The sequence below is a fragment of the Cucumis sativus genome, chromosome 6 (genome assembly GCF_000004075.3).
Source record: "Cucumis sativus cultivar 9930 chromosome 6, Cucumber_9930_V3, whole genome shotgun sequence".
Taxonomy (NCBI): Eukaryota; Viridiplantae; Streptophyta; class Magnoliopsida; order Cucurbitales; family Cucurbitaceae; genus Cucumis; species Cucumis sativus.
In genome coordinates this window covers 23,288,958-23,523,591 of record NC_026660.2, presented here as the reverse complement: position 1 = coordinate 23,523,591, position 234,634 = coordinate 23,288,958, and the positions used below count along the sequence as shown (strand labels likewise).

Sequence of the window (234,634 nt, the reverse complement as noted above, 5' to 3'; positions counted from 1 at the left end):
TTTTAATACAACTCAATTTAGAGTGGAGAATTTAAATCTAAGATCACTTGTCCTTACGTACATACATATGTTAATTGAGATAATTCATATCGAAAACTTGCAAATTAATTTATACAATTATTAAAATTAAAATTAGACCTTCAACTTATATAATTTTAGAAAATTGAAACAATAGTAAAAGTTTGACGATATCCGTAAAAGTTATAAATTGGATGGCTTAATATAACCATCAAAGGTTTGGAGATTGTTAATTAAAAAAAATTACTTATTTGAATCTCACTAAATAAATTTATTCTCCGTGTTGTAAAGTTAAAATTAAAATTTTGTACAAATAATCTTTACAGTAAAATAATGTATTGTTTGCGCACGTAAATGCTATTTTTTCTCGTAAAATTTGAACGTTTCAAATTTTCTTTCAATTCCTTGTAAACATTTATGACATAAGATTAATTAATTAATTTTAAAATCAAATAATTAACTTTCATTATATTCAACACTAACCGAATTGATTATTTGTGAGTTGTTAATAATTACCGTTTCAAACACATTTTTATATTTTCAAGATCATTAAAACCACATTTAATTTCTCATAACCAATTTAATGTCACACTTGTAGACATGTTTTCCATATTATCAAAATACTACTAGATATTCAAAATATTTATTAAGTTAGATATTTCAAATTTGGATGAGATTTAAGATATTTTGATTTTGAAACTATCTGGGATTTTTTACTTTTAACAATTTCAGTTTTTGGTTTTCTTTTTCTTTCAGTTTTTTTTCAATTCATTTATTAAAACCATGTAGGGTTGGGAACTGATTTTGTTTTATGTTTTTCAGAAACAAAAAATATATTTTTTTTATAATTTAAAAAAATTCGATGAGGTGTTTTTTAAAAATAAAAAAGAAAAAGGAATGAAAGGGGGCGGAGAAGAGTAGTAGATAAGTTCGAGGAAAAACTGATATTCGTTTGCCGCGTCAGCAAGTGGGTGGATGAGAGGGAAATTATATATATAGAGAGAGAGAGATGTTATGCCTTATGGATTGGGCGTTGCTCAACCTTACGTGTGTGCCTCCTTCGATATTTTGGACCCAAACAGCAGAGAAGAAGAAAAATTCAGTTGAGGTGTGAGTTGGTGTAAGAAAATTTAACATATTACAAGTTATATTTTGATACATCATGTGAATAGTAAATTGAAGTTGTGGAGGGCATAGCATGTGAGTTGGTGTTGTTTGGGTTAAGACTTAAAAGAGGAGAGAAGTGTGTGGGGTGGGGACATGGGGACATGGGGGAGTAAATATCTTTAGGAGTTGCTGGCTTCTAAAATGGCTTGGTTTTACATAAGAAAAGATATGTGAACTTGTGTACTGCTTTTTGTTTTTCTCTCTACAATAGGAAATCCCTTTTTGGTTATTACTTCCATATCTTTCATTTTAAATCTCCAATAAAATAAAAAAATAAAGCTTGTAATTTTTATAATCTATTATTTATCGTTTATTATTCTCTCTGTCTTCTGTCTCTTTTACAAATATCTTTATGCTTAGCTGTGTAAAACATTAAAAAGCTTTTAACCTCTTTAAGAATAATAAAGAAAATGTTTAAATTTAAATTTAAATAATAAATACATACTTTTTAAATCATTCATATTATCCGTCATAAAAATTGATACAAAATCTATCAATAGTATTATGGATTTTTTAATAGATTTATTTTGTTTGAGTGTATATATATAAATAACACTAAACCATGTATTTATGAAATAATATATATATATATATATTGTTTTAAAAAGTATCAAACTAGATAAATTAATACGATTACTTCTTTAACAAACAAACGTCCTGGCTAGGTATATATTATGATATATTTATTTTTTGTGTACAATTCTACTAATTTAAGTTAGAACAAATGTTGTGGTTTTTACGTATGAGTGTAGTTTCTTTTGGAAAAATATATGATAGAAGTTTGTGCGAGTAGTGAAAATTAAAGGTATATTTTCACGTAGATTTAATAGAATATAACGTACACGAACGACAAAAATATAGAAATTTAAAATTTTGATTTTTTTTAACCAATTAATGTCACACGAGAGGATCGTCTCTTTTTCACTTTACAACATTTGAGTGTGAATGAGACTTCTAATTCTTATGTAATGGTCACGAGTACCATTAATTTTAACCTAAATGATATTATTTTTACTACAAGGCCAAGTGAAGATGGCTAATTAAATTATAAATAATTTTTAAAAGTATTTTTCATACATTTATTGATACTACTAGCAAAAATAAATTAAAATTTAAAGTTTAAATTATAACATGAATTTAATTAATGAATAAAATACTTATATATATATAATGTTTTGGAATTATCGTGGAATAATTTTTAAAAGATGATTAGACTGTAAATAGAAATTTTTGTTCCTAAAGTGATTTTTATGATTTTAAAAATTAAAACTAATAAAAATCAGGTGAAAATAAATTATTTAATAAGATTGTTTTTTATCTAAAAGAAGAAAAAATATTAAAAAATATAGAATAATTAAATTATTAGTTATACGATAATTATATGAATTAAAATTTATTTAAGAGTAAAAATAATTGGTGACTAAAGCAAAAAAAATTGAAAGGAGTGGGAGTGTGTGTTTTGGACGTGGATCCATCCATCCTTGGTTAAGGGTATTTTCGTAAAACTTAGAGGGCATTTTTTGAATGGTCTAATTTTCCATTTCTTTTAAAATCTAAAAAAATTGGGACTAAGCTGTAGTTGACGGGGGCAGAATTTTACCTTCGATTTCCACTTCAATGGATTCTTCATCACAGTCACCCTCCGAACCTCCCCCAGCTTCTTCTCCTCATCTACCTCCGACTTCAACAGCTCCATCCGCCACTAATCCCGTCACAGTTCCGCCGCAATCGTCCCCAAATGCGAACCCTAATATCAATCCGAGTTCGTTTCAAAATCAGAACCCCAATTCCAAGGCCTCAACTCCTCTGCCGAACCAGCCTCCACAACAGACACAATCTCTCCCTACTTCACAACAAATCACTAGGCCTTCCACCGCATTGTCTGCAACTTGGCAACCCCCTTCGCATTTCTCTCATTTTTCTTCTCCTTCCCCTTCTGCTTCATCTTCTGTTCCTTCACCGCGCCCTGTTTCTGCTTCTTCTCCAGCTCAAAGGAGCGGTGTTGCCATTGGGGTTCCAGCTCACCAGCCGACTCCCTCTCCTCAGCCTGCCCCGTTTTCTGCTTCTTATGGCCAGCACTTTGGTGGGTTGGGCCGTGGTGGCGTTAGCATATCGGACGGGGCTTCTAATTCAAATCCTTCTCAGGTGTGTTTTTCTCCAGCTTCTTACATATATAACCACCGTAGAAGTAGAGACTTGAAGAACTATAGCTATAGACATATAGCCTCTGTTGTTATACTGTACACTGCTAGTCTACTGGCATCTTTTTATTTGTATGATTTACAAACCTACATTTACTGATTGTTAAAGATAATGTCTTCTAAAGGAAGTAACAAGAGGGAGGGGGATAAAACAACAATTCAGTGACATCATCATCTATTTTGTTAAATATGAATGATTAGTTAATTAGTATTTGAGGTAAATTGGTTTGGAATTCAAGAACAAGGCATTCTTACAGAGATAAGAATAAGTTAATTATAGAATGCCAAAGCTAGTCTGAAGAATCAATGTCTCAGGATTTTCAGTTTAGGAGAAATACATTTAGAGTGGGGGAATGGGATACTATCCATTCTTGTGGCACCGTTAGCCTTTTGACGGGAAGATTACCAATTTGGTCCCTCCATCTAAATGGGAGATTTTCTGTTAAGTTTCCCGACTCTAGCTCTCGATAACAGCAACAACTGTTTCCCTTGTAATCCAATTTTGGATTGGCATCATATGGAGTGCCCTTTTTTGTCAATTCCATGCATCAATGTTTTTTTTTTTCTTATAAAAAAAGAAGAAGAAGAAAAGACATCATATGGAAAGCCAACGTGCCTAAGAAGGTTAAAGTTTTCCATTGGATATGCCTACCAGGAAAACTAACACTAATTATTTTATCCAAAGAAATCATCCAACGTCATGCCTAGTGTCCAGCTGGTATGTTATGTTATGTGTAAATAGAAAACCACAAGCATCTCTTTTTTCTTCGTGACATTGCTCGAGGCCTTTGCAGGAAGCTTTTTTCAGATTTTTGGTTTGAGTGGTGCATCCCAAACTCCATTAGTGAGGTTGTCACTCAATTGGGATATGGAACCGCTTTTCTTGAAAGGCTTTAGTTTTGTGGAATGAAGACAAATGCTTTCATGGGTAGTTAAGGAGGATTTGGTTGGAGAAAAATTAGAGGGTCTTCAAAGAGAAGTCCACGAGTCCAGAGGAGATTTGGGATTCTATTCAACTCTTTGCAGCTACATGGTGTTCAATTTCAAATTCTTTTTGTAATTATGACTTTGTGCAAACACTTTCCATTTGTACCTCCATTTTGTAGCCCTTTGGTCTTCAGGGGCATTCCTAATCTCCTTTAACAAGTTTTTCTTACTTTTTTGTTTTTTTCCCATTTTCATTATATGGCTCCTGTTTCTTAAAAAAATTATTTTACTTCAAATGTGCACATTTGGTTTTTTGGTTTAAAATATTGCCATTGAAGGATAAAAGTTAATTAAAAGAAGGAAAATTGCACTCCTCCTTGCTAACAAAGAACTGAATGTTGAATTAGTTTTCTGGTAAACTAATCTTACACTCGAGGTATGAGTAGATAAACAGAATTTATGACAAAAATTTCTTTTATTTCCTTTCCTTTTCTTTCCATCATCTCTGACCAGTGTTAAAAAATAACGATTAAGATGTCTTGGTATAAACTTTTTGTAGAATTTTATATGCTTATTTTATTGATTACATCATACTTGTCTGCTCATGGTTGGAATAATTGTTTGGAACACGTAGGTGAGACCTCCTATGCAAGGAATGCAGGGATTAGGAATGTTGGGATCAAGTGGTTCTAGTTCTCAAATGTTGCATAGACCAGTGCAATCATCTCTCAGGCCGCCATCTACCCCAAACTCAGCCTCCCAAGTTAGTTACTGCTATCTAGCCAAACAATTGATTATTGATTATTAATATTTTGTTTGGATCCACACGTTTGGTGAAAGTGTAACAGCAATTAAATGCACACCTAAAATGTAGCTTAATCTATTTTGGGATGTTGTGGGTTGTCTCAGTCCACTATTATTTTATGCTCATTTCTTGATTTTTTAAGATCTTGGAAATCTTCACATTAGAAATTGTGATGGGCAGTTGCTTTTGCATGCCATAAACATCTCATGGCCAAGTTAGTTTTTTCATATTTTGTGAAAACAAACGGCAGTTGTTGAAGAGACTGGACAACATTTGGTTAGGTGAGGGATTATGTTGCATGTACTTTAGTTGGGAAAATGTCCTTTTTGTATCAATATGCATTTGGTGGTATATGTCTTAACTGTGTGTGAATCTTTTATATTCCAGTACTTGTTCCTACTACCTGTATCCAAGTGAATTGTCTACGGAGAAGGAGAACTTCATTTTATTGGACTTTACCTTTTTTGTACTAAAATTTGTTTATCTTTTTCAAAATTCAGAATTTCCAAGGCCATGGTCTCTTGAGAGTACCATCCACAAGTTCTCCAAGTTCTTCATTGCCAAACACATCACAAGGTATGCAACCCACCAACCAGCCATGGTTGCCATCTAGCTCACAAGGAAAACCTCCACTTCCAACACCTTCATATAGACCTCAGGCAAACTCACCTGCTATGCAGCAAAGGTCACATATCCCTCAACAGCAGAACCATCCCTTAACTCCAGTTTCTCAGCAGCAGCAAATTTCATCAGCTCCTCAACAACAACCTGCACAATCACATCAGCCGCAGGAGCATTTTGCACAACAATTTCAACAATCAAGGAGCTCGCAAGGCTTACCACATCAACAACAGGCTGCAAGAGCTCAGGGGCCAGCAAACCCAAAAGCTTCTCCTCTTGCACCTCCACAGACTAATAATGCACAGGCATTGACCCCAAGCAGAGCTATAACTGCAGAAATGGAAGAACCCTGTAGTAGAATTCTCAGCAAAAGAAGTATTGGCAAATTGGTTAATCAAGTTAGTTATTAGCTTGACTCGTTTAACTTTATCTATTTTCTTCTGAAATCAAAGATCATGCGAGTTAAACTAGGACCATTTGAGTTGTATGACTTGATTGAGACAGTTATTCTTATTATTTTAGCCCTTTATCCTATAAAAAATAAAGAAAAAAAATAGCACTTTATAGTTTATGGTTGAGTCTCCTACTGGTCATCTGCCCACCCCTTTTGTACCTTTATTTTGTTATTGTAGATATTGAACTTGACAAATGGTTGAATTTGGAAAACATAGATTATGGGTTACAAAAGTTGGTTCCAATAGTTGAACAGATGGGAGAGTCAACATATTGTACTTGAAGCTATGGGCAGATTCTAGACTCTTCACTTCTTACATATGTTGAAATGCTAATTTTAGAGTTTTGTCAAAGTTATCATTTGCTTACTGGCTACAAATTTGATCATATTTTTGCTCAATCTTCAATTTCTTCCTTTTCTTTTCTTGTCAAGTTGTCGCCGGCAACAACGATCTGAAGTTGGATATGCTATTAATTTATACTATGCAGATTCTATTTGCCTTTAAATTTGTTGGGTCTGAGGCCCTATATTTTACTTCTGCTTTATGGTTTTTTTTCTTTTGTGCAGATCGATCCATCTGAGAGATTGGATCCTGAAGTAGAAGATATACTCGTTGATCTGGCAGAAGAGTTTGTTGAGTCAGTGAGTAGTTAAATTTAACTTTTTTCATGTTCATTTGAATATTTTGTCATTTCTCAATATTGTTTTTCTCATATCTTTTAGTTGGATTAGATTTTGATTCTTCACTCTTTAAAGTATCATTCACCCAATGAAGAAGTGAACTTGCTCTATAACAAAGGGGAACAAATAAGAATGGATGGATTGGAAATCTTTCTACAAAAGATTAATTGATGCTTGTAAAGTTTTCTTTGAAGGTTCTAATACCATACTAAGAAGTTCTTGTAAGGTCTAACCGAAAGATTTTGGTGCATATACTATAGATTTATATGTGCCTACAGATATGTTCCTAACCAAGTAACGTCCTTGTTGGTGTATGAGAATGATGGAACTTTACTTAGAGATGATTTTTAGGTACTTAAGCACCTTGGAGAACCACACCTCAAAAGCCAGCTTTTGGGTTGGGAGAGCCAAGCCACTTAAGCATCACATCGGTTATCACATTCTAGCCAATGTGAGACAAAAGGCATCCCATACTACCTTGGTTCCTAATATAATGGTGCAAGCTCTTGTTTGAGTTAGATGTACATTAGGATTTTTTTCAAGAGAGATGTATTCTTCCTTTTGTTGGGATAGCCTTTTTGGGCTAGTCTGAAAAATAGTGAATATTTGGAATTGTTCAATTTGGATTTTCTTGAACCATTTAGTTGTATTAAAATAATTTTTGAAGACCAGTGCCAAAATATTTATGCTGTTCTGGTTAGAGTTAGAATTGTTTAGATAAATGAGGTTTTAGATGGGGAAATCTTTCTGATATGTTTCCAATTATGATCATTAGCGTTGGCCAAAGTTGCTTATCAACGACTATCCTTTATTATTTTACTTTGTGTTTGTCTCATCTCATAGGTCTTGATTTAGTTCCGTGTAATGTGATTGTTTCACCTCATACTCAGATGATGGTAAGTTTATTTTGCTTTTCTTCTCACCTAGTTTGTTTAATTAATACTTATTTTGTGCAGATTACCACATTTGGTTGCTCATTAGCTAAGCATCGCAAATCAACTACATTGGAAGCGAAAGACATCCTTCTACATCTTGGTTGGTTATTTACAACAGCCAATATCTATGTTTAAGACTCGAACCTTATAGATATATTGTTTTCACATTATTGATTCTCTTCTCTTCTACTTCTACGCAGAAAAAAACTGGAATCTAACACTTCCTGGGTTTGGTAGTGACGAGATTAAGATATTCAGAAAACCGGTACATATATAATTGATGGCTATTATTTGTAGTAGCAACTGTGCATTAGAACTTTCTTCTTGTCAATGGTGGTCAAGCATTAAAGAATTTGAACTTTCTTTCCTCGCAGCTTACAAATGATACTCACAGAGAACGTGTTGCAGCAGTGAGTTCCCCTTCTATTATTAAGTCTTGGAACATGATGCAGGACCAAGAAAATGTTATGTTTCATTCAATGACGAATCCATTTTTCCCCCTGTTTTTCCCTGGCAGGTAAAAAAGTCTATTGTGGCAAGCGAGATGGCAAGTACCAGGAGTTCTGCTGGACAGGCCGCTGGAAATACCAAGAGCAGTCTAACAAAAACACCTGCAGTTTAGCATCTCCTGAAGTTCTAAATTTGGAGTCAAGAAGGTATGTAAATTGTGTCTATCACAAAAAGGTATCAGGAGATCTTATATGTATAACAGGAAGTGTCACGATTTTTTGACATTGAAAAATGGAAGATTGAGCCTTGGTCTCCATTTCATGTCTGTAAATGTAGAGAGGTTAATGGCTTGTTTGATACCTTTCATCTTTAATATGCCAAAATGAGTAAGGTTGGACAATTATTTTAACACTGTTCAGTCTACTCTCTAACCTTGAAAAGATAATTTTGTAAACCTGTACTTTTTCAACGAATTCTGTTTTGGTTTGAGAGTATGGTTGCTAATGGATCCAGAATTAGTTAGTCTCAACTTCAAAGGTTGCCAAGGAAGTAATGGTTGAGTAGTTAGTTAGTAGTAGTATATTCTTCCATTCACTTTTTTAGTACAGCTAGTGAGGAAAGTTATGACAATTACCTTGAGCTAATCTGAAGAACACTAATTCATTTGAATATAGGAATAGTTAAATTGATTATTATTTTCTTCAACTTGTAGATAATGAGTCATTGACGTAATTTCATATTTGATTGTGTAAAAATGACTCATTTATTAATCACAAAATAGTTGGAGCCTTATCCTTTATTCTTTTGGATCGGCTGCTATCTTCAATTTGATTGTCAATTTTAGATTGAAACCACCTTTTCTTCAAAAGTCTTTGGTAGGAACCTAAGTAAAGCTTGTATCTTCATGGACCAGAAACGCAACTATCAATTGGAACAAGTTATCCCTTTTTTTTAAAAAAAATTATAATCTCATACCCTTACTAGCCAACAAAGGTGTTTCTATTTTTAGTTTTAGATTAAAACTTCTTTTGCTCGATCATATCAATGATTGGTTACTGTTTCCTACGTATAAAAAAGGTCAGACCGACTTCTACTATTTGTTCCATTGCTCCTTCAGAATAATAATAATAAAAAAGGAATGATTGGTGATGCCTTCCTTTCTACATCTTAGGTTGGTTTCTTGGTTTATAAATAAGTTATTAACAAAAGATTGTTTGGTTATTTGGATGAGGTATTCCTTGATGATAGTCTTTTGTTTTTTGTTTTTTTGTGTGTGTGTTTTGCAATGTGAACTATATTTTAAAAAATAAAACAGATTGATTTTGTCTGTGGGTGAAGAAAACCCATGTGGCCACTTCATGATTCGATGCAAATGTAAACACATGTTATTGGTGTTTTTTAGAATACCTAATTCATACCTTAACTCAACCCATCATTCCTAAAGATAAAGCAATTTTATTTCCAAGATATATTTTATCTTATAAGATGCGATAACTATTCACGTCTTCTGTTTTCTCTTTTTTGAAAAAAAGAAAAAGAAAAGATAACGGTTTATTGTTTCTTTTTGCAACAACTATATATACATGTATGTATGTCATTTGGATCTAACTTTTACAACTATAATACGTTTCAATGGTCCATTCGATGGTGGTAGTTGCGCAAGTTTTTAGGTCATTACTAATAATAAAAAACAAACAAGTAACACTCTACATGGGTCTTTTTCTTAAATTGACTAACTATATATTATATTTGTGTCTCCTCTTCTATATATATGTATACTATTTGTGTGTGGTTCACGATACAAGTTTTGAATATAAATTGAACGAACAGTTTGTAATTTTTTAATTTGTTGATATGCTTCTTACAACTATATACAATTTTAAATTTCTTTTAAGTCGTTCTTATTTCATAGGATAAAAGAGAGAATTAAATCGTACAAATCTTCTCTCATATTGTCTTTTTTTTCTTCTTTCTTTTCAATCAAATTACCACGACTCTTTTATAACAAGAAAGTCAGTGATGTGACCTTTCTTTCAAATTAATTGGAGTAGAGAAAGTAACATTCCAAAACTTTTTCATATATATATATATTTTAAGTTTATGTATTCTTAAATCAACATATACAATGTTCTTTCTTTTATCTTTGTCTATTAAAACTTATATTTATATTTACATTGAAATTCATTATTAAGGCACGAAAATTCATCAAACTGCGGTACATATGTATTACTTATGAATCTCAATTAATGGTGTAAAGATCGATCACAAAGAGAAGTTGGTAAAGAGAGCGAAAAAGAAGAATATTGGTAAAGAGATAAATTTCCTATTTTTTATTTTCCATATATATATTTTTGAAGTTCGATTTTTATCTCTTCCCATTATTACTTTTCAATCGATATTATTCAATTTTTAAGTTGTGGTTAGATAATGAAGTAGACTTATAGTTACTATTTTAGTTTAAACATAGGATTCATGTGTCAATGAAATAAATGTAAATTTTACATTTAAACATATAATAATGCCATTGGGAGAGACAACAAAATATTAATTGTTCATATCTTTTTATATCAATTCAATTTTTATTTTTTACCAACAAAAAAAGAGAATCATAAATTTCTAACTTGAATAAATTGCTTTAATCAATTAAACTTGAATAAGGTATCACAAATTAATTAAAAAACTTATTTTATATCTAGAAGTCTAAGTAACAATAAGGTAAATAATTCCATTAATTTGTTTTTATAATTTGTGGTTGAATAATTTGAATAGTAATCTTTTACGATATATATTAATCATCATTATTGTCTATCCATTTGTTTTTTTTAAATGATGTCTTCTCCAACATTAATATTCTTATTTATTATCCTTTTGAACATAACTTAAAATGATTAAAATATTTGTTATTAATTAAAAGATTAAAGAATCATATTCTTCATTTTTGTTGAATTCAAATATATATACTCTTATCTAGGTCCACATATAACATGTCGATATAGTTATTTTGGTTTCTTAGGAAATATAATTCCACAAGAAGGATATTCCACATCAAACCCCTTGGAAGAAACAATTTCTAAAAAAAACTTAGAAATGAAAAGTCACTATATTAATGTGGTTGGTTTGTAAAATTGTTTAAAATTAATAGATCACATGCATTTCTTTTAATATTCATCATAATATATATTGGTCAAATTAAGACCAAAGTATATGATTTACATATTTTGCCAACTGCTATAGTGTTGGACACCAAAATTGAATGGCTTTTAATGTGTGCATATAGAGTTTGGAATAATTTTGACAAAGTAGCTTCTTGTGTGGCTATATATATTTACTTACTAACATCATTTATATATTTTGACTTTTAGAAGTAGTTCGACTAACATTTTATTTATTTATTTTTTTGACTTAGAAAGATATGGAATGACACACGAGTACGATTAAAATAAAGGTTTTATCTATCAATAAATATGGTTATTGAAAGTTTAGTAAAGTTTGGTATAGTGGGTAAATATTTAAATGGTATTGAAGAGCTATATTGAAATGTCATCGAATACTTAAATTTTTAAAATTAATTAAAAGTATATTTGGTTTGATTGGAAATGAGTGTAACTTTGGGGATATCGGAATAATTATGAAATGTAATATTGTACGGATTTGATGTAAAGAAAGAGGAAGATGTTGTTTTCGAGTAATTGTTCCTAAATTAAGTTATAATTTGATTCAAACCTTCAATCTGGAGTTGAAAGTTAATTTGATTGGAGAGTGTTTAGGAACTAAGAATTCGACGTTAACAAAAAGCAAGATTCGAGAGAGAGGGAGATTTTTGAAAAGGAGACGAGCAGAAGCAGAATCAGAAAAAGTAGCTTTTGGGTTCCCTTTTCATTGCAATTCCCGATCCAAATACTTCTATTCGATCTCACACAAACAGAAATTTGATTACGATTTTCGCCATTGTTAATCTCCTTCTGTTTGTCTCTATCCTTCGCCCGCCTTTTTTCATCGTCATCTTCCACCTAACCAAAACCCACTCCAATCAATTCTCTATTATATATTCTTTATCACTAAACAATCGGAAACCACCTCAGTTTCCTTCATCCATCGTCATCTTCTTCTTCTTCTTCTTCACTTTCTTGACTGATTCTTTTTATTTATATCCCTAAAATCCATTTTGTTTACACCCCATTATCTCCAATTTTTATGTGTGTGCGTGTGCCTTTCTTTTTCTTATAGTCACGCGCACATGCGTATTTGATTTCGCTTCTTTCGTTATCCCAATATTTACTCTTGTTTCAGTTCTGAATTTTGGTCCCAGATATGGCGGATTTGAATGGTGAAGCTGACATTTTGAATTCTTCTCCCCAGCTGGAGAAGCTCATTATCGATACCGATCCTGGAATCGGTGAATTTCTTCTTAATCCTGTTTCTGGGCATTCTCTTCTCTTTTTTTTTCTATGTTTTTTGTCCGTTTGGCACATATCTTGTTACTGTTTTATTATATTTTGTTTTGTCTGAATGTCTGTTCTTCTCAACTAGGCTCTGACTGATATGAATTGAACACCTGTGATCCAGAGTTTTAAAATTTATTGTGCAAATCTGTAAGGAGGGTCTGATTTCTTCTGTGCGGATTGGCTTAAATTTCTCTGGATTTGTGCTGTTGGGATGTAAATTTGCTTGTATATATGTGTGTACACATATGCATTTGTGTAGAATCTTTGTATGAACTTAGAATTGAATCTCAGAAAAAGCTGATGGATGTACTTTTGGACTGTTGGGCTATTTCTAGGAAGTTTTACCATTGGCGTGCTAGTTAACTCTAAATTATCTTTGATTGACAGATGATGCCATGACTATCTTCATGGCATTTCAAAGTCCAGGGTTGGAGATCTTAGGACTAACTACAGTTTTTGGCAATGTCTTCATTGAAGACGCGACGAATAATGCCTTGCTTCTGGTATGCAATTGTTTTGGCTGATGATCCTCTTTTCAATTGCATGCTCCATTTCATATTCACTGGATTTTCTTTCGTTTTGGAATGTGTTCATGATCAATGAATCTTTTGATGTTCAAAAAGATAGTGTGAGATGGCAGGCCGTTCGGATGTTCCTGTGGCTGAAGGTAGTGCTGAACCCCTGAAGGTAAATTTTCTGATCTCTTATATCTAGCCCTTAACTTTGGGTACTTTTGTGTCCTTCAGGGACCTTGTGTGGTTTACTAACTATGCTTTTTTTGGTGGAAAAGGGTGGAACACCCCACATTGCTGACTTTGTACATGGTTCTGATGGACTTGGGAATTTAAATCTACCATCTCCAAGTTCGAAGAAAATTGAAAAATCTGCTTCTGAATTTTTAGTCAAGACGGTTTCTCAGCATCCCGGTGAAGTATCTATACTTGCACTTGGGCCTCTCACAAACTTGGCTATGGTAATTATTTATGATTGATTGCGTGCGATTTTTTTATACTTTTTTCCTTGTGTTTGAAAAACGTATGTTTTTCCTATTTTTACAATCAGGCAATCAAAATGGATTCTACCTTTGCGAGCAAGGTGAAAAGGATTGTTATACTTGGTGGTGCTTTCTTTGCTCTAGGGAATGTAAGCCCTGCTGCTGAAGCAAATGTGAGTTGTTATTTTCCATTCAATAATCTATTTTCAATGCTCAAATGGCTTTTGAGGGTTATGCTTTGACGGTCATCTCAAGGCATGGCTCTAACTTTTAGCATTGACTTGACTTATACCTTCTTTGGACCATAAGAGGTTTCCACCTCTACGAAAACGTATGAAGCTACTGTAAAAAGAAAAGAAACAGTAGTTATGAGGCGTAAATAACTATTATGTTTTGGGATACTGGATCGTTCAAAGTCAGAATTTGTATAATGTTTTAAAATTAAAATGAGGCTTATGTCTCACCTCTTTTAGAGGAAAATCCTTCAGACCCTTCTGTACTTCTGAAAGCACCATCTGTTTCTTGTAATAAATTTTGTTAAGAAATTGAAAATTTGTTCTATGGGTTCTTTGTTATTGAGAATAACCGTTCCCAAGGTTTCTAATATTGTCCATCACATTCTTCTAAGTTAACCGAGCTGACTTTAGAACCAGTTGGGAGAAAGTGGTGAAAACAAACAGTTATGCGTATCTGTTTCACAGGGATTACCGTTAATATTTCATTAGTTGGACAAAACGGCATGATATGAATTGTGAAATCTCTTGCAGATCTATGGAGATCCAGAAGCAGCAGATGTTGTATTCACTTCTGGAGCAAACATTGATGTGATTGGGATAAACATCACCACACAAGTTAAACTTACAGGTAGTGTTTTCCTTATCAAGCTTCACATGTTTGTCTGTCCCGAATGATGTGAGAAACTGTCAGCGATGCCTCTGACCTGCCATTATTCTCACTATTTGCACATGCCTTATAAAATAAAATTAAGCATACTGAGAAGCAACATCAATGTGATGCCAATCATTTTTATGTTTGCAGATGACGACCTCCTTGAAATAAGGGAATCCAAAGGAAAACATGCTCAAGTCTTATGTGACATGTGCAAATTCTACAGAGATTGGCATGTCATGTCGGATGGGGTTTGTGGTAATTAGCAGTCATATTTTTTTTACAGCAAAAAGTTCCTAAACTTGTAGATCCCATTTCAAAGACCATCCTAAATTTTGTGTCCAGGCATCTTCCTCCACGACCCTGTTTCATTCGTGGCTTTAGTTCGCCCCGATCTCTTTACATTCAAATCTGGTGTTGTGAGAGTTGAAACTCAGGGAATCTGTGTAGGTCATACATTGATGGATCAAGGAATCAAAAAGTATGTTCATTGTTCAGAGCTACGCATGATTTTGCTGAATGTTTCTCCAGTTTTCTAATTGTTCAGTTGATAATCCCTTCTTTTGTTCTCTCATATATCTTGCAGATGGAATGGAAGCAATCCCTGGACAGGTTATTCCCCAGTTTCTGTAGCATGGACTGTCAAAGTGGATGAAGTCACCAAATACGTTAAGGATCTATTGAAGAAACCGTGAGTGTTGAATGTTTAGTTGTTAATGAAATGTCACAAGCAAAGCAATCTTTGTTTGCTGATCCTTTTTTTTCTTATCTTCCCCTTTTCGAACTCTCATTTTCAGATAGTGGAAAAGCATATAAATAACTAAAATCTCAATTTGATCAACCTCCACTTTCTATTGTGGATATTTGAACAAACATTCTGTTATTTACCAGAAATATTTACTGTTACTCCTACTGCACTAATATAAAAGCCAACTATAGTTCATTACACAGTTGTACGACGAGCAAGGTTGTTATTCTGTATACATTTGGTCGTTTAGTATTATAATATTTCTTAGTATATGGTAGCTAAGTTCATGGATTATTTGACCATGCAGAAAACCGATTTAGATTGTTAGATGTGTGGTTTATATTCTTAAATATTATACTTTTCTCCATATGTTAGGAGAGGTTGTTATCAATAGTGTGTTAGGAAGTCAGAGAGTTGAAACAGTCGCTAGAAAAGTTCTTAGGATGGAGAAAGCTCTCTTGATAATAGGGGGAGGGGCCATGTTTGAAACTTCAACTTTGTTTCTTCATCAATTTTCTTCTTTTTCAATCTTATGATTGAATACTAATCACAATTATATTATTCTATACTACTGAATGAAATTATTATTTTTCTTATGTAATGACTTTGCTTGATTTGCGTTCAAATTAAAACTTGAAATAAAAAACATATCCAAAAACGATGGTTTAGCTCTATTTGATGTGGACTACATATTATAAAAATAAATCCATGGATTGGATTTGGGTCTTAACAACTAATTCTTAGGCTAATCTCAGGATATTCCTGCTTCTTTCCTTCCAATCTAAATGAATTTAATTGGTTAATTAAACTCTGATGTTGTATGTGTTAAGATTTAAGAACGATTTCTGTCAATATTCAAATATTGAAATTTGTCCCAACTCTTATTAGATTAAAATTTCGTGTATTTAGTTTAAGATTTCACATGCCTCTATCTGCATTATTGATGGGCAATTTGGTTTGGGATTGTAATGTTTGGTTATTAAAATTTTCAAATAATTATATGCAGATTACTTCAGATCTAGTTGTTTAATTAATTTCATGAATCATTGATTTCAAATTTGATATGGACAAAGTATCATATTTGAGGTTTACATGTAGGTGTGGTAGGTTAAATGGTGGTTTCAAATGAGCAAATGTAGATTTCTGTTACATGATGAATGGATTACTTAAACAAGAATGGCTAAAACTTTCATGTAAACTCTGCAAACTAAAAATGAGACGTATGAGTTAAATTTTATAGATTTCATAATTCCAACCACCTAATGAACCACACACACAATAAGACACTCAAAGTTAAATCAACTCATAGAAATGCCTAATTTCAGACCATAAAAACAACCACAATAAAATATATCCATGAATCTTTAATCTCAATGGAAGGAGTACGTATCAACAATCATGTTACTTATACCGACTCTTCAAACATGACTCGAAGGGCTAAAGTTTGTCAAGAAAGTTTTTAAAACTAATACAATCAAACCATTTGAAAATTTGAGGCCAGAAAGGGAAATCCGTAGCACTTAATTAAGCAAAAGTAGTTGAACCAACCACACTTAGTTTCTACTCTTTGTTCTACTCTTTCAATAAGGGGCTTACTGATATATCCAACTACTTCACTGAAGGAACCTTTCAACTTCCTCTCAAGAAAAAACCTCACCCACTTCAACTACCTTTATAACCCTTCTCTGAAAACCTTCTTCATTTCTCTTATACACACAGCATATATATAAACACATATTAGCATTAAGAAACACAACCAATTAGTTCCATACAGAAGTAATATATATATATAATGGGGAAGAGATCATCATCGTCGTCATCATCATCGTTGTCAAAGGCAAAGGTGGTTAGTTTGGTAATTTTGGTATTGAGTTGCTTAATATGGTGTTGCAAAAGCAGTGAATTATTACATTACAATTGTGAAGAGATATATGTTGTTCATGAAGGAGAAACTTTGCAAAGCATCAGTGAAAAATGTGGAGATCCATTCATTGTTGAAGAAAATCCTCATATTAATGATCCAGATGATGTTTTTCCTGGTTTGGTTATCAAGATCACTCCTTTTCACCATTTTTTCAAATATCCCACCTTTCTTACACCTTAGTTATTCTTCATCTAATTCAATTATATTTTTCTTGGGTTATTATTTGTTAATTTGCCTCTCCTCTTTGATATATCATTATACATATTGCTTCTTCCTTCGTTTCCAACCAGATTTTAAGATAATTTACAAACATGTGTATGTATATCTTTTTAGTTAACTATTGTAACGTGGAAAATTGAACCATCGATCTTTGAAACAATTTTTTTTTTTTGGACGATATAGTCGATGTAAGAAAGAATCAACCTTTTCGCTTTTTGAGAGATTTATTCTATTTACTTTAAAATGGTACTTATACTTATCCATTAAATTATACAAATTATTATAAATTTGAATTAGACTTTATCGTTTTTATTTGGACACATGTAGATTGAAAGAGAAATTTAAATATGAATATAGTTGGTTCAAAATTTTCACACCCTTTATTTTAATTTTAAAGGAAAAAAAATTAAGAGTGCATATTTCAAGCTAAAAAGAATGTAGAATGTGATCAATATATACTAAAGCGACTATATCTCCACCATATATATTCCATGACATTATTCAACATTCATCCCAAACAAAGTTTTCAACCCTTCTGTCTCATTAATCATTACTGCTTTTACTGTTTATTTCATACGTCGTTATTGTTCTTATAATAACAACAACGTATGTAACCTATGATAATTTGGGATCGATAATCCTTCATTCAATACATCCCACACATACATAATTAAGTTAGCCAATTTAGAAACATAATAATGAATTACAAAAAGAAGAGGTTATAAGCATTATGTCTGCAGAATTTGGGAAGACATATATATCTATATATATATAGATATAATGAGTGAAATTACAACAATTATTATAGTAGGGTTTAAAGGTTTTTAAGAATGGATTGTAAAGTAGAAAAGGCTGCAAACCATCCTTGTTGTGTGGGGTGAAAAGAGTCCCAAAAGAAAGCTGATTTAGGATCTTCACACAAACTGAACTTTTTGTTCCCTTTTTCATCAACACTTCCACATGAAAATCCATCACTAACTCCAAAACAACATGGCTTCAATAGTAATGGCTTCTCACCACCTTGTTTAGGGTTCCCAAAAATAATGGACATGAAGGAGGCATACATATCAAGAATGAAGAAATTGGTATTATTTTTGGTGGTAGTTTCATTATTATTGTTAAGTTTGGAAATAGATTGGTTCAACAAAAGGTTGTGAAATGTGACCAATGAGTTTATATCTGAATTGCATTGAGTAAATGAGGATGAATTTGTAAAGTGAGGAAGACACCCCAATGGAGCTAACCCTGTCACTACTACCTTCTTCACTCCCAAGCTATGGACTCTTTTCAAATTCCACATTATTTGGTCTACCACTGAAATCATGAATCCTTTGAAACCCTGCATTGTTAATTATTATTTAACCCCATAAGTTAAAACCATGCATATATTAAGTAAATTTTGATTAAAAAAATTAAGAGAGGTTGTGTTGATTTTAGTTTGTATTTCAATTAAATTTCAACTTTCACTTTTGCATTTGGTTATACTGGCCTATTTAATTTAAAACTTATACAGAACTGACCTGGAGAGAGCCATTGCGAGCAAGATAAAAGGAGTAGTCATTGCCAGAAACAGAGACGAGAGCGATAGAGGATTGAATGTCTGTTTCGTCAATAAACTTGTGGAAAAGGTCAATTTGAGTGGTCATATTTGGGAAGGAAACTGATGTATTGAACACTCCAGTTCCACCATAAGCAAAATTCACACCATTTATATTCTTATTTTTCCTCCCTTGCCTTCTTTTTAAATCTTTGAAGACTCGAAATGGGATAGGAGGCTTCAAACCCAAATATCTTGCTGCATCATTCATATAACAATTTTAACTTCACTTAGGCTTCAACGTATGAGAAAAGTAAATAGAAGAACGTACACAAAATTGGAGTCGTTGTTAGAAATTTACAAGATAATAAGCATTTTATTCTACAAGTTTTTTTTTATATATAATTTTGTTATCTAATTTATACAAATGCTTAGAAGATCCTTCTATATTTTTTTTAAAAAAATAAATTTATACGAATGAAATAATTAAAGTCGGAAAAACTAAAAGCATATTTTGAAGGTTAAAATGAAGTTAGAAAAACTAATATGGTTCACATATGCATATATATGTTTGTTTAGATTAACCATTTATTAAGTTCTTTTTAGTAAAGTTCTTTTTTCCTGTTTATTTATTCTTTGAGTAATTAATTATCATTATTTTTAATAATATAATTATCTTGATTTTTCTAACAAGATACTAATTAGTAGACGCAGGTTGAAGCCTCCTTACCATTCTCATCAAATTGTTATCTTGAAAATATTAAAAGCATATAAATATATATATTTATATTTGCTAAAATGACACTTGGTAATTACTATCCATCCCGAAAAATGAAAATAATAAAAAAGAGAGGAGAAAAACAGTAACTATATAAAGAGTGGAAAGGGGAGTTAAAGTACAAATGAATATGTTTATTAGTTATGGTTCAAACGTCATGGCTTCTCATTTTCATGGATTGAACGAAGTCGAACTACCAATCTACTTTATTGCAACGTGTACGGTACACTCAACCTCCTAATATCAGGAAAAACAAAATATTTGTCTTTAAAAAAATTACCAACACTGCATTTGTTTTCACTTTTCAACAACACAAACAAACAAGTTGCATGTTTTTACCTACGTAATCGGTCAAAACACGGCCATCGGAGAAACGGCCAGAAGGTTTGCCGGGAAAGGTTATGCCATAAGGAAACTTTCGAGAGCTGAAGTTTGATATACCGATGTTTCCTGTGTCAACATATGAGTCTCCAAACACATACAACTTCTTTGGCTGGAATTCACGGAGGAGATTATCATTGTGACCGCCTGATCCTTGCTCTGATACCAAATACCCACATGCACTACATTAATAACGAAGAGAAGGATAATAAAAAAAATGAGAAAAACTTGAAGAAAAGATTGGAAAGAATAAAAAAAGAACAACGTAGTACCTGAGAGAAGGAAGACAGTGAAGAGAGAAAAGAGTAGCTTTTGTGAGTACTCCATATTATCTTATGATCAAAATACAATGCTTGAAGTTGAAGTATAATGGCTACATCACAATATAATAATATATAGTGGTTTTCACCCCGGGTTGGCCAACCACGTTGCTTCCACTTATTGAATATATTTTCTTTTAACATGCGGATGATCTTGCTAGTATACACGTGTTTTTATGTTAATCGACTAGTTATGTGTATGTTTGGTGGAAAGTCTATGGTTGTCGAGGTTGGAAAGTATTATATGTATTTGATGATTTGTAATAACCTTGGCTTGGGTTATGCTAGGATCACATTATGATTAAGCAGGTTTAGGTATATGTGAAACCCTTGAAAGGAGCATTGGAATTGCTAAATCAACATTGTTAGCAAAGGCTTCACATATGAATTATACTACAAATCTTGATAAAAGAAGATCTCTCTCAAGGCTACATTATATATGGTAACGTGGTTAATTAGAATGTTGCTCTACGACCCGTTGTTGTTTTATCTTTTATTGAGTCGACGTATATTTTTGTTGGTGAAACAATGAAAGAGGCAATATGTGGTTGAAGAGGATAGTTGTTGGTGAGTTGTTACCACAAGAGTTTATTCCTATCATCTGTTGTGATTGTCAGTGTGTCTTTATTCTTCTTGCGAAGAATCCATCTGACCATTACCAACGGTCTAAGCATATCGATGTCAAGTTTCACTATATATATATATTTAGGGAAGTTGTTGCTTAGAAAGATGTTGAACTAGTAAAAAAGTTCACATATATATAGTTGAGATCAAATTGTCAGATATGTTAAACTAAGGTTTTTCCAGTTTATAGGTTTAAATACCTATTGGACGAGTTGAATGTTAAATCAGGATGATAGTGTCATTTGAGAACCAGTTTGGTTTTTCAATGACAAATGACAAATACTTAATGGTGCTTTAAATGTGTTTTTAGTTGAGGGCAATAATGTAATTTTGCTTCATTGGCATTTTTTGCGAATATTCCATCTTGATGCAAGAGTCTGTCAATTGTTTAAGGATAGATATAGAGTATGAAGATGGTAGACTAATCTTAATGGGACCCTCGTTCGAACAATAGCCACCATGACCTTAAGAGACCAATCTAGCCAAATAGATTTGATAAAAACTCATTAGGGAGCTCAAATGTGGAAAACCTTAATAGGACTCATAGGTGAGATATCACATAATTAACCCCATTCAAATAGAGATATCTTAAAGAACTCTATGAAAAACTTAGAGGTAGCTCAAAAATTAAAACTCATGAGAAGTTTAGAGGGTTCATATGAGCTAGCTACCTTTATTGACTTGATTAATTGTCAGTGGCCCGTCCGACATACTGGTGTTCAACTTTTCTTATTTTCAATATGTTTTGATTGAATTTACTGGCTATTATCCATTTTTCAACATGAACATGTTTAGTTCATTTTGCTACTACCTGATTGGACTGATGAAATATCATCATATAATCATGAATTCTTTGAAAATAGAAGTAAACAAAAAGTTAGACTGATGAGATAAGTAGTTTTTGATGTCTTGACAAAAATCCAATCTTTAGAGATTTATTATATCTTCTGATTTGCTCGATTACATATTATCCAGATTTAAAAGAAAAATCTTTAGTTTAGGAATGTAATAATATTGTCTCTCAACTTGGTTGACATAAAAATATAATTGAGAATATTGAATTTAAATATATAATGACAGATTTTTATCATTTTCTGGGGGAAGGAGAATAATTTTTTTTTAAAATATTTGATATATCATCAAACAAAATAGTGGAAAGAGAATCTCCAAAAATCAAATAACAAAAATATCTCATTCACACATTGAAAAGAAAACAAAAATATGATAAATTCTAGCACATACAAATGCACATACAATTCACAATATATGAGAAACCATAATTATTATTATCAAATTAATGATTGATAGTTCAATTTCAACTACAAATACATGAAGGAGGAAATTGAGTTTTTATTGGACAAGGAAATAAGCAAAAACAAGGAATTTAAGATGAATATATGATCCTCTAAGACAAGTAGGAATATGAAAAATATGATTTAAATACGTTTGAGAGTTGATATCAAAGAGTTAAAAGTTGCAAACCATCCCTTTTGAGTAGGGTGTACGGTATCCCAAAACAAGGCCAAATCAGGACGTTTGCACAAAGTGTACATTTTGTTGCCATGTTCATCCACACTCCCACATGAAAAATTACTACTTACTCCAAAACAACATGGCTTCAATGGTGTCTGAAATGTTGCCCCAACTTTAGGGTTCCCTTTGTTTTTTATGATGGACAAAACTGTGTCGTACATATTAAGAATGAAGAAATTTGGAGATCCGCCCAGCTTTGTTTCACTATTGAGTTTCTCCACAGCTTGTTTCAATAAAGTGTTGTGGAATACAGCAAGTGAATTCATTGTTTCATTGCATTTCTTGAATGATGGGGCTGTAGGACTAGGATAGCATCCTACTGGCCCTAATCCAACAACAACTATTTTTTTCACTCCCAACTTATAAATGCGCTTCAAATTCACAGATATTTGATTCACTACCGAGATAACGAATGGTTTGACTCCCTTCACAATCAAAACAATAACATACCGTTAGTAAAAATATGTAGATATATGTTATGAAATTGACAAACAAAAGAAAATAAAAGGTGTAAAACAACATAGAATCAAAGTAATAAATAATATATACTAGAGTAGAGAGTGACAAGAGGAAGATAGTAATTTATTTTTTTAAATATACTACAGAATGGAAGTGATCAATAAATGTATTGGATCATCTCAATTAAGTTTATACAACTGTAATACCCTACATAACGTATACTCGAGATCGACTTGTGATGCATTCATTCAAAACGATAAAAGTGTTCTAAGTATTAAACCTAGAGAGCTAAGATTAGTTCAAGAAGGGGTTACAAACAAAGCACTGCAAACAAATAAAACAAGTCAAAAGAAAGTCTTTCTAGTCTAAAGCTATATATATTTCTTTTCTTTCTACTATATATATATAAGAAACATCATTATAATTTCAACAAGTGGGCGAAAACATATTATTAGAGATGAAATATCATATTGTAGACTAAGATAATGTCAATAGAGCTAAAGAAGAAGGTTTATATATGTAGCAGTCACATTTTTCTAGTCGGGATGGTTCTAGATTCAAGATATTTCAATAACAGAGGAATGAATAAACAATTAAAAATATAATCAAAGTTTATAATTATAATATTAGTATTAATTACCTCTGGAGAACCATTGGTAGCAAGGTAAAAGGAATAATCATTGCCAGATGGAGAGACAAGGGCAATAGAGGAGTGAATATCATAAGAAGTGAATATGGAGTTGGCAATAAGATTTTGGAAAAAGTTTATTTGAGTTGTCATATTTGGGAAAGGATATAATGTGTCAAATACCCCAGTTCCACCAAAAGCAAAGTTTATTCCACATTTTGCTCTTAATTTGCTTCCAGTTTTTTTCCATGCAGTGAATGGTATTGGAGATCTCTTCAACCCAACATAGTTTGCTATACATAGAATCAAAGATCAATGTTAATTACTATCCACGTTCAAATTATGTCAATAATTTGTTACATAGATACATGTAAGAATTTAAATAGACATAGCTTTGATCTAGAATGAGAAAGACTAAACCAGTGTTTTGAGGTTTTTAGTTTTGCCATTAATCTTCCGGGCATAAATCAAGATTTATGTATAATCAAATTCCACGATGAAAATTTTGATGCAAATTTTTTTATGGTAATTAAGTATTATAATTATTATAAAGTCACGTGGTTTCATTATTAGATAGTTTAAATAATAATGATTAAAGTCTTCTTCCTTTGCAAGAAAATGGTTCAATAATCATAAACTATGTAATAATTAAATCATGAAACCACGTGACAAGATGTAACATATATATCTCGAGAATAAAACCTTCCATTTTTTATTTTAGCTTAAGATATATCACAAAATTTTCAGTTTATTTTATTTATTAAAATAAAATAATTATACAATCGATTTGCTATATCAACACGTCATTAATTTTCTTCTCGAAATAAAGAGAAATAAAAGATTATAGATCATAAATAATTTGCACAATTGATTAGCAACCAATAATTTTATACTAATATATCCGGAAGTTTAATTAATCATTCAACCACTTTTTGAGTATCGACTTTCTAGCCACATAATTGGTCCTTTTTTTATCCCAATTATTTATATTTTTGTTACATCCCATTCTTTCGTTTGTTATATAGTCTTTTATGTTCAAAACATACCTAAACCCTTAAACAATAATATAGATAGAAGAATATACCTACATCCATTTTCATCCAAACCAATTTTTAAAAACAAAACCCTTCTAAAATGAAACTTATGCACATTTCGTTTGAAAATATTTTAGTTCTCGTTAGAATAATTTTTTTCTATTTCAGTTTAATATGTACGTTATAACAATTTTAGAAGTCTTTAAGTTTTAATAAATAACAATATAGCAAATTATAATAACAAATTAGTCTTTATCATGAAAATATTTTTAAGATTATGTGAAATTCACATATAGATATTAAACTAATAGAAAATTAAACTCTTTTATAAACTATAAAGATCAAGTCGCCGTTCATTACATAATAAAAATTAGCACTTAATCTTAAAGAAGTTTTATTTTTTTGGTAAAGACTAATTAATTGCTACAATCTTCAAAATATATTAACTTAAAAAACCAGAACCAAATTGTTACGTACCTACTAAAGTTTAAGATACCAAATTATTACTTTAATAAGACTATGGAGACTAAAAATAAAATTTAAATGGTCTTTTAGTTGATGAACACGAGAATATAGATTATCTAAATAAGATGTTGGTTTTGAAATGAGTTTTAAAAGTAAAAAAAGATTAAAAGGAAGAAGAAGATTGAAGAAGAAAAGATTTAAGGCGTTGAAAAGTTAGGTTGAGATATATAGATGGAGATTATATACCTAAGAAATCAGTCAAAACACGACCATCGGAGAAACGGCCGGAAGGGAAGCCGGGAAAAGTAATTCCATAAGGAAAATTCCTCGCACTGGAAGTATTGACATTGATGTTGCCAGTGTCAACGTAGGAATCTCCAAACACAAAAAGCTTCAAGGGATAAAAATGAGCATGAACAGGCGACGATGATCCTTGACCTAATTAAGGACGAAAATGAAACAAATTATTCAAATCGCTTGAAGAAGGAAGAATAAAGAGAGATATTAATTACCTAAGTGGAGAGAGAAAAGGAGGAGAGACAGAAAGGAAAACAAAAGGTTGTTTGAGGCCATAATGACAGAATGAAGCTACGTACGTACACAAAATGATAACCCAAATTGTATTGAGCATATATATAATGGTTTTTAGAGATGGCCGGTCCAACAGCATTAGTTTGAACCGGTGAAGAAATTTTCTATTTTCTAATTTTGTTTTTATTTTTAGTAATTTAGTATTTGTTTATCATCGGTGGCGTCTTCCACGTTGCAAATAAAAAAGCAGATTTGTGAAAGCACGTTTATATTATATTATTAATCCTAATTTGGACGATAATCATATTTAGAATAAATAATAATAATTCGGATCCTTCAAATAAATATATAAAATTTAGTAACGCTAACTTTTGTATTGACCAATACACTGTTTTTGTTTTTCATTTATTTCTATACGTTTATAAATAATTTATAGTTTTAGGGGTAAAGATAAAAGAAAAATGTTTGGATTGATAATTGATGGCTTATATCTTATGCATTGATTTCAATAATTTAGGTTAATTTGATTATAGTGAAGTTCTATAATTCTTTGATAAACTTGAGTTATTCCATTTTGACATTCTACCTCTCTTGTTTGTTTATTTAGGTAGGATGATAAAAATGGTAGTGATTAAATATAGGAAACAAAATATTTGTACACATCACTCCAATTAGATGAATTAAGGTTCCATTTCATAATTTTCTTTTTTTAAAAAAATTAATCTTGCACTATTTCCACGCCCAAATAAATTTGAAAACTAAAAAAAAAATTCTTTTTATTTTAGGAATATCAATAAGAATTCAACTATAATTGAACCGAACCAAAGAAGATAGAAATTCTTGAAAGAAAAAAGAAAAAGTAATATAGATCTAAACTTCAATGTTTTTTGGAGTTAATTTTACATATATACATATATAGATATATGTAGTTTGAGATACTTTAATATACATATTGATCATTCCTTTCTAATTTTTTGTAACGTCTCAATGTTTTAGAACTAACCCAATGTTATTAATTAATAAAAATGACATTTTTAAAACTTAAAACAAAGCCAAGCAAAGCTACTGTTTTTATTAAATAAAATGTAAAATAAACAATCTAAAAACAATTATTTGGCAAACCAAAAAAAAAAAAAAATTACTAAGAAAACCTAATTTGAACTATATCTAATTTTTATAAAGAGTTCAAAGCTCTAGAACAGACAAAAATGTCTATTCGTTTTATTGATAGCATGAAAGATCATCATCACTCATAAAACATGAAAAAAGACATCCAACAAAGCATACATGATCATAAAATCCCTCGTATGGCCTGTCATGAGTTTTTCTTATCGTTCGCTAGCTCCTCTTTACCTTTGTCCATAGAAAAGGATGAGACCCACTACTCATCTCCGACTAAATGAACGGTTAATATTTCTTATTAGGTTGTCAGTTTTGTGATCCCAAAATTAAATTAAAGTACATTTAACAATCAAATAGTCGGTGGTGATCTCTAGGAGACACCCACAAATTTTCATCTTTAAAGTTAAGTAAGAGTTTAAATAGTCGAGATATTTATAGATCCCTCCCTAGATAAAAAAATTTGAAAAAAAGAAAGTCAAACATTTGTTGAATGTGTTATTAAGTGCCAATAGAAAACGTGTAAGTTGAGTTATTTAAATTAAATGGATTTGAAAGAAATTCTCATAGGGTCCATCAAAATCATCATATGGAATTAAAATTTCCATATTTTGATGATTGTAGAATCGTGGGATAGAAATTATCATATATATATTTGGAAAATAAAAAATATATAGGTTGGTGTAACATCAATTCTAATCTAATCAGAGTAATAGTGATAATTAATAGGATCATACGTCAAAATTAGCCCATTAACCTAACGAACAAACACGTTAACAACTAAAAAACTCGTGATTCAAATTCTTTTATTTATGATCTATTAATGAATTAATATAACCATGAATTGCAAAGCAATTTTATATTTTATATGCTCAAAAATAAAATTTGATTGAATTCTCGTAACTTTATTTATGTGTTATGTAATTGCAATCTTTTTAATCAATATAAGATTGATTTATATATCATTTTTAATGTTTTGGAATAATAAGTGATTAAAATATAGTATGAAAGTAAAAATCATATGTTGATGTTATTTTTTCTTTTAGGTTATTTGGTGATTTAAAGTCTAATGTTGTTTAAATATTAATGAATGGTTAAGTTAATGTTATTCAACCCATATGGAGAAAATAGAAGATGTTAGTTTATTGTTAAGTGAAATAATTAATGGTGGTGATGGTTGTATTTAGGTGTGGTTGACTATGGGTAATGGGAATTCACAAGTGGCTTTATTATAATTCTATTTAGAATGAATATGATTAATTGTACACAATTCCCATTGCTTAATTATAATACATTATGCCACTTCCCATTCTAACTCCACTTTCCTTTTCTTTTATATATATAATCTTACTTTGCAACCATATTTAAATCGTTTCCTTTCGATTTTGTTTATGTCTCATTTCAATAATTGTTTTTTTTGTTATAAGAGGCTTAATTGGGTTAAATCTAACATAGTTTAGATGCTTAATTTTTTTTTTGGTTTGGTTTGTAGGATTTCTTTTTCATCATTTTTATTGATAGGATTTAAGAAATAACAAACTTCAACATGTAAATTCAATATTATTATTGTCACATCACATACCTGCTTGCTCGTCTCATGGGGCACAGATTTGAACATCTTTGATGCAGTTAAATACCAAAGACATTTGCTTCGCTTCATTAACTTAACTTAATCGCCGAAACACTTAACTTAATAAAAGTACTTTAGACGATAAAACTTAACACATAAAAGATAAAACAAACTTTAATTTTTATTACCAACAAGGCGTTGAGTACAAGTATAAATAGATATAAGATTTAACCAAAATTACAAACAATACACCTAAGCTTATAATTAAACGTCTGACACCTATTTGCCTAGTAAGCCCAAATTTCCTACTTCTTTTGGCCTCAACGCCTAAGTCTTGGAAGATAAATTTTAAAGAATAAGTCTAAAAGACTTAGTGAGATTTTATAAAAAAAAATTTCACAATACCTTTTCATAAACATCATTTTGCAAACCAATTCAACAGAACAAGATAATATATCAAGTGAAAAAAATATATCATTTCGCATAACATATCTTTTCACATAAATGAATCATCTCAAATAAACACACCTTAGTTAACAAACATTCTCTCCACCAAGGATCCCAAATCACTCTCTACGCTAGGTCATGTAAAATCCTTCTTCGAGAAATACTTGATTCTTCTCGAGAAGCCCATTGTTCTAAAACGCCAATCTTGAACACCTAGCCAAAACTTCCACTTCTTTAACTTATACACAAATTTCACAGTTATTGTGACAAAATTGACGCTATATATCTTAGTCCATATTAAAGGAAGACTCAAAAGAAGAGAGCTTTGTGGAGCTAACTTAATTGGATCCTACTTCTGATGGTCTTTTAGTTGGAGCTTAATAGAAAACCTTTCAAAATGAAGAGAAAATCCCCAACCACTTACTGGAAGGATTTACTTGCACATATTGATCCCACAATCTCTAACATTCCTTTGTTTAAAAGAATTTTTTTTGAGAATGCACTTTCTTTCTTAGATTTGATGGCTTGATCCTAAATATAATAGCACGTTTGTACCCTCGTGATTTGGAGGAATTTCAATTCGTAATGAATTTCATTGTTTGATGTTACAAGAAATAAAATGATTTTAAATTTTAAAACTATTTTTTAAAATCTCATTTTACTCAAAAGAAAAAAAACCTTCCCTACTAAAATGCTTGGATTTTAATTTGCAGGATTTCATGGACCTTTTATCTCTTTAAAATTTTCAATTTCTAAATTACTTAATTAACCATATTAATTTTTAATATTCTTAAAAAAAATTCTTTTCTAGTTACCATCCAAACAGAAAATTTTAAATTCTTCTCGTTCTAAACAGAGTAATTAATTTAAAATCATTTCTAAATTAGATCCCAAAAGAATTAGAAAAATGAAAAGAAAAGAAAATGAATAATATATACAACAAATGATTTCCTTTCATTACACACACGTATATCAATCTTTATAGTAGCTAGTTAATATCACCTGGCTCCAGCATGTAACAAGAAAAATAGGGTTAGATTAGCCGGACGATTATACCAATTTTCATGTGGAACGTTGTGAATATATATTACAAAATTCCATAATATAGTATATGCCTTTTAGCAAACACCACTCACTCTTAAAATGCATACAAATATTTCACCATCCATATATTATGTCTCCAAAATGTCCCTCTCATATGATACCATCCTCAAAAATATCAGTCCAATAAAAGATGCTTCTTTATTTGAAAATCTAGTGTGCATATAAATATATATATATATGCATGTATGTAAGTATATATATGAGAGTTAAAAATTGGATTTCTAAATTTGAAGTTAACAGTACATGTATTGTAACAGTTGAATTTTGACAAGATCATAGAAGTTATTAGAGCTGGTCGATAACGTTATGTTATTGAAAAAAAATGAGAATATGCTTAGAGATCATTTATTTTACTTGATGTTCATGCATGCTCTGGTCTCCCACGTTTAAAAATAATGTATTTTTCTAATGAAATTTAATTTTAAGATTAAACATAAATTTAATTTAAATATTGTGAACTTTTAAATTTACGTTTTTCTTTCATTTTTTAGATTAATTTTTACAAGTATAACAAAATATTAAAATATTCATGATTCGTGTAACAAAATAAAAAAAAAGTCTAGAAAGATAATCATTTTTTAAATATTTGAAATTTGTTGTTACTTTTCATATTCTTTTTTATTTTTTCTTCAGCAATTTTTCTTTTATACTTTTTTAGAATTATGATATTTGTTTTCAATCAATCATAAATTTTGTATCATATTTTTTCAAGATGTTATTTGGTTTAAGTTCATATACTAAATATAAAAGATCTTGGGACACGATCTTGAACAATCTTGAACAAAAATAGTTGAATATTGGTACATGATTATATATATTTGGCTACTCGTTTACCAAATTTAAAGGATCATGTACCCATATTGTGTACCAAATATAAATGATCGTGTACCAAAAGATTTTGAAAAAAAAATTGTTGGAATATTGATACACGTTTTAGAGGAAGAATTGCGCGTGAGTAAACAATTAATCGCATGTTGACCGGACATTTCTTGTATTTTTCATTGTGAGTTTTTTTTTCCTGTTTTTGAAATTCTTTTGTACAATGTAAATCTTTTGATGGTTTTTTATATATTTTTTTAAAACCCAATTTTTTTACTCTAATTTTCAATATATATATTTTGGTTAAATGTTTAGAAAACAATTATTTTGATCCTTCTTGTGAATCTAGTTTCTACCTTGACTTTTCTTTTTTCAACTTTTTCCACTTAAAATCTTGTTCACATGACTCATAATTCGAATTAGTATTCATAGTTTTGATCCTGACATTCTCACAAACCAATACAGTATGTTTTGTTCTCACTTACATGCATTCTAGAAAAATTTTTAGAAGATCACTCAACATAGAATTATTTTAAGTTAAAACATGCTTAACTTTGAAATTCCTATAATTGAGCCATCGAAAAGAAATGAACACCTTGTTGGTATAAATATTAACTTTTAATTCTATAATTAAGTTTTTCTTAACCTTACTTGCATGTCTTCAAGATCTCTCTCATTCGGAAGTGATATCATTCCTAAACTCGTGGCGTTACATTTATTATATTTGTTAAAATTAAAATCAAAATCAAAGTAAGAACTAATGGACTATTTTTCTTTAAATTCAATACTAGAATAAACACTTTAAACAATAAAAAAATATATACATAAAAAATCAAAAGATAATAAATTTGAAAGTTCACCGAAATAAAACTGAAAACATAAAATTCTTTTACGTCCAACAAACATAGATATTCATTATGCATTTTATAAGTTAAATGCTTTGAAGAAAAGAAAAAAAAAAAAACTCTCAACTTTATATCTTCAAAATATCTACGCATTTTTTAAACATTTTTATGAGAGAAAAAAAAAAGAGAGAGAGAGAGAGAGAAATGAACGAAATACAGAAATTGTTATGAAACACAGAAATAGGTTCGGTTTTGGGATTTTCTTTCTAAGTTGTAATTGTTTGTCCTTATATTAATAAAGCTTTTTTCTCCACAGGAAACTATTCTCAGGTAATATTGCATTGAACTCTTTTATTTTGTCTCTACCATTTGTTGTGTGTCATTTATTTTATTAAGATTCTATACTACAAAAACGAGAAAACCTTATTATATTCTTTTAAAAAAACGTAAGATTACCAAATGAAATCTTTTGGGGAGTCAAAACAAAGTTTGGAAGCTAAGCGGTGATGTTTTATTACACCTTATAACAATATATTTCGTCACATATTCTTCAATTCACAATTCAACTCCCTTTATAATATGATTATATATGTGGCATCTCGGCCGGCTACCACTTCACTTCTCAATTCATTATATAATATAAATAGGCCGTTATAGCATTCCACATGATCAGCTATTAAACACAACTCTCCCCTATACATATATTGCATGTATATGATCTTATAATAAAATAATTATCATTCACTAATGGACTTTAATCTGAAGCTTCTCTTCACTTTCTTCTTCTTCACGCTCTCTCTCTTTTCAGGTTCGTACTTGCTTAGTTATTTGGTGTAGTTTTGTTTTAATTATTTGAATTGATGAATCAATGGATTATATTATCGCATGAGGTTAACTTGGCGTAAAACAGGACAAGGATCGGCCGGTGGGTTTTACGGTAACCTCCGCCACCGCCACCGGAGCCACCCTTCACGGGGAACAAAACTATTTGTTTTTGGTGATTCATATGTTGATACCGGCAACATTCTGTTTCCGTTTTCAAGTGCTGAACAGTTTCCTTATGGAATCACTTTCCCGGGAAAACCCAGTGGTCGGTTTTCGGATGGTCGTGTTCTGACTGACTTTGCAGCGAAACATTTAGGGGTGAAATCTCCGATACCGTTTAGTATACGAAGTGAAGTTGGGGAGGAGAGATTGAAAGAATCAGGGATAAATTTTGCATTTGGTGGAACAGGGGTTTTCAACACGTTGGTTCCTCTCCCAAATATGACAACACAAATTGACCTGTTTGAACAACTTCGAGATGACGAATCTGGGTTGATCAGTAATAGAGATGTTCATCTCTCTCTCGCACTTGTCTCTGTTTCTGGGAATGATTACTCTTTTTACCTTGCAACTAATGGCTCTGCCCAGGTAATTCCTTCATCATCTCCATAACTTTCTCTACTTTAACATTGTTTATCACTATTATTCATTTTTAATCATCACTTGCTTTCTCCTCTCTCACAATACAGTACTGATTATGTTTGTTTATCTTAATAGAATCTCTTAATTTTACGCTGAAAAATAGAATAGAGAGTGGACAGAAATAGATAATAAAATGGACAATCCACCCATTCTAAATAATCTATACCCATATAGAGAATTTAAATGGGGGGCGTGGACAAGGACGACTATTTGTTGTCACAATTTATTAGATAATACAAAATTTTATGACACAGCCAAATTGACGAGTCACTGACTAGGCGGAGATTTTTTACTTTATGAAATTTTTAATATATCTTGAAGATGATATCGTTTTGGGTTCACTGTTTTTAGTTTCTATCCAAATATTTATTTCAATTTTTTTTTATGACGTCGTGGGTCTTAATACCATATTATATAGTCTATCGATAGATTATTACAAGGCTATGAAAGTTAATTTGTTTGATTGTACAGGGATTAAAACCATTCATAAACTCGGTGGTGAATCAGATAATGGTAGATTTGAGGAGGATTAGGAGGTTAGGTGTAAAGAAAATAGTAGTGACAGGGCTAGGGCCATTGGGATGTCTTCCAATATTTACAGCTCCATTCTCATTCAAGCAATGCAATCAAACCATAAACTCATTTGTCCAATTTCACAACTTCTTGTTGAAGCAAGCTGTGGATAAACTCAACAAACAAATTACTAAACAACAGCATTATTCTTCTTCTTCTTCTTCTTCAAAAATCTTCATTCTTGATGTGTATGATGCATTCTTGTCCATAATCCAAGGCCGTGGCAGTGGCAGAGTTGGGTTATTAAAGTTCAAGACCCCATTAAAGCCATGTTGTTTTGGGGTGAGCAGTGAATTTGAATGTGGGAGTGTGGATGAACAAGGGAATAAAAAATTTGTGTTATGTAATGATCCCAAATCAGCTTTCTTTTGGGATTCTGTTCATCCCACTCAAACAGGATGGGCTCATGCATTTTCCTCTTTTACATCATTTCTCTAATCACATTTTGATATACATAAAGTTTGTCTGTGACACAAACGATTTATGTATTTTTTTTTCTATCGAGGTGAAAATAATGATAAATGTAATCTAGAGGATATAGTAAAGTATTATTATTCCGAAAATATAAAGTTACCACACCCCATTGTATCACCAAAATGTACTATATAGTTCTAAAAGAAGCCTCACATGCAACTATTTTGTATTTGACTGTTTTTTTTATATATATGTTTTTCACTTACCTCTTACTAAAACCTTACGAACTTATAATTGACACCAAATCACCAAATTGTATCATCTCGAGTAATGGTAAAGTCATTTATGTCTATTTAATATTTAATTTTCCTATTTTATGTTTAACTTTTGAAATCTTTAAAAACTAATGGAGCTAAATTTACCATCTTTTATATACTAAATTTGTGATTTAACCATGATATTTTTAGAAAATATAATATTATTTTATGGAGATGAAGAAGAGCTATCACCCAAATTAAGATGTATTGGCTTCTTGCATGGGTGTCCTAATTGATTGGGTTTGTCTTACCCAAATACATCATTTTCTTAAGGACACATTTCTTTTTCTTTTTTCTTTGAGAAAAGTTTGGAGAATATATGTCTCATCTGTTATTGTTGGGACTTGGGAACTTTGGACCTCCTCTCCTCCCTCATCTCTCTATTTTTCTTTTTCAAGTATTGGATCAAAGTATATATATACCTTTTATTTGAATTAACATATCAATAATCTATAGAAAAAAAAAATTTAAAATTTTCACTCAATTATTATTCTTGGTCTTTCCACAGTGTGTTATTTAGGATTGGATAAATTTCTTGCTCAAGAGGGTAGAAGCAAAACTTTATCTACTCTTTTTCTTTACATCATCTCCAAATTGAAAATTTATCAGAGCCAAGTTTCGATCTTGGGACCTGTGGGTTATGGGCCCACCACGCTTCCGCTGCGCCACTCTGATTATTTATGGACAAACATCTTAAATATAAGTAAGAATAAAATATATAGCATACGAAAGTAATTAAACTAAGCATCTTATAAGATTAATGAAACCTTTATAAACTAGATGACATGCTCAAAACTTACCCAATTAGTGCTCATATAAAGTTTCCATGAAACTTCCCACAAAATTCAAATAGTACACAAGAATTTCAATAATTCTCTCACTTTAAAGAGAAGCCTTTATTATATATTCATAATGATAATTAATAGTACAATAATTGAGTGAGCCAAAGATTAAAGCAGGTAGATAATTAATATATAAAATATTGGCCCACTTAATTAATTAAACCATGCATACATTAATTGATATTGATATTGATCAATTTTAGAAATGCTGTTTGAAATTGGAGAGCAAGATGGTAAGGGCAGCAATCCATCCTCGTTGAGTAGGGTGAACTCCATCCCAAAAGAAGGCTGAATTAGGATCATCACATAATACATATTTCTTGTTTCCATCTTTGTCAACACTTCCACAATTATATTGAGGGTTTATCCCAATACAACATGGCTTCAATGGGGTTTCAAATTTTATGTTTCCTGCATGTATATAAAACAAATTAATCAGGGGTGTCCACAATTGTAACGTCTTCTTCTTTTTTCTTGTTTCTTGTTCGTTGTTACAAATGGTAATAAAAGTTAAAAGGTTTTGTTTAGTGATTCTTTTAGTTTTGGAATTTGTGTGCTATATATGCTATCTTCCTTTAAAAATAATAAACTTTCTACAAAAGTTAATTGGCTTGAAATTTTTGTTTTTTCTTCTCTGAAAAAGATACTTCATTGATGGGGTATGTGAAAAGAACATAACATAGACTACAGAGTCCCGAAGAAAGCTCTCGGTTTTAAAGTGATAGATGAACTAATTCAAAACCTTGGCTTGAATTTTGAAAAATCTATAAATAGTAGATAGGAAATAAAGAAACTCTAAAGGAATGGAAAACAATGTTTAAAATTTAAGTTTCCAAAAATCAAATAGTTATCAATATTACCGAACTAGGGAGGTTTTTCTTTTCTTGTTCCAACTTTTTTTAGAAAATCTAAAACACAAACAAAATATTATTTGATTGTTTTTTTTCTCAATCTTTAATATATAATTTTAACTCGAAATTTTAACATTATTAATTTTTAAAAAAAAAGAATTACAAGAAATAACAACCAAATTCATTTATATTTCCTTTAGATCATTTTATTTTTATAGCAATTTTCAAATAGAGCAAAAATTCTATTACCTGTGTCTATATCCCTAATATAATAAATGTAAAATTTTATTATATTTTATAAATATTGAGAATGTAAGATGCTTTTCAATTGACAATAATTTCTCTTAATTTTTCTTCATTAAAAAAAACAAGAAAGAGTGAAAAAAGAAAAGAAAATATTATGAAAGTGGATATGATTAAGGGTAGGATATGAAAGAGAGAGAGAGAGAATAGGAGAGATGTAGTTGTAGTACTTTACCTTGAGGGATGCCTTTGTTTTGGATAATAGATAAAAATGCATCGTGGAGATTAAGAATGAAGAAAGGTAAATCATTTGTTTCCTTATTCAACTCATCCACAGCTTGTTTTAACAAATGGTTGTGGAAATCCACTAATTGAGATAGTGTTGAATTGCATTCCTTGAAATCAGTAAGGACTGTGACTTCAGGTACACAATGCAATGGTCCTAATGCTGTTATACCTATTTTCTTCACTCCAAAACTATGGATCCTTTTCAAATTCACACTTATTTGCTTCACGACTTTCTCGATCAGTGGAATGAAACCCTAATAATTAAAACCAAACCATCAGTCATTAATCATTAGATTGTGATAAAAGAAATCTCAAAAGTGGATCGATGGTTGTTCTACCTGAATAGGACCATTTTGTGATAGGTAATAAGAATAGTCATTGCCAGAAACGGAGACAAGGGCAAAAGAGGAATTGATTTGGCTTGGGGTAAATGTGGAGTTGGCAATAAGGGTATGTAGGAAGTCAATTTGAGAGGTCATTGTTGGCAAATCATACCCAGTTTTAAACACACCAGTTCCTCCATAAGCAAAGTTCACACCATATTTTGTCCCTTTAATTCCCACCTTTTCCAAGTGTCTATATGGGATTGGAGATTTCTGCCCTATTAAATTTGCTGCAATATTTATTCAATTCCAAAAAATTGTTATTGCCATGCATCATAATTTCAAATTATTGAAGCTAAGCCTAAAAGTAGCTATGATAATTACCATATTAATTATTTTGTAAAAAGAATATTGAGAGATTGATAGTTAATATCTACCCGCGAAATCGCTCAAAACGCGACCATCAGAAAAACGTCCAGCAGGTTTGCCGGGGTAAGTAATTCCATATGGATATGTGGGATAATTTGAATCTGAGGGGCTGACGTTGCCGGTGTCGACGTATGAATCCCCGAAGACGAAGAGCTTGGTTGGTTTAAAATGGCTATGGACGTGATGGTGGTGATGGTGATGACCACCAAACCCTTTCCCTAAAAGAAAAAAATTATACATATATATTTGTCAAACTTTAATCAACTCAAATTTAAAACGTTATCTTTTTTGTTTAACAAGAAAATAAAAGATGAACTGATAGATAAGGTGCAGTCGAGCCTCTGGAAAGCAAGAAATTAAAAAGGAAAAATAATAATGAAAAGGCCATGACAGAAATCTCCACCTGAGAGAAGGGAGAGAATGAAGAGAAGTGGGAGGAAGAGCTTTGTTGACTCCATTGTATATTTTGTTTACAAAGAAATCCACAAGTTTGGTTCTGTATCTCCCAATTCAATATGGCAAATATATAGACTATCTGAGGGTGAGATTATCATAAAATCAATTGCCAAACAAAAAACATACCTCTCATGTCTCATTAAAAGTCGTAACTCGTAAGGTTATGATATTTAGGATCCGTTTCATAACATTTTCGTTTATTATTTCTAAAATTTGAGAAACATTCGAACAATATGGGTCAAAAATAAAAAACAACCAACACTAATTTTTTGTTCTTGTTTTTATTTCAATTTAATCATTTCTACGAGTAATAAATATAAACTTTCGATGTATTGGTGCTAGCACCCATATGATAATCTATTTCACTATATATTTTTTTATAGAAATAATTCTCCGATATTTATATTATATTTATTTATTTATTTTAAAATTTTCTTATATTTAAATTTGAGGAAAATTAAGTTCGATGAAAAAAAATAGAAAAAAAACAATTTCATACCACCTCGTTTTTGTGCATTACAAATATGATAAGTAATTAAATATATCATATCCATTAGACAATTTTAATTTTAATTTACTACTTTTATAAGTTTACATATTTTTGTAAATGCTCATTGAATTTATATATTATTTTAATTTCTAATACATATTGAATTTTTTATATTCCAAATTTCAACTTCCAAGATGGAGACCTATATTGTTGTTTTCTTCCTTTTATTATTTTATATCTTTTTATAAATTAATTTTGATATTCACAGAATAATTATCTTATATTTATAATTTTAGAATTATTTAATATTTATTTTTATATCTCATTTTAATTTTCAATATGATAATTTTTTAGTATTAAATTTTACAATATGCATGTTTATTATTATATATAGTTTAGTTCTTTACTTTTATATGATTTGAAACTGAAGTGAACTTTATTTGTTAAGAGATAACCAAGTAGAATTTTACCGTCCGTAAATGTTTTTGGTTAAGACATTCATTTAAAACTTTAATATTTTATAACCACGATATATATGTAAAAATATAAGTTGGATTCGAGTTGATATCATCTTAAGACAAAAAAAAAATAGTATGAATCCAATCTTTACAAAATATATATAAATAAAGATATGATACAACTTTGTTATATTATATTTTAGTTGTCCCAAGTTTGATAAAATAATTTTTTTATGTTTAATGTATGACAAAAAAACAAAAAACAAAAATAAGAATAATTATCCATCATAATCCTATTTTTTGTTCTAGAAAAGAAAATAAACAGGAAATGAAAAATTAAACAAAGAATAGAATATTTTATCCAATGGATCTTTAAGTTTTTCTTTACGTAGGATTCTCAATCGATAGAGAGAGAGAGTTTGATATCAGATATTTTGATTGATTAACCAAACGTGTTAAAATATGTGTCCAGAGTTTAAAATTAGTATACAGCCAATAAATCTTTTAACTTTATCTAATGTTTGGCCAATTTTAAACTTTCTAACTCTACCACCCAATTCACGACGTATTAAACAGTTGTTAAATTTTGGCAAGGATGGAGACAAGTAATGATGATATATATATGTGAGGTAACGGACTTTGAAAACATCATCACAAAGAAGATAATATATGGAGAGATCTTTTGTTGGTTTTACTAAGAGATGGGACTCACATCAGTTGAAGATAGAATTAGAACTCAAGTTTCACATTCTATGAAAGGCTGACTTATTTGTTCGATTTTATGTGTCACGGGAATTGATATATAATCTGTATCAAATGTCTATTTCGATGCTTCCAAAACACTCATACACAACGCCATGGTTTTTGGTTTTAGCTTTGTTTTTGTATTTTGTGGCTATAAATTGATACGGTACTGCTAAGTACTGTATATCTTTACCAAGCTCACGCCTTGGCTACTAAATTTTATGCCATTTAATTCTTACTCTTAGTGTGTTCATTCTTACCTAAGTCTTAGCTTTGTTTTTCACCATGCACATGTCGTCTTTCAATCTTTAACTTATTGTTGAGAACAGACGTAACTGCAGTACACAATAATAATCTACATATGAAAACTGAAGTATTTAATTAATTCTTTGAGTCATGTTTGTATTTGTATTGATTTCTTTAGTATATTTTTGTTTTTATTCTTTTTTCTAATTCTAAGCTTGGAAATTTTCTTGGAGCTTCAACTTCAAAGTTCTTAGGAACTTAATTAGGTGGGCGGTGGATTGAACTTTAACTAATTAATCTAGTTGAATGTTTCCCATATTATAACTAAATAAAATTAAACTAAAATGGATAGCTCCATTAAAAAGCAATAGAAACAGCCCCTACTGTGATCTAATAATGATCTTACGAATTAATCAAGAGTCTACCTCTCTAACTCCCTCAACTGTTCCAATATAATTGGAACACACAATATATATAGTTAAAAGTGACAACTAAAATTCCAAAATCGAAGCCTCTAAACTCTCATTCTTTAAACTGACACTCAAATTGGAAATGGAAATTACTTTTTTTTGTTCGCTTTTTATTACATTGTTAAAAAATAAATAAATTCAAAGCTGATATAAAAAAGACGGTTCAAAATTTGAGAGAGAGAGAGAGAGACAGAAATCAGGGTACTGTGTGTGTTCTTGATTTTTAATGAAATGAAACTGCACGAGGGTCTTTTTGTTTTTGTATTGCTTCTTTGGTTCATTGCCTCTTTTATGATCCACGGTTCTAACCACCATGAAAGAAAGGTAATTCAGACCAAAACCATCATTATTATTAGTATATATTTTAGAGAATTATATATTATATCTTGTTCTTGATTTGGGTTTTGCAATATGATATGATGATCAGCCATACATCGTGTATATGGGTGACTTGCCCGCTGGATCTCCCTCGACCACGGTGGCGGATGACCACCATAATCTGCTTTTGGACGCCATTGGAGAGTATATATTTCATTGCACCCTTTACTATTTGAATATAATTAAGATGTGTGGTTTTGAAATTATGTAACAATAACCTTATTCATACTCATACTCATATTTTTTAGTTGTATATTGTGGTGTGTGTTGGAAACCTTATCAAAGTCTAATATTGATTAGATAAGATTATATAAGTAATAACAACTATCTTTATTGGTACAAAGTCTTTTAGGTGAAATAAAAGCAAAGTCATAAGGACAATATGTCAAAACTAGACAATATCATACCAGTTAGGCTCTCAGATTTTAAGTTAGTTTCCATATTGTGCTTAATCTCGGTATTGTCCTTAGATTTCAAAATTAACAAACTTTCATAACATAATTGTTTGTTTATGTGCATCCTTCGACCCTTCGACCCATCAAATCCTTTCTAAAATGTTTATTGAAGTAAAACTTTCATCAGATAAGACATACCAATGGAAATAATCGTCCACAATGATATCACTTCCTTCTTTAATTCATCCACGTGTGATTTTGTTCGCACTTCCAGAAAACAAAGGACGTGTTTATATAATTGCTTAGTCCCGAAAGTAGAGAGAAATTAATTAGGTGATTGATAATAAATAAATTAGAATAATTGGGCAGTGAAAAGATAGCGAGAGAATCCAAAATATACAGCTATGGAAAGAGCTTCAATGGGTTCGCAGCCAGACTTTTGCCTGACGAAGCCACCAAGCTCTCAGGTAAGTAAGTAAGTAATAATAAGACTGCAAATTGGTTGATTGATTTATTAGTGTGAGTCTGTATGTAAGATATATTGTGTGGTTTAATTTGATATATGGACAGATGAAGAGAGTGTGGTTTCGGTGTTTGAGAGCAGAAAGAAGAGAGTTCTGACGACAAGATCATGGGAGTTTTTGGGATTAAATCATCAGTATTCCAAACGTAACCCATTAATCGAGTCTAATCTCATTGTCGCCGTTTTTGATACGGGTGGGGTTTGAATATGACTCCCTCATCTCTCTAAATCCTCTTTCATTTACATATATAATGAAGACAATGTTTCAGGGATTTGGATAGACAGTCCTAGTTTCAGCGATGAAGGTTATGGTCCACCTCCCCCTAAATGGAAGGGAAAATGTGTCACTGGACCCAACTTCACTGCCTGCAACAAGTATTATTATTATTTCCTCCCCTTCTTTCCTTTTATTTCTTTTAAACATGAAGTGATCGAAAGAGTATTTCTATTTGGGCAAACCATGTAAAAAGCAATATAAACAAACATTAGAAGGGTCATTGATCCGAAGTAAAAATTTAGAAGGGCTAATACTGTGAGTAACCCATGTCATGACACAGCAAAGTGATCGGTGCCAATTACTTCGATCTAGACAAAGTAACCTCATACCCAGAGTTGAGCGTTGCGGACACGGACGGCCATGGATCTCACATCGCCTCCACTGTGGCTGGTTCCGCGGTGGCGGGTGCAAGCTTGTACGGTCTCGCCAAAGGAACTGCGCGCGGCGGCGTGCCTTCAGCTCGGATTGCAGTCTACAAAGTGTGCTGGAGTGTTTTCTGCAACGAAATGGACGTTCTTGCTGCCTTCGATGAGGCCATCGCTGACGGCGTCGATTTAATTTCCGTCTCCATAGGTTCCCCGCCGATGGATTTCTTCAGGGACGGCCAGGCGATTGGGGCTTTTCATGCCATGAAGAAGGGGATTCTGACTACCACCGCTGCCGGCAACGACGGCCCTGAATTGTTCACCGTAGAGAATGTGGCGCCGTGGATTATGACCGTGGCTGCAACGGGCATTGATAGAGGATTCGTCACCGCTTTCGAACTCGGTAATGGCAACAAATTTACTGTGAGTATCGCTCTCTCTTTCTCTAATTACATTGGTTGAGTTAACGGTCTTTTGAGGGAAAATATTATAGAAATATCACAATATCAGTCTAAATTTAAACCATGAAGAGTGAAATTTGGAGTAATGATAGTATTTTTAATTTTTAGTTTAAGAATATTTACGAAACATTTCAATAGTTTATGATTATTTTTTACTTTAACTGTTCCTATTTAAAACTAATGTAAAAGTATTTTTGAACTCATATTAAATGTTTAAGGGTATTTTTTTAATTTCTTTTTAAAATTTTATGAGTATACCCGAATCATTGAGTTGATGGGCATTTTATATATATATAATTTAGCCTTTTCTTTTTATATTAAAAAAGTTATAGCAAATAGCACAATTAAGATATAGACAAAAGAATTGTAGGAACATTATAAAATATTTTGAAAAATAACAAATGTTAACTAGTTCCAATGAGTAACAATTTTTAAAAGGTCAACTTTGTTCTTTAGTAGTTATCATTTATAAAAGTTGTCAAACGATAGTAATGGATAATTCAATTCTCAAATTAAAAGCTTTCAATTTGAGAAAATTGAGAAGAGACACTTATAATGCAATTTCAATTTGAAGTTAAATAAGTGAATATCACTTAAAGCTACCGTGAACCTATTAGTGATAGTGGTAGATTTTAATTTGAAAAATTTAGGAAGAAGCACCCAAAATAATGGGTTCACATAAGTTTTTTTAGTAGTTTACTAATTGTATGCTATGTGTATAATTATTTTACCATTGTGTCGTATATTTTATTATTTTTTACTTAAATAACATTTAAGCAAGTGATCCTTTTACAAAATTACTCAAGTAAATATGATTTATTTGTTTTTGTTTACATTATTTACTTGTTTTAGTATGATATATGAGTCGAGATTTGAATCACATATAAATACATAATATATCTTAGTTGAGTTATGCTCACTTTGGAGAATGCTGAAAGTAATTTAGGTGAGATGTTTAACCCAACTTGTTTTCTTCAAGCTAAAGTGAGGTTAATCTATTGTTAAAATAAGCATAGATCAATTGATGTAGTGGGATGTTAAAATAAGCATTGATTGTCCTATTTGTGTTAAATCAATAAAAAAAAAAAGGTTATTATCATGTATTCTATTTCTACTCTAAAGTGAAGTTCAAAGTTTTCATACCTCAAAATTTACATGAAAAAACAAAGAAAGTTTTCTTGACATTTTGTTTATTTCATATGCTTTAATGGGTCTTGATTCTTTTCAGATTAGATGAAAAGGTCAAGCTATTATTATTATAAAAAAAATAGAGAAAAAGAGAAAAAGGATTTTCAGAACGATTTATTACTTTGAATATATAAAAATATTTATGAATAATTCAGATGTGTTGATTTAAATGAAGTGAAAAGTAAACAAAATTTTGGTAGGGAGGTTCCATCAACACTTTCTCTCCACAGAAACAAATGCACTCTCTTACAAGCGGGGCCAAAGCCGCCTTCAACAATGGCACACCCCATCAAGGAAATGCAAGGTATCAAATATATTTTTCTTTTACTTAAACGATATCTCAGGAAAAAAGATTTGAACCTCGACCATCATGTCAATAGTCTACATGTTTTGTGCTAATTGAGTTAGGCTCATTCAAAACGTTTAATACTATTTTTCATTAAAGTTGAAATGGGATGACAGTGCTTGTGATCCAAATGCTATGAACCAAAGCAAGGTGAAGGGAAAGATTGTATATTGCTTGAAAACTTATACAGATCCCTCCATCAAATCCTTAGGAGGCACTGGAGTCATTCAACTCACTCAACAACAAACCGATTATTCCTCTATTTTGCTTCTTCCTGGGGCTACCATCCCTTCTGTTTCTGGCAAATACATTGATCTTTATATCAATTCCACCAAGTATGTTCATATCTTTTTGCACTGGAACTATCAAAATTCCTGCTCCTTTTGTTAATTTTATTGACTCATTGGACGCAGGAATCCTAAAGCTGTCATTTATAAGAGTGAAACTGTCAAAATTGATGCTCCTTTTGTTGCTTCTTTCTCTTCTAGAGGGCCTCAGCGTATCAGTAGTAACATTCTCAAGGTATAACACAAAACAGATGTCTGTTTGAATTCTCTATTCTTAGCAACATTACTAAGTTTCTGTGGCTAGCCTGATCTTTCTGCACCAGGGATAGACATCTTGGCTGCTTATACAAAACTAGCAACTTTGACAGGAGATACGTCAGACAGTAGATATAGTTTTTTCACTGTAATGTCAGGTACATCCATGGCATGTTCTCATGCCACGGCAGCTGCAGCGTATGTTAAGTCATTTCACCCTGACTGGTCTCCGGCTGCAGTCAAGTCCGCTCTCATGACCACTGGTAGAGTCTTTCATTTCACCACATTTCTAACGGTTAATGCTCAAGTCTGACTGGATTTTATTTTTCCTGATAAATTCTAGCAACCCCAATGAAGATCAAATCTGAAGACGTTGTGCTCGGCTCTGGAGCAGGACAAATAAATCCAACTAAGGCAGTGCATCCAGGCCTTGTTTATAATATCTCGTTCGACTCCTACATCTCATTCCTCTGCAAAGAAGGCTACAATAACACAACAATTGGCCTACTTGGTGGTAGCAAAAAGTATAATTGCTCCAAAATCAAGCCTGCACAAGGAACCGATGGTCTCAACTACCCTACAATGCACAAACAGCTCTCAGATCCTAGTTCTGCCATTGAGGCGGTCTTTTATCGAACAGTAACTCATGTTGGGTATGGTGCATCGTTGTACAGGGCAAATATATCATCCCCAGATAGCCTATCTGTCAAAGTTTTTCCAGACACCCTAAATTTTGTTAAGTTACATGAAACAAGGACGTTTAAAGTTGTAGTGAAGGGCAAACCTATGCCAAAAGGAACACAGATTCTATCAGCTTTACTTGAATGGACCGACTCTAAACACATAGTTAGAAGCAATATCCTTATCTACAGGGAAAAGATCTAAGTTTTGACATGCTTTTTGGTAGAAGACTAGATGATCAACTGCAGGTTTTGTTTTTGTATTGACATCACGATTGGTTTTCTTTGTATATAATGATTGATGAATTTGTCCTCTTCATTCATTTTTGTCTAACAACCGGTACTTTGTTTTCTTAGTTTATACGAGAAGGGCATTGAGAAACTTACTTTGGCTAGACGATCACAGTACTCTAATGAAAGATCAAAAAGATTTTATATATATGGTTTGCATAGTTTTGCAACACAAAATCATGGACCGGTCATCAGTAAGCTATCACCTTGGTAAATTACACTTTCAAAGAATCTACAGGTTCGCACAAGGAAAACATTACGTTTTTGTATTGATATCTAAGGGTAGAGAAAGCTTTGGAGAGGCATTATAATGTCAACAAGGATTCAATATTCGCCCACAAAAAAGTGAGAATGGACAACAGATAGATACATAGTACATGCATACTATATATTAAGCATTAAGCACAGAAAGGAGGAGGAATATTAGTTTACTTTTCAGAGGAATGATCCCGATAGCCATTGCAAAGTTCTGAAGGGCGATTTACAGCAATTGATGCAACATTTGAACCTTGTGTTGTGGGATCTATTGAAGATAGATTAACAAACTCTAAGGCTTGTACTCTAAGTTCCACGGGATAGTCAGCTACACAACCAATTCTCGGACCAGCTCCTGTTGTCCACTTAAGTGATAATTGATGCCCCAGTTGATATGATTTTGCCGTTTTCTTGGAATTTATTCTCTGCAATATGGCAGTTGTAGGGACTTCGGCTCTTGGACTCGGCAGACCTCCAGATAAGGTTCTTTGGTATTCTGTTCTTTTTTCAGTTCGGGAAACTTCAGCTAATTGGCGTGATGATGGTATACAATTCTCATCTACCTCTAAGATATCTGCTTTAGGAGAATCTTCAAAGTTGCCTCCACCTTCTTGGTTGTAGCTTTCAGAATCATCCCTGGCCTTGTAGATCTAAAGACATACAACAGAAAGGTGAAAAGCTGATCATGAGCCCATATCACCTTCATTAGGTTCATATTCCCACAACATTGGAATTCTTAGAGAAATACCTTGACTTCATCAAGATTTACTCCATTCTCATGAAGAAATGATAAAAAACTGACAAGACTGACATCTGTTGGCCGATAATGTCCACTGTATGCCGAAATAGCCTAAACAACAAAACCATTTACATCAGATCATTTTTAAATCAGGAAACTAACATTAAAAGATCTGAGCATTAAGTAATTTCTCCCTACCTTAAGAACTCCATCCTCGGTTACCAGCCTTCCAGCAGCTAATGTTACACCACCAGCCAAGAAGCTAGAGTGATGGAACATTCCCTTTTTCTTCTGCAAGACATTGATACGTTATTGTTTATTTCATTGCCAAGAAACAAAATATGATGAAGGGCAACATGTGTTGAATTCTCACTTCACCAGCATAAAGTATCTTGGTTGTGGACATGACAAATATCCACTTTGCTCCTTGAGATCCTTGGTTTGTATCCAAGAGTTTTCCAGATTGTTTGTGGATGATTTTTCCATGCATAATTATGTATTCATAATTTTCCCTCTCTTGCTGAAAACAACCTTGACAAAAGTGTTAATCATTGTTGAAACAAAAGAAAAAGGAATAAGTACTTATCTACGTTTTAATGGAATTATAATAAACGAAAGTACTTACAGGTCCAAGATACACAATACATTGCTGCTTGAGTTTCGATCTTGGGCACTCATTTAATTCTAAATCCTTCCCATCTCCTACATCCAACCTGTAGAGTGAAATTAATATTAACATAATGAGTCATTGATTAGCAAACATTCTTGCTAAAAAACTGTTAAAACATTTTTACCATTGAACTTTTTTGCTCACGATCAAACTAAGCAAATATTATCATTAAAAGTGTTTGATGTAATTAAATTTACATTGACCCATCAACTTTATTATCGTAAAAAAAAGAAAAAATTATTTAAATTTCAATAATCTTTTTTCCTTTTCTATTCATTTTGATTTCCACTTGGGTCTTTCTACAAATTTTTATGTCCTCAAGTTTCTTTTCTATTAGTATTGATTTTCAAGGTTTTCTACAAATCTTCATGTCCATGCCAAAGTGGAGTGTTAAATATTATTATGTAAATTATGTCATGAGCTTAATCGTGTATTATTCTTTTAGAAAAACAAATTACACTAGAAATTCATGGCCGCAATTGTATCATAGTCTAATGATACCAAGTTTAAGTTTAAGTTCAAGTTCAGGAATAAATGATTGCACTTAATCTAACGGTTCTCATTACCATAGCGGCATGGAAATTTTTTAATTATTATCTTGAAAAATACAAAATTTGCCTTGGGGTGGTTTCTTATCAAACACTCCTCGATCTATAGGAGTACTTGGTATTTTCTATTTAATACTATATCAACACTTTAAATACTTGGGTTTAAAATTTTAGAAAACTGATTAGAGGGAAATCATCAATATATTAACTCAAATCCATCATCCAGAGATTAGGAAGAAGAAGGATTAGAAAAAGCAAAAAAGAAAATGAGAGATGTTTTAATATGAAGTATGTGGAGCTAACAAATGTTTCTCACCAATAGAAAAAAGGCTGACCGGCATCGCCTTCACACCACTCTTCGTAGTACAGATGCAAGTTATGCCCATAGCGATGCCGTGGATCGATCTGCAAACCAAAATCGTTCATCAAAAAAACAAAGCAAAAAAAAGAAACAAAATGAAGAGAGAACCCACTTCCAGAGATTAATGGAAATTACAGCTTCGATCCAATGCTGAAAGGCTAACTTCTGTGCTTTTCCATCTTTCGACAATCCCTTACCCACCTTCAAAAAACAAAAATCCCCAAGAAAAGAAAAACTTCAACAATGTTAAAAATAAACCAAACCCAGAAAAAATCACTTCCTATTGAATCCATACCTTTGAAGCGTTTAACATAATTCGACTCCATCGAGAAGCTGCAGTCTCAGGTTTGGAGAAATTGAAGAAAGAAATAGTACTATGATTCAATCTGGCATAGTCTATAGCTCTCCACCTTCACATCACAAACCCCATTACACACATTTTCAAAAATCAAAAGAAAAAAGAGCACAAAATACCCAAATGACAAAATGTGGGCTTACCATAGTTCTTCAGCCACAACGGCGGAATCGGCCAACCGCCGGCGAGTGCGGTAGCTTCTGTAGACCTTCTGCAGTTTCAAGGCAGCGGTCGGCTGTGTGAGTCCGGCGAGGGATTGGATGGGAGAAGAGTTCAAGGGGAAGGGAGGAAATGCTCCATCGGTGTTAGATGTGGAGGGAAAGCCATTTCGAAGGGAGGTGGAATCGGTGGCGGTTGGAGAATGGGGCATTTCGGTCCGAGGAGAGGAAAATGGAAGGTGAATGCGGTTTAAGGAATAGGAAAATGGAGATGTGTCGTTGATTGAGACACGGTCAAAGGTAGTTGAGAAGCTTGGAGCTTGAACCTCCATTGAAAGACTGTTTTAGAGCTGGAGGAGCTGTGATCAAAATAATGAACACCTCGATTTTCTGGTAAAAAGAAAAAAAGAAAAAAAGAAAAAACTTAGTCTATTTAGAGAAGGTGATGATGACGATCCACCATTTGCTTTGCTTTTTCCTCTTATATGGTATTCTGGTCCAATACTTTATGTTATCTTCTCCATTATTTAAATCTCAAATACATCACATTATGCACATTTTGTTTCATCCTTTAAAAAAAAATTAAACACATTTTTCTTCCTATAAGAAGAATAGGAAGTTTGAACTTTGATATTATATAATTATAGTCTCATTTTTGTGATACTGTGGAGAAGAAACACAAACAAAAAGAAGGTGTAGATATGAGACATGGGAGTTTTATTTATGTATCTAACAAACTAACTTTGTAATATTAATATTGTACTTCAATAGTTTCATGGGTAATTCTGTAGTTGATGCTTAATCTTTCAAATCATTCAAATCCATTGCTTCCAATGAATTCAAACTCATCCATTTTAGGATTGTTACCTTGAAAAAAATGTTAAAACTATTAATCAAATGTTGATTTGATGTATTGTACTTCAATTATTGTCTTTTAATCTATTTGGAAAAGTAGACTAAATATTGAAACACTATTGGTTAATAATGACATAAATATCTAATCATACTAAATCTAGGGCAACAACATTTAACTTTATACTATAACATTTAAACCTCGAGTTTCTATCGTTTTTTAACATGTAATCCTTCCACTAATAAGTAAGAAAGAAGATCCACATAAAATGGGAGTGGGAGCATTTAAAGAAGTGGTATCAAATGTTCCACTTTGAGTGCACAAAGTGTCTTTTCCTATACAACCGACCAATTATATTCAATACAACATTAGTTGGCATGTCCCCTTCCAATAATAATTATTATTAGAGAAATATTGTAATACACTTTACTATTATTTTTAAAATTGTCATCCGTCGTAAGAAAATTTTAGTTGCGTTTTTCTTTTTTTTAATTTTGTGTGATTTATTGTGTATACTCATTTTAGCTCCATCGATTAAGATGTATGTTTATAGTATTGATTAGGATAACGTTGTGCAATGTGGAAAGTAAATATGTGTGGACAAAAATGTTAATTTGAGATGTTAGATTGTGATGTTCACTCATTTAAGCCAACCTAAATTAAGAGAGTGAGTTTTTTTAAGGTTAACAAGAACAAGTTTAGGGTTGGCTCAATTGTCCAAAATTCATTCTCTAATTCTATTGTTATATATATATATAGCATCATATATTATCTAACTGATATAGGGTTGAAACTTTCGCATCGAGATTTCATTTAACTTTAAAACGTTTTATAAGTTGTTATCATGATTAACTCGCTTACATTTTATTGTTCACATGAATTTACCACATTGGTATTATAGTAAGTTATATATGTACTATCATTTTTTTTTATTTACTATTGATTTCTATGGTCGTGAGAGTTAAAACCTTTGTGAAAGTCATTCTTTTTCCTGTTATTATTCTTACTACTCTAGGTTATTTCATATATTTAATCTTTAATTAATATGCATATGGTATACACGTATATAAGGACTATAAAGTACTATTAGAGGGCACAACCAAAACCTTTTAAGATCCAACATATGTATATAGAGAGAGAAGTTCAAATACATAGTTATAAATGCATTGAAAATGTAAAATCAACATTAACCATATGGAATGTATAGCTCAATTAGCTTATATATAATACATTAGCAACCGAAAGGGTTTTTGGGTGGATTCATTCCACATTGTATTGTACTAGAAAAAGAAAAAGGAAGATTATGTTGGGTTTGAAGCAATAATGGAGAAAAGGATGTAAGAGCATGCGTAGGGTTTGATGAATGAATGTATGATTTGAAGTGAAGAGGGGAATAGCTGTTGAGTATTGGGTTAGTGAGTCCCTTCCCTCACTTGGCTGTCCCCAAATATGGGCTGTTTTATCTTTATAGCACATCACACCCCATGCCTCTTCACCAACCCACACTAATATATATTGCACACATCTTCTTTTCTCTATATGTTTCCCCCTTTCATGTCCTTTTTTAAGTAATCACAAACCAAAAAAGAATCGACATTGTTTCAATTGACACCTTTTTAATGCTCTCATCACATCTCAAGGCTAAAAATATATTGGTTAGTATTTAGGAAAATTTGTTACAGAATTCTCCTAAATAAGTAGAGAAAAAATAAATGATGAATTTTTTTTCAAATACAGTAATCTATTTAATTGATCACCATTTTTTAAAAGTATATTTTATAATGAAAATACATCTAAATTGATTTACTTTTAAATTTTAAATTTTAATTTGATAGATTTGTAATTATTAGTTAGTTTGATGTATATTTTATCATGTCATATGGAGATGTTGTTTGTTATATTATTGCAAACACAAATCAAAATTGTGTTTCCTCTCCATTTATTTACTCAACAATTGTGTCTTAGGAGATACTCTAATTTGTATCATTGAAAGAGCCAAAGTTTTGGAATTCTTCTAAGGAAAAGTTCAATTCAAATATTTGTTTGGCAGGCAGGAGTGAGTTAGGGGTGTGAATAATAATTTTAACATTTAGAATTTAATTTAAACCATATATAATTTGAATAAGTGCGGTATATATACAATTTAATTAAACTTAATATATAGTTTTTTTTTTTAATTTCATCAAACAATTATATAAAAGTGAGATAGATCAAACTAGCAAGTTTGAGGATGCTAATTTTGATTGTTGTTTATACCATTGCATGTGACAACTAAATAAATAAAGTAATTGTCTACGTTGAAATGATGGTTTTATTACATCATATTGTTTAACTTATATAAACTTTCGAAATGAGTAAAAATAATAATTATGTGTACTATGTATTATTATTTACAATTATATATAGAAGTATTTAATTAACAAATTTTCACATATTTAGTTACTGATAATGCTTTTTCACACGTTGTTGATATATTTTAAATTTTGTATATCTCGTGTTTTATTTTCTTTAAACGCATCAAGTGTTCAATGATAATAATTTAATAATATCAATTATGAATGAATGGTATCTTGTTATAGATATATTTTTTCATTTCAATATAGTTGAAAACATGTGTAAACAACCCTTAATTTCTACCTATATTTTACAAAATCATTTCTAAAATTTCATCAAACCTTAGAGTATAATTATAATAAAACAATTTTGTATAATTATTTTATTTTAAAGGTTATGACTTAGGAGTAAATTTTGAAAAGGTAAATGTTTTTTCCCTTCAAGAAGTTAAAAATAGGTTGTATCCTTGTTTAGGACTAGGAAGAATAAGAATAGGTACTTGAGGAAAGGAGAGACCATCCTAAATTATTCATGGTTTGGAAAACACCATCCTAATTCTTAGAGAAAAAAGAAATTCTAAGTTTCATGAATACATCTTCAATCTAAATCGTTGTACGTAAGTTTGAGCTTTAAATCTTTTTCAATAATTCATTACGACTCTCCATCAAAGTTATTTTGATTTGATCGGTAGGACTCTCTATCAAAGTTAATTATTTTGATTTGATTGGCAGGTTGTATATATCTCTCTTAAATTACAAGTTTAAAAAAGTTTTTATCAGATTTTAGCTTCAACAATACAAAATCCACACATTGAATTTCTATCAATGGAGACGAAGCTGATGGTGATAACAATATTGGCCATGAATATGATGGTTGTTTCCTCATTTGTGATTGAAGAATCTACTACGAATATTGATAATGATCAAAGGATGATAGAACTCCCTTCAAAAGAAGAAAATAAAAAAGTTACAAAACCATTCGATATAATTAATTACTCTACAAAAATGTTGAGATCTACTAGATTAATATCCATAAAAGCTTGTCCTACCGACAGTGAATGCACTTCTCATAGCGATTGTTTTCCTTATAAATGTACATTAATCCATTTAATGTCACCGCTCTTTACTTTTGCATGTGTTTAAATACTTAACTTTGTGCATCGGAACATCTCATTAAGTTTGCACGTGATCATATGTATCCATAATTAAAAAGAAGAGTCATATATATATATATATAGAAAGTGAGAAGATACCTGAAACCAAAAGAGAAATAAGAAAAAAATCACATAAAGAAAAGTCTTCCAATTTGCAATTTAAAAGTGTAATAGTCAGAGACATCGTCATAGTTAGGAAAAACAAAGGTGGTTTGGCCGCAATTCCAAGAGTGGCTATCAATAAAAATATGATAACATCCCACAAAATGATTTTGATGCTCATCGGTGAACGGTGATTCTGTTGCCGCTTAACCATAATCTTTAATTTATTTACATGCTTTTGGTGTAAAAAAAATAACACACTGAAGAATAAAAAAAAAAGCTCCAAGAAAATATTTTCTTTTAAAAACTTTATTTAAATTGAGTTTATGATTTAAATACTCAAAAGGTTTGGTTTGATTTTTTTAAGTGTGTATATATATAATTTTATTTAAAAACCTATTTTCTTTAAAATAGGTTATTTTTTAATCTAGTTTTTTTAAAAATGGAAGTTAGCAAATATCTCAAATTTTTTAAAATAATTTACTTTTTAAATTTAAATACTTAAAGAGGTAATCAATATATCCTTAAACTCACAAATAGCTGTTAAATCGAATGCTAACAAAAGTTAATATATAAACACACTAAAACCCTTATTAAAACTTAGTTAATTATTGATATAATTTAAGTTTTAAATTAAAGTAAGTTATTCAAAATAATATACATATATGTGTATGTGTGCATGCGGGCTTTGAAGTGTGAGGGGAAATCATAGATTAATTAGAATCAAACTGGAAATCTAAAAAGAAATTGAAGGTAATATTTAAAACTAAATCCTTTAATATAAGGAAATTCAAACAATATATTAATGAAAATCCAAATAAAAATCTCTTCCATCCTCAATTTTTTGCATGTTTTCTTTTTATAAATTATTAGTTTGATATATTCCAAAATCAACCTAATTTCAAAATAAATAAATAAACTAAAAATTAGAGTATTTTTATAAATAATCAAATAAATTAAAATATTTACAAGCTATAACAAAATTTTAAATTTTATCACTACATCATATTAATGCTATGAGTCATGAAATTTACTATAGGTTGTAAATATTTTGTAAAATCTATTATTTTTAAAAATTACCCTTAAAATTTTTTATTTAAAATATATCCTTAGAAACATAATTAAAAAAAACAAGGGTGATTAACTCCCTTAATTTTAGGACAGATATGATTAGATTTTTCATAGATCTTTTCTTAAATCATCAATACATTGGGTCAAACAAGTATGATCAAGATTTTTACAAAAACTTCCTATTCAAAGGAAGAAAAAAAATAATTCGTACCCTAAACTTTCATATTTGTATCAATTTAAAATCTTAATTGTATACAAAGTTAAAGGTTTGAAATTGATTTTAAACCGTTTTAGTTTAGAATTTAGATGAATACAACTTTAGACTGATACAATTGTATTTTAAAATATAAATTGAGATATGAATTGTTTTAAGTTTCATAAGGAAGTTAAATATCTCAAATTAATTATCTCTATCAATATTGGGAATAATTAAAATTCAATATAACTAAAACTAATCCAATTTTTGCCTAAATTTTGTATATACAACTTACTTTCCTTTTCAACTACTCGATTTCTTTTCTTCCCCTCTGCTCCTTGAAGATCCAAAATCCTCTGTCTTCCATCCGTATGTTCTTCTTCAACTTCCTCCCTTTCTCTCTTCTTCGTCTTTGATTCCAACTCTTTCTTTTCCTTTTAAATATTTGCAGACATGAAGATCGTTGCGGCTTATTTGTTGGCTATTTTGGGCGGAAACACTCACCCTTCCATTCACGACATTAAAGCCATTCTCGCCTCTGGTAATTTCCACTTCCCTTCCAACTCTTTAATTTCGACATTCTTCTTTTTTTCTTTTTTTTTTCCCGTTTCATTGCTCTGTAAATTAATTAATCGTGTTAATCAAACAACAGAGTAAGAGTATTTAGGTTTAGGTTTTGTTCTGGTGCATTGCTTTTTGTGGAATTCTTGAATTGAAATTGAATTAATTACAGTTGGAGTTGAGGCCGAAGATGAAAGAATCGAGTTGCTTCTTTCACAAGTTAAGGGTAAAGATGTTGCAGAGCTTGTAGCTTGTGGGAGGGAGAAGATGGCATGTGTTCCATGTGGTGGTTCTGCCATTCCTGTAGCTGCCGGCAGTGATAGTGGCGGTGGTGCTGCCGCCGCTGTTGTTGCGGCCGAGCCTGTCAAAGAGGACAAGAAAGAAGTTGTTGAAGAATCTGATGAAGTAATTAACTTTATTTTCTTCTTTATTATTTACTCAACTAATTCATTCATATCTACTTCAATATTATGGCTAAATTATAGGTAGCACTACAAATTGCAAATATAACAATTATACGATCTACTAAACTATCTTTTATCAACTGGGGAAGTAAAATTGTCTAAGCTTAAATACAATATCTTCATATGGTTATTTTTTATTCTATTCATATAATTAGGGTTAGGGTTTTAAACTTGTATCATTCATCTAACCAAAGTTGTTTTTGTTTCTTTGTGTTTGCTTGATGCAGGATATGTGCTTCAGTCTTTTTGATTGACGAGATTTATTTGTGTCCTTCACCTTTCAAAGTTTGATCAACTTTAGTTTAGATTCATTTTAAATTGATATATATACCCTGCAACTTTGGGTTCTTATTTAGGTGAAATTTTTGTCATGAACCAAAATTTATTTTGCCTTGAGAATTTATAATCTTTCTTGCATCCACGTTTTATGATCTAACTCCTTAATTATACTTCAATTTATCTCTTCCTTTTCTATCATCTGCTAGAATTTATCATAATTTTAAGATTAAAGAAGTTTTCAGACTTCAAACAGATGGTTGGTTTGCATTATTGTTAACTTTTTCTTCTTCTTAAGATTAAAGAAAATCGAGCATATTCTAAGGCTTAAAATTATGAAGCCAAAAGTTAATAAATTGGAGTCAATAACTCTAACAAATATAAAAGATATCATCTTTTTTAGAGTAATTATAATGGGTAGCAAGATGAAAATTTTGTAGTTAGGTATAATATTGTTCAGTTATTTCAATGTTAAGATATATCACTACTACAAGAAAATCAGATTTAAAGTATATACAAAAATAAACACACGATGCATTTATGAATCATACCTATTATCTTCTCTCTCTTTTATTTTTTATATCCACAATCTTTTATTCTTCCATTTATAATTTTTTTTACCAACCTTAACCCCCAAATTCAGTTAACGCAAACAATAAAATTAATTAACGAAATTAACAAGGTGAAAATTTGGAATTATGGAGAGTTATTTATCATAGGAAAGGAGTAATTAGAGTTTTTTTTTACCCATTCAAGTATTTATAATACACCATTTTAAATATTATTTCAAAACTTTTTCTTATTATAATATTTATTATTTTTCACCTAAACTAAAATAATTTATAATTTAGATACAAAGTATTATAATACAGAATAAAACAATGAATACAAACTACTGTAAGCATATATATATATATATATATCTTTTATAATTTATGGTTATGGTTATGATAAGAAGTGTTAATGAAGAATAATTTGAAATGATTAGGTATTTGGTAACAGAAGTTGCTATTATTATTTATTATTATAATAGGCATAGTTAGGAGTTAGGACTAAGGGTAAGTTATTTGAATAGGAAGGCAATGGCAAAAAAGTTATGCATTGGGAGTACTCTAAATATTTGGTTATGTTATGTGTAAAATGAGAAGGGAAAGAAAAAGGCATCGAAATAGTCATAATTTATAATTACCAAAATGAGATGTTCATACAGAAAGGGCAGCAGCAGCTTTATATTCCATTAACAGAATATCCCCTTCCTAATTTCTTTATGAGCTGATCACCTCTGCTCTCTCACTTTCTCACCATCACCCTTTCATTTCTTCTGCATTCTCAGCAGCTTTAATTTGCTCATCTCGTACGTTACAATATTATTACCCCTCTTTCCCCATTTGTCTTCTTCCCTTCTCATCTCTCTTTCTCTCTCATTTCTTTTCTTTTCAGAAGAAGACGAATCATGAAGGTGGTTGCTGCTTATTTGCTTGCTGTTTTGGGTGGAAACAAAATCCCATCTGCTCAAGATATCAGGGTTGCTGCTTATTTGCTTGCTGTTTTGGGTGGAAACAAAACCCCATCTGCTCAAGATATCACCACCATTCTCTCCTCTGGTTCTTTCTCTCTCCCTCTCTTTTTAATCTCTTCTCTGCTTCTTCTTCTTCTTCTTCTGTTTTGTGTTTTTCTCCATCCATCCTATAACTATCAAAAATCTGGTTTTAAAGCCAAGGAAATGGAACTTATATGGGTTTCTAGATATGCTTCCAAACTTCATATTCCACCTGCTTTTATATATAAAAATGAACTATACATGAACATTTTCACAGCTAACCCTTTTTAAAAACTTGTGGAACTGTTGATTCAATTTTTTTTATGTTTTGGTTGAAGATATAATAGTTTAGTTATGGTGATTAATCCAGATTTTAACAGCTCCAACGTGCTAGGGTTTCATTAGAAGCTGATTATTTTCTGGGGCTGTAGCTCTTTATATTTCCCCCTCGGTCTCGCTCATACTCTTTCTCACCAATTACTTCAGTTCGAGAGAGAAAATGTAGAGAGCAAGAGAGGCAAGTGGAGAGAAATGGCTAAAACACCAAAGAAAGGGAAATATAGAAGAGAGAATACAAAACATGAACGAAGGTTTTGGTTAAAACTTTGTTTTGAGAAACATAGTAATATTTTGTTTGGACATAATTTTTTTTTAGGTCTTTCTTACAAAAAAATAAAAGAAAAGAAAGATAATAATATAAATGTACGAGGGTTGCTGTTCAAACTAAAATCCTTGGATTTTTAATTGTTATTTTTTTTCCTGAAATGACCATAAATGAAAACAGTGGAGAATATAAATTTTTGTATAGTTAAATGTGCCATGCTTTCTATTTTGAAAGACGTTGATGTATGATTATCATCATTAACATAAATTTCTTTTTTATTGTATAAACTATTTCGGGGTTCTTTTGTTTTTATCAAATCAATCTGTTTTCCTTTATATAATTCTCATGAAGTCTACTTTCTTTAAAAAAAAAAAAAAAAAAAATTGTGTTGGGTTGTTTTTGTCAATTAATATTTTGATATAAAACACACTATACCATAAACTTTCTTGGTTGCTTAAGCTTTTTAGTCAACTAATTTAAGAAAACCAAATTTTAAATGAAGAAAAAGTAACTAATTAACTTGAACAAATCATAAAGTAAAGAAAAGTTCACATAAAACCATTGAAATGTGGCCAAGGTATATACATATTTTTTAGTAAGCATTTTGTCCTTGACATGCACTTTTAAGTTTGAGGTCCTTTCGAAAAACTATTTATCACTGTCTGTTTCTTCTGCTTTTTGTGACAAGACACCAATCGACCAAAACACAGACACCATTTAGTTGACTCGACAAGATCTAAACCAACTAATGTTAGTTGACTAGAATTAAAGAACTCGTTTGGTTTAGTCCATTTTTGTTTTCTTTGTATTACCCTTAGCTCAAAATCGTTGTTTGTTGGACAGGACAACCCATGACTTGTGAGAGACTTGCCTCTTAACTTTTTTTTATACATCGAAAAGTTCTATGCATCACAACCACAGACCAATTAATGATAGAATAAGAAGATTGAATTAAATATCTAGTCCATGTTTGTATCAAATAGGTCCCTAAACTTGACGAAGATATCTAACAACCCACCAAACTATTAATTTTGTGCTATCAGTTTCTAGTACCTTCATCATTGTTAAACATTCAATTTCATGTCAAATGAGTTTGTAAATTAAAAAATATAGAATAGGTGAAGTATATTAGACATAAAATTGGAAGTGTCACACAGTGAAATTCAGGGGTGTATTTGTGGTAAGAATTTAGGTAATTTTTTAGCTAAATTTAATTGACTCTGCCTTTTGATAGTCAATGAATGGTTAACGTTTGCACAGTTGGAGCTGAAGCTGAGGTTGAAAAGATCGAGCTGCTTATTGCTGAACTTAAGGGCAAGGATATAACTGAGCTTATTGCCTATGCGAGGGAGAAGATGGCATCATTACCTACAGGCGCTGTCGTTGCAGCTGCTGTGGCTGCAGTCCCCTCTACCGTCGATACTGCTGCTCCTGTTGGAGCTGAGGCTAAGAAAGAGGAGAAAGATGATGCTATGGACTCTGATGAAGTAAATTTCTTTTTCCTTCAACAACTTTGGATTAGTTGTTGGAATATATAATTTATTGTCAGTGTTGACTTTGTTTTCTTATGTGTGTTACAGGACATTTGCTTCTCTCTGTTTGAAGACGAGTAAGGACTTGGGCTCTTCCTTGTAGTTTCGCTTGGAATTAGGCTTCTAATGTTGCTAGACACTGGTTGTTGAAATTATCAGATTTTCTTTCTTGGATTGATGATCTTTTGCTTTGAGCAGCAAGAAAACAAGCTTTTAATCTTGACTGTCTGATTACCTAGTTTATATATATTTTGCTATTTCTCTTTTTGTTCAATTTTCTCCTACCCTGATTATTTTAATTGAGATGATTAGGAAAATTGGATCATGAAACCCGAATCAGTAAAAAAAATAAATTGAGATATAATGTCTGAGGAAGGATTTTGTAAATTCAAGGGATGATCTTGGATATATAAACAAAAGTGATGAGAATGTATACTCGATATGGACTATATCATGCAATCTTAAAGCTATCAAGGGGGTTTGTTTAGATTTTTGTTTCTGTAGAGACTTCAATACTACTTCTTAGTATGTAGCAATTAAACTTAAAAATTTATGTTTCACTTTTTAAAATTTGTATAGCTAGTCATAGACTTTCCTTTCGATTATATATGGTAACCAAAAATCGATCCTTCAATAACATAAAAGGTATTAAAAGGAATATGAATTTAAATGTAACTTCTATCCTTCACGATGATTATAGTTGATGGGTTATTGCATATGTTTCACTTTAGGGAAACTTTCTTTTATGCAGAGAAAGAAGGAACAGTAAACCGGCAAACAAGTTTGAAAAAATAAATATAGCAAAAATATCTTTAAAAATCGGGTGTAATATCTTGAGTTTTTAAAAAATGGAGACTTGCTTTGTGATATTATGCTATATTTTATAAATATTTCTTTAGTTTCTTCTTTTTTCTAACCCAAAGTTCATTTAAGCATATTCTTGTTCTCCCATAAAATCACGAAATCTTAAAGTAATACACTTTATTTGAAACACTTGATAAAACTTGTTTTCAGATTCAGCTCAACTTTCCAATAAATAACATACATGAAGTAATCATATATGAAATTAAAAGTTGATCAAATATTAAGTCCAAGCACTTGAATTTATTCAGTAAATGGTGAAATGTAACTTTTAAACCTTGGATGCAAAGGAGATGCCTTCTTTAAGGAGCAAATCTGAGTTCTCAACTGATGGTTGAATCCTAGCAACTTTGGCAATGGCCTTGTTTTCTTCAGGACTCCCACTCTCTAGGAAAGCTCCCACAACCTTCCCATCTTTGATCCAATATGACCCAAATTTGTGAGTAGCTGAATCAGGACTGTTGTCTCCAAATAAGACTGCGTCGCCAACATTATCCCCGTAAAACTGCCATGATAAATCAAAGGATCGAGAGTAGAAGTATGGAAGATAGTCATACTCCTCAATGGCTTTGCCCTCTTCACTCGCCTTGATGGCCTACCAATACCATAAAATGAAAAGGCTGTAAGGTTCTAAACAAAGAGCATTTTGACAAAATATTGCTACTTGTAATGTGCGTTTGAGATAGGAAGGGATAAAGTTTGCTCACCTTCACAGCTTGCTCTGCTGATTTGCGAGAATGGTCAACATGCTCAACTCTTCTCAGTTCATTGTAAAGCTTCAAAGGAAAAGTAGCCACATCGCCCACCGCGTATACATCAGGAACACTCGTCTTGAAGAATTCATCAGTCTTCAAGAAAAGAAAAGAACTAATGAGTAAATTGCATCAGTTGTAACTTGAAATCTATTTTGCTTGCTGCATTCACCTTAATGCCTCCTTTTTCTTCTACAATTTGACCCTTGAATAAGTTTGTCAGCGGCCGTGCACCAACACCAACAACAACAATGTCAGCTTCTAAGACCCTGCCATCTTTAAGTTTCACTTCCTTAACCTGAACAACGTTCAATAATGCATATGGCCTTAGTCACATTACAAATATTACAAATGCCTTTAACCAGGTGGGAGTTGGCAATGATGGTGCTTGTTAAATCACCTAGTGACCCAAAAATTTAAATTAATGGGTGAAGGGTGAAAGTAATTTCAATATTTTAGAATCTAACATTCCTCATTTGTGAGCTTAAAATACAAAAAAGACACAATTCAATATTCATTGGGGAGGAAAATGGAAAGAAAAAAGTTTAAGCGGATGGATGAAAGTAAATTTAATATTATATAATCTAACCGAGCTCTTAGGTCTTACCTCTCCATTAGTATCAACTGTGAAGCCTACAGCGACTGTTCCTTTAATGATTGTGATTCCTTTTTGTGCATAATAACCTTCATAGAAAGCAGCTATTTCTGGAGTGAATAGCCTAGGCACTGCAACAATAGAATTGATGGATATGTTAAAAGTTGAGAGCAGAGAGTATTGTCGTGGGAATTTAAGGCAAGCGGAAGAAAAGAAAAAACTGAATTGTAAGATATCTACTTACTGCACCATGGTTCAGGATAAACCATGCTGACATCAAAGTTGTTTATTCTCAACGCTGCACCAAGCTCAAGGCCTATGTATCCTCCTCCAACAACAACCACTTTTCCATTTTCCTTTGCTTTGATTGCTTCAACTAGCTGATCAGCATCATCAATTTCTCTCAAATAGAAAATGTTTTTGGCATCCGCTCCTTGAACTCCAAAGTCAGACAATTTAATAACCTTAAAGCAACAGGCATGTTAAAGTTAGATATATGGGAATCAAGGAGAAGGTAAATTAGACTGTTCTTGCAAAAAAGAAGGATGAATCCTCACAGTAGAACCAGTAGCAATAATCAAAGTTTGGTAGTTGTAAATTTTCCCATGAGCACTTCTGAGTCTCTTGGCAGGAAGATCTGCTTCAACAATTTCTGTACTGAGAATCAACTCGATCCCTGAGTGATAGGCTAGTTAGTCATTGAAACTATTCTGAATGAGGGAATTGCAACAATTAAATTATTAAATGATGAGAGAGGAAGTAAGATCACCTTTTTCCTTGTACCAATCAGGAAGCAACCTCTCCCCTCCACTTCCTACACATACATGGAACCCTGGTAATCTAGCAGGGGCTGCAAAACCAAGTAATTATGAGATGGAAACATTCACTCATTTGGAAAACCCATCCCCTGAACATTGAAGTGGAAGAAAGAACGACGATGGCATATGATTGAAGTTCAGCCGAAAGCAACTTACACTCGGGAAAGAGATAGGCTTTGCTAAGAGCTGGACGCTCATAAGGAGCAACCTGACAGTAGGAAAATATTCACATAAAAACCAAGGGGTTGAAAGTATTGATGTCAATGGCTATTGAAGAGATCTCATAATCGACGTTCTCTCGTTGTCAGCTGGTTTTGGTTTTAAGATAAAGCCTCGTATTTTCTAATATAGTATCATAAATCATGAATCCCAAAAAAGTACGTATTCGATCCAAACAATAAATTGAAATCTGACCCAATTATGGTGAACTTACAAAGACACCATGAAAAGGGTAGTGTTGAAAATCCCACTTCCTCGTAATTTTTATTAAGGTAAATGAGTTGTTAATCCTCTAATTATCAATTGTTTTTGAGACGAAAATCAATTTTGATCTAATGCTCAATTATTTACGTAATATCCTCCCTTTCAATGGAGGAAAGTTCTCGAGAGGTTTTTCATTAGATAAAGAATCATTTCCAATAAGCGATATTTGAAATTACAAAAGGCCTTGCTCAAGTATGATTGGGATGTGGAAACGTACCGCCTCCTTGGATATAATCGCCAATTCTCCTGGATTAAGTCCCTGTTTAACGAATTCCCTAGCTGCATATCCCTGTATTGCCACAAAATTCCCTAAGAATGCGATGAAGAAATGACGAATTGTATATAAGAAGATAAAGTTTTGGAATGACAGAGTTCAATCAAACATATTGTTTGATGGAATCCCTGAAATTATTTGGATTTTATACAATCCATTGTTCTATAACATCCCTGCATCATATTTGTTCGTTGAAATGAAAAGGCATAAATCAAGTAGTAAATTATAAATCCGAAGAAGAAGAGGACACTTACAGCGGCAACGCCACCACCAAGAATCACGTATTTGAAGGTCTCATCTGCCATGGCTAAATCAAAATTGAGAAGGAGCTAGCCTTTGGTGGAGAACGGGTTCGACATTTTATCCGGGGACGAAAATCAAAGATTGAATTTCAGCTTGACGTGGCACCCTCTTTGCCGTTCATCACTACCAACTAACCTACGTCACATTTTCCCATAATTGTGTATTTTAAGTATATATGCGTTGGATCACCACGTTTCATTTCTATAGTCCAATCACATTCCTATATGAAACCATTCATAACTTGATTGTATAACCACTTTAAATTTGAATAGAGTCGAATGGAAACATATGTTTGAATCCTATCTCTATCTTTAAACTATGATGTTTCATATATATAGTGTAGATCATACCTATATCACTTATTCGTTTAACTACCTTCATTTGAATAATTATATTAAAGCAAAGAATTTGATTTTTAACTCAAACATATATCTACTATAATTAGATGGTGATTTTCATTTCTATGATTTAGAGATCAATTTCTATGATTTAGAGATCAATGTGTTAAGATTATTGTATGAGCCAAGATTTGGAAGCAAATGCTACAAGGTTGGGATGGGAGTAAAGGGTGTAGGTGAAGAGAAATTAGTGTAAAGGGCCAATTTCAAGAAGAAAGCCCAAGTTTGAGCATTAGCCCATTTATAGGTTTACTAAGTATATAGCACTAAGATCCAAACAAATAGTTCCATTAGGGTAGACAAAAGAATCAAGAAAAGTTAGATTTGAGGGATTTTTTTTCTTTCTTTCTTTCTTTCTTTTTTTTAGTTGGATTTGAGGTCTAGTGATGTAAATGCATTAATAATAGAATTAGGGGTGACACAAAACTTAGAAACATTCCATTTAAAGTCATATTCCATCTCTAAAGAGGAAGAGTCAATGGGATTGAGATATGGACAAAATGAAGTGCAAAATTTGCCCACATTTTTTGGTGATGGCTCTCTAAATTATACCTAATAAATAATGGAACCCATTGTTTGTGGTTAGCATGCATGAACCCAATGTAATGCTATACATGTTCAATTTCTTTTAAACCAACTTAATATATTTTTCTCTTTTTTTTTCTATATGAATTTGTTAAAATATTATTTTGATTTCTTATATTTTGGATCTTGTTTCACACCTCTCCTAACTTTAATTTACAAGTTTTTAATATAATCTTAAACCGTAAGTTTAAAGTTAATTTTCATTGAATGTAGTAAAATCATAATAATAATAATTTATTTATATATATATGGCAAAGAATTAATGTTTAGAAAGATAAATATGTCCGTTTGAGTTACCATTTTTGTATGTAAAAACTAAAATTAAACAATTGTATAACTAAACGTAACACAACCCGTCATAAATTAAATTTAATGTATTATTATATTAATTATTCATCTAAACACTTAATTAATATTAGTTTACTACTGACAATAATGGAATAAATATAAGAAAATGGTAAAAAAAAATATAATGTTTGACCAAACATTTATCCAAAATAAATTTTGTGGTTTTATTTGGAGTATAAATAGTTGTTCATTCTTTTTATTTTTAAAAAAATTAATTAAATATTAATAATATTTTGGGTAATTTACCAAAATTGTAAAACTATTTACATTTCTTATAGAAAAAAAAAACTCATTGAGTCCATGGTTCCATTTTCATTTATGGTTTAGGGGTGTGTATCTTAATCAACATAGTATACCTTATTTCATACATTTATTTACATTGATTACTTTTCTCTTATTTATGTTATTTATTAGGTTAACTGAATAGCAACAATGAATTTAAGATAGACATAGATAACTATCTTTGTATGTCCTAGATAGATAAAAGTAAAAGAGTATCACCATCTATCATATATATATATAGAGATAGACCAGACTATGTATCCCAAATAGATAGTGATAGATATATAGTTTGAAAACAATTCAAATTTTGGCCAACACTATATAGTATGAGATAAGAAAGTGATATATCATTATCACCGTCTATTCTTGGATTGAGAATCACAAAAATTATGTATTTTGGAGTATTTCACACAATAAACTTGGACTTTTTTTGGTGAACTTCCCTCCCTTTTTTTTTTCAAAGTTGTTATATAAAAAACTTGGAGAGTAAACGGTGAGAAATGAAATGAAAGAGTGTAGTGTGTCATAAAGGCCAAAGAGTGGGCGATTAGTAATAGGGAGAGGCTGCACTAAATAATGAACTCTCTCTTCAAATAATATATGTAGTTTGGCACAGAGATAAATTTAAACAATCATATAATAAAAAGTGGCACAACATTATTTATTATTATTGTTGTTTATCAAAAGTTAGGAGAACATTGAAACTCAGAAAAAGAAACCACCAAATAAAAGGACCACTTACTTACCTCTTCATATCATTATTATATCATTCACATTCTTTCCTTTCATTTTGGATATTACTCATTTTGGGTCTTTCAACTTACAAATATTACCTAAATATTTTTGTATCCATTCTCCTCCTTTTAATTTGTCCTAATTTGTACACCATTCAACTATATATGGTGTAAATCTCCATCTCTATTCAAATTGTACTATAAACACATTTTCATAAAAACAAATTTTATTTTTCCTTACAGACAATTATTCATCAATGACTTAGACACATTACCTAAAGCATGTGTTTAATATAATATTAGTTGACAAAATAATAGTTAAATGAAATAATTCAAACCTAACCCCTAACTAGTCCCTCACTTTTTTTATATTAAAAGATTTAAATCATATACCTTCAATATCCTTCTATACTTTGGTCCCAAAATGTAAGAGACTAAAATGAGGACTAACACAAATGTTTTTTCAATAATAGAATTTAAACTTGGAGAGAAAGAGAGAGAGATGAGGTGATAGTGAGAGATATCCAATCCCATCCCTCTCTTTTTTGAAGCATTTTGTGACTTTAGAATATAGGGGGAAAGGTGACAAGTTTACAACCATCTCTTTCGTGGTGGGCATAACATGTGAAAGTGATGGTTTCATCTGCCTTATAATTATTGTACAATATCATATCTCCTTCTATATATGTGTGTGTATATAATGTATGCCCCCCTTTTTTTTATCTATGAATTTTCTTTTTTCCCTTTTCCCTTTCTAATTTTCCCATGGCTACACTTACTGACTGAGATTTGGGATGGTCCTTGCAAAAGATCAATAGTACTTCTCCTCCTCCTTTGAAAAAAAATTAATTACTGATTAGGTCAGGGGACGTGCATACTTCAAATTATTTTTCTTTTAATTTTAACAAACTCCATGTTACGATACTAACGCAACTTATCTAGTAATTATTTACGAAAAATCAACCCCTTCTTATAATAGAAAATTAAACATTTAGACATTAAATTTTAGGTTGTATATCTACAGTTTTCGTAATTTAAAAAGCTCATAAATACTAATTTTATTAATGATCAAACCAAGGCTTTCCCGTCCATTTAAATTGTGTTTTAAAAGAAGAAACAATATGGGATGTTTTGTATGAAAATATGCATATTGAGAATAAAAGACAAGGGTTGGATTCTATAAAGGGAATCGTGATATAGCAATTAAAATAAGATTGAGGTATTGGTAATTATGGAAGTGCATACCTAACGTTAATAAATACAAAATTATATAATTGTGGGTATGTGTGTTTATAAAGTGTGGTTCACGTAACATATATTAATGAGGCTATACGATAATATCTTTGTGTTAAATGTTATTAATAAAAAACTCACCTACCCTAATCCGAAGAATAAATTGAAAATTACTTTTCCCTTGGTTTCCAAGAAAATAATGAGACCCAAATTCTCCCTCTCTTCTCATTCTCAACCAACCATCTTATAATAATTTTATCCAAATTAATTTGGTTTCTTCTTCCACTTTACCCTCCTCCATATTTATCAATTATCAAGATAAACAGTATTATTAATTTTGTAGGATTTTTTTTTTTTACCAACATTTATTATTATTTAGTGCACACGATTTAAAATTCATAAGAGTGAGTTAAGTTCAATAATTTTTTGTTTTTATTTAATGGCAACTAATTTAAAATATCTTATAAAATGTTAAATATCTTATAAAATTGAATGGTTAATTAAGGATGAAATATATATTAAATATGAGTTTCAATACTAATAAACCTCTATATATATTATGAGAAATAATAGAGTTATATTTAAGATAAATAAAATAAGAGAAAGAAAAAGAAATAAAGAAATTGAAGGTAGAATTGGGGGAGAGGAAGGGAACAAAAAGGGGAGGGGGAAAAGAGACCCAACGACCATAAAAAGATTAATAAATGCATTGAATTCGGCGCCAATTCGAAAAATAAAAATAAGAGAAGAAATAGAGGAAATAAGGAGACAGCAATAAAAGAGGAAGAAGCCAAAAGTGGTCAGAAACCAATATGTTTTTGTGAGTGACACTTTCATTATTATTATTTCTCTCATTTTAATTCATTTTATCATACTCTCTCTTAACTTTCTTTGTAATTTTATCATTATCTTCTTCTTCTTCTTTATTCTCTCTTCATTCCCATTATTCCTCTCTTTTTTTTTTTCCCTCTCCAAATTGGATCCAATGCTTCATTTCATTTCACACTCAAACTATATAATACCCAATATATACTCCCCCACACCATCAACTATTTATTAAAATACCATCTTTATATATTCTCTCATTCTCGTGGACACACATTGTTTTTAATATAATATATGTCATGCTATTCGATTCTCACACACTATTGCAAAGTAATAATGACAGTGACAACCTCCTAAAAAAATGACTAGCTCTAAACTCTATAAAATAAGTCCATGACTTTAATTTTAAATTCTTACCGATGGAAAGATTTAAACTTGAATGTGTGTCAACTTAAGTTCTATTTTATATGTTATTTAGTTTGATAAAAAAAATATTATGAAAAAAAGAAAAAACATTCTTATAATTGTGAGATTGAATGAGAGAATTTACTTAAAGTGTAATCATTTACATACTAATCTAGTTTGAAAGAGCAGTATCGTAATTAGAAGGAAGGACAAAATTTGGTGGAATTGTAATGATAATCTTTCTTATAGTGGATTGTTTTTTATAATCTAGCTTATGTATTATTCACTATCACTTAGTATATGTTTGCGGGTGTTCTTAAAAAGAGTTAAAAATCATTTTATGTTACAATATTCAACTTGAAACATACACTTTAACTAATAAATTTTAAAATATTTTAATATTTAATTTTATACTTTCAAAATCATCAAAATTAGTTTTGAACGATCGAAAGCATGCTGAATAAGGACGTTGAAGTAGAAAAAAATCGATGACATGTATAAAAACTAACCAAGTTTCCCATATTATTTTGATTGTGTTTGTTTGACCTAATTCACACTCTTTGATATGCATAAATTACTTTGATTTGTGATCAATTTGTAAATACGGACTTTTATTTTTTGTGAATTTCATTTTTCTTCAATGGAATCCCAAGATCCTATACATATATATATATATATATATATATATATATTACAAAAATAATAAATAATGCCTCCAAGAGACAGCAAGCATATGTGGTGCTTACAATGTCATATGTGTATATAGTAGATTTGAATAAAAATGAATTTTCAATAAAAATAGGAAAAAGGCATAATAATAATAAATTAGGGCAAAAAAGAAAAAGAAAAGAAAAGGTTGCAAGTAGCAAACAAGAGTCCAATTTCTATTACATCCCATCTGCCAACTTCTGACTGTAGGACAAACTATTTAACAGTCTCCATTTTAACCCAATTCATTTTTCTTATTATTACTTAATATTTCTTTTCTCTCTAACCTTTTTCTCTGCCTTTTCACTCACCATCTTCTCTTTTAATTTACTGTTTTCTTTTCATTTTTCCCCACAATTTTTCATGTTCATGAGGTACATTTTTACTTCCATTACAAACTAACTTAAGATGACCGACCCATTATATTTCTTTATACCAGATGTGAATCATACACAGAAGTTTGAAATTTGAAAAGTGAAGTGTTACATCATCCTGATGGATGTGAATTACAATAATCGTTGTGTTTGAATAATCCATAAATTCTTTAAAACCAAATAAATAATGAAATTCATAACTACACTATTACACCGATCTCCGACGTGTTTTAAGTTTATATTGAATAGAGTGTCCTCTACTTGATTTAATCTAAGAGGCAGTGAGTAATGTCTGTGGCCTTTTTAACATAAATTAAGTAAATGTTCACGTTGGTATATGAATAGTCCTATTTATATTATATCATTATGATATTTGTAAACTGTTAAATTGTTCGTGTGGAATTGTCTAAATAAACTGTTCCTCAAAACACATATATATTTATCCAGACACCATCTTCAATCCCTCTAAGTAGTTTGCATAGAAAAAGGAAAGAAACTCATAAAAAAGAGAAATAAATAATAAAAGAAAAAGTGTCTGTTTTTTTTTTTAATTTAGAAAATACATTATTTACGATTTAGGATTATTTGCATTTTAATTTTGATCTCTCAAATAATGGTTGGGCACATGACATATTATAAGGTACCGTTTTATCTTGTCTTCTTTACAATTTTGCATCCATTTATAGCTATTTGGGGGGTGGTCATTGAAAGGGATAATGAAACTTAGCCTTTTAATTCCCACTACAATTGTTACACCTTATTTAGCAATACTAATAGTAATTGAAACATTCTAATAAAGTCATGATACGGATTTCAATTCTTATAAATATAACATAAAAAATATCAGAACATTAATAACTTTTTTTTTTGTGATAATTATAATGAATAATAATTTTTAAAATAATAATATAACAATATTTTAAAAAAATTACAAATACATAAAAGTGTGATTTAATCTATGATATATTTGTGATAAACTCTAACAAATTTTACTATCTTTATTATTTTTATTTTTTAATGATACTATATATATTAATACTTTGAATTTAATTATTATATTTAAACGGTCACAAATTTCTAGAAAATAATAATTCAGTTAAGTTATTAGTATGGTTATTAGCATTTATATTCATAATATTTGATTAAACATATTATACTTTTGTAAATGTTGTATGGGTCTTTATAAAATACTATAAATAAAAATAAAAATTTAATATTGAGATGTCCCACCAATTTAATTTACACATGTATCGACATGTCGACAAATTCTTTTCATCCTATGGGTTATAGGAATTTGAGAGATAGTATCTATATATATAGGTGTTGAATCTTTGACAAAGCTTGTTACATAAAGAGATGTTAGGTAAGGTAAAGAAAGTCCTTGTTTATACTTATGAACAAGATGTTTTACCTCTAGCTATTATTTAAGGTTCGATATAAGTAATATCTACAAGTTTATATTATCATGATACACTATAGAAGTAGTTTTTCTAGCACAATAGGTGTAGATAGAACGGTTTGAACCAATTTAGATAATTGAATACATGTATGTTAGTATTTAATAAAAAATATATGACACTGTGAACTCTTATAGAATTGATTTTGATGATTTATTATGAGTGTTTTTACATCTGAAAGTTAGTTGAGAAATAAATTAAATGATCGACAATATCATAAATTCAAATTAATCTTGAGTAACAATCTTCTAAAAAAATGTTATTATCGATCAAACACAACCTATATGGACAATGTAACATGTAAGAAATAATGTATTGATGTTTTTCAAATAAAATCGGAAAGAAGGCTTAAGTTATTAAGTTAAATAACTCGTGAAATTTTAGAGGTTTAATTAATTAATTTTTCAAATAGTACATAAGATAATGGACCTTATTTCATTGTCCATTATTATTATTTTTCAAAAAGTATCATTTAAAAATAATATGGTCACATGCATTTCCAAACATACCATCAATATATATTATATAAAACAAAGTGTGGTTAGTGATTAACAATGCAATTTGGAAAAAAGTCAATCTACATTATTGAACATATATATCATAGAAGGACAAGCACAAAAATATCATATGTTTACATTAAGGTCTAAAATTTTACTTTAGGAAACCTTCAATTTTAAGATATTGATAGGATTAAAATATTATTGCCAACTATTACTTCACATTACTATTTTAAAATTCAACCACTCCACTTTTTTAATTAGATTTTCTTTTCTTAATATCAAACATAACTATCTTTTAGATTTACAAAGAATAAAGATTGATAATTATTACGAGACAAACAAATTATTATCAATAAAAATGGGTAATAATTTATTCTCGTAGATAATTTATATTCCATTTTCCTTGTAGAAATTTATTAATGTTTAAATTTAAGATTTTGGTATATTTTGATGGTTGATTTTCTACGGTAGATTTTGCTAATTTTTACACAGATCATGAAAACTTAAATATCTCCAAAAACAACGATAATAAACACAACCAAAATCAAATTAAATTAAACAAATGAGATTCTCCTTTTTTCATAAATTTCCTTTTCATATACTTAAATCAGCCTTGGAAATTTGTTGTCTTATTTAATGTTTTGTGATTGGAAAGCTATTTTTCTCTCTCACAGTTATTATTAAGCTTAAATCCCATATTTGTACCATTTTCAAAACTTTAAATTTATTTTGTTAATATTATTTTTGGTACAACTATGGTAAAGATGAAATATCACACATTTAAAGTAGAGAAATGATATATTCTGAATGTGATTGAATTAATTTGATTTTGTCAACTTTTAGCTAGTTAAATTGTATGGTAGTGAATGAGAATTCAATCTTAGCAGCGTAGTACACTTTTGACCTTACCATTACTGTATCATTAATTTATTAGAATTGAAATAAAGATAAGTTTGGGAATGATTATATATTATATATATATATATATTTTTTTTTTGAAAGTGTGAAAAAATTAAAATAGTGGGAAAGATGATTTTTTTTAAAAAAGGAAATTAATTGGGAAAGTCAGATTGATTAAATTGATGTGTTGCATTAAACCCACTGCTCATAAGCTGCCAAAGTGGGGCCTTTATCTCTCTCCTAAATAATCAGACTCAGAGGCAGTATCCCATTTTCTGAAGAGAAAGATACTATTTTTACTCTCTCTCTCTCTCTAAACCTCCCCCTTCTCTTCTCTTCTTCTTCCTCTTCCTCTTCCTCTTCCTCTTTTCTTCTCTCCGCCCACCGCTCCGCCCTTCTAAACTAGGTTTTCCCTCTGATCTCTCTTCCATTTTCCCCAAATCCATTGCATTCCCCCTCCTTTTCACTTCACTTCATATCTCAGGTAAATCCTCTATCTGATCTCACTCTCTTTCCCTTTTGATTTTGATCCTCTCTTCAGTTCTTTTTATGTCTTTTTCCTATCCCACCTCTCTTTTACACCTCCTGCTCCCGGATTTTGAGGTTTTTGTTACCTTTACGCTGTTTTTCTTCAATCCCATTTCCCTGCTTTTCCTTTGTTGTTGAGTTCTTTTGGCTTTTTTTTGGATATTCTAGAATGTCATTTGAAGTGGAATGCTGTTTTACTGTGAAATCTTAGATGTGGGTGTAAATATTGAGATGGGTTTCTAGTGGTTTGAAGTTACACTGATGGGTTTGTGTTTTCTTCGATCCAGTCGTTTTTTTAAAGTTTTTTTTTTTTTTGGTAGCTGGAGCTGGAACTCTTCTTGATGGTTCTAAATCTTGAGCTTGTTTGTGAATGTGTCTTGACCGTTTGTTGGATGATTTAAGTATCTTTTGGGGCTAGTGATATATTGGAACCAATTGATTTTTATTATTACTCAATCTGCTGTTATTTGTACTGTAGTTATTTCTTATCTCTTCATGTTTTTCTCTGAGATTTATCACTCGGGGTTTATTTTTTTTATTTTTTATTTTGGGACTTTTGATGTGTGGAGCAGCATATTGAGTTCTTTTCAACCATTGGGATATCAGGAGTAACTGCCAACACTGGTGGTTTCTTTTGTGTACTTGAATAAATTTTTAAATAACAGTTTGGGAAATCATCATACCTGCATATGTCTTTGTTTATGAAAATGACATCAAACTTTCACATGGCTTGTTAATTTTGACAATTATGCTGTTTCCAAATGTGACAACAGCAACAATAATGATAATAGCAGAAATGACAACATTAGTAAGACAGGTAACCTTGATTAGCGATGCACATTTGGGTTAAACTGTTGAGCTCTTAGGGTATCTTACATATATCTTCAACTAACTCATATCTTGAACATTTTTATGATGATTTCATATTTGAATGTTGCAGGTTATGGCTAGTAGAAGAGTGGGTATTCAATGTTTTAGTGATGCAAAAAATAGTTCAAGAGTATGAGAGTTTGGTTTTCATACTTTTTAGTCCTTTGTATCATGTTGGAAAGGGATTAGCATTGTGGATCAATAAACCACAGAATTGCTAAGTTCTGAGGAGCCTAAGGGCTTTAGTATAAGGACGAAGGTAGTAATGGGATCTGGTACTTGTGAGATTGTTGAAGCAAGTGAAGAAATCAAACCTGTTCAAAGTAAGAGTGGATCTCGTCATTCAGATTTTGTATCAGACAAAGATCGAAGACTTTCTGCATTGAAAATTGGATTCAAGGGATCTCTAGAGGATGATATCAATCAGCTTTTTGAGTCAATTAGTATTAAAAATGCATCCAAGAGTTTAGGTCATTCGCAAGTAGATGTAAACACACTGAGAAAAAGTACACTAAAGAAGCCAATAACTGTTGGCATACCGCGCTCGCCAGGTATTGGTACTTCTGATTCTGGTAGTCTGAAGCAAGCACTTAGGGAACTATGCCTTTCAAAGGCATCTGAAATGGCTGCTACGAAGAGATCATCAAAACTGTCTAGCTCTTCAAGAATTTCAGAAGCTGGGCGGATCAAGACATTGTACAATTCAGTCATGGTTGAAGCCACCGAGTCAGGCTCTTCTTCAGATAATGGTAAAGGGGGACGTGTGGTTGAAATATCCCTGGTTCCAGAGGAAAAGAAATTGATCTTTGAAAAGAGACTTGAGCATGTCCGGGCATCTGCTGTTAAATCACCGGGTGCTAGTGCTCATTCTTCTCAGTTGCCCGTCGCGAAAACACAAAAACATATTGAGGTTGCTACTGTGGAATCAAACATCAAACCCACTTTGCCAAAGAAAGTTGGATCCCAAACATTAAAAGCAGAGCTGGAGAAGGAAGAGGAGTCCATTACTCCACCATCTATATCTTCTTGCACAATTGGCAAAGTTTTGGAGAAGGAGAAGAAAATTCTTGCAGGAAGTAGGGTAGCAAATAAAGTGACATCATCTAAGGCAGGACGCAAAGGTAGGTTGCAAACTGCATCTTCATCTAAGTTGGGTAGTGGAAATAAGGTAACCAAGTTATCTAGAAGTGCCTCCCGTTCTGTTAAACCAGTTATTAGGAACAAGGGGCTGGCTAAGAAGAAAGTCAAACAGGATTTGAGTTCTCCAACATGTAGTTCAAGCACATACAATGCAGTCAATGGGGATAATGATCCCAGTAAAAAGAAGTTAATATGCGAGAGGTGTCACTGTGCATTGAATAGTGCAGCTAAAGACTCCAAGAAAGGCTCTGCATCTCAGTTTAGTGCTTTTAGTAGTGATGTAAACATAACCAATCCAAAATCTGGTGGTAACAAAACAGGAATCAATGTGGATAGCAAGGCGTCTGATGTTAAAGTAAAAAGAAATGCAAGGGTACGAGATAAGGGTGAATTTTCGCAAAGCTCAAAAAGTAGTCAAGGTGAGTACAGTAGTAGTACGACGAGTATTATAAGTGATGATAGCAATGGGCATGGATCAAGTACTGGTAACAGACCTCATATGTCAAAAGATTTTAGGTGGGAAGCCATACGCAATGCACAATTGCAGCATGGGGTCCTTAGCTTGCGGCATTTTAATCTTCTAAAGAAGCTTGGTTGTGGGGACATTGGAACAGTGTATCTTGCCGAGCTAACTGACACTCAGTGCCTATTTGCCATTAAGGTCATGGACAACGAGTTTCTAGCAAGACGGAAGAAAATGCCTAGAGCACAAACTGAGAGAGAAATACTGAGAATGCTAGATCATCCATTCCTCCCTACACTTTATGTTCAGTTTACTACAGATAATCTATCATGTCTCGTCATGGAGTATTGTCCTGGAGGAGATCTTCATGTTCTGCGGCAGAAGCAGCTAGGGAGAGTTTTTCCTGAACCCGCAGCAAGGTAAAATTATAAGCCTGAGTTCACCTTCTGCATCTTGTTTGCCAACATTAAGTAGACATAAAAAGCTCCAAACAGCACAAGTAAAATACATAAATTTGAGGCAGATGCTATAAACTCATCCTTCACTTGTCTGCATATTACAATAATTTTCTTCGCCAATCTGGAATATCTTTTTCACATCGATGACTGGTCACTGAATTTGGCCGGTGGAAACAGTTAATATGGTATTGATCTTCTGTTATGAACATACAGCCACAAGCTAATAAATCTCCTATTTATTTGCTTTTCTAACTCATGAACTCTTTATTTTTCATACCATTCAATTGTTCAACTACAAGTCTATAAGTTATGTAGACCGTAAACATGCAAGTTGAAGTTTCTTTGATCTAATTGATATACTCTCTTGCGGGTAATAGATCATTCCACCGCCACTGAAAGAAAACTACTAGTTTTCTTGCCTTCAATCATACATGCATTGAATTTATATACGTCACCGAACTTCTAGACTCTCAACACCCGCTAATGGTATGCCATTGTTAGTGACTTCTACTTGTCAATAACTTGCCATAGTAATGGAGGTCAATTCTTGTAAACGAAGACAAAAATAAGATATCAGCTGAGATCTTGTCTCTAATTGACAATGAATCCATGAAAATTGGAATATGTTTGAGCCTTTTCATGCTTACAAGACTTGCTTTGGTAGAGCTTGATTTCTAATTAATGTTTAGTTGTTCAGTAGGCAAGCTTTATGATGTCCGTATTTACTTATTCTTTCTATTGTTTGTAGTGTCTAAATTTTAACTTGATGAATCTTGTATCTGGTTGTGATCAAGCAGTCGTACATTTCCTGTATAAATCTTTTTCTAAAACTAATCCTCTATTTCATTATGCATGCAGATTTTATGTTGCTGAGGTTCTGCTTGCTTTGGAGTACTTACACATGCTTGGAGTTATTTATCGAGACTTGAAACCGGAGAACATTCTTGTCAGGGAAGATGGTCACATAATGCTTACCGACTTTGACCTTTCGCTTAGGTGCACGGTCAATCCAACACTCCTGAAGTCGTCTTCCTTCAATGCAGACTTGGTGAAAACATCAGGTCCCTGTACAGATTCTAGTTGTGCTGAACCATTTTGCATTGAACCATCATGTCAAGTCCCATGCTTCAGCCCCAGGTTTCTACCTGCTGCTGCTAAAACAAGGAAGTCAAAACCTGACCTCACAACACAGATCAGGTCGTTACCCCAACTCGTTGCCGAACCCACTGATGCACGTTCGAATTCCTTTGTTGGCACTCACGAATATTTGGCTCCTGAGATCATTAAAGGAGAGGGTCATGGAGCTGCAGTTGATTGGTGGACGTTTGGTGTTTTTCTCTACGAGCTTCTGTATGGCAGAACCCCTTTCAAGGGTTCCAACAATGATGAAACATTGTCCAATGTAATAATGCAAGGCCTCAGTTTTCCCGACACCCCAATCGTTAGTTTCCAAGCAAGGGATCTTATCCGAGGACTGTTGGTAAAAGAACCCGAAAATCGTTTCGGGACAGAGAAAGGAGCTGCGGAAATCAAACAGCACCCCTTCTTCGAGGGGCTAAACTGGGCATTAATCCGGTGTGCAGTTCCTCCAGAACTTCCAGATTTATGTGATGTGGACATTACAAGTATGATTGCTCAACAAAACAAATTCAGGTATTTGGAAAGTAAGTCCACTGGAGAACACCTTGAGTTTGAATTGTTTTAGGAGAAAAAGAAATCATCAACCTTGGGTAGAAGAGACTTTGCCAAGTTAGGTATTAGCCTTTATTTTATTCCAACATCTTCCTCCTTGCTGTAATTAATATTGTAGCGTATAATGTAAATTTAGTCTGAGAATATTTGTATCCAAGGCTTTACCATTTTCATGGCATCAAAGATCTCTCGAGTTCAATTTAATGTATCATAAGATGAACAACCCAAAACAAGTTTTTCAGATCACAAATCCTTTTTCCTTCACGTAAGTGGTAATGAAGACATTATATTTATTTAACATTTTTCAAATTTCAAAAAATTTACTAAACACAATTTAAAATTAGAACAGATCAAACGATATACGAAAATGAAAGTCGTTGATACTTTATATTTTACTAAATTTGACATTTGAGTTTTGGTAATTTGAATTATTTCACATTTGTTATTAATATTTATGACTTAATACAATTATCTCATTAAAGTTATTGTACTTTGATCAAATTTAATAATTAGTTACTTACTGTAGTCAATTGAATGAAAAGAAGAATGATGTGACATTTTAATAGTTTGGCACATCAATGTTAACATTATAATAGTATAGAATATTTTAATAATTTTATCATATTTGTAATTTTTAAAATAAAATTTGAATTTATTTATTTGTTGTTATTGAGTTATTGGAAGTTAAAATTAAAATATCTGAAATTCCGATGAAGCGGCGGCTCCCCTGTTTTTAGATCTGAAACCGCTCTCCTTCTCCACCCTTCCTCTCTCCGATTCTCATTTCTTCTTTCACTAATCTCTCACAATTTCATTTAACTTTGCTTCGATTTCAATTTTCCACTTCAACTTTCTGCGGAGAATTGAATCAAACAACCATCTTTTTTAACTTTCTTTCCTTTCAATCTCTTTTACCTACTGTCCCACCCGCTCTCTCTCGCCTTCAAGTTCTTCCTGTATCTTCATTCACCCGCCCTCAAGGAAATTTTCCAGGTAAATTCTCTATCTTCGTCTCGTTGGTTCACTCCCTTTCCCTTAGGGTTTCTGGGCTTTTTGCCTTTTGGGGATTCTGTACGATAATGTGCTTGAACGATATAGAAAGAGGATAGAAACACGAAAAAGAGAGCCCGAGTTAAGTATTAGCTGGACAAAATCTCTAAATGCTTGTCTTGTTGATTTAATGACTGGGATAATTTTGAACTTGGTCGTTTCGTTTTATTATCAAATTTGCAGGCAAAAAAATGCCCAAGATTAAGACGAACCGTGTCAAGTATCCGGAGGGATGGGAGCTAATTGAACCAACACTCCGAGAGTTGCAAGCTAAGATGAGAGAAGGTATTATCTCTATCGTTTTTTATTATCCAATAATTTCGTTTCTCTTCACTAGGGTTTATGACTTTGATGTTGATTTACTCTTTTGTTGACTGCAGCTGAGAATGACCCACATGATGGTAAGAGAAAGTGCGAGACTTTATGGCCTATATTCAAAATAGCACATCAGAAAAGCCGCTATATCTTTGATCTTTATCATCGAAGGAAGGAAATATCTAAGGAATTATTTGAGTTCTGTTTGGACCAAGGCTATGCTGATCGTAACTTAATTGCAAAATGGAAGAAGGTTTGTTTTTCCCTCTCTTACATTATCTAGTTCTGAGTAGTTGTTCATGCTGTGATCCTTTCAAAGTGAGAATTAAATGTGGCTCCTTGTATTTTTTTGCTCATTTTGTATTGGTATTCCAACCTACAAACATTCTATTTTGTGTCTTACCTCTGCCTTAGAAAATCGTTTAGTCATTCTGATTGTTTTTCTCATAAATTGATGAACAAAAGCTTGACATGATATGCATTTTGCTCATTTGCTTACTAGTTTGTGGCTTACATAGGCTAAGTATTTGAAATTGCTTACAGGGATGAAGTTGGTTGGTTTCTTTATTAAAAAAATGTTACGTAGTGGTTGTAGATAGGCAAGTATGAAGCAACCAAATAACGAAAAATTATTTCAAGTTAGATAAGTTGTTTTAGAAGTTTTAAGATTCGTGGAGTTGCATTAGCCTTCTAGAATATAACAAAAAAACATGGGGGGTTCTTTTTATGGAACTTTTTGATAAAATAGGCATCCTAGCCACAACCTTATTTGAATAGGATCCTACCTTACTTGAACAGGATCTAGTTTATAGGTTGTACAACCATGTTCTTTGAGTTTTAAAGAACTAGGCATTACCCTGGCGAAAAATTTGAAAAACGAGGGGCCCTTTCTTCATTTATTGAGACAGATAGAGGCAAGTACACAGTACAGAAAGAAAGCAAGGCACACAGCACTACACCTACGTGTCTTTATAATAAAGAAGAGTTGGGATGAATGTACATATTCAACTGTTTACATGATTTTGAATGGACTAATATCAGGATTCTCGTATTACGCATTGTGGGTAATATAATTTGCCATTTCAAATTTCCAATAGAAGGCATGGATTGTAATTTGAATATGTTTCTCCCCAATGTTTCGACTTGTAAGGTTGCACTGTTCCTGCCTTGAATGTGTTCAATTCTAGTTTTATTTAACTGCTACTGTTGTGCAGCCTGGTTATGAACGTTTGTGCTGTCTAAGATGCATGCAACCTCGAGATCACAACTTTGCGACAACATGCGTGTGCCGGGTTCCCAAGCACTTGAGGGAGGAGAAAGTTATTGAGTGTGTGCACTGTGGTTGCAGGGGCTGTGCAAGTGGAGATTGATATTCTTCTCTCTGATTACAACTACAGACGCTTGGATGCTATGTTCATACGCTTGGGTTGTAATTTGGTAAAAGCTCAAATTCTAACATTTGCACTAGAAACTTACTCTGTTCATACTCATTAGTCATCGAGTTGCCGTTAACTGGGAAAAGATGATAGTTCGTATAGAAATATTCATTTCCCCTTGGGCATGAATTGTGACATAGCAGAAGGCAAAATTTTCTTGCATCAGCAATCTGGTTTTGCTTTTACTGAACCATTGTAGCTTTACAGTATATGTTATAATTTCCTGAAAACTATTTAGATCGACTTTCTTCCCGACTTCATTTTTACTATTTAACTAGTATATCTATTTCTGGATATGTTGAAAATAATTGAAGTTCCTAATCTTCATGGTAAAAGACCAAGTCATATATTGTTTTTTCATAATTTGATTGCTTTTTTTTCCCCCAATGAAATGTAGAAAAACCAGTAGAAATTGTATTCCCACATTGTAAATACAAAATGTAAGATTTTTAATCGAAAAACAAAAGCAATCTCTTTACAGGTATTAAATTAGGCGAACATTGTATGGATGCTGAGAAAACTTCAAACCAACATTCCGTCAACTTCATTATCTTTCTCTATTAGTCTTCTCTCTTCCTCTTCTTCTTTTTCATAATTTACGACCGCCCCTTTTCTCTTTAGTAAATTCGAATAAAATTTGGATTTTTAATATCTGAAGTTAGTCGAAAAGAAAGTTTTTGTCTCTAAAAATGAATAAAAAGCCTCTGCTAAGATGAACGTTTGAAAAAAAATTTAGAAGTTGAATCCGCTTTATTTTTTTGTTTTATATATGAATTATACGGCAAAACTGACCTTATATTAAGATTATATGACAATATGGCACATTAGCTAAGTTGCCGGCCATTTTAGTACAGTTGTATATGTGTAGTTAAGCAAATATAAGTCGGGCTTTTTGTAACTTACTTCCCTTTTTTTGGAAAATTATTCACATAAAGTATGATTAAGTAGTTCAATTATTCAACTCCATTCACTAAAAGCAGAATTTGACCCCAATTCTTCCCAAACTAGAGTGGGCTGCATCATTATTTTTTCTCATCCACCATGTTTTTCCTATCAGTTTTTTTTTAAGAATCTTTTTTCTTTTCAAACTTTCTTTTTCTTTGCCACTAATTTTGAACGCTTTGAGACTGTTTGATTCAAATTTTATACGTGCTTGTTGCCGAATTCAAGGATAATACCGCAGTTCCATCTCATCTTTGGATGGAGTTGGCCGGCAGTGGTTAAGTTAAATCTTATCATGATATGTTATCTACATAATCTAAATATAATATATGTATTAATGAATCGATATCACATCTGAATTAGAGGGATTTAGGAACATGAACGTAAACGTATAGTTAAAAAAACTTAAAAGAACTAAAAGTTACTATTTATACCAATAAAATGCATTTACTTTTAAAGGGGTTCAATCATAACAACTCCAAAATTAAGTGTGTTTCACTTGGATCAATTATATATTGAGTGGCCTCGAAATTATCCAAGGATGCATGTGAGTGAGAACGAAGCAAGCTTATAAGACAAGCAAGGGTGACATTTTCAAATCTTAGAAGATGTAAGGGAACGCTAGAGCCATCAATTATATATTGAATTCTTATTTTAAATTCTAAGCATGAGGACTTGTTTAACTAACATGTATGTTAGACTTTATGATATGTCTAAAATCATGAACAGGTAGGACTATTAGATAGATTTAGTTGCTCAATAACGATCGAAATTCTCAGCACAATAATCTCTCAAACCAAATAATTTCCAACCATGGTAAATAAAGAGGGGGGTGTTGAAGTTGATTTCAATTGTCATAATCATAAAGTTTCAATAAAAAGAGAGCTAACTTGGGTTGCAGTGATCTCTATTTATGCAAAGAATTTATTTATTGAGTTATCACCTTTTATTGATATGCAACTTAACTTTCACTTAATCAATTTAATTATTTAAGATAACTAAATTACTCCAAGCTTCTTAATGTTCAATCAAATACGATTAAGTATGCATAATTGAATTTTTCAATAGCATTAAGATCAAGAGATCCTCAAGTGAAATGTCTAATTTCCATGTATATAAATGATATTCATTAGCTTTAATTCTAGATTGGTTGGAACAATGCTCATCAAAATAGACTAGCCCGCTGAGCTAACCTATTGCAAAACTATATCTTATCAAATTGTTACGAGCCAAAGATTCAATGTAAAGCATAAGTTACACATACCTCATGCTTCCAAACATATAACAAAACACCATTCAAAGACATAATTGAAACAAGTTCTAACTCTCATAAATTCAAAGGAACAAAGGGAGATTTTTAAATTCTCAAGCTAAAACAAGTACCTTAGCCTAGCATCAACTTGCCGAATGATAAATAAGTGTTCGTGAACAAAACTAGACTAAAAGAGGTAAAAAAAGAGAAACGACTCAGAATTCGAAGTAGGTTTGACTTGTGGCAGAAATGATTATTTAAATAAGTGTTGTGTTGTTGGGTGGTCTTTGCATGCACAAATAGTTTAGAGTACCGTGACACTCGGAGATGGTGCCACATCATTTTCGTGAATAATAATCTCTTCTATCTTACAACACCACGCATAGCGCCGTAGGACAATTACTGCGCTACGAGACAAAAGCCTAATTGGCTTCATTTCATTACTCATTTGCTTCGGTTGACATCGTTTTGCTCGAATTAGCTCCAAATCGACATCATCACCACATTCTACCTTCGAATTGCTCAAAACATATATCACAATAATCAAAATAAGATCATAAAATCACAGCTTGAATTAAGTGAAAATAGATATAATATTACAGACGCTATTAAAGTCACATGCTCCAACTCCATAAGCCATGCATGCCCTCCTTACAACAAGGCTGGTGAGCTTAAAACCCATTGATGAGCTCTGTGGACGTTTTTGGGGCTATATTTCCCCTCAACACACCACCCAGTACGCCATAACACTTATATGATCGTTAAGAACTGTATAAAATGTTTATACTTGGTTTCTTTTTCTTTTTCATGAATGAGAATAGGACGAGAAGTAGAAGCTTCTTCTTGGCCTTCAAGTTTGGAGGAAAGGAACTAATAAATATTACTCTTATAGTCTTATTCTTACAATCCCATTGCCTTATAATTATCAAGTCTCAAATAATCTTTATTATTAAAAGACATGCCAACAATTATCGTGTAAGATATTGTACACACACGTGTTCCTGCTGATATATTAAACATTTTTAAGTTTATAAAATTAATAACAATATCTACAGGTTATATTACACTTTATAAAGGCATTATTGCAACTTAAATCATCAAAATTATTTTTCATATACCCTTTTCATACTTTAATCGATTAAATTAAGTAATGCTAAAATTTGAAAATATAACGACTTAAAAATTAATTAAACAGATGACAATTCTTAAACACAAATAATAATAATAATAATAATAATAATAATAAACTGATTTGTACAGTCTGCTGTTGTGATAATTTTAAAAAAATACTCCTGATATACACCGTTAATTTATTTTAATTATTTAGTGGTACAATATTTGTTTGGATCATAGAACTTAACAAATATTTAATTATATAAACAAGTCAAAGTTTGAAATGTTCACAACTGGACAATCTCTCTAGCTAAGCTATAAACCTTTCGAGAGTTTTTAATTTGTCACAAAGAACCTCCAATTCCAATGTTTGACTTAGTCCTATGAACATCTTACTACCCTCTAAATTAGTCCACATTTCTTTATAAGTTCCCACCCCCCCCTTTAATTTATCATAACTATTGTTTCTAAATTAATATCATTTCCGTTTTAGTTGTATTAAAATATCCTTAATTTTAAAATCAAATTTTGATCAATAGTGCATCTCCAATCAATTTGATTTCATTGCTTAAATTTAATTGTCCTTTTATACTAACTTTTCTTTTTCTTTTAATCTTAAACTTCTAATTTCTTCTTTTAACTCTCATCAGCTTTGGAGTAATTCAAAAGACAGTGATGGATTTTTTTAAATATAATTAACTGATTGACAACTCTCTATGATCTACATAAATAAGGTTATATTGTACCTATAACATATAAGAATTGAAGCAGCTTATTGGCTTGGTCAATTGTCTTTCCAATTTAATTTGATTTGGTTCCTTTCTAGAAGAGGTGTATAAATTATTTATATTTGATTTTTCTTTTTCAAATACAAGCAATAGTACTATTGGCAATATGCTTTGATCTATGACCCTAATTCAAATTTAAAATACACAATAATATAATTAAAGATTGCTTGCTAATATTTGAATGTATTCATTAGATATGAACATTTTTTTTTTAAAAAAATCACATATCTTTGATTCTAGAAAGTCAAACTCTTAAAAGTTGACCAAGAGTTTCTCCTTAAATGGTAAATTAATTTGAAATATAATATAACCTATATTCTTTTTCCGTCTCATATATAGTTGAAAGGCAGAAGTTTGAAAGTGTTATGATGCCAATCTTTAATATCAGTCATTTATTACATAAAGGACTGTTGAATGATCTAATCATATAATTAATCATCTCTCTTAGATAAGTTTACTTTTAAAATAGAGCTAGGTTGCTCTATTTTTTAGTAGTTGGGGTTTAACTAATTAATTAATTTTTTCATCAAATCACCAATGTGGCTCACAATGGCAGTAATTTAATGAATATAATATCTCATGCCAATGAGTTTCCTAACCCAAATAGTCATTACCAATGATTCTTTCCCGATAGATATGTTGACCAACTTAAGATAATACTAAGTTTAGCCTTCAACTTTAAGATTTGTGAATTTGTTATTTTATTTTCTCAATTTTTTAAAATTTTTGTTTTAGGTTTTTAAAAACTTTTAATTTTTTCTAATAAACTATAAAAAATTAATCTAAACTTCTAAAATTTTTATTTATTAGATATAAATATAAAAATTTTAACTTTTTAATTTTTTTGTATAATATAACATGATTTATGAAATTTAAAATTCTCAAAAAAAATTTAACTGTAAATTTGAAATTTAAATAAATAGAAACTTGAACTCTTATTAGGTTTTAGATGATGAAAGATGGGAACAAATTGAAACAATAAATATAAAGTAGCTTATTTATGTATAATTATTTTTTAAAATTGATATGATGATCACACTTTTCAATATAATGTGATGAAGCAAAATTTCAACTTAAAATGATATATAGTAGCATTTTTAACTTTGAAAAGATTTAAGATATAAAAGCATATTTACTCACGCAACATATTTTTGTTAAAAGTATTTAAGTTGGAAGATATATAACAAATAATTGATAGAAGGTATATAATATAAATATGTAGCATTTTATATTTATCCATACATTATATTCCTTAGGTTCTCAGTCACTCGGAGTACTTAATCCCAATGAACTTGTTGCGTGTGCTATATATCTATACTAACCTTATTCCCTTTCCCTATTATTTATACTATATGGGTGTTTTAAATGATCAAACAAGTTAAACATTTGAATTATTTCCACCAAATATGGTAAGGGTTGGATCATGAGTTTAGCTTAAGGTTGACAATATCGTTTACATTATGCGTGTTTAAATGATGGGACAACTTGTTATGATGGTTTGGGTATATTTAGAACTTCTAAAATAGATATTATTAATTATAAAAAGAAAATAGTTTTTAAAATTTTGTTTTTGGTGTTAGAATTAGAATTCAATATTCCTATTGAAAAAAGATGCAAATCACTGTATGAAATGAGAAGAAAATAGACTTAATTTTCAAAAACCATTCTTATTATTTGTCATGTGTGATAGATAATTTGAAGTATTTTAAATCAATTAAAAAAAAAACGATTCAACCCTAATGTAACTTGAACTTTGTGGGTTTGGAGAGAGCTTATATGTTAGGATTTTTCAAATCACTGACCTAGACAACTCAATTTTTTTTAGTAGGTAAAAGAAAATCTATCAACCCAAATCTAACTCAGCCAATTCAAACAAACGTATAATCTTGAGATGATATTAACAAACATGTTGATGAAATAGTTAAGATATCCACCAAAACAAATTAGATTAGATGAGATTAAAAGTAAAGATTGGTATTTGTATGTTGAGGCATACATCATTGCAGTCAACATTAAATATAACTAACATAAACAAGTACAACATGAATTGATGTCGTTATTCAATTCCAATACCTATCTCATTTAATAACTTGAAAGTGAATTAAACATTGAAAAAGGTCGATTAATCACGTTTAATCACAAAAAAAACTATAAAATATAGTTGTGATCGAAAGATTAATTAGATGAGAGTAGAATTTGAGTAATTAAAATTTTAAAATTTGTTTCTAACTAGTTTTTAAAAATAATGAAGCTGAATCTAAAAAGTTGAAGAAATAATGAACGGGCTTATTTATAAAAGGAACTTGTTAATTGAATTATATTATGTTAATCACATTGAAATTACAATATTGTAATTGGATGGTAATTAATAGGTTAATGCTATGGCTGAGAACATATAGTAATAATGTAATAAACAATAGCCATGACCGTCCGCCTCTGTTTCCTCTAAACTCTGTCTCTCTATATCTATTAAATATATATATAAAGTTTGCTTAATATAATCATCTTCTTCCTCCCTGAGTTCCGGTCAACTTTCTCATTACTTTATTCCCCCGCCATTTTCCTCCTTAATTCTCCATTTCCCAACTCCTTTCCTCTTTAAAACCTTTCCTCCAATTTCCACCATAATCCAAATTCATCATATTTCCATTTCCCTTTACCATTCATGCCTACACCATCGCACTCCCGGAGATTAATTCTCCGTTGACACCGTTTCAACAGCCCAAGCCCAAGCCGAACCACGAATCTTTCTTCCAAATCCAAGAGAAAGAAGAAAAAAAACAAAATCAAAGAGACAGAGATTGAAGTTAGTTATTGATTAATTAAAATGGCAGCGGCTCAGATGGTAGCTGATGATCTAGCGAGATCGATGAGCCGGCGGAGTTGGGCGTCGGCGAGCCAGAGAAGCTGGGCGACGGCAAGCATCAGAGAAGTATGGCAAGCACAGCCGGATGTTTTTAGTAGGAGTGGGCGGCAGGAGGACGAAGAGGAACTGAAATGGGCGGCGCTGGAGCGGCTTCCGACGTACGACCGACTCCGGAAAGGAATGCTGAAACACGTGCTGGATAACGGGCGCGTGGTTCACGATGAAGTGGACGTAACGAAGATCGGAATGCAGGAGAAACAGCAATTAATGGAGAGTATGCTGAAAATCATTGAAGAGGATAACGAAAAGTTCTTGAGACGCCTTAGAGATCGTACCGATAGGTCAGACAAATTCTTCCTTTCACACTTTCCCTTTTTCTGTTAAAAGACCATTTTCAAATTTTGTTTTCTCATATTTGAGATGGAAAAAAAGTTACCATACGGTCTTTCAATTTTCAAGCTACAATAAATTTTTGGATAAAAATTGAGGTATACCATGGAAGGTAAATTGTCCATTCATATCAAAGATGAATCAAAGTTGTTACACTAAAATAATATTAAATCGAACAATACATAGATATTTTTGATGTTACAAAATACATAAACATGTAAGTTTGAAGTATTATTAAAAGAGGTCAAAAAGTTAATTTTGTGTTAATGTGCTTGGATGGAAATGAAAATGAAGAGTGGGAATAGAGATGCCGAAGGTAGAAGTCCGGTACGAGCATTTAGCGGTGGAAGGTGAATTACACGTCGGAAGTAGAGCACTCCCCACTTTGCTCAATGTTTTTCTCAATATTGCTGAGGTAATTCCATTTTTCCTTTTCTCCTTTTCTCCTTTTCTCCATTCTATTCTATTTATTTAATTAATATTTAAAAATGATTTTTCTTCAAGGTAATAAATAAAATACCTAGTTATTTACCGAAGACTGGGGATGTATAAGTTTATATACAAATAAGGTGTATATATTATTGAAGTCCAAAGTTGTACGCCATCTAAACTTTAAATTAGTTTATATAATTATTTTTGTTTAATTCATATATTTTAAACATTAATTTCAAGTTGCATCGATTGAACCGCCATGTGGTTTGAAGGGTATCTCCCCATTAATAAATGAAAATTTGTTTAATTAGGAAGCTAATTTAGTCATCAATTTGTTAGACTTAAAGTATGATTAGAAAAAAAAAAAAAAAAAAAAAGCAAAAGAATTAAGAATAACAATGTTTATTTATTTTTGTTAGACGGCATGATTTGATTAATTAAAATTTAAAATTGACAGAGTGTGCTTGGATTGGTTCGGCTGGCCCCATCTAGGAAGAGAAAAATACAGATTCTTAAAGATATCAGTGGCATTGTCAAACCCTCCAGGTAATTTAATTAAATATTGTTTGGACGTGTTTCATGTTCTTTATTTCTTTATACAATTCTGTATAAAGTATTATTTCAACTTTACTTTCTTTCTTTTTTGTTTTCAAAAACATCTTTTACAATCATTCTTGCCTATACAATACACCACATTGCTTCCCTTTTTATTTTCATATTTGTCTTTATCCACGTTCTAAATTCTAATTTCTTATTTCATGATCTTTAAATAAAGACAAAAAATTTATTTCATGTATTCAATAAATACTCAGTTAGTTCATGAGAATGGAATAATATTCATAATACGTAAACCCACTTTGCTCAATTATATACACCGAAAATATTCTTAGTTTTAGATTAATAGTCACAAACTTTAGAGATTTATCATTTCAAAAACCATTTATATAAAGTTGTATCATCAAACTTTTAACTTTTGTGGGTGTATTATTTTACCAACTCCCTTGAAAAAATTTCTTTAAAAAATCGTTCAGGTATCAATTTTTAATAAAAATAAATGATATATGAATTTGAATTTAAAATTGATTTAATTACTAATTGATACTAACTCAAACGTTAGAGGTGTAAATTGATATTGGTTTGGAAAAATATAAGCTGCCATTATATTTAAGCTTAATAAGTTATAAATTGAAATGAATATGAAATTTAGCGGATACCCTTGTTTGATTGAATTTAACTAAAAAAGACTGATGTTAGTACAATGTAAAAATGCAGGATGACTCTTCTTCTGGGTCCTCCAAGTTCTGGAAAAACAACATTTCTACGTGCACTTGCAGGAAAACTGGAAAACAACTTGAAGGTTTGTTTTCAAATTCACATTTTTGATAATCCAAATATAAACAAAAGAATAAAAAAAAAGTCTTAAAATGTTGATAATTTTTTAACAGGAAACGGGAAAAATCACATATTGTGGGCACGAGTTTAAGGAGTTTGTACCTCAGAGAACTTCAGCATACATCAGCCAACACGACCTTCACAACTGGGAAATGACAGTAAGAGAAACATTTGATTTCTCAGGAAGATGCCAAGGTGTTGGTACCAGGTATGAAATGTTAGAAGAACTTTCCAGAAGAGAAAAAGAAGCTGGAATCAAACCTGACCCCGAAATTGATGCCTTCATGAAAGCCATTTCTGTTTCTGGCCAAAGAACCAACTTGTTCACTGACTATGTTCTCAAGGTTTTGTTTCTCTCCCACTATTGTTGGGTTTCTCTTCATTTTTCCTTTTGCATTTAGCTGAATCATCTTGAATATCTTCTACAGATATTGGGATTGGATATTTGTGCTGATATTATTGTTGGTAATGAGATGAGAAGGGGGATTTCTGGTGGACAGAGAAAGCGTGTAACAACTGGTATGTTTGTTTAAATCACCAATCAACTAAAAAACTTTGAACTAAGAGCAAGAGGTCTTAATTTATTGGCAATGGTAATGATTTTTTATTCATTATTATTGTTTGAAATTTGGCAGGGGAGATGTTGGTTGGACCAGCAAAAGGACTGTTTATGGATGAAATATCAACTGGGTTAGACAGTTCCACAACATTTCAGATATGTAAATTCATGAAGCAAATGGTTCACATAATGGATGTAACAATGATCATTTCTCTGCTACAGCCAGCTCCAGAAACCTTTGACCTTTTTGATGATGTAATTTTACTTTCAGAGGGTGAGGTTGTGTACCAAGGACCACGTGAAAACGTCCTAGAGTTCTTTGAATTCATGGGATTCAAATGCCCTGAAAGGAAAGGAGTAGCTGATTTTCTGCAAGAAGTCACATCCAAAAAGGACCAAGAACAATACTGGTTTAAAAAGAGCCAACCTTACAGATACGTTTCTGTTCCTGAATTTATACAAGGATTCAAAAAATTTCATATTGGCCAACGTCTTAACACAGAACTCGGTGTGCCTTTCGACAAAAGAAGTACCCACCCTGCTGCATTAGTCACTCAAAAGTATGGCTTGTCCAATTGGCAACTCTTCAGGGCTCTCTTTTCAAGGGAGTGGCTTTTGATGAAACGTAACTCATTCATCTATATATTCAAGACAGTCCAGATAACAATCATGTCTTTAATTACAATGACAGTGTTCTTCAGGACAGAAATGAAACCGGGTACTTTGGAAGGTGGTGGCAAGTATCTTGGAGCCCTGTTCTTCAGCTTAATTAATATGATGTTTAATGGAATGGCAGAACTAGCCTTGACCATTACCAGGCTTCCTGTTTTTTATAAGCAAAGGGATTCTTTGTTTTTTCCGGGTTGGGCTTTTGGGTTGCCCATTTGGGTACTCAGAATTCCTTTATCATTGATGGAATCAGGCATTTGGATTGGCCTTACTTACTACACAATTGGGTTTGCTCCAGCTGCTAGCAGGTATTTTAAAACTACCATCTCATAAACCAAATGTTTTAATAGCATTGGAAAACTCTTAATAGTAAATGAGCTTCCTTCTGTTATTATATAGGTTTTTCCGGCAATTCTTAGCATACTTTGGAATCCATCAAATGGCTCTGTCCCTCTTTCGATTCATTGCTGCAGCTGGGAGAGTACAAGTTATTGCAAGTACTATGGGAAGTTTTACTCTACTAATTGTCTTCGTATTAGGTGGCTTCATCATTGCTAAAGGTAAGTAGATTAGCCCCTCTTGTCCACAAGGCCACTATCTCTTTGTGACAATGCAGATCCAATGAAATCTTGGCTCCTTCCTCACTTGAATATCAGTAGTATTTAAATATTTGTAATGCCCTGCAGGTGACATAGAGCCATGGATGATATGGGGTTACTACATTTCTCCTATGATGTATGGACAAAATGCAATTGTCATTAACGAGTTCTTAGACGATAGATGGAATAAGGTATGATGTGATGATGATTATTCAAAAGTGAACGAAATGTTTTTAAAATCTTATTCAAATTTCACAAACGAGTCATTACTTCCAAAACTATAACTCTATTGGTTTGATGCAGGATTCTTCAAATCCCTTATTAAGGGGAACTACCGTCGGGAAGGTTATCCTTGCTTCAAGAGACTTTTATACTACTAATAAAATGTATTGGATTTGTGTTGGAGCACTATTTGGGTTCTCTTTTCTTTTCAACATACTGTTCATCATGGCATTGACTTTCCTCAACCGTAAGTCAAATCTTCTGGATTTTAGTTAAAAAATTTCTATGAAATTTTTTCTTTTTACGGTTACTGACTAACCAATATTTTCCTTTGACTAACCAAATTCAGCTTTGGGCGATTCAAGATCTGCCATTGCTGATGAGGCAAATGATAAGAAAAATAATCCGTATTCCTCATCCAGAGGTAAGAAACTTCAACTGATCTTTCCCTTTAAGTAAATGTAGTAAATGTTTTTAGGTATAATCTTATCTAAATATGTGGTTAAATACAGGTATTCAAATGCAACCTATAAAGTCTTCAAATGCAGCAAATAATTCAAATAGTACAAAAAAGAAAGGAATGGTTTTGCCCTTTCAGCCACTTTCCCTTGCATTTAACCATGTTAACTACTACGTGGATATGCCTGCTGTAAGTTACTCATTCTTACGGTTGTATTATGAATTCCATAAGATAGCTTCCTTGTTCAAATTCCTTTGCTCTAGTTATCTTGGCATTAAAACAAAAACTTGACATCAACAGGAAATGAAGAGTCAAGGGATTGATGATGATCGCCTTCAATTACTGCGAGATGTCAGTGGAGCTTTCAGACCTGGTGTCTTGACAGCACTTGTAGGTGTAAGTGGGGCTGGAAAAACCACTCTAATGGATGTTTTAGCAGGACGAAAGACAGGAGGATACATTGAAGGAAGTATCAATATATCTGGTTACCCGAAGAATCAAGAAACGTTTGCTCGAGTTTCTGGTTACTGTGAACAAAATGACATTCATTCGCCGCACCTTACTGTCTACGAATCAGTGCTATATTCAGCATGGCTTCGCCTTCCGTCAAGTGTCAATACAGAGACAAGAAAGGTTTGTTTTTCTTTTCTTAGTCTTCGAAATATCATCATCATCATTGTTGGTTGAGGTAGGTCAATAGGAAGTGTAATTAGCTTGGATAAGAGTCAAACAAATGGATGACTATTCAAAGGAAACTTGGTGGTTCTTTGTTCAATAGGAAGATTGTTGAAAATGCAACCAAAAGTCGCACATTTTCTTGATAAGAGAAGGGTCATGTGTATATAAGTGAGTGATGGTTTTAAAGGTTGTTCAAAGTGGATAGTACCATACCATAGTGAAGATAGATGGTGGCTGTATTGGCTTATCATCTAAAATTCACATATTTCCCATTTAGCCCAAGCCTTTGAGCAAACAACAGTTTAATTTGCCTGATGTTTGTTATATTCTTATATTTCCTTCTCTGTCTTTGTTATAGATGTTCGTGGAAGAAGTTATGGAACTGGTAGAACTAAACCCTCTTAGAGAAGCTTTAGTTGGACTTCCTGGTATAGATGGTCTTTCAACAGAACAAAGAAAGAGGTTAACTATAGCTGTAGAGCTGGTGGCCAATCCATCTATCATCTTCATGGATGAACCTACATCTGGTCTCGATGCTAGAGCTGCAGCCATTGTCATGCGCACAGTGAGAAACACAGTTGATACTGGTAGAACTGTGGTCTGCACAATTCACCAGCCCAGCATAGATATTTTTGAATCTTTTGATGAGGTATTATTACAACGACATGATTTCACATACAGTCATTAATCCCCTCTTGGAAGTGAAATGGACTTGTATTTTGATCTTGTTTTCATGTTTGAAACAGTTGTTCTTGATGAAACGTGGTGGACAAGTCATTTATGCCGGATCTCTTGGTCACCAGTCTCACAGGCTTGTCGAATATTTTGAAGTAAGAAAATGTTAAGAAATTATCAGTCAACTAGCTTAATTTTACTAAGTAACGAACCCGCAATTGAATTAAGCTTGAGAGTGTAACACTCATTTTTAACTGCAACAGAGTGTTCCCGGGGTTCCAAAGATTAAAGATGGCTACAATCCTGCTACTTGGATGCTTGAGGTCACAGCTTCATCTGTTGAGACTCAACTTGATGTGGATTTTGCGGATATTTATGCCAACTCTGCACTCTATCAGTACGTTCACTTGAATTGGATTCTCGTTTTCCTTTTTGTAATTCTTTTGACTCGTCTTCTAGAATTCTCATGATTTCAATTCTCCATGTTTCTCTTAATATAAATTCTTTAGGAGAAATCAAGAACTTATTGCTGAACTCAGTCAACCACCTCCCGGATCTGAAGACCTCCACTTCCCAACCAAGTATTCCCAAACATTCACTGTTCAGTTCAAAGCTTGTTTCTGGAAATGGTATCGATCATACTGGAGAAATCCTCGATACAACGCCGTGCGATTCTTCATGACAGTCATGATCGGACTTCTGTTTGGCCTTATCTTCTGGAACAAAGGAGAAAAAACGTAATGGTCAAAACTCATTATACATCACATTCTGTATTTATTGAACTTCCACAGTTCCATGTTAGTCACCATTCACTAACTACATTCATCACTTAAATCCAAACAGTGAGAAAGAACAAGATCTAAGAAACTTCTTGGGTGCTATGTATGCTGCTATTCTGTTCTTGGGAGCCAGTAATGCTTCTGCTATACAGCCAGTGGTTTCCATAGAAAGAACCGTCTTCTACCGTGAAAGAGCTGCTGGAATGTACTCACCATTGCCCTATGCATTTTCTCAGGTAACAAATAACCACATTACTAAACAAAAATAAAGTACTATTTATCTTACAGTACTTGAATTAAACAACTCCCTTATTCTGCAGGTGGCCATAGAAGTGATCTACAATGCAATCCAAACAATAATTTACTCTCTTCTACTTTTCTCCATGATGGGGTTTCAGTGGAAGGCATCAAATTTCTTTTGGTTCTACTACTTCATTTTGATGTGCTTCGTGTACTTCACAATGTTTGGGATGATGATCATTGCCCTGACTCCAGGCCCTCAAATTGCGGCCATAGCCATGTCCTTCTTCCTCAGCTTCTGGAACTTGTTCTCTGGATTCATGGTTCCAAGACCAGTAAGTGAATTTGTTGTTTCCATTGAATTTGATTCATTTCATTAAAGTTATATAGTTGTGTTGGTACTGAATGAGATTTGAAATGAAATGGCAGCAAATCCCAATATGGTGGAGGTGGTATTACTGGCTATCTCCAATTGCTTGGACAATCAATGGGTTAGTGACATCTCAAGTAGGAAACAAAGGAGGTAATCTTCATGTACCAGGGGGAGTGGATATTCCAGTAAAAACCTTCCTCAAAGATACATTTGGGTTTGAATATGACTTTCTCCCATACATTGCTTTGGCTCACTTTGGTTGGGTTTTCCTATACTTCTTTGTGTTTGCTTATAGCATGAAGTTCCTTAACTTCCAAAAGAGATAAGATTTTTCATTACTAAACTGTAAACTAATCTTTTAAATCTCAATTTGGGGAAACCAAATGAGTTATTGCTTCTCTATTCTTTGTATTATTTTTTTCCCCACAACTTTCTCAGGGTTCCACATCCAGTATAAAGTATAGTATACAGTACACACAGTTGTAGTTGTACATTTATTTTCACTTTTGTGATAATCTCTGTATCGTTGTTTTATATTATATGTATAATATAAATATATATATTGAGTTGTCTGAATTTTCAATTTTGTAATTTCTTTTTTTAAATTTACAAGTGTTTAATAGAACCCTAAATCTTGTTGTTGTTTTTTTCTTTTTTAAATAGGTCTTTTAATTATTATTATTACTTTGCCTGATATATTCTTGAATTATTATCAATAAATTGAAAGTTTGAATAGTTTTAAATATATGAAAAAGAAAATCATCTGACACAAAATTGATTATCCAGTGATCTGTTAAACCCCTTTTTAATATGAAATAGACCCATATATTTGAATGTTTAAGATAATTAACTTTTTCGTTTCTTCTTTATCAATTTGTTCACTAAATTATCGATAATATATATAATCCATATGCTTTTAAATTTAAACTAATAATTGGCTCAAAGATCTATACAACTTTAGTTCTAATTTAATTATTTCTTTAAAAAAAACAACAAAAGAAGTAGAAATAAAGAAAATTTCTTTTCCAATGGAGAGTTTGATTTTTGTAAATGGAGATTCTCCTTCCTCAACTTTTTTTTTTTTTTTTTGAGATTGATTTGTATAAAGTCAAGGAAGAGGATGATATATTTATATATATAGAAAAAAGAAGGGTAAAAATGAGAATAATAGAGAAGTAGATTAAAGAAAGAAATAAGAAAAAAGGAGGTTGTGTATTTAATCATCACACTAAAATTGAAAAAGAAGAAAAAAGAAAAAGAGAAAGAGAAAGATGAGAATAAAAAATAGATATAAAGGAAAGCAAATGGGAAATGATTGATTTTGTGGTGAAGAGATAAATAAATGAAGGTAAGAGGTGAAAAGTCGATTCTGTCCTGCTGCCTTCCCCCCCGCCGCCGTGGCTCTTCGCCTTACAACTGCCCGCGCTGCCACTCAATCTCTCTCCACCTTACATTTCTACAAATTAACATTTTTTCTTTTAATTTTAATTATTAATTTTTTCTCATAAGTAGATTTTAAAATGAAAATTTCATAGTAAATATTTCTTTACAAATATAACAGATTTTAGAATTTATAATTATAGATACAAATGCACCCACATCACACTACATAATAATAAACACACTAAAAAATGTTAAAAAATATTTCGATATTTCATATATACTCTAATAACATTTGTAACAATAAAAAATGGTGACAATTTTCACATAAATTTTTTTGTAATGTAAATATGTGAATTTAAAAATTGTATAAAAAAAATTAGAGTTAAAAAATATGTTAGTGTTTTATATTAGATAATGTTTTTTTCCCTTTTTAAAAGAATTATCTTCATTTTAAAAAATCATTAGAATTTAGGAAGAAAAATCAAATTATCTTTCATTTAGGAAATCATTCAAATTTAAGAAGAAATTTGATATTTTAAAAAAATAAGATTATTGATATTTTGAATAAAGACCATTTTTAGTTGTAATAAGCAATAATCGAACTCCTAATCGGATAGTTTTGCAAAACTAAAGTATTATTTAATATATATTATAATCTTACGCTTCAAAAATAATATTAAATTACAAAAAATGATAATGTAAGGAAGCGTCTACTCCTTTTTTAATGAATCCGTCCCTAGATGTCTATTAAACAATTGATAAAATTGTTAAAAATATTTTGTTCATAGTTAGAAGATATCATACCATTAGTGAGTAATATAGTTTTTGTTGATTAAAGTTGAAAAGTGTCAAACTATTTTTTACCCAAAATAAGAATCAACCACTTTAATTACTACTTTCTTAATTCAAAACCTAATGAGTAAACACTAATTAATATTATTTATTACCTCGTGGATACTCAAAACGACACGTTGATGATGTAGGGATGAGTTTTTAAAGTAATTTAACCAAACTATATATATTCCCGAAATAAGTATTTTTTAAATCCATTTGGGGCCATATTAATTAAATTCAAATTATGCTTAAACCTTTACATCATTTTGTTACTTTAACAGATAATTATATTCTCCCTAATACGTACTTAAACATTAAAAGCATTGGATCTAATTCCATCATTATGGGATAAATTTTCAAATTACTTAAAAGTTTCAAATCATTACTTTTGTTTTGAAAATAAAGAAAATGAAAACTCAGTATTTGAATACAATTTCCTTGTCTTTTGAACACTCCACCCATTGATGCTCTTCACTTTGTCATATTGTTGATTAATTCAAAAAGATGATATGAAGACAATAAATTAGAAGGCATGCTAGTTTAATTACTAGTTTTGAATTAGACTTAATTAGTGCAAAACTTTTATAATGAAGTTTGATATTGATATGAAAACAATGAATTATTTATTTGGTTGAGTAAAACGTTACGTTTTACGAGGGTATGGTTTAAAATAAAGTTCTTATTTATATATATCTTTTTTTATTTTCATAGTATTATCTTATCAGTGAATTTAGATTAAAAAAAAAGTTTAAATCGAGTAATGACAAAAGGAAATAAAATTTGAAATTACGACATATATAACTAGCTAAGACCACGCGATAGATTAAGGGAAAATAATTAAACCTTTGAGACTAACTCCCTATTAAGGATCAAGGCTAGCCCCCAACTCCTCGCTCTCGAAGGTCAAGGAACTTAGTTGACCCAATGGACTTGTGAACTTGATTTTCACCTTGATCTTCCATGGGCTTGTACTCAAATCTAGGAATTTCATATAGTATCAAATCATGTCATCAGATAACTAAATTTCGAAAATGAATAAGAAAAGCTTAATTAGGTTAACATTCTCTATATAAATATATAACATTATAGTTTGGATCTTACTCTCAAAGCTCCTAACTTTCACATTACTTTAATTACTCTCTAATTTTAGCATCAGATTGTATGTGGCAAACACTATTTTGTTGTGCAAGTTTTTGCTTTTGAGGCAACATATTGTTCTCCTTTTCAAACAAATCCACTTCTAGTGTCAAGTGAAATTAAGATATTTTTCCTCTTATCTAAATTATTCATCATAATCATATCTATTAAGAACTTTAGTCATGTTAATACTTATTAATCATTTTAATTTGGAAAAAAAAAAAAAAACAATGAACATTCTTAAAGTTAACAAAAGAAATGCTTCACTAATTTTGTTTTTATATCAAGTAACTATGTATAGCTAGTAAGTAAAAGCATCAATTATATATATACACTAAAGTTTTCTATAGAAAGATACAAAAATAGGAAGAAACACTAAATTTGATTAGCAATTAGACCATTATTGACCATGTTCTTTTTTGTTAATCATTGTTTCCTATTATGTATATATATATCATAAACTTTAATGATAAAATGTTTGACTTGCATCATATATATTTAACCAAATATCAACTACTTATCATTTTTGTTTAATTACTTTGAATTTCATAACTCAACACATATAATAAATAAGTAAAAAATTAATGTCTATTACTATTATTTGAGTTAAGACTATTGTATTTTGAATATATCAACCAAATATTATAATATTTTGGATGACATAGAAATTAGAGTTTGGATAAAAGTCATTTAACTAAAAACATTGGATATATACATCATTGAAATAGAAATTATGGACCAAATTGATAGTGAAAAGACGAGAAATCATTTTCCACAAATATATCCAAAAAAACATTTAAATCAATTTTAGATTGAACCTATCCTTAACGTTCTTTAAATATATCAAATATCCACTCATATTACTATTTTAAAAATAGTCCTTTAAATATAAATGATGAACGACGAAAGTAAATTTTAAATTTAAAAAAAAAAAAAGAGGAAGAAATCAAAATAACCCTTCACAAAACTTTATACTTTATTATAAAATTCTAGATAGAAAACCAATCTAAACAAAGTTTTATTGATATAAAAGTACATATCTTTAATCAAAATATTACAAATTTGTAAATTAGTTAAAAAGAAAAAAAAAAAACTATTTACACTTCTCACATGAAGAAAAAATGTAAATATTTTTTGTTGATCTTTTTATTTTTGACAAATTCTCTTAAAAAAATAGGAAAAAAAACTAGGATGATTAGAATAGAAGAATGAGTATTTTGGATTATATACAACATGGCACAAATCTTATCTCTAAATAAGGGTCAATAGAGTATGTTCAAATTCTCATATCCAAATAAAAAGAAAAATGTACAAAATTGTAATTTTGGTCATAAGAGAGTATATGATATTGATTGTAACATGACATAAACATACACATAAATGGTCCTAAATTGATGTATATAGTAACAAAGACAACTTTATAATAAAAGATTAAAAAAAGAATAATAAGACAAGGTCTTAAGGGAGTAAGATATGTAATGTGAGTTGTATGAACTATGAAGGATTCAACCTTCATATGATAGGATTTGAAGTTTGATGTGATACACATTTATTAAATTAACTAATTAAATGCAAATAGAAATTGTTTTTTTTTTCCCCCTCTTCTTTGGCCTCCAAAACAATAAAAAAAAAAAAAGGTGTGTTGTCCGGTGCTAACTTCAATCCAATGGTCAGAAATTGAAGATGTGGGGAAATAGCCGATTCTAAAAGCAAAACCAAAGAAAAAGGTTTATATACAATCACACTTTATATTTTCAACTTTTCTTTTTCAATTTTACGTTTCATTTCAATATTCATTTCAATTAATTCACCATATCAATAATATATTTTCAAAATTTGTAATAAATGTGAGACTAAATTTAAGAAATGGACAAATTAATTGCAAAAACCATCCTTACACTATTAGTTTAGATTATATGTTTACCTTTTTAATTTTTAAAATTAAACCCTTAAACTTATACAAATGTCTAGGTTTTAATTTGATAAGGTATGGGTGGAATTTTTAGAAATGGAGAGTTAATAGTTTAGTATTAGAAGTTAACATAAGTTTTTGCAATTTGGGGTTAAAAATATATATTAGAAAAGTGAAAAAATAAAAAATAAAAAATAAAAAATAAAAAAAAAAAAGGGGGAGAAAATGATATTATAACCCAATAGAAAAAGAAAGCTAAGAGAGCAATAGCCTAAGAAAGAAAAAGCAGAGGAAAGGAAACAGCGATTCATTCATTCAGTCATAGAAACAGAAACAAAAGGGGGGCGTTGGTTTCAAGAAAAATCAAAGATCAAGGACGAGAGAAAGAAAAAGATGCAGAGCGACCAGAATCCACCCCAGCAACTTCAAGCAATGTTAGAGAATTCTGCAAATTTGAGTTTCAGTAGTAAAGAAGACGATGAGATGTCCAAATCCGCGCTTGCGGCTTTCAGGGAAAAGGAAGAGGAGATCGATCGGATGAGGACTGAGCTTAACAACAAACTTCAACTTCGTCTCGGCCGTGTTCAGGAAGAATCCAGGCGTTTGTCTTCACTTCGCGAGGTCCTTCTAAACCCTAGTTCCTACTTCCTACTTCCTAATTCCTAATTCCTCTTCTTTCTTTTTCCATCTCTCTAACCAATTTCTGTTGGAATTTTCTTTCTGTGAGGAATTGTTACTAACTTTTACATCATTAATTGATGAACCAACAGGAACTTGAAGCCATAGGAGGAGATCCAATGAGAAAGGAAATTGGACAAATTCGTAAGAAAATTGATGCCCTAAACAAGGAATTGAAGCCTCTTGGAGTAACGTGCCAAAAGAAGGTTTGTTTTTGTTTTTTTTTTTAATTTTAAATTTATAAAATTACTCTTTTAAACAGTTTCTAAAATTATTTTTAATTGACTCTGTTGGGTTGGATTTTATATACAATTTGAGCATGTTCAGAAGATTTGTAAAGATTGTTTTTCATTTTTTCTTTTGGGAATTTGTAAAGATTAGAGAATCTTAGTATAAGGATCGAAGAAATCTAGATTCAACCATGATAACTGATCATAGAACCTCACTCATCTCCAAAAGAATCTTTTTCCTTTTACAAATTCAAGATTAGCTTGTTGGATAATCGAACCAATTATCATTTAAATAAGAAATATATATATATAAAAATCTATTTACAAAATATACCAAAATCTATCAAAAATTATTTATAAAAATTCAATTTATTTATGAATTTCTCTTTTAAATATCATGGTTAGATATTTTTAACCGAATGCATTTCTATCAAGTTTAGAAGAAAAAAAAAATAGAGAATTTCTTTGAAAATAAATCCATAAAAACTATATTTTGGAGGGAGGGGGAGGGGGGTAATTTGTATAAAAAAGTTTAGTATTTGACTAAAATTAAAATGAATATATATACTCTCAATTTAGGTTACATACTATAGCTATAACTGTAAGTCTATATAAGTATATATAAAGAAGGCATTGGATTTTTACAATAGTGTGTTATGGGTTGAAATTGTCGTGTAACAGGAGAAAGAGTACAAAGATGCCCTTGATTCTTTCAATGAAAAGAACAACGAAAAAGTACAGTTAATATCAAAACTAATGGAGGTTAGTTTCGTAAATTTCATATCAAAACCTTTTTTCTTTTCTTTTCTCAGTTTGTTTTTTTCTTAAATTTAAAATTTTGTGTTTTTCTTTCTTCTTTCTTTCTAATTTTAGATGGTTGGTGAAAGCGAAAAGCTGAGGCTAAAGAGGTTGGAAGAATTGAGTAAGCATGTGGATAACACTTCTTAAGTTAATTACTAAATTCAATCAATCAGTTTCTCTTAGTTTCCTTCGGTTTTATGTTGTTTTCTTTTTTTCTTAAAAAAAATGTTTGTATGGGTGTTTTTAATTTAACCAGGGTCTGTCATATGTTTTTTTTTTTTTTTTTCTTTTATAATTTCATTTTGGTTTAATTTTACTTTCACTAAACATTCATATTTTAGGATCATATTTATATATATGTATGTAGTGCTCTTAACCTTACAAATGTATCTTGTATCTAAACTTTTCACATTTAGAAGTCTAATGTTGCTGATGGAACTGAACTTTATTAGTGATAGTTACCCATGTAATATTGTTAGAGCTATATTTGTATTGAAGTCTATCCATGTTGTATTATTGATCGAATTATATATGTATTGAAGTATATAAGTAATTATCATGAGAAGACTATTGATCATTTGGACTTGTATTGTTTATTAGAGCTATTTGTCAATGGCTAACATAGGATTGTATTTATTGATATGATTATATATGTTTTGACTATCAATAGTTTTTAGAAATTATTGCATTCCTAATTAACTTTAGAGAATATTATATTTGTAATTATATTACAAACATAGTTTTCTTTTTAAGAATGATAAAAAAATTTAAATATAAGCATTTCGAAGCAAAAATCTACTAAAAGATAAAAGATTTACCACGTAATTTTGTATGACTTTTCTTATAAATACGTGCATAAAATTACAAATTTTATGTTGACTAATATTTCTATAAAAATTTCTAAAAATTGATTAATGAAGTATTTTCTTTACTTAAAAACTAAGTTATATTTCTTATTAGTGTGTATTTTCACAATAAAATTAGTAAAAGATATATAGATATTTATAAGAGATATAGACTATAGACATTTATCCTCAAAAGACTAAGGGCCTATTTAGATTGACTTAAAGAAAAAAAAAGTATTTTTTTTTTAAAAAACTCATTTTTATTTAAATAATTTAAAACCTATTTTAAATTGTCATCCAACACTTTAATTTTCTCTAAAATGACTTTGTTTTTAAAATTTAATGCTTAAAAATGAAATTTAAACATTGTCCTACCTTTATTCCCCTGATTTTTAGAAGATATTTTTGCTTTGTTTTTTTCCTTTTTGTCGTTGCAAAATGAGCCATTACCCATTTCAACGGTTAGAGAAAGATCTCCCTACTATTGCACAACAAAATTGAGGAAACAAAGAATTAATGTGAGAAAAAATCATGAACCATAGAAATTTTAATTTGTCAAAAAATTACTATGATCACAAAAAAAACTCCCTTTGATCTCAACTACAAGAAGAACGCTTATTGGCGTAATGATTTGAAATCGAAGGCATAGTCTTACTTTCAAATTCAATACCCTCCAAAAATTGTATATTCTAATCATATGATTATTTCTTTCCCAAATCCACACAATAACCTTCGGATTTCAATTGAAATGTTTGTTTGCTTGGAACATATCTTATGGTAGCAATTGCTCTGGATAAAAGCATTCACATAACTAAGTAGACTTTTGTTTACTCAAAGATCTCAAATACACTCTACCCTTTTCTTGATGATTAAGGTTACATGTCTATTTCACCAAACTTCTCTCCAACGTAGTGCATAACAACTAAAGTGAGCTTGATTTAATGACATTGATATAACATATTTGTAGAAATCTTAGTAAGAACTTTAATTTGAAAAAAAAAAAAAAAAAGAGTGAAAAGAAAGGGGAAATAGGAAATTGGACATAAGGTGGACAGCCTAAAAGTTTAGATTAAGGCGATGGCCTGATATGGATCCCACTAGAGAACTTAGATTGGGCCAAGCCCTTGAAAGGAACACCCCCACTTCCACTTCCCACTAACATTCCATTGCCCAACCCCTAACCTCCCATCCCTTTGATTCTTCCTCTTCTTCTTTTTAAACTTACAATTCATCCCTTTGAAGTTTCCAACAAACTCTCTCTCTCTCTCTCTCTCTCTCTCTCTCTTTTGTTTTGTTTTGTTTTGTTTTAAATATCTATCTCATTTATTTATTTAATAAATAGTATAGGGTTAGACTAATAAAGAAAGGTTAGGAAAATATATATTATTATGTGAGTTAGGGAAGGTTGGTGGCGGTTTGCCACGACACGTCTCTTTTATTTTAAGTCATTTGTCTTAAGATTCTCTTAAATGGAGAATTTCAAGTCCTAAACAACCTTTTAATTAATCAATTGTGTTGTGGTAAGTGAAATTTTAAATTCTATCTTAGATGGATGGATATGGATGTAAAGAAGTCACAATGTTTATGAAATATTTAAATCATCATATGCCTCATTATTACTTCATATGAAAATATTGTATTTATTTACTAAGAAAATTTGAAATTACTTATATTTTGAACTTAAATATTTGTAAACGTTGATAAAAAAAAAAAAAAAAAAAGAAGTTAGAATACATATTTTAGGAGGTGTAAGCAAAGAAAATCCATATAAAAAGTAAAAATAAAGAGTGAGAAGAGATGAAAATTAGTTTGGTGATAAGTAAGAAGTAAGAAGAAGAGGAATGAGAATATGAATAGATAGATATAAAGAAAGAGACAAGAACCGACAGAGCGCATCTCGGTCCCATAACTACGAAGGTTAGCAACAATATTACAACCCAAGGCCTACCATTCTGTCCCATAACTACAAATATGGTCAATCAAAGCCCAATTTTTGGACCAAATGCAAATAATAAAATTATATATATTCACATATTTATGGTCATGTTTTTCTCATATTCTTTAATACAATATAACATTTTTGCAAAAATCCATTTCCCATATCCTTTGATTTAGATTTGTGTGTATTTTTCTTTGTCATTTTGTTCTCCATTGTGTATTGCAATTGATGGCTAGGTGAAGAGAACCCCTTTCTCTTTGCAAATTATACTTTGTCTTTTCTTCTCCCTTTTCTCATTTAGATCTTTTATGTTTTTTTTTTATGTCTTTTTTCCTCTCAATTATTTTTCTTTTTCAAAAAAGGAGACCTCATTTTTGTATATATGAACAATATAGTGATATACCATCTCACATGCCTTGGCATCACATCTCCACTTTCCAAACATGGATTATTTTCACATCTATATCAACCTTTTTTGGGTAAAAAAAAAAAAAACTCAAACGACTTATGTGTGTGAAATCTTTTAAGATGTTGTAAATTCCTCTGCAAAAAAAAATGTGGTCAAGTTAAGGGAGAAAAACACATATATCTATACTAATTCATGGGGTGTTGTTGTATTTTGTAAAAGACTTTCTCAACACATAATTTTGTTGCACATTCGTCCATATTTCCATCTTCCACCGCGACAATATCATATAGTCACAAGCTTATGTTTTGATGTGACAGAAAAAAGCAAAGCGAACTTCATAAGTTTATTAATAAATATTAAGGAAGTTGAGATCATGAGAGAAGATATATGATTTAGTAAATTAATTTGATGTATAGAAATATTGGAATAGTTAGAGAAGGTTTACATATGAATAGAAGAAGAGAGAAAAAATAGAAAAGAGTGTGGCACTAAATTACATATAAAAGCATTGGGAATTTAGAATCCTATGTTTGGAGAAAGAAAGCGGAGGAGACAAATATCCGACCATTTCTGAAATCAGGATGCGTCTTTTCTATTATCCACGTGGACTTCTATCACTGGTTCATTACTCTACCACCTCCCTTGACGGTGCTTTCTCTCTTCTTCGTGCTATTTGCTTCCCATTCAATTCTTTTCATTATCACATTCACAACAATCTTCTCTATTTCTAACATTTTCTTTCATCACAAAATTCTAAACCAATTACAAACATAACTCCTCACTTCTCATAATTTATGTATCCACAAATTATTACTTCTCTTCATTATGAATGTAATTTTAAATTAATAATTTTACTTCTTTTTCTTTTTTGTTCATTTATTAATTGTATTCATGATTAAACGCTAAAACAAATTTAAGGTAGTACATGCACTTCCCCATATCATATTAATATTATGCATCCATTAATAATGATGAAGATTCCATATGTATATATATAACACTCATATCATTTATCAAAATAAATGAATATGAAAAGGGGAGTACTAATAAAATTAAAGAAAAAAGAAAAAAGAAAAAAGAGAAAAGGCAAAGGCAAAGGCATATTTGATTAATTAGCAAATGATGGGCAAAATCATAATTTATAAGCTTCTTCTACTTTTCCAAATTAAAGTAACTTTCCAAATTTAAAATTCCAAAGTAATCCATGGGGATAAAGTAAAAGGTACATGTGTTGGTTGTCAATAATCATAAGCAATGCTCTATTAAGAAACAAATATCAAACTTATTTGTGACCCTATTACTTTTAATTAAATAATTATATCAACTTAAACCTTATTTTTCTTTTAAGTACTGAAACTTATAATTGTATTGGGTTAATTGTAGTATGTGCTCTTCTCTTTCTTTCTCTCTCTCTCTGACTTGTTCCTTTAATAATACTAAAATGAGGATGGAAAATGGGATGTTAGAGGGTTATCCTGTTGGAATATTTACCAATTACACCAATATGCTTTTATAATTGAAAAGATTAATTATTTAATTAATATGGAATAATATAAATACATTAATGGTTATAGCCAAAGGCAACCCATGAACTGCCCAACCACTCTTTACCTACTACTCCAAGACTAACTCTTGCCTTTTCATGATTGGTCTTCGGCATTATTATTCATTACCCCAGAGAACTAGATTTAGTCACCATTCTTATGCTTTTATTAAATATTATTACAACATCCCTTACTTTACTGTTATCCAAAATTTCATAATTGTAACTAATCATAGAGTTAGAATTGTGATAATTGTATCATGTAACACTTCCTTCTTATGTCAAAATCAGCATCTTACATTTTGTATCAACCAAAACATTTGTTTGTAGTTCCAATAAAATTAAATGTTTAATTCTACGAGTTAAAAATTAAGATGTGTTACTTTTAGTACTCAACTCTCTTCAATGAATTAAAAGAAAACGATATATGTGAAGAGAACAATAATATATAGTTAGCAATCATTTCGATTCTCATCATTTTAAGTCCAATTGATCATTATTTAAACAAAATAGTGTATAGTTTCTTTTTTATATACTTGAGGCCAAATATCACGATAGGTATGGTATGGTATGTTTTTCTTGTTCCAAAAGAAATAGAAAAGCAACTAAAAAATGATTGTAAATGGCAAAATTGCTTTATAAATAGATACTCTATCAACGTTTATGATTAATAAAATATAAAATTTATTATATTTTAATTTATTTTACGATATTCTAAAACAACTCAAAATAATTCAAAATTCAATCTTTTTGTCAAAATGTTTATTTTTATTATTGAAATTTATGTTTTTTCTTTTGATTCTTAGTTTCTATAATAAGTATAATGAGTAGAAATTTTATAAATAATAATTAAGTATGTAACAACATTTTTTTTTTGTAAATATAGAAAAATCTATACATGATAGGTCAATGTTTGTAACATGATTGATAGACTTTGACAAATTTTACTATATTTGTAGTTTTTTAAAAATATTATTATATGTAATAGTATTTTGAATATAACCATTAAATTTGTAATTATCTTTACTTTTTAAGATTTATACTTATTAAAAAAACCAATAATCATCTTTTAGTCATTAACATTAATTAATTTAAAATAATTATTAAATAAAAATTTAAATTTAGTGATGAAAATCAGTGAAACAATATTTTCTACCATTGGTCATTTATTTATATTAGTTAATAAAAAGTAATAATTAAAATACAAGTAAAATTTTGTGGAAAAAAAATTAAAAGGGTAAATCTTGAATTTTAATTACCAAATAAATTATTTTAAATGTCAACCAAATTATGAACATCAAAATGAGCTTTGTACTTAATATTTAAGCTTTCTACACTCAAAGGTTGAAGGTTGATATATAAATTGAAACAAAACTTAAAATTTAGAAAGTATATAGAATTTTGATATAGAATTGACCAAAGTTTGATGAGCAAACTTTATTGATCTCAAAAGAGGAAGAAAAAACATTGCAATAAGAAAGAAAAGGTTGAATGAAATGAAGGGTGTAAAAGTAAAAAGCATGATGATGGTTGAAGGGCCTATTTGCAATTTTAATAATTGAATAGAGAGAGAGAGAGAGAGAGAGATGTTGTTGAGTCGACAAAAAGAACACATTAAATCAAAATCTCTATTTTGCACCCTAAACCCTCACCCCCACACCTCTTTCCTTTTCATTTCTTTAAGCCTTACTTTAAATAGAAATCTACAAAAGTAAACAAAATATACATAACCTCACTTTTTCCTCATCACTCCCAACCCTTATCATATCGCTCATTCCTCCTCCACAATAAACCTTATAACTTTAATTTTTATTCTAAACCCTTCATTTCATCTTTACATCTTAATTTATTCATTTCATCATCATTTTATGTTTAAAATAAAATAAGATCGCATAGTCCCTATCATTTAAATAGTTTTATATGTATAATTATTGATATTGAAACTATAATACATTAAGGTTGGTGATGACACAATACCTTTTGGATTGTTAATATTCTTAGTTGTTTGCTAGAGTGCCCTTACAAACTTGATTATTGGCATAGTAATCCTTAGACATCTCATTTCTCATTACTAAATTTTACCTTGCTATTTATTGCTTTTGAAAAATTGAAAATAACTAAGATAATAATTAGAGTGTAACGATGGTTTGATCCATCATCTTCAAAATCACATTAATATTTTATACCTTATTACTAAATAATTTATAGTAAACAAACAATAGAATTGTATATAAAAAGAAAAGGTTTGTAAGGCAACAGAATTGAAGGAGTGAGTATAGTAGATAGCAAAAGAAAAGTTAGTCCCCTGCTCTCTTTGGTTGGTAGAGTGATAGAAGTTGAAGTTGAAGTTGAAAGAGGGAGGGGGAGGTTACAAAATCCCAAGAAACAAAAGTGTAAAAAAGAAATATGACGGCCCCACAAAATCTCATGGTTCTAGCTGTGTTCCTCTTCTTTTCTTTTCAAAAATAAAAAATAAACAAACAAAATGATTGACCACACACAACATTTCAATTTTTCTTATGTCAGTTTCACCCCCTTCATTTTTTATTTTAATGGAAGAAATTTGGTATATATTTATTTATTTATTTTTGTAATTTTCCTCTCTCTCTCTCTCTGGATTGAAAAAAAGGGAATTTAAAAGGTTGTTTATAGAAAAACGAAAACTTAAAAGGAAGAAAAGAAAAGAAAAGAAAATGAAAATGGAGAGTTTGAATTAAAGGTGAAAGAGTAGTAGTGGTAGTGGGATTGGAAATGGAGTGAGAGTTATGCTATGTAGGCCGGGAAGGAGGATTAGGTGTGTAAAAAAAAAGGGGGAGAGAAAAGGCAGAAACGTCAAAGGACTCTGCATGGACAGGCACGCGTGTTTTTCCCCCCCCCCCTAAAAAGTTGTTTTTATTTTTTCCCTTTCCCTAAACTCCCTTCAATTTCAAATATTCTCTTCTCTTCTTACCCCTTTGCCTCCAAAATTTCAACTCTCTCTCTCTCTCTTCTTTCAATTTTGTATTACTATTATCAAACTATTTGATTCCCATTCATCACGTTTCTTAATTAAACACATGACCGTCTCTGCTCCTGCCCCTCCATATGATCAGAATAAGAACAAATGATAGCAGTAAAACCATAACAATCAGATGTGATTATAATTTAAAAGGAAGGAATGAATTTGAGTTGCGATTAAACATATTTTATTGGTAAAGGTGGCTAAATGTTTAATGAAAATTAGGGAACGTGGGATTTAATTTGTTCCATGTGGACGTAAGGGATTAAGTATGAGATGCGAGTGATGAAAATGGAGGGTGGAGATTTAATTAGAGGAAGGGCACCGTCGTTTGAAATGGTCAAAAATGAGAGAGAGAGAGAGAGATAAGGTCAAAAGGAGATCCGGCTGCCGTTTTGTCGGGTGGCGGTGCGTTTGGGTATGTACTATCAAACACCTTCCCAATTTCCCATTCTTTCTCCTCTCTTTGTCCTTTTCCTTTTTACTTCTTCACTTCTTCTCCTCTTTCTTTTCATCTTTGCTAAACTTAATATATATATATATATATGCTAATTAAATTGGTTGCTAACTTAGAAAATAAAATTTGAATGAATAGAGATTTGATTAGTACTCCATGGTTATTATATTAATTAGCAACAATGCAGTAGTCTCATGTTTATTGTGTCTATTTATTTATATTAGTAGTGTAGTATAGGGCAATAGAGATGTTTGTTTGCAGCTATACGGGGCAATGACTAAAGAAATGGTATTTACCTTTTTGCCTCTTTTTCTCTGTCGTTTTACAAAAATATCAAAGCCCTTTAACTTTAATTAAAAAGTTTTGTTAAGTTTTTGCCTTTTCTGGTACATGTGCTTACCTAGTCCATCTACTTATAATATAAAACCTAACAATATGTTTCGATAACCAACACCACTTAACATAATACTCAAAAACAAAAGGACCAACTTGACATATATATTATATGCATATATTTTGCTCTAATATAAATGCAATTAATTAATTAATTAATGTAGAAAAAAATAGAAAGTATATCCAAAATATTTTGGGTATTCGAATTTGGAGTAGAGAAATCACAGAGAATGGTAGGGGTACAGCTGTAAAGAAGAACTTTAGGAGGTACTCAACTGCAAATATGTCCTTCAATATTACCATTTCATTAATTAACAGCCCACGTGTCCCTCCTCCCCCCCTCCTCCTTTTCCTTCCCTTTTCCTTTTTCCTTTTAAAATATCCCATTAATTCTTCTTCTTATTATTATTATTCTTACAATTTATTTTATTTTTGTTTATAAAAATTTAGTTATAAATAAACCTTACCTTAATTACTTACACTTGGTGTGTATTTTTTTTTAGCTTGTAAAAAAGATTGATATAAATATGAAGTTGGAAAAGTTTAAATTTTCATTCCTCACTTCTATTTTAGGAAAAATAAAATAATATAAAAAGGAAACAAAGGTTTAATTTTATTTATTTGTTCAATGATTTATTCACCCAAACTCCATCCAAATTTTGCAATATACTAATGTTTACCTTTATTGCTATCAATAAACTAATATAAACACCAAATAAACAAAGGTTGAATTATACAAAAGTACTCTTTTCATTCTAGAAAAAAAATGAATTATTTTCATGCTCCCAACTTTTGGAAAGTTTTTTTTCATTCCTAAACTGTTTTTTTTAAATATTATTTCAATAAAGAGTATTTTGTGAAGTTTTTCTATGATAAAATTAGTGTTAGAAATTAATACTCACTTGCTTAATTTAAAAAATAAGTCATTTTAAACCAAAAAAAGGAACATCGTTTGAAGTTTGAAGTGTATTTTAAACAAATACAAGCCCTTCTTAATCATTTATATCTTAACTATCATTTTTTGCTTCTTGTTTGGAGTAAAAAGATAATATATTGTTTCAAATAATTTCAAAATTAAATCGGTAAAAATAAAGCATTTTTTAGTCAATAAATAGACATAATCAAAACGAATCAAATAAAATGACTAATATAAGATAAGGATTGAATGGTAGATAAATTCAATTTGTTTAGTAATTGTTGTATAATGTTGAGTATACATATATAATTAATCTAGGGTGGGTGTTCAATTTTAGAATGAAGTGTGAAAAATAAAGAAGAAAAAGGAAAGGAAAGAAGGGAGGAATTGAAAAGATGGTGTAAATTCAAGTTATGAAATGAATAATAATGAGTGAAGGTATGTGGAAAGTGCACCAATTTTTGAGCGTAGGCAATGGCTTTGGGGTCACCAATCCTGTGAGTGAGTACTCAATGCCACTGCTTTCCTTTCCTTTCCTTTTCAATCCTTTCTATCTTTACTATTACATAGTATGGTTTATCCGACAATGAAACACAAAGTTCACCTATTATTCTCAATTGGCTACAAAAGCCTTAAGACTTTAATTAACTTCAATTATAAAGTATTTGACATGATATTTGTCAAACAAAATACAACTCTTCAAATTTTTAAATTTACATAAGCTCTAAAAGTTACTTTTAAAAGGGTATAAATCATTTTTTTCCAACTTAGTTTCAAAAAGTTTGGTAAATTCTCATTTTCATGGAACACTTTGGATCTTTGTTGCTTTTCTAAAATTCAGCCTTTCCTCCTTCTCCATAAAACCAATTAATTCCATTCTAAAACTACCTTTTCCCAATGCTCTTTCACTTCATAGTATTTTACAACTTTATAGAAGTCAACCACTATTTATCAATTAGCCTTCGAATTCTATTTAATTTTTGTAATTTAAGATGCAATAAATGTTTTTTGTTTGTTTGTTTTGCCCTTTCATATTCCTCTGCATATACCATGCAAACTAAACTAATTTTTACTAAATGGAAAATACTAAAATCGTCTTTGATAATATGTATCGAGGTATATTCTTTTTAAATAAAATTGAGATGAAAAAAAAGTTAGACCCTTAATTCTTCGTTGCTGGAATGTTGGGTTAAAATTTGGGAGGAGAGAGCACAGAAGAAAGGAGAGATGCAATTATCATATCTAAGTTTGTGACAAAAAATTAGTATTAATTAGGTTTTGTATTTTTGGTGTGACAATCACTATGTTTTATATTATGTTAATTTGCAAATGCATGGAATCTTTATTACACAGCATTACATTTCCATATATATATAGATATAAAATTGGTGTGTTTTTCTTATAATCAAATCCGTATTACATTACACACAACTCTGCAATTCTTTATTCATTTTTGGACAAATTTCTCTTACCCTGTTTTGTAGTTGTTTTGTTTTTTCCACTTGTGACTCTCTCGCCTTTGCCTCGATTTTCTGACTCTTTCTTTTTTTAAAATCCCTCAACTCTTCTCTTCCTCTGCATTTCTCCTTCTTCTCCATTTTCTCCTTCATTCATTCTTCCACTGCAGTTGAAACCTCTTCAACTTCACTCCCTTTTCATGCTTCTCAATTTCATTTTCATCTGAACATCAAATCTCTGCGCTTCTTGGATTCTGTTTCATTGATTCTTTGTTTCTTTGTTTCTTTGTTTCTTTGTTTCTTTGTTTGATGATGGCTCAAAAGCATTTGCACGAGTTATTGGAACAGGATCAAGAGCCTTTTCATTTGAACACCTACATTGCCGAGAAACGGGTTAATCTCAAAAGGGTTTCGCCTAAAACCCATTTGCAAGTTAAGAAACGAAAACCCATCTCCACCAATTCAATTTTCCCGGGAAATTTCTGTAGAAATGCTTGTTTTACGTCCTTCCACCCTTCGCCGGACTTTAGGAAATCTCCGTTATTTGAGTTTCGTTCTCCCGCGAGAAATAGCCCTTGCAAGAGCCCTAATGCTATCTTCCTTCATATCCCTGCTAGAACCGCTGGTTTGCTTCTTGAAGCTGCTCTCAAGATTCACAAACAGAAATCGTCTTCCAAAACTAAAAAATCCCAGATTAAGAATCAAGGGTTTGCGCGATTTGGGTCTGTTTTAAAGAGGTTAACTCTTCGTAATCGGAATAATAACCGTGAAACTGAAGCTTGTGGTAGTGGGACGGATTTAGCGTCATTTGGGCAAAGAAAAAGCTCCATTCGAAGGCAAACAGTGCAGGGTGAGACAAGTTCCAACAATGGAAGGTCTAGCTATGGCTTCTGGTCTGAAACCAACGAAGAAGGAGGATCAATGGATTTAGGAACATCGTGTAGTAGCCAATCTGAGGATTCAGAGGAGACTTCCGTGGCTTATTTTGGAGAAGATTACTGCGAAAGTCCTTTCCGGTTTGTTCTTCAGCGTAGCCCATCCTTCGGTTGCCGGACGCCGGATTTTCTCTCTCCGGCGGCCTCTCCTTGTGGCCGTAACAAAGAGGTTTGTCAAAATCATCATCTGTAATTTGAAATTTTACTCTGTTTTTAGGAATTCTGATTCCATTTCAGGAGGGAGGGTAAATGTGACATTTTTGAACATTGACATTAAATGCTCTGAGTGTTGTTGATAGTACTTGTGAGCATATCTCTGCAATTTAGATCGTTTTCTCTTTTTTCACTTGCTCTGAGGACTGGTTGGGAAACTATTTGCTTAAAACAGACAAAAATCACTTTCTTTTTTGCTCTTTATTTTGCAGTATTGCCTTACTTTCTTCCTTTTTGGAACACAGTAAAAATAGCTTTTATAGTACTAGTCTCTGATCAATTCTTTTGAACTTTTCTTTGATCAAAACTGATTACCCTTCATGTTCATTAGTTTTTATTAGATGAAATTCACTAATGATACCTTCAAAGTTCATTTGGATGTTTGACAATTTGATTAGCTTATTGGGGTCTGATGCAGTACTGAGCACTCAATTGACAAAATTAGGCTGATATCAATTAAATTCTCTTTCAAGTAAAGAATCTGGATTTTATGTTGTAGAGTACCCATCATCCTGATTTTTGACTTTTGTTTGAATGTTATTACAGGACATAGTCGTTGCAGAAAGCTTGAATAAATTTCAAGTAGAAGAAGATGAAGAAGATAAGGAACAATGTAGTCCTGTGTCTGTATTGGATGCTCCTTTCGACGATAGCTACGATGAAGGGCATGGCGACCGGGAGAGGGATGGCGATGGAGACGCAGAAGACTATGATATGGAATGCAGCTATGCAACTGTGCAAAGTAAGTAGCTTTGGTTTAGTATTTAAAACACTGTTAAGGCATCAATTCTCTGGTCCCTTGTCATTCAAAATCAACTCTGTATGTAATGGGAGATTAGAAGTCTAGAATTAAAATCTGTTATGTTCTTCAGTTTCATGTTTGGATTCGATGAGAATTGGGATATTCTTTTGTCAACTAAAAGAAAACTTTCATAGTCAGTGAAGTTGATTAGTTAGTCGTATGATTTGCAGTTCTTCAAGTAACTCATTTCAAATTTAGAGCTCATCAGTTCTATCATTTCATTCTATAAATAACTGATTTCCATTTTACATATACGTTAGGAACAAAGCAGCAACTATTAAACAAGCTTCGGAGGTTCGAGAGACTTGCAGACTTGGACCCAATTGAACTTGAGAAAATAATGCTAGAGGAAGAACAAGACGAGAACAATTACAACTATTTTGATAATGGGGAGTGTGAGTACTACAATGAGTCAGTTCAATGGGATAACGAAAATGACATTGAATGGTTTGTGGAAGAGGTCGCGAGCGATGCAAACTTCTGTAAATCCAAACAATTTCTTCCTCAAGACATGAGGAAACTTGTTGCCGATCTCGTTGCCGAAGAAGAGGCAGATAGAAGCAGTGACAATACAAGAGAAGAGGTGATTCAAAGAGTTTGCAATAGGTTGGAGCTGTGGAAGGAGGTGGAATTCAACACCATTGACATGATGGTGGAAGAAGATTTGAGGAAGGAGGTTGGTGAGTGGAAGGAAAACCAAGAGCAGAGAGTAGAAGCAGCCACTGATTTGGAGCTTGCAATCTTCAGCCTGTTGGTGGAGGAATTGGCAGTTGAACTTGCTTGTTGAGTTGGGTAAAGTTTAGGGGAAATACAACAAGTTTCAATTAGTTAAATTAATCTTGCTCTAGGTTTCCTTTCACAAAATATTAATCAAATTGGTAAAACTGAAACTATAGTATAGTATATGAACTATGTATATGAATATGAGACTATATGAAATCCATGTATGTAGCAAAGAGGTTGATCTAGGAATCTTTGCTCAATGGACATGTATATTATAAATGCCTTTCACATCTAACCACTTCATTTAATTTATCATACGAGTTTCCAAAAGTACAGACAGTTTGAAAAAAAAAAGAATTAAAGAAATTGAAGGTGTGTTTGGTTGATTCAATTTCGTAATTTTGTATGGTGTTCTAATCTTAGAATATTTATTTGTTTATCTGAAATGATAGGTTCAATTGAAAGATGATGAGAAAGTCAAAGAAAAAAGAATGGTGTGCATAAGGTTTCATGTTAAATTAAATTTAAAGACACCAACTTTTAAAGTGATTTGAACAAAGAAAAGCAATCACATGTTATCTAGCAATTAAAGTAGTAAGTAGGTACTAGGATGAGAATCAAAAGTTAGCAATAAAGAACCTTTTTCAACTAAAAGTTCTAAACATATCAAGAGGGCTTCAAATGCAAGTTGGTCAACCCATCAAATGCAAGCTCACACAGTTATAGACTTAATTGTAAAAAACAAATCATTTCATATGGGAACCTTACAATTCAAAATTCTTGATTCACATATTGGTTTTGTAAAAAAATAAATTAAAAGTTATTGTTCACGTAGATTTTTGGAGAAACGTGTTCCATAGAGGTGTGTTTATGTTTATTTATTCAAATATAGTTTGATATTCAAATATTTGGTTATGTGATTTTGAATGTGTGTTTGATTTGATGAAGTGGAACAATCTTCTTGAAGTTAAAGTTGTTAAAAAAATGTGTATCTTAAAAAATAACTTAGTATTCAAGAATTTAGGAAGATTTACTATTGTTGAGAAATTTCTCTTTAGCTTTCCTAAAGTCTCAATTTTTCGAATCTCTCAAATGAATGAAAAAACATATATTTATGTAGTTCTCACGTGAGTTTTGTGTGGACATGGACTTGGTCGTTCATAAACTTGGCATTTGGACCCAATTTATTGGGTCTTGAGATAGGTTTGTCTTTAGGTCAAATTAATCTCATTTTTTGGATTCAAATGAGTATGAACTCAAATATTAATATCAAATTAGCTTATTCGATTCAATGGTCATGACAAAATATGCGTCACCATTATGATTTGCCAACTTTTGTCACAAATTTCAATTTGGGACATAGGTTAGCTTTCAGTTTGCCCCATATTTAATTATTTGTAGTTTTGTTATTAATTTTAGAAATAACATGTCAGTTTGGGATAACCTTCAAATTTTTCCTACAAAAGTTTCATCTATTTATCTAACAATTTATTACTTAATCAAATTTTTATTTTTAAAAAACTTTATTAGTTTTGGGTTTAGTTTTCATTTAATCCATAGGTTTCAAAATAATCTTACTTTTAAGTTTTAAATTTTATTTGAGTTTGATTATGATATTTTAAGATTTATACTTTCAACTTAGTCAATTTTTCATTAAATGTTTAATGTCTATTAGTTAATTTAAAACTATGATTAATTAAATTTTACTAATTTTTTTGATGAGAATAAAATTTAATTATATAATCTGACTTCATATTTCATTCTTAATTAACGCTCAAGACTAAGGGTGATTATTTAGAGAAAATTTGAGATTAAAAGGGTAAGGTTTTGTGAATTTTTGGGGCTAAATAAAACAAAAAGAGTCACAGATTCCTGTTTTTATTCCTAAAATCATAAAACAAAGAAAATTGGTATTAGAATACCATTTTTAGAGAAGAAAAAAAATTATTTGTTATTAAAGAAGAATTGAATTATGATGTCTTATCTCCCACAATAACAAAGCCACTATCCAATTAGACAACCACCAAACCCAAGAGATAATGGAATTTAGCTTTCTAATGAGCCGTCAAAAAACTCATAACATACATCAAAATTCAAAATTCAAAACACATCATTTTATCATCTTATCACTCTATTACTAATATTCAATTATTTAGCTACTTAGGTTAAACTGTTTGATTAACCAATTTCCAACTTTTCTATTGACTAGAATTAATTATTCCAATGGTCATGTGTTATAAATTAAACACGTTGAGGGTACCCGTAGGCTAAGGCTTAAAATAAATAGAAGGAAACATTCATCTCAAAGGAAAAAAAAGGTGTAAGACTCAAGTAATTAATTAAACATTTTATGTATACTTTTAACAATTATTACTATAAGGATCTTTAGAAAAATTAGTACAATGGTCGTTATCACGAGAAAAGTCATGACAAGGACAAATACGAGTGGAGAGGGAAGGTTGATCTTTCAAGAAAATAAAATAATTGGCAAAATTCAAATTAGATAGGCAAGTGAAATGAATTGGCAAATCCTTATTTTTGTGGGAATTAATTCAACATATATAAGCTGGTTTAGTGTTAAAAAGAAGAAAAAAAAAAAGTTCAATTGTCTTTTCAGAATATATTGCAAGGCTGTGAGTTGCCATAGTTCTTAAGAAAAAAAGCTTAATCATGAAGTGTAAGAAAGGTTCAAAAGTCTTAGTTTAAGAATGTTTTGAGGAATCCATTAATGTATTTAGCTTTTTATTAGCAAAAGTGTGTTTGTTTTTTTTTAATCATCCATCTTATCCCAACAGTATTATTCATTTCATCTCACCTAATTCTACCTCTCTCTCCTGGAAACTTCATATGCTTTATATATACTTCTTTTTTATTTTCTACAAACTTTAAACTGTCAATTATATTCCATTAGAGAGCAGAGTTTTTTTTTTTTTTTTTTTTTAACGTATAATTATTGTAATACGTATGTGTATGTTTGGGAGAGTACTTAATGCTATACATGATATTGTGTTGTTTAGTGAATACAAAAAAAAGAAGTTTTATATTCAATGATTCATTATTCTTCTGAATATCTCTTTGCAATAAATGGAGAAAATTCCTTGGAGGAACCAACATAGTCATGAATCAAAATTATATGTTTCTTTTTTAAATTAAGAAACTAAATACTTTTGCACGATTTGATCATGATTTCGTGTTTAAATTCATGTTGTTTTTTCTTTTTTAATCAGAAGTGGGTATGGAGGTTTTTATTCATAGCTTCTTTGCCGTACATTTAATTTCTTTTAAAACAAATATTTGTGAAATGTAGACAAATTTAGAAGATGAAAAGTGTTTTCCTTCAAAAAAAATGTTGGTTTTAGATTTTCAAAACATGATTAGGATTTTTCAATATTTATATAAAATAAAATAAAATGATAAGATATAAAAGTAGTGTTTGTAAATTGATTTACAAATAGTTATATATATATTCAATTTAGTTACTAAATGTAGATAGAAAATTAAACCCATAGTATATATAAAAAATGAAATAAATTGTTTTACCCAAAATTTAAGTTTAACAAACGAAAAAGGGAAATTGTTTTAAATGAAAAAAAAAAAAAATTCATACCACCTTTTTTTTTTGCAATAATCCATAAACAATCTATTTTTAAATTTGCTATTTTTACAATTTTGACCATATAAATGACTAGCTCTATTATCTTAAATCCTTTTGCCATTTTTGCAAAATCTTGAAAGAAAAAGTTTTCAATAATAATTTGTTATGAGTAAATTAGAAAAACACGCATTTTATATTATTATTATTTACATAAAAAAAAATCTAATTCTATGGTAAATTGTTTTAGATAAGGAGAAAGTAAATATGGTAGCTATATATACAATTATATATGGTAAATTATTTTAGGTAATGAGCATTGAAGTCATATTGAAGTCGTGTACCTAGCCCCACTACAAGAAATAACAGTGTCGACATATATACAAAAATGTGTTGGAAAAGGATCTCCTAACGCATGTAAGAATGTCGGAAGATGATTTTTTGACGCTGATATGAATGAATACACAAGAATGAAGTGCGTCAAAAATAGTTAACTTCTGATACTGTAATAAGCGCGTTGGAAGTAAGGAACATCTAATTCCTAAACTTCTCGACTCTCGATCTCCCAATGTACTTAAAATGTGTTGAGATATATTAATTTTCTTATCGTATCCATAACTCTGTACATACGAGACACATGGTAACATTGTCTGCCAGTGAGAACAGACAACTCACCAGAGTTGTGGACCAAGTTCACAACTTTGATGCATTATCGAGTACTCGATCCACCACTTCACTGCCTTATTATTTTTACTATAGTTTTGCTGGTGCACCCTAGTTTTTGAAATTATTTTTTAAAACAAGATTATTTTAATAAAAGAATAAGATAATCCTCCACTAAACTCAACTTGCTTTACCCACCCACTTAAACTCAGAATCTTTGTAGAACTAAACACATATACAAGTGTGTAGGAGAAAAATTATGAAACTATTAATTGATGTACGGAGAAATATGTTATATACCATCCTCTCTGTCTATTGCTTATCCTTATATAGTACCATTTAAAAGTAATTTGAGCTCCATAAAATATACTAACATTTAGCATCGTAACGTGTCTAAACTAGAATGGTAGCAGTAGGTACGTACTACAGTTGGTGAAACAATTTTCTCTAAATTTCGTGTGTTATGGAGGAGGTTGGTGCCTAGCTATTTTCGTTTTTGGCCCTCGGATTAAAAATATATATACCAATGCAATGTACATCCTCATCATCATGAGGTCATTTATCCCATTATTGCATAGCAAAATCTTTGTTAGAGAAGGAAGAAAAAAAGTATAGGCATTGCAAGTGATGCCATTTCCATTTCCACCACAAAAACTTCACTGTGCTATTGATGTTGAAACTCATCACCATCATCAACTTCCATATTAACTCAAATTTTCTTGCTGCAAATTCCCCAACTCTAACATAGATGTTATCCACCATCAACCCTCCCCTTCTTCACAAAATGCAGATCATTAACAACTGGTTTCCACCCTTTCCATCCTTCCATAAAATGCATCCCAATTCTCTCCTCCTCCTCCCATTCCAAACCCTAATTTTCATTATGTTTTTTTCCAAATCCAAAACTCTTAATTCTACATCAAACCCTCCTCGTTACCGAGGTGTCCGTCGTCGAAGCTCCGGCAAATGGGTTTCCGAGATTCGAGAGCCGAGGAAGCCCAATAGAATTTGGTTGGGAACTTTTCCTACTCCTGAAATGGCTGCCGTCGCTTACGACGTAGCAGCCCTAGCTCTCAAGGGCCCCAACGCTGACCTCAACTTTCCTAATTCGGCATCTTCGCTACCTGTGCCAGCCTCCACCGCTGCATGTGATATTCAGGCTGCAGCCACGTCTGCTGCGGCTGCTATAGGGGCGGCTGCAGCCGCAATGGGGTTAGACGATGGTAATCACGTGAGTTCGAGTAGAGAAAACGAAGGAGATGGAGAAGGATGTGAGGAAGAATTAGTAGGGGGGGGATTTGTAGATGTAGATATGATATTTGATATGCCAAATATTTTGATGAATATGGCTGAAGGAATGCTTCTTACACCTCCATCCTTCAACTTCAACATGAATGCTTCAAACGATTTTGAATATCCTTCAACCTATTCTCAAGATACCCTTTGGGAATTCCCGTAAAAGAAAACCATTTGGGATACTTTTAAAAAAATGGTAATTATAATTAACATATATATTAGGTTAAAAAGAAATTCTAGCTATCATGAATGCAGTGAATGGATTGGTTTTAGTAGCTCTTTAGGCCTACAACAAACATCGTCTATACTCTATGCAATGTAACTTTCCAATTTATTTCTGTTATATTTCATGTTTCTATATATATATATATATATACTTATTTGGTTCTCATTAATAAATTCCTTCATATTAAACACGAAAAGTGAGAGGATGATTACTTTCTTTAATTTGTTCTTCCAAACTGGTGAGCCACCTCATGTTTTTAATGTTGACGTGTCGCTTTCGACATTTCTGATGTGGCAACAGAAGATTGGTAGTTTGTAGGGGAAAATGTCTTTGTAGGATGCTAACTCCTCATCTTCCTTCATCCATCGTGTGTAATTTTATGTGATTTGTTTGTGCGTTCAAAGAAGCATCATTGGCACAAATTAATTTTAGAGTCAAAGTTGATAATGATGGAACACAAATAACAACCATCAACTGCATTCGACGTTTCAACAACCCAATTTTTAGAGGGCTCTCCAACATTATTTACCGTAATACTTATTATTATTTTGTCTCAACTATGTAAATACTTAGATGCCATTAAACCAAAAATGTTTATTTCAGTTTTAGATTACTTGGGTGATCCATAAATTTTTTTCGTTCGGATTATAATAACACATGTTTTAAAGAGAACGTGATTTGCTACTCAATTTTTCTTTAACAAACTTTTGGTTGGTCGCATACCGGTAGGCGCCCAAACCCTAAGTGACGAGGTTCTTTCCGATCTTTCACTGAATACCGTAGGCAACCAAACCCATGTGTCCATGAATCCATCACTTACACTCACTGTCTTAGAATATGTTATTTCCCTACCATGTTTCAATAAAAAATCTAGCTCAAGTTTGTTTTCTTACATTGTCTAATCCCTCCTTAATAAATTAAAGACCGTTTATTGTTAATGTGATTGGAAACTGTTGATCAAATGTTATTATTATAACTCACTGCCGAAGTTACCCCCCAAATATAATGAAAACCTTATTCACTAATTCTATTTCTTTTCATATTTTGATTCTTCATTTTAACCAAAAAGCTAATGGAATGTAGATATGAAACAATTTTATTTATAGGTTACGGGCTAATTGAAACTTTTGGGTCGTAACTATAAAATTTATATTCCTTATTGCACATGTACCAATAGTTTGTATAGATCATCACCATATCACTTTTCGTCTTGGTTCGAACAGAAAATTGAAGAAATTGCTACTTTGGAACAAATTACACTACAAGCTGAATCATGGTCTACTCTACTGCAGCGGGTTTTTTTGTAGGGATTTTTAATTTAATAATATTTACAAAACTTTTGCATTTTTTAAAAACTAATTACCAAACGAAAATTTTGGTATTTTTGAAAAGTAGTGATAACATCATCTTAAGGTTTGGTGATATGTCACACCTGCAAGACAATATCATGTCTTGAGATAAATTTTTAGACCAAAATTAAATTCTGCCAACCTTAATGCAAGAGAAAGCTTGAAGTATACTATAATTATGAAAAAGGTTTTTTAAAAAATGCTAATTCTCTGAAGAACAATAGAAACTAAAAAAATTTGCACAACTTTTTTCCAAAATCTTAGACTGAGAAAAGACGAAAGGATAAAAGATCTCAAAAAATTAATAACATATTGAACTACACAATGAGCAACTTGCCAAAACATCGATCTCATTAGTGGCCAGTATTTTATCATATACTCAACAGCAGAAGAGAAAGAGAAGGGGAAGGGAATCGAGAAAGAGGATATAATTGAGACCCTCACTAATGCCTTTTGGACTTCCAACATCTTAATAAACCAGTCCAACACATCTTGTTACCGACCATTGTTGTTGGTTGGCACCAGAAGATTTCAAGAGTTCGAAGGAAGATGGGTTGTCCATGAACCTTGAATAATATCACAGTTCAACATTTAGTGATTGTTTTATCATATAATCTCATCAAGTCTTTCCCTTCCTAATTTGACGAGACCCTAGGTAGCACAACTTTGATTTTCATCTTCACTTTCTTTATTACCTATCATAATGTACACTACTCCAATAAGTTATTTTGCTGGTTAGCTCAGAAGGACTCCGGCAGATAGAGTGGCTAACGATATTTGCGTGCAACATGAAAGTTTACATTAATGTCACGACATTGTGTAAAAATCTCAAACTTCTTACATGAAAGAATACACGTCAACCTAAGCTTTTCCCTATAAGATCAACCAAATCCATTAACTAATTGGTTTATTATATCCTTTCGTAAGATCTGTTTTAATCCATTAAGAAAGATTAAAAACACTTTTGGTTGATCTTTTCCCTATAAGATCAACCAAATTCATTAACTAATTGGTGTTTTTCCAAGAGAGATATATTAATCAAATTCCCCCATGGGAATCCAAATTAATAATATTGAGGCTTTAAAATTGGGACAAAACGAGACCATGAATCCAAATCACAAATCACCTACACAACAAAGGGGGATATTGAAATCTCAATGAACTTGTCCTAACTCCAACGTGAAACTAAACCAAACCATATTGGTATCTCCAATAAATACCACAATCAAACAAAAGCCTTCTTACAATAAGAAAACAATTGTAAAAAAGGCTCCTCTCAGATTACCCCTGAAGTTTAGACCAAGGTAGATGAATTCACACCAACCGGGCCAAAATAACAACATTAAAAAATAAACGTACGGCAATGTAAACAGAAAACTCACATCACGAATGGTTGTTATTAACCGATGAAAATCCAAAATTACAACTGAAAACAGCAGATTACTCAGTTCTTCAACTGAAATGTAAAAAATAAAATAAAATAAAATACTTGCAAAAACCTTGCATGCCAACGCTCCTCAAGCTTATTACCAACGCCTACCCCATAACTTGATATTAGCATTGAGATTATAAAGAAAGCTACTCCTACGATGCCCGAGAATCCAAAACACAATATGCCGCAGTTTTTTTTCTTTTTTTTTTTTTTGAGTCTAAAACAAAGATATTGAGTCCCAAAACTAATCAATATTTGTAGTTGTCAACGTGAAGGCTCTCAGCTGCACCCTCACTGATCTTAGCATCACCCTTGTAAGTTCCAAGAGTTGCTTCGGAGTTGGCCTTGCACCTTACCAGCAAAGCAGCCTGAGCCTTGGGAATGTTTTCATCCTTTCCGGCCCATGCCTTAAGAGTACTCTGCTGCAGAGCACGTCCAAAGGAGAAAGAAAGAGACCACGGCTTCTTCCCCTTGAGTTTGTTCATGGCATTAAGGTTGATGGTGGCCTCCTCTTCACTCTGTCCACCAGACAAAAACACAACAGCCGGAACTGCAGCAGGAACAGTTCGCTGTAGGGCAAGGACGGTGTGCTCTGCAATCACTTCTGGTGCAACCTTTGCAGATTGAGATCCAGGGGTAACCATGTTGGGCTTCAACAAGGTTCCTTCGAGGAGAACGTGGTGGTCATTTAGAGCCTTGTAACAGGCAGCAAGAACGCGTTCAGTTACGTCAGCGCACTTCTTGATGTCATGAGGACCATCAACCAAGATCTCAGGCTCCACAATAGGTACCAGACCATTCTCCTGGCAAATGATAGCATACCTGGCCAATCCATTGGCATTTTCATTAATGGACAACTGTGAGGGTTCGTTAGGACCAATCTTGAGCACTGCACGCCATTTGGCAAAACGAGCACCAGCTTCATAGTACTTTTGGCAGCGCTGGGCAAGGCCATCAAGACCCTGGGTTGTGGTTTCGCCATTGGTTCCGGCAAGTTCAACAGTACCCTTGTCAACCTTAATGCCAGGGAGAACCCCACCTTCCTTCAAAACATCAACGAAAGGCTTGCCTGCACAAAGGAATAGAGTGGGAAGCAATAGTGAGAAACCATGCGTCTGTCTATAAGTTTCAGAAACTCAACTCATAATGTTAACCCAAACAACAAAAGATAAAGTGTTAAGATATATACCTGCAGCTGTCTTCTGGTAGAGTGTTTCCTCGAAGAGAATGACCCCACTGAGATATTGAAGAACATTAGGAGCAGTGAAAAGGAGCTCACGAAGAGCACGCCTGTTTGTTTCAACATTCTCAACACTGATGCTGGAAAGACGCTTTCCAATAGTGCCAGTCGATTCATCAGCAGCAAGAATACCCTTTCCAGGAGTTCCAATGTAGGCAGCATTGGCAATAAGCTCGTCTACAAGGCAGAAAAAAACGAAACTTTAACAATAAATATCCTAACAGAGACAGACAGACCATTAGGAAAATTCCTCAAGTCGAAAGCTACAAAATCAAAAAGGTCCAATAGAATTTGTCTTCAAGTAAAAACCAAATTCAATTACATGGTCCATACACAAAAGTGCGAACTCCACATAAAAGGATCTAAATAAAACAAAACACCATTTTCAAAGAACAGACATTTTCCAAAACATGGACAATTAGTAGAAAAGAACCATTTTTCAAAAGCATCACATCAAACACTACTCATAACATCTAAATCTAAAATTAAATCACACTCAATCACCAACTTCATTTAAGTCAAAGTATAGTTCTCAGGGTATCATTCTAGCTCTAAGAGAAAAAAAAAATACCTCAAAACACAGATCTGGACTGCGACCCTGCAGATCTAATAAAAAATAAGCTGGAACAAAAAAAAATCTAAATCTACATCATGGATTGAAGCCAATAACGACTGATCAGAACATCAAATAAGCAGAAAATTCCAGAACCCATTAACGAAACAAAAAGAATAGAAGCAAACAAAGATCGATAGAAACGTGGTTAACATGGGGAATTAGATCTGGATTAAAGAGAAAATGCATGGATTTTAGAAGAGAAGAGAGAGACGATTTACCAGCGTATTTGCCTCTGTAGCAAGACATTTTGGAAGAGAGGAAAAATGGGGGATTTGTGTGCAGAGAGAGAGATGGGGAAAATGGGCGAATGGATATACGAAGAGAGGGAAAGGGTTAGGGTTTTTAAAGAAGGCGGAAACTGCGAGAAATGTGCATCGCCACGGACTTTTCATCATTTGCACGTGACACTTCAACCAATACACCCTTTTCTTCATTTTACTATTTTGCCCTCCATTGGTTGGTCCGCCCCTCTTTGTCCACTGCTCTAACTTCTCTTTCTTTTGGTTAATTCTCCAATCTTCTCCATCTATTTAACCTTTTGAAATTGAAAAAAAAAAAAAAGTGATAGTGTTTGGATTTGAATCCCTCTTCATCTATAATCAACTAATGATGTAGTTTTTGGTTCATCCACTCCATTTCTTGGTCTATCATGTTTACTCTCATACACAACATTCTACCATTCTCTTTTTTGATAAATTATTTTTAAAATATTAATAAAAATATTTTTTCTATTTTAAATTTTGAATTTTATAAAATATTATAAGTTTACCTTCTGAGATTTCAATTTTAGCTTTTTTTTTCCTCTTAGTTTTAATGTCTATTAATAGTTGACTTAGACAATTGGGAATTGTCATCCCTCCCTCTCTATAGTATATGCTATTATAATAAATGTCACCCTTGTATCCATTCATATAAAGCCTTTTTATTGGTTGAAGTGAAGAGAAAAGAGAGAAGAAAAAGGTTTAGATTTCTTAGTAATTGGGCCCAAGAAGAGGAGGTCAAAATTGGAAAAAATAAATAGCTTTCAAAGTCTTAGAAAAAAAGAAAGAAAGAAAGAAAAATGGGTTGGTGTGGAGGAGATGGGCGGTGGGGATTGGTTGAGAGGCAAAAACCGAGAGCCACATTGAAACCGGCGGATCAACTTTTCTTTTCACCTCCTATTTTGGTTTTAATCAGTTACTGTTCTTGGTTTTCCTCTCAATCTTTACTTCCAATTTTAATGAAATATAGTAATATCTATCTTGTTCATGAGATTGGAAGTTCATCGGTTCATTTATGTATCAAGGACGTATGTTATTAATTGGATTTGAAACTACGTATGTTTTGGACTTTAATTAAGATTTTTAATTAATTTCTTTTAGAAGAAGTCAATTAGAAGTGCTTGTATTATAATCGGAGAAAAATTATGAACCAACAAAAAAATGTAGATTCAATAGTTGGGTTTTTTTTAGTCTCTCCTTACAAATTTTCAAATTATTTTTAATATGGAATGTGAACAAAGTGGGAAGATGACATGTTATAATTATATTTTAGAACAAAAATGGTCAATTATAGGTTGCTTTAATTTACTTATTTTGGAAAGGTTATTTTAAGTTTGACGTGTATTGGTTTGCCGTCGTGATGTTTTTAGACAATAAATTCGTTCTTTTACTTGACATCATGTTTTTGACATTGGCATCCATATATGTCTCTTGGCATAGTTCTAATTTTGTTTGCATGATTAATTGAATCATCTTTAAAAAGCTGTGATTTATAGTTCTAATAGTAATATTCTTTCTCTCCAGAAGTTTAAGAAAAAAAGAAGAAGACTTATTCCATCTTGGGATGGATGGAGACTTCTTATTTGACTTATTACAATAATGTTAGTTCTTTGGTGACATAGGTGGTATGACTTTGTAGTGTGTGAATTATTGTTAATAATTTTGAATTGCTTAAATTAAATTGCACATGCTATATGACGTTGGTTATTTTGAGCATGATTAAGTTTTGATAGTCAACTTAAGAGAGAGAAGAGCATACATCATGCATCATGCTTCATATATTCTTTTTTTACATTTAACAAATGTACAATGTTTGAAATAACTTTGAAAAAAGTTACAATTAAATAAAATCAATTTTTCTGTAAACAATTAGTTTTTTTTAAAAAAAAGATTCCAAAAAACACTTGGGACATGGACAACTAAAAAAGAATATGACGTTTTTCTATTGAGAAAAAATGATCAAACTAAGTGGTAGGAAAAAAAAAACATATTTCTATCCATAATGAATTTGTTAATTAAAAAAAATGTAAAGTCAAAATCAGTTAAGAAAAAGCTCATTTCACCTCTATGTATTTTAATACTTAAATTTGCTTATACGAGACAAGGTGACTCGAGATGTGATAGACCAATAAAAAGTGATATGAATGAAGATTTTAAACAAGAAGACAACAAATGAAGCAACCTAAGGAAGAGAAGACCTTTTACACCTAATCACCTCATGGATTTCTTCTCTTAAGGTTCTAATTTGTAAAGCTCATTTCTCTCTCATGGAGTTCTTTCACTTGTTTGAACAATATTTAACTCACTTTTGTCTCGATTTTACACTTGTCATTTTTCCTTTATGAAAGTAGATTTTACACTTTGCTTTTATTATTGAAAATCTTACGGCATATCAACATCAATATCTTACCGTGGATTTATCCATTCCATGAATAACAACCTACTTTCATAAATTCAATCAAATTAATTTTAACTTTGTGAATTGGCCACAATCTTAGTTAAATTGAGATTTATTACTGGACCATCCCACAAATATAGTAACGTAACCATATAACCCATACCTCACTGTTCATGTGAAGCTTATACTACCAACCATTTCAGTAATCACCTTCTACTTGAAATCTGGATATTTTATAATTGACCAAAAAAGTAATAATAAAGAAAATAATTGTCTAATAGGGGAAGCAAAACCAATTAAAAAGAGGGGGAAGTAGGGAGTGATGGAGGGCATGATAGGGTTGGAGAAAGAGAAGAAATATTTGTCTCAAGGAAGAAAAAAAAAAAAGAGGGCTCCCTATATGACATCAAACAATTTAAAATCTCCACCTCCTCTTTCATACTATTAATAAAAGAATTGATTGAGTCACATATTCAAAACTATAATATTTACAACGAACCGTAAAGCATGTGTTAGGTCACCAGTGACATTCCACTATCAACCAATTAGTTTTAATATTCATCTCACTCAGATTTTACGTAAGGTTTAAAAAAGTTCCCACAAGATCAAGTCCTCAACCGCATGGTTTGACAGAAGATGGATACCTGGCAATGGCCGGTGATGGGAAGGGTATCCCCCACCACCCCCGTTTTATTTTTAAATACATTTTTTGTTAAAAAAAATTAAAAGAATTCAATGTTTCTTTCGGTCTTCATGAGAAATAAAAATTAAAGAAAGAAGTTCGAACTCAATTTAAAGAGTATGATTTATAAAAGTACACAAAAAAGATTTCACTTCAAGAAAGGGACAGGGAAAGGATGGGATGGGAATGTTTTCCCCGTGGGGACATTCCCCAACACTGTTGCAAACCTTAATCTTAGGTGATGATGCTAGCAAGACTACTCAAGACTTGTCGTAAGTACTTTCTCTTATTATTATTTTCTTCAACACAAACAAGAGTCAGGCTAGAGTGAACATAACGCATCAATAATCAACATGTAACAGTAACGCCTCAAGAAGTTCAAATCCTTATTTATGTATATTATTCTATTTGGTATACGTTGGGATGGTAGAAATTTGATTTGTCTGTGAAACAATACCTAAAATAATTTTTTACCTGTAAGCTATAGTCTTCTTATTTACCTTGTGAATCAACGTACTCTTTTTACTTCAATCAAACGCCTATGCTTGCTGCTTGTGGAACATCAATCTACAAAGAACCATATCATCACGGTTGAAAGTGCTCAAGTCAAGGATCGAGTTGAGTACAAGTAAAGATGAGGGACAACATAAGACAGAAGAGAATGAGACGTACAATTTGCACTCACCAAATCTATCTGCCCAAGACTTTGGTCCTATAATCAAATGTTAGGCTAAGCTAAACACTTGGTTCTGTTCCCAGTCGTCAAAAGATGTCAAAGTAGTGGGTAGAAAGCCTGCTCAACAAAGTAGGCCCAAACTACAATTCCCTGTACGAAAAAAAAGGTCCGAATAGGATTTTTTTTCCCCCATTTGGTTTTCATTTTGAGTTTCCTTGTATTCTTCATTTATCTGATTTTCTAATCTGTTTTATGTATAGGATCATCCAGACGATTGTTTTCCTTGTGTATACAGAACAGAGTACTTGAGAAATGGATATACAAAAAACAATGGAGTAAAGGATTTGTTAAAAGTTGTGTTATTGTACAATATCAACACTTCAAGGTTTCGAATCTAATGTGGCTGCTAAAGAATTTTGAAGCGGCTTTTTTAACTCCATATTAACATGAGACACTTCGAGGGACTCTGTAGTAAACCTCTCTATTTGAATTGCCTGCAATGGAATGGTTCAGCTATATTTGTTTGTACAAGAGGGAAAAGTTAGAACTGTGGAAAGAGTGGGCTGTCTTTGATAGACACAGCGGCCACGGTAAAATCATACATAAAAGAGCACAACAGTTGACATTGAACAGCTGGAGAGGGTATATGTATATTTTGGTCGTAAAGAGAGGACATGGGTGTCAACAAAACTGAAGGCAGTTCCTTGGTTTGCCTAAAAAATGGAGGCAGTTTCAGCGAAGAAATTAATATACACGAATGAATCTGCAATGAAACACAAGCAGTATGCTGTCAACAATTTGAACATTGCAAAATAAACAGTAAATGCCTCCCCACCAAGGAAAGAAGAAACAATAATATCAACAAATCGAACCCCGGCCAAAAAAAATGTTGACGCAAACAAGGACTCTAATGCATGAGTAATATTATCTATTGTATGCATTATTTAGCTTATCTCAACTTCTAGAGTTAGTTATATTATCATGAAGATATGACATGCAGGAACATTCCTTAATTTAAGATCCCATCCGTTTAGTTGAGGAATATTAAAAGCTAAGACAGTTCTACATAGAGAAACCATAGGCTTGATTAATCAAAATATATACTGGAAAGGACGTAGGATTTTTAGAAACTTCTCTCTAACAGTAACACCTTTCAAGATGGAAGTAGAAGCTTGCATTCTGGAAAGAAGACTAGTTTTGTCTAATTGATCAAGATCGCAAGTTTTCCTTCCTCTTCCCATGAAAGTCAAAACAGTTCTCTACCATTAAGAACACAAGTAGTGAAGAACAGAGAAGAATCAGGCCAGAAACCATACAGAACACACACCTGAATCTATATGAACAGCATCTTAATCTGCCAGACAAACCTTTTGAAAACTCTGTTTTCACATGAACAAAATTGAGATGTCCCTTGGGTCCCCTCACTGAGTAACTAATGACACGTTTGAGCGAACTTGATGAGGTGTAGCAGGTTTGATCAATGGCTTCAACGATTCCATTATTTCATAAAAGGAAGGGCGTTTCCAAGGCTCACTGAAGTATAAATCCAATTATTACTCGATAACATTGAGAGCAAAACAGTGTAGGAATATCTTGCAGAAGTTCAACTAACCTGGCAAAGCAAGCCTCTATAATAGTAGCAACTCGAGGATCTAAATCACATGGGATCTCAAGCCTTTTACCTTTGAAACCAACAGCTGCCACAACCTACACAGGATAATTTTCCATCAGGTTGACAAATTAACTTAACATTATTTGACATTTCAGGGTTTCGCGATGACAGAATTATCCAGCTAAAAGTATCATACAACAATATATAAGAAGTCACCAACTGGATTACGCAGCGCAAATTTACTGTAATGTAAAGCATCATAAAAATGTAGGAAAAACTGAGATAAAGAGCAAGTAACATGCTTAAACTGTTATCACCATTCTTCAGCCAACAAATATCCCTATAAAAAATTGGTTTTGGACAACTTAAACTGTTATTAATCAAGCAAAGGAAAAAAAGAAAGTTTTTGGTTATAGCATTAATAAATAATCTTAATCTTGAAAGCAAACCTGCGGTGGGTTCATGTTGCCCCATGGTTGCTGCAATGTAGCAAGCTCCCATAGTATCACACCAAAACTATAAACATCAGATTTCTCATTTGATGGCTCATCACGGAGAACTTCTGGTGCCATCCACTCAGGCTAATAAATGGGAAGTAGTATTTTTTGTAGGTTAATAAAATGTCCAGACTCAAGAAACATCTGACAATTATTGTGTGGAATAATGCCATACACACAAGAACTTACAGTCCCAGCAGCTGATTTTGACGAAAGAAATGTGTGTGCCTTCAAGCGTGAAAGCCCAAAATCACAAACCTACATAAAATACCACCAGGTAAACACCACATTAATCGATCAAAGCAAACACACACACGCAGAGAGAGGGAGTAGGAAATGGGAAAGAACTGGCACCATCACTAAGAACATTATCAACAAAAAGTCAATATTTTCTAAAACCAAGTTCATATTCAATTCTCCCTTCTCCAAGCAAAAGCAGGTTAACTAATAATAAACAATCAGGATTCTGTTTTAACTAATAGAATTTTTATTCAAGGGGTCTCATCCCCTACCTCAAAAGAAAGTTAACTAAATAAAATTAGAACCATTAAAATAAAATCTAGTTCACCAGGATTCTGTTATAATAACATTCTAAAAGGATTTCCTCCCATGTACATTCAATAATCAAGTTTTATTCAACAGTGCAATGAATCAAACAAATTCATAGGACACCGATTAATTAAAACTTCGATCATTTCACAGCATGTGAAAATAAAGCATCTTTGCATGGTTGACAATAAATCAATGCCACAACGCGTATGCATTGAAAAAAAAAAAGTAATACCTGAAAGTATAGTAAACATAGATCAATTCAATGCATTAACTTTCATAATTCAATTTGATGACAGATTATATTGATATTCTCATGAAGATATATACATATTAATCAGAAATGAAATGCCACAATATATATGCATAATCAGTGATTCAAAAATGAGGTAGATTATCCCCAAACATCAAATAAAATGACAACTAATAAGACTTTCCCGGCAGACATGAGTCTAACAAGAAATTTATTAGTTCTTTTGAAAAAGAATGACACTAAAATTCAATAGTACGACTAGCTCAGGGAATCTTAAATTGAATGTCAACAATCAATTTAGAAACCAAAATCTTTTCAGCACGAACCTTCACAGTGTACTTCTTATCAACCAAAAGATTTGGTGATTTCAAATCGCGATGAACAATTGGGGGATTACGTTTGTGAAGATAATTCATTCCCTTTGCCTGTTAATATCAATGACAGAACAGTAAGCTCAAAAGAATGAACAGAAGTCAATACATGATAATGATAATTAATAATGGCATTCATAAAATAACAAGTGCAAACAACTAAAAGCTACATTGCTTGATATTACATACAACATCATATGCCATGTTTAACCGTCGTCTCTCATCTAAGACTTCACGTGCCCCAGGTCTGTGCAAAAGCCTGTGCAAACTACCCCTGCAATCAAGTCATCAATTGGTGAACATATAACTATTTTATAGTTATAAGCATTTAAACCCTTGAGGAATTTGGAGAACCTTGATAAGTATTCTGTTACAATGGACAAGTTTGGAGGCTCTGTGACTGCACCCATAAAGAGAACGATGTTTGGATGTCGTAGACATTTCATTATGGCAACCTAGAAATACAGAAATGTTATTGAACCTACTGAATGGTTACTTGCAAGTAGAGCACATTGCTAAAAAGTTAGCTTCAAAATATTATGGGTGCTTTAAAAATTTTGACATGTACCTCCCTAAGAAATTCATCAAAACGTTCTGCATGAAGGTCTTGTTCCATCAGAATCTTCACAGCAACATCCTAAAATTTCCAACGCACACAAAATTAGTCCTCATCATGTATCAATAAATTTTAAAAAACGATTAACAATAGAACTGAAAATCTGAAACCTATGTTAAGAGAGAAAAAAGAAAATTGGGGGTTCTTACTGAGCCATGCCAATCAGCATGATATACAGTCCCAAAAGAACCTGAATTTACCAAGTAAAGAGTTAGTATGCCTACTACATAGAGAACAATGAATTGATATTATAAAATACATCACTCGCTGGCTAAAATTCATTTGCAATGGGAAGGCACAAAATTTTTCTTCCAGAATGAGAAAATATATACCTGCTCCAATTTTCTCTCTCAAATCAAGATCTTTCCATGGAATAACCAAATCTTCTAAGCCAAGGGAAAGATCATTTGGTTTTCTAATCAACTGACTACCGTCAACAAATGGTAAATTGTTAGCATGATCCACCCTTGGATGAGACAATGCTAAGAGATGCTCAGAATCTTTGGAACCAATGGGTGAGATATGGTTCAAAGGGACTACGTTTTCTACTAAAGGGGTCGACTGTACACTATATTGAGAAGTAACACATGATCTAAATTGCTCAGACTTTCCATCTTGAGTATTCAGTTGGGCTGCTTTTTTATTCAATAACTGAGAATTTCTGTCCTTGTCACCAGTAACCACTATGATTTTTCTATCTCCATCCTTCCTATTTAATGGCCTCTGATAGACAGAGAACGCAGCATCCTTCCCAGATACAACATTCCCTGGAAATGAAAATTCTGAACTTGTTAGAAACTATTGTGTTAGAGAACTTTTTTTTTTATAAGAAACAGTTTCATTGATAAATGAAATATTCAAAGAGCACAACAAATTCACCATTAAATAAATAAATAAAGAGCCAGTCAGCAACCCAATCAGATGAAAAGATACAAATAGACCACAGGGGAGGGGGGTAACAAAAAGGAATAGAAAAACAGAAACATGTAAAATGGATTGACATTGCAAGAACTTATTACGACACTGACCATTCAACCTCAACAAGTCCACTCACAAGAGGAATGCAGAAAAACAATGGATGTATCATGTAACAGAATCCATCACAATTCTTAGGAACAAGATGCTTTAGGCATCATGTATGTTGAATATATCCATCACAACGTTAAGTACTCTAATGTATGTTTATGAAGCTTGTCATATGTTGCAGTTAAGTCAAACTTACAAAAGGTCTAAACTCCATAGCTAAAAAGTGGAAGGTGAATGATCCAGAAAATCCCCTACTAAGATAAATTACTGAGTAACGAAAAAAATATAAGCAGCCACTAGTTCTGAAAGCTTGTTCTCATTAAAGATGGCTTGACAAATTTCAAAATGACTAAAAAAAGAAGACAATAATGATAGTAGTAGTAGTAGCAGCAAAAGATAAGTAAAGAGATTAAAATGTGTGAGTGTGTGTATGTATGATAGCTTAGCATTCCTGTAATAAAAATCACCTGAAGAAGCTTCATCAAATACAACATTAAGTGATTGGCTATCCAAGAAATACTGTTTGGCCAGTGACCTGAAATCAATGATAGATTCAATAGGTTTTAGTCTTGGAAATCGCAATGGTGAAGAAATTGAGATGGATGATGGACCATTGAGCAAAGAATCAGGTTCGCATAAGCAACCTGGCCTCCCAATCAGATCAATGAGATATTCCCTGAATATTAAGACTATTGTGTCAAGAACTCAGACATTACATGAAAACTTTATCTGAATTGAGAACAATGAAGAGAACAAGCATACCTATCAAGCCCGAACCTAACAAGGCAAGATGAAGCATCATCTCTAGTGCAATATTTACAACCCCTAGCAATTCGACAGGGCAAATCAATTGAATCAGCTAGGACCTGCAAAAGTTATATTCTTAGCCATGTTTGTTTAAATAGTATTGATATAAGATCTACCATCTCATACTCAAACTATAAGTATCACTTATACTATTTATGACAAATCATACTAACAAAAAGATGCATTTCGGCAAAAACACCTGAAGGAACGTGCTACTAATCAATCACCAGGAACCGCAGACAATATTTTGACTACGATATGGAATATATATTACAAGCAAAGGTAAAATGAAAAGATAATGATTGTGATCCATAAAATATTTATCCAACCGATTTGCATAAAAAGAAATTCTCACTTTGAATAAAAGAGCACGATGTCTGCAAAGGCCAACAGATAAGCTGCATAAGGGAATAACGGCAGATCCCAAACATTCCTTTAAGTCATCGCTGCATTCCTTCCAGGAAGAAACCAAGTCATCTTCTCCCTCAGAAACTGAACCCCTGGTAATGCAATTGAAGATTTACTAATATATCATAGAGCGGTTCAAGGATCAAAGATTATTGAGTGATATGAAGTAGATTGAAAAAAAAAGTCGTATCAAAAAGCCATGCTACTCGGGCATTTATCCTACATGTACAAATCCAAATCATTGTAGACAACTCACCCCAAGTGATTGCATACCAGCTTCGCTAAATGATCTGCAACCCCTTTTGTAGTTGCACAACTAGAAGCAATATTATGCACCCTGTTTTGCAGTTCTTTTAAGCTAGCATCACTATGCCGATCTATCAAAACTACTTCAATTGATGAAGCGATGCTGGAGTCAACAGTTTTCAGAGATTCAAATGATGGTATACGCCCATCCTCTTGCAGATTGGTGCATAATGACCATACATATGGGTCCATCCCATGAATTAGATAAAAACCATCTGGCACTTTCTCAAAATATGACATACATCCATTTACCTGATAAGTACCAAACTGTAAGATAACATGCGGACACAAAGATAAAGAGTTACAAGTTGTGTTAAAAGTGCGATTTATGGATTCACAGTCTTCTTCTAAGAAGGGGCTAAGAATGATAAACTCTGCCTTTCCAATCAATTTTATATATTTAAACTTGCAGTTGGCAAAAAAGAAATTTCAGATCAGATACTTTACTTTAGACCTTTAATCCCCATATTTCAGTTTATTCTTTAGGGACTTTTTAAGGATGGAGAACCGGCACTTCTGGTTACAAGCTACTATATTAGTTATCTTGTAAAAGAGCAAGTAGACCCAGGATGATTTATGACTAGGTTTGAACATTCCCCAACAAAATTGCAAATATTGTCTTCCCAATAGTTTTTCTCTTCCTATTTTTCTCATGGAAATCCAAAATACTGCTAATTCACAATACCAACCTATGAAACATCACACCAAATAAATCCCCATCCTTTGACAAGAAGATAATGGAAAGAAAGACCAGCTAATAACACCAAATAGCGAAATTGAATTACACGCTCAACATAAAGCATGCTTTAAGATACCCAAGTGAAGCCGAAGAAGGGTCAGATGATTAAAGCACAAGAAAAAAACAACTATTGAGAGATGATCTTAAACAAACAAGGGGGAAAAAACGAAAGCAAACTCTTACCCAGAATCGATGCGAGATGGCCTCAGCTGAAATGGATAACGACCTTAAAGCTGCCTCGTCTGGCAACGGATCCATAAAGTTGGGATCATCAGCACAAGTAGCCTCTGAAGAAAGCCTAAGAGCCAAGGCCTGCTGCAACTGATAACTCTCTTCCGTCTGCTGGGCCCAGCTCTTTCCAGACGAACCTCCACTTCCCACAGCTTTCATCACTCTGAAATCATCATCGTGGATGTATTCCAATGCATTGATCTCATTTGCTGCAGCGTTTGATAGCGTCGGTGCGTAGTAATCACTAGAGAGAGAGCTATCATCGTAGCTGCTTCCACTGGAATGCCTCTGCAAACCAATCCATGAATACAGGTTCCCTGTTCGATACGCCTGCGTGTTTAACCTGTGATCACCAATCCCATCCCAATCAAAAACTCTATCGGTTCTCCCTTTAATAACGTTTCCCCCAGCTGCTATAGAGTCGTAAAAGGAAGTGGAAACTCCCGTTCCAACTTCCTCGTCCGGAATTTGACTTAAAAGCGAGTAATCTGACCTCCGTCCAGGCATTTCCATGGAGAAATTAGGAATCCGTATCACCTTAAACCCCTAGAAACCCTAGAATCCGCCATTGTTGAAGGGGTGGAAGGTTTGTGTGTTGGAATTTCTGGTTTTATTTTCTCCACTCTCTTCCCGACAATCGAATGAATTATAGAGAAGAGGGAGAGAGAGAGAGAGGGAGGGAGAGAGAGGGAGGGAGGGAGAGAGACATAAAATAATTTTAATAGGGTGGCGTAACGAACGGCACTATGCCCCTTTTTCTCCAACTATTTTTCTCATCGACACTGTTTACGACACAATCCTGCTTTCAATTTTTATTTTTTCTTTCCATTCATACATTATGATACAACTTCCTCTTTGGACACATAGATGCATCCTAACCTATATATCAATTTCTTCTTTAATTGACGTCTCTTCCTATTCTATAATGCAAAATTATAACCATCCTCCTCTAATCATAAATTAACCTAACAAGCTTATCATTATCATTTAGTTTTACACATCTAGCAAACAGACACCTTTGTAAGTATATTTGAAATAGTTTATAACACCACGTTATCATTGTGCTTTTTAACATGCCTTTAACTATTCAAAATCCATCTTTTAATATAAAGTTAAATATTACTATAATTTTAATTATATAATAAAAGCATGTTTAGATAAAATCTAAATATGAAAAAAACGATTAATTTAAATTAATAGTTGTTAAAATTTGTCTATTGCATAAAATAGAGGAAGAGGTATAAAAAGTAAAAGGTGAGATTTGAGGATAGAAATGAAAAGAGAAAAAGGCAATGAATGTAACAATTAAGGCAAAATCATTTGGTTGACTTGTTTCTGTTTTAAGCAAGCTAATGGAAAAGGAAGAATTAGAAAGGACAAAGAGTGGAAAAAAGCGAGAAAGAAATGAACAATACATTAGTACATGACTTTGGCCGGCTTTAAAGAAGGAAGGAGGAAAGGTGATTGGAGTGACGGTGAATATTGGAAGAAAAAGGGTGAAATGGAGTTGTAGTCAAGTCCATGATTGCTTGCTGAGTTACGTACTAACCTTTTGTCAAACTCAAACCCACTGGATGGGGACTATAATCATACCACACCCAAAGTTGCAATTCCAACCTATTTTTCCCTCTACTTGCTTACCTACTTTTTTTTTTTTAGGGCACATTTCCTAAACTATAAATAGTTTAATAGGTGAAACATTGTCTCAATTATTATTTTGACATACTCAATTAAATGTATATCAACATCGGTAAATATAACAAAAGAATTTATGACATATTCTATTAGGATAGACTTTACCAAAGTTTTTATGACATATTCTATTAGGATAGACTTTTAATAGCGATGTTTTTAAAAATTAATAGACTTCTACTAACAATGTGGTATTTGAATTTTTTAAAATTTTATTATAATTATAAATATTATAAATGTATTTCTATATTTATATATAGTTATCTCTAAACTAAACAAGTAAGTGTGAAAATAAAATGGTTACATTAGATTTAGTTCATAAACTTTAGTATTTTTAAATAGAACTAAAATATTAATAAAATAAAGTAAAATTTTAGATGGAGTATTATAAATTTGAAATTTTGATATAATTTTGTAAATATTATCAACAACTTTATAATCAATTTACTATAATTTATGTTCTAACTCAAAAGGAATAAAGAGTTCACACCATGGCGGCGAATGGTTAGGGGTTTTGGTTACATGGGAACTTGTCGCCGCCGATTGCTTGCTGTAAACGGTACATAAAATTATTTTCTTTTTCTTCTGCTCTGACGCCGTGGCTGAGGTGGTCGGCGGTGCCACCGCCGAAACAGGGGAAAGGCTGCAATTTTGGAGCCGATTTCCCACTTTTTCTTTTTCTTTTTTATGAAAATTTGAATTTGTTGTTTGTGTGTAATTCAAAGTAGACCGTCATCAAAACATTGCATCTCATTCCCTAGCCCATACTGCCTTTTTACGTCGCCGTTTCATGTTTTGTACCCATTTCATTTCAAAATAAGTGTTTGCCAAGTTATTAAACTTGTAATTTTATATCAATTTTTTTGTCCTTATAGATTGATGCTTTTAAAAACAAATGAAACAGATACACAGTTGGGTTTGAGATTTTATTACTCATAAAGTTTAAATATATTTCCTTCTGCAAAAATAAAACCCAAGTCAAGTTACAGTTAAACATGTTTTATATATTCTATGTAGCTTTTCTTTTGTTTGTTTATTTTTGAGATGGTCGAAGGAGGACGTAAATTAAAAGTTTAATTTTGGACACTTTTAATATTTGGGAATCTCTTTTTAAACAATTTTAAAGCAAATGATCTACTAAACACTCTTTTAAATTCACATAGACTTTTTAGACAAATTTGAGAGAGTTCATATTCACAATTTATCACTTGCTTCCATTTCATATTATAAAAAAAACTTCCAATTTTTTTATCCTTATATTTTGAATTTTTCCTTTAATTTCATACCATTCACTTTAGTTGTCCAATTTTTAATTATTTTTTTTGTTATTTATTAGCATTTTTACTGTACAACTTGAAAGCATATTCAAGATTTTTTTTATTCCCATAAAAATCAACTTTGAGATACTAAGCTTAAGATTTATTGAATGAAAGCACGCATGAAGTAAAATATTTCAATTTCAAAATAATGGGATGAAAATAGCATTTTAATATTTATCAATGATTTTTCATTTATCTAAAGTATGTTGGATATGGGATGATGAGTATGATTCAAATAGGTTATAATGAGATCATATTGAAATGACATTGGACCAAACATGCAAAATATATCACAAGTTTATCGATTATTTTCCTATAGACATTTTATATTGTTGGTGGGTGTACTCTATGTAGTTGTTTAGAAAGCTAACTCTTGTATTTTAATCCATTTGTCTATTGCTTGGTTGTTGAAATCTTGTTTGTTATAAGATTTTTATACTTTTTCCATTTTTTTGGGTTTTCTATGTACCCATTCCCATGATTAATGATACGTTGAATCTAATCTATTGTACTTTTTATTTTGGGTTTGTTTGGTTGTACGTTTAATCCGACGTATGGAATTTACATATTAAGATTTTATTCGATTCTAAAATTTGAATATTTAAGATTTGGAAGATTTAATTATTGGTACCTCACGAGAAGAAAATTTCCCAATTGGTATTATACTATTATTAGTTGGTTCCTACCAATTACATATGGCTACCTTATGTAGAAACAAAGACATCTATCCCTACATGATACCTTCTTTCTCAATCAATTATAGTTTCTTGAAGGTTTAATTAGTAAACTTACAAATATTAAAATATGTAGGCAGGTTTTTTTTTTTTTTTTTCACTTAAATAATAATAAATTGACACTTTAAACTAATAATAAAAACTTTGTTGTATTTGTAAGAAGTTTTGTTATTTGAATAAATGATTGGTTCATAGCTCCTAGGGCTCTATCTTTCTCATTCCAACTTTCTAAAATAATTATGTTTACCTCACTTTGTTACATTACAATCTCCTCCTGTTATATTTTTTTCATTTATAATCACTTGGTCCTCGGTATTTTAGTATTAAAGCTGAAAGAAAATTCTGAAGTCGGAAATATCCCTCAAGAATAACGAACATCCTTAGCAGTTCATAATTTTCACTTAACCACATGGAAGTCCTTTCACACCCTTGATCATTCATTCAAAGACCAGGAACATTAGCTGGGAGGTTTGGTCTCGCTTTGAAGGAAAGAAGAAGCGTCATCCTTTTCTTGGTTTCAAGATAGAAATCTAATATGATGATACTAAAAGTAAATAGATTACCCAAACTGAAGCTAATTCACGTTACTAATATACAGACTAAATTAATACAAAATACATCTTAATTAGATCTTCCCAATTTCTACGGAGAAGCAGGTCACCATTGACTTTGCTGTCAAAGGGTAAGACAGCGGATAGACAGTAAGATGATTGGTATAGTACACTCCTAATTTATGGGTTTTGCTTTATGACAAATTTACACAAGTTGATCTACTTACCATCTGGGTTGTCTGTCTTACCTTTAATTCTAGTCATCTTGCTAGCTGGAAAATGTAATCTGGCTATCAGAGGACGAGGTGCCCTTGTTGTTTGATCAAAACCTCTTACACAAACGTAGCCTGCAAATTATTATCACTCATTTGTGAGAAATACAAAGTTGTACTATCCTCTTCTGTATAGCTTCAGAGGAAGTCATGAATTTAAGTAGACTTGAAGCAATTAGCTGTTTGGGTTGTGGAAAGTTTATACTTTCTATAAGGATGCTCCCCATACTTCTATCTTCTTCAAACTTATCTTTCCATTTTCTCGGATGTCATAAAAGAAACAATTTTTTAGTGAACGTGATTCTGGTTAGAGAATGTGTTACTCCATTTTTCTTCATCGCCAAACGTTAAAGGTACTCAGATTTTGGCTGTTTCAATTCAGTTGTGCTTGGTTTATGTTATATTTTCATTTATTGAAGTTGGGTTGTTTATATATGTAAAGAGAAAGTATTAGGAACTGAGTGTGGATAGAAGAATGGTAAAAAACCTTTATTTGGGGGGGGGGGGGGGGGGGGGGGGGCTCTAATGATAGTGGGGTGGAATAATGGGAGAATTTGGACGTGGAAGTTTACAGAACAAACCTACCTTGTGGAATGAAACAATTATTGTAGAGATCTTTTGGAGGCTTGGATCTCTAGTATCTATTTCCTGGCACACCAAGGTTTAGAGAGAGAAGGATTGGCCACTTCCAGGGCCCTTAGTGCTTCAGGTGATTCCAACATAATTTAATGGTCTCATGAAAAATCAAAGATAAACTCTATCAGCTAATTGGCTCATTTGGCCTCGTAACCAAAGTGCCTTGGTTGAATTTCAGCAAGTTTTTTTGTGTAGTTTTTTTAAGCATCCAAGGTCAGCATTCTCAGCTCATTTGCCCACTTTTCCGAGACTAGAAACCTACTTTGTGTGGGGATTCCCTGTTTAATTTACCAAACACATATTTCTCCTTTACACTTACCAAACACATATTTCTCCTCTACACTGATGTAGTTGTAGCTTGACTTAGCTAAAGAGGCTCCCAATACTCAGCCACCCAGTATCAGTCCCCTTAATACCTCTACCTTAGCCAACATGCATGGGTGATGTTAGCATGTTAATACTATTAAATCACCGATTCATCCAAAAGCTTAAGCTGGTGGTTGAAGGCAAATTTAATTATATATCACATATATATCACCAACACTCCCCTCACTTGAAGGCTTGAAATATTTGAAAGGCCCAATAAGTGAAAATTGTTTATAATTGGGGAGGAAACAGCAGTGCGGGGGTTTGAACAAACCCCCTGGACCACCTGCTTTGATACCATATTAAATCACCGATTCACCCAAAAGCTTATACTGGTGGTTGAAGGCAAATTTAATTATATATCACCAACAAATACACATCCTATATTATCCATATGTTCGACAATTAACGAAAACTTAATAGCAGAAACTGAAAAGATTCTCTTTTAAAAGTTCAAGCAGGCAAAATGACCTCAACCTTTGGGAATCAAAATAGAAAATCATTCAAACAAAATAGAAAATAGAATGATTTTAAGTTCATGAAACAAGATAAGATTTAAATCTAATTCTTTTTATAGGAAAACTTTCAAAAACAAAATATTTTACCATTGAAACATAAAGAATAAACCTTGGAACTAATAGCGACTAGTTGGGTGCAAGGTTTCGTGGAGATAGAAGGTAGAGTACAACTTATGAGAACGGCCCATAGAAGGTGAAGATGATGGTTTATCATTGAAAGTACATTAAGCTTGAGTTTTTCATGTGGTAGGTCTGCACGAGCCTGAATGGATATGTTGACCTCCTTTTTGTCAAATTTGATGTCTCATGATGCATACTAATCATTCTTTAACGCCCTCTCTTTTGGAATGAAAGCCTAAGGTTTTAGATTTTTCTTTGTCTCATTTTTTCGGCTCTTTATGGTCGGAGGTTTCACTAGACAACCACACCAATATGAGAATCTTTGTCGAAGAATGGGTAGATACAAACAAATAAAAATGGCCGAGGAAGACAAAAAGGTTGATTTTGGCGGGAAGTAACCCTATTTCAGTATATTTGCACTTTGAGGTTGACTTCCATTATATCCATCCTCGTTCAAGTCACCATGCTACGCTATCAATAGGCAAGCCCCAAGCTTTGATCCATCCACTGTAGGAGGGTACTACTTGTTCAATATGCTGTAACGTTCATTTTGAAGGATCTAAGAGTGTTGAACCAGTCATCGTTACAATTTTTCCTCCTTGGTACAATAATGTTATTCATGTCGTAAGGGACAAGCCGTGCATGAATTGAGATGGGAGAGTATATTAGTATGCTTTGTTCACCGGCCTTCTCTTTGGTGGCATGTTTTGTTGAAGTAAAAGACAACACTAACTAGTCCGGAAGGTTCTTGAAGTATCTAACTTAGTGTAAGTACAAGACATCTCTAGATTTATCTAGAAGTATGTAACTAAATATCTTATAAGAAATATTCTAGAAATAACCTAGGATTTCTTTAGGATCAAAGGAATTAGAATTCCTTTGGATAGTTATAATGACATAGAAGATATCTAGCATAGTATAGATCCAAGAGAAATCCAGAAAAATCCTTAGCTTAAGCTCAAGATCTCGCACTTATAAATAGGAGTTGCATCCCCATTTGTAAAAGAAAACAAGCAAAGAGAGGAAGAAAGAAAAACAAGAGAGTCAGAGTGAAAAGTGGTTGAGCGTCTTGAGAGAGTAAAAAAGTGCTCTCCAAAGTGTGGACTTTGTAAATTCTTAATAAAAGTTTTGTTCCTTTTGCTGATTTCTTCCACATGTTACACTTTGGTATCAAGAATAACTTCCTTGTAGGTGGCTCTGTGGCTGCCTTTAATGGGTGCTGCGACATTTAATTTGTAAATATGGCGAGGCTCTTTCTTTTTTCTCCTGGAGGAACCAATATGTCCTTCCTTTGTTCACCTGTAGGGATCAATATGCGACTGTTTCCATTGTAATCAAGCTTAACTAACTCTATTGAGTAGCCATTCTTGCTTGTTTTTTTCGAGTCATGCAATATGATCAACTCTTAGTTCCTTGAAAAATTCTGTTTAAGTGGCAAAGTGCAAGAAAGGCCTGAAAATATCCGTGATCATTGCTCTGAGCTCCAATGCAGTGAAATGGAGAAGGCTTTGCCTTTGGATGATTCGGTGAGTCTGACTCTATAGCCCCTGGAAGTTGGATCAACTCGATCAAAAAAAATTTCCTTTGGATGCTTGACACTCTACTTGGTTGTGATTTAGTCATTGCGGAATGTGGGGGATTAAATAGTGGCATGTCTTGATGGCCACAAGAAACTTAGGTGCTACAGTTGGAGTTGGCCAGATGAAACTGTGAGTACATATGATTCTATGGGACGTGCTTTTTAAACAAAAGAACCAATTTTAGAAGTTATGGATTGAGAATAAAATATCATTTTAACAAGTCAAGGAGTTGTAAAACACAGATGTCGAATCATATTTTCATCAAATTTTTTAGTTGTCTTGGAGAAAGGAAAGATGTAGAAACAATCAAGAAATTACTTTTTTTTTTTTTTTGAAGTAAGAACTTCCATTGAAAAAAAATGAAAGAATACAAGGGCATAAAAAAAAACCTAGCCCAACAAAACACCCCAACTAAAGAACGGGGGTCCAACCAAAGGAAACGTTTCCTAAAGAATAATTACAAAGAAGCTTCGAAACCGAAGCTCAAAGAGATAGTGAAATGTACTCCAATCCCAAACCTCCCAAGGATCCCTTTCCTCCCTCTAAACACCCTATCATTCCTCTCCTCCCAAATATCCCAACATATAGTTTAGGACCGATGTTAGAAAGAGATGGTAAGTTGTAAAATCAATCAACTAGTCTATAAGCATGTATGATGCATTGGAAACTTCGAGCTTCATTTCACTTTGTAGGAAATAAATTCGATGAATTTGATTAAATATCCTCCTAATTATCAAAAGAAGTTCCAAAAGACTCTTCTATAGACTTAGATATTGTTACCTTTCCAGAAGCAACCTTGAATCTCTTCGGTTGATAAACCTAGTAAATGAAAAATGCATTTCTCAGAGACACTGACACTCAAAGAGAAACGATAAAAGAAACCATAGCCTTTTACAATACACACCCTTGAATATTGTTGGTATGGATGTTCCAAAGTACACTGTCCGCCTTGAGAGCTTCCATAACCAACTCCTAGGAACATCAATTGGGTTAAGGCTAGAATCATGATCAGCAAATACCTGCATAAGGATGAGTTCACTGTTAGTTTGGCTTCACGTTTCTACACAAACAATATTCATGCATGTTGCGATACTTAAAGTGAGCTTCATGTGAAATAATAAAGCCATGTTAGAACTCCTTGTTACCTCATTAACTTGGAAGTAAGTTCCATTAAGCGGAAAGCTTCCTCTCATTGCTGTTCGACATGGGATCTATCATTGCAATTGGTTAGCTATTAGCTTAGTCAGATATATGGGGATAATTGTGTGTATTAGCGGCCCCTCACCAGAAGTGTTCCTCTAACGACTTCAGAATCAGGTTCTCTAACACTATTGCATGAGAAACATTCTTTTTCTCCACACAGTCCGCCACTTTCTTGAGAACTACAATGTGCATGTAGTTGTTCAACAGAATTTGCAGTCTCTCCTGATGAAACAACAACCATTTTATTTTATTGGGATAAAAAATGTATAAATGAATATATCCACACCAGCTAATTTGAGCATAACTTAGTGGATAAGACACCAATTAACATCTTGATGTTGATGATTTCATCTTCACCTAATTGAACTCGTTTCTTTTAATAATAATAAATATATACTCCATGCCAAAAAAAACTAACAACCTCAAGTTAGGGGTTGTGATGAACCGTCAAAAAAAAAAAGAAGAAAAATAAAATGAAATAAACTCTCTCTCTCTATATATATATAAGGAAAACAACAACTTTTGTTGGGAAAAAATTGAAAGAATACATGGGCACAAAAAGAAAAAACAAGTCCACAAGAAAAGGGGAAGCTCCCTTTAGAAGGAGGGACTCCAACTAAGTGAAATAAATCAATTTCAAGTAATCGTGGAAAGACCGTGGTAACAAAAGAAGTTTTTTAAATCCATGTATACCATCCACATAAGAAACCTTTTTGTTCCACTTGTCCTCAAAAAGTCTATTGAAATGAAGCAGAATTATTATTTATTATATACAATTGTTTGGTTAAAAGTAGAGAACATTGATGAATATGTTCAATATTCTTTTAATATCTTCTGACAGAGTCTGAAGTCTGGACAGCATGTTAGTTAATTTTTATTTTTACCTGGTGTCCATATTGCAAGAAGGTAGAAGCATGGATCATCAGGTTCGCGCCGCTCCAATTGTAACTGTAATTACAGAGGAATTAAAACAATTAGACAACTTTAAGCACAGCATGAATAAACACTTCAGCTTCGTCTGTAACTAACCTTTTCCAGAAGAGGATGGGAGTCTGGAAGTTCATAACTGCATGATGGTAAAATACAATCATAGCCTGATTCTGAAATTGATAGTAATACTAGTAAATCTAACAATTGTTCTCCACATTCACGAAATATTTCAACACCATTTTGTTTCTCCAGTTATTCCTTTATCTGACAAGACTTCTCCTGGTTAACGATTTTATCTTTTAGAACTGGGAACTGTGAACTTACACTTGATGCTCTGTTCTCAGTCGACTGATATTTTTAAGCTTAGGCATGGGAATTGATGCTGCTTCTGGACTTAAGAGGACAAGCGCCTTTGACATGCTACCTTCCTGAAGTTCCATATTTTCTTGCATGTAATTCTGTACGTGCTTAGTGAATGCTTCAATATTAAGCTTTATTGTAGGAATCTCATCAGGGTCTTCGTATAAAGTATCCTCAATGTCAATTTCAGAAATCTGTGGGCATTCTGGCTCTGGTGTCTGTGGTTCTTCAATAATAGGATCCTTGTTACTTCCTCCAGATTTCACGCTGATTAATTGCTGAATACTTTCAATTGGCTCTGATTCCTGAGTGAGAGCCAACGGTTGTTGATGAACAACTACGGCCTGGTTTATATCAGCTTTTCTTTCAGTTGCATTAATCAAACTCTTTTCTTCTGGCGCTGGAAGTGAAAGCCTCGCACTGCATTATTGTCACTTAGTAACTTGATTTGTCAGTACTTATATTTTATATTGAGCAAGGATTTTGTCAACTACTTTTTTCTCCCAATTTTACTCGAATGGTTGTAAGGAGAAATTGAGCCAACAAGCTAAAATATAAACCTAAAATGAAAAGGATGGTAAAACAAATGAAAAAAATAAGAAAAATGAGAGAACATAAGCTTGTAAACAACAGGCTGGTAATAGCACCTGTGATTATTGGAAGAGAAAAAGAAAACCTTGAAACCTATATTGCAAAAGCCAAACCTTGAAACCTAATTTTATATCGATTTATTTAATATAATATGAGAAGAATAAAAAGGAAAAGAAAAAAATAATTTCACATAAGATAAAATAAAAAAGAATTTATCAAACCATTTAAAATTGGACACCACACAACATAGTTTTCCAATAAACAAACAACTTTAGTGCAAAGACCATTTATAACCATTTTCACACGTCAGGTCCTAAAGTGTCATTCTGAAACTTTAAGAAGCAAATAGACATTAACCTCAATAATCAAAATATACTTTGTCCAAAAAAATAACAAGTCAAGCACACTCAGGAAAAGGCTGGGAGAAGAACTTGCCCACAATATTAAAACGTCAAAGAGGCTATATCTAACTCATCCAAAGAGGAGAGAAATGCAAACCTCGCAAAAGCACTGGCAAAATGTCTGCACTCTCCTCTCATTGGACAAGCATTGCAATTTGGTTTGCTTTTTGTGCAGAAGACCTATACCAGAGTATGCTGCTTGGTTCATCTCCAGTATGACAGACAACTTATCAGAAAACAATTCACTGAAAAACAATTACCTTTCCAAAAGTAATCATTTGGTAATGCAGCTCATACCTATGACCATAACATTAAAGGTCAGTTAAGGGACCAGTATTGATGATCAATTTTTGTTCTATTGACGCCCCTGGAAAATCATAAAAAGAAATACATATCGATAAAATAGGATATAAAGGGAATATCTTACAATGTTCTTTGGTCAAGCTTGCACAGTCGAGGCCAGAGATACTTTTGAATGGATTCAAGAACTGGGTATCTGCAAGGATACAAAACATTATTTAGTGTTCTAATAGCATACTACTTGTAAAACTTTTAAGACTCAAGTTCTCATACTGATTACTGACAGCTCCAAAAGATGCAGTTGCAATGATTCTGGCAGTGGCTGAAGAGGTACCCATCCTAATCTTACAGCTATGCGTCCAACATTGGTATCCACCTGTTGGGAGAAAGTAAAAAAAAATGTAGGCCTTTACATATGTTCTAGCAGCATTGTAAAACCACTTATTTGAACTTACGGGAAAAGCAACTTGCTGCAGAGTAAGGAGGCGTACGCACTCCACGCTTTTCAATCCCAATCCCCTTATGCTGAGTAAATACTCTCTATATGTTTGAAATAAAAAAGCCATGAAAGAAACAATGTTCATGAGTTCAGCTTCTTTCAATCTTAATTTGAAAACAAATAAGCTTACTTTGCTTGATCAGGCGGAACATCCCTTAACCACTCAAGATCTGTGCTTCCATGATCTTTCACCAGACGGTCAAGAAAATCCTGCTCAAGTTAAGAATAATTTTAAGCCTAGTAACTAACTAACTACAGTTTGAAAAGCTGATATGCTTATCCAAGGAATTTGAATTTCATTTTCATAGAAGGTGTACTTTAATTCTTTCTGCAAGCCTGTTGTTCATCCCTCGTTCTCTGATCGTGTACGCAATGTCATCAATATCTGCACATCTTACGGCTTCCCAATCCAGTGAATCCATTGTATTTGTAGTTCTATCTCTCCTTCCAGTCGCCTCCACCTGTTTCCTAAGGCTGTCCCAATCAACGCCAACTCTTTTCTCCTTTTTAACTCGTTCTCTGTTTGGTTTAATAATGTCTGATTTTGGATCATTGAACTTGCTACTAAGTGAATGATCATGCTTATTTTGAGCTGGTTCTCCTGTCTCCCAGCTGGTAGGACCAAAAGAATTATCTATCAAAGAAGTTGGTAGAGTTTGATGTATGTTCCAATGGCTCATTGAAGTCTGTGATTCGACGCCATGGGGTACTTCAATCAATCTTCCTTCGGACTGGATCATCACATTGTGATCACTTAATTGATCAAGACTGCACAGTTCCCTACAACATCTTTTTGCTTCAACGTTGTTGGTGTTGACAACTGAAGTTTGAGATACCAAATTAAGTGTATGTGAGCGTTCATTAGTATGATATACATCCCGTTGTTTGTATACATAAGGAAATGGTGTAGCTTCTCTGCACAGTTTACAACACTCAACTTCTGTAACTCCTGAGTTTGAAATTTTCTGCAATTGATTACTTGATTGACTAGGGGATTCTTTTAAATGGTTTTTAGGAGAATCTGGATTTTCATTGTGTTCTCTTTGACAAACATACTTCTCTTCAGAAGTACTACAAGTACCCTCGGATGAATCAGTAGCACTGGCAATTTTAAAGTCTGACTTAAGTTTATTTGTTTCTGTGACCTGTTTGACCTCCACAGATGAAGCACACCCATTGCCGCATATATCTTTTGATGACAGATCTTTTCCATAGTTGCTTTTCAAGCAGGGCATTCTATTTTCACTTGATAGAGGACAAAGGGAATTTATAGAATGCTCAGAAACAACGGACATTTGAGATGATATAGCAGCATCTGCAGTCTTCTCGTTTCCCAAAGAACATGCTTCTACTGTAGTATTAATCTCTGTTGTCAATCTTCTATCTTCCAATTCAACTATTTTTTTACTACTATAAGACGTAACTGAGCACTGGTATCCACGCATAGAGGTAACCCCAGCAGATTTACTTCCTGAAGAATCACTGCTGGTGAGAAAATTTTCTTCTGCTTGGTCAATTTCACAAACGGTCGTGCAACTTTGTTTACAAATTGATTGATCTGAAATCTGCTTTGCCCATATTACACTATCTTCTGCTTGGCACAAAGTAACTTGTGATTCATTGAGGATTAAGCTTGTCTGTTCATCAACACTTGACTCGTGGAGGCTTTTGGATTTCAAGGGATAACGTGCAGCAAGTGACATAAACGCCGAGCTGTATGGAAGGAACAAGCAAACAATCAGAAGATATTTTAAATATTCTGTTTTATTGCATGCTAAAACCGCAGTTCACCTGGAAAGATGATCTGAGACATTCTGAGTGAGAAAAACTCCGATCACTGAGTCTAAAACTGATCCTTTCCACTGAGAAAAGCCTCTGTCTCCTGTAAAATTGTTGTGTAAATGTTAAAATTTCAAAAATTTGAAGAATGATGAAAATGAGTGTTTTTTCCCCTTGCAATTGGTTTACTCAAAATGTACACCTTCTAGTCTCTAAGCTTTTTTTTCCATAGCACATTCTTGATTAAGTTCTGCTGGCAGGGGCAGATGCGACTTATTAGATGAAGTCCTCCACACTCAAAAACACAAAAAAGGAAGAGAAGAAATATGGATCAAGACATTAGCTTCCGGCCGAGGAAGGTTGAACTACTGATTAAGTGTGGGCCACACACTTCAGCCAGCAGCTGGGCTTACACTGGCATCAAAGGAGACGTGGAACCACAGCAACAAAGTTCAGTGAGAAAAAATAGTGATATGGTTACTGATGAGGTTTCGCTTATTCAACAGGGCCAGGGAAATTATGCTTTCTGTGAGAAAATGTTATTGGTAGGCACCGATGTAAAAGTAGGAAATTGTAGGTTTATCCAGCTTAGGAGGAAATGAAAGAGGAGAGAGAACCAGTTCTTGATGGGAAAGACATGGAGAGGGAGAGACAGCCAAGTAGCAGAGCTGTCAAATGTCTATGAATTCCATCATTGGAATTGCCTTTGCCCCTTCCCACACAACAGAACAACTGGAACTCTGAAGGGACGATCAGTCATTTAGATGATTGATTGTAGCGCTCCTCACAACTTTATGGGGCAGTCTAGCTAATCCACGATGACCACCTTCTTTGAAAAAGAATAATTAGCTGACATAACCTAGTTTAGAAGTTCTTGTGGATTTCATTCCCTGTGAACTTGGAAGCTATAAAATAATCCTTAGGATGTGAGATTGCAGTTAAGCAGCAAATCCAGAACACGTCCAAAGTTGGAGAGAAGGGAGGGACTACAAGGAAATCCCTCTCTTTGCACTCACTTGTGCCTCTAAAAGTAAGATGGTTAGTGCTATTTGCAAGGAAGGACAGGAAATGACGCTAGAACATGGGGGATTTGACAGTACATAGACAGATGGAGACATACCTCAAGTGGAAGAATTGCTCAGCCAGAACCCCAAAAGTCTTTTTGTGTCCTCAAGGGCTGCCACCACAAAGAACAAACGACCATGCCGAAATCCTCAAAATAAGATGCATCACCCATCAATGTTAGACCCTAGCCACCTAGGGATACCCACAAGCATAGAAAGATGAAATTAAATCATTAGTGTGGGATGATGGAGTGAAGGGTTCTTTCAGAACATCTATTTTATCATTTAATTTTTATCTGATTTTGTTTTCCTATCAGGCTGGGTTTAGTCTCTAGATAAGAGGATGACCATGAGTATGTAAGTGAGAACCATCCCCAATGGTATGAGGCTTTTTAGGTGAAAACCAAAACAAAGTCATGAGGGTTTATGCCCAAAATGTACAATACCATACCACCGTATGGATATTTGGATGGTCATTCTCCAAAACAACAAACAAGTATTAGAGTCGTGCCCCTGACTTAGCCATGTCTCCAGAATCCTTGAGCATTGAACAAGGGAGTGATGAACCTTAGAAGACGTAGTCAAGGTGGAGATTTGTGGGAAAAGCTCTAGTGGACAGGAGGAGTTGGCTTGGATAAAGCTAAACAGATAGATGGCTATTTCAAAGAAGAATCAGAAGTCCCTTGTTCAAGGGGAATATCGTTGAAATGCAACCAAAGTCTATCGCTGGCTAGATAAGAGGACGGTTGTGGATATATAAGTGAGGACAACTATATCCAATGGTAAAAGGCATCTTGGATGAAACCAAAAGCAAAGTCAATAAGGTTTATGCCCATAGTGGACAATAATATACTATTGTAGAAATATTTGGAGGATATGTGTCCAAACATTGATGATAGAAGGATTTTTTACCACACAATATACTTGATCTCCCTCATTGAGTTTTATATATGCCTCTCTCCTTAGAACTCAAGGACGCAGATGTACAACCTACCGAATAGATCATGTTCAAGTAAGGCCGTCATATGCCACTCTCGCCTCTTCTTCATTTTCTGTTACTTCTTTCTAGGCTACCTCCATAAATGCTATTTGTCCTCTTTGGGGACATTCATCAGGGTGTTTTTTGCCACATATAAAGCATTCCCCAGTTGCAAATTTAGCATAAGAATTTGTTGTTTTAATTTTGGATGTGGAAGCTTCAAAATTTTTCCTTGTGTTCACTGTCCTTTTATATAATTTTCTCTTTTTCTTTTGCATGTATTTTCATCAGTTTTCTCACACTGTAGTTCCCTTGTCCTCCAAAGATTATTATCCTATTTGGTGTGCTTGTGCTACCCCACTATTGCCTTCTTGCACTCTAATTTTCTTTGGTAAGACTTATTTATTTGTTTTCCAATTGGTTGGACTACGTACACAAGCATAAGTAGACTTACAAAGTTGGAGGAGCTCCTCCTTCAACTTTTTATTAAGCAACACACAAGGAAGAAAGGAGGAGGAGGAGGAACTCCTCCAACGAAAATACTATTCTTACTTTTATTGCATGGCTGATGCTCTTCTTCTTCCCGTCTTTTCATATAACACTAGATGATAATTTTCTTAATATCCACACTGTGGCCTCTATGTCGACTTGTTCTAATCGTTATTCTTACTTTCTCCATTTGTCTCCCACATAGGACTGGACTGACAGCAAACACGAGTAGGGGACAGGACATGCTGTAGGCAGTCCATAGTTGCGGTTGTTCCAATATGATTTGTGTCCGGACCAATAATCTCCCTCTTTTGAGTGTGAACTGTGTCACCATCAGACAATTCTAATTCCAGACTAGTGACTAATTATTATGAAACTAAACATTATTCGATTGCTTTAAAAATGTACAAGGGAAGCCTTTTTATAGGTTAAATACAGAAGGCTTACAACAGGTTTGATGAGAGTTTAAAATTGGGCAAAGTCAGAAACTAGGAATAGAGACTGTAAAAATCCATTTGAGAACCCTCCAAATCTCCATAGTACTGGTGAAAAAGACAGTATAGGCAGTTGGGTTGTCCATTCCAAGTTCTATTTTTTCTGTTCAAGAATACAAAACAAAGTAGGTCGTTTAGACTACCGTGCATTCAACGAGAAGGAAGTGGCAGGAAAGTCCTCCATCTCAGTGATTGACAAGTTTCTTGAGAAACTACAATGGACAACGTTATCCAATTTGGATTTGGGACCTAGCTACCAATCATGAAATTATGAGGGCTGGGTTAGGGTTGGTAATGAAGGTGTTATATGAAGCTGTATTGGATAAAACTCTGCTCCTTTAGGTTCTCTTCGTCTACTGATCTCCTTATACAATTCTAAATGTTATCCAAATCTTATCTAGAATCCCCCCCCCCCCCCCCCCCCAAAATAATAATAATAAATTAAAAAAAAAAAAAAAAAAAAAAAACACTATCTTTCCCCTTATACTATTAGATGGTGAATGATGCTTACATGCATGGAAATTTTTAGAATTTAGAATTTTATAGAAATTGATTTCCAAATTCAGTTAATTCCCTCACAAAGAAAAAACTTGAAATCTTGCAAACATGTGGATGCTGAGTATGTAACTGTACCTTGTATTAGATGCATCTTTGCAATGAATGAGTCTGTTCGTCCAGAAAAAACACTTCTTTCTTCCTCCCACCATTTGTCCTTAGCTTCATCTGATCCTTCAACAAGTTCCTTGTTGGAATTGTCCATCAATAGCTTCCAGACTCTAACTGTCTCTTCATCAAGATCAACTTTGGCAAATCGTCTTCGCTTTTTGATAGGATCCAAAGCACCTTCAAATGGTACTATAGAGCCATCTCCTCTATACACAACAAGTGCACTGTGCTCTTGGTTCTGCATCTTGTAAGTTACTATTTCATTCTGTTTCTCATATAATGATATTTTTCCTTCTCTGTTAATGTCTAGCATCTTCATTTCCTCAATCATGGCATTGGTAGAAAGCTTCGATCCTGAATTTATTTCTGAAAGAGACCCTGCATGACACTGCAATTTATTAGTAAAAGTTCTTTCCCTTGAACTTTTGTTTTACAAAATGTATCAATAGTTGATATTGATGAGTATATGGAGTTCTGATGAATGAACCTGGAGAAAATTGGGAAGTTTTGCGGCGACTATATAAAGCAAGCTTTGGATGCTGCTCTGTTCCATCCATATTGTAAGAAGTAAGATTTTTTTGTTTTTTCCCAGACACTGTTGTTTGAATCTTGATCTTGTCAACTTGGGCACCTGAGGATGGGAGTCTGTGAGAACTCTCAACTCTTTGAAGATCAGTAACTGCCAGTGATTGTTTGTGGGAATATTTTGACTGCCTGTTGCAATGATGGGACCATGAACCCAAAGTCCAAACATAATCTTGAGCATCGAATCTTGTGTGTGTCATCTTCATCTGGTCTGTGGCCAAGCTGGACTCAAAGGGTTGTAATTTATTGGGAGTCACTGATCCTTCATGTACCCTTGGGAATAAACTGTGGTTCTGAGGTCTAGGTAGCTGGTACCGTGCTTTTGATGTGCAAGAATTTTCCTTTAAGCTACTTACTTTGCACGTTTCTCCAGTAACATTAAAATATGTGCTAGATGGGCCAAAATGTTGCACCTTATCAGAATTCTCTTTAGGAAAGTACTCTGCTTGTGGCATCTGAGACCCATAAATCGAATAAAATTCCTCAAGTAAATCAAAACTACTGGCATCATCTTGTTTGATATTTTGATACCATTTTCTCTTTAAACCCATTGCTTCTTTTCCCTCACTTGAGATGGTTGTACTACTGCAGAATAGATCTTCTGAACTTGATAACAAATGATTAGTTGAGCTGGTCCTCCCCATCCCTCTCTCATTCTCACGGTAATTACTTTGAAGTTTTATCCAGGAAGAGCTATATTCAATTGGTATATCAACGATCGATACCTGGCTTTCAGAAAGGCATTTCCGACCTTCCGGTTGGTGCTTCATTGAAGGATTTGGGTCATATAACATGTCAGCTTGTTCATGGTCGAACACTGTGTCATTTTCATTCCAATGGTTCAGTACTGAATGTGATTGATAACTTCCAGTAGTTAAAATATGTGCCAGAGATTCTGAAGAGTTGGATGAAGATTCGAACAAAGAATTTTCATCTTTCTGTTTTCCTTCATTGTCAAATTTTAAACTCTTACAACATTTTTTCCTACCCTGCTTTCGCTCTTCCATATCAGTCGACGGGCCTGTTTCTATTGTGTTGACACCACGCTTTCGAGTGTATGTCCTTAGACCTCTTGAATTTTCCATAGAACCAGCTGGGGTGACTGGATTAAGAGTTCCTGGTTCAAGAGGGTTTTCCAGGGATTTGTTAGCTGCATTCTTTCGGACATATTTCCTTTTAGTTCTCACGTTTTCTTGAGAATTGGCAGCTCTCTGAGTGGCTGGAGTAGATGTTCTTGGTTTGCCTTCTCCCATTACCTTGGGCCTGTGCTTTCTTTTATGTTCCTTCAACTTGGTTATTTCTTTTACAGTGATTTCAATATCTTTACTAGAGTTGTCATTATTAATTGGTGTTAACACTGAAGCACAAGACGATTCCAAGACTAGCTCACAAACATCCTGCTGGAGGCCATCCTCATCTGTTCTTCTACTGACAGTTTTACAATTTTGTTCTTGGCCCTCCATATCTCTTGTTTCTGCTGCTAGTGTGCTTTGAACATCAACTACCTGTTTGAGGACCACATTTGTCCTCTTATCTGGTGTTGGGGGTACAAAATGGGGGATAGTCTTGCTAGAAAGTTCACCTGATATGATTTCATGGTCCAGAAAGAATGTCAAAAAAAATATTACGGACATCTAAAAAGGAAAAAGTATGTTTCCAATGAATCAAAAACATATATAAGAAAAGGGTCATCCGTTTCTTGTTCATTTTCGCTTCTGTAATCATTAATGAAACAATATAATTAGATTCCCTGAAAACATCAAAATAGCAACACAAATCTACTTCACAGCAGCAGATTGATGAAAGAAATATTGCCACGTACTAATGATCCTTAAACAAACATTTCTGCTATATTTATGTACAGACGATAAGCCCAAAGCCATTTCACCCACTAAAAATCCCTATGAATTGGGGTAAGCTCAATTTCAACTGCATTTTCAGCTATCAAATTCAATGTTATTGGTTTAAGGATTCAAAATCACTCAGATAGTGATGCAACTTACCGAAGCTGAAATAATCAAACCGAAGGATGATTCATTAATTAGCAAGACTTACCCTGTGAAATGGACTCTACTTTCTCCAAAGAAGAAGAACTAGAACAACAATTTGCCTCATTCTGAACCCCTTTCATCTCACTCAAATCCACCACCAAAATTTCCCCATTATCTAGAGTCACCAAATTAGGAGTATCTGAACATGCATTTATTTTTTCACTTTCAGCTTCAGTTTCTTCACAAGACCCATCTGATTTCTGTTGATTTTCTTCCTCATGCGATGGTTTTCTCAAAGAGGCCTTTACCGGGGTCACAGGAACCCATGGATTTTCCACACTCATTTCCTCCAAACAAACTGAAACTCACAATTATTGCTCAGTTTGAAGCTGTAATTCAATGTTCCGTTCGCCCCTTCAAAATCCTGCAAAAATTTCGCACCATTTTTAGTACTGTTGCATGCAACCATCTTCTCGGTGAAAAATGAAACTCAAACAGAGGATTCTCCATTTTGCAGGATTTTTTTGGCCAAAAACAAAAATCAAAAGAGAAAATGAACAAAAGAAGCAAGAAAACAAAAACCCAAGTTAATTATAACATTAAACATGCTTTGCTAATAAACATTCTTGATTAAGTATGATGATCAATGATAAAAGTAGTAGAAATTACAGTTGATGGAGAAAGAAGAAGTAATGAAGATAAAAACAGAAAGGCAAAAGTGAGCTTTGTGAAGTTTCAGACTTTTCATTAACATGAACAGCTCCTTTCCAGTTTCACCATTTTTAGTTTCTTCCATTCTGACCGACAACTTGCTTTGCCGGTGAAATATATATAATTTGTTAGTCCAACTTATTCCTTCTCTATTAACTACCATTTTTCATGCTCCCTCCATTCAATTCTATTAACTACCATTTTTCATACTCCCTCCATTCAATTATAATTCTCACGTGACAGTTAAATTAGTTTAGCATACCATAATCTTATGATTCAATTATATGAAAATATCGATAAAAGGTTGAAAATTAATAATTTTTAAAATAAATTATAAATTATTTATGTGTAATTAAAATATTTATAAATAATCATGTAATGGTTATAGACTATTTATATATACAAATATTAGTATATCGTAATTTACACAAATTATCCGTAAATTATCTCTAAGCATTTTTGTAAAGAAAAACTTAAAAGACTAGAAAAGAGAAGTTTAAACCAATGATAAATAATTTGATAAATTTTATTATATTTTACAAATAGTTTTGATTTTTTTTGGTTGGAATGTAAGTAGTAAATAATCACATTACAATATAAATACGAAATTGTAGAAATGTAAAAATATTGATAGCAATTAGACAACTAACACGTGGATGAAAATTTAATACCAAAAAAGGCTCCTCTCTCAGCTTCCGTTTAGAATTTGATTAAACATTTGTTTTATATCTTCAATAATTAAATAATTAGGGTGTCTTGTCACCAATTTCTTGGATTGAATGAAAATTAGACAATTGAATTGAATGTTTATTATTAAATAATAATTACATCGAAAGTTGTTTCGGAAAAAAAGAAGAAAATTTTATTGACATGGATGACTGAGGAGCTTTAAAAAAAGTTATAATAATTGCATGGGACAAGGTGTCACACTTGTACGTATTCTAAAATTTTCTTTAGTGAAAATATTAAAGATGTAATATCACATTTCTAATTTCAATGACTTTGTAAAGAATGGGATATTATATTACAATAGATACTCTTTCATATGTAGCTTCAAGCATTTACTAATTTATCGTATTAATATTAGTACAACTCAGTTGGGATAGAGAATAAATCATTCACCAGAAAATTAGAATTTCAAATTCTTCACCCTAACTATTATGAATCTATAATTTTCTTTACTATATATTTGCAATTGCAATGAGAGCAATTTATTACATAGCATTTTTTGTTGTACAATTGTTGGCATTATTAAGCGCATCTTGTAAACAAATGTCTACCATTTTTTGGAGCAAGAGATTTTTTACACATATTATATCATCTTCTAACATTCAGACCATTTTTAAGCATATGTATCAAAGAAAAATTAGAAATCTAGGTAAGAAAAAATTTAGCAGCCCCCAAAAATTAAAAAGACCCACATCAACTTATATATACATATTAACTATCATGGATAGTGTTAAGTAAAATTCTGTAAAAGTAAATAGATATGAAAAAAAAGTCATTGCAATTTACACTTACAAATTTATAAACATTGTAACCAATTTACCTTCTAGAACTTCTCTACGTTTTCTCTTTTCAACTACTCATTCCTAAAAAATGAAAGTGTGTTTTTTTTTTTTCATTTCTTCCAATGATGTGCTATCTTTTCTTACTAAAAGAATTTAACAAACAAAAACATTTTTTTGAATTGTTTCTGAAAACAAAAACTACGCACCACAAACCAATTACCACAAGATGAGGTGAATCCTATTTTGTTCAGAAGATATTAACTTAACTTAACAATTATTGCCTATAAAATGACACAGATACTTTTACAGTTCAAAAGAGGTATAAGTTTAAGATGGTCCCATTCAAAATAAAGAAGAAGAAAAAACCTTAGCACACAAGGCAATACAAGGAAGATGAGAAGTCCAAGTTATCAAGGTCACGAAAGGACACTTTAACTATTATCGTAGGCAGCTCTCAATAGTATCTCTCTCTGAAAACGTCAATAAAATCTTGGAAATACAACACGATTTAAAACAAGAAAACAACATTAAATCTACTTGTGTCTCAGAAATCCTCAAACTTACTTCATTATGAGATGGGGAAAAATCAACCGAACGAGGACATACATTTTTCAGCATTGCAGAAGTTGTGGAGAGAAGCTTCCTTCATGTTTCCAACGAAACATCACATCAAATCCTGCAAATCCTCCAGATAACAGCCAAACCTGTATTATGAATACGATGGTAAGCTGCCTAAGAAGTATTCGGGCAAGCAGGAAAACCTGAACCTGCAAAACTCGCAGAATATGTAAGAAACATAAAAGGAAATTTCAATATCCATAATCTGCATACAAATAATAAAAAGCCATGACCACAACCGCTTCTAAAATTCTATTTCTTCCTGTAAAGATGAGAGTGAAAGGGAATAACATTCAATTAGGCTGACAACAAGCTCTACATCTACTTTAGGTAAGGATGTCTACAAGAAGTTTTTAGAAAAATACTAGTTTAAAAATGTTGACTCAAGAAACCCAATTGAAGAAAATGTTGAGTAAATTTTGAGGCATAGAAAATAATACGATAAACGCACAATTTTTTCCATAGATTAACCTGTATAATTAAGAAAGTGGTAACCATCAGCAAACATGAAGGCCGGTCCTAAAATCTTGGTCTTGCTCTTCATGTGAAAGTGATGAAAAGAAAGTTTAAGAAAAGTACAAAAACAGTAAAGAAAACAAAAAATGGTTTGTAAAAAACCTTTCCTCTAGACTTTTGCAGGTTAAGCACTACATACAATAATCCTACTTTTAGGTGATCTAAGGTTTTATTTCATCCTGTAATTCCCATAAACATGGGGAAACACATTCCGACTAAGGTGAACGACCAAAGAACAATGAATGAGGATGGCTGTGACCAATTCAAAATGGTATGGAATATTGAAGAGTTTTCCAAGAGGGTTACTCACTAAAGATTATTTCTATCCTATTTATTTTCATTTTTAGGGTGAAAGGGATGAGGTTAACAAAACTGGAATTCACATTCAATAACACGTGACAGGGAACCTGTCCTCCACCTGCACAGTGGAAATGGGCAGTGAGCTACTTCTTTTAGAGAATGGGCTGTTTTATTAATAAAGGGGAAAGCATTCTACTATGGCCCCTACATTGAACCAATAAAAGGACAGAAGCAAACCAGAAAATTTTTCTCAGGCAAGCACCGCATCCACCATTTTCTCTAGAACTGCTTAGAAGGATCAAATTCATCTTCATTTTGTACTAGGTCATTGCTTCCACCAACATCCTTGACATCCTGATGATTACTACCATTATCTTCCTTTTCCCTGTCCCTGTTCCACTGTTCAATCTTAGCCCTTCTTTCAGCACTACTTTCCCTAACTGGACTTCTGTTTCTCCTCCCTCCAGGGCTTCTACTCCGTCCCCCTCTATGCCTAGGGCTACGGCTTCTAGGCCTCCTGCTTCTATCATGATAGCGAGGGTCCTTTTCTCCATCTCTTCTACTAGGCCCACGTCCACGACCACCACCACCACCATGGGAACGTTCTTCATATCCATGGTGTTTGTGGGGGCTTTGACTTCGGCTTCGGCTTCGGCTACGCCTGCGCCTGCTCCTCCCAAATAAGCGCCTTCTCAACTCTCTAAAACCACATGAAAAATTACAACAATAAGCATGTGGATCATTAGCTAACCAATACATTTTCAGGAAAAACAAAGGAATTGTGGTGATGACGTACCTGCTTATCTTCTTCAGATGCATAAAGTTACAATAGCCACCACGGTTACATACATTTTCCTCATACTGCCTGCAAGTAGCTTCTCGAAAATCCGTCACAGGAGAGAAGTCAACAATGATGGGTCGACCTATCAAAAATTTGAAAAATAAGACCTAGTAACTACATACCTGGGCCATCTTACACACAAACAAATAACAAAGAGTGTAAAGCAACCATATTTTTTCTATTAGCAACCATTGATCAAGAGTATATCCGTTGATATGATAATTGATAATTGATAATTGAATAGCACATATAAATTTTGAAAAATACAGTTAATCCAAGTTTACAGTTAACTCCCTTTGGGAAAGCGCCATTAAACCTCCAAACCAAACACTAGCAACGTCATTATTGATTTAGAAATTTCACATCAAACTCGTAATAATATAACTACATTATCAGCATTGAATAAACCAATCACTGATGTACACGAAGCTTCATCTCATTGTACACCTATAGCACCCACAAGATTCATTTCATTGTAAAAAGAAAACCCTCAAGGAAAAAGAAAATAAACAAAAAAAGTATAGGACAATAAACCTGCATAAAAGCGTCCATTAAGATTGTGAAGAGCATTTGCAGCTTGTTCTTCTTCTCTAAACTGAACATAGACATTGCCCACCTGTCCATGGATTTAAAACCAAACTAGTCAGAGTAACACAGATCCAAATACACCCTTAAATTTAAAACGCGAGAGATAACATACCATATGGTCGGCCAGATTATCACAAATATTTAAACTTTCAAGATCCCCATATTTGCTCAACTCCTCAAATAGATCTTCATAAAAGTCCTACATTTCCAGATTGTAAAAAAGAAGGAAAGGAAGAAAACCATTTCAGTTGAAAAGATTGAAGGTTAAAAAGTCCAAGAATCAAATGCCAATCAACGAAAAAAGATAGAAACGGCAGAGAGTTAATACCTCAAAGTGATCCTGAACCTTGCGAGGGTCAAGAGCTTGGCCTTGAGGGTCGACGCCGGGGGTGATCATATCGGGTCTCTGATACATATTAGAGAGGAGGAGTGTAGGGCTGATGCTGGGCTTAGTGTGAAGCCTAGAGCACCGATCACCATGTCTACAGGCTCCAATCTTGAAGTAGAAAGGGCAGTTAACCCTATCCTTCTCCGTTCCGAAAATTGAAGCCAAGTGTTCCGCCATTTTCTTTTCCTCGAGACCGGCAGAGTCTTGCTTTCCTTCTCCTCCTGATCTGGATTTATCGATTAGGTTTTTAGCTTTCAAATGATAGAAAAATGGTTATATTTTATAAGTATGAATCCCTAACATCAAACAGCAGGTTTGCCCGAGAGGTTAAGGGGGAAGACTTAAGATCTTCTGCACATAAGTGCGCGTGGGTTCGAACCCCACAGCCTGCATTATTATTAAATTTTGCTTCTTTATTTCTTTTTTGGAAAATTTCGTTTACGACCTTATTCTATTTATTGATTATATATCATTAATAATTTAATCTCCATTCTATTTATCAATTTCTCACAGAAATGAAGTTATGGTTAAGAGATTGATTAATGATAAGGTTGTGCTTTCTAAAAACTAACTCAAATCTCCTAACCCTAACGTGGTAGTAGTTATTTAAACATGGTTATAATGATCTACCAACACAATTATTTTACCATTATTGTTTGTTGATACTGATTATATTCGTACAGAAAATTGTCTCGACAAAAACCAAAATGAGGTTATGAAAGTTTAATTTTTTTAAATAATAGTATTTTAATAAATAATGTCAAAAGTAATGAATAATAATCTTTTTTAACAAAAATAGGTGTCGAAATCGTGGACCTAAAATAGTGGACCCGATCCATGATTTTCACCTTATAGGAAGGAACTCATGGACCAAGTCCACAATTTCCATATAGAATTTAAAAGGTGTGGCTTTTGCCATTATATAGTTTGATTAATATTTTTTATTTATGTTTTGAAAACATTAAAAACATGTATTAAAACACACCATGAGAATAATTATTGATTAAACTATAAAACTTTTAAGTTTAAAAAAAGAAATTAAATCAAACTTTCTTAAAAAAAAAAAAGATGATTTCTACTTTTTGAACATTTTTTAAAATAACAGATTATGGAAACTAATTTCTAAATATATAAAATCAAATTGTTTTTAGTCCATTTAATCTTGTTTGCTATATTTTGTATTTTTCCTGTTTTTTTTGTTGTTATCAATGACAATTTGCCATTTTAAATATGACTTATGGAGTGCTTAAAATCATTTTTGTTGTATATGTTTATAAAACATTAAAACTTGCAGCAAACACATCATAAAAAAATTATTACTCAAAGAGAAAACTAAAAACTAAAAATAAAACTAATGCTTGTTAGAAATTGAAGATCACCTATGAAAATTGTGTCTGATCCACACAAATTCCTTTTTTAGATGTGGCGGTAGAAACGAGACCGATGTGGTGGGAATCGAGCATATGTATGTTAATATTTTCACATCATATGTAAATTTTATGAAGTATATTATTCTTAGAATTAACCATATGAAAGTGGGTATGTTTTTCAATTGATTTGTAAAGCGATCGGCCTATACTGCAAAAATATGGAGCAACTTTCTATTGTGATTCCATGCGGCGATTTGTCAAGACTTGATGTGTTCCGTAATGCCAATATGGACAAGGATTCACTGCCAAACAAACCAGATAATAGAAAGAGCATTGAAAAGGGTCCAATATAAGATTTGAAAAGGCACTCATTCATTCATTAAAAATTAGGTCTATGCAACTACGATGGATCGGATCAGACATATATCAATATCATGTCTTCCTACTAAAACTTCTCGAAACTATTGTTCAACCTCTCAGAACAAAACCTTTCTGAAATTATTAAGGGAAAAAAGGGATCTCTGAATTCGACAAAACAACCAGTCTCGCAACACTTATTCACTGCATTACTGAGATGGATTGAAAATCTTCGCCGCTCCTCTGGTCCAGTATGACCTAGTACGGTGCAACAGGCTTGCGGAAATTAACTCCAGCATAGACTGCTGCTGAGCCGAGCTCCTCTTCGATACGCAACAGCTGTGCATAAATGACAATAGACAGCATATTATCAGAATTTTATGTAGTTCGAGATAGAAATTGAGAGCTGAAGGAATTGTTTGTTTGATCTAGACTATAATATCAACCTGGTTGTACTTAGCAAGACGTTCTGATCTGCATGGAGCACCAGTTTTGATTTGGCCCTGCAATGAAAAGTGGGGAATTTAATGGATGGACGAGAGGATTACAGATCTGAGATTAATAGTGAAGCATTAAACTTTACCGTTGCCAAGCCAACAGAGAGATCAGCAATGAATGTATCCTCTGTCTCTCCACTGCAACCAAGAAGAAACTCAATTCTATTAGCCACTAAAACTTATAACTGGAAAACACAAAAACAATAATATGAAAGAAATATATTTTTCTATGAAACCAAAAGGATAGAATTAGAAAACCCCAACCTTCGGTGGCTGGCCATTACTCCCCAACCAGCACGTTTGGACATTTTCACAGCCTCAATACTCTCCGTGACAGATCCAATTTGGTTAACCTTGAGAAGAAGGGCATTGCAAGTCTTTTCCTTGATTGCCTTCTCCACTCTCTGTGGGAAATAAAACCAGATAAGTGTACTTGAAAGGAATTCATAAAAGGGTTTTGAAGACTATTGAAATGGTGTTTATGTCTCTCACAACCAAAAAAAGAGCCAAATCTTACCTTGGGGTTGGTGACCAAGAGATCGTCTCCCACAATTTGTACTTTGTCTCCAATTTCGCTGGTCATCTTTGCGTAGTGCTCCCAGTCATCTTGGTCAAATGGATCTTCGATAGACACAATAGGATATTCGGAGGCAAAGGACTTGTAGAGGTCCTTGAGAGCATCTCCTGAAATCTTCTGTGACCCATCATTGTTCTGCACCAACAAAATACCATGTAAATAAGACAAACCACCCAGATGACTTGAGCCAAATAATTAATAATACACATGCCCACATGATGATAAATTACTTGAGTTTGAAAGTTGAAACTGCAAATACTGGGCATGGCTATATTCCACAATTATTAGTAGTCAATTTACACATTATTTGATAAGACTTTTTTCCCAACAAAGAAATTTCTATAGTTCAACATTCAACTTGACTTCCTTGAGTTCACAAACATGGACCAAAGCTAAAAACTAACAATTCTGTAATATAAAAAATGAGCATTCATAGTTGTTGCATACAGGCCAAACTCTTCAGCTATATATACACACATGCACACGCACGCACACATCCATACATATATCATAAGCTTGAAATCTATCCAACTTACTGCTGCATTATGAAACTTGAGACAGCTTGAACTAGAACCAATCCAACTTCAAAAGGATAAAAAAAATCCACAAGTGATAAGAAAACCTACCTCCTCTTTGAAGTTCAAATCATAGGTCTTGTCTGATCCGTAAAATTCAGATGCAGCAACATCCATTCCAATAACAACCTAATATAAGCAGAGAACAGACGTGTTATTCTCCTCCTTTAATGGATTAGATAGGCCACCAAGAACAGGAAAGGTGGAAGGAACTAACCTGGCTAGTATAACCAGCTTTGGCAATGGCAGTTTTGAGCAATTCAAGACCTTCCTTGTTTTCCTGTTGATTATGTAGCAAAGATGTAAATAAATAAAAGAAGGGTGACAAAAAGCCTTGGAGAAAAATCAAAGAAAAATATATATATTTAAACAAATGAATCAACAGCATGGTATTTTCTGGAGGATCTGGCTACCTGAATGTTAGGAGCGAATCCACCTTCATCACCAACATTTGTTGCATCCTGGCCATACTTCTTCTTGATGACAGACTGCAATTATGCACATAAACCTTACAACACAAGTATTGAACACGAAAATAATACTAATACGTGTACTTCAAATTGATATTAACGACACAAAAGCTACATACAACCAAGAACTGTGGCATGTGGGCAAAAGAGGCAAAACAAGTTTGAGGAGATGGTCTAAAAAACCCAAAACCCAAATTCTTGAACGGTAGTTTCATTTCGAAGGGTGGACTGCTAATCCAATCCTTTAAAAAATTGCAAAAATAAACCACGCACAAAAATTGAACACTGCCTGGAAGAAAAATCCCTTCAAAAGATCATCAGCTCCAGCCTCCAAATATATCTTTTGAAATTATTGTATGAACAAACCCACGGTGTTCAATGTAGAAGAATTATTTTGATTCACGAGTACAATAACCAGTACCAAAAAACCAACCCCCACCAACTACAAGTAGAAAATCTTCTAATAATCAAAGGCGCAATGTGGAGAAGGAAAAAAACTATAATCAACCTTCAAATGGTGGTAAACTTCCACTCCCATCTTCATGGCCTCTTTGAATGAAGAAGCTCCAATAGGTAAAATCATGAACTCCTGTAGATATGACATGTTAGAAACGCTCTAGATACGTTAATGAATAAACAAATAGATTGGAAAATAGTACAGATGTAAGAAATTATGCCTGCATTGCAAGCTTGTTTCCTGCATGCGATCCTCCATTAATGACATTGAATGCAGGTACGGGAAGAACCAACTGGCTGTTACCAGCAAGGTTGGCGATGTGCTGCATCATAGATAAACCGGTATATGAATAATGAACTCATCTGACCTCTCAGGAGTAGTACAGAAACACATCTTATAGAGTTGCTTAAGCAGACTAGTATGAGAATTCAAAAAGTAACATGATATACCAATCTTCATTCCCTACTGTCTAGAAAACCACAATTAATAAAACCTTATCTTAAAATTAAAATCCCATCAATTAACAAACGTAGGAATTCGAAAAAATGAACGCATCAAGAGTCGTTGTTCTGACTCTTCTAAAAATTAGCTACCTGGTACAGAGGAATTTTCTTCACGCTAGCACCAGCTTTGCAGAGAGCAAGAGACACAGCGAGTATGGCATTTGCACCAAGCTAAAAATTGAAAGGTGCATCATTCACAGAAATTACTTCAGTTTCTTTTAAGAAAACGATGGATGACATGTAGAAACACTATATTGACAAAGAAAACCCAACCAAATACCTTTTGCTTGCACCATCCCCACTCGTTAACGGTTCCATCGAGTTGTTGAACCATGTAGTTGTCAATCTGAGCCTGCTCAGTTGGGTCCTGCAAACAGAAATTAGGAAAATAAAACTGTCGTTAACATATTAAACAAAAACAAATACTATGTTAATGACAACATCAAGCTTGCTTTAACAATATGTTTAAAAAAAATAGCTTGACAAAGAAAATTAGTGCAAGGATATGCAGAAAGATAATAAAATGATAACCAATCAGAAGGATCCGAAATCAACAAACCTTTCCAACCAATGCAGGGCCAATAATAGCATTGACATTCTCAACAGCCTACATAAGAAGACATGCAAAGAGTTGAATGAGAAGACACAGATACAAGCACCGACTACATCTCAATCAAAACTATTGACGATTGATTACCTTCGAAACACCTTTGCCGAGGTAGTCAGATCCTCCATCTCTCAACTCAAGTGCCTCGTAAATACCTTCGGTAAGAAAAGATTAGGTAAGAGATCCGCATCTTCTAAACTCATCGAATACATCGAAAAAAACATTTAAATGAAAAACGCATCAATACTACAATATAGATCGTAAAGCTTCAATCTTTACAGACACCCAACTTGCTCTAAGTAGAATTAAATGAGAAAAACCAATTAGAAATTAAAAATATAAACAGACCACGGACGAACTGGGAAGATAATAAGAATAGCTTACCAGTAGATGCACCGCTCGGAACAGCTGCTCTGGCCAAGCTTCCATCAGACAACACGATATCGACCTAAAATAACATCACGGAAATACAAAACAAGAAATCATCAAACCCACCCTGAGTTCAAATTTAGAAGCATAGACAGCACATCGTTCCCAAAGAAAGATTGTGAATCTCGTTACACTCGAGAAGAAAACTTAGCATGCCGAAAAACTCAATTGAGTTCTAATGATCTATATCCAACAACCCATCAGAGGATCGGAGTGAGTGTAAGCGAAAATCTTGAAAAGTGAACGAAGATACGATAAGATAAGGAATGGGAGAGGAAGAGAGAGAGATCGGCGATGTGAAGTAGAAAGGGGTAAAGATGAGTACCTCGACGGTGGGATTTCCACGGCTGTCGAAGATCTGCCTAGCCTTGACGGATTGGATTGTAGCCATTTGGAATGAGATAAAAGCTATAGATCTACAGAAATGGGGAGCAGCAGGGGAGCAGTGGAGAGAGTTGTTGTTTGGTTGCAATTGTGTGGAATCACAAGAGGCCTCGTATTAGTAGAAGCCTTTGGATCATTTCAGCCGTTCGATCCAAATTTAGGTTTTTTAACTGCGTCCCTTCCATCCATTTAAACCACACAAATACTTTTTATTCTTTTTGTTATGTATATAATATAATTGAGATTATGATTTAATTAACCATTTATTTTCCATACCCATCACACTAAGAGGTTCTCGGTTCAATTCCACCCACTTCAAATTATTTAATTTAAATGTCAACTTTATCTTTATTTCGTTTATTTTTTGAGTGTATAGAGATTTAAAGGTATATAAATGTGATACTAATCTATCAATATCTATTCATATATTGTTTGGAGAGAGTGAGTTAATGTGTCCATTCACAAATTTGTTTGGGTTATTTTGAATGGATTGTAAATGCCCTGAAAAAGTAGATATTACTCTTTTGGAAATACTTTACTTGAGTGTGGATCAAGATAGGTTTTGTTAAGTTGTTTGTATATTTTACTAAGAAATGAAAAAAACTCTCAAGAAATAAATCATTGTTTACTCTCGATATATACAAGTGTATCGAAGACATAATATCAACTTTGAAATTAAATATTGGATCTTCCTCTCCATTTGTTAGAAGTTGACGTAGATAAACGGTTGAAAATGAAAATTTTGCACTAAACTATTTTATTCTTCAATCTTTATTGTATGTCTATTTTTTGGTTTGACTATTGAGTATTGAGGTTATAATTATAATCTTAAATAAGGAAGCAAAATGATATCATCAAAAGGGTGATGAGAGCACTCACTCGGCACGCCTACCTCTTGAACATCCCCAATGCAACTAAATATAAAATACTAAAGTTATGTTTTCTTTTAATATATAATAATTAAGAGTTCCACTCTAAATTGTTTTCATAAACGAAAACAACAATTATTATAGAGTCAAACACATCTATATCTATATAACAAAAAAAAAAACATTTAAAGTATATATAAAAACAAGAGCTTGTTACGTGATAAATTATAATTAGACAATTAAATAGACTTCACGAGTCAAATATATTAAAGTTTATTTTATTGAAGTATGGTTTTTGATTAGTCTAATATAAACAAGTTGTTAGGAAAGATGTATTTGTTTGTTTTTCATGCTTTAATGTGTACTTTACAAATTCAACCATAAAACAAGTTTGTTTTTAGGGAGAGAGTAAAAGGGTGGGCGTAGAAATGTAAGGAGGGGAAAGGATATGGAGAAAGTGGACAAAAAAGAAGCATATTGGAATATCCAAAACAAAAGTCAAGAAGAAGAGGTAAGAAAAATTATGGCATTTAAGAAAGCGGTATGAATGGATGAATGATAGATATGACGTGCGAGTTGGTGAGTTTTCTTTCAAATCTAAAATGAAACTTTTTTGTTGAGCCAACGGAGAAGTCGAGCGGAGTGTTTTATAATTCAATGGGCGGCCAAAACTACGTGCCATCGGCAAGCACGAGGCCAACAAATCCTTCAACTTTTGTTTCATCAAAAAGGTTTCCATACACCTTTTTTACACAAAAGTTATTGCCATGTGTTAAAACCTCATGAGTTATGAGTCAGACCATTTTGTTTTACTTTAAAAAAGAGAGAGAAAAAACAAACTATAATTTGTTCATTTCTCAAAATTAAAATTTACAAGTCAAACTTTTGAATTGAAAATTTAAGAGATGTAATTATGGCAAATATCATATTTTATAGTAACATATGTCAATTTTCATCGTTTACCTCTTTTTAAAATAATCATTTGTTGTTTTACTTTTCAAAAAATAGTAACGAAGCTAAGAATACTATTAGTACTCATAAGTTAGTTTTTGAAATTTTAAAATAAAATACAAAAAAAAGAAAAAGAAAAAAAGTTAAGTCCACTCATCTCAACGTAGACTTAAAAAGAAAAGAAATGTTATTGATTTAAATAATTTGATGGTTTACAAAAATATTAATTGACAATGGAATAGAAAAATTGAGGCATTAATGTGGGTATCCTATATAGTTTATTTCTTGACAGAAGGTATGAAAGTGGGACATATCTACAGAGATTAGATTCCTTTTGTAGTTTTCTTATTTGCTTGTTCCTCAAGTTATATGCATTTTTTTCTCAAATAATTAATCCGTAAATACATATGGATGGTCCATATCATATCAATATCAAACGTGTTAGGATTTTCCTTTTCTTCTCCTTTTTGTCAATCTTGTATGCATTTAATTGTATAGGTAGATCTTAATATAATCTATGTTTAGCCTCCATTACATGTCCATCTCTAACAGTGATAGAAAGGATGAAAACATAGAGATGAATGCATATTTGAAATGCACAAAAATATTACATTTTTTAGTTTTTAAAATTTGCCTTTTAATTTTGAATATTTATACAAACATTAAAAGAGTAAATGTACGTGAAATTTTTTAGTTTAGTTTAGAAAGTCGAAAATCCAAACTATATATTATTTTGTAAATTTATGAAATTTGGTGGCATTTACTATGATTTCTATTATAAACTTTGTGAACCCCTCCTACTTTCTCATAAATAAAAAATAAATAGTTTTTCACGAATATATACTCATGATTGATAGAATAATTTTAAAAAAGTCCTCGATTATTTTTTTATAATTTAGTATTTGTCTTACTCGTTTATAATGATTTTTCAATTACGGTTATTTATCTTCTTTTTTATTTTTTTTGCATCGTTTTTTATTATCTCTTCTTTACGATCTTGGATAGTATTTTTTTTAATCGTATTTCTTCTCCTATCCTGCAAATTTTTTCTTTTTCTTTTCATAATCTTTTTCTTCTTCTTTTCATCATCTTTTTTTTTTGTTCTCTTTTTTTTTCAAATGGCTATTTGGTTCAAGATCGTTACCAATTTTACCTTTTTTTTAACTATTATTTGGTTGTTTACATCGTGTGACAAATATAAAAGATCGTGAAAAAATCGTTGAAAAATAGGATAGCCAAATTTAAATGATGGTATGGCTCAATTTAAACATATAATAATCTTTTCAAAAAATCATTTACATTTGGCTCCCTAAATTCAAACTATGTGTAACAAGTATAAACTATTGTTTTCCAAAAATCCCTGAAAAAAAAAAAAGCGTTTAGATTTGGTAAGTTTCAAATATAAACAATCAAATACTAAAAGATAGTTTTTCAAATATATTAGGCGGTCGGATGCTAATTAATCAATGCATTCTTATAATATTTTATTAGGATGGAGATGGCTTAATTGGGCAATAATACAACCCACTTTCTCTTTCTTCAATTCTATCAAAATTCACTTAGATGTTGCTTCTTGCCGATCTCAAAGATTTGGGATAAGGTAAACTCTCTTTTTATCTTCTATTTCTTTTTTGATCCAAAGTTACTCATAACTAAATGTGTTAGTCAAATGTCTATAAAAACTATATATAGATTAAAATACCATTTTCATTCTTTGTAAATTGACACAATGTATAAAAACTGCTCTAACTGTTTATCTAAATTTGGTATTAAAAAACAAGAGACTAAATTCAAAATTTGTTACATAAACCACAAATATTACCATAAGAGATGTAAAATATCATGAAGTAAATTTAAACCAATTTCATAATACAAAGATAAAATTAGATTAGTAATATATATATATTAGTTATTCAAAAGTAGGGAAAATAATGAAATTTGGCGTGGAATATGTTAATTTTAAAATTGGGCATATCACATGTATGAAGAACCTTGTGAATTTACACCAAATCGAATCACGTGAAGTTCAAGTTTGTTGCATTATTTGTCTTTTTAGTCATATTCTCACATACAAAATATTGTGAGCCCTATGGCATGGAATACTCTTGTTATCTTTTTTTTCCCGAGCAACATTAGCTATAGCATGATGAATAGGGATGTAAACTAATTGAAAGACATTCTCAATCCAACTCATATTTTCGAATTAGTTGAATTGATAATCGGAATAACCTAGATTAATTTTTCAACCCAATTTGTAAAATATGAATTGTACTATTTTTTTTTTCATTCTCAACCCAACTATGGTTTATTAGTTTCAATCGGTTAATTTTCTATATGATCATTTAACTTCCTACACGATCATTTAACAAAGTACTCATAACTTTACTTTTATTAAATAAATAATATATATATTAATTTGAGTTGGGTTTTGGTTGAATCAAAATTTTCAACCTTTCAACCTGAGATCCAACCCAACCCAAAAAAAAACCAAAATTTTCAATCCAACTTGTATAATATTAGATTGGGTAGTATGGGTTGTCAAGTTGTTCATGTTGGACTTATACTCCTAATGATAAATATCGAGCTTGATTATTGATACTTTAGTATATGTTTGAAATTTGGATTGCCTATAAAAATGCTCAAAGTTTAAAATACAAGTGAATTAATAGTTTTCACATTCTATTTAAAAACACTCTCATCGGAGTTTGTAGTTGGAATTGATCAATTTTAGTTGGTAAAAATGGAATAGGTTTTGTTGAAGTTGATAATCAGATATGGCCATTGGTGGTTGTCGAGTCATGAAATTGGTTGCTAGAAGTTTCGTGGGAGTAGGTTTTTGAGAGTGGTTATTGTTACCATCCGAGGTGGCCGATAGAGACAACTATACAAGATATTACCAAAATAAATCAGAAGATAAATTAGGTCTCACATCTAAAATATGAAATAAGTTGATGCTTTAATTTGAAATAATCCCAGTTTGAAATTGAAATCTAACATTTTTTTTATTTATTGAACGACTACCAAATACTTGTTTGAAAACACAGAATATAATAATAGACTAAGGTATAAAGCAAATGACAAATGTATTGCCTTTTCAAAAGTGAGGATTAGTCGTGGGAGCACAAGCCCAAAATATAAGCCCAACTTATTACTAATATGTGTGTATGAGCCCAAGAACTTCCAAAATATTCCCATGGGTAGCAATTTTATAAATTAACTCTATTGATGTATAATTTTATTGTTGATAAATTATGACAGTTTTTGTTTATTTGTAATTTTTTTTTAAAGTAGCAAAAAAATCCTTCTAAAAACATTACACTAAATAGGAGAAGCTAACAACATCACAACTGAGCTTTAAAGAAGAATGTATTACAGTATACATTACTCCATGTGAAATAGGAAATAAAAATCCTATCATTGACATTATAGAAAATCTATAAAAGAAAGAGGGCGTTACAAAGCAATTGGAGAACAAACACATATCTCTCCTCTCATTTTCCAACTGTTTATTTGTATTTATAAAACACAAGAGAGTACACATAACAAATGAAGGGTAAAAGAACAATAATAATAATTACAAAATTGTAAAGAAGATGCTAAGATCCAAAAGTCAACACCAACATAATTCATCTAGTCATAGACTCGTTGGATTAACCCCAAAATTTGAGGTTGAATTATTTCTAAGAAGACAGAGTTCCAAAATCAACAATGGCAGAAAGATTGGTTGTAAATTGTTGAGTATTCTTCTTTCACACAAATATATTCACATTGACTTCCTCAACTTATCTATTTTTATGTCAAAAAAATAAAAAACTTAAAAGAAAAGAAAAAAAAGAGGCATAATTTGTCGTCTCTTTTTTTCTTTTTCTCTCTTTACAAACATATATAGACTGTAGAGCAACGAATTTGGGTAGAGGAAAAAAAAGCACATTATACATCATAATATAAAATGTAATGAAAATGAAATATGGAGGAATGATAATTATAGAGGGAAGCACGGCAGCAAAATAAGGGAAAAGAAAGCTATGCGGTGGCGGATTCCGATCAAAAAGAAGAAACATGGGTGCCAACGAATCCAAATCCGACGATGCAGAAGGCTATGGCTTGAAGGAAGAGGAAAATGAAGTATTGGTTTTTGCCAAAGAAAATGTCGTAAATGCCGCAGATGAACAAATATGCTCCCACTCCAAGCTCCCACATCAGAACCCTATCATTGTCAATGTAATTTACAATTATTAAATCACACATAATTTGTTTATCAATAAGCATACACTGTATTTTATATAAGACTCTTTAACATCTTAATGTTGGATCAACGGTGACTGCATCGTTCTAGTCACCCACCAACTACACCATTTGATGTTTCAATTTTTGTATGGCATTCTAACAAATTTCTGTTTTAAAGATAGTTTCGGTATACACTTGGTTAATGATAAAATTGCAACTTCAGAATGAAAAGAAGCAAATTGGAAAGAAATTGCATACCTTTCCCCAATCCAAAATCGTGGCTTTTTAGGAGTTTTAGCAGCAAGTTTAGGCTTGGAGGCATCGCCTAATTTCTCAGTTACAATCCATTCGTTTACTCTGCTTGCCTCCAACAACCCAATGATTGTGCCCTTTGTTCTATGCATTGCCATTACATTCTCAAACAGAATCCAATACACCAATAAATGTAATGACCTGTAATTTCAAATAATAATAATTCTAATCAAATTCAACCCCAAGAATTTGAATTTAAAATTAAAATTAGAGCAGTGAAGTAGACCTTGGAGTGCCAACAGCATTGAGAAGGGTAATGATGGAAGGAATATAAACAGATCCCCATTTGGGAACCTCAACTTCCGGTACCAATACGGTGGCCGGTAGTACAATGCAGTAAAAAACGAAGGTGTTTATATGTGCTACCACTTTTCTCACAAAGAAGAAACTGTAAATTACATGCACTTTCTTCCATGCTGTTACTTTCTGCCAACCACAACAAAGTTACATTATTTAATCATATGGAATAATAGAATATGGATTATGGATTATGAAGAGGGAGTTCTGTTTAATTTTGGGTTTATAATATTAATTTTAATTACCTTGTTAGTGATGATTTCCATAATCATCTTTCTTAATAAATTGGCAGGCCCGCATGACCATCTGTGTTGTTGGTAGCGGTAGGCTTTCAATGAGCTGGGCAATTCATTCTTCACCTACACACATATATACACATATGTTATATGTGTGTGTGTATGAATTTTAATTGTTTGATCTATATATTTGGTTCTAATGATCTCCTATCGTCTACGTACTATAAATAAGAAAAATAAGATTAACCTTAAGGTCTCCAAGATACAAGAATTTCCAGCCTTTAAGACTGGCGCGTACGGCCAAGTCCATATCTTCGACTGTTGTGCGGTCTTTCCACCCACCAGCCTCGTTCAGTGCCGCAATCCTCCACACACCTGCCGTCCCTGTTTCCATTTTCAAACTTTACTTACTTATACTAACAAGTGGGTGTTATTTTTGTTTTTTCAAGAAAAAATTTAGATCAATCCTTGCAAAAAAAAAAAAGGAGGGGTTAATCCTAATTATTTACCATTGAAGCCAAAGAAGGCATAAGTGGACGAGCCCACTTCTTGCTCCACGGTGAAATGATAATCCAATGACATTTCTTGCATCCTTGTCAAAAAGCACTCATTTGCATTCACTGCACAATAAAAATTGAAAAGGAAAACTCAAATTTGTAAATTACAGAAAGGCCCCCCCCCACACCACTAGCATCCACTCTCACTTTATAAACCATAGAATTAGTCTTCACTCTTCACCCCACGAAAACAAGGGGGACCCGATTGCGGTCCACTATTCTACTCCGTAGTCCTTAGCACATGCCATTGCCGCCCCCCAAATAACGTCACATTTATTTTTTACTTCCTTAGATTCTATATTTTTCAACTTTATATTTATTTTGGGGAAATAACCAAATTTTGGACCATAGGATAGGAAATTATCATAAAGTGGGTCTGAAATTAAAAACAGCTAAAATTGAATACAACATTTCAATACAATTGGCCCATTACATGATATGGAATAGAATTGATGTTCTTTCTTTTTACACCTAATTTACACAACACAAACATTACCTCTATTATTATTATTTTTTCTTTATTACTTGTTTCCCCTCACCATCTCTTATCTTCTTGACATTTTGCCTAGATTTCCTGTCGGGCATTTCTCTTTTGTCCACTCCCTCTGCTTTTCTTTTTTCACCATTGTTATGTCCCATTTTATTATTTTTTCCTTCCCCCACATCCTTCTCTTCTTATAAATGTTTCCTTTACCTACTAATATTTCATCATCTATGTATAAACTCACTCATTGTCTTACCTCAAATGTTCTCTATCAAACATCCACTTCTCTTTTGTCCCCTGTACTCATAAATAATACTTTCACAGAATTTATCAAAGATCCAACAACTTTCTCCCATCTATGGCGATCCATTTAGCTAAATTATTAGTTTACCTAATAAACTTTTAAAATTTGTGACCAAAAAACATGTTTATTTTAACAACGTCAAATCTAATTCTTTCATATGCCCGACTAATTGTAGCTAACAAGTTATTTATTGAGATTGAGTTAATTTCATCGCTAAAATTGTGAGAAGGTCAACTAATTTTAAAAAATAGAAATGAGAGTGGTTAAATAAACTATAGTAAGTTTTCAATTTTTATTTTGAAAAGTGGGATAATAAAATCTATATTTAGATGGGGATGTTTTTAACATGTGTCATGCCATACATTTATTTATTTAAAGAATTTAAGAGCTTCATTTACTCAGTTTGACCAAATTTGTTCCCACCCAATATATTTACTGCCACAACTTCCTAGGGACCTCTCCATCTAATAATTCTACCTCTTATTTAACTCTTCGCATCATAAATGCCTCTAACATAATCTATCAAAAATTTATATTTCTTCGACATTTGGACTTTAATATTTTGTTGTCTCAAAAACACCAAATTAAATCAATTTTGAAAACATGTGGTCTAATTAAGGCATAGGAGGAATGTAAAAGGGGCATTATAGGAAAGAAAAAGAAAAAAAGATGGTGGAAGTGGACCTTTTGGCAATAAAGGAACTTTCCCACCAAAATAACTCCATCATAGAGAGCTTGGAACCAAAAAAAAAAAAAAAATCAAGTTTATTTTATATATACAGTAATGAATTAATTAATTTAAACAAAAGTCAAGTGTTGTTGTTTGAAAATAAAGAAAATTGAAAAAAAAAAAAAGAAACTTCAGGTTTGGCCAAGCAAATCCTAACAATGTGGAAAATTCAAGTGATAAAATACAAATTAGCCTACCTTTGATTTTCCTTTTCCTTAGAAAAATAAAAAGTTTTGAAAATGAGTTCAACAGGTTTGGTCACCTGCTCGATGGGTCCTGCCCCAAAAAAGCTTAGTGTATGAAGAAAAAAAAAACTAAAATTTTGGTCTTATACTCTTTATTTATTTTAGTTTTGTATATTCTATAAAATTTCAAAAATTATTTGACCTAATTTCAATCAATAAAACTCGAATTACAAGGACAAAAATGGAATTGAAAAGAAAAAGTAAGAGGTGTTAAACCCAAAGGCCACCACGTGGATTAAAGTGAGATTTAGTTGATTAAGAAAAGCCATTGGCTGGGTTGTTCTATAGATAATCAAACCCGCCGACACTTTTAAACTATGTTAATCCCCACCTAATTTCCCTCCAATTATTAGTTTTAACTGTTTCATAATCCTTATTCACCACCCAAGAGAGAAATAAAAGGGGAGAACATTTAATGGATCATTAACTTCACTAAATTAGTATCTACATCTTAAATTCGGTAAAATAAATTCCTACACACATATCCCACCAACCAAATTTAGTATCTTAATTTAGTGTATGTTTTGAGATTGAAATAGAAACTTACCAAATTTCCAGCGAGCTTGAACAAGAGCAATATTGGGGTTATGAAGAAGAAAAGGAACTGTTCGCCAAAGAAAATCGGGTTCCGGTTGAAAATCGGCATCGAAAATAGCAACAAAATCACATTGCTTCACATAGCTTCTTTTTAAGCCTTCCTTGAGAGCCCCAGCCTTGTATCCATTTCTATTGTCTCTTATTTCGTACTTTATGTTTATTCCTTTGCTGGCCCATCTTTGGCATTCCATTTCCACTAAATCCTACATTTTTCTTTCATTATTTACATTTATTCCTTCATTCACATTTTCAAAATAAATTCTAATTTTAAATTTATCATACCTTGATCATTGGGTCTGTTGAATCGTCAAGAACTTGAATGATGATTCGATCCGACGGCCATGAGAGTCCACATGCAGCCCCAATCGACAGTTGATACACCTATACACACAAGAATGAAGAAAGAAAGAAAAAGATGATTACAAAAACAAAAACTAATTAAGTTTAATAATTAAAGAGTTGAGAATAGTTGAAGTTTACCTCCTTTTCGTTGTACATTGGGATTTGAATTAAAACCATAGGATAAACAGAGTTACCAAGCTCGATATCGTCTTTCATGGGCTCCCATTTGAAACGCTTCTCTGGTTTTCTTCCAAAGAGTTTGACAAAAGAAATGACAATCCCCATATAAACCCTTTCCACGAACAGCATTAACGACATTATCAAGCAAAGGAAAACCGAGAGTCGGAGCAGGGGAACCACAAGGGGAGCTCTGATCGCATCCCAAGGCAATGAAATTACTTGGAACGACATGTCGTTGATTGTTCCTTCAAATGCCGTCTCTGTAGGGAGAAGAGCTTCCGATGAAATCCTCTCGGCCATTTTTTTATCCGGAAAAAATAAAAATAAAAGAGAAAAGGAGAATATTACGTTGCTTTGGATTGACGCAAAAATTGTAACGAAACCCCAAAGATTTAAAAGTGATATATGAAAATTAAGAAAAGAGTGCTGGGAATTTTGCTTTCTGCTTCTGCTGCAGAGGAAAAGGAAGCAGAAGCAGAGCTTGGAAGTGGGATGTAATAAATGAAGAAGAAAAGTGTGAGGTTTATATAAAGTTTTTAAAAGTTTTTTTTTATAGAAGTAGTAATAATATTATCATTATTAATTGGGGTGTTGTTGTTTTTTCTTTATTATTGTACAATTCTTTGTTTTTGTATTAGCAATGGACACTGTGTTTTGTGTTTTTGTACTGTTTTCAACCATAAAATATAAATTGAAAAAGAAAAGAGAGCAAAGATTTTTATTTGGAGTGTGTATTAGGCAACCGACATCGTTCAGAGTGTGATCTTGTAAAAGCTTTTCATCCTCCTTCTGGTCCTCCCTACGACTTCACTTTGAACTTTATTCTTTTTAAATATTATTGTGTTACATTTATGATTAAATTACTCATTTATTCTCTATGGTTTTCATAATTTTACAATTTTATAACCGGATTTGAATTATGAATAGTCTTTCTTACCTTTTTAAGATGTTGGTGGTGGAAGTTAAGTTTACTTTCATTTTTTTAACTTATTTTATTTGAAGGCATTAATATGGGTGTAGTCACCAGTTAACCGCACTCCCTTTTTTAAGTTAGTACATGAAATGTATATTTGATAAGCACAAAGAGGTGATAGTTTCAAGCTTTCTTACTTCTTTTATAAGGAAGTGTTGAATGAAGTTATTTACTATGATAATTGTCTATGTCTGCATGTGATACCAATGATGGAGGGTGGTTTCAGTCCTTGAAATTGTAAAGTTTTTTAGGTCAAGTTTGGTTCGATTTTTTTGTTAGCGTAATTATTTGACTTGCAATTAGTCAACCATAAATTTAAGGGTTCAATTTTCTTTATTTTGTGACGCTTATTTTTCTTTATATCGTCTCTCAATTTTTCTTGGTTTGTTCTAGATCTTTTTCGTGACAGCTCTAGAGCTTATAAAATTATGGAGACCAATAGTTTGTTTGGATTGAATTAATAAAAAAAAAAATCATTTTTTTGTTTAAACTTTTTTTTCTGATTTTTTTTTTTAAATACAAAAAATTATTTTGGGGCTTCTCAACATTTTAATTTTTTGCAAAATAACTTATTTTCTAAATTAAACACTTAAAAAGGTAATCCAAACACACTATAAATTCGTTATTTAATCATTATATATATGTCTATTTATAACATTTTAAATCGTCACGAACACCATCTATTAAACCTTTATATATCTATTTATCCTAATAACTTTTTATTTTGCTTTTTCTATTAAATGAAACACACCATAACTTCAACTAGAGTCACTAATAAATGTTGATACAAGTCTATCTATATCTATTAAATATACTTATAGAAGTCTATTAATATCTAATAGAATCTCAAGTTTTACTATATTTTTGGAATGTAATTTAAATATAGTTTTCTAAACATCATTAATTATATCAACCTATATAGTTTAAAATTATTAATTCGTGTTAATTCAAACAGATTTTTTCTAAACCATAGTTTAACAAACTCAGTGTATTGAAAACCTCTCTCTAAACAAGAGATTTATATAATTTCATCTATGTATTATCAATTTTTGTATCTAATTCTTATTTGACTTTACTATTAATATACAACACACATTGTGTTATGTTTCAACATAAATGAAAAAGAACATGCACTTAATAATTAGATATAGCAATGTAATTAAATGTTTAGATTTTTTTTAGTAACAACAGTTTTCCGAAATAATGTATAACTCATAGCATCATACAATTTATTTCATTAAATGATGAATTAATTTTAGTTATAAATAAAATATTCTATATATTTACTATAAAAAATTATTGGTATTTTTCATTCCACTTTTTATAGCTCATTACTTTTTTTTTCAAATATTCCATAACAATGGTCGATTTTAAAATTGCTTTTTTTAATATTTAAATAATTAATTTTTTAAATAAATGAAAGAAATTCACTACACAATTTTCTTCCTTTTCTATGAAATGTAAATATTTTATTTGGTAATTTTTAACGAAGCTTCTATATATTTAAATATATAATTTGTATAGCTAATCTATTAGATGAAAATCTAAAATGAACCATTAGAAGACAAATATTTTTTTCATATACCTAGTAAAATGAAAGTTACATATGGTGCACATGATGCACACTAGTCTAATTTAAAGTTGTTTTGGTACTCGAATTTCATTTGCATTTGGCTTTGTTGTGGGTGTGATGGCCTTACCGTTAACTTACATACAAAGATCCTAATAATGATGAGCCTAATTAACTTAATTAAATCTAATAGAACAGTAAAATCATGTTTATACTATACTAGAGGTTAATTATTTACCACCTCTCTCCATTAGGATAATCGAATAGTGTTATTTATATAAATTTATTATTCGGTAGTCGTCTTCTTTAAGATGCATACATCATTTTACCTTTTGCTATGTTCTCAAGAATTTACATATTTTTGTGGATTTTCTAAATAAAATTACGATCGATTTTAGGTATCATAAAGTTAAAGAAGCCTTAACTTTTACAACCATCAACCAAAAGTGTTTAGATCTCACATACAAAATTATTGAAAACGATCGCAAACAAAGCAACCTTAATCGTTAATAATTAAACGAACCGTATACAAATAAAACTCTTATTTTCCTTTTTTTTTTTTTATAATATATAAAGAAAACATATGATATAAGAGTTGATGATCAAACATTTTACTTTTTTGAAAAATCTAAATATTATATAATTAACACACCTTTTTTTCGTGCGCATTACTTTTTTTTTTTTTTGTTGAGAAAAGCATTTTAATATTAATTGGAAGGATCTATTTGTCCCTTTGAAACTCCCTCACTCACTCAATAAATAAACAAAACAATACTTTACATATAAGACCCATCTCACATTCGGTATCAAATTATTTTCTTTAATTTAATTTGATAAAAAATAGAGTTAGATAGAAGTAGAGAAATTAATAAGAAAGAAAATAATTAGGAATGTATTTTTAATATAATTTATACAACTTGACGGTAAAAAAACAAAATTTATAAATTTAATTAGAAACATTATATCTTTCTAAATAAAATGTAATTGAAACGCGTACAGAAGAAGTTCTTGTAAATAAAATAGTTTGATACAAAATTTTAAACTTGAGGGTTATAATTTACGAATTAATATTTTCCCTAATGTCTGTTAACCAATAAATTACATCTATTTCTAACTTAGGATTTAAATTTTCCTAAAATATTATAATATTTAAATCCAATTAATTTTCCAAGGAATATTTTTTTTTGTATAAACTAAAATTCATGAATGGTGGGAAAAGGGTCACAAATTGATTCCAAAGCATAGTTACTTTGAATTTGATTCACAAAGCACAAACATTAAACAAAGTTTAATTTCTGTGGTGTGGGGGCTAAATAGTCAATTTATACATGTGTTTGAAAAGCAAATTTATGAAGCAAAGCAAAGCTTTGATTTGAGAAGTTATTGATTGTTTTAAAGAGGGTAGTTGAGTGATTGATGCCAGCTGATTTTGTCCAATTAAATTGACTCAAAACCTAACCCTTCCAATTAAATGCCCCATCCATTTACATTTCTATTATGTTTTTAACTTTTTGCTTTTCACATTCATCAACCTTCCTAATTAATTTTGGTTATCACATATAATCTTACACTGTTTCCTTCCATTTTTTAATGCTTAGAATTTGAGAGTGATGAACATATAATATCTCTCGATGATTTAACTTACGTTGTTTTATCAAACACTTTATTTACGATGTTCATTTGTAACCGTTGGATCTTACATTTTGTTATAAAATTAGATTTCTTATATTCATCGATAATAGTTTTTAACCATTGATTTTTTTTTTTATCGACCAAGTTTATATGAACTAGGTCCAATGGTTTCCAAATCATCCCAAGTCTCAACTAAATTGTGAGATAAAATAGATAAGTTATTCTTACTTCCTACCTTACCCGTAGCTTTCTTATATCTGGTTTTTAATCTAAACAATTTTTTTTAAATAGTTTATAGAAATAAGAATGTTGAAATTTTTAAAAATAGTCTCAACAAATTTCAACATTCTTATTTCTAAAAAAAGAATGAAACAAATATATGGCGATGTATCATGGTAGAGCTCAAGCCCACCAAAGCCCAAGATGTAAGCCCAGCTTTCCTTATGTTTTATTATGTTATTTTCTTTTTGACCTTTTTATATGGTTTGAAATTAAGTTACTGCATCACTAATATTTATTAAACTTAATCATTGCTCCATTGTTTTAAATTTCAAATCCATAAAAAGCAATGCATCACTGTGTTGTATTTGAAAATGAAATTGTAATAATATTTTAGCAACATTTTCAAACGTTTGATTTCTCTAGCATTTTTTTTATAGATTTATTCTCCCATTATTTATACTTCATATAAAAAAAACTAACAAAAGAAAAAAATTTCAATAGTGTAATTATTTTGTTGATTTAATATTTGATTATTTAGAAGTTTTTTCAAGAATGATAAAAGAATACCAACTATTTATATTCTATGGTTTTAACCAAAACTAATTACACATTTGTATAAAGTATAAATAATTGGCTTATTTTGTCATTTTTTACCATTCCTCCCTGCTTTCATTTATTTGTTAAAATATAATTAATTACATTTTAATCTTCCCTCAATCAATTTTTGATATATTTAATTATCTCCATGTTTACATAATTTTTTAGTTTTGACTTCGACTTTGTTATTTATTGATTTCGATTGACATTAATTTAATGTTAGATATTTTAAATGTTTCATTGCTTTAATGTGTTTACACTTGAGAGTGTATATATTGCACAAACCAGGGTTATACTTGGGTGTTTTTATATTGAAAATATGAAGATATAGGTACATAAGACGATATATTATAGAAATTATTTCGTATATGCATTATTAAATGTATTTGGTTTTTATTTATTTATTTGTATTTGAACATTCTTTTCTGATTACTGCTTTCATTCTATGAGAGTGATTTTTGAATCTTGAGAAACTTTATTTAATTGGGTAGGTTTTGAAAAGAAAAAAAAAACGTTCATATCAATGAGAAACTTCTCTTTACAAGCCTTTTCTTTTGTGTAACAATTATAAAATATAAGAATTGAACCTTGGATCATAATTAAAGATGATATGTAGATCAATTATCATTTTAGTAAGATATGAACATGGTATATTATTATTTCACACCCTCTCTTCTTGTGCTCATGTTAGTTGAATCAAATGGGTTTAGAATGTAGAATATGTATAGGTTTATATTTTAATTTGAAGATTCAAACAAAACAACACTAAGACATATATTTAAAACATCTCATAACTTTAAAAATCCTAATTTCTCTTGTTGACCCTTTATTTTCGGGAATTGGTGGATGTATATAATTGATGGAATATTAACCTTTTCTACACAAGGGCTCCCTAAATTAAGCCCCATTATTGATACCAAAAGTCAATTACTGGATTACTATTTTCCACTTGAAATTACCCATTTAATTCAATTCAACCAACTTGTACATATTTTATGTAAATTGATTTATACTATAATTTTGGCTGAAAATAATAATTTATTAGTATCAAAACAAATTCCCTCAAATATGAGTTTATTTTCACAACTTTAAACTATATAAGTTGTTCGATGTTTAGGTAATTAAATTACACCTCCTGCTTGGACTATGGAAAGAATTACATGCATAAATGTATACTATTTTGGTTCATGAGATTTTATTTTGGATCATGTTCATCTTTATACTATTAACATGTTCATTTTTAGCTCCTACACTCTTAACTTTACTTCATATACTTTAACAGCTTATTATCTGACTTAAACTTACTGTGGAGATCAAAATCTATTGCATTTTAAAAGTTTAAGAAGAGAGAAGTTAACCACATCTACTATTAAAATAATAATTTGTATTTCTAAAACACCCAACAAAAAAAAAAAGAGAGAGAGAGAGAGAGAAGAAAAAGAACATAATGAATGAAAGGTTGATAATAATAAAATGTTGAGCGTTCATTAGGACAAAATATATTCACAGACTTCTAAACTTATCTAGTTTTGAGTTATTCTAAAATGAAAAGCAGAAGAAGAAAAAAGGCCGATTTCTTTTCTGACCCTTTATTTTTGACTTTTTACAAACTAATTTGTAATGCAAAGTGAAAAAGAAAGAATTGGCTAGAGAAAAAAAATAGATGTGAATCTAATGAAAAATTAGAGGAATAGAGAGAGAGAGAGAGAGAGAGAGAGAGATCAGAGCAATATAACTAAGGGAAAAAGAAAGTTGAGGGTGGCGGTGGGGGTGGCGGTTGTAGCGCGGCGAGGGATTCCGATCAAGAAGGAACATAGGTACCAACGTATCCAAATCCGACGATAAAGAATGTTATGGCTTGAAGGAAGAGGAATATGTAGAATTGGTTTTTCCCAAAGAAAATATCGTAAACTCCACATAACAACAAATACATTCCCACTCCAAGCTCCCACATTAAAACCCTGTCATTCAAAGTAATATGTAACAGTTCATGAGCCTCCCAATCTGGTTTTACAGATGTTAGAATAAATGGTATTAAAATGGCAAAAATCATGTGTTATTTTATGTTAGCACACATAATCTTTCTAAGGTACATAGATTGGTGTGACAATCTTTCTAAATTTCATTCGAAACCCGTCAAATTATTGGACTTTCTTAAAAGTTAACCATTGGTATATTAAGAAAAAAAGAAAAAAGAAGGGGGAAATAGTTTTTTAATCCTTATGGTGGCGTTTGAGCATTGATTTTGGTTATTATAATCACCAGTTCAAATAGTCAGTGTATGGGTGCAAGTTATCACGTAATTTAGATTAAAATAATTCTCTCTCTCTCACTACATTTCTCTTAGTAAAGTGTGGCTTTCCTGAACGAGTGAGAAAATGTCAACATCTACACATTGAAAATTAAGAGGTCTATGAGTCCGTGATTTCCCACCTCAACATGTATTTAAGAAAGAAAAAAAGAGAGAAGAAAAGTCATCTCATGCTTGGGTAAGAAACTTTGTGAGTGATTCTCTTATGGAATTGAAATTTCAGAAAATAAAGGAATTGATAATATATACTGTGCTCAGTTGAAGAGATAAAAGGAAAACAGATCTAAATGAGAGAATTTTTATGCTTTTAATTAGTTTTTAAGTTTAGAACTGTCAATGTCAAAATTAAAAATCATAAAAGAAAGAGTAGTTGTAATTTGTAAATGGGAAATTCAATGTCAGATCTTATATAAACATTTCCCCCTAGGATTTAGGGAATAATAGAACATGATCAATAATAGAGATGGACTGCATCTATTTAATTCTTAAAGAAAGAAAATAAAAGATTGCAACTCATGTCATGTGGTGTATTAATAATCAAAAAAGACAATAATATGAGATTTGATTTTGGATCATTAGGACCAAACTAAACCTTTCACAAATAATGCAATTACTTACATTCTTAAAAGCTAATAATTAAATTAAATGTATAACAACATCTTATTTTTATTCTCCTAATAATTACAATCCACATCGATGAATAATAATTAAATATATGCAACATTTTAAAAAAGATTACAAATTAATTCTATCAGAAATTTATCGGTGTAATAGACCAATATTTACAATATATTCTATCGATAAATTTTGTTATATTTGTAATTTTTAAAAAGTATTATTATATATTTAATTATTTTAAATTTAATTACTATATTTACTACTATTTCATAAAAAATGAATTATACATATAAATATTTAAAAGTTAATATATTATTTGTTGTCTTTATACGCAGAGTTTCTTCAATTTCAGTTTTTATGCTTTTAAATATTCAATTTAAATTAAGAAAATTTACAAGAAAATGGAAAGTATTTTCATTTATAGCAAAAATAAAAAATAAAAAAATAGATACCTTCCATTTGGGTTAAAATTTTGGTTTTACATTTTGGATTTGGATTAAAATTTTGGTATGAATTGTAAAGTTCTTCTATTTTTTAAAATTTTCCTTTAAATTTTTGTATTTTTAATAAATCTTAAATTTAGTCGAAGCTATTTTCTTTTTTTATTAAATTTTTTTCATTACCTTTTAATTTTTATTAGCATTTTTGTTGCGTCCATTCTTACTAACATAGAAAATTAAAATATTCTAAAAAAATTATACATGACAAATTCTAATTGGTGAGTTTGGTGGAATGGGTAAATACTCCACGAAATGCACCTAAATATATTTTTCTTATTTAATTAAGTTTGTGGGATACTGGGATTAAATTTAAGATTTACTCAATACTAATATGAGAGAAAATAGAAGGACTAATGAAGAGCGAAAGAAATTAGAGATGAAAAGGGTAAGTAATAATAAGAAGAAGAAAAAAGAGGGAGGAAATTAGAATGGGATACCTTTCTCCAATTCTCAAGCGAGGAGTTGCAATCAGGGGTGTTCTTAAATCAGTAGATTTAGGCTTAGAGGCATCGCCTAATTTTTCCGTGACAATCCATTCATTCACTCTACTTGCCTCCAACAATCCAATTATTGTACCTTTTGTTCTATGCATTGCCATCACGTTCTCAAACAGAATCCAATACACCAATAAATGAAACGACCTATATATATATCACAAAAATCAAATCAAATCTCATATCATATAAATTAAAACTGGACCACTTAATCACTCAAGAATTTAAAACTAAAATAAAAAAGACAATGAAAGGAAATCTATGAACCTTGGAGTGCCAACAGAATTTAGAAGCGTAATGATAGCAGGAATGTAAACATATCCCCATTTAGGAACTTCAACATCTTGTACTAACACTGTTGCTGGTAATACAAGACAGTAAAATATGAATGTGTTTATATGTGCTACCACTTTTCTCACAAAGAAGAAACTGTATATCACGTGCACTTTCTTCCACGTTGTTACTCTCTGCAAATTAACCCCACACACCAAACATTATTATTATTATTATTATTATATATTTCAAACTTAATAATGGAGGAGTTTTGTTTTTTAATTACATTGTTTGTGATAATTTCCACAACCATCTTTCTGAATAAATTGGCCGGCCCACATGACCATCTGTGTTGTTGGTAACGGAAGGCTTTCAATGTGCTGGGGAGTTCATTTTTTACCTGCCCACACACACATATATATACACACATTTAAGATATGAATTTAAAATTGGTTTGATGTTAGCAGTATAGTTCAGTTTAAATTTAAAAAAAAAAAAAAAAAAAAAAGAACCTGAATGTTTCCGAGATATAAGAATTTCCATCCTTTGAGACTGGCACGGACGGCCAAGTCCATGTCTTCAACAGTGGTGCGATCTTTCCATCCACCAGCCTCATTCAGTGCCGCAATTCTCCAAACACCTGCTGTCCCTGTTTCCATTTTCAAACGTTACTCAATTATTCTCCCTTTCTCTCAAAAGTTTTTCATATTTGGATTCATTTGGACAAAATGCTTTAGTACAGTAAAAAACGAACCTACTTATTGACTTTATACAACCTTTGATTATCATAACCATCTCAATTTATATTATGTAAAGAAGATGGAAAAATGAATAAGTATTGAAGTGTATTAGATTAGAGTAAATAGTAAGTAATAAATACCATTGAAACCAAAGAAAGCGTAAGTGGAGGAGCCCACTTCTTGCTCCACAGTGAAATGATAATCCAATGACATCTCTTGCATCCTTGTCATCAAGCACTCATTCGCGTTCACTACACAAAATAAAACAAAAATTAAAACATAAAGCCAACAAAAAAAAAAAAATAGAAAGAAAAAAAAGAGGAAGAGAAATTCCAAAACTACACTGGAATCCACTCCACACTTGAATAATTGAGAGCTCCCACGACCACGGCCTCAGTACGGACCACTAGTCTTCTTCTTCTATCCCTTGCTCCTTACCACACGCACATGCCAATGCCTCCCCCCTCCCCCTCAGCCTCACATTAATATTATCACTTTTCTTTTTCCACTTCCTTCATTTTTCTTAATTTCTTCTCTTTACCTTTATATTTCTTTGGGTAAAGAAGTTAATTGGGCCATCCCTAATGATGAGTGTGTCAGAAATGACAGCTAAATTTGAATCTAACCTTACAAAATGAATTCACCCATTATTCCACATATTTTACACAACCTAAAATTATACTTCCCTTTCACACACGGAATTTTCTTCCCATGTCCCTCCAATCAACTACCGTCACATAAACTTCTTCATATCTAACCAAACCTCCTTGCTTCAACAACCACTCCACTCTCAATTTTGTACTTAAAACAAACATACATTTATAAACTCCCAATTTTATATCTAATATATATTTAAACTTTTTAATTTTTTATTAAATAGATTCTTAAGTTTTTAATTTTGCCTCTAACTAGCGTATTTATTAAGCACAAAACATAAAAGTAAAAGAACTTTTTGGATACTTTTTGAAATATATGGAATAAAAGTTTCCAACACCAAATATACATAAGTTTTAACATTTTTCATTTTTTTTTCTTAAAAGTTGGATATAAAAATAAGATTCGTTTTCGGCTGGGGTGTTTTTAATTTTTGTCATTCATACAATTATATGATTAAGGAATTTATGCCCTTTTTACTCCATTTCACCAAACTTTTTCTCACCCAATATATTTATTCTTATACTTGTCACACAACTTCCTACATAATTGCCGCTAATAATTATTGTCTCTTATTTAAGTGTGAATACTCAAATGCAGATAAGATCCACAACTATATCCCACTCTCATAGTACAAAACAGAAGAAAACATTAAATGAAAATACTTAATTGCAATTAGAACTAACGCACCATCTATTATGCATCTCAGGTTGTATGCAATAAAAAATGCTCACATGGTAGTTGAATTTTTTCAAAAGTCCATATTTTATTAAACAACTTTTAGTTAATGGTAGAGAAGAGGAAGGATGGTGGTTTTAGATGCAATCTATAATCATTACTGAAGAAAAAAGGACATAAGAAGAATGTAAAACATAATAAATTATGATTAGACTCGGGTCTATTCATGCTTAAAGTATCCAAATTTTGAATTAATGGAAGATTTGGAATTTTTATATTTTGTCGTCTCAAAAGCACCCAAATCAATAAATAGAAATAATGTGATGTGATTAAGAAGAAAGAGGAGTGTGGGACATTAGAAGAAAGGAAAAATGATGGAAGCGGACATTTTGGCCATTAAAAAAAACTTTGCCATCAGAATAATTATGGAGAGGTGGGAACCAAAAAGCTCAATTGTTTTTTTAGTAAAGAAAAGTCAATCTTTGTAGTTTGAAAACAAAGAAAATTTAGAAAATAAGACTCCACATTTGGCCAATCAAAATTCTAATAACGTAGAAAATCCATCCTATTCCATACCTTTCGTTAAAAAATTTACTTTACTTTATGTCCTTTCAACCTATTTAATTCATTTTTTTTTTTTGTACTTTTTAAAATTTTAAGTTTAGATTAAAACTGGTTTAATAATAAATAATTTTCATAAAAAGATTACTTCATTTAAAAAAGAAATTGTGTTTGAAGAAAGCAGAGGGACATATTTTTGAACTTTATTTTTAAAAAGGGAAAAATTGGAAAGTGCTTAACAACAAAACACGTTTAGGTCCGATATGAAAAGGTGGTTTTGGAAAATAAAAAAATGATGATCTGTCAAATCGAAGGGCCAAAAATGTTTCAAATAACAAAGAAAAACACAGTTTTCATATATGGGTGTTGTCAGCATTATTTCACAAAATATTTAGGGAGACAATTTTAGAGGTCAATAAACAAAGAGTATATATATATATATATATATATATATATATATAGTACTATAGAACGACAACCAACGTGGATTACTGATGTTTGTTTTATAAAAAGAAAAAAAGAAAACCCATTTTTGCCTTTATAATTATTAGAATTAAGCTGTTTTCATAATCCTTAATCACTATAAAAAGTAAGAAGAAGGGTTTTTGTTAGTGTGGTTAAAAGTAGTCAAACTTACCAAATTTCCAACGTGCTTGAACAAGGGCAATTTTGGGGTTGTGAATGAGAAACGGAACGGTTCGACGAAGGAAATCCGGTTCGGGTTGAAAATCAGCGTCGAAAATTACTACGTAATCACATAGCTTCACATAGCTTCTCTTCAAGCCTTCTTTGAGAGCTCCAGCCTTGTATCCATTTCTATTGTCTCTTATTTCATACTTTATCGTTATTCCTTTGCTTGCCCATCTTTCACATTCCTTCTCCACTAATCCCTACATCATCATCATTGTTGGTATTATTATTAATTCCCACTTCCCAAACATTTGTTTTTTTAAATAATAATTAATCAAATTAAACAATGTAATTATTATTACCTTCACTGTTGGATCTGTGGAATCGTCAAGAACTTGAATAATGATTCGATCTGACGGCCATGAGAGGTCACAGGCAGCTCCGATTGAAAGCTGATAAACCTATGTACAATAACATTCACACAACACACAAGATTATTTTAGAAGAAAAAAATAGTAGAAAATTAGTTCAAAAAAGAAAGGTAATTAGTGAAAATTATACCTCTTTTTCATTGTACATTGGGATTTGAACTAAAACCATGGGATAAACAGAGTTGCCAAGCTCGAGATCGTCTTCCATGGGCTCCCATTTGTAGCGCTTTTCTGGTTTTCTCTTAAAGAGTTTCACCAAACCAATGACAATCCCCATATAAACCCTTTCAATCAGCAGCATTAACGACATTGTAAGACAAATGTAAACCGCCCCTCGGAGCAGAGGAACGACAATTACAGATTTGATGGCTTCACAAATCAATCTAATTACTTGAAACGACGTGTCGGCGGCGGTTCCTTGCAATGCTGTCACCGGAAGAGGAGTCTCCAATGAAAGCGTCTCCATTGTTTTCGAGATCTGTTGGGTCTTTTTTTTTTTTTTTTTTTGGATCTACAAACAAAATCTGTCTGTTTAAAAGAAAATCCAAAAATAAAAGAGAAACAGAATGGTGTGAGTTGGTTTTCGGATTAACCCAAAATGAAACCCAACATTTGAAATAAGAAATAAAAATTAAAAGTGGGATAAGGAATTTAGATTTCTGCTTCTGCTGAAGAAGCAGAGCCTGGAAATGGGAAGTGGCAAGAAATGAAGAACAAAATTGAGAGGTCTATATAGGGTTTTAAAGAAGCAGTGGGACTTGGGAGTCCACTCTTCTTTTACACAAGGGGTTTAGTTGAGGACATGTCTATTGTTGGGCTTGGTTCAATTATTAGACCAAATCAATTACTAAATCAAACCAGTTGGTCTGGTTTTAATTTTTAACCATTTGTTTGTTTGGAAAATAATAATGGTAACAAAAGGCATTGAAGAAGAAGAAGAGGAAGAAGAAGAGGAAGAAGAAGAAGAAGAAGAGTGAAGGAAGGTTCGTGGAGAAAGTAAGATGAAAAGAAAAATAAGTGAGTTTGAAGAGAAAGAAGGTAAAGAGAGGAAAATAAAAAGTGAAAAAAAAAGAAGCATCCTTTCAATGGATGGAGAAAATAGGAGGCTCTCATTTCTTAAAAGATATAGTTGGGAATGAGTTTGCTTTAGTTTTATTACCGCTCATTCTTAAAAATAGCAAAATATTGAAGCTATTAATAAAATTTTGATTTTTTTTAGTTTATTTGAGTTTTTTTGGTTATGTTAATAATAAAAAAAATAGGTTTAGATTGATGTCAAAAATGGTTAGGTTTATCACACATATTACACAAATTACAAATTACATTGGATTTTATTAGTTAGTGTTCCATGATCGTAATAAGGTGAGACATTTCTAAGTTTGTAATCAAGACCTACAAGACCTACAATATCTAATTATAGAGTGGAGGATGCTCAATTCAACCGTGGTTAAAAACTATAAATTGTTGTTAATGTTATCATTATCATTGCTCTTACAATATAAGAATTAGCCATAAAGATAAGAAGAAATTACATGTGCAAAAATATTTTTAAGTAAACATAATCAAAAGCAATCTAATAATTACATCTTATACATATAGTCATTATGAATGATCTATCAAATTCCATTATGATTACAACAACATGTTTCACTAGAGAATAGCAAGTGTTGCATGAATTCAATTTATGATATAAACTGAAAATTATAACGATTTTTAAAACTTTAAATCAAAAAATATACTTTTCTTAAAAAATATAATCAAACAAAACTAATATGACACAGTGTATTGACACTACAAGAAATTGAAAGAATTCCAACTCCACAAAAGTAGTCAACAAAACGTACGTCGGAATTGACCACCTAACGCTGACGCAACTTTCCTTGTGTCGACGAACGAGAGCTTCACGTATAAGAAATAAACGTTGGAGAATGTATAAATATTAATTTGATATGCACACTTTCTTCGACATATGGAAGAGGGATGTCGAGAAAAGTGTAAATATTAATTTAATGTCACATTTCCATGACGTGTGGTAGAGAGACGTTGGGGAAAGGTTAAACATGAAATTAATATTTAACTTTTTCCCGACGTACCTCTGCCACACGTTAAGAAAAGTGGAAAATAATCATTATGATTTTCATTTTCTTCGATGTGTGGCAGAGACGTCGGGAAAAGTTTAAATGTTTAATTAGTATTTAACCTTTCCTCGACGTCCCTCTACCACACGTTGAATAAAAGTGTTGTATTGAAGTGACAAAATTCAAGTTCCTCGACGTGTGGCGAAGGACTTTGAGGAAAGTGTAAATATTTATTTTAAAATGTGGCCTTTCTCCGACGTGCGTACTAAATACGTTAGAGAAAAGGTAACTTCCCCAATGTTTTCGAAGACATCAAGGAAAGTCTACACTATTTCTTTCCCTTCAACACAGAGAATATAAAAGACAAAATAGAAAAAATAAATTGATCGAGAGAGAGAGGAGTGTCATTGGCGCGAGAGTGTTGCTGTCACCATCCGTCTTTGTTGCCGTCGGGATTGTCGTCGCCTGTTCCTCCGTTTGTTGTTCAACGTCCAAAGGAGGAGGAGCGAGACAGACAAATAGTGGACCATGCACGACAAATGGAGGAGATCAAGAATATGATTAAGGGGATGAGTCGGGCATAGACAGGGCTGTAATCACTTGGGGTACGTACTTTCCAACATTTAATTTGTTTAATTTTGCATATGTGATATTCTAACTCTATTTTTATATCATTTGTAGATTTGATGTTAGTAACTAGAGCATAATACATGGTTTTCAATTTTTTTAATTGTTTTTGTATTGAACATCTTTCGTGTACATTGTTTGTTAATTGATTTCTTTTTATTTTCATAATTTAGTACAAATTTTGTTAATCTTGAGAAGTGGAATTGAAAACAATAATTACAAAAAAAAAAAATAATAATTAACTAACAAAAAATAATATTAAAAGACTTCTGCAACGCACGTCGGGGAAATACACTGTCCCCATCGTGTATCAAAAACGTCAGAGAAAGTATTCGCTATGTGAGGTTAGGGAAAGCCTTTTCTGACGTTCTGACAACACGTCATGATATCTTTTCATCGATGTGTCGTTGTGCACCAGTAAAGGTTTTTCCGTCGTCAACGTGATGTGCGTCGAAGAAAGTGTCCCCAACGTACCTACGAACATCATCTTGGACGTCTATGTGAATTCTAAAATCCATAATTTGAATTGGTGTGCCATTTCATTGAATTGAGTCATCCTAAACATGTTTGGAAACTTTTTTTTCCACACAAAGTCAAATCTTTGTTGTCCACTATTTAAACATCTTTTAAATTCGGTTTGTATTATAAATATGCATATAAAATCGAAAACATGAGATAGGTCACACTATGTTTTTTTCTTTATTTAAAAAGTATAATTAATTATATGTTTACATCTTGAAGGCTTCCAAAAAATACACATCTTGAAAAGACAATTGAAGGTAACGTGAATTTAGAAATTTGAGCAATTTTATACAAAAAAAAATCATATAGAATGTCACAAGTTTTGTGCATATGCATTTAAATTTTTATTCCAAATATGCTGCTCTCACCTTTCAATTTTGTATATATAATACTCATCTATTTTTTTAAAATCTTTTTGTATTTATGAAACAAGTCTCTCACATATATATTTAAGATGTTAAAAGTTAATTGTGGTATCATATATTAAATTTAATTTTATATCTAATAATTTATATAGTATGTTTTAAAAAATTAAAGTACTATCTACAACTTATTAAATTAAATTTTAAAATAATAACAGATGAAAAATAGAAAGACTTAAAAAAACATAAAAATCTACCTTTTCTAAATGGTAAAAGTAACCGATTTAAAAGTCAATAATTTTATAATAAATATCTAAAATCACTAATATTTGCATTTGATACGGTTTCTCTAGAAAAATAAAATAATTAATTAAAAAAAATTAAAAGGTCAAATAAGTACCACTTAGGGAATGAAGAGTTTTAAAGATTTATGGTATGTAATTTTGATTAAAGTAGAAAATATAATTTTAAAATGTTGGAGAATTGTCACGAACACTACAAACAAATAAAATAAAATAATTTATCAAATATAATAAAAAATTCAAATTTAAGTATATTTTGAAAATAGTCTCTAATATTTTTCGATACATCTAAAATATTAATTAGAAAAGTACAAATAAACTTTATTAGTATTTTATTTGAGTTCTGAAAAGTAAATAAGGCAAAGTTTCCAAAAGTAAATGGGGTGTCGTGAGAAAGAAAAGTTATAAAAGGAATGAAGGAAAAATACGAAGTTACGTAGAGAGAGGGGGAGGAAGGAAGTAAGGAAGGGCATAGTCTCGTTCCTTGGGGATGTTGAGCGTAACCCTACACCAAAGCTTCCAATGCTCAAAACAAATAAATTAATATCCAATATCTATATCAACTTAGGAGGATTCTGACCCACTCACCTCCCACATTTATTTATTTAACTTCTTTAACTTTTTTTCTTATAAATACATATGTTTGGTTTTTTAGTTTTAAATAGGATATGTGTTATGTTAGTATATTGCTCTACTTGAGATGAATGTGTAAAAGAAAAACAAATGAATAATTTATATTCTTAAAAAGCAACTTAATTAATATGATGAGACAATGCATCATTTTAAGTTTAAAATTATTGTATACGTTATAATTCAATAATTTAATTACTATAACACTATTTTTCTCTCTCTTCAAGCTAAATAGAAAATTATTTTTTTGAATTACAATAATGTGAAAACATAAGTTAAGAAACTAGTTGAAACTACGAGATTTTATGTGCATTTGGATGTGTGTTTTGACTAGTTGGTTTAAAACTCTCTACATGCATTTTTTTTGTTTGATTTTAGCTAAATTATAAAATATGTCATTTACCATTGTTGTTTGTGTAAAAAATATCTCTAAACTTCAAAAATATTGATTTTAAACTTTTGAAAAGAATTTCAAAATGTTCTTACTGTTAATTTTGGATGGAAGCTATTGAAGTTTTGTTTAAAAATATACAACTATTAAAATTTTCATAAATACCCTTAAACTTAAAAAATATTTTTAAAATAATACTATAACTAATTGCATTTTTAAACAAAATTTGTTAGCAAAAAAAAAAAAAAAAACAAAATTGTAGGTTAAAACCGTAGTTTAAATTTCACACTTTAATGGGTTCGATAAAATGGATGAATCAATATTTCTATTATATCGTAGAAATATTCACAAACCACAAAAAATAAACATCAAAATCACACCCATACAAATATAATGTAAATAATAGATATGTTTACTTATTTTGAAAATAAACAAATATTTATTTACTAACTTAAATCTATATTTTTTTTTGTTTTTATAATTCTTTCCAAAAATATAAAATGAAATCAAAATCTCATTAAAATTAAGACTTTGACCGGTTATAAACCTTGGTTAAAACATAAAATTCCACAAAATCTAAAAAAATTACAAAATATAAATTATTCCCTACAGTATACTAAAACAATAATTAGTTAAGTAATAATAATTAAAAAAACATTACACCAATAAATCTATCAAATTATCACTATGTGTTAATAGTTAAATACATTTTTATTTGATAATTAACGTATGTTATTTAGAACAGTAACTATCGAGATTGTTTGTGTCTATATGATCTATCACTTTGTGTTAATATCAAATATATTCAAAGCTATGGTTTTAAGTTAATTTTTTTGTGAGAAAATTGAGGTAAATGTTGAATTAATAAGAGTATTTTTAAACTTTTTTTTTAAGCTCTATTATGAAAAAATTTCAATAGTTTATAAGTATTTTTTAAACTTAACGGTTTCCATCCAAAACTAACGATAAATATATTTTTTAATATTTTTTTTAAAATCCTAAGAGCATTTTCAAAGATTCGAAAGTTGAAGAGTATTACATTTTTTTTAAAAGAAATAATTTTTTATTTTCTTAAAAATAACTGCATAGTACACGAAATTAAAAAAACAACATATTCAAGGACAATATGATTTCGTTAAAAAATATTCTCCTGATTTAAATGTTACATATTTAAGGAATATTTTAAATCTATTTTCACAAAACTATGGATAGTATGGAGGGTATTTTTGCAATTTCTATATAAGATAGAAAAATTGGTAAATTTCGAGCTAATTTCTCAAAAATTAATTATTTTATAAATAAATTTCTAAAAAATGCATTCTTTGAATTGGTCAAACACTACAATTTTTTTTTACAAAAATTTAAAATATTGAAAAGTAAAAGAAATTTATTCTTATAAAACAGTGAAGAGAATGTATTTAATACATATTGTTGTATAGAGTAAAGATATAAAGATGTGTGAAATATAAAGTAGGTATTTTTGTTTGTTTTTTTGCAATTAGCTTCTTACTGTTTTAGTGGAATACATATAGCACATGAATTTTGGAAGCATTTCCAAATCAATCTATAATTTATCTGTCTCTATATGCTGACTGACAGCGTGTAAATTTATTTATTTCTTTTTAAAGTTTCATCTTCTCCTTTTTGTTTACTATTTTAATTTCGTACCTATATTGCACATGAATTTTGGATCCATTATCATATCACATCTCTATATGGTGACCCCCTCTCACGTTTCTTTACTAGTCACTAGTTTTTTTTGTAATTCCAACTTCTTACTATTACTATTAATACAAACTTCAAGTATATCTAATTCTTCATATATGGTTTAACATAATACTTAATGATAATTATTTAACCCAAGTGACCAATACACTGCCACGTGCATATAATATGAACATCATCATCTACAAACATTTACAAAATCTTAAACCAATTAATTATTTATAATTTTTCATTCTCAATTTTTAAACATTTTTCCAGTTAGCATGTCGAGGTTATTTGGTCAAACAAGAAAAGTTAAGTACTCATTGATTTTAAAATACTAATTAAACATTGATTAGTTTTACTAATTCTTCTCCTAAGATGTATTTGAAGGTTTACGATTAAATAAATAAATAAAGATATTGTAAATTTTTCTTAAAAGACTAAAGTTATATACGGTAAATATTTACCTACTTCAATTGACAAATGATTGTCTATGACAAAGTTTATAAATGATTACTCCCCATATCTTACTCTCGTTTTTTAAATAATAATAATATTAATAAAATAAAATAAATATAATAAACTGAGATAAATTTGTATCTATGATCTTAATAGACAAAAATACTATGTAGTTTATTGTTTTTTTTTTTATTTATTTGTAACAAAATTATTATTTAAAATAAAAATTTAATAGTTTATATGTTTTGATGTGGAGATATTGGAAGGAATTGTTTGGTTAGGGAATAAAGACAGTGAATTCAATTCATGTTAATTACAAGTCACAACAAACTTTCATCTTCCTGTGTTAGCTGTACCAGAACCCCACTTTCTTTTTCTTTAATTTTTGAATTAATTGTACTTGTTGTTTTCGAATATATATATATATATATATATATATATAGTCAACTTATTTATATAACAAAACATTTCCATACTTGTGACAAACAATGACCCTTTTATATCTACATTCCAACTTTCTCCATAACAAAAATGTTCAAATCAAGAAAAAGGGCGTAAATGGTACAACATATATAAAAATTGCTATTTATAATTTAAAATATAAATAACAATGAAAACATTAGTACACAGTTGATAGTGAAAAGGAAATGAAATAGGAAAAACATATGTAAATTATTAAAATGGATGAATTACCGGGAAGCTTAATTTGGAATTGATTACCAAATTAGAAACGTGAGAAAGTAGTATTAAAAAAAAATGAAAGGTTTAACTTGATGGGCAAAGCCAAGATATCTAACTCAAGTCTCCCTCTTTGAAAGAAACAAAAAAGAGTAGGGCTTTTGTGAGTTTCCCCATTGCCATACCTTTTTGGATGGTGGGACCTTAGTCTCATTCAAATAACAACACACTCAAAACACCACATTTTTCTAATGCTTCAATTTTTTCTTTATATTCCATGTACTTACCTTAGTGGTGGACCATCACAATCATTTTTATACTCTAATTATTTTACAAGTTATTAAATAATTATTGAGATTCTTCTAAAATAAATCATCTAAAATCACTACTATTATATTAATATATTAGTTATAGTAATGCATGTAGCTTAGAACTACAAACTATAGAATTTAGTTATGTAGCTTAGAACTATAATAGTGACTTCTTGCTACATATCATTGTTTAGTGAGATTAAAAGTTGAATTGCCGCTTTGAATTTCGATGCTCACATGGGGCCTGGGGCGATGCTTGTAGGCCACCCACCCACCCACCCTTATGTCAACCAATGGCTGTGGTTTAAAAGTTTATTATCTACCCTCAACTAAAATATTCAAGTCTTACTCTAATTTCGTGCAAATATTCATCCTCACAGTGACCATTTTGAATATCAATAGGAAATTAATAATTCATACAAGCATAATAAATTTTGTTTTTTCACTAGTTTTGTTTTATGGTACGTAAACATATAATAAAAATAAAATTAAAATTAAAAATTTAGGAATTGTCCCTTATAATTGTGAGTTTGTGTATCCATATTTTAAAACTTTTGGATCCGTTGCTAACAATAAGGCTTTCTTTTATTTGACAAGGCACAAATTTAGCCACCAAATTAAATAGTTAAATTTATATTTGTAAAAAAATGTAACAAAAGAAAATAATAGTTAATTTATAAGTAAGAGATAAAAGTGTGAAATTTTGAAAATATAATGTTGAGATCCAATAGAAAGTAAATCTCTACGTTTTTGGTGTAAAGAAAAACCAAGAAAAAGACATTCTCTTGTTAAACAAATAAGAATGAAGTATGAATAGTTATTTTTTTGGTGAACTTTGAAACAAAATGAAATGATGGTGTGTAGCAATTATAAAAGATGCACATGCACACACATATTTCATATGGTGTTGATTGAAATTTATCATCATTTTGTCTCAAAAAAGATAAAGAAAAGACTTCCATCATTCTTTGTTGTGTTATAATCATTTCCCACCCAACAACCATGGGATTGTGTTCAAAATGAACACTCTCTTTCCATTTTTTTAAATGGCCTAACAACAACCAACAACAATAATTAGAAGACCGTTGTTTGTTTTTTACACTTAAATGTTAGTTAAACTAAGTTTTTGGTAGCTCCGAATACACTTAAGAATATTATTAGTCTTTTAGGATTCTTTTTTAATGTATATAATCCATATAAAATGTTTCAAATTAAACAACTATAGAAAAGACATCAAATCTTAAAACACATTTCTAAAAAGCGAGGATTCATAAAGATTTAAAGCCTCGAGATTTCTTAGCAATACTTATTTTTATAAAGTGAGGTTTATTAAAGGGTAAGCATAACAAATAGTAGTAATATGGAAAACAGACTCAATTTAGTTATATTTTTTTTTGTTGTTGTTTATTTAGTGAAGACAATTGTATTTAAAAATTAAATTAAATTCACGGGTTGATATCATTACCACAATTAACCAACATTGTTACGATAACGTCTTAGAATTATAAATATATCGTATTTACATAATTACCATTACGGTTGGGATCAAAAGGCAAGGATATAACAATACAAATTGTGATATATTCACAATTTTAATTAAGAAAATGTGATTAAAAACAATTCAACTACATTTGCGGTTATAAATTATTACAATTGATCTATCCTATTATACTAATTGTGAGGTCTATAAGCTTAGCCTAAATTTGAAAGTTCAAGTCCTCCTTCCTCCACATTTTGTTATGTTGTTCCCATAAGTCCCTACAAATGATCTTTTCTTTATCAACATTTAACCAACTAGCCATTTTTTGTCATCTTTGGACATCCAAAAGTGCTTGAAGTTCCATCAAACTAGGGATGTTACAAAAAAATGGTAACCCAACCAACTCGGATTATCCAACCCAAATCATAAAGGGTTGGATTAGGTGAAATATTGTGTTGTGTTAAAAAATTGAGCATGGTAGCTGGGTCGAGTTGACCCAACCCGACCCGATTATGTATATTATATATATATATATATATATATATATATATATATATATATATAACCTAAAACCTAAAAAGTTTAGTAAATCTCCTTCATCAACCATTGTTAACATATTGAAAAATAATATTAAAATTTGTCTAAATTATGAAGAGATGAAAAGAAAAACCAACTCGATCCATCCCAAATTTTTTGAGTTGGGTTGGGTTGGGTTAACCTCTAATTATTGAACCGATAAAGTTCAATTTTTGCCAAGTCAGATACCTTGAATTGGTTCATAATTTTTCTGTAGCCCAATTTACATACACCAAACTTATATTTTATTTGTCATACAAGATGAGATTTTTCAATAGTTTAATACGTATTCATTTTTTTGAATTTTATAAATTGACTTAACATTTGTTTGACGATGAACATTTTAATTATTTCATAACGTGTTTGTTTAATTATTTTAAATTAATTTAGCATGGGTAAGAGCACATGTTTGGTTAACTCATAATTGTTCTATTATGGATTAGTTTTCTATATGAACATAAGTTGCATTACTGCTGTTAAGACTTTTAAAAAAATATTTTACATTATTCTATTAATGGTTGAACTTTGAATTGGATCATGTGGAGCATCAACCATAATATAACATTAAAACGTGCTTGTTTTGCAATCTATATTAATCAAAATTGTAGATGACCATTAACATTATTAAGCTTTTATTGTAGAAAAATGAAAATTGAAAGACATTAATGTAATATAGACGGTTGTTTATTTACAAATCCCTAATAATTATATTATTCTCCAATAGAATTGTCAATAACCTAGGTCTCTTCTTCTTCAATGCAAACGGTTGATGAACTTTAAAAGTATTTATTGATGAAGTCAAATAATAATAATAATAAAACAAAAGATAGAGAGAGCATGAAAAAACAAATCAAATTAAGATGACATTTTTTAAAATTAATTACCAATTTATTTATTTTGAAGGGGAAATATCAAAATTAATTAATGAAGAAAATGATTGTTTGGATTCCAATTGGATTCGATTGGGACACCACATATAATTGACTTCACAATTCACACCATACTCTTTACTTTTAATTCATTCCTTTCCCCTATGTGAACTCCTACTCTTGTCTTAATTTTTTAATTAAGCCATCCACATGATCACCCGTTTGTGTCTTTTTTTTTTGTTTCTATTTAACTACTTTGCATCATTTAATTATTATTATTCTTCTTCTAAAACAGCTATATTTATTGGGTTTTGATAAAATAATTAATAAACAAACAATTTTTCTCACTATCCACTCTCTTTCATATCGATATACACACTCATACTTGTTCTCATTCTTATTCTCTCCGTACTCACTTGTTAATCTTAATCCTCTCTTTGTGTAAATTTTTAAATCTAAGCAAACTATAAATGTGTAGTAAGTGTAAAAACAAAAGCAAACGTCAAGTTAAAAGGAGAAAGAGTAGTGAAAATTGTGCATCAAGGAGTAACCCTCGCATGTTATATAGAATGGTTTTACAAATAATTTTGCTGTGTAATCGTGCATTCTTTTAAAAAAATTGACTTTAGATTTAATCATGTATATCAAAATTGTAATATAAATATTATGTGCGTCAAGAGCATCTATACCAAATCACTAATATAAATACTGTAGAAAATAATAGAAGTCAAAAGGGAAATTTGTAAATTGAAATTCATGAATAATGGGAAAGAGACCATAAATTTCAAAGCAAAACCTGAAAACTGAAAAAGTTTTAAAATAATTAATATTTGTTTTATTGACCGAAGTCAACCGATCTAACCAAAAAAAATAACAATAAATTTTAAAATAGTTGATCTTTATTTTAATTGGGAGATACTTTGGGTGAGGTAATAATTTTTCTCTACTCCAACTTATGTACGTCCTTCCATCAAACTCATATTTTATATGTTAGACAATTCGAGTTTTTTCAATAGTTTATTAATATATTAATAATATGTTTTAGAATAGTATTATACCGTTTTAATGTATAAAATCCATATAAAACGTTTCAAATTAAATAATGGTTATAGCAAAGGCATCAAATCCTAAAACATATTTCCAAAAAGTGACCATTCATAATGATTCAAACGCTCAACATTTTATTGCAATACTTATTCTTTCAAGGTTAGATTTATTTAAGAGTAAGGTAATAAAGGAAAAAGAGACGACTCAATTTAGTTATATTTATGGTTGTTTATCTAACGAAGATAATTAATGATGTAATTAGGATATAACAATAAATAATGTGATATATTTGTAATTCAATTATGTTTGCGATTATGAATGATTACGATTCATCTATCATATTATACTAACTTTGATTGTAGATTGATAGACATAACCTAAATGTGGAAGTTCAAGTCTTCCTTCTTCCACATTTATTATTACTAGGAGTCTCTATAAATAATTTTTTTTATCAACATTGGTGGTTTTTTTTAGTCATGTTTGGACAACTCACATTTCATTTGTCAAACAATCCGAGTTTCTTCGATACTTTATCGTGTGTTTGGGTTATTTTTTTTGTCCATTGGATTGTCGTGGAAATGTTAAATTAGGAGTGGTTGATGAATTCTTTTAGTATATTATTTCATTTTTTGGAATTCTATAATAAATTGACTTACCATTTGTTTGATGATGAACTCTTCAATTATTTTATAATGTGTTTGTTTAATTATTTTAAATTAATTTAGTATTAGTTTAATTTTCTCAACTTTTTTCAGAAGCACGTGTTTGATCATGAACTTTTGATTGTTTTATTATGGATCATTAGTTTTTTATAAACATGTGTTGGAATATTGGAATATTTTTACAAACTTTTAATTGTCAAATCCAAAATTGTAAATGACCACTGACATTAATAACAATAAAAAAAAATTAAAACTCACGTGAACTTTTTTTATTTTTTTTTACAAATTTGAAGACATTAATGTAATATAAAACTTATTTTAAGGCTCTTATGTACAAACCCTTAATGATTATTCTCCAATGGAAATATTAATAACCTAAGTTCTCTTCTTCTTCTCGAATACAAACGGTTGATCTCCAATTACTTATTTGGATGGATATATAATAACTGGTAGTTGTTGTTACTTCTCGAATAATTATTTATTTAGTTGTGTATATATATGGACCAATATCTAGTATGGTTAATTAAAAGGGAAAATTAATTATAAAACAAGACTTAAGGTTTAATTTGAAGATTTAACAATTCAATTCACATATTTGGTAAAAAAGAAATGTATTCGGATTATCCTTCCTAGCTTTCTTATGAATTGCCTTCAACAAAAAAGTTGAGAACTAAAGAACATAGTTCAATTAAAGTCTTAATAGAAGTCTGATTTCTTTTACTCTATACATTAATCTATACTATATATAAAAGCATGGATGAGAAAAAACTTTTTGTTTTCAATTGTGTCCTTCTTTCTTATTAGATTTGTTTGTTTTCTAATTTGATTTTGTTGTAATTTACTTTTTATTTATGTTTTAATTTGAAATTAGTTATTAATAAATAATTGGGTATTAATAATTTTAACTTTTTCTCTCCAATTAATTATATGGTTGAATTTCTTTAAAACCATTCATATCCATCTATCTCTCACTTGTGACCAAGAAATTGAAGATTTGAAATTAGTTATTAATAAATAATTGGGTATTAATAGTCTTCCAATAAGTTTAAATGAAGATTTGGGAGCCAAAGCTACAAAAGTCCACGAACCTTCGTCGTATTTTTGCGATGACTAGGAACAAACGATCAACCCAATAAAAAAGATGATGAGAATTCAAGGATGAAGAATGTAAAAGTGGAAGATTGAAGAGAGAACGGTCATAAGCTTCATTTTAAAAAATAACAAAGTGGCATGAGAATGCCAAATAAGTAGGTTTTTTAATTTTTAATTATTGTTTTGTAATTAAGTATGTTTTTTATCATGTAAAATGTAGCATGTGCTTACGACAGTAGTATATTATGGATCTTATAGTTGAGGGATAAAATTAAAAAAAAAAAATTGTATTCTCTCCTTGTATTATTTCAATAATATATATTCATTTAAATTTAATTATTCATTTCAAAATAATAACTAAATTATAATTTTTAGAAAATTTGTTAAATAATTATACTTCTAGTATATGATAGAAATACATAAAATATATTGGAATGATCACAAATGTCCAAATGATAATCAAGTTAATGTCGATGTTTAAAATTCCAATCAATTTAAATATTCAATATGTAATTGATACATATAAAAAAAACCCTACTCATCAATCCAAAGTTTGATTAAATTAATTGTTTCATAGTTATACTGTAAAATTCATTATATCTTTTAGCTCATTCGATTTCTACACACATATAACAAGTCTTGAGTAAGAGATCTCTCTAAAAATGAGGTTGAAAATGTATTTTCAAAAATCATTTCTAAAAGTGATTTAAAAAAATGAGGAGTAAATAAATATGACTTTATACCATGTTATTAACTAGGTTAATTTAAAAGAGAGGGAAAAAAAAAGCTAGAGGTATTTGAAATTTAGATGGGATCTGGGAAAAAAAAGATGTGGAGGAATATATTAGATTGTAAATATAAGAATAATCCAAACGTGAAGTTGATTAATTAATTTATTTATTTATTAAACTGAATTATTTAAGTTTGACTCTTTATCCAAGTTTGCCTTCTCGAGATTAATTTGGGTTGTAGGGTTGTGTTGGTATGTATGAACTTTAGAAGTATTTATTTATAAAGAAGGCAAATAATAAAATAAAAAAAGTAGAGAGAGATATGAAGAAACAAATAAAATTAGGATACTATATTTTAAAATTAAATTTCAATTGATTTATTTTGATGGGGGAAATATTAAATTAATTGATTAAAGGAATAATTGTTTCGAATTGGATCCGATAGGGACACTGTACCTAATTGACATCACAACTCAGTCACAACCATACTCTTTTTATTTTCAATTCATTCTTTTCCCCTTGTGAACTCCTACTCTCATCTTCTCTTTTCAAGCCCTCCACAAGATCACCCTTTTATATCTTTTGTTCTTTTTTAGACTACTCCACACCTTAATTATTGGGTTTCGATCAAATAATTCTCCTCACTACTCACTCTCTTTCATCTTCATACACACTTCACACTTGTACTTTCTCTTACTCCTATTCTTCTTACTCCTCCTCCTAATTTTCTCTTTTTGTAAATCTATACATATGTATTTCATTAGAGAGAATTACAACCAAGTAAAGCCTTTACCATGCATGTTTTTGAAGGGCTTACAAATAATTTTACTATGTGATCGTGCAAATTAAATTAATAAAAGGTTTTCTTTAAAATAATATATTAAAAGTATCGATATAAATATTATAGAAAATAATAGAAGTGGGAAAGGGAAATTTGTAAATTTGATGAAAAATGAAAAGAGGACGAGAAGTTTAAATGCAGAACGTGAAAACTGAGAAAGTTTTAAAATAATTAATATTAGTGTTATTGACCAAAGTCAACAGATCTAATTACCAAAAAGAAGAAGAAGAAGAAGAAGAAAGCAAGGGTTTTGTTCCTTCAATGATTATGCATTATTTGGAATTTGGATGGTGGGGGCTAAGTAGTAAATGATTTTAAAACAAGCCAAAAACTCAAAACTTTTATTTTAAATCTGTTAATTAAATAAATAAAGTAGTTGAGTTATTGATGTTTCGAATTAAATGCTCTTTTATTCTTTTTTTCTTTGTAAAAAACAACGAAATAATAATAAATTCCCTCATTTAAATAACATCTCTAATAATACGTTTTTAACATTCAATTCTTAAATTTCAGCTTTAAGGAAGCAAAAAAATCTAACAAGATAATAATCTGACTTACATATAAATGAATGCTTACAAGTATTAGGCCATATTGTAATAATTATGTTTCTTTCAATCATGTTTAAGATTATTGTGTTTAAATTTCTAAGGCCATTTGACAGCCTAAAAGGAGGGACGATGAAAAATTTAAAGTTACATATAGTTGGATCAAATTGATAATAATTACTATTTCAATATTCATGTGATATATAGTTGTTTGACACAAACACAAATTTATGGAACAAGTAAAAGTTATATTTGATTGTAGGAAAAAAAAATGACCCACACATGTACTAAAAGAACATGCACTAAAACAAATAAAAAGAATGGGAAACAACGAACAAAAAGATAGGCCACACATATATGTGAATGTGATAGGGCAATTGGAGGTTTTCTTGCTACACATGTGGTTTTAAATTCTTTTTGTTACGTTGTTGTTAACGTTACGACAAATAACATGTCTTCTTTTTGTAATATTTATATTATTCTTTTTAGCATGTTGAATATACATTTGTTGGATATTTTTAATATTGAATTTTATTCATTTCTTTTAAGGGGGTTAGATTCACCTTCTTGTAAAATAGGAAGAATGAAAAATGTAGTTTAAATGTTTTCTTCTATATTTAGCGGACAACTTCTTGGGTAACTTCAGATTTGGTTGGTCATTTCCCCCCCTCTTCCAATAATGGGAGAGTTGGTTTTCATGAGAGAGAGCAATACAAACACAATCGGGTATCAGAACAGATTTTAGCAGCTGCTACACAAAAAGTTTCTTGAAGGATTGCTGTATCTTCAAAGTGGAGTTACTGTCAAATAACTCAATACAGTGTGGGACAAATTTTCTGTATCGACCACGTCGTTGACATGCCTTAATCTAAAAAATTTTAATTTTAATTGTTGCAAATTTAATTTGTTCACAGAATATTTATATTCTTCTTTATGGTGGTATATTTTCTAAGTATATATATTACATTTAAAACACACTGGCCACACATATAGACACCAAATCAGATAGAAAAGTTATGTTTCACTGTGTTGTATTATATTGAACAAAGGTGCTCTATCTGGAAAAAAGAATATAATTAATGCAATCTACATACATATACATAATTGTAAAGATAGAACAAAAAAGTTTTTATGGTGCAGTAATAATAAGCATCGTCGTCAGATGGGCTATTCCTTCTTGTGATTGAGGCATACCAAAATAACTATGCATTTGACATAATTGACTCATATCTACTTTATTATATTGTGCACAATAATCATGATGGGCTAGCCAACAATAATGATATGTAATTTTGCATGAAGTGGTTGTCAATATCGGCCATGTCTTACCTCTGGTGTGGTTTATATTAATTTATTAATATATTATTGCATTACAAAATGGGACAAACCATTTGTCACTTTAGAATCGTCCTAACATCCTATCTAGAAATGTCATTCTACAATATGAGAGTATATGTAAATTATTATTACTATAATTAAGTAACGTTTTCGTAATATCATATGTATATGTACGATATTCAACTAATAAATAATTAAAATTATCCAAATCAATAACCATATTTATTTTTTATATGAAATATATATCTTACATGAATTTTCCCTTAATTATTGTGCACAAATCAGTTATATGATATTCGATATTAAACCAATATATTTGTTGATTGTTCAAATAATAACGCAGCTAACATTTTGTTTATTATGTAATTTAGACTGATTTTGATTTATTTCAGTTAATTTTTAGTACATTTGTGCAAATATTTCTGTTAGATTCGAATATATTCTTTAAATAATTAATTCATTTTTGTGTCTACAACCATTCTTTCCTTTATTTTCAGGTTTCTAAATAACGTTATAAATTAATATAAGAAAATTCAAATCACGAATCATAATAAATTTTAATTATGTAAACAACCTTGTCAGCATGCGACCAAAACCTAAAAAAAGAAGAAGAAGAATAACACATGCAAAATAGTCCTAAATAACAATCCAAATTAATATAAGAAAATGAGATCATAGTGAATCAATTAATGACTTTTTCAATATATTATTTTATTTATTGAAGTAACCCAAACCTTGAAAAGAAAAAAAGAACACGTGAAAAATAGTCCTAAATAACAATTCAAATTAATACAAGAAAATCCCAATCAGAGATCATAGTAAATGAATTGATGATTTTTTAATATATTATTTTATTTATTTAAGCAGGCAAGAACCCAAACCCTAAAAAAAGAAAAAAAAGAACACATGCAAAATAGTTGTAAATAACAATTCATGTTAATATAAGAAAATCCAAATCACCATTAATCACAGTAGATAAATTCATAATTTTTAATAGATCTATAGAGAAGAAGATGAGTATATATAAAACAAGCCAAAAACAAAATATTAATAGTTCGATAGAAAAGAAAACATACAAATCATAACTAATCTAAAACTATTATTTAAAATAAGATATGAATTTAATTATAGCAGAATATGAAACATTATAATCTATCCACGATAAAATAGATATATGTGTTATATATCATGATTAAAAAATAGAAAATTGAAAGTAAATATTTAGTGAAAAACTGAAATTGAGAGATAAATGTTGAAACCTAATAATTAAATTGAAATAATAAAAAAATTATATATAACATTTTAGAACTTTATGGACTAAATTATTAAGCAATTAGTTAATAGGTTAGAATTTGTTACATATCGTTTTATGATTGTAACTATTTATTTATTTTTCTCACACGTCCATGAAACAAAATGAAAAAGTTATTTGTAATTTTGTTAACTTTTAATATAAATTTTGATATATTGATGAGAAGGTTCAGTGGAAGTACAAGGGAGATAAATTTTTGGTAAACTTTAATGGGAAGATAAAAGAATGGTTGTAACAATTATGAAAGATCCACATGCACACATAGTATATGTTGAACAAACTTCATAAATGTTTTGATGTATTGTAATTATTTCTCCACCAACCATGATTATATTGAAAACTCGACATTCATTTCCTTCACAAATATTGTTATTATTAAACATTTTCTTCTATTTATATTCTCAATGAAATAAACAAAATTCACACAAGGAGATAAACAATAAAGAGTTACTCGAGTTACTAATAAATTTATAGTAGCAATTAGTGTAAAACTTAGTATAAGGTAAATGAATAAAAATAGACCAACTCCAACTTAAAATAATACCAAGAAATTTCAGTCAATTAAATTTTGCCAAGTCAATGTCACAAAATTGTGATGATTATAATTTGATTAGATTTGGGTTGTCAAGTTTTCTCATATCAAACCGAATTCAAGCTCTGGATGAAACATCATGTCAAACAAGGGACCAAGGCCCGAGTCCACCAAGAAAATGGACCCAAGTCCAAGCTCAAGCCCAACAAGCAAAGAGACCTAAGCCCAAGCTCAACAAGCAAATGAGCCTAAGCTCAAAACCAACAAGCAAATGGGCCCAAGTCCGAGCTAACCATGCAAATAGGCTCAAGCCCACCTAAATCCCATAAAAGTTATCTATAAATAAAGAATTTTACCATTTATTTAATGGAGACTTTGGTTAAAGGAAGATTGAAGGTCTGAAACTATGAAAAATTGAAGATTCAAACTTCTACAAACTTTCGAGATGTGCAAGTTTGTATCGACCTTGAGATCAACATCTTCTAAAAAATTGAAGACTTTGAAGATTAAACTTTCATTGGATTTCAAAAGATCAAAATTCAAATCGACTTACAACTACAACATCCTAAAGATAAAAAATCAAGAAGTTATAAAAATTTTATCTTGTATTTGAGAGAAAACTTCAAATGAGTAAATAATAGAGACTCTATTCACAATATTCATCAATATACAAAATTCAATTTCACAAAATACATTTCTTCAAAATCTCGTGTGAACAATACCAAAAACTAAAACATATACAAAAAAGTTAAAGTGCACATTTATTTTATGGTTCATTCCTATAAACTCATTTAGTTGCAAAGTCATTGTGGGTTAAACAATTTTGAGTCCAAAAACAAGTCTCATTCATTTTGAATGGATAGTAATATTAGAGATAATAATCAAATGTATAAAATATTTTAAAACAATTACAAATATAACAAAGTTGAACGACGATAAACATCTATTATTGTTAGACTCTCGAACGGTCAATGATAGATTGATATTTGTTATTTGCATGCAACATATAGTCTATCATAGTTACTTACAAATTTTACTATATATGTAAAAATAGTTTGAATATAATTGTTTACATTGAGTGTTCCAAAAGAAAAGGTGGTGCGTCTGCTCTTTTGCCATTAGGAATAAAGAAAATTCTTTGAGATTTGAGGTGTTTTCTTATTGGTTGTTTGAAGAGAAAAGCAAATTAAACAAATCTTCTTTTGCGCAAAACAAATCTTCCTTTGAACAAAGTAGACTCTTGAGTTCGATCTTTTTCCTAACCTTTTTTTAGTGAAATTGCATTGGTGGGCAGAGAATTGAATGTACGAACCGATGTGAGTTAATTAATATAAAATTTGTAACTTGTTCTTTTACATTAAAATCTTAAAATTAAGAGGTAGTTAATAAAGTAAATTGGTAATTAAAAGTTCAAATTTACTTCTGGTGATGCAAACATTAAATAAAAAACAACTAAGAAGCTAAACAGATCACAAACTCCGTTTACTGGAAAACCCAACCCTTTATTAGAGAAGTTCAAAAGCCGTCCAAAATTTCAGATCAATATATATATATAAAACCAAACATTGTCATTCGGATTTCATCAGCACTTCTCATATCATAAAATCAAACCACACTACTGAAAATGGCAGAATCATCATCATCCATCAAAAACAAAGCTGGTGCAAGCAAATGCAGCAGCGACGAAGAAGAAAAAGTTGGAAACATTGATCTGGGGTTGTCAATGAAAAACTTGAGTCTTGGCCCAAAAAAGAAGCTTTTGATTATGGGAATCGGTGGATTTCTTTGTCACAGAGTCTGTTATCGTTACGGCAGACAAAAGATCCCAACACATCGTCTTCCTGATGCATCCTATGGCAGTTTCTATGGTCACCATTCTCCTTTTGATTTTCTTCTCTCAATGATTTGTTGTAATTATTATTATTATCTTTTTCATTTACTTATGAACAAGGATTTCTAATCTTGGGATAAAAAAAAAAAAAGGTTTTCTTTTTAGTTTTATAAACATGAATAATATTCATAAACTAAAATTTAAAAAGAGACTTGGTTACTGTCTTTGTTTTTTCTTCTTTCATTTTACTATCCTATCTTAGGTTGTATCTGTTTTAATAAGAGCTACATTTTTAATCAAATCTTAAATATATTTCAGATGATGGTGGTGCTCAATCTTAATCCATTCTCACATTATACACAGATTAATTACATTTATTTTTTCTAATTTAGTTGTCCATATCTCTATGCTAGTTTACAAGAGACCGTTCTGTGAGGACTTTATGAAGTTCTGCTTAGAGAGGTTTGAAGTTGGTATATGGTCTTCAGCAAAAGAGTTAGTCAATCTCAATTTAATTTTGACAAAACCATATTTTATTTGCAACTAATTATTAAATAGACAATTTTATTTTTTTAATAAGTTTGTATTATCTTTCAAACATCTGCATATATGTATATATATAGATGGTACTTGGACAGTGCCTTGGATTCTATAATGCATGGATTGAGAAGCAGACTTCTATTTGCATGGGTAAGCAATATATTTAGTACCCAAAACCTTGCAATAAATTATACTTTTAGCCTTATTAAAAATTGGTGTCAAATTCAAATTTTATTATTTTTTTGTTTGTTGGGTTTTTTTATAGGATCAAGGGGAGTGCACAAAGACCTGTTTCTTTGACTTGGAGAATAAGAGCAAACCTATTTTTCTTAAGGAGTTGAAGAAAGTATGGGAAGGAAATGGAGTTGGAATTTTGAGGTCTTCCACACAATTTTGTTCATCCAATACACTCTTAATTGACAACGAGCCTTACAAAGTTTTGTTGAATCCGGTCGGTATTCAACTCCAACTTTTGTTTTTTGTTTTTGTTTTTAAAAAAATACTTAGGTATTCCTTACATTCAAAAGAAATTATGTGTTCAGAAAGAGATTATAATAAGAATAGGTATAGTCTGAGTGATTGCTATTTATAGATTTTTTTTAATAAAAATTTTCTAACCTAACATCTGTGTCTACATTAAGAATTGTTTTTTTTGTTTTGATTGTGTTTGTATTATATATGCAGCCTAACACTGCTATATTCCCAAACGAGTACAAGGCAGATGATACTAACGACGATGCTTTAGGAGCTGGGAGTGAACTAAGACGTTTCCTTGAAAAAGTGGCCGACGCCAAAGATGTTTCTAATTTCATCAAACACAATCCATTTGGAAACCCACCCATTTCTCCACATCATCCTAATTGGGACTTTTATTCCAAAATCATTACTAGTTACAAGTAATAATTAGTACCTATATCATTTCCTTTTTTATTAATGTTAATTCACATGCAATATGCTTAACTTATGAACTCAGTAGTTTCTTTTGGTAAGTTTGGAATTTCGTGATCATCTATTCTGCTTATTTTATTTAGTAGTATCAACGAACATGTTTTCTCTCCGTATATAGAAGATTGCTGCATGAGGTTGAGGCTTCAAATTAAGATGGGTTATTTTGTTATGTTTATATTTGGTGTTCTTCCATGGAGTGATATGATACGCATGAGGGTGTGGATAAATGGAATGTTCCCATGAAGACGTGCATGAGTGTAGTCATGAGCAACAAAGAATGTAGGTTTAGATTAAATGTAACTGTGACATGTTTGGAAGGGTCTTTAAAAGAGTTTTAATGAAATCTAATTTTGATATAGCAATTTTAAGACAATCAGAAATCAATTTCTTGATGTTTGAAAATAGTTTTAAAACATATTTAATTGTTTGATGTTAATTTAAGCCATGACAATCATGGTTGGTTTTTGGTCTTTAGTAGTTTCTGCATATTTATAAGATTATATAAACACCAATTGCATCAATTAAGTATTTTTTTTACCCATTTTATTCCATGTGTTGTGTGCAAAATCACTGACTATAGTTAGTATAGTATTTTGTCCTAGAGATTGAAGTAAGACTTTCATCCTATCATTGTTGCATTGAAGAAAACATTCAATAAAATATGAATCAATTTTATGAAAAAAAAATCCAAAACATTAAATATATGTGTACGTAATTATTGAAAAAAAAAATGGAATTCTCAAAATCTACAAATACCACGAACGAATATAGATTCTACTTTAAATTGTTGTAAGATAAATCACAAAATGTAGTTTTTACTATTAGTTTATTTTCGTTTTTTTTTTTCCAGAAAACTTATTGTCTATCAACCATTCACTATATAACTTTGAATTTACATGTTTACGTGAAAATTATTATTATACATCTTAACCAATTTTATTAAGAAAACAAAATTAAGATTTATTAATAACTAAAATTTAGCAGCATAAACTAAAGCAAGCCCCAAAATATTTGATTAAAATGGGATTTTAGCTTTAGAATTATTAATATAATTTTGGATAATAGTAAAAAATACAACATTTTCACAAAATATTTACCCTTTGTATATTTTGGGCCGAGGATGTGATATGGGCCAACCTAATGGCCTAGAGTTATGTTTTGTAAAGGGCCCATATTGTAGTTTTAACTACATTTCGTCGCTGACGATCTAACAGAACGAATTCTTGTAAACCGAAAGAATGGCGGCAACGAAGGGGAAGCTAATTTACAAAGTATACAGAGCACTAAGCTACGGCCTCTCGCCATTGCTCTACCTTCACCTCCGATGGCGTGTGCTTCGTGGCCTCGAGCACCCTTTCCGATGGCCGGAGCGTCTTGGTCGACCTTCTCATGCTCGTCCTCCCGGTCCACTCCTCTGGTTCCATGCCGTCTCTTTAGGTTCATTGTCTAATACCATCATTTCATTCTTCTTACAGAGAAATTCGGAAATGAACCATAACCTTTCTGAATCGATGAAGTGTATTGATTGCAGTTGTGTGTGCTTAGAATGAAACGTGGTTTCTTGTTCTTATGCAGGAGAAGGTTTGGCTACTATTCCTATAATTAAGCAATGTATTCAGAGAAGGCCTGATTTGGTCGTTTTGATGACTACAACCACTTATTCTGCCTTGTAAGAATTGGTGTTAGTTTTTTCTCTCTTTAAATTCTAGTTGCTGTTGGAGTTGGTTACTTTATAGACATTTCAAACGGTGAAATCCAAACTGATTTTTATTGTGAAATTATAAGCTCAGCTGAAAATAGGGTTACCATTATCGTTTGTGAACAGGATTGTGTAGCTTATACATGAAAGTCCGTAAGTGGAGTTAATTGTATTTTTTTTCTTGTGCAGTCAGGTAGTGAAGAATTGTCTTCCTACCGATGTCATATATCAGGTACTGATCGTACATTTCCTCTTTTAATCAAAAGTGTTATAGGATCAAGTTTGCATTCGTAATTGAGATTTGGAACGATGTATGTACTTCTGTTTCCGTTTATGAAGTATCTCTCTGCATTTTTGTAAAACTTTTCTTCCAATTGAGTGGTACGACTTGTTTTCGGTGGAATGCTTGACACTTCAGTTTGAGGTATGATGAAAGGAGGGATCTTTCTTTTTTTCTTGGGCACATAGAGTTGTTGTCTGTTGACTGTTTCTTTTCATAAAAAATTATGGAATGTTGGGTCAGGACAAGGAGGAATGTAGTGAAATTGATTAAACACAGAATAAAACCTCAAATTCTGTATTTACGGATCAACTGTTTTTAAGAAGTTCTATTTTTCAAAGCATGATTAAGTTTACAGTTGAAATACTTTTAATATGTAAATGTGATCCAAATCGATGAGAATATTTCATCTATTATATTTCTTGCTGTATGTCAAAACTTGTTGTTTTCAATTGTTTTTCTACTTGTTTAGCTCAGTATAGAAATGACTTGAAAGTACAATCAATCAAAATAATAATTTTTTTCTCTTTCTTGTTATCTATATTTTTCTCTGTGCTAGGTGATACGTTTGTCCTTTCTTAAGACTAATCATTTTTGTATTTTGTGGTTTTCACATGTCTTAGGGTATCTAGATTTACTTTCTTTGGTGTTCACATTTTTTTGTACAAATCAGTTTGCCCCACTTGATACAGCTGCTGCCATAGACACTTTCATTGAATATTGGAAGCCTAAAGTTATTATTTTAATGGAGAGTGAACTTTGGCCTAATCTTATCTTGGGTGCTTCACAGCGTGGTGTAAGTTGTGTCTTCTCACTGACATAATGTTCTTTATGGTATGGATGCTTGAGGTTTTCACATTCACCCTTGCTCTCTTCAGATTGCTATGGCATTGTTAAATGCTCGGATGTCAGCTATGTCTTTTAATCGATGGTCAATTCCAGTGTTTCTTCCCCTGATTTCCTTTATGCTGTCAAAGTTCTCATTGATTCTCCCATTGGTATCGATCGTCAACTTTCCTTGTAAAATTGATTTTTTTTCCTCGTCACTGATCTTTGTTTTGTGTATTAGAGCAATCTACAGGCCATACGGTTCCAGCTACTGCAGGCTTCACCACTGGTCATCAGTTTTGCTGGTGATCTGAAATTTGGTATCCACTGCCAACTTTTTCTTCTGATATGCTGGAATGGAAATTATGTTTTATGAAATGAACGCACAGTTGGTTTGTCAACTGTTATTCGACAAGTATGGGATTGGTGCTATTATAAAAACATTGAACCACATGGTTTTCACCAACTTCCACTGAACTTGATCGATGGGCTTTTCTAACACTGAGGTTGGATTTTGAAGTTTTTCTTTCCATTCAGCCGTTGAAGATGTTGGTATGTCAAAGGAAGAGATCAAAAAGGTTGAAGATCTAAGATCACAGTTGGCTCATAGACAAGCTTGGATGGCTTCCTCCATACATAGAGGAGAAGAAGAAGGTTATGTTTCTTTTAGAAACCTAATGCATGTATGTTTCTAATGTTAGTTTTGTGTTGTAGCATGTCTATGTTTTTTTTTTGCGCAGTTATGATTTATTTCCCCTTAGCCTTTACTTCAATAGAGAAAAATGCCGCAAATGCCCCTCTACAATTTATATTTTGAAGTTTAAGGCTCTATAATGAAATTGATATCGGTTAAGTTTCTCATTCTGCAGTTATACTTCAAGTTCACAGAATGCTCTTAGAAGCACACCCAAATCTAGTAACTGTTATTGTACCTCGACATCCACAGCATGGAAAAGAGATTGCTTTAGTAGGTTTCTTATACTTTATTTTTGTGCTTTGTACACAGTATTTATAATGATAACAACCTTATATGAAAGAAACATTAATGTGTCGATAGCTCCCTTTATTAGGTCTTTTCATCAGATTCTTGTAGATGGTAATGCCCTGAACTCTTTTTTTTTTTTTTTTTTTTTTTTTACATTTTGAATAACCCTCAAGCAGTTTTTTAAAGTTAAACTACCCTGTGCAAGTCATGTAAAACATGATTGGTGTGTATGTGTGTGTGTGTGTTTGTGGGAGGGGGAGGGGAGGGGGGTTGCAAACATATTCCAAACCAGCGTACGGAACTGGAAATATATTTGTTGAATTTCTTTGTTGGTATGGCATTTGACTTAGTGGGGCGCTATTGTGACGATTTGCTCCATGTTTGATTTTTGTATTACCATTTTAATTAGCACAGGAAATGAAGAAAGAAGGGCAGAATGTAGCTTTGAGGTCTCAAGGTGAAAACATTACATCAGGAACGAACGTATACATTGTAGACACATTAGGTATGCAGTGTATATATATATGTGTGTATGATGTTTGAATTCATTCTCTCTTTGGAAGTGAGTAAGATACAAGATGTATATATAAAGATATTTAGTTTTTTTTTATAAATAAAGACAATTTCATTGAGAGATAAAGATAAATGCTGTGCTCAATAGAGGGCTATGCTATGTCCATAGCTGAGGGTAAACCTCTGGTCAAATTTCTATGATAAGATGTAAATATAAAGATATAGTTTTAATGTTTCCATCAAAAGTAGAAATGTAAAAAAGGTAATTTAGGAAATAAAATTCTTGAATGGTATATTCTATCACTTCTTTGTCACCATATATACCAACGTATGGTTTTTGAAAAACGCCTTACTAATATCTAGAGAAACATTCTTACAGAAACTTGGCAACATCCTTCAAGATTAACTTTGATATATAAATGACGTGTCATTTAAGAGTAACTTGTCATCTTATTTTGATGGTTACTAGGAATAAATATTCCTTCTGAATCTCGTATTGAGATGTTTTGGTTGCTTTTGGATAAATCTTCTGATGTCATTTCCACGTGCAACTTAGGTGAATTAAGGTATTTGTATGGAATAACCTCCATTGCTGTGGTTGGAGGATCCTTCTTGCCTGGTCTTGCTGGTCACAACATATCAGAAGCTGCTGCAGCTGGTTGTGCTGTATTGACTGGTGAGTATTTTCCGCCGTAGTCTTTATGATATGCTGTCATCCTTAATTGTTCTGTTCTCAGGGTTCTTTTTCCTCTGCCAGGTCCACATATTGGCCATTTCTCAAGCATGGTGGCTAAACTGCAGCAGTTTAATCCAATGTCGGTTTTGCAGGTGAACATAAAATCTTGTCCCACTTTACATTTACCTTTTATTTATTTGGAAGAACTGCTCTGGTTTGGATTCAGATATTGGACGTTTTCTTTGAGTCATCGGAGTATTCCATGTTTGGTTCTGTAGCCCTGACGACATGTCTTACTAGTCCAAGTATTAACTGTCGGGATTTTAAGAACCTGCTACGGTTTTCATATCTTGCATTAGTCAAGTCGTGCCGGTTATTTTGATTTTGGATGATGGTTCTGGCTTGATGAAGGTTTCATAGAGATAGTTGATGTGGATTTTGATGGTTGCTCCTTTAAGATAATAGAGGTCATATCCTGTAAAGAAAAATAAAAGGTGATATTTTTCACTTGGTTGAGTTTTAGCTCTGGGAAATTGTTGGATATGCAAAGATTCTTTCTCCTGTCGCTTTCCTATTATTTATGCTTGGACCATTGGCCAGATTTGGACTGTTCATTCTTTTGTGACTTTGTCTATATGATGAGTTTCTATCGTGTTACTGCCGTAGAGGGAAGAATGGATGGTCATAATTTTTATTGTACTGCCGTAGGGGGAAGAATGGATGGTCATAATTTTTATTGACCCTCGTGATTATTGGAGATCGTATTGTGTTCCCTCGAATATCTTAAGCTGTGAATACATCTCCAGCAGTTAAACTTCAACAATACCTTTGGTCTCGTTTTTATTGGTATTTTAGTCCTTTTGCTCCTTTTTGAATCTAGTATAATTCTCTTGTACTTTAAACATTAGTCTCATTTACTATCATTAATAAAGTGGCTCATTTTCATTTAACAGAAAAGAACAATACCCTTAACGTAGGCAAAGCTCCGTGGAAAGATAAATATCCGTATGAAAGAAAGTAAAGTGAGTTTGGAAAGCGTCGATGATCAAGTTAAACTTTGTATACGGTTTTCTTGAGCAGTGAGAACACAAAAATTGGGAATCAAGCACTCAGCCAAATGTTGCTGTGGCTAAAAATACTTGGGGTTTGACAGGTGTCAACCACATGAGGAATACACAGAAACAGTCAAAAGAGCATAAAAAGAGTTACAATGAGGTAAAAAACAAAGGATGGCAAGGGATAAATAATGCCAATACAAGTATGTCTAACCAACTTCAAAGAATTTTTTTTGGCATTGTTCTATTCCGAAGCCGTGGCACCGTTTGTTAGTAGTTGTGGTGACTTAAGATCACATCTTTCATGTGCTGGCATCTGGCCACTTCTTTCTGAATCTTTCTATTCTCTTTCTTCAGATGGACCAACTCCTCAACTTATATAGTCAACTCTTCTCTCTTGACTAAACCACCCTTTAGAGAGAGGCGAAACAATTATTTGAACCTTAGCAAGAACTTTCTTTGGATCACTTGACATTTTAAAAGTAAAATAAAATGAAGAAAAATGATAAGGACAGCCAACCCAGTCACATTTCGATTGTGGTATGATATAGTCGATACTAGCATGGTATAGTCCACCTTAGACATAAACTTCCACAAAATTTACTTTTGGTTTTATCTTTAAGGTCTCATACCAACAAAGAGGTTGTCCTCCGTTCATATATCCATGATCTTCCTTTTATTAGTCCAACCTTATTTAGTTCAGGTTGGACTTTGGTGACATTGTTAGTGAGAAAACTCTATACCCTAGGTAGAATTTTTTATTTGCCTCTAATTGGAAGATGATCAATTCTTCTTCAATTAATTATACTCTGATCTTTGAGATAATTGGAAAGGTCACATCTTATGTAACGGGTTGATTGGTTCAATAAAGTTGTTTTTATTTTTCTAAAAAAAATTTAATTACCAATGATGCTCAGGCTATAATTCATTACAAATCTCCAAAATAACGAGAGTAAAATAATCATAATCGTTAAACATATCCCAAACAAGTATAGTTACATATAGTATGGGTTGACAACCAATAGATAATCCTCTCATTCCCATTGTTAACAAATAAATCATAATCAAACATGTTACTGAGTTATTTTGATTTTGAACGTGCCTCTTCTTTGGCATATTGTAGAAAGTAGCGATACAAATGATTCTAAAAGAACTCTGAATTTTCTTTTCTTGACGATCTTTGTCGTCAAATTTCACTTGTATTCAACTGACTGTTTCTAAAAGAAATCTAAACTTTCTCTTTTGACCATTTCTGACTGATATTTGCTATAAAATTCCACCTGTATTCAACTGATTCAGGTTCATGGAAAAGTGGACCTTGAAGAAGCTATAAAATATCTGCTTAAAGACGACAAAGTTTTGGAAGCGCACCGAATGGCCGCTAAACAGGCGCAGCAAGCTCTGGCGAGTGGCATTATTGTTGGTACTTGGAACTCACTAAATTCCAATGTTCTGAGAAGTGCTTTTGGGTAGGTGATCACATATACAATGACAAATATAATGCAAGTGACTTGTAGGAATTAATCGATTGGATGTTTTCATTTTTAAAGAGGGAGAAAGGTTGCATATGCAAATATTTTCAAATATTTAGAATTTCCCTTTCTTTATCAATATATTTGCCCTCACAAAAATTTCTAACCTTATCATCTTTGCACATGGATGGATGCATCACAGATGAAAAGGACTTTTTTAAAATAATAATAAGCATAATTTTTGCCTTTTGCTTCTAATATTTCCATGATGTTACTGTTAGATTATAATTATTAGTTAAATCAATTAAAATTTACCTCTAAACTTGACTGTGTGTATCACTTTTTGCTCTAAATTTTCAATTCTAGAGAAATATACCATAAAACTATGACGAGTTCCGCAATTTTGATCTTTAATGGGAAGAAAAAGGTGTTTTACTTTTTACCTCAAATAAGTTTTGTAATTTTTATGTTATAGTATTGTTTTTTAAAGATTATTTTATGATAATATCAATTTAAAGAATTGTTTCAAACAATATGTCATAAACATTCTTTTTGTGTACGTGTATAAAATTGGTAGAGTTGATTTATGTAAATATGTATATGCATAGTTCAGTCGTGAAGTTTGAATCTTCTTGTTTCCTGTTGAACTCAAACAAAAATTGTTCATTTTAAAAATTAGTAATTAAATGGTTTCATTTATACATATTTTATTTTATTAAAATAGTTTGTTTTTCTTAGGAGGGATTCGCACAAATAAGTAAAAAAAAATTAATATAATTTATGTCAGGTAAATTTAAATATTTTCGTCAATTGACCTAAAAGGAAAAGACAAAATTACCTTCCTTTCCAATCTATTGTACATAGCTGCCCTCTAGTAGTTTTTTTTTATATGTGTCACATTTGATATATCAAATTAGTTTGTGATAGATTTTTCAGGTGAAATTAATGAAATTTTTTAACTTATGGATTGTTTCGAGTTTTTTTGGTTTATCTTGACAGATAGTTAGCTGAATTAGAAGGTATGGAATTAAGTTTGAGGCCCCAATAATTAGATGAAATTTGAGAGATTATGGTCAATAATGATACACTTCACTGTATTTAAGGAATAATATATTTATTTTCCTTCCTTTTGTTTTTAATAAAACTGCACAAAAAGTTAGATGCTTTTCTTGTTATTTAATTTGGAATTGGTAAAGTTTAATCTGTGTCCGCTCACTGATTTGTGCGCCAATGGAACGCAATAATCAATCACTTCTGCGCTTCCGTGTCCCCCAAGTTTTCCTCCGCCTCCGATCATTTCTATTTTTCAACACCAATTTTTCGCCGGCAACCTCTCCATTTAATGCCCATCTTTTCGCGATAATTTGAAGAATAAATCAATTCCTAAATTTATTGCTCTTTTGCTTTCAATTATATTTTCCCTTTTCGTTTTCATTTTTATTTATTTAGGTTCACACCCAAATCATATCAGTAATCAACATATTCATTGTGTTTTAAGCTCAAAATAATAGAATCCACCGTATATGAATAAAATAGGCTAAAATACTCGTGTTTAATTATCATTTTAAAGGTTTCTTTTCAGTTAAAAATTATTGATCATAACTGTCACAGTAGCTTGCAATTTGAGAAAAGTGGCATTGGTTAATATCATTGATAATGATTATTAATGATAGTTTCTATTCATGATAGACATTGATTAACAAATTTAACTAGTTGACTAATCAACATTTGCTATTTTTATAAATATTTTGTTTATGTGATATAATTTTTATTTATTTTTTAAATTGTGCTATTTGTTAGGGTTACGCTCGTGTTGGTTAGTTGTTTTATTTCTTTTAAAAAAAGTTAAATGAACTTGATTTTTTCTCAAACTAACGTAGACCAAGCTCGTCAACTCAAGTTTGGTTGATCAACTTGATTTTTAGACTTTTATTTTAAGATATTCGTTGGGGGAGTATTTTGAACTTCAAATTAGTTATTTATCTTGTTAGTTTGTTTTAAATTTTATGGTTTATAAATCTAAAACCATTCTCTAAATAAACTATATTAGAGAGTATTTGACTCACCAAGATGAGTCGAGTTGGGTTGGTCTATACTCTATAGTACCAACTTATCCCAACACTTTTTTCTGCTACACTGAGTCAGTCTTTGCTTGTTTTGACAATGTTATATAACTTTGAATATCATACAAATACCTCAAAACTTATATCTATATAAACTTGTGCCTCTTACCTAAAATTTTGATTGAGTCACCGTCAATTATATAAACTCCATATATCTCATCGTACCAGACAATCTCCTAACTTTAATTCATATACCTACAAAAATCAAATCATAGTTTGTCAAATATTAAACTACCATTAATTCCATAATTCACAGTCATTAAAGTGGAGTGGTGTGACAAAGTATTTAATCAAAAGTACAAACAAACAGCGTTTTTTTTTTTTAAAGTACCACTACACAGTTTATAGAAAAGGTTAGAAAGTTATTTTAAGTTGAAGAATAATAAAATAAAATAAAGTGTGGATGTGAATGTGAATGTGAATGTGAATGTGACATTAAAAAAAAGATGCAGAAAATGATAGAGCTGTTGACTAATCACAACCCACGAGGTTCTTTTAAAAAGAGAAAAAATACAAAAATAAAATAAAATAAGAGCCACCCAATAGAATGACTCATTTCCTTTTTTGTATATATATTTTTAATTTCAATATTAAATTCGGGAAATAAAAAATCAATTTACACCCAATTTTTTCAAACCCCATAAACTTTGATAAATATTTTAGTAACCCACAGTGGGATGTGGGATATATTTGTTGTGTAATATGATCCCAAGTTCAAGTTGCTACTGACATAATCTACCGAATTATAATCAAATTTGTTGTTTTTTTAGACAAATAATAAAGTTTGCGTTTATAAAATGGTTTGATTTAAAAAGTGAAAGTAGATTTTAGGAGGTTATATAATAATTTCAATTTGATTTTAGTACCGTTAATAAATATTTACTTTCAACTTTTAGTGATAAAGTGTATATCAACTATTATTAAATTATGTAAGTCTTCAACCATGGTTGATTCTAATTTTGAAATTAAATCAATTTAGTTAGAGTTAAAAGAATGGATGATGTTTTAGATGGCTAAATTATGAGAAATTATTCCATTTCTTAACCATGGGCTCATGACTCCGCACCATTTTTCATCCATTGGCTTGTTTCGTTCTTTTTGTATTCAACACGTACTAATAAATGGATAATGAAAATAAAAGAACGAAAATAGAAAAATAATAATAATATCGAATTTATTCTCGTTTGTAAGAATCTAAAACGATTAAAAATAAAATTAAAACGGAATACTCACCTCAAATTTAAAAATCTCATTCTAATTTATAGTTTTGTCTAAAACATAAAACGATGGTTATATTCTCATTTCTTATTTTCGGGAACTTATATATATATATATATTTTACCCTTTATAACATTTTGACATTTCTCCATTGTTTTATATTATTTAAAATAATTTACTAAAAAAATACCTCTCACCTTTATGTTATTATGGTTGGGTTATAATAAATTTTGTGTTTATAGTGTAAATTATTTTAATTTGAATTATAATAATATGTCTTTAGTGTGGAAACTTTTTAGTTTGAAAAGTAAATAGAAAACATTGTATTACATAATAAAAAATGATGAATGTAAAATAGTACAGTAACAAATGAGAGATTTTGAAATAGGGTTTAATGTAGCTAGTTGAGATTTTAAAACAAGAGCTACATTATCTTTGCCAATAAACATCTCCTCGTTATAGATTATTTATCTTCATTCCAATTTCTAAAGTAAGTAAACATTTGCATCGTACTAATTTGTTTGCATGATTTGTTTATGATACCGTATACACTCTAATTGCACAATCACTTGCTTCTAACAACTCTCTCTCAACAAATAACCACTTGTAATGGGTTTTCCATACTAAATTGGCTCAAACATTTTTACAAAAATAAAAACATGATTTCACACTTTTACCCTCCAACCCTAAACAATATTCAATATCTTCATCCCATATCCCAACTCCCAATCACATGTTGGACTAAATGGTAAACAATGGCCATTTTCATCAATAGTATCTTTCTTGCATGCCCATAAGTACTTTTGGATGTATATTAGGTTTTTATCTGTTTCATTTTCAAAATATTACATTAGAGTTTTAAGTTTTGTTTTAATTTGATAGACGTGTTTGATGATATTTATATTTCTAATATAGATTTTCACTACTCAGTTGTTTTATGTATTTAGTATTATTAATGTCTTTTAGTTAATTTAAAACGATTGTAATTAACTCAGCTCACTATTAAAATAAGAAACAAAAACTTCCCTTTTCCTTTCCTTTCCTTCCCATCATAATTATTTTAAATTAATTAGTAAACATAAATGTCAATTATTAAAATATTAATTAAAAACCAATCAAATTATTAGAATAAAATTATTGCTTTTAAATATAACAAAATGTTATCATCTATCATTGATAAATGCTAATAGACATCTATCATTTCACGAGGGACGTTTAAAGCAAGAAGTTGGTTATTATGAACTTTTAAATACCAACTAATAAATATTATAAGAAATGGGAGTTTTAAAGTAAGGTTGATTATAGTTAATTAAAAATGAGTGTGTACTAAAATTCACATTTTTGTTTAATTGAAAATGGTGTGATGACATTGAATAAATCTCGAAATAATTAATTATTAGTATTATTATATTTAATAAGAATGGAGTAAGTAAGTAATTAAGAAAAAAGGTGAAAAGAAGAAATGTGTAAAAAAGCGAATTTATCGCGAGATTGGAAGAAGAGGAGAGAAGTTAGTGAGAGAGCGGAAAATAAAAAATATAGAAAAAGTGGTTGCAGTTTTTGCTTGTGGTTTTTCTCTCATTCCCCTCTCGGAGTCAGACATAGAAAGTTTGTTTCTAAACCAAACCCCCAAGAGCCATATTCCATTTTCCATTCTCCATTCATTCCCTTCTTCTTCCTCCGATTGCATCATCTTCTCTCAATCGCCGCCGATTACTCATCAACCATGCATTCCAATCACTTGCTTCTCGAGGAGCCTATTCGCATGGCCTCCATCCTCGAGCCATCCAAATCTGTAACTTCACTTACCTCTTTTCATCATCTCCATTCATCTTCGATCTTCTATTGTCTTTTCTTTGTTTTATTGATTTAACGATTTGTTTATTGACGATTCGTTGTTTTTTGTTTTTTGTTTCTCAGAGTTTTTTTCCTGCTATGACTAAGATCGTTGGGACTCTTGGTCCTAGGTCTCGATCTGTTGAGATTATCTCTGGTTGTCTTAAGGCTGGAATGTCGGGTATTCACACCTTTTCTTCTTTTGAATCTCTGGCTTTTCATGCATGTTTTCCTAGTTTGCTTATTTCTAATAGCTTTTGTTTTTCGTGGTTATAGTTGCTCGTTTCGATTTTTCATGGGGCAACTCTGAATATCATCAGGAGACTTTGGAGAATTTGAAGGCCGCTGTCAAGAGTACCAAGAAGCTTTGCGCTGTATGTTGAAATCTTTGTCGCTTTAATTTCTTAATATATGTAGACTCTTGTAGAAAGGGGAAACACTCCTTTGAAATGCCGTCTGCGCTTTAAAAATAAATAGAGAAGTATTTTGTGTTGTCCGACTTTTGTTGGATTATTTGTTTGGTTAAGTGGAGAAAATATGTGAATGTCTGTCCTAGGATGGAACTGGATGGAGTTGTTTTTTTTTACGAAGTTGATATATTATGATTTCTGCTCTGTTATTGGAATTTGGAACTGGAAGTCTCTTTTTTTTAGATTGTTTAATGGTGGTACTTGGTATTTAGTGCCATCATCCAAGAATTAATTCTTCTACTGATGAAATAATATTTTTGCCTATTCTATTTAAATGCGTGCGAAGTTTTCTACCTTCCATCTGTAATGAAGGAAAAAAACTAATGTGATGCCTTGGTACTTGTGCTATTTTCAGGTTATGCTTGACACTGTGGGCCCTGAATTGCAAGTAATAAACAAAACCGAGAAATCCATTTCACTTCAGGAAGATGCAATAGTCGTCCTTACACCGAATCAAGAACTTGAGGCGACTTCAGAGCTCTTGCCTATTAACTTTACAGGACTTTCAAAGGTATTAAATTTCATGATGACCGTCTTTTTGGAAAATTAATAATGAGTTCGATTTTGTTTAGTTTGGCTATGTTAGTTGGACTGGCTGTTGAAAGTTAGCATTTTATCTCTAATGTCATTGTGAGGCCTTACTGAAACATCCTTTCACTACCAAATCTTCCTTTTTTGATGACATCCTGTAGGGTGTAGCAATGTTGGCCTTGTACAGACTTGTCAAAAAAAAAGCTAGATCCTAGCTTTTGAAGCTAGAAGTGAACCACCATGGGCTGATTCCAGTAGTAAAAAATGCTAATAATGAACTTTGAAGCGTTTAAAGTCATGCATTCTTAGTCATGCAGTCACCTGGAATAATAATATTATGGCTTTCTCAATTCTGAATTTCATACTGACATTCTAGTTTCACATTTATGGCTCTGTGCCCATGATTATTTAAAATATCGACTGTCTAAATATTGATGAAAATAACGAAGTACCAATAATAATTTTTAAAACCTGAGAGTGATATTTACAAATAAGAAAAAGTAGAAATACTTAAATTTACATCTTAGATAAATGTCAATAAATTTTATGTTTTAAACTTTGACCGTATGCTCAAGAACTTAATCTACTTTATTCAAATGTATCTCATCCAACACTGATTTTCTTATCTTTCTAATTTACTGATTGCTTCTAGAATGTCTGCAATTGAGCGGCATTATGAACCATTTAGCACTGCAGTTTTTTACTATCCAATTTCAGTTGATATTAGTAATTTTCATCCAAAAACTATACTTTGTCTTTTGTAGGCTGTGAAGAAAGGAGACACAATTTTCGTGGGTCAATATCTTTTCACTGGAAGTGAATCAACTTCTGCATGGCTGGAGGTAAGGAAAACTCCTAAGCTGTTTCCAGTTCTTTGAGATAGCACCCTAAAACTACGGCTTTCAGATAGTGGCTTTATTTCAAGAGTGTGTGTGTGTGTGTGATTTGATCGTGCACTTTTTTTGTTTTTTTGTCTGAATGGTTTGTAATCAGGAAAACATAGTTTACCACGTAAATTCATAAGGATGATTATAGCCTCTTTTGAATATTGTGTTGAAAAGATGAATTTTTTCTTGACTGTTTTTTATTGGGAACTTGATCAGGTTTCTGAAGTCAAGGGCGATGATGTTGTTTGTGTAATTAAGAACTCTGCCACATTGGCTGGGTCACTGTTCACTTTGCATGGCTCTCAAATTCACATTAACCTTCCTACACTTTCTGATGAGGACAAGGAGGTGGGCGAGCCTTCTGATTTGTGTATTGTCATTATCCCCAAGGACTATAGTTTTCTCATTACAGGTTATATCAACTTTGTGTATTGTATTTCTAATTACAGGTTATATCAAGTTGGGGAGTGCAAAACAAAATTGATTTCCTTTCACTATCATATACTAGACATGCTGAAGATGTTCGACAGGTATGATATTCCTTTACATTGAACTCTGTCTCTGTCTACATAATTTGAGTTAAATGGTTGGACTTCATTTTCGTGATTATACAGGCTCGTGAATTTCTTTCTAAGTTGGGCGACCTCAGCCAAACCCAAATCTTTGCAAAGATTGAAACTGTTGAGGTTAGTCATATTTAGCTTCTCTTTTTTTTTTTTTGGTTGGGGGGGATGCATTATAATAATGCTGATTTGGACATTTGCATATTTTTGTGGTCCTGCTTCAGGGATTAACCCATTTTGATGAGATTCTACAAGCAGCAGATGGTATTATTCTATCCCGTGGGAATTTGGGTATAGATCTCCCACCCGAGAAGGTTTGTTTACTTCTGTACAGTCTCAAAACCCTCTACAACATTATCCTCATAAATCCTTTTCAGTTATTGATGATCTTGGTCCAAACTTAATTTATTTCTCACCATGACCTCGAGGTTCTAAGGCTTAAGGTATGCTTCTTTCTGATCACTTCTCCATATATTGCAGGTGTTTTTGTTTCAGAAAGCTGCTCTTTATAAGTGTAACATGGCTGGTAAGCCTGCTGTGGTTACTCGTGTTGTAGACAGTATGACCAACAATTTAAGGCCTACTCGTGCAGAAGCTACTGATGTTGCAAATGCAGTTCTTGATGGTAAATCATACAATAATAATGGAAAAGTATATTGTGTGAACTTTTTTTTGATGTTACCCTTTTCTGCAGTCTTTGGTTTACCGCAATGATGTGGTTATGCTTGGAAATTTGGTCCTCAATTACTCTCTTTCTTTGAGAAGTAAAGTTTTATTTTCCCAAAATATTGTGGAAATGTTGATGAAATGTTGAGACATTAGATATGTGGACAGCATGTCAGTCTAAGAATGTAAATACTAATATAGCTTATTTGTAACCTATTTAAGGAATGGCAATTTTATTTATGAATTCAAACTGCTTTAAATCTTTGTGATTCTTCTGAAATATCAGTTGACATCAATGATTGCATCTTTTTTCATGTACACAGGAAGTGATGCTATTCTTCTGGGAGCTGAGACTTTACGTGGACTGTATCCAGTTGAGACTATTTCTACTGTTGGTAGGATTTGTGCTGAGGTAAATACCCTCTGTTGATCCATGTGTATATATATTTGGCATGTAACGAGGAATTCATTTTGTTAACTCAATCTTGCACCCAAAATTCACTTCTTTGCAAACTTCGGTATTAAGCTATTTTAGTTTTGTTGAAAGTCACATCCGGTTGTTTCCTCACCCATATCCTATTGCTTTTCTTTACCCATTTATTTATCTTTAAGACACTGTGTCCATGGTTTTAGTGATCAGTTATTTTCTTCACTGCCAATGTGTTCACTAAGTTTAGAATCATCCAATGACACTAATTCTAACTTCAATTAGCAGCTATAGTGGAATAGATTCGCGCTCCAATATTTAATTTTTGTCTATTCTTTTTTGGGATTTTCTGACACATAACCTTTGCTGGTTTTTTATCAATTTGATAAACTTGACCCTTGTACTAATTCAATTGTTATCTGTAGTTACATGTTGGATTTATGTTGAGTTATGTTTCTGCTAAGGATTTGTGTTTACTCAAATTATTCGCATGATTGCATCATTATTTATTTAATTTTTTTGCTTGTGGGTCAAATACGTCACATACTCCTAAGATCAACTTTGATTATAAATTTGTTCATTGTGCCTTGGTCTTTCATTTTATAATTAGTGACAGCGTTTCTTTCCAATCATGAGATTTGGAACTGTCCCCTTTTACCTTTATCAAATTTATCATTATTTTCTGGAAGCTAGAATTTAGTCCATATGGTTTGATAAAACCTTCATAAAGGGGACCAAATTTGCAATTTGACCTTCAATTTTCATCATGCCTCCTTTTATAACTTTTTTGCAATCTGAGATTTAAAACTGTCATCTTTTTTTATCAATTTTCTTTTATAGGTCTATATAGAATGTTGAATCTTTTTTCTGCTGAAGTGTTTATTTTCCCCTTTGGCTCCTGTTTTCCAATAAATGCAGTCTGAGAAGGTGTTCAATCAAGATTTATATTTCAAGAAGACTGTCAAATTCGTTGGGGAACCTATGACGCACTTGGAATCCATTGCTTCCTCAGCGGTACTAAATTCTTATTCTGGGTTATTTTTGTACATATTATTTTCAATGGGTTGATTTAGTAATGATCTTTTTATATTGTTATTGTTCTACTGTAGTTTTCATATGTTTATTCTGTTTTTAGGTTAGGGCTGCCATTAAGGTGAAAGCTTCAGTTATTATTTGCTTCACTTCATCTGGAAGAGCTGCAAGGTATCAGAGTCTACTGTGCCATTTTTTTTATCTCCTAACATGCTGAAGTTTTCTTAAAAAAATATCAGCCATATGTTTCAGAGTTCTAAATTTCTTGTACAAATGTGCAGATTAATTGCTAAATATAGGCCCACAATGCCAGTTATATCCGTTGTCATTCCTAGGCTGAAGACAAATCAGTTAAGGTGGAGCTTTAGTGGAGCATTTGAGGTACATCTTGTCTCATTTTGAGCAATTTTCTCTTATGCTGTCATTTCTTTACGTGACAAATATGTCTTGCTCATGGGTTGGATGATTTAGAAAAGGGACTCATTTATGCATTTATCTCAATTTCAGCTATACTAGTCAATAGTCAGTGAAATATTTAATACCGTCTTGCTATTGTGCCCTCTTTTTCTTGTGATTTTTCAAAAATGATTATATTATTGCTAAAGAGGAATCGGTAGACTTATTTCAAACTTGTTGAGTATGTATTATACTTGGTATTCTGTCTCAAATTCGTCCCAGCAAAGAAGTTCAAACACAATTAAAGTAACTAAGATACTGTAAGGCCATATAATTTTCTCTCATTTCTTAGATTTTAGCTAGAGTATCAATTGTTCTATGTAGTTATTGGATGCCATTATCCTTTAGGCATGTGTATGAGAGATTATATCATTTTCTTTCTTTTTTTAAGGTAAGTAGTAGATTGCTGTGCAATAAGTTGTGTATTCATATGGATCAAGCTAAATGTGCAACTAGATTAGCTATCATCCTTGTATATATGAACGTTGTGCCATTGATGTCTAACAATTTTCATCCTAAAACCTCAATCCTATATTGATAGTTTCTATTTTTGTTAAATGTGTTATTTGGTCTTGGGCTATTTCAGGCAAGGCAGTCATTGATAGTAAGAGGCCTGTTCCCTATGCTTGCTGATCCACGACACCCTGTAAGTTCTATTTTCCATTTTATGCCATACGGTTGATGAAGTGAATTATGCTTTTGGTTTATATCTGAATCGGTTCTCACTCATGATCCTTTAACAAGGCCAGGCTGCTGGTAAAAGTAGCTTTTAGCTTCAAAATTATTCGTAAACCAATGGTTTTTGGTCTATCCCTGCTTTGCTTTGGAACAAAATTAGTTGTTCTACACAAACCTTGTGTTTGGTTCTCTGAAAATAGTTATGTAGCTTGTATTGGTTGCCTGGGCTGTTCACCTGACATCAGAAAGGGAGCATGTACAACTACAATTTACGATTTGTAATGGAGCAAAACCTCCAGAAAAGGTTTGAAGTTAACAAGAAAAAATCCCTTGGTTGAGAATGAAGGAGCCAGCTTCATTTATTCTGGGCTGGACTTGCATAAAAAATAATCATATAGACACGAGAATGCTCATTTTTCTTAAATCATGAACTTGTATTGTGGAAATTTTTGCATGGGTACGTGTATATTAATAATGGCACGGCTGTGTTTCTTGAATGTAAAAAAAATGACAATTTTCAATTTACTATATTGTTCTTTCTAAAATAAAAAATCTCAATAACCATATGCTTATGCCTTTTGATTGTATTTGCTTCGTAGGCGGAATCTACTAGCGCAACAAATGAGTCGGTTCTAAAGGTTGCTCTGGATCATGGCAAAGCGTCTGGAGTGATTAAGTCACATGACCGAGTTGTTGTTTGTCAGAAGGTTGGGGATGCATCTGTGGTCAAGATTATCGAGCTTGAAGATTGAAATAGCCTTTCCAGATAATTTCTTTTCCCGCTAATTTTTGAAGTGACCGTTTTCCTGGTGCTGTCACCACCATGAGGTATAATGAAATTATATACATGGTTTTGGAGATCGAGGAGATCTTATAAGTGAGAAAATGTAAAATGACTCATAAAAACGCTATTGACTTTCCCAAATTTAGAAGCCATGGTGTTCATGGCAAAATCTTAATTTATTGAAGTTATTCAACCAATGGCCAAGTCATGATTTTTTGGTTAGTTTCATTTCTATTTGTTGTGGCATTAGGGACCCATACTAGAGGATCTGTGGTTGCCATTTTTGATCATGCACTCACCACAAATAATCATGAGATCTACTGGTTTTGTTACAGTCCAGAAATTTTCTTGTACGCTGAATTGTTGTTTCTTTGTAGTTTTGATTTTGCATATTTGCTCTTGGAAAAATTGTGGTCCTCTTCTTAAATCGTATTGTTGAACAATGGAAGACCCAAGTTTTGAAATTTTGATTACCTTCAGCGTATAGCAATGTTTTTATATATTCCTTCATGACTTGAGGGTAATCAAATATGTGAGATATTAAATGGTCCAGTTTAGGATAGGGTTGCTAGCTATTGTGGGAGAATCTTTAACCTTTGAAGTTTGACAATATTTTTCATTACTTATAAGTGTATAATTTTCTTTTTGATAATTATCTTATAACTAATTTGTTATTAAATATCTATTTAAAAAAATGATTTGGACGTAAATCCAATTTCCTTTAATTAATTTTTACCTAAAATTTTAAAAATTATTTATAATGGAAAGTGGTATATATAAGGTTGGTTACAAAATGACACTTTTACCCGCATTTGTTTCTATTAGCTTCAAATTTTCACATTTCT

General features: G+C 31.5%; 27 protein-coding genes and 2 non-coding genes across 43 annotated transcripts; 16 read left to right on the top strand and 13 right to left on the bottom strand.

Moving 5' to 3' along the window:
• Positions 1-2,739: 2,739 nt before the first annotated feature.
• Positions 2,740-8,781, top strand: LOC101211513 (transcription initiation factor TFIID subunit 12). The gene is made up of 8 exons (XM_011659393.2): positions 2,740-3,330; positions 4,948-5,076; positions 5,619-6,137; positions 6,761-6,835; positions 7,831-7,909; positions 8,010-8,074; positions 8,184-8,219; positions 8,327-8,781. Exons 1-8 carry the CDS (start codon positions 2,803-2,805, stop codon positions 8,429-8,431), a joined length of 1,536 nt encoding a protein of 511 aa, XP_011657695.1. The 5' UTR covers positions 2,740-2,802; the 3' UTR covers positions 8,432-8,781.
• Positions 8,782-11,963: 3,182 nt separating this feature from the next.
• On the top strand, positions 11,964-15,534 carry LOC101211263 (uridine nucleosidase 1). The gene is made up of 9 exons (XM_004143265.3): positions 11,964-12,655; positions 13,092-13,207; positions 13,332-13,391; positions 13,495-13,677; positions 13,767-13,871; positions 14,466-14,562; positions 14,737-14,844; positions 14,932-15,067; positions 15,173-15,534. The coding sequence occupies exons 1-9, from the start codon at positions 12,571-12,573 to the stop codon at positions 15,279-15,281; spliced, it is 999 nt and encodes a 332-aa protein (XP_004143313.1). The 5' UTR covers positions 11,964-12,570; the 3' UTR covers positions 15,282-15,534.
• Positions 15,535-18,210: 2,676 nt separating this feature from the next.
• Positions 18,211-20,519, bottom strand: LOC101208323 (GDSL esterase/lipase At5g03610). Its single transcript, XM_031887038.1, has 4 exons — positions 20,446-20,519; positions 20,111-20,332; positions 18,998-19,272; positions 18,211-18,816 (listed from the first exon to the last, which is right to left on the bottom strand). Exons 1-4 carry the CDS (start codon positions 20,498-20,500, stop codon positions 18,292-18,294), a joined length of 1,077 nt encoding a protein of 358 aa, XP_031742898.1. The 5' UTR covers positions 20,501-20,519; the 3' UTR covers positions 18,211-18,291.
• Positions 20,520-22,382: 1,863 nt separating this feature from the next.
• Positions 22,383-25,832, bottom strand: LOC101208078 (GDSL esterase/lipase At5g03610). Its single transcript, XM_011659391.2, has 4 exons — positions 25,749-25,832; positions 25,483-25,674; positions 23,750-24,030; positions 22,383-23,075 (listed from the first exon to the last, which is right to left on the bottom strand). Exons 1-4 carry the CDS (start codon positions 25,807-25,809, stop codon positions 22,554-22,556), a joined length of 1,056 nt encoding a protein of 351 aa, XP_011657693.1. The 5' UTR covers positions 25,810-25,832; the 3' UTR covers positions 22,383-22,553.
• A 6,029-nt stretch (positions 25,833-31,861) lies between these two features.
• On the top strand, positions 31,862-34,354 carry LOC101207837 (GDSL esterase/lipase At5g03610). Its single transcript, XM_004143331.3, has 3 exons — positions 31,862-32,479; positions 32,582-33,084; positions 33,610-34,354. The coding sequence occupies exons 1-3, from the start codon at positions 32,419-32,421 to the stop codon at positions 34,147-34,149; spliced, it is 1,104 nt and encodes a 367-aa protein (XP_004143379.2). The 5' UTR covers positions 31,862-32,418; the 3' UTR covers positions 34,150-34,354.
• Positions 34,355-35,045: 691 nt separating this feature from the next.
• On the bottom strand, positions 35,046-35,117 carry TRNAM-CAU. The gene has a single exon. It is a non-coding gene; the product is annotated as a tRNA-Met (tRNA).
• A 188-nt stretch (positions 35,118-35,305) lies between these two features.
• On the bottom strand, positions 35,306-37,977 carry LOC101211012 (GDSL esterase/lipase At5g03610). The gene is made up of 5 exons (XM_004143264.3): positions 37,822-37,977; positions 37,427-37,636; positions 37,005-37,279; positions 36,614-36,920; positions 35,306-35,695 (listed from the first exon to the last, which is right to left on the bottom strand). The coding sequence occupies exons 1-5, from the start codon at positions 37,874-37,876 to the stop codon at positions 35,484-35,486; spliced, it is 1,059 nt and encodes a 352-aa protein (XP_004143312.1). The 5' UTR covers positions 37,877-37,977; the 3' UTR covers positions 35,306-35,483.
• Positions 37,978-40,446: 2,469 nt separating this feature from the next.
• On the top strand, positions 40,447-45,905 carry LOC101207592 (subtilisin-like protease SBT4.15). Of its 3 annotated transcripts, XM_031887547.1 has the most exons (12): positions 40,514-40,606; positions 40,710-40,804; positions 41,425-41,522; positions 41,626-41,772; positions 41,848-41,953; positions 42,136-42,643; positions 44,070-44,173; positions 44,332-44,550; positions 44,629-44,737; positions 44,807-45,020; positions 45,101-45,686; positions 45,795-45,905. In XM_031887547.1, exons 1-11 carry the CDS (start codon positions 40,514-40,516, stop codon positions 45,640-45,642), a joined length of 2,235 nt encoding a protein of 744 aa, XP_031743407.1. In that variant the 3' UTR covers positions 45,643-45,686; positions 45,795-45,905. The 3 variants fall into 3 exon arrangements, with proteins under 3 accessions (XP_031743408.1, XP_031743407.1, XP_031743409.1); XM_031887548.1 differs by lacking the exon at positions 45,795-45,905 and having other exon boundaries at positions 40,447-40,606; positions 44,100-44,173; positions 45,101-45,760; XM_031887549.1 differs by lacking the exons at positions 40,514-40,606; positions 45,795-45,905 and having other exon boundaries at positions 40,710-41,526; positions 45,101-45,760.
• Positions 45,906-45,967: 62 nt separating this feature from the next.
• LOC101210769 (IQ domain-containing protein IQM3) lies at positions 45,968-49,312 on the bottom strand. Its single transcript, XM_004143263.3, has 9 exons — positions 48,800-49,312; positions 48,597-48,711; positions 48,437-48,502; positions 48,257-48,345; positions 47,348-47,435; positions 47,096-47,242; positions 46,921-47,013; positions 46,732-46,833; positions 45,968-46,633 (listed from the first exon to the last, which is right to left on the bottom strand). Exons 1-9 carry the CDS (start codon positions 49,144-49,146, stop codon positions 46,157-46,159), a joined length of 1,524 nt encoding a protein of 507 aa, XP_004143311.1. The 5' UTR covers positions 49,147-49,312; the 3' UTR covers positions 45,968-46,156.
• Positions 49,313-54,819: 5,507 nt separating this feature from the next.
• LOC101210524 (60S acidic ribosomal protein P2) lies at positions 54,820-55,984 on the top strand. The gene is made up of 4 exons (XM_004143262.3): positions 54,820-54,892; positions 54,975-55,064; positions 55,257-55,489; positions 55,776-55,984. The coding sequence occupies exons 2-4, from the start codon at positions 54,977-54,979 to the stop codon at positions 55,800-55,802; spliced, it is 348 nt and encodes a 115-aa protein (XP_004143310.2). The 5' UTR covers positions 54,820-54,892; positions 54,975-54,976; the 3' UTR covers positions 55,803-55,984.
• Positions 55,985-57,029: 1,045 nt separating this feature from the next.
• On the top strand, positions 57,030-59,774 carry LOC101207343 (60S acidic ribosomal protein P2). 2 transcript variants are annotated; one of them, XM_004143329.3, is made up of 4 exons: positions 57,030-57,178; positions 57,265-57,428; positions 59,229-59,455; positions 59,549-59,774. In XM_004143329.3, the coding sequence occupies exons 2-4, from the start codon at positions 57,278-57,280 to the stop codon at positions 59,579-59,581; spliced, it is 411 nt and encodes a 136-aa protein (XP_004143377.1). In that variant the 5' UTR covers positions 57,030-57,178; positions 57,265-57,277; the 3' UTR covers positions 59,582-59,774. The 2 variants fall into 2 exon arrangements, with proteins under 2 accessions (XP_004143377.1, XP_031743701.1); XM_031887841.1 differs by lacking the exon at positions 57,030-57,178 and having other exon boundaries at positions 57,198-57,428.
• A 683-nt stretch (positions 59,775-60,457) lies between these two features.
• Positions 60,458-63,595, bottom strand: LOC101210277 (monodehydroascorbate reductase, seedling isozyme-like; the record flags this gene model as incomplete). Its single annotated transcript, NM_001280754.1, is given in 10 exon segments — positions 60,458-60,956; positions 61,069-61,209; positions 61,286-61,411; positions 61,721-61,839; positions 61,953-62,172; positions 62,266-62,384; positions 62,478-62,558; positions 62,683-62,734; positions 63,227-63,298; positions 63,538-63,595. Coding segments are annotated over 10 exon segments (1,305 nt in total). The 3' UTR covers positions 60,458-60,632.
• Positions 63,596-72,596: 9,001 nt separating this feature from the next.
• LOC101210027 (serine/threonine-protein kinase D6PKL1) lies at positions 72,597-77,694 on the top strand. Its single transcript, XM_004143260.3, has 3 exons — positions 72,597-72,819; positions 73,804-75,755; positions 76,653-77,694. Exons 2-3 carry the CDS (start codon positions 73,999-74,001, stop codon positions 77,497-77,499), a joined length of 2,604 nt encoding a protein of 867 aa, XP_004143308.1. The 5' UTR covers positions 72,597-72,819; positions 73,804-73,998; the 3' UTR covers positions 77,500-77,694.
• Positions 77,695-78,170: 476 nt separating this feature from the next.
• On the top strand, positions 78,171-80,547 carry LOC101209779 (protein BUD31 homolog 2). The gene is made up of 4 exons (XM_004143259.3): positions 78,171-78,479; positions 78,720-78,821; positions 78,917-79,104; positions 80,066-80,547. Exons 2-4 carry the CDS (start codon positions 78,728-78,730, stop codon positions 80,219-80,221), a joined length of 438 nt encoding a protein of 145 aa, XP_004143307.1. The 5' UTR covers positions 78,171-78,479; positions 78,720-78,727; the 3' UTR covers positions 80,222-80,547.
• A 6,271-nt stretch (positions 80,548-86,818) lies between these two features.
• LOC101209536 (pleiotropic drug resistance protein 2) lies at positions 86,819-95,250 on the top strand. Its single transcript, XM_004143258.3, has 20 exons — positions 86,819-87,589; positions 87,933-88,053; positions 88,528-88,616; positions 89,343-89,427; positions 89,516-89,806; positions 89,891-89,981; positions 90,098-90,998; positions 91,090-91,250; positions 91,377-91,480; positions 91,593-91,758; positions 91,861-91,935; positions 92,024-92,160; positions 92,272-92,604; positions 93,008-93,298; positions 93,396-93,479; positions 93,588-93,721; positions 93,834-94,061; positions 94,168-94,339; positions 94,424-94,678; positions 94,773-95,250. Exons 1-20 carry the CDS (start codon positions 87,210-87,212, stop codon positions 95,040-95,042), a joined length of 4,368 nt encoding a protein of 1,455 aa, XP_004143306.1. The 5' UTR covers positions 86,819-87,209; the 3' UTR covers positions 95,043-95,250.
• Positions 95,251-100,222: 4,972 nt separating this feature from the next.
• On the top strand, positions 100,223-102,268 carry LOC101209289. Its single transcript, XM_004143257.3, has 4 exons — positions 100,223-100,603; positions 100,753-100,866; positions 101,572-101,652; positions 101,764-102,268. The coding sequence occupies exons 1-4, from the start codon at positions 100,376-100,378 to the stop codon at positions 101,836-101,838; spliced, it is 498 nt and encodes a 165-aa protein (XP_004143305.1). The 5' UTR covers positions 100,223-100,375; the 3' UTR covers positions 101,839-102,268.
• Positions 102,269-112,640: 10,372 nt separating this feature from the next.
• LOC101207103 lies at positions 112,641-115,712 on the top strand. Its single transcript, XM_031888284.1, has 3 exons — positions 112,641-113,752; positions 114,343-114,538; positions 114,859-115,712. The coding sequence occupies exons 1-3, from the start codon at positions 112,958-112,960 to the stop codon at positions 115,383-115,385; spliced, it is 1,518 nt and encodes a 505-aa protein (XP_031744144.1). The 5' UTR covers positions 112,641-112,957; the 3' UTR covers positions 115,386-115,712.
• A 4,578-nt stretch (positions 115,713-120,290) lies between these two features.
• Positions 120,291-121,161, top strand: LOC101206867 (ethylene-responsive transcription factor ERF024). Its single transcript, XM_004143327.3, has one exon. It carries the CDS (start codon positions 120,325-120,327, stop codon positions 121,033-121,035), a length of 711 nt encoding a protein of 236 aa, XP_004143375.2. The 5' UTR covers positions 120,291-120,324; the 3' UTR covers positions 121,036-121,161.
• A 2,652-nt stretch (positions 121,162-123,813) lies between these two features.
• Positions 123,814-126,116, bottom strand: LOC101209044 (fructose-bisphosphate aldolase 6, cytosolic). The gene is made up of 3 exons (XM_004143256.3): positions 125,954-126,116; positions 125,069-125,296; positions 123,814-124,948 (listed from the first exon to the last, which is right to left on the bottom strand). Exons 1-3 carry the CDS (start codon positions 125,979-125,981, stop codon positions 124,128-124,130), a joined length of 1,077 nt encoding a protein of 358 aa, XP_004143304.1. The 5' UTR covers positions 125,982-126,116; the 3' UTR covers positions 123,814-124,127.
• Positions 126,117-129,856: 3,740 nt separating this feature from the next.
• On the bottom strand, positions 129,857-137,956 carry CTR1 (serine/threonine-protein kinase CTR1). 4 transcript variants are annotated; one of them, XM_011659389.2, is made up of 17 exons: positions 137,119-137,956; positions 136,147-136,448; positions 135,838-135,982; positions 135,438-135,541; positions 135,143-135,351; positions 133,982-134,416; positions 133,799-133,839; positions 133,602-133,670; positions 133,388-133,488; positions 133,223-133,307; positions 132,989-133,087; positions 132,050-132,118; positions 131,813-131,944; positions 131,364-131,458; positions 131,119-131,284; positions 130,902-131,010; positions 129,939-130,514 (listed from the first exon to the last, which is right to left on the bottom strand). In XM_011659389.2, exons 1-15 carry the CDS (start codon positions 137,677-137,679, stop codon positions 131,173-131,175), a joined length of 2,559 nt encoding a protein of 852 aa, XP_011657691.1. In that variant the 5' UTR covers positions 137,680-137,956; the 3' UTR covers positions 129,939-130,514; positions 130,902-131,010; positions 131,119-131,172.
• Positions 137,957-141,395: 3,439 nt separating this feature from the next.
• LOC101206621 (protein ROS1A) lies at positions 141,396-158,099 on the bottom strand. 6 transcript variants are annotated; one of them, XM_031886835.1, is made up of 20 exons: positions 158,027-158,099; positions 157,350-157,709; positions 155,197-156,876; positions 154,677-155,087; positions 151,030-151,120; positions 149,556-150,951; positions 149,369-149,448; positions 149,195-149,279; positions 149,024-149,115; positions 148,867-148,935; positions 148,700-148,736; positions 148,537-148,619; positions 147,412-147,867; positions 147,187-147,223; positions 147,042-147,105; positions 146,240-146,379; positions 146,100-146,165; positions 145,859-145,973; positions 145,735-145,773; positions 141,396-141,809 (listed from the first exon to the last, which is right to left on the bottom strand). In XM_031886835.1, the coding sequence occupies exons 2-20, from the start codon at positions 157,627-157,629 to the stop codon at positions 141,682-141,684; spliced, it is 5,349 nt and encodes a 1,782-aa protein (XP_031742695.1). In that variant the 5' UTR covers positions 157,630-157,709; positions 158,027-158,099; the 3' UTR covers positions 141,396-141,681. The 6 variants fall into 6 exon arrangements, 5 of the variants coding, with proteins under 5 accessions (XP_031742695.1, XP_004143374.1, XP_031742696.1 ...); XM_004143326.3 differs by having other exon boundaries at positions 157,955-158,091; XR_004217290.1 differs by lacking the exons at positions 141,396-141,809; positions 145,735-145,773; positions 145,859-145,973; positions 146,100-146,165; positions 146,240-146,379 and having other exon boundaries at positions 147,041-147,105; positions 147,187-147,257; positions 157,955-158,092.
• A 1,724-nt stretch (positions 158,100-159,823) lies between these two features.
• LOC101208560 (splicing factor U2af small subunit B) lies at positions 159,824-163,021 on the bottom strand. Of its 3 annotated transcripts, XR_969845.2 has the most exons (7): positions 162,699-163,021; positions 162,483-162,569; positions 162,317-162,398; positions 161,738-161,864; positions 161,179-161,641; positions 160,952-161,059; positions 159,824-160,211 (listed from the first exon to the last, which is right to left on the bottom strand). XR_969845.2 is itself a non-coding variant. In XM_004143254.3 (6 exons), the coding sequence occupies exons 1-5, from the start codon at positions 162,933-162,935 to the stop codon at positions 161,221-161,223; spliced, it is 954 nt and encodes a 317-aa protein (XP_004143302.1). In that variant the 5' UTR covers positions 162,936-163,021; the 3' UTR covers positions 159,824-161,059; positions 161,179-161,220. The 3 variants fall into 3 exon arrangements, 2 of the variants coding, with proteins under 2 accessions (XP_004143302.1, XP_011657685.1); XM_004143254.3 differs by having other exon boundaries at positions 159,824-161,059; XM_011659383.2 differs by lacking the exon at positions 160,952-161,059 and having other exon boundaries at positions 162,699-163,020.
• Positions 163,022-163,067: 46 nt separating this feature from the next.
• On the top strand, positions 163,068-163,150 carry TRNAL-UAA. Its single transcript has one exon. It is a non-coding gene; the product is annotated as a tRNA-Leu (tRNA).
• Positions 163,151-164,478: 1,328 nt separating this feature from the next.
• On the bottom strand, positions 164,479-169,118 carry LOC101208322 (enolase). Its single transcript, XM_004143253.2, has 16 exons — positions 168,926-169,118; positions 168,556-168,619; positions 168,262-168,326; positions 168,124-168,171; positions 167,845-167,931; positions 167,655-167,735; positions 167,282-167,383; positions 167,113-167,193; positions 166,548-166,622; positions 166,352-166,414; positions 166,186-166,263; positions 165,500-165,694; positions 165,247-165,386; positions 165,069-165,120; positions 164,932-164,988; positions 164,479-164,824 (listed from the first exon to the last, which is right to left on the bottom strand). The coding sequence occupies exons 1-16, from the start codon at positions 168,989-168,991 to the stop codon at positions 164,744-164,746; spliced, it is 1,335 nt and encodes a 444-aa protein (XP_004143301.1). The 5' UTR covers positions 168,992-169,118; the 3' UTR covers positions 164,479-164,743.
• A 5,296-nt stretch (positions 169,119-174,414) lies between these two features.
• LOC101208077 (glucomannan 4-beta-mannosyltransferase 9) lies at positions 174,415-179,615 on the bottom strand. The gene is made up of 9 exons (XM_004143252.3): positions 179,274-179,615; positions 179,076-179,174; positions 178,744-178,996; positions 176,386-176,496; positions 176,124-176,260; positions 175,886-175,999; positions 175,570-175,769; positions 175,290-175,484; positions 174,415-175,011 (listed from the first exon to the last, which is right to left on the bottom strand). Exons 1-9 carry the CDS (start codon positions 179,613-179,615, stop codon positions 174,849-174,851), a joined length of 1,614 nt encoding a protein of 537 aa, XP_004143300.1. The 3' UTR covers positions 174,415-174,848.
• Positions 179,616-185,754: 6,139 nt separating this feature from the next.
• On the bottom strand, positions 185,755-193,293 carry LOC101207836 (glucomannan 4-beta-mannosyltransferase 9). 2 transcript variants are annotated; one of them, XM_004143251.3, is made up of 9 exons: positions 192,330-193,293; positions 192,131-192,229; positions 191,776-192,028; positions 189,386-189,496; positions 189,018-189,154; positions 188,792-188,905; positions 188,500-188,699; positions 188,176-188,379; positions 185,755-186,270 (listed from the first exon to the last, which is right to left on the bottom strand). In XM_004143251.3, the coding sequence occupies exons 1-9, from the start codon at positions 192,663-192,665 to the stop codon at positions 186,111-186,113; spliced, it is 1,614 nt and encodes a 537-aa protein (XP_004143299.1). In that variant the 5' UTR covers positions 192,666-193,293; the 3' UTR covers positions 185,755-186,110. The 2 variants fall into 2 exon arrangements, with proteins under 2 accessions (XP_004143299.1, XP_031743550.1); XM_031887690.1 differs by lacking the exon at positions 185,755-186,270 and adding an exon at positions 186,430-186,697.
• A 19,465-nt stretch (positions 193,294-212,758) lies between these two features.
• On the top strand, positions 212,759-214,758 carry LOC101207591. Its single transcript, XM_004143250.3, has 5 exons — positions 212,759-213,159; positions 213,536-213,617; positions 213,746-213,812; positions 213,928-214,113; positions 214,347-214,758. Exons 1-5 carry the CDS (start codon positions 212,916-212,918, stop codon positions 214,560-214,562), a joined length of 795 nt encoding a protein of 264 aa, XP_004143298.2. The 5' UTR covers positions 212,759-212,915; the 3' UTR covers positions 214,563-214,758.
• Positions 214,759-215,803: 1,045 nt separating this feature from the next.
• On the top strand, positions 215,804-222,376 carry LOC101207342 (probable 3-deoxy-D-manno-octulosonic acid transferase, mitochondrial). Its single transcript, XM_031888084.1, has 12 exons — positions 215,804-216,047; positions 216,186-216,279; positions 216,499-216,541; positions 217,263-217,385; positions 217,468-217,587; positions 217,659-217,737; positions 217,955-218,071; positions 218,287-218,384; positions 218,817-218,907; positions 219,472-219,591; positions 219,673-219,743; positions 221,946-222,376. Exons 1-12 carry the CDS (start codon positions 215,849-215,851, stop codon positions 222,117-222,119), a joined length of 1,329 nt encoding a protein of 442 aa, XP_031743944.1. The 5' UTR covers positions 215,804-215,848; the 3' UTR covers positions 222,120-222,376.
• A 4,639-nt stretch (positions 222,377-227,015) lies between these two features.
• On the top strand, positions 227,016-234,149 carry LOC101207102 (pyruvate kinase 1, cytosolic). The gene is made up of 16 exons (XM_004143248.3): positions 227,016-227,254; positions 227,380-227,476; positions 227,572-227,669; positions 228,121-228,276; positions 229,061-229,138; positions 229,400-229,531; positions 229,633-229,713; positions 229,798-229,869; positions 229,971-230,060; positions 230,227-230,371; positions 230,736-230,824; positions 231,758-231,853; positions 231,975-232,042; positions 232,153-232,252; positions 232,914-232,973; positions 233,605-234,149. Exons 1-16 carry the CDS (start codon positions 227,186-227,188, stop codon positions 233,755-233,757), a joined length of 1,584 nt encoding a protein of 527 aa, XP_004143296.1. The 5' UTR covers positions 227,016-227,185; the 3' UTR covers positions 233,758-234,149.
• The last annotated feature ends 485 nt before the right edge of the window (positions 234,150-234,634 follow it).

Bases quoted from the DNA above. Each gene is read 5' to 3' on its own strand.
- LOC101209289 (XM_004143257.3), top strand. From the start codon at position 100,376: ATGCAGAGCGACCAGAATCCACCCCAGCAACTTCAAGCAATGTTAGAG. The intron at 100,867-101,571 runs GTTTGTTTTTGT...GTCGTGTAACAG, and splicing joins GAGTAACGTGCCAAAAGAAG to GAGAAAGAGTACAAAGATGC. The intron at 101,653-101,763 runs GTTAGTTTCGTA...TTCTAATTTTAG, and splicing joins TAATATCAAAACTAATGGAG to ATGGTTGGTGAAAGCGAAAA.
- LOC101209044 (XM_004143256.3), bottom strand. From the start codon at position 125,981: ATGTCTTGCTACAGAGGCAAATACGCTG. The intron at 125,297-125,953 runs GTAAATCGTCTC...TCTGCCTTGTAG, and splicing joins CTACAGAGGCAAATACGCTG to ACGAGCTTATTGCCAATGCT. The intron at 124,949-125,068 runs GTATATATCTTA...TCCTTTGTGCAG, and splicing joins CTACCAGAAGACAGCTGCAG to GCAAGCCTTTCGTTGATGTT.
- LOC101211513 (XM_011659393.2), top strand. From the start codon at position 2,803: ATGGATTCTTCATCACAGTCACCCTCCGAACCTCCCCCAGCTTCTTCT. The intron at 7,910-8,009 runs GTTGGTTATTTA...ACTTCTACGCAG, and splicing joins AGACATCCTTCTACATCTTG to AAAAAAACTGGAATCTAACA. The intron at 8,075-8,183 runs GTACATATATAA...CTTTCCTCGCAG, and splicing joins TTAAGATATTCAGAAAACCG to CTTACAAATGATACTCACAG.
- LOC101211012 (XM_004143264.3), bottom strand. From the start codon at position 37,876: ATGGAGTCAACAAAGCTCTTCCTCCCACTTCTCTTCATTCTCTCCCTT. The intron at 36,921-37,004 runs GTAGAACAACCA...TTTAATTATTAG, and splicing joins CACAAAATGGTCCTATTCAG to GGTTTCATTCCACTGATCGA. The intron at 35,696-36,613 runs GTAAAGTACTAC...ATATACATGCAG, and splicing joins AAACAAAGGCATCCCTCAAG to GAAACATAAAATTTGAAACC.
- LOC101207103 (XM_031888284.1), top strand. From the start codon at position 112,958: ATGATGGCTCAAAAGCATTTGCACGAGTTATTGGAACAGGATCAAGAG. The intron at 113,753-114,342 runs GTTTGTCAAAAT...ATGTTATTACAG, and splicing joins CTTGTGGCCGTAACAAAGAG to GACATAGTCGTTGCAGAAAG. The intron at 114,539-114,858 runs GTAAGTAGCTTT...CATATACGTTAG, and splicing joins CAGCTATGCAACTGTGCAAA to GAACAAAGCAGCAACTATTA.
- LOC101208323 (XM_031887038.1), bottom strand. From the start codon at position 20,500: ATGGAGTACTCACAAAAGCTACTCTTTTCTCTCTTCACTGTCTTCCTT. The intron at 19,273-20,110 runs GTTTGTGTTGTT...TGAATGATGCAG, and splicing joins TAAAAACATGCAACTTGTTT to CAAGATATTTGGGTTTGAAG. The intron at 18,817-18,997 runs GTCAGTTCTGTA...TTAACAATGCAG, and splicing joins CTCGCAATGGCTCTCTCCAG to GGTTTCAAAGGATTCATGAT.
- LOC101206867 (XM_004143327.3), top strand. From the start codon at position 120,325: ATGTTATCCACCATCAACCCTCCCCTTCTTCACAAAATGCAGATCATT.
- LOC101210027 (XM_004143260.3), top strand. From the start codon at position 73,999: ATGGGATCTGGTACTTGTGAGATTGTTGAAGCAAGTGAAGAAATCAAA. The intron at 75,756-76,652 runs GTAAAATTATAA...TTATGCATGCAG, and splicing joins TTTCCTGAACCCGCAGCAAG to ATTTTATGTTGCTGAGGTTC.
- LOC101209779 (XM_004143259.3), top strand. From the start codon at position 78,728: ATGCCCAAGATTAAGACGAACCGTGTCAAGTATCCGGAGGGATGGGAG. The intron at 78,822-78,916 runs GTATTATCTCTA...TGTTGACTGCAG, and splicing joins GCAAGCTAAGATGAGAGAAG to CTGAGAATGACCCACATGAT. The intron at 79,105-80,065 runs GTTTGTTTTTCC...ACTGTTGTGCAG, and splicing joins TAATTGCAAAATGGAAGAAG to CCTGGTTATGAACGTTTGTG.
- LOC101207343 (XM_004143329.3), top strand. From the start codon at position 57,278: ATGAAGGTGGTTGCTGCTTATTTGCTTGCTGTTTTGGGTGGAAACAAA. The intron at 57,429-59,228 runs GTTCTTTCTCTC...ACGTTTGCACAG, and splicing joins CACCACCATTCTCTCCTCTG to TTGGAGCTGAAGCTGAGGTT. The intron at 59,456-59,548 runs GTAAATTTCTTT...TGTGTGTTACAG, and splicing joins ATGCTATGGACTCTGATGAA to GACATTTGCTTCTCTCTGTT.
- LOC101207342 (XM_031888084.1), top strand. From the start codon at position 215,849: ATGGCGGCAACGAAGGGGAAGCTAATTTACAAAGTATACAGAGCACTA. The intron at 217,386-217,467 runs GTAAGTTGTGTC...TGCTCTCTTCAG, and splicing joins TGGGTGCTTCACAGCGTGGT to ATTGCTATGGCATTGTTAAA. The intron at 218,385-218,816 runs GTAGGTTTCTTA...TAATTAGCACAG, and splicing joins ATGGAAAAGAGATTGCTTTA to GAAATGAAGAAAGAAGGGCA.
- LOC101211263 (XM_004143265.3), top strand. From the start codon at position 12,571: ATGGCGGATTTGAATGGTGAAGCTGACATTTTGAATTCTTCTCCCCAG. The intron at 13,678-13,766 runs GTAATTATTTAT...TTTTACAATCAG, and splicing joins CTCTCACAAACTTGGCTATG to GCAATCAAAATGGATTCTAC. The intron at 14,845-14,931 runs GTAATTAGCAGT...TTTTGTGTCCAG, and splicing joins CATGTCGGATGGGGTTTGTG to GCATCTTCCTCCACGACCCT.
- LOC101206621 (XM_031886835.1), bottom strand. From the start codon at position 157,629: ATGAGTGTGGAAAATCCATGGGTTCCTGTGACCCCGGTAAAGGCCTCT. The intron at 147,868-148,536 runs GTTTGCATTTCT...ACAATAATGCAG, and splicing joins TTTGCCAGTGCTTTTGCGAG to TGCGAGGCTTTCACTTCCAG. The intron at 147,224-147,411 runs GTAAGTTCACAG...ACCATCATGCAG, and splicing joins CTGAGAACAGAGCATCAAGT to TTATGAACTTCCAGACTCCC.
- LOC101209536 (XM_004143258.3), top strand. From the start codon at position 87,210: ATGGCAGCGGCTCAGATGGTAGCTGATGATCTAGCGAGATCGATGAGC. The intron at 88,617-89,342 runs GTAATTTAATTA...GTAAAAATGCAG, and splicing joins GGCATTGTCAAACCCTCCAG to GATGACTCTTCTTCTGGGTC. The intron at 91,936-92,023 runs GTAAGAAACTTC...GGTTAAATACAG, and splicing joins TCCGTATTCCTCATCCAGAG to GTATTCAAATGCAACCTATA.
- CTR1 (XM_011659389.2), bottom strand. From the start codon at position 137,679: ATGGAAATGCCTGGACGGAGGTCAGATTACTCGCTTTTAAGTCAAATT. The intron at 134,417-135,142 runs GTGATTTTTATT...TTTCATTTCCAG, and splicing joins ATTTGATGAAGCTTCTTCAG to GGAATGTTGTATCTGGGAAG. The intron at 131,285-131,363 runs GTTAGTTGAACT...TTTATACTTCAG, and splicing joins ATAGAGGCTTGCTTTGCCAG to TGAGCCTTGGAAACGCCCTT.
- LOC101208077 (XM_004143252.3), bottom strand. From the start codon at position 179,615: ATGGCCGAGAGGATTTCATCGGAAGCTCTTCTCCCTACAGAGACGGCA. The intron at 179,175-179,273 runs GTAAACTTCAAC...TTGTGTGTATAG, and splicing joins CAATGTACAACGAAAAGGAG to GTGTATCAACTGTCGATTGG. The intron at 178,997-179,075 runs GTATGATAAATT...AGAAAAATGTAG, and splicing joins CAACAGACCCAATGATCAAG to GATTTAGTGGAAATGGAATG.
- LOC101208322 (XM_004143253.2), bottom strand. From the start codon at position 168,991: ATGGCTACAATCCAATCCGTCAAGGCTAGGCAGATCTTCGACAGCCGT. The intron at 168,327-168,555 runs GTAAGCTATTCT...TTCTTACCGAAG, and splicing joins TCCGAGCGGTGCATCTACTG to GTATTTACGAGGCACTTGAG. The intron at 167,194-167,281 runs GCATAATTTCTT...TCATATCTACAG, and splicing joins GAAACAAGCTTGCAATGCAG to GAGTTCATGATTTTACCTAT.
- LOC101207837 (XM_004143331.3), top strand. From the start codon at position 32,419: ATGGACTTTAATCTGAAGCTTCTCTTCACTTTCTTCTTCTTCACGCTC. The intron at 32,480-32,581 runs GTTCGTACTTGC...GGCGTAAAACAG, and splicing joins CACGCTCTCTCTCTTTTCAG to GACAAGGATCGGCCGGTGGG. The intron at 33,085-33,609 runs GTAATTCCTTCA...TTGATTGTACAG, and splicing joins CAACTAATGGCTCTGCCCAG to GGATTAAAACCATTCATAAA.
- LOC101207591 (XM_004143250.3), top strand. From the start codon at position 212,916: ATGGCAGAATCATCATCATCCATCAAAAACAAAGCTGGTGCAAGCAAA. The intron at 213,160-213,535 runs GTCACCATTCTC...TCTCTATGCTAG, and splicing joins ATCCTATGGCAGTTTCTATG to TTTACAAGAGACCGTTCTGT. The intron at 213,813-213,927 runs GTAAGCAATATA...GTTTTTTTATAG, and splicing joins GCAGACTTCTATTTGCATGG to GATCAAGGGGAGTGCACAAA.
- LOC101210769 (XM_004143263.3), bottom strand. From the start codon at position 49,146: ATGGAGGTTCAAGCTCCAAGCTTCTCAACTACCTTTGACCGTGTCTCA. The intron at 48,712-48,799 runs GTAAGCCCACAT...TGTGATGTGAAG, and splicing joins GTTGTGGCTGAAGAACTATG to GTGGAGAGCTATAGACTATG. The intron at 47,436-48,256 runs GTGAGAAACATT...TTCACTCTACAG, and splicing joins GGTCAGCCTTTTTTCTATTG to GTTGGATGTAGGAGATGGGA.
- LOC101208078 (XM_011659391.2), bottom strand. From the start codon at position 25,809: ATGGCCTCAAACAACCTTTTGTTTTCCTTTCTGTCTCTCCTCCTTTTC. The intron at 25,675-25,748 runs GTAATTAATATC...GTCCTTAATTAG, and splicing joins CCTTTTCTCTCTCCACTTAG to GTCAAGGATCATCGTCGCCT. The intron at 23,076-23,749 runs GTAATTAATACT...TTGATTGTGAAG, and splicing joins CTACCAATGGTTCTCCAGAG to GGAGTCAAACCATTCGTTAT.
- LOC101210524 (XM_004143262.3), top strand. From the start codon at position 54,977: ATGAAGATCGTTGCGGCTTATTTGTTGGCTATTTTGGGCGGAAACACT. The intron at 55,065-55,256 runs GTAATTTCCACT...AATTAATTACAG, and splicing joins TAAAGCCATTCTCGCCTCTG to TTGGAGTTGAGGCCGAAGAT. The intron at 55,490-55,775 runs GTAATTAACTTT...TGCTTGATGCAG, and splicing joins TTGTTGAAGAATCTGATGAA to GATATGTGCTTCAGTCTTTT.
- LOC101208560 (XM_004143254.3), bottom strand. From the start codon at position 162,935: ATGGCGGAACACTTGGCTTCAATTTTCGGAACGGAGAAGGATAGGGTT. The intron at 162,399-162,482 runs GTATGTTATCTC...ATCCATGGACAG, and splicing joins ATAATCTGGCCGACCATATG to GTGGGCAATGTCTATGTTCA. The intron at 161,642-161,737 runs GTACGTCATCAC...ATGTGGTTTTAG, and splicing joins CATCTGAAGAAGATAAGCAG to AGAGTTGAGAAGGCGCTTAT.
- LOC101207592 (XM_031887547.1), top strand. From the start codon at position 40,514: ATGAAACTGCACGAGGGTCTTTTTGTTTTTGTATTGCTTCTTTGGTTC. The intron at 44,738-44,806 runs GTATAACACAAA...TTCTGTGGCTAG, and splicing joins TCAGTAGTAACATTCTCAAG to CCTGATCTTTCTGCACCAGG. The intron at 45,021-45,100 runs GTAGAGTCTTTC...GATAAATTCTAG, and splicing joins GTCCGCTCTCATGACCACTG to CAACCCCAATGAAGATCAAA.
- LOC101207102 (XM_004143248.3), top strand. From the start codon at position 227,186: ATGCATTCCAATCACTTGCTTCTCGAGGAGCCTATTCGCATGGCCTCC. The intron at 227,477-227,571 runs GTATTCACACCT...TCGTGGTTATAG, and splicing joins TCTTAAGGCTGGAATGTCGG to TTGCTCGTTTCGATTTTTCA. The intron at 229,870-229,970 runs GTTAGTCATATT...GTCCTGCTTCAG, and splicing joins CAAAGATTGAAACTGTTGAG to GGATTAACCCATTTTGATGA.
- LOC101207836 (XM_004143251.3), bottom strand. From the start codon at position 192,665: ATGGAGACGCTTTCATTGGAGACTCCTCTTCCGGTGACAGCATTGCAA. The intron at 192,029-192,130 runs GTAATAATAATT...ATGATGATGTAG, and splicing joins CCACAGATCCAACAGTGAAG to GGATTAGTGGAGAAGGAATG. The intron at 188,700-188,791 runs GTAATTAAAAAA...GTTAATTTGCAG, and splicing joins TGGAAATTATCACAAACAAT to AGAGTAACAACGTGGAAGAA.